Source organism: Thunnus thynnus, chromosome 12, assembly GCF_963924715.1.
Source record: "Thunnus thynnus chromosome 12, fThuThy2.1, whole genome shotgun sequence".
Taxonomy (NCBI): Eukaryota; Metazoa; Chordata; class Actinopteri; order Scombriformes; family Scombridae; genus Thunnus; species Thunnus thynnus.
In genome coordinates, this window is record NC_089528.1 from 10,164,681 (window position 1) to 10,408,473 (window position 243,793).

General features: G+C 38.7%; 16 protein-coding genes, 4 long non-coding RNA genes and 1 pseudogene across 30 annotated transcripts; 14 read left to right on the forward strand and 7 right to left on the reverse strand.

The window, feature by feature from the left end:
- Nucleotides 1-12: 12 nt before the first annotated feature.
- Nucleotides 13-20,728, reverse strand: LOC137193869 (BMP/retinoic acid-inducible neural-specific protein 3-like). The gene is made up of 8 exons (XM_067605290.1): nt 17,613-20,728; nt 17,166-17,436; nt 12,867-13,063; nt 9,756-9,973; nt 5,904-6,009; nt 4,910-5,146; nt 3,197-3,419; nt 13-1,287 (listed from the first exon to the last, which is right to left on the reverse strand). Exons 2-8 carry the CDS (start codon nt 17,402-17,404, stop codon nt 159-161), a joined length of 2,349 nt encoding a protein of 782 aa, XP_067461391.1. The 5' UTR covers nt 17,405-17,436; nt 17,613-20,728; the 3' UTR covers nt 13-158.
- A 31,573-nt stretch (nt 20,729-52,301) lies between these two features.
- LOC137193398 (uncharacterized) lies at nt 52,302-53,550 on the reverse strand. The gene is made up of 3 exons (XR_010930809.1): nt 53,294-53,550; nt 52,505-52,624; nt 52,302-52,425 (listed from the first exon to the last, which is right to left on the reverse strand). It is a non-coding gene; the product is annotated as an uncharacterized lncRNA (long non-coding RNA).
- A 5,580-nt stretch (nt 53,551-59,130) lies between these two features.
- Nucleotides 59,131-65,841, forward strand: LOC137193399 (uncharacterized). Its single transcript, XR_010930810.1, has 3 exons — nt 59,131-59,204; nt 62,373-65,529; nt 65,702-65,841. It is a non-coding gene; the product is annotated as an uncharacterized lncRNA (long non-coding RNA).
- Nucleotides 65,842-86,152: 20,311 nt separating this feature from the next.
- On the forward strand, nt 86,153-91,298 carry rgs18 (regulator of G protein signaling 18). The gene is made up of 5 exons (XM_067605292.1): nt 86,153-86,447; nt 86,974-87,078; nt 87,280-87,341; nt 87,912-88,078; nt 89,576-91,298. The coding sequence occupies exons 1-5, from the start codon at nt 86,326-86,328 to the stop codon at nt 89,828-89,830; spliced, it is 711 nt and encodes a 236-aa protein (XP_067461393.1). The 5' UTR covers nt 86,153-86,325; the 3' UTR covers nt 89,831-91,298.
- A 3,892-nt stretch (nt 91,299-95,190) lies between these two features.
- On the forward strand, nt 95,191-96,843 carry LOC137193871 (regulator of G-protein signaling 21-like). The gene is made up of 3 exons (XM_067605293.1): nt 95,191-95,700; nt 95,820-95,986; nt 96,252-96,843. Exons 1-3 carry the CDS (start codon nt 95,517-95,519, stop codon nt 96,426-96,428), a joined length of 528 nt encoding a protein of 175 aa, XP_067461394.1. The 5' UTR covers nt 95,191-95,516; the 3' UTR covers nt 96,429-96,843.
- Nucleotides 96,844-100,915: 4,072 nt separating this feature from the next.
- Nucleotides 100,916-102,774, forward strand: LOC137193873 (regulator of G-protein signaling 13-like). The gene is made up of 5 exons (XM_067605295.1): nt 100,916-101,113; nt 101,240-101,299; nt 101,408-101,469; nt 101,572-101,738; nt 101,851-102,774. The coding sequence occupies exons 1-5, from the start codon at nt 101,034-101,036 to the stop codon at nt 102,034-102,036; spliced, it is 555 nt and encodes a 184-aa protein (XP_067461396.1). The 5' UTR covers nt 100,916-101,033; the 3' UTR covers nt 102,037-102,774.
- Nucleotides 102,775-108,001: 5,227 nt separating this feature from the next.
- On the forward strand, nt 108,002-110,882 carry LOC137193872 (regulator of G-protein signaling 21-like). The gene is made up of 5 exons (XM_067605294.1): nt 108,002-108,274; nt 108,389-108,457; nt 108,568-108,629; nt 108,722-108,888; nt 109,273-110,882. Exons 1-5 carry the CDS (start codon nt 108,222-108,224, stop codon nt 109,561-109,563), a joined length of 642 nt encoding a protein of 213 aa, XP_067461395.1. The 5' UTR covers nt 108,002-108,221; the 3' UTR covers nt 109,564-110,882.
- A 700-nt stretch (nt 110,883-111,582) lies between these two features.
- Nucleotides 111,583-118,410, forward strand: ro60 (Ro60, Y RNA binding protein). The gene is made up of 9 exons (XM_067605298.1): nt 111,583-111,694; nt 112,637-113,237; nt 114,058-114,278; nt 114,490-114,636; nt 114,738-114,875; nt 114,986-115,102; nt 115,501-115,617; nt 115,824-115,970; nt 116,494-118,410. Exons 2-9 carry the CDS (start codon nt 112,655-112,657, stop codon nt 116,644-116,646), a joined length of 1,623 nt encoding a protein of 540 aa, XP_067461399.1. The 5' UTR covers nt 111,583-111,694; nt 112,637-112,654; the 3' UTR covers nt 116,647-118,410.
- A 328-nt stretch (nt 118,411-118,738) lies between these two features.
- On the forward strand, nt 118,739-149,913 carry cdc73 (cell division cycle 73, Paf1/RNA polymerase II complex component, homolog (S. cerevisiae)). Its single transcript, XM_067605296.1, has 17 exons — nt 118,739-118,911; nt 119,618-119,723; nt 119,894-119,963; nt 120,170-120,232; nt 120,463-120,515; nt 120,824-120,912; nt 121,139-121,352; nt 124,966-125,064; nt 125,499-125,577; nt 130,012-130,076; nt 142,538-142,595; nt 144,079-144,114; nt 144,257-144,344; nt 146,818-146,979; nt 147,683-147,783; nt 148,892-149,033; nt 149,162-149,913. Exons 1-17 carry the CDS (start codon nt 118,781-118,783, stop codon nt 149,196-149,198), a joined length of 1,593 nt encoding a protein of 530 aa, XP_067461397.1. The 5' UTR covers nt 118,739-118,780; the 3' UTR covers nt 149,199-149,913.
- LOC137193875 (beta-1,3-galactosyltransferase 2) lies at nt 131,659-141,356 on the reverse strand. Its single transcript, XM_067605297.1, has 2 exons — nt 138,932-141,356; nt 131,659-136,314 (listed from the first exon to the last, which is right to left on the reverse strand). The coding sequence occupies exon 2, from the start codon at nt 136,148-136,150 to the stop codon at nt 134,876-134,878; it is 1,275 nt and encodes a 424-aa protein (XP_067461398.1). The 5' UTR covers nt 136,151-136,314; nt 138,932-141,356; the 3' UTR covers nt 131,659-134,875.
- A 6,595-nt stretch (nt 149,914-156,508) lies between the features above and the next one.
- On the forward strand, nt 156,509-205,933 carry LOC137193877 (uncharacterized). Of its 8 annotated transcripts, none has more exons than XM_067605300.1 (19): nt 156,509-156,644; nt 156,737-156,922; nt 158,237-158,401; nt 158,528-158,719; nt 159,368-159,451; nt 160,379-160,462; nt 161,390-161,473; nt 162,401-162,484; nt 189,696-189,752; nt 200,706-200,762; nt 201,219-201,275; nt 201,753-201,809; nt 202,301-202,357; nt 202,804-202,860; nt 203,084-203,140; nt 203,413-203,574; nt 203,657-203,827; nt 205,432-205,457; nt 205,643-205,933. In XM_067605300.1, the coding sequence occupies exons 1-19, from the start codon at nt 156,590-156,592 to the stop codon at nt 205,649-205,651; spliced, it is 1,701 nt and encodes a 566-aa protein (XP_067461401.1). In that variant the 5' UTR covers nt 156,509-156,589; the 3' UTR covers nt 205,652-205,933. The 8 variants fall into 8 exon arrangements, with proteins under 8 accessions (XP_067461401.1, XP_067461402.1, XP_067461403.1 ...); XM_067605301.1 differs by having other exon boundaries at nt 162,407-162,484; XM_067605302.1 differs by having other exon boundaries at nt 160,379-160,456.
- LOC137193478 (complement factor H-related protein 1-like) lies at nt 168,587-172,235 on the forward strand. The gene is made up of 5 exons (XM_067604697.1): nt 168,587-168,806; nt 168,898-169,089; nt 170,779-170,958; nt 171,108-171,299; nt 172,213-172,235. Exons 1-5 carry the CDS (start codon nt 168,749-168,751, stop codon nt 172,233-172,235), a joined length of 645 nt encoding a protein of 214 aa, XP_067460798.1. The 5' UTR covers nt 168,587-168,748.
- LOC137193878 (uncharacterized) lies at nt 172,947-175,704 on the forward strand. Its single transcript, XR_010930896.1, has 4 exons — nt 172,947-173,055; nt 173,156-173,314; nt 175,244-175,269; nt 175,437-175,704. It is a non-coding gene; the product is annotated as an uncharacterized lncRNA (long non-coding RNA).
- LOC137193479 (complement factor H-related protein 1-like) lies at nt 176,453-184,887 on the forward strand (annotated as a pseudogene).
- Nucleotides 192,957-195,209, reverse strand: LOC137193879 (uncharacterized). The gene is made up of 3 exons (XR_010930897.1): nt 194,545-195,209; nt 193,905-193,961; nt 192,957-193,028 (listed from the first exon to the last, which is right to left on the reverse strand). It is a non-coding gene; the product is annotated as an uncharacterized lncRNA (long non-coding RNA).
- LOC137193480 (complement factor H-related protein 2-like) lies at nt 198,163-200,036 on the forward strand. The gene is made up of 5 exons (XM_067604698.1): nt 198,163-198,273; nt 198,365-198,547; nt 199,398-199,577; nt 199,727-199,918; nt 200,020-200,036. Exons 1-5 carry the CDS (start codon nt 198,216-198,218, stop codon nt 200,034-200,036), a joined length of 630 nt encoding a protein of 209 aa, XP_067460799.1. The 5' UTR covers nt 198,163-198,215.
- A 149-nt stretch (nt 205,934-206,082) lies between the features above and the next one.
- Nucleotides 206,083-214,136, reverse strand: zbtb41 (zinc finger and BTB domain containing 41). The gene is made up of 11 exons (XM_067605309.1): nt 213,759-214,136; nt 211,985-213,265; nt 210,902-211,109; nt 210,440-210,509; nt 210,143-210,290; nt 209,769-209,898; nt 209,492-209,587; nt 209,268-209,374; nt 208,720-208,825; nt 208,485-208,573; nt 206,083-208,320 (listed from the first exon to the last, which is right to left on the reverse strand). The coding sequence occupies exons 2-11, from the start codon at nt 213,231-213,233 to the stop codon at nt 207,686-207,688; spliced, it is 2,838 nt and encodes a 945-aa protein (XP_067461410.1). The 5' UTR covers nt 213,234-213,265; nt 213,759-214,136; the 3' UTR covers nt 206,083-207,685.
- Nucleotides 214,137-217,405: 3,269 nt separating this feature from the next.
- On the forward strand, nt 217,406-225,320 carry LOC137193881 (protein crumbs homolog 1-like). The gene is made up of 7 exons (XM_067605310.1): nt 217,406-218,456; nt 219,435-219,985; nt 220,135-220,300; nt 221,987-222,884; nt 222,993-223,034; nt 223,154-223,273; nt 224,142-225,320. Exons 1-7 carry the CDS (start codon nt 217,412-217,414, stop codon nt 224,392-224,394), a joined length of 3,075 nt encoding a protein of 1,024 aa, XP_067461411.1. The 5' UTR covers nt 217,406-217,411; the 3' UTR covers nt 224,395-225,320.
- On the reverse strand, nt 225,304-231,688 carry LOC137193882 (sentrin-specific protease 5-like). Of its 2 annotated transcripts, none has more exons than XM_067605312.1 (10): nt 231,505-231,688; nt 228,706-229,876; nt 228,475-228,580; nt 227,858-228,005; nt 227,682-227,729; nt 226,927-227,004; nt 226,614-226,751; nt 226,391-226,474; nt 226,165-226,215; nt 225,304-226,050 (listed from the first exon to the last, which is right to left on the reverse strand). In XM_067605312.1, the coding sequence occupies exons 2-10, from the start codon at nt 229,523-229,525 to the stop codon at nt 225,934-225,936; spliced, it is 1,590 nt and encodes a 529-aa protein (XP_067461413.1). In that variant the 5' UTR covers nt 229,526-229,876; nt 231,505-231,688; the 3' UTR covers nt 225,304-225,933. The 2 variants fall into 2 exon arrangements, with proteins under 2 accessions (XP_067461413.1, XP_067461412.1); XM_067605311.1 differs by having other exon boundaries at nt 228,706-229,879.
- A 1,433-nt stretch (nt 231,689-233,121) lies between these two features.
- ahsg2 (alpha-2-HS-glycoprotein 2) lies at nt 233,122-236,345 on the forward strand. Of its 2 annotated transcripts, XM_067605314.1 has the most exons (8): nt 233,122-233,329; nt 233,734-233,933; nt 234,380-234,490; nt 234,652-234,733; nt 234,860-235,014; nt 235,119-235,214; nt 235,443-235,514; nt 235,627-236,345. In XM_067605314.1, the coding sequence occupies exons 2-8, from the start codon at nt 233,736-233,738 to the stop codon at nt 236,077-236,079; spliced, it is 1,167 nt and encodes a 388-aa protein (XP_067461415.1). In that variant the 5' UTR covers nt 233,122-233,329; nt 233,734-233,735; the 3' UTR covers nt 236,080-236,345. The 2 variants fall into 2 exon arrangements, with proteins under 2 accessions (XP_067461415.1, XP_067461414.1); XM_067605313.1 differs by lacking the exon at nt 233,122-233,329 and having other exon boundaries at nt 233,644-233,933.
- An 896-nt stretch (nt 236,346-237,241) lies between these two features.
- Nucleotides 237,242-243,472, reverse strand: LOC137193884 (nascent polypeptide-associated complex subunit alpha, muscle-specific form-like). Of its 2 annotated transcripts, none has more exons than XM_067605315.1 (7): nt 243,092-243,472; nt 242,736-242,912; nt 242,473-242,594; nt 242,230-242,395; nt 241,363-241,478; nt 237,420-241,284; nt 237,242-237,329 (listed from the first exon to the last, which is right to left on the reverse strand). In XM_067605315.1, exons 1-7 carry the CDS (start codon nt 243,357-243,359, stop codon nt 237,280-237,282), a joined length of 4,764 nt encoding a protein of 1,587 aa, XP_067461416.1. In that variant the 5' UTR covers nt 243,360-243,472; the 3' UTR covers nt 237,242-237,279. The 2 variants fall into 2 exon arrangements, with proteins under 2 accessions (XP_067461416.1, XP_067461417.1); XM_067605316.1 differs by having other exon boundaries at nt 237,427-241,284; nt 243,092-243,471.
- Between the last annotated feature and the right edge of the window lie 321 nt (nt 243,473-243,793).

Here is a 243,793-nt window from a genome sequence, read left to right on the forward strand (position 1 = left end):
ACTACACTGAAATTATAGAAACATCAAATTTAATTGCACATAGTGTATGTACAACAAAGCCTTGAACAATATACCACTCACTTGACACAAATGGATCCAGCTGACAAGGATACAGACCTGTCTGTGGCAAGGAAATACAAAACATCAAATGGGAGCCTTTAACTACATAGTTTATTTGCCTCGTACTCCACGTAGTTTGGTTGTCTGGCACTGAAAGCTTGAAGGGCAGTGAGTATCCTGGTCACGTCTGCACTGGACAGTTTGAGTCTGTGGCGGAGAAGACAGGCGAACAGATCCACGTGTGGGGCCCCTGGAGGCGAGAGGCGGTTCACCCTGTAGCGCAGCTCCACCAGCTGCAGCAGGGCCGAGTCCTGTGATCCCTGAGTGTACGGGTAGTCTATCTGCAGAATCAGGTCTTGGATTGCCTCAGGGTCAAAGTGCACGCTGTATCCGAACAGCTGTATGCTGTTCACTTTCATGTAGCCGATGTTGTTGGACGGCTCTGTCGCCTCTAAAGGCTCATAGTACAATGTAGAGTTCTTGTTTCCTCCTGTCACTCCCTCCCTGATACGGCTCCTCAGGTAGAAATGAACTGTCTCAAAAAAGCTCTTCCATCTGTTTCCTAGAGACAACGTCCAGTTATAGCAGTCCAAAGGGATATCCAGCTTGGTCCGCTCCCAGTCCGGGTATCCATGCTGACCTATAGGCATGGTCCAGCTCTCTGAATGGCTGCCCCCAAAGGGATTGACAAATACAGACAATGCCGGCTCCAGAGTGCTGTTCCTGGTGAGGCAAAACTGTAGGGCAAGTCCAAGGAGCATATGAACACGGTTGGACTTCACCCGGTTGCTCTTGAGGGTAAGCAGCATTCGTTTCCTCCAGGACGGGTCGAACCAAGTGTTCACTCGCACGTCATTGCTCACAAACACAGCATGCAGAGCGATGCGCGAGTCGCGCCGCTGAAGCAGGTAGCGCAGCTCCAGGTCCTGCAGGTCTCGGTCACTCTCCAAGCCCAGATAGGGGTCTGTGGGGTCTGGCACAGCAGGTCGGCAGGCTCCCTGGGTCAGAGTGAAGCTGGGGTTGCAGCTGGAGCATCGTGTGCGGTTCTCTGAGGAACAAGACGCACAGCGGGGACCTTCGCCCACGGAGCAGGGAACGAGGCCCTGGCAAGGCGGATGGCTGTAAGGGCAGGAGCAGCTGTGGCTCTCGTCATTGTAAACACCAACATGGTTGTTCTCGCTGCAGTACAAAATGGAGAGGGCGTAGCTCAGCCAGAAGTGCAGAGGCCTGAGAGAGAGACAACAGTTGTGTTAAGACACCTCAGGTTTGGAGATACTACTGTTCACTGCTGTATTGGCTATTACAGGATATCTCTTTTATATTTGTCATTTGTAATCTTTTGCATGATTTGTGATTAGGCAATGAAGGAAAGGATTTGCCAAGGAGATTCATCCTGCCTTTCACAAAAATATATGTGTTGTTTTGATGTGCAGCAAAAACCAAAACTGAGACTTAGCTGGTCTTACACAAGAAAAAAACAGATCAAAATGAATATTTTTATCAACTGAATTTCCCTTCGGAGGTGTAGATGGGTGGTGATTTCACACACAAAAATGCACAACCCCATACATACTCTTAATGTCTCATAGCTCTATCTTTCAAGTGTATACTCCATTATAGATACTTACATTTTGAATAAGAAAATAAATAAGAAAGTGAATAAAAAACAAATGTTTTGTTTCTCAGGGATGTGAAAAATAAAAAGCTGACTTACCAAGTAACCCTAAACCATATTGAATTTATTTTTTACAAGAAGAATGGGTGCGATAAAGGAGTATAATTGGATTGTAAAGACGGGTGACAAATTAAAGGAAAGCATAACAGCATAACAGAGCCACCGGATCCCCTCACTAGAGGGGTTAAGCATTTGGGCCTGTACTGTTCTCTTGGTGCACAACATACATGTACTCGCCCACTTGTCGAGTATATGGTGAAGGATGACTCATCTGACCATATCACTTTTTTCCACATCTCTGTAGACCAGTGTCTATGGTTTATGCACCACTGAACTCTCAAATGTGCATTCATCTTTGTAATGAGAGGTTTATGCACTGGAACCCTACTATAACATCCCTCTCTATGTAACTGTTGACAGACTGTTCTTGCTGACAGTCTCATCACGTCCTGCGTTGACATTCTCAGTCACCTGAGGAAGAGTTGCTCTTCTGTTTTTCCTTACATGTTGCACTAATGCACAAGCATCAAGGTAATCAACTGTATGCTGTCGACCACAATTTCTGACCCTATTTACTGATGTCCTTCCCATAGATCTAAATGCAGATGTCACTTCAGTCACTGTTCCTATTGAAACACCAGCCAGCTGAGCAGTCTTTGTGACTGAAGCTCCTGCCATCTGTGCACCAAAAATGAACCCTCTTTCAAAGTCACTTCTATCTTTTCCTCTTGCTGTCTTGATACAAAATCAGAATCAAGCAGGCCTGCTCAGCATTTTTATATATGCCACAGAGCATGATTGGATCTTCATTGCTTAATTGTACCATGCAGTGCACCTGTGTGGAAGCATCTGCATTTGTTATGTTTCCCCACTCATTTATTCAGGTTTTTCCTTTAATTTGTCACCCCTCTAGATTGAGGAGGCAGTGCCTGCATTTGACTAGTAAGCTGATGGATTGTGTCATGTAGTTAATTTCCCTGCCAGAAATAGCTATCAAGAGTGTTCATGAGAGAGACATAAATCTGACTCACGTTATGACCACAGTGGTCTCTGATAGGCTGCTAGATAGTGCGTCCAGGTGGGAGTGCTGCTGAAACAGCAGCTAAAATTCCTGGACGTGGTTAAAATACACGGATTATTATATGAGCAATTTCTAAACGCAGGATTGATTGCAATGCAGTTTTGGCGCGACAGTGAAACGTGTCTGTTTGGCCAAACATGATCCTGTTCGTCTTTTCCCCGCTGGGACAGAGAAGCAGCTCTGCTCCTGTCAGCACTTTTCACCTCACTCCAAAACTACTTTTCCTCAAGTGTGTTCTAATAAGTACCGTCTCGCTCCGCTGCTTTCTCCCAGCGCCTGGTGCATAAATCATTTTCATAATTATACGTTTTGGGGAGCACCTTGGATTAACAGGCTGTAGTATAAATATTCCTCCCTCTTATTCTGGTCTTGCTTCTTACCTCGGCCTTTGCAGGACTATTTTGGGCTGTTTTCGGCACCTTTTGCTCAGGTTGAAGAGCTTGTTAGCAGTGCGGCGAGCTTTGGTGAAAAGCTGGTTGCTGCTGGTCTCCAGCTGCCTGTAGCGCTGGAGCAGGCTGGCATCCGTCCTCCACAAATGCTCCACGACAGATGTGTTTACAGCGTAATGGGTTGGCAGTTTCCCAACAAAGCTTTGGAACTCCTCTGGTAGGAAGAAGAACATGAATAAGTAAACTCAGCCGGTGGCTATGAGCCGCTGGGTAACAATATTCAAAAAATTGTCTACTCTTCATTGTTTGTCCCAGAAAAGCAAACAGCTCAAGAGAAGAAATAACAGCTACAACAAGCCAGGAAACTATGTTTTGTTATTTAGATTTCTTTGGATGGGGGATTGCTGATCTCATCAGCATGGCAGAGAACAAACCCCTTTCATATTTTGTGCCTGTGCAAAAATATATGTTAATTACCACCTGTTGTCAGCATGCAGCACTGTACACCTTCAAAGCAACTGGTCTCTAATTAGACATGACTGACAATGAAAGCAAAATTGCTGTTTGTGAGGCGGGCTGCCATAGTAAGAGTAATGACTTGTGTCAAACATGACAAAAAAGTGACGTGTTTCTGAAAAGTTTCTTGACACTTTTCGGTGCCGGTGGAAACTTTTTTCAGCTGTGATGTATCTGCATTTCACCTCTCCGTACAAATTATTTGAATACAGGTGCACACATCACAGCAGTGCAATCTTTGTCACTTTCTCTATATGTTCTTTTCAATTCAGAAACACGCTTAATGTAAAATCCAAAAACAGACACATACCAGAGCCCACACAGTATCAAAAAAAAAGTGCTCTACTTTGTGTTGCTTTTATAAAACAGATCAATGCATCTTACCATGATACTATAATGATAAAGTTGTATAACCTCGGCTTTATTTCTTCCAACAGCAGGTTGCTGCAAATATCCATTTAAAATGCTGTTTAAATGCCAGTTGAGGCTAATAATCTCCTCAGCAATAGTATGGTGTGTTTATGGTAATTATAGCACTGTCTCAAAATTAATATAATAAATCATTATTAGGTGCTTGGACTCAGGCCACGCTTTGTGTGATTGCTGGTTCATTCATTTGTGTAGCGGACTATCTGCAGTGCGTAGAGCTGGTGGAAATGACTGTAGAAGCCCTGAATGAAGAAAACACAATGTGCTCTTATACACCAGACCTTTGGGTCGATGTCACCCAATCAATAAAAGAACTCTACAGTGGTGCACGGTTACATTAACCAACCTGGATGATGAGCTTAGTGATGTTCTAACTGTAATGGTGAGGTCATGACATTAATTCATCTTTTTCTTTAGTGAGTCTCAGCTGCACTTTGGCAAGAACAGATGGACTTTTTTAAAAGTCTGTGTGTATTTTCACACACTGCAGCCATGAGCATCTGGAGAGCAACAGAACCATCATTTGATCTGACACTTTGACTGACAGGTTTCTTGATTCAGTGCCTGGCAGTGTTTGACAGCCCAGCATGAATTTAGAACAGAAACAATGTTGTCAGTGTTAGTTCTTAAATCTTAGTTCAAGTTTAGTCTTTTATAGTGAAAAATACCCTGTATCCTGAAGTCCAGAATTTGGAGACCAGCTTCAAAAGCTGAAGTTTCACCTGTCTGGTTTTTTATTTCTAAAAATTCCTGACTCACCAGATTCCTCAAACTCCTGGTGGGTCTGCCTCCAGGCATCTCTGATGCGCAGCAGGTTGTTTTCCAGAGTGTCCAGGTCTGTGTGAGGACAGTTGCACTGAGGGAAGTCCACGCTACACTCACACCAGCAGTCATTGTTTTGGCACACAAACTGACCCTCAGATTTACAGCCAATGTAGTTAAGAGCAGCCTGAATGAACCGGTTCTGCAAGTAGCCTGGGAGGATGACCTGCAGCCCTGTGGAGCGTGACAGACAGGATGTAGATGGGCTGGTTTCAAGTGAAAAATTGTTAAAAATACATTTTAAAAGAGGAAAATTATTATACTAGTCTTACAAACATCACAGATGATATTCTCAACAAATCCCATGTAAAGACCCAAACCAACAATGAACTGATCCTACTAACAAGTACCGTCAGTGTAGACCACGCCTAATATGGCCTACTCCTCTGTGCCATAGAGCTCCAAAAACTATTTAAACACATCAGTGAGCCACACTGTTGCATTGGGTGACATGTTCCTTCATTAGGATTAACATGGGCACTATAGTTTATTTTGAGTCGATTCCACATACACCATCCTGCTGCCAGAAATACTCACTATAATGCAACAAATGTGTCTGAAAATAGTCCCCAACAAATGCACTATTTCCTCCTGTTTGAGTAACATTTGCTGAAACCTACAGCTGTTTTAGGAAACAACTTAGATTTTAAAAGAATGAAACCATATAAGAATTATTTTAATAGTGAACAAATGACTTGAGGCTGAGTATGTACGTTGGATAGAATTGAGAGAAAAACTCACACATTTCTGTGATTAGATTAGTTTCAGATGTATATCTTAAAGACCAACCAAAATAAAAAAACAAAACGAAAAAAAACAACAAATTTTCTATAAATCTTTGTCAATCTCAACAGCCTGTTATGAGAAGTACAGAGATTGGACACCACAAAAACACAGCGATCTACTTATGAGTTCGGGAGCATCATGTTACCTTGTAGTTGAACCTTGTTCTCTGGACTGTGAACCAGTACAGAGCTGACTGTGTCCAGATTGTCATAGTTGCTGCATCCGAGAGGCCCAGTTCTGGTTTCAGTCACCTGCAAAAATATAGAGAAAACATGAATCTTCTGTGTTGTGATTGTGTCTTTTTTTGTCCTTCTATTATGTAGGTTTAGTGGTAGTTGTCAGAAAGTTGAGTTGGCTGTGTCTTCTCTTGAGTTTTGATGTTTTTCCCTGACATTAAATACAGAGAACAGACAGTGGATAATCTTAGTGTAGTCACATCACTTTGACATGTCCTGCATATATTGACACATTCTGTTTGTATGTTTTTTTTTTTAAAGAAGGTCAAAAGAACATAAAAAGCCTCTTCAAAGGCCCTCCATGCCTCAAATGAATTTTGAATGCAATGAGTCACTGTGAAGTAATACTGAAAAGGTCTTCAATTAGAAAGCTTTCTGTCCTCAGACAGAATAATTTGTTCTGATCTGAGAGAAGAAATCAACTTCCCTCTGACTGAAAACTGATTCACTTCTCTGCTTACATAATTTCCAACAGTAATTCATCTTGATGTTAAAAGTTAGAAATTCCAAAGGGCTGAAACACAAAAACACATAACTTACAGCGTATTACCATAAATTTATGCTCAAAATCCATCCTAACATTTCTCACTGGATCCCCAATACCATATGTGATTTTAATTAATGGCCATGTAGTGCAGGTGCTGCTTTACATGCCCCATAAAATGTAGTATCCATCTCCCTCTCCCTCTCTTCCTCTGATCTTCAATCTACCAGAACTCCACACGCTGCAAAGTGGCAAATGAATGGAAGTCAGCCTGGCTGGAAATGAATGGAATGATATCTCTAATCCATCAAGCTGATGCATAACCATAAGAACACATTCTCAGTTCGGGAGGGCACTTGTCTTCATCAGTGGCTACTCACTTTAGCATCTACGTTTGCCCCTCAGGCTGATTAATGTGTACACTCTAATAGCCACTTCAGATGATAAAATGGATGATTGGTGTTTTATAGTTCAGGACGCACAACTGCTGCTCTGTTCTGCTTCCTCACTCTCCTGTTTAAAGCTTCCCACTGGGGAGTCGATGTTGGGGAGCAGATATAAACCTTGTATCTTGCAGTATTGTTCTCTACTGCTTGAAAACAGTCAGTCCATTTGTCTATAATGAATTTGACCGTCACACTGTAAAAGTTATAAGACTAAACATCAAATGAAAAGCTTGTTCCCAATTCCCTTTGCACACATGTGTTTTCTGTGATAATAAACTACATGCTGAAGAGAGATAAAACAAAAAGGAGAGACAGATTTGACAGTCTTGCAGAACCCCTGCAGTCACAATAGGTAAATTCCTCTTGTCAGGCCAACTCTGTAAATAAGCATTTGTACTTAATCCTACCTGATTAAATATGTTATGGAAATAAATACCCTGAGCTGGCATTAAGGGATTTGCAAGTGCTTGTTATCTGCAGGTTGAGCTACATAAGTGTCATGAATTAAAACTTTGCTCTATACATGCATGTCAGTGGTGGAAAGTAACAGTAAGTAAAGTACTAGAGGTATTTCCATTTGACTTTTCTCTGTTACATTTATTTAAAAGCTCACAAAATATAGTGGATTGTTATAAAACCCACTGTGTGTTACCTGCCCGGTGTGTCGGTTTAAGTGGTGGTTGAATTAACTGGTGATGGAGGCAGATGTTTTGCAAGTGTGGCTTTTGAGGACCCCATGTTGACTGAAACCAGGAAATAAACATTCCGATTACTTTGCTTCTCTATCACATTAATTTGTAGGTGTCTTTTGAGACATTAATTTTGGTGTTGACAGAAGTACATGAAAATATTAGACCTCTTCACTACAAATTTTTTTTCATTTTTATTTGCTGTCTGGTCACATAAAACAACCCATGCTGGAGTTGAACTGCTGATCGCTACAACTATAAGGTTTCTGCTGATGCCTTCCCAACTAACACTATGCCACAGAGACATTGAGGAAAGAGAGGAGACAGTCACATAAACACTTCACAATTATAAAACCTGAATGCACCTAAATGTGATTGAATTGTGTAACTATTTATTGAAGCCATACAATATCAAGCGTTACTATATTTTCTAAAAATACTGGCTGCATTTTCTACCTTGTGTCATTTAGACCACAACAAAATCAAATCCTTAACACAGGCAACATGCCAGCTGTGGTGTAGAAAAACATTAATGGTGGTCCAACTGGAGTTTGAATTAACTTATAATATTCCCTTGCGTGATGTGCTGAATAGTGTAAGCATTGTGATGAGAGAGATAAATGTCTGTAGCCTTTAATATAAAACATGATCGATGGTACATCTAGGCGTAATGCTATCACAACTTGCCACAGCTAAAACAGCTAGCAGCAAACTCCACACACGCATTCAAGCTTAACAGCTCAGACTGTATGTTTCACTTATATGCTGTATGAAAGTATAAACAGTTATCAAGTCGACTTGACATCAGATTAATGATGAAATATATGACTGGCGACAGGAACACTTTGAAAACGACTTAACGTTGCTGATGTTTGCAGTGTTTTGAACAGGCATTGACACAGTCACCTACCACAGCCTGATGCAGGGGAATATCACCAGTTAATTCAACAACCAGTTAAACCGACACACTGGCACCAAACGATGGGCATAGAAAGTTAGTGATAATAGTGGAGCATTTAGCAGGCGGATATTTCCATCCGGGATTGGTGGAAACCAAAACAGAGCTAGACTGAATATTGGACTTATATTCATCAAGTGGAGACAAATTAAACTCTAAAATAAACGCTAATGTTGCTCTGTGTGTACTGGATGTATAAATAAGCAGTTGTTTGCCTTCACCTTTATATCACCTTTATCAGTTGATGATAATGTCAGCTTGTTGTGCTGCTCCCAAGTGGCCACAAAAATCAATTAATGCAGGTGTAATTACATTTTGTTGCTAATACTTCTGTAATTTTACTAAAAGGAATAGTTTGGCATTATGGAAAATACGCTTATTCTATTTCTGGCATAGTTAGTTATAGTTAGTTAGCTGAACAATTACAAAATCCGTCTATCAGTGCCTCTAAAGCTCACTAATTAACATGTTATATCTCATTTGTTCAATCCTAACAAAAACTGACATGTAAAAAAAGATTAACTGTCTTACAGGGGGTTTATGTGCTGAACCATTTCTTGGCTCTGAGCAGCTGCCAGGCAAACAGTGAATTGTCATTTTTAATTTTCAGTTTTTATACGGACTGAACAAATGAATTTACTGGTTTATTAGCAAGCTTTAGAAGTGTCGTTACCTCTAAAGCTGAATATGCTTACAGTATCTTCATATTTAGTGTACAGACATGAGAGTAATATAAATCTTCCCATTTAACTCTCCACCAGAACACAAATAAACATATTTCCCAAAATATAACATTTCGAATGCAAGACTTTTACTTGTAATGGAGTATTGTTTGTATGTGGTAGTGCTACTTTTATCTAGGTAAATGATCTGAGTACTCCTTCCACCACTGATCTCAGTCAGTAAAAACAATAAATACAGAAATATACATGCATGTATGTATCTATTTACTGATCAAGACTGAAATGATTTTTGTCACCTGAAGACTGAACAAGTCACTCATACATGTTCAGTAACTTCAGCTGAACCAAAAGCCAGTCCAACTAAATGCACAATCTGCAACAATCTGGAGGCTAACAAACCACAAGCCAGATGGACAACACAGCTGTCTTTAGGTGGTGAGTATGTGGTTCATCTTCCAACAGACTGCTGGTGTATTTGCAGTTTTCTAGACTTCCACGTACCCGTATGGCAGTGGATGCGATCTGGAGGTGGTGCAGCCTGCGCAGGGTGCTTTCTCTGTCGGTGAAGTAGGAAGCTGCCAGCTGGTGGAGGGCCTCCAGGGTCACTGGCCCGGTAGTACTGGAGTTCCTGTTGCTGCTACGGCTGCCCTCCGCCCCCGAGGGCGAAGACTCCTGGCTGAGCTTCCTCTTGTCCACAAATATAGTCAAAGACTCCTCCCCTGGTGGCAGTCAGGCAGAGCGAGCAAGAGCTTCATTAGCTCTGACAGAGCAGCACTAATCACCTTTCATTAGTATCTTTTCAGATCAGATAGAAAAGTGCAGTAGTGATTAAGTGCTGTGGGGGAACTGATGGTTTGGATGATTGGGGGAAAAGGCACAGACAAGGTCTCTGCATCTATTAAACTCCTCAGGAACAGAGAGCTAATTCAAGATCATTGATCAAGTTCCCTTAATTATTTTAATTATCTTAATTATACTGGACAAAAATTACGTGAAAAACAAAACAGATCTTAGCACTCCTTTTCTAGGAGACGTAATTTCTACATGCAGAATCATTTCTAACAATTACAATTATTACATGACTAATATAAAAAGCAGCATGGCAAAGAGTTGCAAAACCATCAAAGCAGCAGAGACGACTGTTCGAGACCACTGCTCGCTTCCCGTTTCAACTGACGTCGGGACATTTGCAGTCGTTTTTCTGGCAACAAAACCCATTATTTTAACCCAAACCATGATCTTTCCGTAACCCTAACCAAGTGGTTTTTGTGCCTAAACCTAACCAGACCTTAACCACAGCGTTGTCACAACATAAAACATAATTATTCAACTAATAATGGGCGCTTTTAATGCGATTTTAAATGACATGCAAAAAGCAATTGAAAAATAGAGTTTCAACATATCTGTGGTTTGCAGAAACGTACAATGCCAATGTTTTATTTTGGTGACTGGGTTGGTTTGATCTGTTAAATCTTACCCTTGAAAACTCTTGAATATACTCCAAGAGTGTTTTTGTATGAAGAAATGTGTGATTTACTTTTATTTCAGCTTGCCTCATCGACTTCTATTGTAATAGTTGGTGTTTCACATTTCTCAAAATCCCTTTCAGCACGTCCAAGAGAACAAGTGTAAATTCGTTCAGCTCAGTTATTATATTTGCAGGTGTAAAAAGCAAAAGCAACAACATAGTGTCCAACCTGTGACTAACAGATCATGATGAATCCATTTATTTCTCAAAAGGCTAAACTTCTAGGAAAATACAGCCAGTGTGTGTGAGATTTCAGTCAAAAGACAAACATTTTTGAATTTTGAGAGGAGGATGTAATCTGAAGTACAGAGCATGTTGACAGTAGATATTCCTTCATGAAAAAAATTCATATTTAAACAACCTGTCACAGCCATTTTCTATACACGTCTGTGGACATGTCTCAGAGGCCCTCTGCTCCCACTGACACTTCACTATGGAGCGTCGCTCTGTGCTTGCAGCTGCAATTGTACAAATATAGGGATAAACAATATGTCCAGACAAATACCTGAAATATTTTGTAGAAATAAGACATCAGTCATGCAGGGAATCAAATTTCCGCTCTTCCTCCTTTCATTCCACATATAATTTGGTTTCAACAACAAAACTCCTGCTAAAGAAATGTTAAGTTCATTCTACCAATCCAAAGCTACCGAGTTTGAACACCAGAATAAATATCGAAGAAAGGACATCTGAAGAGTGGCTGCAACTCGAGCCTGAAGCCAATGCAGAAGTACCTGAAAGTACAATGCCACTGGGTGACATCACACCTTGCTCCATCCATCTTTATACACATTCTATGCTGCAACCGTTGCTGAAGCCAATTGTGTGTCATTTTATTTTTGCTTGTGGCTAATTTAATTTTTGTCAGCTAGCCAGACAGCTGTGTTATGATGGTGTTCCATTACGAAAGGCACAAGTCCTCTACGCTAAACGATAGAATCCTTCATTTGTCACCACCTTCCAAAACAATACATATGTTTTCTGATCTGATGCCTTTATCGGCGTTCAAAAAACCTTTACATATGAAGGTACCAAAACCTGGAAATGAACAGCAGTCTCTTGTGTCCTTGCCACACTCTTTGTGGACTCATCCAATAACCCTGATCTTCTTTCTACAGTTTTGCAGCTTGTCACTCTACTCCCGTTTTTGTCCCTGACAAACAGGAGTCATCACTCAAATAGCTACTAGAGGTAATTTGCCAATCAAGCATAAACATTTCCTGTTCAAGACTTCTGGCTGTAACAGACATCTTCTTCCGTCTGTGTCACCTCTATCACCTACAAGATCAGCTACAGTCATTCAAGGTCATAAAAAATTATTCCATGTGATTGCTTATTCCATGTGTACTCAAAATGTCTGCATTACACTGTGGTCCACTGAGTCCACTCTCAGAGGGGACAATTGTATATTTGTCTTTTCTATGATGGATTATTGCCTGAGAGATTTTTAAACATTGGTATGAAATGGTGAGACAATAAAGAACTGCTTTGTCTTCAGTTTTGAGATACTGACAGCCAAACCGTATGTTTGCTGTTGATTTTTGGCCAGTTACTGTATTTGTAAGGATAAGATAAAAGCAAACCAAACATCAGAATAATCCTGGATTGCTAGGTACATCGCCAATGTTTCAACAAAATTTGCATTTGGATAATTCCTTCATATCTGTGTTATTTACTTACAGCAGACAGTTTTCAAACCCGCACTTTCACTTATTCTAATAAAGTATGCTTTATGATAATGATTTTTTAAAGAAAAAGAAGATAAGCCAATCATATATACAGTAAATGACAGGTTTGTACAGCAGTGATGATGCTCCGTTTGGGGAACCATACTGTTTTGATGGACAAACAAAAATATCAAATCTTTCTTTCACTTCCCTCTCCAATTTATTTTTGTACACTAAACCAGAACGATTTGATGTTTTTTTCTGAGCCAAAAACACTGATCCAGAAAAATTATTATATGCTTTGTTGTTTAGAAAGCAACAGACGGTAAAATTGGTGCCCCATATGCTGAAAAATAAAATCACATTAGAGCCTTTGTGAATGAAGCTCGCTTTGAAGCTCTGCATTCTCGACTGTACCTCCCAGAGCGGCGGAGAGGAGGAGGTGGGTGCCATATTTCTTGATTAGACTCTCTGTAATCATCTGGAGGGTTGGCCGCCTCCCCAGCTGGCGGATGGTGTGCATGAAGTCGGGGTCGAGGGGCAGAGCCAGGCCGCCGCTGCCACCGTCTCGTTTCTCCACCGCCAGGCTGTTGACCTTCCATCGACCAAACTCCCTGGAAACACAATAACACACACATACACACACACAGACATTTGCTCACTTGGCCGTGCCCTTTAGTGGTGCATACAGTGAGGCCCCAGGCTGCGGTTTAACAAGCAAAGCATTAGGTTTGATTACATTCATTGTGGCACTTTTAGATTTTCACTTACACTTTTTCTCTGGGAATTACCTTAAGTGTATTTTATAGGTCAGTAGTAACGCCAACTACCATGGTTTGAGGCTGAGGCCAATGCGGAAGTACCTTAAAGTGCAATGCCACTGACAGTCCCTAGATGCTGGCCCCAAAAAATCCCTGGCTCCAATGGACTCCCATTCAAAAAACATCAATTTCTCTCTAGAAATACTAAGTCAGTCATTATTTTCAATAAGTGATTATGGTCTCATACGCTAAATTCAGGCCCTCTAATAAGTGTGCTGGTGGTCATTTTGGAAATTATTGCTTCATTAATAAGATTTGAAGACTTATAGTAGCTTTGATGTCTGCTGTGTGGGTGTTGATTCACAGCTGTGACAGTTTGCTCACCCGCTGCTCGCCCCAGCTCTGGTTCTTGTACTGAGTCGGACTATTGTTGCAATGTTTCAGTAAATTTAATGTAACTCGATTGCAATACTTGCCTTGTTAGCACAATTTAGCTGTAGCTAAAGCCCAAGTGCGCACTTCAAACTGGCTCCAATGCATACCAATGGATGACATCACACCTCGCTACGTCCATCTTTATATACAGACTATGGTTGTTATCATCCTTTTTTGTCTACCAAATCCCCACAGCTTTTTCAGATGAGCTCAAGTACACCATCATGACATATTCAAAATGTGTTCATTTTAAATTAATTTGGAACTTTCGTGTTTTGGTTATTTAACACAAAAGTGGACACTTACTATAATTCTGTTATTCAAGACATAGTTGTGCTGTGTGGAATTGTCGCTGGTTTGATCTCATTTTCTTCTATCAGTGGGTTCAGTGAAGTTTGCATTTGTACTACTACAGTATCACTTTGGATTTGTGGAAACTGAACATTTCAACCATTTAACCTTTCCATTTCGACATCTCCCCTTGCTTGCTAACTGGTTTACATGCACTATCAATCACAGCTAAAGACTCATAGCTACCATTGAGGACACTGAGGTCACATCTTCTGTAATTTTTCTGAGAATGTGAAGGTTTATGGAAATCAAAGAGGAGTTTACATTCTACAGTTAAAAACATACACATTTCTTTGGACTGATTCAAGAACTTTTCCACTAAATATTTTATTCCTGGCATCGTAGAGAGGGCTTTCAAACAGCATGTCCATGTAGGAAAATAAAATGTATTGTTTTAATAGGTCTGCAATTTCCTGGTGATTTTCACTGGATGTTTCCTGGAGAGAAAATAGGGGAAATACAAAGTTCTGAGACAGTAATTTTAGTTTTTTGGGACATACATGGGTATGCTTATTTCCTTTTTTAACAAAAGCTATATGAGAAGACCTTTATGTCTGTACCGTAAGCATGATGATAAAGGCAGCAACCACTTAGCAAAAAGACTGGATATGTGTGGGATTAGACAACCTATGACCTCAGAATTTCTAAAATATTGACCATGGCTTTGATATCATCACAGCACCTCTTCAAATGTGTGGTTGGTTGGAAAGATAACTGTGCAGTCGTAGCTGTCATAGCTGGAGGGTTATTGGTAAATGTGACGGTAAATATACTAATGGTCCGCATCACACCAATTTTTAATCATATTTGGGTGTTTATTTTCCTCCTCAACACAAATATGTGGATATTTAAATATATATACTCCACAATCTTTCCACACATCCTCTGGAAACTGCAGAGGTATCCCCTGGGATACAAGTATCCCAGGTTGGGAATAGCTGTTACACTGTAGGGCCTACTGTTGTCTGCACAAGCTTGTCACAGCTTTAAATAACTCCTGCATGTGTAAAACACAACTTACTCTGATGTAAAGCTGCAACTCAAACAGCAACAGAACAACACAACACTAAAATAATGTCTGACATCATCAGCTGCCATCATTTATTACCTCGTGCCCTTTGAACAAACATCTTGGTGAACTTAGTTATTCACAAACCGACTGGGACATACCGCCACTGTCCCTCTGTTTCTCCCTCTGTTCATAGCATCAGCTAATGTCTACCTCTTCCACAGTGCTGCCTACTGCTCTGTGTACCTCCCTCTCCTTCTGGGAGGCAATCAAATCACTGCCATGAGAAAAATAATCGGCAGAGAAATAATTGGGGAACCGGGACACTGTGGAGTGTGTCATTACAGCCAATCATAATAACTAGGGGACAGGCTGAGTGTCTGTCCCTGGTGGACAGATGGGCGTTGTAGATCCAGCCCGGGGTTTAGCCTACAGCTATTCCATCAGCATGCACATTATGGCTAACAGAGGGCAGTTTGCTGTAAGAATGTAATCAGATATCTAAACATGAAGGATTACTGTATGTACTGTAACAATCAATAGTGATGAAAACCACTCCTTGCAGGGGAAATGACTGTAAAAGGAGCAGACTTGGAGAGCGAATGGACAGCTTAATCGCATGTTGCTGTATGACTGACAACATGAGATGATAGTGGTGTTTCTGCCATTACAGAGGTCACAAGGGTAGAACAGTAGTTTAGACCCCCATGCTTGACACATAGAAAAATATGGAACATCTGCAACTCTGTGGGGACTTTGTGTAAAATATATTTGTGAAATATTTCGAAGAATAAATGCCTCCAGTGTTTGCACATCTTTTTTTCCCCTTATATTATCTCTACAAGACATTAAATACAAATGAAGAACAGGAACTGACGACTGGTTCAAGTATACTCTCCTGTCAGTTATCATCTTAATACAGCAGGTATCTTTTTAACCTTGGTTGGGCCTTATTTTGGACTTATCCTTAAAATCCTTAATCCCTAATCCTTAAAACAGCCTCCAGGTTAGAAATGTGAGCAGGCAGTTTATAGGTCGCAGGATCGACTGCTTCAGGCTGAAAGACCTTTCAGTTACCTTTGAGATGTCAGCCAGCCAATACAGATGGTGGCCACCCTCGACAGTCCAAGCTGTCCGCCTCTTTGTCACTTTCAATGATTTTCATTATTTAAGGCACAGGTTTGGAAAAGAAAAGGGCTCAAGTCAGGGGACTGGGATATTTATGCAGTATTTCTATTGAAAAAAATGCAAGTGTCTCTGAGAGATAAACACCATAGCCTAAAAGATTCCTGAGAAGAGATAATGGATCACTTGATTTATACACTAGATGCACACCATAAAGTATTTTTCACTTTAGTAAAGCCTTTGAAATATCCAGCACAGAAAGGAATCATAGTGGGCCTGAAGCATCGACAACCATACCACAGAGACTGCAGGTACAGTGACAAAATATAAACAGACAATGACTAGTAAACATAATTGCCAATATGTCTAATTTGTCATATTGTATTGGCATAACTTCAAACACTGAAAGATGTAGTGATTGAATGTATCAATCGATATACTACCAGATGCAACATAGCAACAAACAGGAATTTATTGCAAGCCGTTAGACTACTTGTGAGGAAGGTTTAGACAAAAATGCAGCTCAGGGACCACATGGTGTCATGAGATTCAGGAACTCTTGCTGCAGAGGTCATTTTGAAACAAGACAAGAGACTGAAATAAAAAAAAAGTATGATACACACCTAGACGCAATTATTCAGATGACTGATCAGTTTTCAGTCAGAATACTAACGACAGGAGCAAAGGGCGAATTTTGTATCGCTACAGTAGTTCTTCAGATTTGCTCATCAGCAGTTGCATCTAATTCAGTGCAGGTGTGATAGCCTGTGAGGGCAATCCTGAGAGTGCGCAGTTTTTCATACCAAACACTACAGCAGCTGCTGTCACTGATTAGTTCCTCTCTGGCTCAAAGTGCTCATCAGAGAAATTATCCAGTGGCATGTTGGGTGAAATGAGAACCTGCAAACACTCACAGCCCACATCCCTGAAAAATATACAATAAATACCGTGCGGTATCATGCATAAAAACTTCACATACAATACATAGAGTAGAATACACACACACACATGTAAAGAGTTCCTTATCTGTCTCACCTGTAGATCTTGTATCTGGTGCTGAAGCCCTGCTGGTGCCTCTCCGCAGCCTCTGTGAACTCCAGGGACTGGTGGAAGGGCCCTTTATCCGACAGCAGCCAGTCCAGGGAGCCGGAGGCGCCGTCGCCTTGTCCGGCGGCGGCTGCGGCCCTGGAGGTCCAGCAGCAGAGCCAGAGGCTGATAGCTGCCCCCTCCCATAGTAGAGACAGCCGCTTATGACTGATTCTCTGACAGCTCATGCTTCACCCAGCGACACCTCATTCTCTCTGGACTGGTAGGAGGACAGAGCAGTGAGACACTTTTACAGTTTCGCACATTTTTGGATGAAAGAGTCATGCGTCGCGCTAATTTGGAGGGTGAAAATGTACCTTTTTTTGTTTTGCACTCCAGAGTTAAATAGACTAAACGCACATTAAAATGTTATATTAGATTGAAAAAGACACTTACCTGATTTTGCAACTGGGACCAAACGATGCGCTTTCAAGATTACGTGAACTCTTCCGATATTGTGAGACTTGCGATTAAAACCTTTCCTGTCCAGTGATCCGACAAAATCCATTAATTCGTGACGAGTCTTTTCTTTCTACTCCACTCCAACTTGATTTTGCGCTCTCGCACAACTTTATCTCAACACACAATCCTCCAGCATCCCTGCATCCATCCGCTCCTCGGTGAGAAGTTGCAGCAGTGGAGGCACGAGCACAGAGGAGTTCATTCTCAGGTTGTCCGCGCGGTCTCAAATATTTCCAGAGGTTGAATGCAAAATATAGATTTCTCCATCCTCAGTGAAGCCCTTCTGATGCACTGTATGCTCCTTAAAGTTGCTGTGTTTTTCCCCTGCTCTAAATTCTTGATAAAATGTTGCGTGTATGCTGCTGCTGCAGCTGTTGTTCCCCCCCTCTACCGTGTGCGCTGGTGAATGAATGAGCCGCTGCTTCAACACAGAGAGCTTTTCTTCCCCCCCCCCCCCTTTTTTTTCCAAGTGAGATAGCAAGAGGGCGACCAAGTGCATCGTGATGAAGGTAATATATACAGTCTGAGTGTTCTCAAGTTTTGAGGACAGCAGGGTGATGAGGATGGTGATGATGGCGCACCAGGGCTGCTTCCATCATTCACCATTAGCCTACCTTCACATAATTCCTCCTCATTATTCGCCATGGCAGCGTGTTCCTCTCTCTGTGACATTAAAAGTGTTCAAAGGGGCTTGGTAATAGGCTAATTTCAGTGTTTTTTCCCCTTTTATTGTCCTGTGCCACGGTTTCAGAGCTTGGAGCTTGCATGACTAAACGGCCCACACTGACCTTTCTTATGATGAAATGCACATTGCTGGATTTACCAGTGAGAGTAATTGCAGGCCATTATTAGAAAAACAGGTTTCTTGGGCGATGTGATTCAAGCACATGAGTGCGCTCAGTTTGCCACCTTCAAGCACAATAATTTGCACAAAAATATGCTTCCCCGTCTTAAAAGGATGCCAAAAGTCACAATTATGCAAAAGAAGTGTTTGACCTGGGTGAGTAGTGTTAAAATGGGACACGTTCTGAAAAATTGCATCCTGGAACAATTAACTGAATCATCCCAGTGTCTTAGCTCCCAACTCTATACAATGCTATAAATATTAACCCCCTTACGACAATATACAGAAGAAAAAATAAAGAATAATTGTACACAGAATCGATTACTCCTTTTACAGGTGCTACTGGCAAAATGGGAGTGGATAAGTAATTTCAGCATTTTAATGTCTTCAAATAACCATATAATGAAAATACAACCACACAATTGGGATACTTATGTGAAACAATTAAAAAAAAATAAAAATAAAAATAAAAATATTTGTAAATTTAATATTGATTTATAATAAAAATACATACATGTTAGGAGAGGAAGTAAAATAGGTAGGTATAGCTAGCTAGCACTTTTATTGGTGTGGCAATATTTTCTAAGTAGGCTAGCTAAAACACAGCTATGCTAGCTTTTCTTAGCTTAGGTTGAGCAAGCTAGCTGATAACATGTTTAAGATAAATTATATTTTATCCAGTTTAGAAAATTGATTTCTTTCAAGACAGCATGTATTTTGTGATCCTCAAAAACATTTTTTCCTATCAAAATGACTTAGAACAGTGTCTCATTTTGACAGTAACAGGTTGTCCCATTTAGGCATTTGGCAAAATGGGACATTATCAAAATTTACATTTTTCAAAAGGGTGAAAGGAGTATAGAATTGATTCATAGTAATTTTGATACACAATTACATCCCATTACAAAATATATTGAAATGAAACAGAATATTTGTTTTTAGATTTTATTTCACTTACCGTTGTGATTCTGGAATCAAGTGTCACTGCACGTGATTTCACGCCCACTTATATGACGTCATATCCATGGGACCTTCCTTATCCTTTTCAGCAATGCATTGGTTTTAGGTTACTTTGTGTATTCATTGAAAAGATTAACTGTCCCAATTTGCTAGGTGTTCCAATTTAACAATACTCACCCAAATAAACTGTGAGTGCTCCAAACATTTTTAGTGTGAATTCTCTTTACTATAGTGGCGTTTTTTTAAGGCAGTGATGTGTGAGACAGATGTAGGAATAGTTGCTGATTTGGATTCAACCCCCCCGGCCCCCCGCCTTCCTTGCAGCAAAATCACAGCTACCCTACTTGACACACAGTTGACGAATCTTCAGACATGTGAAAGCTGAAAGAGGAAAGTTAGCTGCCACAAGCCTTCAAATTAAGAAGGAGGAGATAGCTGGGACGTAGTTCTGTGTGTGTGTCTTTGTGTGGCGGGATGGGGGTCGACAGGTATAGCAGATGAATCTCTAATTAGACTCTTGTGTCTGGTCTTCAGAGACTACAACAATGAAAAAAGCTAAATTCCCGAGCAGAAGTTGTTTGATGTTGACTCCATTATACTTTATGTTTGCCAGGAGAGCGCTTTGTTACGCTCTTTCAAGTCATCTTGTCACTATGCTCGTCATTCACACTGAAAACCTGATTGACAAAGGCCTCCCTGTGTTAAATGGGCTGTGAGGAGAGTGTCTGTTATCCATGATTGGTTGAATCAATAGTCTGCCTCCATCGATTGCTTTTTTGCTTTAATGTTATTTGGCAAGCACCTCTAAGGATGCCAGGGAACGTTTTTCTTTTTTTTTTTCTTTTTCAAGCTCAAATTAAGGCAGTCAATTCAATAATGAGGGTCACGTCTTCAAAACCTTAATAGCTGTAGTCACTGTCATTGCTGCTGACAGATGTCTGGACCATCTCTATCAGCTGAAACAACTCACTTTGAAATGTAATGCAGGAATTTAATGCAGGAAGCAGTTTTTCTTGTAATCTTCCAACAAGAGGATTTGCATCCCCAGGTAGCTGATCTTGGCATTTGGGACATCTGTAATGATAGGAAAGCCTGCGTTTGCGTGTGCAACAAAAGGAACGCATTAAATATTCCAACTTGTAATTTGTGTGGAGAAAGGAAAGACGAAATGAAGGAGGCTAAATGAGCTTTTCCCTCTGGGCTGCAGACTGTTATAGTCTCTTGAAATCTGGGTCTTTGTTGTCTGTGTGTGCTGTAATTGAAAAGTTCCACCCCCACCTCCCCTCCTCCCCACCCTGTTTCGTTCTTCCTTTGCTTTCCTCACACTCGCTCTATCCTTGCAGTTTCCTCATCTGACATCCCTAAATTCCCTTCCACCACCCTAACCAAGCAGCCTCTCTTCTCTCTCCTCCACACCCCACTCTTTCAGCGTCTTTGCCTCTTCTCTCTATTTGAATTCTCTGTCATCTCTCATTTGACTCATTCTCTTCCCCTCCCTCACGCTCTCCCTCTTCTCTCCTCAGCTGCCTGCTGAGCTTTAGGACGAATGTGGCTGATTTTGATCATTTGCGCCCCAACCATCTGCTGAATCAACCTTTGCCAAAAGGGTGACGAAAGGGTGGAGAAACTCAGAATTGTCCAGGAAAGATGATGTGAAAGGGCTTGACATGGCAGTGGTGTTAATGTGCCTGAACACAAATGCCTCTGGCCCGGTAACATGCAATGTGCCAATGTAATCACAAGTCAGGAATGACATTGTGATTTCCTCCTGCATTAGGAAGTAAGGGTTGCTGGGAAAGAGGTTCAACCGCACTTTACGTGACATGAAGGCTTTGGCACAAGGCAGGACCGTGTGTCTGTGACTTTGTGCATGTGGTGCTTGGCATCATCTCTGTTGAAATGACAAAAATGACTAATTTTGCTCAAGAGCTCTGGCATCTCCCAAAGAGTTGCGCACAATTCTTTCTGTTCCGACTGATAACATGCTGTAGCTTCCCCCTGACTACAAATGTCTTTTACTGAGTAATTACTTCTTCTGCACCTTTTATTGTGAGAGAATGAAATGTAGTTGATGAGCACGGTGTAAAACAGATCATGGCCACACTTATGCTGTGTGCCTATTGTTCTCTGAAAGTCTCTCCAAAATGGAATGGCGATGTAACTTGGCAGGTGGTGAATGTGAAAGTACGAACAAAATGGAATAGATGATGATGAGGTCTCGGCTTCGCTAATTCCATTTAACCCTGGAGTGAAGACAGCAATTGGACCAAAACCTCTCCAGTGTGAGTAATTGGACAGGCATTGCAGAAAAGATGTTTGGAAACGAAACAGCAAATGCCCCCACGCTTTCATGTGAGTGTGAGGGGGCCGAGGCACATTAGCAATCGTTTCAGCACATTAAACATGGTCTCAACACTTAGATGTATTGAAATAAATGAATTCAGTTTTGATTAGTTTTCCAGTTAGCTGTATAACTGTACTGCCGTTTGTTTTTTAATAAATCAGTGATTGAGCAAAATATTGTGTCAGCTTCTCAGTTGTGGAATAAGAAAAACAACAAATAAAAGTGCAGATGGATGAGAAAGAAAAACAGCGCTATTCTCCAACATGTCTAGGGTCCACCTGGTCGAGTGCTCCGGGGCTCTCTTGGTTATTCAGGTCAGGGAACACACATGTCCGAGGCTTTGTCAAAGCTTTGGCGTCTGTGGCCCAGCTGCTATTTTTGCTTCTTCCCTGTACATGCCCTTTCATTCTTGAGTCATACTGAAGCATTGGAGGGCTGACCTGGAATACTGAAAGCCTGTCACACAACAGGACATAAACATCTGTGCAGAGAAAAGGTAACTAAACAGTAACAAAACTCAGGAAATGAAACAACTTTCCAGTCCATTAAATAGCCTCATGATAGCAGTGCTAATGAATGCACTTAAAGATGATTGGTGCATTTCAGTGACATTACACATATATGCAAATATGCACTTCACGGCCTCGCTTGGTTAGTAAGTGCTAGCGTTCAATCTATTGCTTATAAGGACACTCGTAAAGAGGTGGCACTATTCATAAACCTGTAATATTATTTTTAAGTATGTGCTGCTAAACCAAACAAACCCAGGATGGATAAATCAGCTTCCTACAGAGGCAACATGTTTATTTACATATTACACTGAATTCCTGTTAGTGTTGAATAAATTATGATTTAATATGCTTATTTTTTTCCCTGTATTATTTTTTTTATTTTATTTCATATGTTTGGTTTTTGTTTGGATAAATACGATTAATTATACAGAGGTAACCTTTTCTATTGTGAGAGCTTTAAACAAGTGACATTAGATCAAAGTAACTGTTTGACATTTTGGGAAATACTCACATTTGCTTTCTTGCCAAGAATTAGATGAAAGAACAATACTACTCTTATGTCTGTCAGTTAAATCTTAAAAGAATTGCTACTGCCAGCAGTGGATTAGCTTAGCTTAGCATAAAGACTGGAAACAGGGGGAAACAGCTAGCCTTGCTCTGTCCAAAGGTAACAAAATATGCCTATTTCTAAAGCTCACTAATTAACATCTCATCTTAACTAAATATGTCATTTGTTTAATCACTATAAAAACTGTAAGTGTAATAACGTCAATTTGTGGTTTTCTGTGGGGTTATATTCGAACTCCTGGAAGTTATGCTGCACATGGCCAAGGAGTAGTTCACACATAACCTCTGATAAAAACGCAACGTGCTGTTTTTTTACTATTTGTTTTTTGTGTGCATTAAATGAATAAAATATAATGTGTTAATTAGTGAATGTTGGCAGATTTTTTAACCACTGGATAGAGCAAGGCTTGGTGTTTCCATCTGCTGCCAGTCTTTGTGCTAAGTTAAGCTAACCAGCTGCTGGCTGTAGCTTCATATTCATCAAACAGATATGAGACATGGTATCAATTTTCTTATCTAAATCTCTACAAGAAAACAAACGGTGAAATATCTATTGGCAGAAATATTGGCAGAAATTAAATATAATATTCATAAGTATGTTTTAATTAGTGTATAATCACCTGAAAATAAGAATAGTTGTATTTTCATTACCTTAGAATGAGCCCTTTATATCTACATAGGAAGCGGGTCCTCTTCCACAGAGCCCGCCATGTTGCTAGTAGCCCAAAACAGGCAAACTAAACATTGGCTCTAGAGAGGGCCTTTCCTGTTTTTTGCAAGTTTTGTGGCCACCGTAGATTCTCCTACATGCCTGGAAGGGGAGGGGAAGGGGAGGGGTCTTCAGTTGATTGCAATCTGCAACCTCACCACTAGATGTCACTAAATCCTACACACTGATCCTTTAAGTTCAAATTCACTTTCTTCAGCTTACAGCTTGAGTCACTGTGCAGTGAAAGAAACTATTTAATGTGGTGGAAGGGTGGAGAGGTTTGGAAAGAAAATGGATGAAATGAAAGAAAAAAGAAACAGAACATCTTACATTCACATTATGTAAATTAAAGATCTTTTTCTGGGACATCCATGCAGCCACCAGAGTTCAAGAGAGGACATTGCTGAAACTTCACTTTTCTGTTCACAGGAGTTTTTTTTTCTGTTCCTTCTACCTCTTTCAATGTAATCATTATTGGGAAGCTGGTTGGTAATTTAACTGCATTTAAAGAGTAATGAGAAGTTCTTAAAAAGGCATTTAATTCTTCCTTTCTTTCATTATATAACTGAAGTTTACTTTGGACAGAATGAATGTAAAGTAATTTGCAAGTGAGCTAAGTTTTCCACAAAAGAAATCTGCATGTTGTCTTGCACAGGTTAGTAAGAGCATATTTTGTGGTGAGAGTTTTTAAAATATCAGGGGGCACACAAGGAACACACAAAATAGCCAGATCCTTGAGAACCACCTATTGGCATATTCCTAATGCTTTGAAATGGCACCAGATTGAAGGACTAAATTAAAACTCTTTTCTTATTAGAGGGCTAGCAATAACCATGAACTTAGACTCACATTAAGATTGTTTGATTCATTGTTTCCTTTATAAAAATGCTGGTTTTAATCTCGAGTGACAAAGCAAAAACATAACCATTCATATATTTCTCTTTATACAGAGATCATCACTTTCTGACACCAGGGCACATGAAGGGAATCAGCAATTGATGATGTTAATCAGTTAGCACAAATTCTGCTCTTTTCACTCTCTGTTTCCTAGCTCAGTCAAGATAAAAATAGTGGGAAAATAGTGCATAATAATAATTGTGCATTAAAAGCCTTTGTTCACTCTTTTGGTGGCATCAGTACAATCCGGTACAGGTCTGTCCTTCGCCATGGCACATCTCACTGCAACAACACTTGCCTGAAAGGACCATTTTTGCATTTCTGCAAATATTTCACAGTTGACTGTTTTTCAAGTTTTTTAGACCTTTGAATCTTCTAGTCAGCCACTTGTTTGCATTTATTTCCATACAGCATGAATTTTCATATTGGGTAATTGTAGACTGAAAGAGAATATATCTACTTAAACTTGCAATAACAGATTTTCTTGGGGGCAGTGGAAACAAGCTGTGAACACAACATTAATATATCATTACTGTTTAAGTTGTTATGGCTAACTTGTTAGCAAACTGTCGCCTATTTAAATAACCAGCAGAAGCAAAGCATTAGCATTCATTTCCAGTTGTGTTTCTGTCCACCTGATGAACCATTGTTCAATATTCACTCTCCTTTTAGCTCTGTTTTAGTCTCTACCAAGTCCTGAGGGAAATATCTGGCTCTTTAGCTGCTAAATGCTCCACTATGTTCACCAACTAGTCGCTAACTTTGTCTGTCTACCATTAAGTGCTGGGCAGATAGTGTACAGTGGGTTAATCAGAGCTTGTCGATTAAAGTAGCTGCCTGTTGCTGCTGAAAATGACGCCAATGACAGTGATGAGGCTGACCAAAACCAGTGAAGCTGCAGACTGGAAAACCAAAACAATGAGCTGAAAGACACTAAAATCGCACAGTCTGGGTGTAGTTCTCTATGTGTTTGTCACTACGAATGACACCTTTTACATGCAAGTAGTCATGTGATCCATTTTTATTATAAAAACATTGATTATAGCAACTTACATTTCTTTAAGGTTAATGTTTAGCTCTTCATTTTTTCAAATTCATGCCACAATATGCCATGTTTTTTTGTAATTGTGTGGCCTTTTCTGCATATACAACTTTTAGAAATGCAATAATTTTACCTTAGAACATTTTGTATGTATGTTGTTGCAACATGGAATGATTGAAGAACGGGGCTCATAATAGTAAATGCTTTGTGTGAGCAGTTTTTATTCAGAGGATTACTAGATGATTCCATTCATCTCGTTGGCCCATTGTATTCTTTTTGGTGATAATGCAGTTGTAAGTGCTGCTGGATTTAAGAAAAAGTCTGCACAGCATTACAACCCAGGACTGCCTTCACCTTGACAAAAACAAAAGCACATAATGTATGATGTTCACTGTGATGGATTATTGATCTCAAGCAAGTAACAAGTCTCTGCAATTTGATTTTTATAACAAAGTGAAGAGAATGGAATCAAGTGGCTGTCTGGAAGGAGAAAAAAACACAATTACAATATCTAAAACTTGAGAAATGTGCTTTGGGAAATTGTAACCAAATATAAATGATTTGTAAATGAGCAAAAACCTGCAAAAAAAGAGACTGGCATAGTCCTTCAACATGTTTACTGAAACATGTTACGTAACATATGTACCTGTCAATAAAACCGTGGTGATTTTTATACTTTGATTTTTCTTCAAATCATTACTATTCTCAGCTGCAACTATGAAACACTATAATGAACTTGCACTTCCCATGCTGGGCCGCTCTATTGATCGACACAATTGGCCTCAGAATCAGGGCTGAGCTCACCGGGTGTTTCAGTCAGACAGCCAGCTGCTCAGAGACACAAAGAGAGCCACAGAGGATTATTTGATGAACTATTCAAGTCACCTTGGTCATATGGAAGAACAAAGTCATCATTTGATTATTATATAAGATGAATGTAGCAAGTACTCCATCTGACAGCCTCATGATGCTCCTCATGCATCATAATTGCTCATAATGTATTTTTGTGGGCATTTGCACAGACGTCACTTTGCAGAGCTTAGTGAATATGTAATGATTACTCGGTCAGTGGCGCATTAACACGTGAAAAGAAAACATCATGAGCATTTTGCCAGGGTGGTGCCATTTGAATACATCACATCACGTCTAATTCAAACAATTGCTAATATATCCATCCTCACTGTTGGCAAAGCTGTGTACACATTCAGAAACCTGTTGCACACTTTCCAAATAAACCAGTTTGCTGAGCACATCCAAACTTTTACAGACTGTACAGGTGGCAGTTTTCTGAAACACAGTGTGACCTTCAGCTCTCATTAGATAAGGTTGTGTTACTAATTTGCTTGAATTGGGAAATTCAGTTGCCAAAAAATTCTTTGCCGGTGACACAGGCTAATTACACCAAAAGAATATATAATTATGTATTCTAGCTGCAAGGTCAGACTTACCTTATCATGTATCTTCTGGCCAGGAGGGGCAACCCCCCCTCCCCTTTATGATTTCATAATGTCCTCTTAGTGTGATTCTAAAATTGTTACAATGCCTTGTTGGTATTGTTACTGTGTGTTGAGACAGAACGTGAAACAAATTTTATAGGTGGCGCAATTGGTATATAAAGTCAATGGAAAGACAAAAATTCTGCTTCATAAATGTACATAGATGAGAGGAAAAAGGAGAGACTGGAGTCTCTGGTGAGTTCTGAGTTCAGTTATTTAGAAGCTGAACTAAACATAAACACACAGGCACCCTTATGATGACATATCTCTGCTAAAATACGCTAGTGCAAATAAGATCCAGATGTAGATGTAGAGGAGTCACATGCGCAACTCATACAGCTGTGCATGCATATTTTTGCCAGCACTTTTCACAGCACTCGCATGCAGAATATCTCTGCTCACAGAAGCAGTATTGTAGCTTGCAAAGAGAAAATCATGCTTTGAGTGCTTGCAGAATCCGAAGGAGAGCACAGCTACTATCAATTCTCTCCTGCTTGCAAAACTTTCACCTACTCGCTTGCAAATGTTTTTTTTCTTTTTGCCAGTAAGTGAGTGGACTCAGTCACCATTGTGTCCATAAATATAATTGACTGAGCGGGTCCGCCATCTTGGACTGCTGGGTATGGCAACATCACTTGGACAAACCGCATAGACGAGTTCTATTTGAAAAGCGCCCTGAGATAACTTCTGGTGTGATTTGGTACTATATAAATGAAATTTACTTGATGTGACTTGAATGTTTGCAAAATCTTACACAGAGAAATGCACTTGAATGTGTTTGTCTGAGCTCTGTCTTTTGTTTCTTCCATTGTTGACATTAATTTCATAAAACACTTGTAAGTTGTTTTTTTTTACTTAGATCCTGTAGTTATTTTAATATTGCTCATTTTGATAAAATGTCAGTGTAGGCTGAGATATTGAACACATTGAGGTAAAACCGTAATATTATTTCAACAAGCACAGGATTATCTCATGGAAACTTTTCATCTGTTTTCAATATTCTAATTATATTGTATGACATTTTCAAGGATATGAGTTATTACAAAAAATGTTTGGTTCGTGTTCAAATGATACTGACTGCCTTTATACCTGTTGTAATGGCCTTTGCTCAACCATTGTGTCATTTCTCTCCCTGTGTGTGGCTTATGAACCTATTGAGAGGGGCAAGTTCATGTATGTGTGTGTACTCTGTCACACACATAGGGTACGTGTGAGGGTGTCTATCTTTGTGAGGACCAATTAGAGTTTTAGATCTCTCTCTGTCTCTCTCTCTCTCTGTGTTTGACAGAGTACACGCATACATAAACTCAATAGCTTAATAAGCCACACACAGGGGGAGATATAACACAATGGTTGAGCAAAGGTCATTACAGCAGGTATAAAGGCATTGTCAGTATCATTTGTAACACCACTACAAAATGACACAACTACAAAGAGCTAGGAAAATGAGGTTATTGGCTAATCTGTATAGTTGTGGTAATGTAGGCAATAGCTTATATTTTTTTCAGAATGAATGCTCAGACAGATACTGAAAGTTAGTATGCTTTTTTTTTTAACACAAATTTTATAACTTTCAGGTCCAAAGAATTACATCTTAAACCAAACAGCTTCACCAAAATAAACAATGTAAAACAAATACAGGATCTTAGTAAAAAGAAAAAAACTCCCAGTGTTTTATGAAATTAATGTCAAAGATGAAATAAACAAAATACAGAGCTCAGACAAACAAATTCAAGTACATTGCTCTGTGTAAGATTTTGCACACATTCAATTTAATTTATATAGTGCCAAATCACAACAGATGTGGTTTGCCCAGGTGCTGTACCTAGCTGTCCAAGATGGCAGACCCTCTCAACCAATTATATATATTTTCTCAAGACATATCAGTCATAAAGTGACATAATACTTTAATACATTCCATAATTGCATGATAGTCCACAGCTGTGTTGGGGGTGTGTCCATAATCACACACAACAGGTCACTCATTCAAGATTCTCTCAACAGTCAAACACATAGAATATCTATAATCTTACGCATTCAGAATCCTTTTGATATTACTAACTAGCAAAACATTTTTTTCAGGTTAGTGGTATTGTACAAGACATAGCCCAAATCTAAACTTCTGATTAATCCATGTACAAATATACTATGAAATATTATATATATATATATATATATATATATATATATATATATATATATATATATATATATATATACAAAATACATTTTCAGGAGGAGCAAGGGAAGAAGCCAGCCATGATCCAACAGCTGCAGGGGGGCACTTGTCAGCTACTGACTGTCACTCCATTGGAATAAATGACTTCTGGACACCATTAAGTTAACTTAATTGTACTTCATTCCAATAAAGCACCTGTTTTGCCTCTACAATGTAGAGTCCTCGTCTCGGAACAAAAAGTAGGACACATTTTCACTGGGATGTCATGTAATATTTTATACTTGGCAGTGAGTTACGCCACAGTGAAGCGTGTTATTGATGTGAGGAATTGTTAGGTTTGGTGCTCACAGTCAGACATGACATTCGCTCTGACCCTCTTGCTGTCAGGATAATCTGCCCTGTCAGCTTCCATAAAGAACCAAAGGACACTAAAACGAGTCTTTTGACTAAAACTAAGCCTCTTACTTGAATTTTAAGTCGTTGCTCTTTTCATGTGCTCTTCTTCTCCTGTTTTCTGTCTCTGTTTATATCTGTCTGTCTACTTATCTGTTAATCTGTGCTGTAGCCTCTCTCTCTCTCTCTCTCTCTCAAATCTGTCTGAAACTTGTTTGAGGAGGAAGCAAATTTGTTGTAAACTCTACTGTTTTGCTTTCCAGAGGTTAGTTAAAAATCTGTAAGCATCTGTGCATAGATGCAATGTTTTACTTTCACTCAGTGCTCCTCTTGTCTGCAGCAAACCACTCATTATATGGAAATCACTCCCTCTCTGACTTCAGTACCTGTGGTCCTCATTAACCTCTTCTGCTGTGGTTGTATGTTTGTCATGACAACTCCAGCACCACACATAGCAAACATGCCATCCATTCTTTCATGTGATAAATTCTAAGTGTGTTGGAGACAGTGAGTGTGAGATTATGCTGTCCAGTGGATGAAGTGTGTCCAATCCCCTGCCTGGAAAAGAGATAAAGAAAGAGAGAATGTGTATGTATGTGCGTTTCTGGTTAGTGGACTTGTTTTGTTTTGCTTGTGAGTGTCATTTTGAGCTTTGGACTTTTTTGGGAAGTAAGGTCATTTTGGCCCAGTCCTTGCTTCACTCGGTTGAGTTGGCATTTGAGGATTAGGATTTTGGATTAGGGATTAATTTTAAATTTGGTTTTGCTCAGGGCAAGAGTTCAAGGCAAGAATAAACCCTAAGAGGCTTCCGGTCTGATGAGGCAGTGAGCTGATGTGCAAGTGGGGGACTCCGGTTAAACTTGTCATATACCTTCCAAATCTAACAAACTATCAGCACTTTTTCCACCGATTTACATGAGTGCTGCGGCGTAATGAGCAACGCAAAGCAGAAACAGCCAACAACAATAACTCGAGCTTCAAGCATCTCGGTTAAGCTAACCACCATGGCCACCGCTGCCTCGGCTGGCAAAGGACTGACCCATCAACAGTGGGAGCAACACTGACCCAGTCATCAAGAACATCCTTGAGGCTCCACTCAGTAAACAATGTGATAGCTTCAAAGCTGACATGGCTGTCCTGATACAACAATCAACAGAATCCCTGAAGCTGGCAGTTGACTCACTGGGACAACAAGTGACACCATTTAACAACCGTCTCACTAAAACAGAAGTTTTGGTGGGTGGAAACTTTGAAAAGCTCACTGAGATGGAAACCGTTGTTAAGTCTCTACAGTCTCAAACCATGGCACTCCTGCAACAGATGGATGACCTTGAAAACAGGTCCAGGCATTCTTATTTGAGGATCATTAACATACCCAGAGGAAATGAGGAGGATCAGGATCCGACAAAGTTTGTGTCTGATTTGCTAATGGCGGTGATGGATCCTGGCATTTTCAACAACCCTCCGAAGATAGAGCTAGCCCACCACTCCCTCTGTCCTTGGTCGGTCTAGACTTGGTTGTCATAGGCTAATTCTTTTGTAATCCAGGTGTTGCTGTGGGTGAGCTGATGTCCTCTGCTAATTCCCTTTATTAAATATTTGCAGACATGGGAGCCCTGTCTGCTCAGGAACGTTGGAAAGGTTACAGGTTTGTGCTGTACAGAAGTGACATGGTGTATGGGGCCCTGCTCCTAGTTCTGGTTCTTAGACCAGGAATGTTTAGGTGTGTTTATTCGTTCTCTGTTCTAAGAGTTTTCTTTTTGGGGGAATTTGGTTGTTTGATCCTACAGGTTTGTTTTTGTCTCTGTTATTCTTGTTTTTTTCCCTCTCCTTCCTTCAATAAGGCAGTATGTAAATTTTATTATGGCTAATGTAACAAAAAATGGAGGAGCATGTCTGAGATTTGTCTCCTGGAATGTTAAAGTTCAATGGACCAGTCAAGAGAGGTAGAATATTAACACTTAAAACATCTTAAAACCAAAATTGTCTTCTTACAAGAGACTCATTTAACCACCAAGGATCATCACAGGTTAAAGGCATCATGGGTTAGCCAAACCCATGACACCTATGTGGATGATTTTTTATTGTTTATTTCTGATCCAATATCTATTGTCCCCCAGATAATCGCACTGTTAAACAGATTTGGAACTCTTTTAGGTTATAAATTTTTCAAAGGGTGAATGCTTTCCTGTAAACAATCTAGCCCTTCAGAACCCTGATAAACACTTCCTCTTTAAGATGTCTAGAAGCAGTTTCAAGCATTTAAGTGTGAATATCTGTCGACAATTATCAAGTGTTTACAAAAACAATTTCCCACCCATAACTGACAAGCTTAATTGGACCTGAAAAGGTGGAATAGTTTGCATATAGCCATTTCTGGGACGGTAAGTTGCATTAAAATTAATGTGTTTCCACACTTTTTGTATTTTTTCCAATGTCCGCCAGTCTTTTTTCCCAAATCCTTTTTTCGTACAATGAACAAACTTATTTCCTCTTTTCTATGGAAAGTCAGGACCCCCAGACCAAACAAGATGGTGGGTGTTATGAGCCTGTCACTGGCAGATGCCAAAAGTAGAGAGAAAAGACAGGAGGAGGAAGACAGTTGGCCTGCAACTCCTTTTGTTGAGACAGTGACAGACCACGGATAATAAGCCTCATCAAGTATTTTGATTAGTTTCAGACAAGAGGCAAACTAACATAATCCAGGCAGCAGTTATGTTTACTCTAAAAAGTATTTGGCAAAGATAATTAGGAGAGATCAATTGGAAATATATAACTATATGAATTGAAGTTAGCAACAAAGAGAAATTTTGTTGATTAGACTGCATCAATGTTAAGCATCTTCATTAAGGCCGATATGAAAATAAGAGGTAGGACATAAAGTCAGCAGGTGGTTTATGGAAACTTTCAGTTGAGTCTCCCTGGACATCCTGAAGGTTATGATAAGTACGTAAGTAAAGTTTATTTAATATAGAACCTTTCCTAGAGCAAGGTCACACAAATGTACTTCACAAGAGTAAAATGGCATTGATGTTGAAAAGGTGGGTTGCACAATAGTTGGTCTGAAAGACAGGATGGCAGGAATCAACTGATGTTTAAAGGGGACATGTGCACATTTCCAGGTCTATATTTTTATTCTGGGGCTTTACGGTTAAATTTATCTTATACTGGCTCTTTATGCAGCCCCTCAGTTCAGCCTCTGTCTGAAACAGGCCATTTTAGCTCCTGTCTGTTTAAGGCCCCCCTTCTAATGAGCCCACTCTGTTCTGATTGGTTAGCTTCTGTAAGTTGTTCCTCAGCGGACTTACGCCAGCACTAGAGGCTACATAAACAGTAGTAGTAGGATTTCACTTCTTCGCGATTTTTACTCAAAATATCCGAAATATGGGAGGGGACGATGCGTACAACCCATGGAACAACCTTAGCAACAAAGGCTACAGAATGGATGGCCGTTTGTGGGTATGTGGGACGAGCTGACGTCAGTTCAGTGGTGAAGTAGAGGTAACTTTTATATTTACCTCATGTTTTGGAGCATGTTTAACATAGACATCTGACATCATGACAGTATAAAAATAACAGAAAATCACAAAAACCATAATATGTCTCCTTTAAAGAACAGCATCCGGGAACAGATTGGCTCAAGGAATGCGGGCAGAAAGCTCATTGGTCAGGTTTGGTGATGTCAGAATTGTGAATGATGGGATTTTGACAGTGTGGGAAAGAGGATGTAACAGAGAAAAATGGAATAGGAGGAAATGGCAACATTAAACCATAGAAGAATGAAGACAACACGCGAGGAAAAAGATCTGCCTTATTGAGCATTCACCAAGGCTTCATTAGGCAAGGCAAGTTAATTTATACAGCACATTTCAACAAAAAGGCAACTCAAAGTGCTTTACATAAAATATTAAAAGCATTAAGATTAAATAAAATACAATTAAAATAGTTATTAAAGAGAAATCAAAAACAGAATAAGATAAAATACGAGAATAAAAAAAGTTACAGTGCAGTGTAAGAAATGAATCAAAAGCCTCAAATTTGATTTAATCGAAGGCAGCGGCAAACAGAAAAGTCTTCAGTCTTGATTTAAAAGAACAGAGTTGCAGCAGACCTGCAGTTTTCTGGAAGTTTGTTCCAGATATGTGGAGCATAAAAACAGAGCGCTGCTTCTCCATGTTTGGTTTTGACTTCAGGGACAGAAAGCAGACCAGTCTCAGATGATCTGAGAGGTCTGGATGGTTCATATTGTAGCAGAAGAGCAGAAATTTATTTTGGCCCTAAACCATTCAGTGCTTTATAAACCAACAGTAATTTTTATTCAATTCTTTGACAGACAGGAAGCCAAATGTGAAGATCTGAGAACTGGAGTGATATGATCCACTGTCTTGGTCTTAGTAAGGACTGCAGCTGTCTGATTGATTTTTTTGGGAGACCTGTAAAGACACCATTACAGTAGTTGAGACTACTGAAGATAAACACATGGACAAGTTTTTCTAAATCCTGTTGAGACATAAATCCTTTAATCCTTGATATATTCTTAAAGTGATAATAGGCTGACTTTGTAATTGTCTTAATGTGGCTGTTGAGATTCAGATCTGAGTCCATGACTACAGGTACACTCAGATTTCTGGCTTGGTTTGTGGTTTTTAACATTACCGATTGAAGCAGAGTGCTGACTTTTAATCGTTCCTCCTTGGGTCCAAAAACAATTACTTCAGTTTTGTCTTTGTTTAATTGGAGAAAATTCTGGCACATCCAGTCGTTGATTTGTTATGCCGGGATCAGACTACACAATATTTTTGTCTTTCACGATGGTCACCATGTCAGATTAGGTAATCATAGTGCCATAAATCCTTGCCATGCCTTGGTGTCTTAGACTGACAACACTATCTCACAGGTTGTCAGGGAGGAGGGTCAAGAAATTGTCATTCATGGCTACAGAAGTGCTATGTGTGATGCTGGTGGTCAAGTGTTCTAAAAGAACAAAGAAAAAACGATTGTGGACCTGTTCCTGGGTGTCAGGAAGATCCTTTACCCTTCAAAGAGAACTTGAGATAACGAATGTGTCAATATGTCAAGAACATTACATAAAGCTATCAGGTTCACTGTATGTAAACAGAAGGTCTTGTGGAGGGAAAAAATGATTGGGTTTTGGAAATTGTATACTCTGGTAAATGAAGATACAAAGATATGTTTTAATTTTAGGTGTTTTCATGATCACTATAACTGAAGTGGCCTCTGGCGTACATATGTAAACACCAACACAGAAAGTCAAAGCTGTCCAGCAGCTGTCCAGCCGACCTGAGCTGCATTTAGTATCTCAGACAGCGGGGAGAGCAGCGGCTCATTTTCACCTCCTCCATAGACTGATTCAGGCAGGAACACCTGCTGTCAGTCATCAGTCACCGTTAACTGAAATCAAGAAAACATGTGCCAGAGAGCACTCTGTCATCCTATTGGTCAACATCAAGGAACATGTCGTAGGATTTGTAAAACTAGGCAGGAAAACATAACAAATTCTGACATGCTAGACTTTTCATCAGGGTGTCGTGTGGCATCTGGGACGCCCCACGACTGTTCTTAGATTATGTCACACTACATGTCCGTTTGTCATTTCTGATGTTCATAACACTGGACATTTGTTGGGGATGACAAAATCATGTCAAAATCGAGCTGAATTTGTGTAGTCTGATCCCAGCATTAAATGCACTTACTTGCTTGTATTGGACCATAGTCCCATGGTGATATGGTTATGTAAATTTGTGTGTCGTCTGCGTGATTATGGTAACATATTTTATTGTTTTCCATAACCTGAGCTAGTGGGAGCGTGTGGATGATGACTAGAAGAGGCCCCAGAATGGAGCCTTCGGGAACTCCACATATCATTTTTGTCCGCCCACATGTGTAATTACCTATAGACACAAAGTAGTAGTCATTAGGATATAAACGCATTTTGTAGGAGACGGAATTTTGTATTAGACAACTATCTGTACCTCAGGCGTCTGATCTGCACTCTCTGTTTGGGTTAATGAATCATGAGTGCGAGGAGCAGAGTCGGGATCTACGGTACATCAGCTGGGCTGATGACTGTAGCCTCTGAATTTTAATAGACTGTTGGAAAGCATTTGACGTACTTCAGCACACAAATACAAATTCTGAAGAGACGTGAGAGTCTACATACCTGTCTGCATTCTGTTTCACTTGGATGAGTGTGTTTGAAGCAGCTGGTGACACATCAGCATTAAGTGATGTTGAATTTGAAGTTCAGGTTTTATCAAGAAAAGAGTTTAACATCTTCTTTTCCATCTGTTTGGTTACCAATTGACCTCAGATTACTGATTTTCTCAAGGTCATACACTAACATTCATATATTTACTTCTAAAAGAGTGTAGCCACACAGTATTTTGATTTACTTATGCTTTGAAATGAAAGCTTACAGGGTTAATGTCAGCCTAAACTAAGGTCTCTTTGACTATTTGTCAGTTATTACTGCTGATGTTTATTCACTGTAACAGTGACCAGCATACAGATCAGTCATTGTCTGGGGAGGCAATGATGCTGCAGGTGTGAGACTGTCGATGTGGCACTTGTGGAAATGAAATGAGAAGCCATCATCACCTATCATCAGGGATTAAGAGTCTCATTTGAAAACATAGAATGACACATTAGTGGTATTTCTCCTCTTGAGCCTAATATTGCAATCTCAATTGAATTGGTAGTAAGCGCTTGCTGTTTTTGAGAGATTAAATGCAAAATTTCACATGGAGGCAGACTTTTTACTTATTTTTATTTAGTACAATAGTGTGATGGCTGTGATGATGTTAACGGTAACTCTGATCAAAAGGATTCTAATTTAATTCAATTTAAAGCTTTAATCATGAAGATGAACAAACTTAATATTCAAATGCAGAATTTAAGTGAGCATATAAATAGGAAATCCTTTTTTTCTCTTTTTGGTTCTTTGTTTTGAAGTGAGGTGCTTTCATGAGCCCTGTGGGATTTTAATATCACCTGCACAAGTTTCATTATATTTTCCCTCCATGTGTGTTTTTTTGGCACTGTTTAATTGTTTTTCTTGTAACTTTGTTCCTGTGCAATAAATAAAAATCACTTTGACAGAGTTCTTTTCAGCAGCACTGATGTGACACTGAACATCCCACACATTTGAAACCTGGTAAAGAGCAGCAGCACTTTAAGGTAAATCTCCACCTTTTTTTCAATCTTTTGCTTAAGATGGCACTCTTGTAAATGTAAGTACGTTTCAAGGACCTTTCGTGGCATGGAGTGCATAAATCCGCAGGCATTTATCAGAGCGAGTGTCTCATTTCATGGCGTTTTTTGCCCCTTGGCTGTTGGAGGCTGGAGGAGAGGTGGCAAAAACTCGGAGCGCAGGTCAGGAGGTGCAGATACTATCATCGATCCCTCTCAACTGGATCCCCGGGAGCTCTGGAGTGGGGACATCTGAGAGGAGCGTGCACATGTGTGAGATTGTGTTCACCTACGATATGCGTGTGTGTGTGTGTGTGTGTGTGTGTGTGTGTGTGTGTATCATGGGGAGTAGGTGGGTGCAGCTTCATTCGCAGTGCCTCAAAATAGAGTGAAATTCCTGCTGGGCTGTTAGAACAAATATTAGTTCAGAGGGATGTGACACTCAGAAGCTCAGCACTGATTTTTATGTGTAACTACTTATCCGTGAAGCAGCAGTTTAGAGCAACACTGCCTTGAAGGAAATCTAAACATGGGTCCACTTATCACAGGAGTTATCACACCTAATGACAAGATTTATATCTGCATATCTAAAGTGGGAAATCTCCAGTCCAAGCTCATTAAGGTTATCCTGCTGGTCTTTGTAAACATATTTCTGTGTGTTGCCTTTAAGCTCTGTATCTGTTATAATAGAAAGCCATTAACTGATACCTCATTAGGACAAAGCCAAACAGCTAGTGCTAAAATACCAGCAGAGAAGCTCATCTGCATTCCAAATGTGCAATACAAATGGGAGTATGAAATGAACACCGATGCAAGGCGTGAGTCCCCATGCTTCACTAAGCTAAATTAAAGAAATGTTTTGTGTGTACACAGACAAATGCTCCACGCACACAATTACAACCCCCTAAATACACACATACACATGCAGATGCGCACAGGCTCACACTTGCATTTTGTCTGCAGATTACAAAGAAAACCATCAAAATATTTCTTATAGCCGCGGAATACTCGCAATCAATGTCAAAAGTGGTGGAGCGTAAAACTGTGAGAAAATAAAGAAGAATGTATGTCAGAGGAGGAATGTTTTGGTTTTTTTTGTCTCCCGCTCTATTGATGGCATCAGCTTTGTTGTGTCAGAAATCTGCGTCTCATATCGCAGTATTGATCATAGCTGTAATCATTAGGGCTTCATATCTTGCAAGATCTCACCTTGTTGATTATTTAATCCACTGGCCAAAAGATACCTGGAAGCAACAGATTTGAGAGCAGCCACTGACTCGGAGGTAATGGTTCACATTACAATGGTGTCTCTTTAATATTCCTGTGAATGAATTCTGGTGAATGAATGTGACCTTGGTCTTTAATTTCCCTGATTGGGTCCTTTTGTCTTTTGAGTCATGTTTGTATCAGTTTGATAAACACTTAAGGTTTGACAGTTACATACAACTGCATCACAAGTTCATGGTGGGTGGCAAACAAATCCTTTCACCAGTCGTCACTTCAAGCAAGGCTGTTGCACTCAGGTCTGATACTTTACATTTTGTGACCGTGGGTGCCTGCAGCAGGCAGTTATCAGAACACAAACAAAGAGTTGTTTCAGATAATCTTGTCTCTCTGTCCCTGTTGATTCCACTAGGTTCAGATTTGTCTGCTTTCTTGCATACAAACGATCCTGCTTACAGTAATTTTGATTTACAAAACAAACCTTATGGTTCATGATTCTGAAAAATAGTTTTTCAAAAATGGAAACCTCTTTGCCCCTTTAAAAGAAATATATTTTATCCTCCATTGGCATGTCAACTAATTAAACAGCAACAAATGTCAAATATACATTAATTACGTGTTTCCAATGCTTAGTACAATGGCATACTTGATGAGATGAATACTCATTGTAAAATGGTTACAGCTTGGTTGCCTGAAGGCCGAAAAGCTCTTTTCAAAAATCTTGTCTTTTTTGTGTCTTTTATGAATGTTTATTTGCTGAGCAAACAGACACCTAGACTGTCCTTTGCAATTCATTATGAAACAATAGCCTGCAGGGATAAGAAATAAATAGCTGCAAATAATTCATTTAAACTAAAAGAAAATCCCCATCTCTGTTCTGGCTCACTGCTAGCAACAAAGGCAGAGATAACAACCCGATGGCAGTGATTATAAACCATGTGTAGCAAAAGAGGAGACAAAGGATCTCAGCTATAACAAAGACCAAGAAAATAATGCAGAATCCTCTCCTCAGATCAATGTCAAACAATTTTTTGTGTCATTTTTACAAATTAAACTGACTTGGCTTATTACAACCCTTCATGTACTGTAATTCACCACATTTTTTTTTCATAATGCACTTTATAGTCTCATCGAGTGTGGGGGGTTACAAAGTGCATTTTGCCCAGAAGTGACTATTACAATAAAGAATGCCAAAGCATACAATTATGTTTGAGTCTTGCAATTTGCATTTGTTATGCGTAAACAGATCATAAATGCAGCTACCGTACAATTATAATGACTGCAGAAGTCAGCCTTTTATGTGACTTGTGTTCTGTGGGAAGGGAAAAGCACACTTTTAATGTGATTGATGTCAAAGTTTCATCATTAATTAATGTATTGTGATTTTATAGCCTCAGTGGCTTGGCAACACTATAGTTCATAGCACCATATGTTCAGTACTGAGATCTCATGATGACTTTATAGCTCTGAGTGTGCAATAACCTGGAATGATTATTATGCAGTAAATGGTTGAAGTGCTTTGGAAATGTAAAGTACCTCTGTGTCACTGGTTTGGTCAGTGGCTTTGAGTTTGTCAGAAGGTATTTTTCTTATCTGACAGACAGAATGAGCTAGAAAGCTCTGAGTGATTTCTTAGAGGTCACAAAGTCATTGACACTAAAATTGAAAAGTTTGAATCAACAACTGTTTCAAAGCTTTTGAGATGCAGGGTCACTGTTAGCTTTAGTGCAGCCTTAAAATACACTGCTGCTGCGCTGCTAAAGCAATGAGTCAACATACAGTATTGAATTGTGTATGTGCACTTCATGTGGATACCTGATGTGTCTGGTGTTGCTTTGAGTATCTTGGATGTAATGCCAGCTCTCACTTGAAAGCTCCTATTGAATCTAAATGTTGCATGTTGCTGGTAGCTGCTGCACATATCAGACTGATATAGCAGACTAACATTCACATATTTGTCATCAGTGTTGGCCAGTAATGCATAGTATAGTGTTACAGTAATGTGATTACCTTTTATAGTAACTGTAAGTATAAGTGATCACAATTTGAAATTCATTCAAATTCATTCAATTGGATTAATGTCCAGCTCTCTCTGGACAGTTTGGGAATTGTTTGCTTACTTACCAGGAGTTTGATGGATGATTGATATCACTTTGGTCTCTGCTTTCAATAAAGACACTGGTCATTATGTGTTAATGCTGGGGCTGACTGTGTGGGGAGGCGGTAAATGACAAGAAATGTGCCTCCCAACAACTCTTAAGTTTTCTTATTTACATTTTGTCTTCCTAGCTGTCTTGCTAATGGTTTTGTTAAGCGTTGGAGGGTGTGTGAACCCTCAATTTTCACTGCAAGGAGTGCTCAGTCACCAGGGCATAGCTAACATTAGCTGTTGATGGTCAGTAAATATCTCTCAACTGCTGTAGGCAGGCTGCTTGTTCCTCCGTATTCTACAAATGTTAAAGATCCTCCCTTCAGACATGTTTCAAGATATACAGTATAAAAACTATATTTATTAAATGCTGGACAGTGAAGTCTCCTCCTTCACTGTTAATCCATTCTCAGTGTATGTGCACTGGAGGCTTTAACTTTACATATCACATTTGTAAGTTGCATGTTGAACCATGATTGGCTTCCAGACTACTTGTGATGTCACAAAATCCTGCTCATACATTTATGTGTTAAACTCAGATTTAAGGTGATCTCAAAGAAACTTTACCCCTTCAGCAGATTCATTTGAAAACAGCCTTCTAGTGTCAGATTCTGCACAGTTACTGTAAGTTGCTGAATGAAGTAACAATAAGCAAACACATTTCTGATTGGAAGGAGACTTCGAATACAGAATATTTGACATGAGGGTGTGGAGGTTTTGGAGTTTTAAGTCATCTTTGGTGGAGCTGTACTGAGCAACAAGTATTTTTTAAAAGATGGTCAAACGCCTGTCTCAGTAAAGAACAAATGCATGTGGCAGCTGATATTCTTTTCTGAGATTATTACCTGGTTGTAAGTTTGACTTCCCACTGTGTCTGTCATTGACAAGGCAGAACATCATGTGTGAGAATGCTTGACACTAACTGAAAGGCAACCTTCAGGCCAAATTAAAGGATAAGGCTGGTGATTTTCTATATTTTTCTTACTATCAACAAATCTCATGTGCAGAGCCAAACTAACAATGAACTGATACTTATTGTGTATATCCAGATCTGATTAATTGTATTCCTCTGTGCTGTAGACCTCCATTGTTGTCCAAAAACTATTAGATTTCTATTGTTTAGAAATGGCTCCAAAGAGTAAAAACAGCAAACACGTTTTCAGTCTCTCGTAGAGGTCTTCATGGGTCCAAAATGTTGGACCCAACCTGAAATGGACACTTGGAAAACCTACCTGCACCCAACATGCATGGATTTTCAAAAAAGAGAAACCCAATCGAAGGGGGACCTGAACACAGCCAAACCTGTCCTGAATAGACCCGAACATAACAGATGTATCCAAAATGTGCAGAGAGAGAACACAAACAATGGCAGCAGCCTGATGCATTATCAATTTGAACTATTAACAAGCAGCTACAGCGATAAAGAGCAGCAATATTCTAATAATAATGCCCTCAGAATGAATGTAAAGTCATAAAAACAAAAATAATTTGTTTATATGCTTCAAACACAGATCTCTAACATATAATATAATAATTAAAAATCCTATTCCACCTTCTGTACCAACAATAAAACCTTCTGTAGCCAACTGGGTGATAGACAGACAAAAGACAATGTTCTAACCTATTTACTCTTTATTTTATCTAATATAAATGAATAATAAATCTGTGAATCAAATTCCAGAATTCATTTAACAGCATAAATCTTGTGGATGACTGATGACTGATGACTGTCCTAAAATAAGTTCGGCTTCAGTTCCCTTGTCAGAACCTTTTTCTCATCTTTGTCGACTATTTGCATAAAACAGGAGCAAACAGTTCCAGTTGGTTTTACCTCCTTGTTCTCCTTTTCCTTTTCCTTGTTCCTTGATTCTCTTCTCTTCTCTTCACAGTTCACATCCCCCTCTCACCTCAAAACACACCATTTTTTCCCTGTACAACATGATCAGAGTTGATACTGTGCACACTCGGGTCCATTTGGGTCCATTTGGGTATTGGACATCTTGACATACAGACCCAAGACCCACAGCAGTAAAAGGAGACTCAATCCGACCCGATTAGACTGAATAGAATGAACTGCTCACACAGATCTACTCTTCATAGACTGAAAACTTCATTGCTGCTAGTCTTTGGAGCCATTTCTAAACAAACTACTGTGATCAAACTCTTCATGGTGAAGGAACATGTCACCCAGTGCAATGGTGTGACTCACTGATGTGTTTTTAATAGCTTTTGGACAACAAAACAGGTATATAGCACAGAGGAATGAAATATATCAAGCTCTGGATACACACACAATACTTCTAAGTAGGATCAGTTCATTGTTGGTTTGGCTCTGCACATGAAATTTGTTGACAATAAGAAAAATATAGAAAATTTCCAACCACACAATGAAAACATAACTCGGATAAAAATAGCTGCATGTAAATTGAGAAAAACATAGTTACAAATTGTAATTGGAAAATGGTTAGCAGTGATGTAACAGTGTGAGACATGATTTATAGCAAATAGGCTAAAACATGTAAAAACACTGGTTTGGTCCTTTAAATTTTCAATTCAACACCGGCATCCCAAGTTTAAGTCTTGTCTTAGGCAAGACACATTTCATACACAAAGGCAATGCATAGTGCTTTACATAAAACTAAACTGAACCAATTTTAAAGCATATTAAAAATATATAGACTGAGATTGAAAAAAATAGAGGGGATGTAAGTATAAAATGGATGAGTACCTATAACTCAGTCAAGTCACTCTGGAAGTTTATTCCAGCATTGTGGAGCATTGTGACTAAGTGCTGCTTCTCCATTTATTATTTGAACAATGGGAGCAGTAGCAGAATATTATTAGAGAAGGTTCATATGGTAGGAGACAGATGTGTTTGGTCCTATAAACATTAAGTGATTTATAGAAAAGTAGTCATATTTTAAAATCTATTTGCTGACACACTCAAAGCAGTGCAGAGATCAGAAAATTGGTGTGATGTGCTCAATTGTCTTCAGTTTGTGGACCATGGCTGCAGCTTCCTGAGCTGAAGTTGACTGAAAAAACACTGCTACAATTGTCCAACCAGCTGGAAATTGATTTTTTTTCCGAGTCAGGGCAGGATGTGTATCCTCAGATTTCTGCTATTTTTTTTCAGATAATACTAAGCAGACTTTGTTATTGATTTGATGGAGTTATTAAAAATTGAATCCACGATAACAGCAAGAGTCCTGACTTGAATCTTGGTTTTCCAAGATGGGCAGTCGAGATACATGCTGAGTCTTTGCATCAAAAACTATTTGAGTTTTTTCTGTATTTATCTGAAAGAAGTTTAGGCACATCCAGTCATTAAATAGTTCACTGCACTGGGACTAGAATGTATTTTGATAATACAAAATAGTTGCATATAAACACAGTTCATAGGATATACATACTCTACTCAAGCAGTGAACAGACTTGACATATTTCTGCATCTTAAACACTTGTGCTTTTTCCATACAAGACTGTCCTTCAGATTAAAGGAGCCCAGTGTTGGATGTCAACCCGACTATAGCAATGTGTTCCCACTTATTACTTTTTGTGTGTGTGTGTTGAAAAGCATGTAGACACCCAAAGAACTCATCAGCAAGGATGAGGTCTTTCCCTTGAACCAGCTTAAGAACCACATTTTTGTATGCAGTGTTTTGTTGGACAAAGCACCAAATACATCATACTTATAGTCCTTATTACAAAAACAAGAAAAGAAAAACAAGCAAAACTGAGGACAGTCTTAAGTGTACAGTATTCATGATGAATTACTTTCATTATGATCTGTTGCTGTTACCTTTGCTGAAAAGACTGAGAGTGCATGAAAATACATGCATACATGGTTGAAATAGATAGAAGCAATGAATAAACAGTTAAATAGTTAGCTAAAAGTAATGGATAAATGGTTGAAATGTCCAGCATCTGTTGCTATAACTGGCAGTAGGGCACATACAAACTTCACCAAACACAAATTTTTATAGAATTTCCAGATAATTTTCAAAATGCAAATGAATGTGTGTTTCTATGTCCTACTGCTACAGTATTTGGATATTAGGAGCTGGGATCATCAAGACAAACATTTGGTAGCACTTATTCTCCAGTCTGGTGCCATTAAACCATTGGAGAAGAAGAAGACAGTCAAGAGTTCCAGACAAACCTCAACAATTGAAAACTGTGTGGAAAACAAGATGGAAGTATGGCATATATGTTTGTTATATATATTTATGTACTAATTTGAGGAACCTTACAGTCTCCTCATCAGTCCACACAGATCTGGTGTTTTCTGCTGGCATTTCTCTTCAGTGTAATAGAAGCTTGTGTGACATGTAAGTCACATGCTTCATACATGTCATGATTTAATAGCAGGGTGTGTTCCCATTGCACATTTTCATTTTTTGCTTCAGTACACCAATTTTCATTTGTGTAAAAGCTTTTTTCAATATTTTGACTTTTTTCCACTCACGTTTCCCACTCCAATTTTTTTAATATGTAAATTGAAAATGTATATAAAACAGGTGGATTTAAATGCACTTACAGAAGAAATACTTCATGAGAGTTCATCTGACCGGGCCAAGAAACAAAACGATGTGAACCACTGCCTCAAACCATGACAAATCTGTGATCTGTGCAGAGAAATGTGGACTCACTCACACTTTATTTTATGTCTTTCTTATCCTCCAAGTTGCTAGCTCAGGCCAAATTGCCCAAACCAAAGTCTGCTTCAATCCGGCCCAAGAGAAGTTTAAACTGACCCGATAAATTCAATTATTCATTTGGAGACGTTTGCAGTACCAGACTGTCATTTCAAAAGATTTATTCTATTCTACTATGATTGTGAGCGCACACGCGCGTGTGTGCATACACACACGCTACACTGTGTGCTACAATTGTACATTCACAGTATTTTTAGAGGCTTTCTTGCCTCACTTTAGGGCCATTTCCATCCACTCTTTTCCTTTCCCGTTTTCCCCACAAAGTTATTATACTTCTAAATACAACCGAATAGAGAAATATTTCTGAATAAAGAACTAACTGAATAAAGAAATCTCTCTCTCCACATTTCTTTTCTGCTCCTTACTTTTTGTGTGGCTTTCTTTTTTAACTGCTTTATGTCCTCTGTCCTCTTCTTATTTCTTTTTCTGGAACTTTTGACACTAACTAACTTTGAAAGTTGCCTACTTTCAGCGACACGGACATCAAGGCAGACCTTGAGGCTGCACAGTGGTCATGACATTCTTTCTGTCTGGAGTTTGCATGATCCAAGAGACATCCATGTTTAAAGGGGCAGGTATACTCCTTCAGACATGCCTGTTGGATTGTCAAATAGCTTCCCCTCACACCCCCTCCCCAAACACCTTTCTGACGGTGTATTGGGGGAGGGTGGTGGAGGGGCTGTGTAGGGCCGTTTCTGTAAATTTCCGACACTGACAAGCCGACATTCACTCCCACTTAACCCCGTTATTGACCAGCTGTGTGTAGGTGAGAAAGGTGTCAGGGTTTGAACTTCTCTCGCTAGCTCTCCTCTTTCTTTCATGACACAGCTACTGTCAGCCATGTGCAGTTTAGATTTAGAGGTATGCTGATTATTGTCAGTTTTTTGCGGTAGTCTGATTACTTATAAAAGAAACCAGATAGGTAATTCTAAATTAATATTTTTATACATTTTGGGAAATACGCTTATTTACTTTCTACCTGAGAATTAGATGAGAAGATCAATACCTCTCTCATGTTTGTACAGTAAATATGAAACTACAGCCAGCAGCTGGTTAGCTTAGCTTGAAGATTGGAAACAGGTGAAAACAGCTAGCATGGCTCTGTCCAAAGGGGAAAAACACCACACATGCTGCTTTTACACTTTGATTTTATACACATTAGAAAAATGAGATGAGCTATAACGTGTTAATTAGTGAGCTTCAGAAGTGCTGGTAGTCTGATATGAATAAGTGTAAAATGTTGAACTATTCCTTTAAAATTACTCATCTGGTTTCTTTTCCATCAAGGTACTAAGACTTAGACTTCCAACAGAGAAAATAATGCTTTGACAGCCGTGCAGAGGGATGAAAAAAAAAAAATCATTGTGGATTCAAAATGATTACATCTAAAGTCTTAGTTTAATTAAAACTGTAAGTGAAACTGAAATAAACAAGACTAAGTTCCCACAATTGAACAGCTGTAAAATTTGAGCACATTTCCAAAGGAAAAAAAAGTGTGTATGCTCTCAGTACAGAGACTTTCCTCCCACTACGCTGTCAGTCCAAATGCTCTGACCAAAAATTTTCAGGCTATCTATCTATCTATCTATCTATCTATCTATCTATCTATCTATCTATCTATCTATCTATATATTTCCCTAATTCACTAAAAAATATGCCATTCTTGGTTCTAAAATGTGGTACTGTGTCAGGAAGTTTTATGGTAAACAGGTTATTGCAGTGCATATAAATGCATTTTCTGATTTTTTGCCTTAACCTGATTTCTCCCAGTAACATGGTTTATTGTGTGCACGTAAATGTAGTCATTAGCTCCAGAGTTAGTTTGCATACCTTAGATGTTTGTATTATATTTTGGTACTTCAACCAACGGTGGTATAATTTAAAATTGGCCACAAAAAGTTCATGAAATATAAAACCATTTTTCAGGTTATTACTATATTTTTAAAGAAAATAGTGGTAACTAGACAAGACTCATCCTCATAACAAAGTTGTATTTTCTCACACATGCATGGACACACACACACAAACACACACAAACACACACACACACAAACACACCAATATACAGAACATTAACATGTAGGCGTGTGAATTTTATTACCATCTGCTACACCATTTCATGGGGATATAAAAAGTGGCAGCAACCCTCATACATATAAACATATCCTCATCAAGTATTCCTGCAATGCAGGATTATGTGTTAACTTTCTGGACCCTGAGGTAAATTCTACCTTTGCCGTCTCTGCTCGTGGGTTCGCCCATATAATGTTAATTTAGTTACTGTGCTGACTTTACCGTGAACATTAACTCCAGTGCTGCTGTGATTTGTCACAGGGAGGAGAGCCAAAACTAAACTTCAAATGCTCTGATACAACCCTCCCATATGTCAAATGGGTCCAGTGCCACTCACCAACTTCTCCTTCTTTTGACCCACTTTCCCCAATAGTTACTTGATGTCTTTTGAATAATGACACTGAAGTGATGGATGCAGCTATCAGTCACAAACTAACGTTCAAGTAGGCCACTGCCCACATAAGCCTTTCTTTCATCAATTGCCTCATGTTGCCATTTTATGCCAAACACAGATTGGAAACTGGAATCCAACTGACATGAAAACATGTGAAAAGTGATGGGAAGTGTGTGTTAGGATCTTCATTTTCACAATTTATCACTTGACGGCGGTCACGGTCAAGTGAGGTGAAGGTCAGTTGCTTTCTGCAAGCCACAAGGAGTCTTTGTAGGAGGTACAGAACCGATGCTGAAGGAGGTGTGATGGATGGACATGGACAAAAAAACCCCCAAAAAACAAAAACAAGGTCTCATGTCATGCATTCTCAATGACACTCCACAGCGTTACAGCATGCAGTCGTGTTGACATGGTGGCAGGTAAAGCCACTCGTAAATGACAAATGATACTGGGAAGTTGAAGGGCAAAACTGTCATTACTCATTGTGTTAATTTAACAGTTTGACACTGATATCCATCAGCTGCTCATGCAGTGAAATCTGTTACATGGAATATGATGTTACATTTTAATTAGTTTCAGTTAGTAAAACAAGGTTAAGCGAGGCAAATGTAAGTGTGTCAGGATTAGTAAAATATACAGTAGCTCACCCTGTTCGCACATTTAAATAGAAAGCTCCGTGAGGTCAACTGCTGTGATTAAAACTAATTATTATGTAATAATGTCAAGTCAAGTCAATTTAATTTATATAGTGCCAAATCACACTTATCTCACTTATCTCAGGACACTTTTCACAAAGAGCAAGTCTAGACCGTACTCTTTATTTTACAGAGAACTGATATTCCCCCATGAGTAAGCAGTTGGTTACAGCGGCGAGGAAAAACTCCCCTTTAATGGGAAGAAACCTCGAGCAGAACCAGGCTCTAGGTGGGCGGCCATCTGCCTTGATGGGTTGGGTAGAGAGAGAAAGAAGGAGAGGGAGAGGGGAGAGAGAGACACACAGAGAAACACAACAATAATAACAATAGTAATAATAATAATAATAGAAATGTGACTAATAATAATTGCAGGCATGGGCATCAAGCAGGACCATGGCAGCAAGGGGTCCGCAGCCACGGTCCATGGAAGCCCACAATCCATAACCAGGCGGTCCTCGACCATGATCCATAGAAACCTGCGAGACGAGAAAGCACAAAAACTCTGGGGAAGAAGCAAAGTTGTAAAACTTACCACAGTTTCTTTACAATCTCAGTTGCACGGGTTGAGATCACACAAATGACACATGGAAAAGAATTAAAAGAGTTTTAACATCCCCACTGGTCCACTCACAGCAGTTTTACAAAGCCATTTTTATCTAGGATATTAAACTTGCAGCATCTTTTGTGTGTTGGACAGATGGGCAAAATGAGCAAAGACCCTCCAGTGGGTCACCTTCTGTGACTGCAGAATTCACAAGCAAAGGTGATTTAAACCTGCTGAACTGGCATGCAAGTAATTATACAAGCATTATATGATGGATTGCAGCAGTAACATTCTCTCTGTCGGAGTCATCTTTGTTACATAGACTGTAAACATTGACTGTAAAATATAATAGACGTAGCCACCATGACTCATTGGTTTGTGGGCTCCCGTTTTGAAGCCTCGAGTTTGCCTTTTGACCGTCGCCATCTTGGATATTTGGACAAGAGGGTGGAGCTGGCTCTAATGTTAGCTGCTAGCTTGGTTAGCATGTTGTATTTACAGTCTATGGTTAACTATGATAATGCTGATGCTAATTTTTGCTAGCAAAAACAGACGTTAAAACCATTAAAAAAAAATGTACTTACTGGAAAAAACTGAACATCTGACTCCTTAGAGGGTCTTTTAGTACAACCAAATGCTGAACAAGACTTTTAAACGACCAAAATATTACACACTGAAATAGCGATGCCTACGCCTATACTCTGTGAATCTGGGGTTACGCCATGGTTACGTTACCTAAGCAATGTTGTCGCCGTGGTAGCGACTTCCCTCTGATGCCACACCCTAAATTATGCAAAACTTTAAGCCTTAATAAGATTTAAACTGGTGAGTAATATAAAAATGTACTCCCCATACAGTTGTCATGAACGGGGAAATTAACTATAGAGACCAAAACTGCTTTTTGCACCAGGCTGTAAACATGTTTATTTCTGCTGTAAAGTTGGACATTTTAACATGGGGGTCTATGGGGATTGACTCGCTTTTGGAGCCAGCCTCAAATGACTATATGAGGAACTACAGTTTTTGGCACTTTGGTGTTGGCTTTATATTTCAGCCGCGGATGTTGCCGCTTGCATAAAACAGTTATGTCACAGCCACAATGAACTGTTTTGATTTATGATTTATACAGTTGTTCTGCCTGCACCAGCGCAGGCGAGTTATGGGCCTATTAAAAGTGTCGTCTGTCAAAAGCAAGGATGAAGGCTAAACCTCAGCACCTTTGCATGATGAATCAGTCTGGATGTCTGGCTCCCTGCTGCACACAGACCCTGTTCACACTTGGCACCAAAGTGATCTGATCTGATCAAAAGAATACTGCTCCAGACAGTCAGGGAGTTGTAGTGTTAATGCAAATGCATGAGTTAATGCAAGTCAACTTTATTTCTGTAATTGTTTATAAAATGCTTTAAGGTCTGCTATGTTCACATGATTGATTTTTATTTTCCGTCCTCTGAAATCTACTTTGTGCACCTTGCCTGCCAAAATTATTATTGTGTCTTGGTGCCAAAAGCTCTTATTTACCAAATATAATCAAATCATGCAACAACTGTACAGCGGTCTCTAATCTGGACATTGGATGGGCCTGATTATGCTACAGTAACTTAAAAAATAAAAAAATGTATTATCTGATTATTAAGTAATTACCTAAATACTAAGCATATTCGAATTATTACACATTCCAAATCTCAAACAACCTCTATTTTTGATGTTTTTGATTCAATGGACTCAATAATTATAACTGAATTATTTAGACTATTTAAAAACTAATCCAACTTTTCTCACACGTTGTATGTATTTATAAATTAGCTGCGTTTCCTCTAGACAGAACTCTCGCTTGCTGCTCTTTTGACAGAAGTTTAATGTCTCATGTCTTAAGCTTCCATTCATCACTTTGAAAGTATGGGGGTGATTATGATTGAGAAACATGTTGCAGCTTAAATTTGTCCTTTTGGCTGAATAAAGAGGCTGATTTTAAAATTTAGGAAATCTGATTTTTTTTTCTTGTATTCTGGTACATAATTTGAGAATATTTTACTTGATATCTGCAATACTGCTATAACAAGAGAAAACAACTGAATGACACAGATTTTTTTACCCCCAGATTTGCAGGACAGCTGATATGGTCACAGTTGGTTACAGACAGAACGGTTTCATCCAGGCAAACATTTTTAATGAGACAAACCAAGACGTGGTTGAGAAGTGACTGAATACAGCCTGTCTGTCGATGTGTAGCATATACTATAGGCTCTTGTAACATCTGTGTACATCTGTGCGTGCATGTGCATGTGTGTAAATTATGTGTGTCTGTGTGGTGCAGGGTTGAAGTCTTATTTTACAAGAAAAACTGCAGAGGAGATTCCAATTTTATGTTGTTTTTTTTCCCTGCAGTTGACCAAAAAAATCACCCAAAAATAAAATAAAATAAATATCAGCGGGTTACTTTGTAATTTGCATCTGCTGTTTTTTTTCTGTTCCAGGGAAAATGAGGCATCCACGGGAGACACAGTTGCTGACGATTTGACAAGTGTGACATTTACAAATAAATCTCTGGGGGCTGTGAGAAAGCACAGACACATTTTCTCTTCTGACAAACTCTGATGAAAGCCAAGGAGACACAATTGATCTTCTCCCGCTGCGTGTCTTGGCGTGTGTCGGCATCTGTTTTCTGTGTCAGCTTCCGTCTTGTCACTTCATGTCTTGTGTAATGCTCACCTTCAGGCTGGTGGACTGATCAGCGTCCATGTAAACTCTCGAAGTCTGGTCTGCCAAAGCAGCTGAGAACAAGGTCTTGATTGCTTGTGCGCTTTCCAGACCATGTTTCACCAGATGGCTCCCTCTCCATTATAACAGAGGCTCTCTTATCACTGTTCCAGAGCCTTTTCTGTCTATTATAATCACATGGATTAGATGCAGTAGAGTTTTCTATAAGCTTTTATGTTTTTTTTACATGCTCCACCTTTCAGATATAGTCAAAATCATACCTTTTTTTAACATTTTAGTGTGCTATTACTACTCAGAGCAGTTATTTCCAATCAAAAGAAACTCATGGTTTTTTTGCAAAGTGAATGCAAAACAAATAAAAAAAACTTTGTGAAAAAAAGAGAAACAATTTCAATGCCAAAGGAGCACTGAAGCCCTCAAGGACTTGTTTCCTGAATGTATAGAGACTGTCCTTTAAAACAGACACTTGCTTGGCTGAGTGGTTGCTGTGCCTTCAAGCACACTTTTTACCCTGTAATTTCTTCAAAAAGCTTTTCTTTTCAGATGTGGAGTTGCGTGGCTCCCTGGCTGAGTTCACTGTAATAATGACAGCGGTGGGGAAAGTCTTAAAACAACTGGGGAATGATCACCAATGCATCAAATTCATCAATTCATAAAGTGAAAAAAAATTGGAATTATATATCAGGAGATGCAATTTCATCTCAGGCCTCCTGAAAGCATCATTTACACAGAGAAGGATGCATCCTTGAGGTGCATTGATTTTGTACCATATATGAAGTAAATGTCCCTCAAGCATCTGCGCTCTTTCTGACCTGCAGCTGCATATTCACATTCACTGCAGTGATCAGAAAACTTATAACATTTCATTTTACATGTAAGAACAGAAGCACAACATTCTCCGCATCCCAAACACAAGATAGGGTTCATTACAGATATTTGTACTTTATTTAGACAGGCTTCTTCTCCAGCAATCTGTCACGGCAGACAGCAACCGTACTGCCATCTCCCTCGCAGCGGGGACTACAGAGAAAGATGCGGTCATGGCCGTGTCCCCTTGTCTGCTGCCATCTGGAGACACTGTCAAATAGAGACTGACGTCAGTGATGAGAGTTAAATCTGTGGCCAAACAGCCATATTTAATTTTTTTTTATTGTACCGTGTGGGTTGGCCATGATGTCCGCCCGGATGTTCAGAGTTCATGTAGAGGAGCAACCTTAACCCAATCTGTCAGTTGCACAGTCTCCATGAGCTCAATGCTTTCACCTTTCCTGCCATGCTGTCAGTGCAGGGTACAAAATATGGCAGAACAAGCTCAGAGTACATGAAACATGCAGGTGGCCTTCTGTTTGTTGAATTTTCTTGTTTTTGTAGGTGTTAGTGTTACACACAGTGTGCAAAACTGACTCATGAGGTGACATATTCTAGAAATTATTCATTCTGAAAGAATAAATGGAAAACACAATAGTGAGCCAGCTGGTCCTCAGTGGCTTTACTGGTTCAGGTGTTAACTGCCAAGTGAACTTAGTTGAACAATACAAATTGACAATGTAAAACAATAACAACATAATATCGAAATCACAGTATTATATCAAAATCTCAATATTTCAAAATACAGTAATAGCCATTCATTCACTAGGTATTTCCATTTAAAACCTATGGGCCAACAGAATCACAATAAACTTAAAATAGGCTGTTATATAAAAGTAGGCAATTAAAAATGATGAATTGTATATAAGGGTATAGAAAGTGCTCATTCTATATCATTCTATTATCTACAATTCTTATCATTATCCCCTACATTAATGATATAATCGCTAACATTTATCATCTTTGGTTACACATGACTTATTACAACCTGTGAGCTGCCTGGTGGCCTTGGCACCTGTCAGGAGAAAGTGAATAAAAACAAAGAAAATACGAGCACTGCAAGTGGGCCAGTACTCACCAGTATGCAGTATACACTTCTAAGTTTTACTCTTTGGTGTACTGTGACTTTTTCTTGCGCACTGGCACTGGTAGCTGCTGGTAATCTTTTCTGCCCTCTCCATATCAGGTTCACTGGGTGATTCATAATGGCCCTAAATAAACTGCATAACCCAGGGGTCAGTATGTGACGCTCACCTTTTCTCTTTTGGCTGGTAACATTACATTAACCTTACAATAATGTTGTCCTGGCTTCAAAAGGGGAACAAAGAGAACACGACCAGAGTCAGACGAAGATACAACAGAGCTTCGAAAGTCAAGTCCTATCTAACCAGTACTAAATGCAGGCCGGGAGCATCAAGCTAACGTTAGTGCCACACACTGGCTCTATAAAGCCTTTCGCATTTTTTATGTTTTTCACCTTTTTCACATTTTTCGCAAATTTCGCAGCCACCGTAGGGGGTACTCAGTTAGTTGCAATCTGCAACCTCACCGCTAGATAAATCTTACACACTGGTCCTTTAAGTAGGCTAACATCTTATTTCGCATGGGTATCATCACTACTGTCTTATAATATTTATTGTATGCAGAATCATCTTTTTCAGAGTAAGAATTAATATTGCTGTTTTGGCTAATGTTTTTGTTTACCTCTTATGTCTTTGGCAACTTGTCAACTTTGCTGATGTGTTTCATTATTCCAATAGGTGACAAGTGATACTGAATTAATTTACCATTTAATGTGATATCCTCAATGAATTCATCACCACATAGTTAACTCATTTTGTACCGCTGTCTCTTTCAGCCGCTGCCTGGCAAAGGCGAGGACAGATGCTGATGAAACAGCAATCAAAGAACCTGACAATTCAGTTTAAGTCCAGAACATACTGGTGCCATTTCTGTAAGTATGTGAATTATTTATTAATATTATTAATATTATTTATTATTTATTTATTATGAATAACAGTGTTGTTTGTCCTCCCAAAAATGTCAAATATTCAATCAGATAATACAACCTAATTGTCTACTGTTTCTTTAGAATAGCCAATTACATTAATCTAACACAACAGTATATCTCTTGAAATTCATTGCCAGCTGCATGGCCAACTACTCTCTAATTCTCTTTCTGTCTAACTCCTTCTATCTGGGTCTGTCTCTGTTGTGTGTGTCCACAGGGAACACGCAGTACCAGCTTGATAGTAAGAGACTACCACATGCTTCCTCTGATAGATGTGGAGTCACCTTGTTTTCATCGCCCCCCAGCGGAGTTCTCCATTGCAGGCCTGATGACTTCATTGCACCACACACCAAAGCTAGTGTAGATAGCCTGAGGGACAACTGGACGCAGAGCTTGGTGATGCAGAGGTGTTTCGTTTGTGTGACACACTAAAAGTAAGGAGAAACGAAAGTATCCAGGGATTTTGTCGGGAATACAAAGAACTAAGGGCATCCCAGCCTGATGACCTCATTGCACCACACACTAAAGCTAGGGTAAATAGTTATTTTTTACTCTAATAATTGAAATGGTTGTCCCCTTGATTAAATAATTTTATGTTGTGAACATCAGCAATATCTCCTTGTATCTTTTATTCACTGTAGAAATTCATAATGTAATTGGATGATTTGATGATACTGACCGATACACACGCCAACATGTGAATAAGGGGAGTAGTGCCACTACTTTTTTTCAACTTCAAGCACTGGAAAAATATAAACTGTAAAACACTCTAACATTAAATCCTACATATACATATGTATGAGTGGAGTCAGTTCAACATGTTCTGATAGGTGTAATTTGACAACAACCTCTCATTGTAAATGGCAAGCTAGTACCAACTCCCAGTAGGATACCAAGCGAGTGCAAATACCGCCAACAAGCTACATAAACTACAATGCATAGTAGAAAGCCTGCATTACTGACAAACTGTATGAATGCTTATGTAACATTTACCCACCTGAAAGAATAAATGGAAAACACAATAGTGAGTCGGCTGGTCCTCAGTGGCTTTACTGGGTCAGGTGTTAACTGCCAACTGAAGAATGCAGCGCAAGCTCACAGCTTATATACCTGCAGGTGATTTCGTGCATTTTATACTCAAAATAGAGATGCTTGAAATTGAATGGGGGTTGTCTGCAAACATGCAAGATAAAGTGCATACACATAAAATAACACATTTAAGTAAGTGGACAATTACGTATAAATATCCTATGTGCCACATTAGCTTTTTAACTTTAATGTCAAAGCGTGCTGACATGAGGCACAACTAATCATTGCTTAGAAGTCACCAGAGAGTGGTGTAATTATGAAATGTGAAAGAAAAACACAAACCAGGCACAGAGGAAAGTAAATGCACTTTTTGCGTTAATGGAAAGTGCAGCAGCAGGAGGCAGAGATTGGATAGATATGTTGGGGAATGCTTTATTTTACAGCATGGCTCCTGCATACATCAGACCTATAAGATATAATAAACATTTTCAGTGCTTCGTCCTGATATATATGTATAAACTACTGTTACTAAAAAGTATCAGGCATTATCTCAGCTGGAATTACTCATGCATGTGTAAAAAATTAACACTTAATGACATGGCAAAAAACAATTATATATAATTTGTTGAATTTATATAATAGCTCTCTACACTTTTCTTAACAATATATGCTGTACACAAAACCTCAATGAAGATTGTTTGTGAGTGAGAGTAAATATGTTGCGCTTCTTAATTATTATGATTTGATGACATAACAGGATATAAAAGCTGTTGGATCCCAAAACTACATTAAACATACATCATTTTATAGATTCATTTATTAAGCAAAAAAAGTGTATTTATGTTACTCAATATATTATATAAATAATGTTACATATTATTTATGATAATTCATATTTATTAAAGCTAGACATTTTACTAAAGCTATTGTAAGCACCTAAATTAACTTATTACTTTACACATACTATTTGCATTACTGTATACATTGTTAACAGTGACAATTAGACCTGTATGTAGACATTGTATGTATGTTGTTGTCCATTGTTGTTTGTGCATATATTGTACTGTATGCATATTTTTTATTTTATCTATTTTATATCTATATATATTTATTTGTTTTTCCTTTTTCCACATACTTGCCTGAACATACTAGCTATATGTTTATGTCTGCTTATCTCTGTTAGCCTGCTGTTCTTGCTGTATGTCTCCTGTATGTGTATCTTTTGGTACATTGTATGTGAGTACACTGAGAGCCACCGGATTAATTGATTCTGATCAAGGTACAACCTTCCACCCAGCATCAGCTGGGTGGAAGGTTGTAATAAAACATACTCTATATTTAGAGCATATATATGTATATTTATACAAATTTAAAAAGGGTTAACAATGTAATTTCCAAAGAAAATATTTTTTAAAATGTTTTCTGCATTTTTCTGTCTTGTTACAATATAACTGTACCCTGTAATTATTAAAGAGGCACCCATAATTTAAAAAATACTTGTATTTCTATGTCCCTCTTAAAAGTTGTTTCTTACTTATCACCTAACATCTTGTCTTCTTCCTTTGTACTTATTTGTCTCTGTATGGGTATTTAGTATAGGTATAAGTATTTTATAGACATCCTATATGTACCGGATAATTATGTAAATTGATTTTTGCACGTTACCAGAAAGTTTGTGTGTTATTGCCTTTATCTTTCATTTTAGACTGTTTGATCATATATGAAAAAATAATCGCACCGCACATAATGATCTTTGTTATATAGTATCCTGGTGCGGCTCTGATGTTGTGTAATATATTCAACATGTGGTGTGCCAGCAGTTTGACTAACCAGCTACAGTAGTGAAAGAAGAGAAATGGATGTTTTCAGTCCCACTGATTTGATACAGAAAGACACAAATAAAGTCTAAAGCAGTTTGTCGGCATCATATCATTCCAGCTGTGTTAGCATCATTTAAAATCAGCATGCCGCTGAAGAAAACATGATCAACCTATAATGGAGACCAGCTCCAGCGTGCAGGTGTTAACAAGGATAAGAATTACAGCTCAGGTGTTCTGCCTATGAGAGCCGGTTGGCAATAATGAGGATGTTTTATATAGAGGGAGTGTGGATAACAGAGCAGAAACTAACAAAGTATCATTAGTCCCACCAGGGATATGAAAACTTACAATACGAAGTAGTGAGTGGCATCTACTCATCTGTGCCTCTGAGAATTATTGACTGAACAAAGGTCTGTAAATAGAGACAGGTTAAGGTTCAGGTGCACTCAGCTCAGTCTCTCTCTCTCTCTCTCAGCGCCTTCAGACCTGCATTCAGCTCAGAGGCTCAGATGTTTGAGTCTGAATCTGGGCAAATTATGATAAGCCCGGGGCTAATTTTGTACATGCAGATTTTCCTGTTTCATTGTGGCTTTATACTGTGATTTTTATAGAATGGGAGAAATTGTGTGCTGAAGATAGAGGGATTTGAATTCCTCTCAATAGTTGTTCATTTTTATTATCAGGCGGGACTTAATTTTAGGTGGCCATCTGCACGGAGATAATTAGTCTTTTCATTTTGTCTTGTTGAAGGAAGACACCAATTGAGTCATTTTGGGTCAAAATTATCTTTTTTTTAAATGCATTTTTATGCTTGTGAATACATCGTTTAGATCCTTCGAGTATAAACACCAGAAAGTTGTTTACCCTGCAGAGGACATTTGTAAGAACGTCTATCAGCAGAAAAGCCTTCTGTACGTGATTTCCCAAGGCATGATTTCCCTGTCACCATGCCATTTGATTATAGCTTATCTATCCCGCACAACATAGAGAAAATCAAATTGGATTGGGTTGGGTTTTATTGTTTGCACACAGTCCACCTGCTACACAAACAAACTACAGCATGATTTGGCACAGACATATGATCCCTTTCCCAGTTGATTGAGGGAACATCTGAGCCCTTATATTTGAGCACCTCCAACTGTAGGAAACTTTTGACATGATAATCCTTAGTGCTCTGTGAAGCACAACATAATATCTGATCGAAAGCCTTTTCCCTTTAAAGTAGAAAAAATAGAAAAAATGTTGAGCTTATATTATGTTACAGTATGTCTGTGTCAGGTTTCATGTTAAGATGTACTTGCTACAGCATCGTAAACAAAGTCTGAGAGAGTTCAGCACACTGCAACATAGCACTCTATTGCACTTTGCAATAGACAAAAACCAAGCAAATGAAGACATTTTCAACACTTTGACAACACATGCATTGATTTTGTAAAAAAGCTGCAAATAAATAAAACACAGACATATTCAAAATCACATTTACCAATTTGGCAAAGAAAAAAACTGCAATACAAAAAAGATGCAAAGATGTAACAAAACAGAAAAAATATAGCATGAAAGTTCATTCTGAAAGTTCATAGCTTGACAAAATGGTCCCAAATCAAAGTCCACTAACCAGCTTTTTTGGAGCTTTCAACCATATCAGATTGTTTTCGTCAGCAGGTGGTTTTTGCTCAGTTGTTATGGTGATAGATCTGTTGACTTACAAACTCACTAGTTGATATGATACGCAAAACACTTTCAATATTTCTCATCTATGTTGGCTCATAAGTTCAGAAATATAGTTTGTTCTTGACCTTGACCTTGAAATATTCTGATTCGTAACAAATACTGAGCTCACCTGTCAACTGATCCATATCCATGACAACTGAGCTCCATCCACTGATGACCATGTGATATGGTTGAAAGCTCTAGAAAAAACTAAAAGCGAATCTTAAATTGGGATTGCTTTGTTAAAACAAAAGAAAAATTTTCAGGGGAAAAGGAAAAGTTTGACATTTTGGGAAGTACACTCATTTGTTTTCTTGCACAGTTAGATGAGAAAGATTCACACACTAAATATGAAGCTACAACCAGCAGTTGGTTAGTTTAGCTTAGCAGTGAAACAGCTAGTCTGACTCTGCCCAAAGGTAACAAAATTTGCCTGCCAGCACCTCTAAAGCTGACCAATTACCATATTATATCTAATTGTTTTAAAACAAAATGTTGACTCCAAGAGGCCACTGCTCCTGGACAAGAAATAGATAACAAAAACGTCTTGTTTTTACAAAAGCTCTTTCCAGTCTTTGTGCTAAGCTAAGCTAACTAGATACAGCTTCATATTTATCCTACAGATATGAGAGTCGTATCAATCTCCCCTTCAAGAAAGCTGAATATAAGCGTGATTCTCAAAATGTCAAACAATTCTTTTAATTACATTTGAAAATTAGTGAATGATATTTGCAATACAACTAGCACTAGTCTTCTGCTAATTACTAGTGCATGTCAGTTGTTTAGTAGCCTTAATCTGTTCTGTTTTTTTAAATGTGAAATATGTGATGTGAAAGTGGTGAGGATGTTTTTTGATCATTTGCTTGTGTTTTGTCTACTTGTTTGTGTTTTCTCAAGTTGCTGTGAGATGAGAGCTTTTGGCCTTTGTACACCATATTTTTGAGCTGATGAATAAATATATTAATTAATATCCTGCCCACTATCATTGCACTGTCAGCCTGCACATGCAACATTACCCCCAGAGACCCCTCACCGCTCACCATGCATTATTTGTTCACCAACCAGCCCCCTTAAACAGATGAGATGTATGTTCCTGTGAACCCGCCAGGAGCCGCCACCGCTCACTGCTGCAGTGAGGAGGGAAAATAATGACATGTCATCTGATAATGGGTGCATTGCTGACGAACTAGCCCTTTTAATGGATTTATAATTAATGCTTGTGTGTTGGCCGATGCCACTGATGGCTGCAGAGAGGCTGGATAATGTTCTGGAACTACAAAGTCATTTTAGATCAGTGTGGATCAAGCCGAGGCCACAGAATCAGAGATAAGAGGTGCATTTTTATTCCATGAGAGGTGCTGGGCTGGCAGCTGCAGCCCAAAGAGCTTTCTCTCTCTCCTCTTCCCCCACTCAGTCAGGGCATTAGAGTCCAATGACTCTTCAGGCTACTCAATACTTATCACTTTAAGGACTGAGGGGCATTATTGTTCAGGTTTTTGAGGTCAGTGATTCATATCTGGACAACACAGTCATATAATTAGTCTGTCCAGCAAGGTGAAATTTTTCATTCACTAAACTTCTTAATCCAAATTTGTTGCAAGCAGAGTCAGATAAAGGGAGTTTGTATATTGAGGAATGAGGCTGTGTTCTGGGCTTTCCCCCTTAAAGGTCCAGTGTGTAAGATTTAGTGGCATCTACTGGAGTGGACTTGGCAGAAAAGGAATGTAATATTCATAAGTATGTTTTAATTAGTGTATAATCCCATGAAAATAAGAATCATTGTGTTTTCATTACCTTAGAATGAGCCCTTTATATCTACATAGGGAATGGGTCCTCAACCACCATATTTCTACAGTAGCCCAGAGCAGACAAACCAAACACTGGCTCTTTCACGTTTTTTGCAAGAATGAATGAAGGGGTATTCAGCTGGTTATGATCTGCAACCTCACTGCTAGATGCCACGAATAAGAATATTTTTTATTGAGTGGAGATGAAAGGCACAGGCAATGAAAGAGAAGCTTTTTGTGGCCATCTGGTGACTATTGATTGATTAAGTGACAATAACGCTGGTTTGTTTGATCTTAACACCTTATTTCATGTTCTTCTAAATATGTTATGTATTTAATGTGGTAAAGACCAGATGAAATTTGTTGGAGTGGTGAAAAAAAAATGCTGAAGAGCTAAATAGAATGGCGGAAGATTTGTGTAGGTGGTTATGGATTGACATGCGTTTGACCCAGAAATCCTACTTCTTCATCTCACAGTTCAGGGGTTGTGAGTGAAAAAAAAAGTGATTTATCACATTGCGGCACTATGTCCACCAAGAAATAACCTGCATTTCCTTGGCCCGAGTGTCTGTTCAGACCAGAAAGTGGCACAGCAATATTTATCCATGCGGCTTCACGAAACAGCTTGAACACTTTCAGTTAATAAATTATGTCAAGTCAATTTATTTATAAAGCACAGTTAAAAACAACAAATGTTGACCAAAGCACTTGACAGAGACATTTGAGCACAATTAAAAATTTAAAATGAAAATAAATAGTTAATAAGTATGACAGACATGTCAAGTTAAGACAGTTATTTCAAGGAAACATACAGCATTTGTACAGTATCATCCCCTCCAGTCTGATAACTGACTACAAACTATGCTGCATTTCTTTTGTGGAGCAGGTTATACTCTGGACTGGGCTGCGTTTCTGTACCTTCATGCGTTAGTAGTCAATGGCACAAATTTGCATGTCAGAGTTCCCAAAAGCTCCATTCAGATTTACGAACACTCTGCAAACACACTGACTGCAACAATTCCACTTAAATTCATTAATTTCCATCCAAAATGTCAATGTAATTAATGCTGGTATGACTGGAGCCCTACATTTCCCTACCAACTCCATGGAAATCTGTTATGTAGGTTTTTAGATTTCTTGCTAACTTACAGACAAGTAGGCGCTCCATGGTGGGTGTAATAATTAACTTGAATGAAATTAGTAATTAGGGGGGGAAACATGTTTTTCATACATCATTGAAATCAACCACTTGACACAGAATTTCCCATCAAAGGCCTAACAGATGATTTTAGGAAAAATCTGGGACTTGAATGGCCGTCATGGGGAGATCAGGTTTGAACAGGCACACCCCCTTACTAATGGAAAGCAAATGATAAGCTGATATGATTATTTTTGATTAAATTCCTAGCTTTGTGGTTTGATAATTTAATTTTCACGTTTACTTGATCAGTGAGGCTGAAGGCATTAACAACCGCAGATGTGGTATATTAATGTTTGTTATAACTTCTTGCTATTTTTTAACATTGTATTGATTTATTTACCTGCAGTTTGAAAGGGAGTTTGATCAAAACTCCTCCAAATGTCAAACGTTAAAACATGCTATGTGCTGACACACACCGAGGTATGTTGTTGCATGTGTCATGTGCTATATCATACAAATTTGTATGTGCATGTGCGTTATTTCTGTCACTTTTAGACTTCTTCCAGTCACATGCACACACTTTTTGTCTTGCACACAGGCCCTATCTGTGCCCCTGAATCTCAAACATCTCCCGCTTTTTCACATAAACTTATTTTCAGAGCTTTCGGATGCTGTGCCCGCCTTTGATGCACAACAGCAAGTTCACCCTCTTTATGACTGAAAGAGCGACAGATGTGCAAATGTTTCCCTCTCTCATCCGTCTACAGCACATCAGACTGGAATGAGGAGTGCCAGTGTAGATGCCGGTCAGTGAAACTCAGTAAGACACATTCACAGCCTTTTATCCTGTGTTGTTGAAACAATAATATCAGTAGAGACCATCAACCCCCCCTTGCCTGAACATCTGAGAGAATATGTGTACTTCATCTACATGACTTGCCACATTTCAGCATATGAGATAGAAGGTTGCATCACTTAGCTTCTTCAAAACAGCTCAAAGGCTTCTTCATCACTTGACTGGCAAGAAGACGGTGCCACGGAGTACAGCAGTGACACAAGGCTGGAATATGGGATTTTTTAGAAGTGATGGAATGTGTTCTTGATGATCAATGCTACGGGTGGAGGGAGGAGAGAGCCTAAATCTATCATTTACCATGCCCACATTTTCCCATCCAGTTGGAGGGTTTGAAGAGGCAACCTTTAGTCTCAGTACAGCCTCTTTCACCTTTAGGCAGCCGTCAGTCATCTACAGCATGTTTTCTATTCATGGTATCGCAATCCAACATGATACATTCAAGATGCTCCCAATGGAGATCCTTTCTAGGATGCACACTCCTTCCTAGATCAAAAAGACTACAGCAACCATTTGGCCCTACAGCGAGCACAGAAAAACACTTTTATTTCAACTTCTCCCTCATGATGAACAAAGGACAAAAAACAATCGGGGCATAATTCCAAATCCAAAAATGTTTTCACAGAGCAATTATGCTTTTTATATCTGTAATTTTTATATTAATTATTTGAACTTCTATTTGAACAGTCCACAATTTTCTGTGCACTTTTATTCTTTTTAGAATCATAATAAATAATGTGTCTCTAACCTTCAAATGAAGGATGACAACACTTCTGACTAAACACTGGATGTTTTTTGCTTTATTCCTTAAAAAACCTTTCATACCAGTGTATTCTGATTCACAGGAGACTAAATGGGGCAGAAGGGTTGACAGAATATAGACTGCTACTTTTTAATTACTGACTCTTCAGTTCCCGACAGCTCTACAGAGCGTTTTGGTGTCTTTCAGGTCATTATTTTGGTTTTTATGGCCCCCAACTTTACTGTTTTGGTTCACTCTCATCACTCACATTGGTGTTACCTTAAGGCAGCTGTTTTCAGCAAAAAGGCTCTGATAAACTACCTTCCCAGCACCAAATGGTAGACAGACATAGTTAACGACTAGCTGCTGACCATAGTGAAGCATTTAGCAGCTAAAGAGTTTGCCTGATGGACACAAATGTTACTCTAAATGAATGCTCATATTGGTCTGTAGCTGTTGGATTAGTAAGTAGGAAACTCTGTCTTATATGTTCATTACATCAACTTTGTAAGATGACAATATGTCAATGTTGTATTTAAAGTGGCCAAAACTCAATTAATACAGATTAATAGGTCTTTTTCACAGCAGACATTTTGATTACATTACTAATAACAATAACAATGGTCCTGCTCTATTCAGGTGTCCCAGTAAGTCATCACAGTGTGACAGTGAATCAGCATGCACAATAACACGACCCTGAAACCGAAGCAACTAAATGGAAATCAGCCACCATTAATTTTATCATTTACATCTGTGCTTTTCCTACTGTGACATATCAAAATGTTTTCTGTGAAATTCAATTCAATTCATTTAAAATGTTTTTTGTCAGTTCGTGTTGGAGGGTTGTAAAGTTCTTACAGAAAAATTCCACCTTGGCCCCTGATGCAATTTAAACTTTGAGGAGGTTGTCTTTGATAAAAAAAAAAAAAAAGTGTTTTTAGAGACTTCAGAAATCATTGAAATTCGAAATACTGTTTTGTCTGTTTTGTGGCAACTCCGATTATATGCAGTATAATAGCGCCATACTGTAATTCCTTCAACTAATTTCAGCCACTGTATAACACATCTTAAATTCCCCCTGGCATATAATAATAGGTCTTGTATCATAAAAACTCAATTAATCATTTTCTGATTGATGGAAAATATCTTCAGTCTAATAAATCTCTGCGTAAACAAAGCTGCAGCTACACATATGACCTTTAAGGAACTCAAAAACCCAAAACAGAAAAAATATGTTCTTATTGTTTAAGGATATGAATGAACTTGGTCAAATCCTGATTGACCACAGCAGGAAGAAAGACAATAATCCCACATTTATCTATTTTATAGAACAAGGTCATTGTACTTAGTACTAATTATTTTTAAGCATTTACTATCTTACACATACTGTATATCTACAGCACCCTCACATTGTTTCTACCTTCCTCTACTGTATATTACAACCCTTTTATAATGTCTTTCTAATGAAACATCATACCTCAGTAAGACCTACTTTAAAGGTGCTCAAAGCATAAACCTACTGTACCTACTGCTGATTCTAAATTAGTTTATTTATGATCAGTCTCTCCTTGTTATCTACCCACACTAGTAGAATCTTAAACAGGCATGTTTGATAAAAGATGTGAAACTCTGGAAAACTACGTAGCCGCATAGATTTATTCATCCTGTCTTCAAAAGAAAACTGAAAATTCAGCTGGCAAAAACGACCTATAGCTACGTTTGAGTGATGGATGCCATCTAGTGGCCGTAGTAATTATGACCTGGAGAAGTGACGCAGTTCAGATGACGTCAATGTAAGATGACAAATTTACATAATCAGAGGTGACGGGTTGGATGGATGGCTAGATAGATAGATGCACGACTTAGCTTCAGGAGACCACTGTTCACTTCCCGTCTCCAACCACGAGTCTGGACAATCAATTATGATTGTCATAGTGTTTACTGTTGCCATGGTGATGAAGGTTGCCTAACTTTAAGGATGTAGTAACTTTAACCCACACTACATTTCAAGTGATTGTTTTTAAACCAAACCATGATCTTGCCTCTAGTGTTCTCCCTTGTGTTTTCCATGTTTCCCCTTTTTCTTGTGTTGTCCCCTGTTTGTCTCCCCGTGTGAGTGTGTGTGTGAGTGGCAGGCATGGCTCCTCCTTCCTCTGGCTTATCCCTGATGTGCAGCATCTGCTCTAATCAGCACACCTGCCATCCATCATCTCATCAGCCAGTCAGTATATCTTCCCCGGATCACCAGCCACTCTTCGCCACATCCTTCAGTCAGCTACAGCAGTAGTCACACGCTCTTGGCTGCTCAGTCTTTGTGCAATGCTGAGTTATTTCCTCATGTTCAATACTTTGTGTACTAACGTAAATTCTCCTCTGCTCTCATCACCACCTAGTTACCTCTGCCTGTCCGCCGATCAGCCTGCTGCCCACACCACTCGCCACGCTAACTCCCTCTGACTGAACTCAGTATACTCCTGTTGGACCGACGCCATTCCCCTACCTGCTCACCTGCCTCATCCCCTGTATTACAATAAATCCCTTTCTACATATACTATTGAACTGTCTCCTGGTTTGCATTTGGGTCAGCTCACACAACAGATCACAACAGATCTTCCCCTTACCCCAAGTGGTTTTTGTGCCTAAAACTAACGAGACCTTAACCACAGTGTCGTCACAACATAAAACATAATCATTTTTTGACAGTGATTTGTAATGGTTTTGGAAAGCACTGATACAGGCAGCATATAGGTATATGGTTGTTTAATAATGAGTATGTGTTGGATTTATCACAGTGTTGTTGAAAGCTTAAGTAGATCTCTCGATTGCTTTACTTTGTGTAAGAGTGTGGTCAAAAGCTGACACGCTTTTAGTATAGCCTTCAGTCTGGGGTGAAAAGTTAATTGTTAAATCAGTCTGATTGAGTCAAACAGCCCTGCAAACGTTATTGACTGCATGCAAAACGTGTCTTGTTTATCAGTTGTCAGAAAGTCCAACCTGAAAAAAAGACATTGCATTCTGATTCAGGTTCAAAGTGGATCTATCGATTGCACTCCCTTCTTCTGTCGGTGAGTGATATAGCTGCATTTTGAAGATCTCTGCAATTGATCTATTCCTCCTTTAGATAGCAAACATCTGAATTACTTATTCATTACTCAAGTACTTGACTGACACACACACAGTTTGAAATACTGACTAATTCACTTTGCCAAAAAAAATCTATTGGGCACAAACCAACATTTTCAGGATGAGTGGTCTCTGCAAGTCTTTTGAATTGAATAGAATGAATATTTGAGGGTGAATGAAAAAATTGTGTTTTTCCTGCCTGTTAATTAGTTCTTATAACATGAATGTGGGAAAGGAAGTGTGTCCTCTATCAAACCCAAAGTTAATCCCCTTGAATATTAGGAGGGAGGTACCTCAACAGGCCCCTCATGGGCTCGCATGAATACCAAATATGGACTTTTCTGAAGTGGAGAAGAATGCTTCACCTATCTAATTTCCTGTTTTTTTGCGATAGCAGTTCTCTCCATTGAAAGTAAATCACGTCACATGGTGAGCCCCCCCCCCCCTCCCTTCTCTCCACTCACACAGACAAAGAAACAAAAAGAAAAGAAAGAAACTGGCTGGTGATGCACAAGTCATCAATTCATAAGTCAGCTCTGACGTGCATCTGTCCTGTATTGGCTCAGTTGGCCCAGACTTGCACACAGACTCTGAGTTACAATTGCTAAACCACCCAGTGAGTTGTTCTTTTACCCTTGACTTAAAACAGAGAAGATTGTGTCCTGAAGACAAATGAGGCTGACTGCTGGCACAGAATGAAAGGTATCGTTTAATCTTGGAATCGGATACAATCTAAGTGGGTTAATTAGGGTACACCACCACTCCTTCCACCACAGGGAAGATGTTGTGTTGATACATCTCAACAAGGGCACGATCTGCGATGCATGGTTATGAGCATGATTTACATAGATCCTTTTCAAGTTCGAAATATGATCTGAAAAATAGGAGTGGAGGAATCAACAGCAATTTAGTGGCCCGAGATTTTAAATGCCATTCACTTGCGAACATCTCACACAGTCAGGAACAACTTGTCAGAATGTGCTTTGATGGAAGCTGTAATATAAATAATGAAAGACTAAAGACTTGGATGCAGAATCCAACTCAACATAACTGCTTCAGCTGCCTGGACAGACAGTGGAACGTTTACAATGTTTTATATGTAGTTTATCTCACTATTTCACTCTATGTATTTTGGTAATTTATTATACCCCTATTGGGCTATACATGTATTTTGCTATTGAACTGGTACATGAGTACTTCCCATTAAACACACAGTGGCTGCAAAATGCTTTGAGCTAAATAAACACTAAGCTAAACGATAAGCTCACAATGACAATGATAATGTGATGTTTAGAAGATAATGTTTTCCATATTCCGTAACTTAGTTTAGCATGTTAGTATGCTAACATTTGCTAATCAGCACTAAACACAAAGTACAACCGGGGCTGATGGGAATGTCATTAGTTTTGCAGATATTTGGTCCAAAGCAATGTCTGCACCAAATTTAATGGCGATCCATCCAATAATTGTCAAGACATTTTGTCAAAACTACAATGCCATCCTCTTGGTGGCACCAAAGTCATTAGAATTCATACTGTGGGCACCATGAATGTGTATACAGAATTTCATGACCATCCATCTAATAGTATATTAGTATAGTGATATTTCAATCTGGATCAAAGTGGTGGACTGGCTGACCAACATACCGGCCAACAGACTGACTTTGCCATCCTCAAAGCCATCCAGATAGCAGGGTTAAAAACTGGACACATTGATATCACATGTTAAAGTATTGTATGGATCAGGAAGAGAAATATCCTGTTCAAGTACTTTTTCATCTCTGAATTTTGCATTTATTTTCTTTAGCCACTTATTCTTGCAGTATATAGTGCATTTCTTTACTTGCATTACTTATGTAGGAGAAAATTTAAGCTCCTAGAGTAAAGGTCATGTACTATCTTTGTGGGCAATTCGATTAAATTTGGCTATCAGAAATAATTAATAATTATATTAAGTAATAGGATTTAATTTACACTAACCCCCCCACCCCCCCCCCCCCCCCCCCCACCCCCCCCCCAAAAAAAACAACAAAAAAACTAAATACCCAAAATTACCATATATCAATAGCTAGTAAAGGTTGAAGGATTTTGGAGTTCTTTGCAGAGAGAGGTTGGCAGTATTTACTTTTGTACAACATGAAATAGACAGTATGTATATTCAAAAGCATTTATTTAAAATGATAACAAAGGTAAAACACACAATATGTAATCTAACCAACTGTATCTATATATACAAGTGTGTGTGTGTGTGTGTGTGTGTGTGTATCTGTGTAGGAACACAGGCAAAACTAAATGGTTGACTTTGATTCAAAATGGCGGCTAGGACCACATGGCGTTAACTACAAAGCAATATGGCTGTCAAAGGAATAACTACAATGATGGCAGGATCAAAGATGGTTGCCAGAACTGCATAGTATGTGTGTGAGAGAGAGACGCAAAAGACCTCAGAACTCAGACCATGTGCTGACTGAGATCACATGTGCATGTATGTTTAAGGCCAATTAGTGTAGGGTACAGTACCAGGTTAGAACACAGGGGGGAGTCCGGGAGAAAACGAGTAGTTACTGTTGCCCCTGCAGCACCAGTGAGGAGTAAGAGGAAGAAACAAAGGCACTTTTATTGACCTGGTGATGTCATGGAGGGTCATAGGTCACACTGACCAATGGTGATTGGAGGAGGGTCCATAAGCATCAGGTTCCAGTTACAGGATGTGACTGGATGAGAGGTGTAACTTTTAAAGTTCAGTTTTTCTCGCAATGAACATATTCATCTGTGGAGCCCTAGATTCCCCCCTTTGGTCTCAGGATTTCACTTGATGTGTGATCCTGAGAGCAGTCATCGTCTGATCTGTCTATTGTCTGGTCACACTTCTAGGCCAGAATTTATGCATATGGCCTTCTACTGAATGCCTATCTTGATGCAGTAGGTGGACATGGCAGTTATGCTCAGTGTCCCCATGCAGCCTTTTGCCACTGCCCTTTGGGCGGTTGTGAGGGTGATCTTTTGAAGCAGTAGACCTGTGTGACAGTTCAGTGTCTGAACTGGCAGGCTCAGTTGTTTTTCCTTTTACTTTGGAAGTGACAACAGTTTCCCAAGCCACCTGTTTCATCTTCCTTATGTTGTGCATTGAGAGGTTATGATGTGTCATAAGTACAACATGAGTGCGAATGCACATGAAGGTTCTGCAAGAACAAGGACTTGAAGGTGGAACTTTCTTCTAAGCCTGGTGCATTCTGCCCTGGAAGTATGCATGCCTCAAACATTGGTAATAATCTCTGGGATGCTCATGATGGAAATGTTTAATTTGGAGGACTGCAACCATTGATGTGGTTTCATCAGCAGTAGAAGAGAATTATTCTATTAGTGTTTGACAGAGCTCTTTGTAGTCATTTCTTACACCAGGAGATTGGGCTGTATAAACTTATGGACAGCTTTAGAGCTGGTTTTCCACACAAGTTTAACTTTCTCCCTTTGGATTGCTCGGGGCAAGTCAATTAAATTGTCGTCTATTTCCCCAAAGTAATCAATGTCAATGTTGTGATCACAGTTGTCTGGATTAAAATGTTCAATGTCCGTAGCTATAAGCTCAAACACTTCAAGGTGGGGGCACTGTGAGGTCCTTTCCAGTGAAGGCAAAATTAAGCTAGCATTACTATGGACATTTTGCATCACATGTTACAGCTCTTTCTGGTTGAGAGGCACGGGCTGAACAACTGTCATCACTCTTGTGGTAGTGCAGAGAGGAGGCTGAGCAGTCCTGGAATGTTTTAGTCCCCCTTTTGGAAGGATGAGCACTGATGAATGTGTCATGCATCAGTGGCTGAGAAGACCATGGGGCAGAATATCTTCCAGAGGATAAACTACATATCTGCTCAATGTCTGTTTCAGAGAGATCGGTCGTCAGGTAGCTGTTAGCTCTGTCTTTCAGTGGAGGTTGAGGAGCTGACTTCATTCCCAAGAACTTAGGGTCGGTTGGGAATTGTTCCCATCTTCTGAATGGAGAGAGAGTTAACCTTTCATTAAGGGAGGGAGTGAATTGGAGTAACTGGAATCACATGATGAATGGCTGAACGACTGTGTGGGGACAAAATGTTCTGATCTGAGCCTTAATAATTCGTCCTTTTGTAAGATCTAGCTCTGCTGAGTGCAGGTCTTCTAAGTAGTGCATGGCTTTCTTATTAGCCGTCTAAATTCTTGGAGGAGGCAAGCATTTTGCACTCAAGGGGATTCTACCTCCTTTTCTAGGGCTGCTTTGCTCTTGAAGGCAAGGCTGACTATAATTTTCTTTCTTTAAGGGTGATGCTTCAAGGTGGATTTAGTGTAAATGAAACCCTATTAATTAATATAATTTTATTTCTGATAGCCAAATTTAATCTAAATGTCCAAAACAAACCCACATGAACACAGGAGGAGCATGAATTTATTAAAGTGTGTGTGTTGTGTATTCATGTCAAATTGACCTTTCATTGTGGACACAGCGCATACACACATACTGTACATTATCACATACATTACATTATCATACTGTTCCTCATCTTCTCATGTGTATAGCTGTGAATCTCCATCTACAGTATATTGTTGTTTCTCAGCTGCAAAGCACAATACAGTGACATTTATAGTGATACATTATAAAAGAAATCATTACACAATGTGTTTGATTAAACCAGTAATAACTGTTTTTTTTTGGCCACTCATGGGCAGCAGAATCAATGAACACAACATTGACATATTATTACCTTTTAAGCTAATAAGTTGTACTTGTTAGTTACCAGTTGCATATTTACACATCCAGCAGTTAAGGAGCAATGTTATCATTCATTTGGAGAATGTAAATCCAATATTCTCTTTTTTTCAATATACTTTCTTTAAGATCTGTTGTGATCTTTACCAACTCCTGATTTTGCTCTTTAGCTGATAGATGCTCCACTATGTTCATCAGCTAGTACTCTGGTACCACAGGTACCACAGGCTATCACAGGCATGTCTATGGACTGTGGGAGGACACACCTGTGAAACCTGTGAAACAGGCACAAGGAGAACATGTAAACATGTAAAGACAAGCTCCAGCATGCAGATGGATTCAAACCCTTTTCAGCCTTTTTACTGTGAGATGACAGTGTGAACCATTGAGCCAACATGGGAATTGATAGCCAAGTGAAATTATTTTATTTAATAATCATTCAGTGAAGTGCAGCTAATTCACATATATATTTTGTCTTTTTATGTGTATGCTTATGTTTTGTATCTCAGGCTTTCAGGCTGTCTCTGAATGTGTCCAATATATGAACAATTGTGAGGTCTCCTACTGAAGGCCGATAACCACACTGCTAAGGCAGCTGGAGGTGAAGTGTCTCGCTTAAGGGCACTTTACTTTCAACACAAGTTGAGAAGTCTTATTCATTCACTTTCCATACTCATGTTTTCAGCCAATATTGATATTCAAATAATCACACTCCCATACATAAGCCTCAGCCTCATTCTCTAACCTTAAGGCTACTGCAGCTGTGAATAGTCCCTTACAATCTTTAAAAAGAACTTATTTCTACTTAGCTCTGCTGCAGCAATGAAAACATTAGTAGTTTTTTAAAAGTATCAAATGTGCAGTATCACACCCAGTTCATATACATAGGTAAAAACTGTGAATAGTGCAGGTGGTGGATATTACACATATAGAAAGCTGCTTTCTTTTCTTTCCACAGGCCCTGAAAACTGCCGTCATCAAGCCACTCTTAAAAAAGAACAACTAGACATGTCACTAATGAACAGTTACAGGCCCATATCAAATCTCCTGTTTTTCAGTAAAATCATTTAAAAAGTTGTTTTTCAACAGCTGAACAACTTCTTGGCACTAAACAACTGTTTTGATGCCTTCCAGTGAGGATTTTGAACAAACCACAGCACTGAGACTGCTCTTGTTAAGGTCTTCAGTGACATCCACTTAAACACAGACAGTGGCAGAATTTCAGTCTTAGTATTACTGGATCTCAGTGCTGCATTCAACATGGCCAACCACAACATATTACTAAACCGACTGCAAAACTGGGTGGGACTTTCTGGCACAGTGCTAAATTGGTTTGAATCCTACTTAAAGGACAGGGACTACTTTGTGTCTATAAGTAATTACACATCTGGGGCCTCTTCTGCTCAACATTTACATGCTCCCACTGCCTCAGATTATGGAAAACAACAAAATATGTTACCATTATTATGCAGACAACACAAATTTACATAACCATATCACCAGGGGACTATGGTCCAATACAAGCACTGAGTAAGTGCATTGAACAAATCAGCGATTGGGTGTGTCAGAATTTTCTTAAATTAAACAAAGATAAAACTGAAGTAATTGTTTTTGGAGCCAAAGAAGAACAATTAAAAGTCACTCAGCTTCAATCAGTAATGTTAAAAACCACAAACTAAGTCAGAAATCTTGGTGTAGTCATGGACTCAGACCTGAATTTCAACAGCCACATTAAAACAATTATAAAGTCCGTCTACTATCACCTTAAGAATTAAAGAACTTATGTGTCAGACAACCTCAGCTGATTCAGAACGCTGCTGCTCAAGTCCTCACTAAGACCAAAAAAGTGGATCACATCACTCCAGTTCTGAGGTCTTTACACTGGCTTCCTGTCTGTCAAATAACTGATTTTAAAATACTGCTGTTGGTTTATAAAGCACTGAATGGTTTAGGGCCAAAATACATTTCTGATCTTCTGCTACATTATGAACCATACAGACCTCTCAGATCATCTGGAACTGGTCTGCGTTCTGTCCTCAAAGTCAAAGCTAAACATGGAGAAGCAGTGTTCAGTTTTTATGCTCCACATATCTGGAACAAACTCCCAGAAAACTGCAGGTCTGCTGCAACTCTCAGTTCTTTTAAATCAAGGCTGAAGACTTTTCTGTTTGCCGCTGCCTTTTATTAAATCAAATGATGATTCATTTCTTACCCTGCATTGCAACTTTTATTCTTGTATTTTATCTGTTTTGTTTTCTATTCTCTTAGCTCTTTAATGACTGTTTTTAATTGTATTTAAATGTCCCTTTATGGTGTGTTTCTTTTGCACTTTATCTCGATGCTTTTAATGTTTTATGTAAAGCAGTTTGAATTGCCTTCTTGCTGAAATGTGCTATATAAATAAACTTGCCTTGCCTTGCTTTTCATGTCATGGGACAAATATACTCACATCATTATCTGGTGAACTGTGTTAACCTTTCTTTCGTTTGGCTGTCAACACTTACATTAATAGATTTTCAGATTGTTTTCAGACTGCAAGAACACGTCATTTGCATAGCTACCAAAACAAAACTGCATAGATATTTTCTATATATACAATGGCGTCCTTGACAGTGTTGCATATTCTGTGTCTTGTCATATTTCTGAAAATTGCTATTTGAATAGATATAATTATAACAAACTGTATTAGTGTCAGGTCAGTGACCATTTAATTCCCATACTGCAAACGGGGTATATAATATATTAATATTTCACAAGGCTGCTGACACATACACACAGTAGCCATGGCAATTTACCAGTTATTGTATTGAGATATCACAAGTCATAAAGAGTAATTAGACTTTGCTACACACACACATGCACACACACATACACATACACACACACACACACACACACACACACACACACACACACGCAGGCATGCTGCTTGTTTCCATTGCTTGAGAGGACATTACATCGACTTACATTCATCTTCTGGAAACTTACCCCAACTCTAACACTGACCCTAAACTTAAACCATGTCTTCACCCTAAACTTTAACGATTTACTGTATTTGGTCTTGCTTTTTGTCTCTAAAACACAAGAGTGTTTAAACAGATGTATGTCCTCATATTTCAACACGAATAATATCCTACACACACACACACACACATTAGAAGGGGTCATCAGTATGATATGAAGAGGGCTTGAAACTATAAACGTGGATCCATCTCCACATTCTCCTTCTTTTACTTTACATTATTTGATTACAGTTAAGGGAATAACACACTGTGTGTACTGTAGGTATGTACTTCATGTGGGATATAATTACAATAAGAAGCACCCTGTAAACAAGCCACATTTAGTTTGATGTTTATTAGGTTTTCAAAACTGCTTTGTCCACATTCATGGTAATCAGCCAAGATCAGCCTACACTTTGATGGCTGGTTATCCTAATGATGTTCAAAACCATCACAGGTCACCTCTGGAGCACATTAAGTTGCTGCTTTATTCATTAAAAACACTTTAATGAGACTCCAATGAATTGTGTTAACTAGAGCACAAGCTATTTAGAATAACTCATAAGATTTAGTACTGTATAGTGGGCTGACAATGCTGAAAACTGCCTTATAAACATTATGATGCATTTTATAACTGAATGAGGTACAGTAAGCTGTTATTAGCTGCTGTAAGAGAATAGAGGTTCCTGGTACCATCTAAGGTCTCTCCATAGTCTACGACCTCAAAGAGCTCTAGTGTTCACATCTATTTAATCCACTTCAAAGGGAAAGTCCACCCCAAAATAGAAGTTGCATATGTTGTTTCTACTATATTTTATAGTTCAGTTTTGATTTGTAAATGTGAAAACCAGTCTCTGCCTAATCAGAGCAGGAAAGATGAACATTTAAATACGCACTTAATGTTTATTGTTAGGTTGAGTAATAGGGTCATATCATTAGGTTTACATTATCAATTATCAATTACATTTTCAAGCAAGGAGACTGCTATATTGTCCAAACATAACTCTGCTTGGCTGCTTCACTTATACATGTTAGTATTTTCGGTGTGTTTCGCTGAAAGCTAATGTGTTTGCCAATGTGTTTGGCTAATGCTAAAGTTAGCTGGAGTAGCTGGAGTGTAAACTTCGGCTTATTAAAAAAAGAAAAGAAAACAGAGCTGCTAACGTTACCCTAAACTCTGATAGGACTTTTTTTCATGTAACTTGTACCAAAAAACTAATGTAGTAAGTTAGCCAGACATGCTAACTATTGCAGCTTACATTAGGACAGATAAACACACCATTTGAACCATTCCTTAAACTTTTGCTCTTGTGATTTTGGTTTGATATTGATGAAAATGTGGGTTTACCAAACAGTCAGTTGAACAACTCCTGGGACAGATCCCATGTTGATTTTACTGGGATATTGGGACATTTTCTGTTTCACGGTCAGTCACTATTATCAGTGGACCAACCTGGAGAACTCACCAATCCAAGTCTGTGTAATTACAATGTAACACCTATTTTAGGGAATGTCAGTAGGCTATTGGCAGTGAAATGCTATTTTCAGTGAACATGTTGGCTGCTGAGTCACTCAGCCTGTTTTCATCCTTCAGTGAATGACAGATTATTAATGCAGTTGTCGGTTAATTTCTGTCAAAACAGATGTTCACCATTACTAAAACAAATGATACTGAATCAATGATACTTTAAAAAGACTATATCTGACACAATCTTTGGCTAAAAATTAACTCTGCTCTCTACAGTTTAGAGCTTCTGTATGAATTGTTTAGTCCTCAAAACTTTATTATGTCCATGTGTGTAAGTAAACAGTAGGTAGAAGAATTTGTGATTTAAGGAATTTCTTTCATTCTTAGTTTTTTTTACATGATTTGTTGTGTTGATTTTAAAGAGTCCTGAGAATAATGTCAAGTACATGTGTTAAACAAGGGGAGTGTGTGCTTCTCCTCCATCTGAGACATTTCCTCATGTTGGGACAAAACACCCCATCAAAAAGAAAAAGCACAGACCACAGTTGTCCCCCTGTTGGAGTCTACAGTTTGACCGATGGATAGTTTTATCTGTGACCTGGTTTCTTTGCATATTAATCACGCTTCCATCCTTGTATGCTCCCAGGCAGAGGGATTTCACAGATAACAGTCTGTTTATAGTACACTGATAATTGGCGCAACGTGTTTCACAGACCATCAGCCAAATAATTCACTCTAATTAGACGTGCTTCATACAAACGGTGAGCAGGAGAACTGAACTTTGAGAGATTGTAAGCTATTGAAGAGGGAATGGGAGACAGAGAGGAAAGGGGAAGTAGGGAAGGATGGAAACCTCAATGATGACTCTCCCAATAATTTAGAGAGAGAGTGAGGCAGAGGGGAAAGAGAGAAAGCAGGTGGCACTATGGCAGCATTTCATGATTTACCTTAAATACCAGTGGTCTAAATTAAAATATGAGGATGTACACTGTAATTAGAGATAAGATAGCATGCAGTTGGATGGACGTGACTCACTTTCTTCTACATAGTGAAAGAGAGATCAGGAGTCACAGGAGAGCTTTTTGTGCAGCAATATTGTTCAATTAGGACATGTATTGATTTACAACGGACACAATACTGCTTTGGGAATGTGCAGAACATAATCTTTTTATTTGGTATAGATTACTACACAGACACTTCACATCCAGTAGAGCTACCACCATCTACTACAAGTCTGCAATTCTTTTCTCTATATTAAAATAACAATAATGAATGCAAAATGTTGCTTGGATTTTTAATTAATTGCTGTATTTTTAGTAAAAATGTTCCAGAGGTGACCTTTGGGCAGCAGGGTGGCGTAGCGAGTAGGGTTACTGACCTCAATAACAGAGGACTTGGCAAGAAACCTTCTTACCGAAACATCCTTGAGCTTGACACTGATTCCCTACCAGCTCCAGGACTACTGGCCTATAACTGACTCTGACCTCTGACCTCCCTGCAGAGTGGAGTTAAATGAATCAAAAAATCTCTGTGCTTTCAGGCATGATACACTATCTACTTTTTCCCCCTGGCTGCTTGGGTGAGATAGCAGCACCGGTCAAACAGATTCAGTGAGAAGCAGGAGCACTCAATCATAATTATGCAAGAGTATGTGAGAGATTAGTATTTATTTAAACATGGCTAAGATTTTCTATTCAGGCAAAACTGACACACATTAGTATTCATACCGTAAATAATAATGATGGGAAAATACAGAAAAATAATCATGAAGTCCATTTCAGGCTATAATCTGTTCACCTTAGTGTTAAAATTATTATTCTGGGAAGAGAGGACTGAGGATGAATATGTAAATTTAACTTAAAAAAAACAAGTATCACACTGATATGAAATAGGACAGCAGAGGATGGCACAAAATGCTGGTCCAGTAGAGAGGCTCTTCACATTGGAACTCCAATCTGTGTCACAGCTTGAGTCTGTTCTCTCATAGTCCAGCATTCAAACGTGTATTACATTTCTTGCTATGGAGCCGGACTGAGGTCGAATGTGAAATATCAACAGTCTGTCTGCGAAGTTTCAGCAGTCCAACAGGCATTCGTGCTCCAACATCTGTCACAGAGAAAATAGGGCGGCTTCCTCATCCAACCTGAGGAGCAAAGCCATTTGTTGCTTCCCTCTCTGGCTTAATCAGAGACGCAAATGCTTTCAGCTAATTGATTAAAATGATCTCTGTATTTTACAGCAATGTCATTAGCATCCCTATGATTCTGGCAGCTGCAGAGGCTGTGCGCCTACCTGCATTTGCTTGGTGTTTGATTGTATTATGACTATTCCTAAAAGGTTTTTGACTAAAATTAAAAATGAGACTTGTTGATAGTAGAGTTTCAATTATGTGCATTGACAGAAAACACATGACAAAAGCCAGCTTACTGAGCAGTCATCTTATTTATGCATTTTCTCATATATCAACAGAAAAGTTTGATCTGATTACAAAGACAGGCTTGCAGATGCAGTCTCTCCTCAGGAGTAAATGTTTATTGATCAAGAAAGACTTGGGCATGTAAATTCTAATTTGTATGTGTGTGTTGTCTGGTGCAGGGTGGCTGCAGAGTAGAATCCATCACTATTGGCATGTGGACCTGATTACTGAAGAGACTCTGAAAGTCTCATAGACCTATGATAAAGAACTCTGTCCAGGCCTCTTTACAACCACATCACTCAGGGTGTCTGCACAAAGGAACAGTGCATTGCAAAAAAAAAAAAAAAAAAAAAACTCACGTTGCAGCCCTCCTCTTTGCACAATCGCCTTAACCAGGCTGTATCCCAGTAGAGACACAGGAAGACATTTAAACTCTCCAGAAAATAAGGCTACAGGTTATTTTAAGAAAGTAAAAATAACCCTAAATTTAAAGAAAAGAAAGAACCTAAATTTAAATCACATTAAAACATAAATCTCTCCGTGAGTGTGAAACTGTGGAAACAGTGTAAGCGAAAACAGATGTAATATTCATGTGGAGGCTGAGTGGTGGAATCTGACTTGCATTTGATTCTCACTTGAAATTAGATTCAGCAGCAGAGCCAATTTGTTCACGAGAGTAGGTGGGGTGGTCCATTTTGATTTTGAAACGCCATACTGGCAAAAGACAAAAATAAAATGTGAAAAACGATCTTTGCAGCAGCGCGTATGGTAATCAGAAAACAGTTAGCATTTTGCAACTGCAGGCAGAAAAGCCCGGTCTGACTAAGCTCCTGGCTTACACAGCGAGTATAGACAGTGCATCTTGTATGTGCCTTATTATACGTAACTGTTAGCAGACAAAGAAATGAATCATCCTGTTTATAGTCTTTTCTTCCAACTAAGGAAAACATCTCCCATGTCTCAAAGTAGCTTTTCCTACTCATAAGAACATCCAACTTGGTTTCCTATGTGTCCTGAATATGTTTAACTTTTGGTTGTGTTATGATTCCTCAACATGACATTGGGTGGCAGCATTGAGTCTGTTTTGCCTGTCAAAGCATCTTAAGCAGGGTTCATATGTAAACAAAGTAGCCTGATCAGCATTGTCTATGAGAACTAGATTGCTGCTCATGGATTACAGATACCCATATACTATACAGTGTAATTTAAAGTATGTGACTAGCTTATCTGACACTGTCCTTAAATTACTGGAAGTTGTAAGGCTTTACAACTTCCAGTAATTTAAGAGCGTCAACCAATGCTAAAGACTATTTAAAATAATATTTGATAGAAATGCTTTGCTGTAAGTTCCCCAATCTGATGTTGTTGGTTCAGTTCAAGAGTGTCAACAAATTCTGAATAAGTGTTGATGAGTCATTTCCCGTACCACGGGCATTTCACATTAAACCAGAGCAAACATTTTTTGCCTTCCTGTACATTCCCCATTCACACCACAGTGCTCACTTACTGCTGTGACCTGTAGACTAAATTATTTGCACTGAACTGAAGCACGCCTTTCATCTGTGGAGGGAGCACCTGTGTGACTCACTCTAAGGGAAATGATGTACCCAGTTTGCAGCCATGTTGCTGTGTGTACAGTGTCTGTCTGCTTCTCAGACACATCAGCTAAAAGTGAAGCTCATTTCCTGGAAGCGCTCAACCTTCTTGTAAAGTATAATGAGGGAGATCCCACGCCTGATGGCAAAGCTGTGAACCAGCAAAACCTGTGAAAAGCATTTCAAACGTGTTTTTGAAGTGATTTCATCCTTAAAACCAGCATACTGGTTGTTTATAGTACATTGAACAGATAAGAGACGTGCTAACACTATCACATAATGTGAGCACAAATTAGATTTTTATTTCCACATCTTACTAATTTCCTCTTTTTTAGGTCTTATTTTTCAGACCTACCTCTGTGAAAATAAAAGCTTTCATGAGTTTGGGGACAGATCCACACACATACAAGATTCTGGACAGACTATAGAAAAACACCATTATGCAAAATAATATTTAGTTTAAGTTAAATAACATGTTATTTTAATGTGGACCATTGTTGTTCATGTATCTTCTGCTTTCTCTCTGGATGTGCTCTGCTCTGCGTCGCACTCCTTCACAGTACTTTTTGTCTCCCACATAGAAATATGACCAGCAGGAAAAAAATGACTAAAATTTATCATATTTACAGTACCAGTTCATGGGAAAGTAAACTATACTGTCATGACCCTTACATAAGTGACTATTGTCTGACTCTAATTATGATGTAATTCATGTTACAATACGAAGCCAACATGTCCATGTCTATGTTCCATTTGTCCAATAATGCAGTAGCTCCATGATGGTCTACATATGTGGTTTGCTAATGGAGCCAGGAGGAGCTTCAAGTGGGGCCCATGTGAATAAACCAAAGGCATCACATGGACTGCTTTTGTGTCCATTTAATTGGGCTCATGTTTCAACCAAGATGGGCCCAGTTTTGCCCATCAGGTTATCTACAGCATACAGCTTTCCTTTTGTTTTGCAGTCACTACACAGACCCCCGAACCACCCAGTAGGAGTCATTAGTGCAATGACGCCATCTGCACAACTGTAAGCCTCGAAGCTGAAAAGCACTTCAACTGGGTATTGAACCTGGTTTGCTGCAGTGGTGGCACTGTTGTTCTTCTAGTACCACACAAACTTCAATTCACCAACTAATGAATGTAAGCTGAGAGGTTTACTTGTGCAGGCAGTTAATATTAAAAGTTGTCTTGCATGGGAGAGGTAGAGATTTGCAAATGAAGGTTGATTTAAGATTTAGATTTCCTCTCTTTGGACACTATCCCTCCTCGGTAACCAAGAGAAATCTCACTTTGGGTTCACTATTGGCATAAGGATCCCACTTGCCTCATTAGTGACCCACATGGGCAGGAACGCATTGGAACATATACAGAGTCAATATACAGATACTGTCTGACAAGACATACTGTAAATGTCATTCTGGATCTCATCACTGTTCAGTCAGCCAAGTCATGTGGAATTGATTTTTCTGTGAATGTAGATGTTCAGGGTTGATGTTTGGCATCCAGGGTCTGACCTTGTCAATTCCTACAAGGATACACCGAGCTCAGCACATCAGGGAGTGGGGGGTGACAATAATGTAGACTCAGGTCCTACAGATGGATGCTGGGGTGGACGTGGGGATTTTGAAATGCTATATGAATAGCAGCAGTATAGCTTTCAGGTAAGCAAAAGCATTGATATTGGATGATCCTGCAAAACCGTTATTCAATGCCAATGTTTTAAAAAGCTTGCTTTCTAAAATATATGGAAATGTCAATGACAGTATAGTTTATGTTAGGGAAAGATTGTGGTTATGGCAAAGAAATTGTAGTATGGTTAGGGTTGGGTAACTAAAACGCATGGTTGTTAATTGTTATTAACGGTTAATAAAAAGCAGACATTAATTACAGGTCTGTGATGCAAACCCCAGTCTCCTGCATGAAAGTCAGACATGCACCATCCAAAATAAAAGGTACAGTATTTTCTACATAGGCACTGACTGCTGGCACTCAATGTGAATCTTGAGCTGCATTTCTAGGATACTGAGTAGTAATCCCTCTCAGCAAACCTATACCTTGACCATCTTTACCCTTATACCATCCTGTTTGGTCCTATCACTGCACTTCACCACTGCAATTGTGTAGGAATCCAAAACTGGTGAATTTTGATTTCCAAACTGACATATGGTACATTTTGTCAGATAAAACTTTTTTCTTTCTTTAAAACAAACATTTAATGAAGGAATGAGTGCATATAACAATTCTGATATAAAAAAAGTGAGACAGAAATAAAATAATAATTACATGCTGATGTCAGTAAATAGAATGTCTAATATGGCACATGATGAAAAGAAATAGTTCTTCAGTCGTCTGTCCTGGTTCGAAATACTGTAATCTCTCGGGGAAGATCAAGGCCTTATCGATGCCCAGCCTCTCCACTGAACACCCAAATGTCTTCCTCTTCATCATACTTGCAGTGTCCCATTTTTAGATGAAAGCAATCCCAGCATGGCATATTGTTCATTTGGCATTTGACTGCAGGAACACAAAGGGAATATTCAAATTATGTACACTTTCAAGAAATTTCAAACCTTTTCTGTATTTGCTGTAGGTTTATTTGTGTTTTTCTGTGGTAATGTGTGTGGTATCTTGCTAGTTCCATGGAGTCTATAGACTCAGATATGTTTTCTTTTTTTTCTCGCTCGACTTCATGGTGTTTTCACACCCAATGACGCAATGTGCAGACAAACAGTACGACTTGGCTCAAGTGAACAGATGTTTTCATACAGGAAGTAACACAACCCCTCCTTCCCCTTCACCCACTTCTGTTATGGTGGAGTGCAGGCAGGTGGACCCAAGTGTTAGAGACGGCAGGCTGACAGAATCTAACAGCTATTTATTGTAACTAACAAAAACTGTAGCTCAGGAACAGGCAAAATGAACAGACGATTTGACAAAGACTTAACTGAAAACTGGACTTAAATACAGACAGAACTAACAAGGGAATAGGGAACAGGTGACCAGGCAGGAGGACAGGCAGGGAGCCGATTGGCTGGGAGAACAAATTGGACAGGGCAGGGTTGACGAGGCTGATGCAGGGCAGGTATGGAGGGAAAAACAGGCTGGAGAGGAGTACAGGAACACAGGAGGGACTTACAGAGCAAACAGATAACCAAAACCTCGAAAACACAATGAGACCAGACAGGACCTGTGACAGGAACATGACAGTGTCAGCACTTTGCAGTTTCAATTCCATCACTTCCCTTTTCACCAAGCAACATCCAAATCACCCTCATATCTACATGTTATCACTTGCCACAGATGTGCAGTATTGTTTACTGATGCCGTTATACAGCAGTTATATAAATGAGGAAACTCATGCAATTAACAAATTCCCATCAATCATGTGATTTCAGTGTAACTGCTGTGTGCTGACAATAATTATTTCTTTCCTCACTGACACTTCAGAGAAACTGCTTGTATCTGAGCTAAATTGCTTTTAGGCAAACCTCTCTTTTACAGCAGCAATAGATGCATGAGCACAGTCTTGCCTCTGTTTTTGTTCTAACAATTTATAATCTCATTGCATGAAGAACTAACCACAAGATCTGGCGCTGGTGAAATAGTTACATGATTAAAACTGTAAATGAGAATATTATTTCAAAATGAACAAATAAAACTATCCTAATCTTTTGTGCCCAGCTGGCAGGAGCACTTTCTTGGCTCTGTGGGTGTATTGATTTTGTTGGTTCTCTCATCTGGTATGTTGACAAGAGGCAAATACATACAGCGAAGCTAAATGACTGCTATTTAATTTGGTTTCAGTGATTCAGCAGTCCGCTGTTTACCTGAAGGCAAAGGATACTGCAGCTTCAGTTTATTGGACCACTGGGCTGGAGCTGCATACATTAGCAGCACAGAATTAGTCTCTTGTAATCAATGTGTGTTGTTTTTAATGTGAGTTTGATAAACGCTTTGATTTAGCCTGAAGTTACTTGGGTGTTTAACATGTAAAGAGAATTTTGACATTGCAGTTTTTTTGTGAATATGACTGCTGGACTGTTTGTGTTTTCTTCAAAACAGCCTATTGCATGAATGTATAACAGACGTTAAGGTGGCACCATACTCCGTCAGCTCCACACCTCTACAATGATGGAATTGGGAGGGAAATGTGACATTTACACCTACTTCATGCAACCATTGGCCAGGTGTATAGAGGTGAAAAAGTAAGCAGGGCTTGAAGCTCCTCTCTCAAGCTCTCTGTTTTCATTGTGTAGACAACTATTTCTGTCACTTTTCACGTGAACAACCAAGTGAAACACTATGAATGCCTTCAAGGACAGAAATCGTGTGCAATTATTTCCATACTTCAACAAATTTAATGTCGTAGATTCTCTTTGACTGTAGGCTTTTCACCCCTCCTTCGAGATCGGTCATTCAGAACAGCTATAAACACATAGTCAGATAACGTGTTGTACTAACTTGTTCTTTTCTAGTATAACTCGGCTCTTACGGTTGCTATGTACCAATCATGTGTACACATGTATGCCTTTGCTGTGTTAATGCAAGATTTTCAGTTCTTGTGGACATGTCTCCACCTCCATTCCCACCACCAACAAATACACACCACCTCTGCTGTGCATATTTAGCAAGACTGTCTGTGATATGGGGAAGGTCAAGAGTTATATAAAAGGTGAGAGCTTCTTTTGATGTCTCTCTTTCTCTCTTCTGCTGCCAATGCTAACATAAGCAAACTTGCTAAACTTATTGGTTCTTTATGTGTTCAGTGTTTAGGTGTTAGGTGTAAGTAACTTGTATTAAAAGAGCTGTTATTACTCTTCTTTGTGACAATTTGGCAGAGCAGAGCTTGAAGTCCTTTTTTTGCTTTGATCATTATCATTAATCTTAAAATGACACCAAACCGCTAACTGTCTCCTTCTCTGCCTTCCTGCTCAACTAACGTGAGCCTAGTGTAACGTTGCAATAAAGTAGTATGGGGTGCGTATGTGTCAGAGCAGTTTTATGATTATGAGCACAACCCACCAAGCATCCGACATCTACAAATGTTGTTTTTTGGGCCGTAATTTGCTAGTTCCGCTATGTCTAGTCCATCTGATATGGTCTTTACTAGCTCAGTCCACATTTAGCCCAAATATAGCTTTAATATATTAATTACACTGAATCATAAAATGATGATTTATCTTGATGAAAACTGGTGCTGGGTGTAGATCTGCCCAAACTACATAGTCAACCTTGATACTGCATATTGTATGTGAGGCTGCCTGATGCTGGTATTGGTATTGAGGCCCTGAACTTGCCTTGCATCACACCACATTAAATGGGTTTCCACTTTTAAGAAGTTAGATACTGTATGCTCTTTATCTCTTTGCTATTGCTGCTGTAACATTGTTGCTAAGTTCAATAATTCAGTTTTAAATGCTGGACACAAGATGTCTCCTACTTTACCAAGTCCATCCATTATCAGTATGTCCACTGGAGGCTTCAAGTTTCCACATCACACTTAAGCTGCATACTTGACCACTGTAGGCTTCCCAATCAGTAGTGATGTCACTCATGATCGTGTGTACACATCTTAAACTGAAATTTCATCTGAACACAGAGAAACTTCCCCCCCTCAGCAGATGAATGTGAAAGCAGCCTTCCAGTGTCAAACTCTGCACATACATCATTCTGCACAGTAAGCATCCAAGTGAAGCAACAATGAACAAAATACATTTTAGAGTGAAGGGGACTTTAAGGAACATATCATCGTTAAATTGAGTTAAACTACCATATGACTACTTCATTTTGGTAGACCAGCTGCTTTTTCTTCCAGTGCTTTATTAATTTGTTCATTTGTTGTTGTCAAAACTAGAGGAACATTGTCTCCTACTTGATATCTTTAAAGGCAGTCGCGCTCACTCTAACAGAGACATCACATTTGTCTCCATCTGCCCTAGAATGCACCTATTCCCTGTTGTTTTCCACCGTGTCACAGTGAGTTTGTCTTTCTCCATTAAGGCTCTGATGTTCTGGAAAGAGCTAAGCCCAGACTCTGCGCAGACACATTTTATTATTCATTACATTTTATTCTTTCCATCTCTGCACTGTCTGGTCTTGCTGGTGGTGCAAGTGGAATTGCAGAACAGACCTGACCTCTTGTATAACACCCAGGATCTCACAACATTTATTAACAAGCTTGATGTTATTAATACAATATCAACTATATAACTGCATTGTATCAATGAGTGTATAAATACCATGGTCCTTCAATCCCTACAGGATCTATGAAAACTCGGAAAACACCAGTTCTTTATGTTATCTGGCTTATTTGGTAATATGCTTGAACATGATAAAATGTATCAGATTATCAAGACAACATATTACCTCAAGCAAAAAAAAAAAAACAAATCAAAAAACCTAACCTATGAATGAGTGTATGCAGCTGTCTTTTTAAAAAAAAAAGTAAACTGTTGACAGGATGTTGAATCCAGGGGGGTTTCTGTATCAGTGATAGAGCTGTTAGCAGTAAGTGCTTACACCATTACAGGAAGTAAAGCAAAAGGTATGGGAAATGAAATGCAAGCAGGGTTTATAAATGACGGGGTGGTTCATCGCCTGATGGGTTAAACATTTTTCAGAGAGCTATTTGTGGCCTGCAGCTTCACACGCCAGATACAGACAGAACAGCATGGAAACGCTTCTTTTTCTATTTCCTCAATTCAACTACATGGCCCCAAAGGAGGAAGCATATTTCAAAATGCTTGGTCCAGAAGACTTGCAGGCACCAAAGATGAAGGACGATAATAGCAGGTTGGTGTGTGAACCTCAGTTGTTTTTGAATGTTTACTTGATTTGGAAATGGGTAATTTAACTGTTTGGTTTAAATAAACGCACGTTGAAGCTCACGTCAATAATCTGAGTGGTGCAACTTTTATCACGAAAAATCAGGTTAGGCAATAGTTTTTTTCCGTATAGAGAAGTCTTACTTTTCTAAAGTGTAGCATAACACCATCGTAAAAGATATGTGATGTTTCTTTATAGTACCTTGTGTGAGTGTGACTGAAAGCTACTCGCGCTACGTAAAGTTGACTTTTAAAAGCCGTTGTCCTCCATGATGAGTCTTTGCTTCCTTTTTGTAACGTGCATATGTGACTTGTCTTGTGATTTGTATTATACCACAAAAACATTTTGTAATGTATAGCATGCCATGTAAACCACATTGAAAATGTGTCTGGAGGAGTAATTCTTTGATAAAACTGCTGATTTGGTGAATAGTACCGCAGTTTAACGTGGAGACAGTTTGTGGAACTTGATGTATTTTCTCCTTTGTTTGCAGACAGAAAGACAAGGAGAGGAAGAGCCGACTAAGCCTTTTTCTCACCAAGTCTGGTTCTCATGAAAACGTCAGTCCCCATAAAAAGACAAATACAACACCCAGCAAGTGAGGCAAAATCCATTATTTTCATATACAGGCAATGTTGTTTTGACAAGTATTATTCATTTTGAACCTAAGTTTCAAGTATTCTCCGTGACTACTGCACACTTACAGAAACATGGCACCTAGGTGTCTAATGAGACGAGAATCCATAACATTTGTGCTGCATCATTAGGTAAGAGCTGACCACATCTCTGATTTTTTCAGCATCTCACCAGAGGCAGCTTTGCAGTGGAGCGACTCCTTTGAAGAACTGCTAAAGCACTCAGGTCAGATTAATGCCTGAAATTTCTCAAAAAACTTGTGTTGAAAAGCTGTCCAAAACGGTTTCTTCTGCTGTCAAACAATATGCTCCATTTGAGTAGTAAACTGTTTTGGAGTGCTAGAGGCAATAAATAGTTAATGAAGAGAGCAGTGAGAGTTTCACTACATCTTTTAATGTGTGTTAACACAGATGGTAATACAGAAACTGTGCAACTTCCTCATCACAAAAGTTTAAAAACAATGAAACACTTTAAACCCCTGTATGTGCTTATTTGGGGATAGTTAATATAGTGAATGCTACATAATGAAGATAACATTAATATTAGGTACACTGAAGCTATACAATATTTCTAGATAATTGAATTGTTTATACACTAAGCACATTTTAGTGGCTTTTGGATGAGGAAGTTATGGAAAGTCTATTCCCCATTTGTGCATGCTTTTATAATCAAACGTGAGCCTATTATCCACCATGCACAGAAAAATGAAAAGATTTTGTTTTTAACAGCTATCTAGTTTCTTTTACTGTCACTTTAGTATCTAAATGTGTGTCTGTCTCTGTGTCTCTACATCAGATGGTGTGGAAACCTTCTCTCAGTTCCTCAAGACAGAGTTCAGTGAGGAAAACATCGAGTTCTGGTTGGCCTGTGAAGAATACAAGGCCATTGATTCTGAGACGAAGCTGCTGTCCAAAGCCAAATATATTTATACAGTTTTTATTGAATCGGATGCCCCTAAAGAGGTACGGCACGGCGTGTTTATTTATCATAAAATGCAATGGAGCTGAAAAGGCTCAAACAGCCCCTGCAGTTCTGCATTTTCTTTGACTTATTTGTCACTGAGGGCTGTTGGTGGTCTGAAATATTTATGTCACTGTAATAAAAATAACAGTGGGTGAATTCTGAAGCACTGTGTAGTCAGCCTGCAGCAGGTTGACCTTTGAGAACAGTTGTTAGGAGCAGCAGCTTTTTGAGGTCATGCATCTAGTGCATGCAAGACTGCAAAGCAGGTCGGGTTATTTCTGTAAGAGACAGTTGCGGCCTCAAAGGTTTCCATTCCCTTTGCAAGGATGATACGACCACCATCCGATAAGCTTTCAGGGCCTGCAGCAGATCTGACCGTTGAGAGCTGCCGTCTGGTTTGAGGTTGTGACATTCCTCTGCAGAACCGGAGAGAGCATCACCCACACACTTTCAGTCTAAATGAATGTATAAATATCACAGATAGTTGTTTGAAGCATGCTGCAGCAACATTCAAGCATACACCAACTCGAGTGATTTGCAGGGTGATCCAAATGTAAATGAACGTGACCTTCACTACCGATGGTGGAAGATAATGTGATTTCATAGACATGAATATACTGAGAGCTATGTTACTAGTGATTGTTTTTGTTGCTGCGTACAAGAAGCTGTAAATCTCTCAAAGGAATACTCTTTAAAGACAATTCACAGTCTATAATTCCCATAATTATGATGGTCTTAATGAGTATTTTTAAACAAACAACTAATTCACAAAACTAGGAACCAGGAAATGAACATCCTTATCTATCATGATAACCATAATATGTTTTCGAATCTAATGTGCGTCAGTGATTGTTTAGTTTAGCTTTAAACTCAAATTAGCTTGAGGTCATGTGATGGCAACAAAAACAAAGAATTGCTCCTTAGTACTCTGACAATGTCCACAAAGTCACATTCTTATTCATTACAAAAAGAGCTGTATCTGAAAAGAGCATAAATCAAATCCAAAGAATGCCAAGTTGATGCTTGTGCCCCTAAATAAAAGCATCCGTCTAAGGGGAGAGCCCAGAAATTGACATGTTTGATGTAATGCATGTTGTCTTTTTTAAAACTTAAAGATGTTGATTTTCTCTGCTGTTTTAAAAGGCTCTACCTCACACTGTTGTCAGTGTGGATCTTGGGGTTTCCCCTTTCTTCTTGTCACCATCTGAGAAATTCTCAGTTGGCAACAAATCTTCTAGGATGTTTATCTGTCTCATTTTCTGACAGATAGTGTCCATTATTAATTCTAAAAGGAAATTGCAGAACAAGGTCTGTTATTGAGTTGTTTTGAGCCTTATCCAAATCCACCATGGAGGACACAAAATCCCTAACTGACGCGTTCAAATCCAGATATAAGTGTGCGTGACCATGTCATGGTGTGAATTTAATGTATTTAACGGATCTGCCCTTTTCATCATTGTCCTAATTTCCTTCTCATCCGCTTACCTCTCACTCAGGTCAACATCGACTACAACACCAAGATGGCCATCCAGAAGAACATAGCCCAGCCCACAAAGAGCTGTTTTGAAGCCGCCCAGATGAAAGTCTACAGCCTGATGAAAAAGGACTCCTACCCCAGGTTCCTGCACTCTGACATTTATCTGCGTCTCTCCAGGAGGAAAGGCCCGGGAGCCACCATGTTTCGCAGAAGGTCACGCTCCTGTGTATTCAACGAGAGAGGCGAGGCCACAACTGAATCCCCGGCCTGGTAGTTATATGCCGCAGTATCATTTCAGACATATTAGCTCAGTCATTATGTAGAATGACAGGATTATTATGAAGAAGATAATCCATGATGAGAAGCACAATTGTTAAAAAGTAATGTGTGGTGCAGAGGCTAATTATCCACAGGTCTGCAGAATTAGTTATTTTTTATAACCACAGGGTTCAAAGTGGATTATCCCACTTACATTGTACCACGGCAACATGCCACAGATTAAAATTGAAAAGGCTATTTTTTTTTTTTTTTTAATTTTTTTAAATTTTGAGATTTCTTGCCAAGAGTTAGAGGAAAAGATTGATACCATTCTCATTTCTGTGCACTAAATATGAAGCAACAGGCAGCATCCAGTTAACTTAGCTTAGCATAAAGACTGGACACAGGGGGAAACAGCTAGTGTGGCTCAGAAATGTTGCCAAGAAATAGTCCAGCACATAACCCCTCATAAAATCACAACTTGCTGCTTTTACACTTCCGTTTTTTGCACAGATTAAACAAACCAGATATAACATGTTAACATGTCCCAGTCTTTACGCTAAGCTAAGCTAATTGGCTGCTGGTAGAAGCTTTATATTTACTGTTCAAATATTGATCTCATCATCTAACTCTTAGCAAGAAACCAAAGAAGAGAAAACGTCAAACATTTCCTTTAAATACTATACTACAGAGCTGGATAAATGCTGAAACTATTAGCCTTTCAGATACAAGTATAAATTTACAAAGGTTATTAGGTCACCACATCAGAGCCATGTGGTTATCTGAAAATAATGGTAACCCTGCAGCCAATCAGAACTGGGTACTCTCTGTGGTCATTAAACCAGACTATTCTGCTGCAGTTGGAACAATATCTGTCCTCTTTCTCTGAGCTTGTGGATTCACCTTTCATTGATGTTTTTATTTTTTTCTTAAATTTTCAAAACTTGAATGATAAAGGGATGGTTGGAGACAGTATCTCAGCTGAAGTGCCTACTGACAGTATCCAGCCAGCTGTACAACCAACCACTCTGAAGTGACTTCAGACATGTTACATTTCCGTTGCTTTGTCTTCCAATTTAGCAATAGCACCTTATACAACATTAATACCGTTGATACGGCTTACAAGCTAATTTGACCATATCTCATTAAAATGGAGTCATGATTGTATCCCTCACACTGTCCAATCCCCTCCAGACTAACTTGCAGTGAAAGCCTGCAGCCATGGTGACTGCAAAGCACTGAAACTTTTTAATGAGGGATACAGATCCCTCATTTTTGTTATCAATTAAAATATATCACATTTTCAGACACAGAAAATGCATATATCTTCTTTGAATACTAATATTACATTTCATTAATTATGATTGCTGTTTCAGTTTGCTACCATCTAATTTATGTATTACTATAATCATATGTTTTGCCTTGCTGTTGTAAAATGTACATATTTTACTATGTGGAATAATTCAAATAAACACTTTCTTATAAACGCAGTTTTAATGAGGCTTTTTAGTGTTATTAATTAGTTTGAATGACCACATCTAAATGAGACAAATGGAGTCATAATGTGTGCATATTACACTAGTGGGGAAAATTGTGTGGCTCCCTATTCCAAATCACTGAAAAATTAATAGACCTTATCAACTCCCACCACTCTAGCACAGAATTATTCATGTTACTGTATGAATGCACAAGCTATACTTCTTACAGAGACAAATACGTATTAATTCAGAACTGTCAGTGATCCCACTGAGTTCACCCCCAAATTCTTGAATATGTATGCATGGGACAGATATATACAACATACATGTGCACACACATACAGCTGTAGATACACACAGAGCTGGTTTAGCTCATTAACACGGATGTCAGCGTTTCTAGTAGCCTTCAGAGGGATGAGGTCCATCTCAACTCAAGTTACTGTCATTTTACAAAAACCTACGTGGAATACCTCACAGTTTACATTAATTATGCATAAATCTAGACGGCACAAACATGCGTACACTGCAGTTCCTGCTGTCTTCTTACTCGAATAGTCAGAGAACGGGGGAAAATGTAATGATGTGTTAACAAAGCTAAAGGAGCTCAGCTGGCCTGCCAAATTCATCACAGCTTAAGATTAGTTGCCCGCTAAGAATTTGCTGGCAGATTTCTTGTTTCTTTCCATTGGTATTTAAATTTGTGACTCAGTCTGCACTAAAAGCTTCTGAAATCGTCCCCAAGTTAAAGATGTAACAGAACAGTAAGAAAGCAATTTGCCTGAAGATATGAAGCTTGTAATATGAGATGAATACTCGTCTATGAGGAGTTTAAAACAAAAGAATTGATTGTAAGGTGTTTAGTAGTGGAGTTTTACACAGATTCTCAAACAAACTGATTTCTTTTAAAAGATTCATCAATCTTAGACAAAGTCTGTCAGTAGTTTTGCACTCTTGAACTCCAGTTTCCAAACTTTTATGTCACAAGTTCCCCTTTTCAGAGCCAGTTTGTTCCAGGGTTCTCCACCCAGTAAACTCTTTTATCTGGCTCTATGTGAGCCAAATTTAGTAAAGGATTTGATGACTCTGAGGCTTAGATATTCAGTTGTGAAATTTCCCCCTTACAAATCTATTTGCACTTGATGCTGCTGCCGGCCTGCAACAATATTGACAGACCTAAATAAATAGAAGGCTGAGTTCAGTTTGAAACTCCCAAGGCGAGAGTTTATACGTTCCATCCTAAACATTGTACTTCCATTGACGTATTCAGATTATATTTATGTGAAGCAGTTGATATAACTGAGTGGGTCCTGCTTGACAAACAACTTCCCTCCACTCTGAAAGTGGCCACAGCTCAAGGATTAAGCAGTGGTCATCAATGAATAGATGCAGGCAGTAAATAACTCTAAAAACGATCTTTGCAGACTGAGGGCTAAATATAATTGAAACCAATTGTGTGAGGAAGGCTCTATGTCAGACATCAAACCTGCTTGCTTACTTAAATACTTTCAGGGGTTAGAAATTTAATTCAAACAGCTTTTTTGGTAACATCCTCATCCTACACCAATCCTACAATATAGCCCCAGTAGAAAGGTCAAAATCCCTTTCATGTTCACATGAATAAAGCAAACGGGACCAACAGTGAAAAGAAAGATACAAATTTAAAGCTGTCATCAATTACAGAGAAAAGGTGGACACATGAGGGAATTGTAAAATAAAGAGAGGGGGCCTGGAGAGGACTAGAGTGCCACCCTGTGTATGGCAAAAATATTGCCATACACAGCATCGCTGTATCACTTGCCATACGCAGTATGTTTCACTGTAGATGTGGGTATGAAAAGAAGTCAAAGCTCTTAGACAAAATGAACCATTTCATGGTTGTATGGAGCCTCTTTGTCCTTGGATGCTATTAACACTGACCATGCAGGTGTGCATGAATAACTTTTGATGTGCATGAAGGCTAAATCACATCGGGAGAAAACTGCTTGGATGTTCTGCATGTAAACAACACTCCTCAGTATAGTCATCATATCTTTGCTGGCAGTGCCTTTTTTGAAAAACAAATTCCTCAACCTGGTCAGTCTACACACATGCAAATATGGGCAGCCTGAGTGTTTTTCATCACCTGTCGTGATTTACATTCTTGGTTTGTTTGGACCATCACATCTTCACCAGTGGTTAGGAAGGTCAGGACAGGTTAAAGTGCTCATACTAATATACATACATACTAATGGTGATATACATTATGTATTATGGTTTACTGATAACCTGTATACAACCATCAGGCCCAAAGGAGTGGAGGACTGTCCTCCACATATAGCTCATACAGTATGTGGATGTTCTAATGAACGTTAGGTAAAATGCACTGTGGAAAAGTAAAGGGTGCTACACATTCTACTTTAAACGGTGTCTACTGTAAGTAAATGCTAAATTCTCTAATTCAAACAAGTACACATACACTTAAACTTAATTTGAATACTGCTTCTGACTCAGCTTCCCACTACTGTGTCAGGTGAAAGATTCACTTAATTCTTAATGTTATTACTGTTTTTAGTCATTCTGGCAGTGTGGCACTATGATTGACAATTCCTGGCTTGTCGGTCCAGACTGTAATATTTTTACAGCTATTGCATTGATGGCCACAAGATTTTGTGCAGACATTTACAGCCGTCAGAGGATAAATCCTGCTGACGTTGGTGATCCGCTGACATTTCTCTATGCGTGAGCAGGTTATCATTTTGTTTTTTAGTGACATCTTTGCAATTTTTTAATGGATTGCCATGAAATTTTGTTCAGACATCCATAGTACCCAGAGGATGAGTCTCTCTGACTTTGGTGATCCCCTGACTTTTCATCGAGTGCAGTTTAAATTTTTCACTTATCCTGTGAAATATCAACCATCAGCTTTTACAGACATTTGTGGATCCTTGATGAAGTAGCCTAATGCCTTTAGTGATTCCCCTGGCTTTTCATTGAACGCCACCATGATCTCGATGTTTATGGTCCTGAGAGAAATGTCTCAACAACTCTTAGATGGATGGCTGAACTCTAATAACTCTGGTAATCCCAAAAATAAAATTTGCTTAATACTTTGTTTTATGACTCCTTGCAGGACTAATGACATTCTCATCAGCCTCACCTGTACTTTGTGTTTAGTGTTAATGTCTTGTTGCCATGCTAGTGTTAGCATTTAACTCAAACTACCACTGTGCCTAAGTACGGCCTCACAGAGCCAGTAGCATTTTGGTCAAAATCACAACCTTTAAATTTCAGGAGTCAGTGATCACCTGCATCAGTTGAAGGTGTCATATGAGGCTTATTAATAAATCAGTGTTTGTTTATGCTTTTGTCGCCTTGACGAACACTGCAGATATGCAAATGTCAGGATGACAAACCTTTTCCTTAATAGTGTATTTGTTTATGGTTATTTGTTTATGGTCAGGATCTTTCCCGGAGCTTCCTGACCATTGTTCATTGCTTTAGTTAAATCTTATTCTAAATTTGCCACATAGTACTCTGCCACAGCAAGCCATTTTGTTACTGTATTCCTAATTAAACTCATAAAAACCTGGATTATAGTTCATATTAAGTGAAGTGTTTGATCATTAGAAATTCAATAGTTTGAATCTTCATGTTTAAATTCCCTTTATGTGCTCTGACACAAACTACCTGCCAGTCTTTTACTGTCAAATCCAAATTGATGGACTTCACACTGTTTTGGACAAGAGGTGAGGTCAGTTTAAATCACAGCCAAGCTCTCTCATATTGAGATGCGACAGACATGGAAGGATGCCCTGTCTCTCCCAACAACAACACTTTGCATACAGATTTCCATATATTCCATTCATGTTGGAGCGGAGGAGGGAAGGGGGGGGGGGCTCATTTTGATTTGTTCAGTCACTTGACTCCCTCATTTCCAAACAATCACAACCCCATCTTCTGTCTGGCAGGATCTTATCTCTGTCTCCCTTCGTAGAGGACGAGGAGATGGCGATAAAGTGAGTTACTGCATATTTGATTTTTGGGCCTTTACCATTTTCAGCAGGCAACAGGTTACAGCAGCCATGTGGAAAATACCAAGGAGGTTTTCACTCACTGTAAGTCTCACTTTGCACCGTGCCTTTATTTCTGCAAGCTTGTAGTGATGAGAGGTTGCTCTCAGGTGCTGAATGTATTAAATCAAACGTTTACAGGTCATCCTAAAGCATATCACCTTGAATACTGTAAATGATTAATGATCCGGCCTGGCAGTGTGTTTTCAGAGGGTATGAGATGTGGAGTTCACAGATAACTGGGCTAGTGATAGATCTTGATGCTCTTTTCAAGGGTAGATTGTGTTGCTTTCCCAAGGATCCACTGGAGGATGTTGAGACTTGGAGTGAGTCTGTGGACAAAGTCCTCGGTTGCAAAGGTGAGAGCCTCTTTTGATTCCAACGAGTCAGGGTAACAGTTGGTATTTCATTCAACTGCTGCCTCTTTCTTTCAGGTTGTATATACACTCACTGCTTGCTTACTCTCTGGGATTTCCAGGCGGACAGATAGCTTTCCGGGAGTTCCTGAAGTCTGAGTACAGTGAAGAGAACATACTGTTTTGGCTCGCCTGTGAGGAGTACAAAAAAATCAAGACGGTCCCAGAGATGATCTCCTCTGCCAACAGGATCTACTCAGAGTTTGTCCAAACTGAAGCACCTAGACAGGTAACTGTGAGCTGTAAAAAAAGTTTTTTTAGGAATTCAAGTTCCAACATTTGCAAATATGCACCAAGACACGTATTCAAGAGTGTCACTGATTATAATCTCATTTTGTAGTAATATAGTTGCTGCTAAAAACTGTGTATTTGTGTCTTTTATGGTAGTAAAACTATAGAATTTAACTTTAGTGCACTTTAGTGCCAGAACTTTATAGTGAAAGATGATGAAAAGTTGCTGTAAGACGCCCCTGGGTGATATCATTTGATTTCAGATCAACATAGATTGCGGTACCAGAGAAAACATAACAAAGAACATCTCCCAGCCGACCCTGACTTCGTTTGATACAGCACAGAAGCTCATCTACAGTCTGATGGCCAGGGATTGCTACCCGCGGTTCCTAAAATCTGACATCTATCAGGGACTCCTGAGGAGAACTGATTCAAGGTGACTGTTTTCAAACTGACAGCCTCCCAGACAGGCTTGCAAAGTCTTCTCTCCGACTCTGATCTGCTGTAGCACTCTTTGATTTCAGTGTGGATAACGGGTTTATGCCATACAATCCTGGCCCTAATTGTAGCAGAAATAGCTCAACCTGTGTGATTCAGTAGACAGTTGCAGTTCAAGAGAGTTTGCAGCTTGTATTATACTTCATCTCTTTAATTATGTTAAGGTTAAAAAAAATCTTTTAAGAGGTTGTGCACATGCTTCTTCTATGATTAACTATTTTCTCTGCCCCACTTCATGAAATTAATAATAAAAAGAGTTCCTCATTGTAAAGTATTATCAACACTTTATCTAATGGATTATGCAAATATAAATACTACTATGCTCTGACAAATTCAACTTTCAAACGGCAATAAATATGTGAGTGTATTGTTGAACTTCTTTCTCTTTTTGTGTTCTGTGAAATGTTAAAGTTTGGTTTTCTTGGTTTTAAGTATCTTCAAAACAGAAACTTAATATATTCACTTGAATGACATTTGGGTGTGGCCTTTTTGAATATCATTCAAATCCCCTCTGTCATAGCTGGATAACACTCGTCTGTAAATACAGTCATTGGTCAAACAAACACCAGATGGCAACAGAGTCCTCCAAGCAACATCACTCTGCAAACAAGGAGACACAAATAACCAAGAAGAAAAAGGAGAAATGGCCACACTCTGCAGTCACTCCTGAGGCAACTTCCTATAGCTTTGTGTAGTGTATTTCTGCAACATCTCAGCTGCAGATTGAGGAGATTTGCTGTACATGTAGCGTAAGGTGAATAGGAGCCTTATGAATCAATACTGTCCGAAGTTAACCTTGCTTGAAATTCCAGACACAGACGGGGGAGGGAGGAGTCGGGGTGCACTTTCAGTAGTTCAGTTGGTTTCATTTTGTTAGGTGAGTTCATTCATCATGAAAAAGTGTCTGAGAGGATTCAAATCACAACTTGGAATCTGTTGTGATGGAAAAATCATAAACAAGCTCATCGTCCTTTATGTAAATTCCCCCGTCCAAGGAAAGTTAATGTGGGTTGTGTGGTGCAGGGTTTAAGTTGGTGATTTTCAAAACTTAAATAATCATAGATGAAAAAGCATGCAAGTTCAAAAGAGCACGATAAAACTGGGTTCCCAAACTACTGACTTTTAGACATAATGTTCAAATCCACAGTCCACAGTGTAAACTCCCAGGGAAAATATTGCTATTTTCAGGACATAAGGACATAAAGTATAAATTACAACATTGACATTGTTCTCTTTGCAGTATGATTGTTCTGTGTTTGATGTGTTTTTTGTGTTTGGAAAGTGGAAGTAGGCACAGCGTGGTTTCTCCATGTGACTGCTCAGTGTCAGACAAACATTTTGTTCTGTTTGTGTTGGTGGCATTGAATGTACAGGGGATTTATTTTAAGAGGTGCTTGGCAGAAACTGTTCTGTGTTTTGCAGACAGCTCACCACAACTTCCTCTAGTTTAGACAACCCTAGCTGCATTCATCTCTTTGAAGGAGAAGGGTTAAGTTCATTGGGTACAGTAAAAAAAAAAAAAAAATTCTGTGTGAAAAACTCACAGAAGAGAGCACAGAAACGTGTTGCCCAGTAAAACTAACAGGATATTGCTTGCAGGAAGTGAAGAAGACGCGAAAATGACAGCAAGTGAGCAAAGCTATGGTTTTCAGAGTGACAACAGTTGACGGAGGAAACTCACAGATGGGTGTTGCAACCGATAAAGAAAATGTCTGAGATAACGGTTTATGTCACCGCAGCAAACTACAGCTGCGCTCTAACACAAAACATTTCCTGTCTAGCATACAAACACAAACAGAGTGTGACAACAGCACTCACCTCAAGTCTAAGAGCAGGCCTTACACTTTCCTTGATTATGTTTTGAGGTTATGATTGTTTTATGTTCAGACTTTGCACATTTTATTAGTCACTGCATTTATCAAGCTTGCAGCTATTAACCAAGCAAGCCATAGAATGCTTTCCTAAAGGGTCATTGCAGTTTTTCTTTACATGTTTCAGCAAATGCATTTACTCTAAATCACATGTTCTTTCCATTTTTTTTTTGCAATTTAGTTTTGAAATGTACATATTTTTCTGCCATTGGTTTTCAATTATTTCACAATAGTATGATAAACAGATTTCAGAGGCTTGCATCTTCATCATCACTGTGAACATTTTGTATTAATGCAGTTGTAAGTGCAGATAGACTGAGAAATATTGCACTGAAGTAGATTGAGGGTCAAAAGCAGTATGACAAGCAGAAACCTGACTGACTGTTCAAACATAAAGTTATCAATTTATATATATATACATATATATGCAACAATTTCCTCCTAAAAAACTTGGAAAGTACTGATTGATGGGTTTGAAATAGTGAATAAAATAAACTACACCTCAAACAACAAACAATAAAGGCCTAATCATGTTCCTCTGGACTTTTAAGAGGAATTTCCAGAAAGCCAGTGAAAGCTTTTGTTTTGTTCAAAGTTTCTGTCCACAATGGAGCAGAAAGTGGATACAAGTCTGAAACTGCATTACCTCACTGAGGGGAAATATTTACTGCAGGACCAGGGCAGAATCAATGACACAGCTCATCACATTGAAGGAGAATTGACGGTGTTTTAAGACCTCTGCAGTAAAAAGATTTTAGGTAAAAAGATTTCCTTGCATTAAGCCATCCAGACATTTAAGCTGTACACAACAAATATGTTGTATTATTTTACCTTTATGATATTGAGATTGCTTTCTACATTATATGCTTCAATTGTGTCTAAGATGGAAACAGTGGGGCGGCTTAGTGGTCCAAGACACATACACTTAACCACAGTGTTCCTGGTTTGGTTCTGGTGGGCAACCTTTGTGAGATGTCACCACCCTGTCTGTTTCCCCACATATTTCCTGTCTGTCTTCACCATCAAATATCAAGCAATGGCAAGAAGCTGTAAAATGGAAACAAAGACATGACTAAAGAAATATAACAGTTCAATTGGCAGACAATGAAGTTCAAATTAACCCAGAACTTTGCTGTAGAGTGATGTTAATTGGTTGGGGCTTTGTTTCAAGCTTCCAATCATTGCACATTAGTTGTCTACATATGACAACAACAAGTCAGGAGAGTGTCCCATAGTGAGAGCACAGATGAAGTTTAAAGAATCAGTTAAGTTTAGAAACTATGTTGCTAAACTGTTGTTGGAGCAACAAACAGAGACTGAAAACACTTTGTCATTTCTAGACAAAATCAGTGACGGCAGCTTTGACATTTATGAGACCATCATATAATTTTAAAAGTGAGATTATGTAAGTCTTGCTCAACAGCTGCCACTGTGGCCACAAGTGACAATGACTAGATCATGGTCAATGCTAGACCAGTGTAACAGCAGAAAAAGTTATAAAGTCAGAGTCATAAAGTCAATGAACTGGCTCAGTAGCGTCAGTTATAGAGCAATATCCAGCTAAAGTTAAACAAGTTAATTAATTAACAGAATAGTTTGACATTTTGAGAAATACATTGTTTTCACTGTCTTGTCAAGATTTAGCTAATTGGCTTAGCATAAAGACTGGAAACAGGGGAAATAGCTTGCCTCTGTCCAGATGTAACAAAATCCACCTATACACCTCAAGCTAAGCTAACTTACTGCTGCCTGTAGCTTCATTTGCATTTGTTTAGCATATGAAACTAAAGGTGGCATCAATCTTATCATGTGACTGCGTGTAAAAGCAAATAAGTGTTTTTCCCAGACTGCAATCTATTGCTGTAAGTTAAATAACTAGCTAACAATAGCTAACATTTAGTAACCAAAAGCTATTGACCAAGTAAGCCTGTAGCAGTAAAACCCCTGAATATATTGAATTGAGCAAGGGTGTGTTTTATTGCTTATGAATTCAACTTTTAATTTGTTAAAAGAAGAAGGTGTTGTACAGTATTTTGACTCTAAAGATGTAATGATGACATGAGAGAAATATCTGCTCTTGTGAAGCTGCTTCTGCATGCAAATGTGCGATCATTCATTTGTACTTTGGGTTGTTTGACCCATGACAGTCATATGATCATGTTTTAACTGTGTAATAAGCTGTGTCTACAGCTTGAGAGGATATTTTTAAAAATCTGTTTTAGTTCAATTTGACTGTGTGAGTGTTTACATAGCCTCAGTATCTAGTTCACAAAATGTTTCCAAAAACTGAAACAAGGGCATTGGTTCTCGTAGCAATATAGGACAGAGACTAAAGCTCAACATTTGCCTATCTGCTCCTGAATTTTCCACTGCCCCATTTGCATCCTCAGACCAAACAAGTAATCATGCAAGTCAGAGTACAGTACAGACAGGCAACTGTAGCTGTAGTCAGCGCAAGTTTGCGTCATCCCCAACTTCCTCTTTTTCTGTGGTTAGTTCAGCATGATGCTGTGACGCTATACACCAATTTCATGTGAGACTTTTACTGCATATAAGACGGGGAGGCGGGACTCATCAAACAGAAACAGTAGCAGCCGAAGATATCACAACTCTCTAAGAGCAGCCCAACATACAGTCATACATGTACATACAAACCCATAGTTCTGCATCACTGCCATGCCAATTCTAGCCACATCACCAAGGGAGCTGCAGCACCTCAACATGGACGCTGACAAAAAGAAAAGGGGAAAAGACAGGTAAATATTTCATTTTAACCGATGCGTAGTGCCTACAATTTTCTGCCATTTGTGATCGACTTTTTAGTATAAGAAAACATGTCATTGAAGTAATGCTTGTTGGTTTGTGTGTGTTTGGTTAACCAGGGGAGGAAACCTGAAGTCTCGGCTGCAGTGTCGATCGTCTCAAGCCACTAATAATGAGGGGTAAGTGCAGAAAACATCTCTGTTGTTTGGCAATGTTTCATGGAAACAAAACATCCAAACTATTGACATACTTTATGCATTAGTGACATTGGACCTCTTTTTTAACAGGCTTTGTTTCGAGGAGATGTCCCAGTGGTCACAGTCACTCGAGAGACTTTTAGCATCGAAATGTAAGTTGATCACTTTCTAAGTCCCGATGTGAAGCCTCATCAATAGTTGATAACTCTTTCTCAGCACTGGCTAACTGTTGCTCTTTTTATCTACCTGTTTAGATGGAACGAAGATATTCCAGGCCTTCTTGAAGTCAGAGTTCAGTGATGAAAACATTGAGTTTTGGCTGGTATGTGAGGACTATAAGAAGATCAAGTCTTCCTTCAGGATGACCTCCAGGGCCAAAAAGATCTTCAAACGTTACATTCAAGCTGAGGCTCCGAGAGAGGTATGCACAGATCATGACAGATTTACAGTGAACTGTTGAAAAGGTTGGAAATACATATCACTGGTACTTTTTAAGTATTTATTGACTCACATTATGTTTCCTCTGCTTCCAGATCAACATTGATCACAAGACCAGGGACCTGATCAGGCGGAACATTAAGGCGCCCAGCACAGTTTGCTTCGACGATGCCCAGAGGATTGTCTACGGACTAATGGAGAGGGACTCCTACCCCCGTTTCCTCAGGTCTGACATCTACAGGACTTTAATGGACTCTATATCAGAATCAGTAAAGATGTAAAGAAAGCAGATAGCAGCGACATCGTGTTTATAGAGACTGAACTATGAAGCTGAGCCTAATGCTGCGCTACCTGAGAGAAGCTGGGTGTGTTTGCTTGTACTGGGACCATTGATGTTGATTCTTTAACACCAAAAGCGTCCAAAACCTGTTATCTTCAACACATTCATGCCGTCCTTCCGTTGGAGAAGTCATGCCTCATAAGACTGTATTAAAGAAGAAGTAGTCGGCTCTGTAGAGAAGCCGTTGAAGAGAGTTTATTCAGAACCGGGTGTGGTGAAAAACGGCTACAGTTGTACATTAATCAAAAGCAGCTGCTGTGAACGTACTTGTAAAGCAAAAAAACTTCCCAGCGATGCCACAATAATGTAGTGAGAATGCTGGGGACTTTCTGTTAGAGACGCCAGGAAGTGTATGTGGTGCAAACAACACTCTCCACCCAAGATGCAAGTGCATGAGCTGGTATCTGCCTTTGCACATCATTTTAGTTTATTTTTATCTTACTAAAGCAATAGATGCAATCTAGGTGTGATTTTCTTATGTACAGCCTTATGCATTTAATTTTTTTTTGCATTCTGACATCAGCGCTGTAACACTGAAATAACGATATGTTACAACTGTAATAATCTTTTATAAGCTAAATGTTAAAAATGTATTCCACAAGTTGTGAAAACATTGTACATGTGAATATTAAGATGGATTCATACATATTAAATAAAGAATATTGAATTTGCTTTGAAAGTCTGTATGAACCTTGGAATGATGACTAAAATCTGTTCTTGTCAGTCAGACAAGCACATAAGAGTTAGACATAATGTTCCTGTGAATGTTTAGATACACGTCAACTTAAGAATACACAGGAAGTGACTAAGACACAAATCCATTCATTCATTCATTTTTTGGTTCATTCAGATACTTACTCACAGTTATACTCAGAGTATTTACCGCATAGTGGCTTTGGTGAGTGTAGAAACGTCTACAGCAGCATGGTGTACCAGGATCATTCACTCTGCAATATATGTACGAAACTATGTGTCCACGTTACGTTTGTAGATCCAAAACATTGGATTTTTGGTGATTTGTGTGTATTCTACAGAAACTCTTTTTAATAGTTGAGAATGGACTACATGAATAAGACAGGATGCTCCTACCTACGCGGTGTCTGGTCTTACATCAGTCTTGCATGAGTCATTGGCCTTTCATGCTTTCGATTGTGTTTCAACCTTTCTCAGATTCATTCAGCCTTTTCTTTACCATTCAGTCTTTCGTTTATCACTGTAGAAATCCAACAAGCCCCTCATAAATTGTTGTTAATGGAGAAGCAAGGTTTACAACTGAAACTGCATTTGTAATATATCACAATATGGCGCCAAAAAGGAAGTCTCCCTGCGGGAATTCAACAGGTATCGCTCTGGTAAAGGTTACAGACATTAGGAGGAAGTGTTAAGACCCAACTGCTCCACCACATCCTCTTTTAATCTCACTTGTACATCACGTCTGCGTGAGGACACTCACACAGAGGGTAGTGGACAGCAAACTCTCAGCATAAAGGCACCAGGGTATTAAGCCAAAAGAGTTTTCAGCAGGATGAGAACATATATTTTTCACATGGGGTGTTAAATGTTTTTTCTTTGTTTTTACAGAGTTGCAACGGAGGGTTAAACTATTTGCACTGTTCTGTTTATTAGTAATTAGTGTTGTGACCAAGAGAAGCTATAAAAAAAATGAGATCACATCTTAGAGACAGGATGTTCAAGTTGTCCTGCAATGCATCATTGATGTAAAACTTTGGGGATATCCACTATCTATTATATAGACTACTCAGCCATACAGGGTAAAATGCTGTTTTTAAACCCATAGGTTTGGTTGCCACATGTGTCATGAGACTGAAATCATCCTTTTGGAACCACATGAGCTGCATACAGGTCACTGGACTGCTGTATGATGTTGCTCAACCAGTTCGACAAAGGACGCTTTGTTTCAGGTCTATTTCAGAGGCAGGTGAGAAATGTTCCATGGTGGAAATTTTCCACCAGATAAAAATCTTTTTCAGTCAAACATGAGGTTAAAAAAATGTATATCTGCGGCATGGCTAATTAGATCAAATAAAATCTGTCAGAATAATCTCTTGTCTTTGAGGACATCAAATGCTTTATGACAAAATTTATCTTGGTTTGTTTTTTTTTACAGAAGCAAGGACAGGAAGGACAAGTGGGTTCACACAGTAGCACATACAGAGAAAAAAACAGAAATGCATTTTTTATTTTCATTTTCTCTTTAGAGTCAAAGCAGGACAGACTACATGAGGCATGAGACAGAGGTCAAGCTTATTAGAATAATGACATTTAACATCACACATGGTTTCACATAGCATTTAATATATCAGATATAAACACCAGTGCGGGCTAAAAACATGTCAATAATAACCACAGAATCAGGGTCATAATTAGGTCTCTAATGTAACAAATATATCCCAGCATGCATCATTTGTAACTCAAAAAGTCTCTGCTCCACCTGACATGTAGTTCTTTGGACTGTGAGCAGAATCTACAGCACATAAGAAAAAACAACTTGAATATGTTTGTAAAGAATGCTAACACATTAAACCCATTGAGACATCCACGTGTTAACCACCACAATGTGAGCTGCAGAGGAAAAGTTGTAAAACTTTTCTCACTCTTGGTTTTGGCTGTGAGAGTTGTATTATGTAAAACCAATGTGTGATTAAAGGTATGAACCAATAACCACAAAGTTCAAGGGCTATCATGCAAATCTAGGCTCTAAATTTATATCTACAGTATATTTAGGGGTTATATAATTTCTTATATTAGAATAATATTTTATTTGTTATACAACTTTACTGAGGTCATTTACGTCCATGTCATGCAATACAAAAGCTTACAATGATGATGGTGATAAACCAAAATGATGCTGTCCAACTTTACTGTTATGCGTCAGTCAGTAGCAGTCTGCTGGTATATCCTGATTACAAGTGACCTAAATATATGTGATTACGCTGCTTTTACGTAGGTAATGGTGTAACAAGTGAAAGGAGATCTAGATTTTGTGTTTTGCGTCCCTGGTCGGCCCATGTTTCCACCACTTCCTCAGCAATGACCTTAATAACAAACCGAGTGCGAACAAATAAAGTCCATATTCAGTCATGTGGTCCCACATGACCTAATAGTTTTCGTGTGAACAAGTTCTGCTTTTTTTTAATAAAAAGTTTTATAAATAGTAGGTGGGATCATTTGACAAGCTTCCAACGCAGTTTCACTTTTCTCAGGTGATGTATGGAAACAAAAGCTTACAGCCTTTAGATCGGTGGATATCAGGTGAAACTATGATATCATTTTCAGTTATTTTCAAAAAATATATTTTTATATTCAAATTAAGATGTATACTTTTATTGATGTAACAGAGGCATCTGTAATCATGATGCATATTTTGCCTCAATCTGTTGTGGTTTTTTAAAAGGCAACATTTCACACACACCTTATATACTTTACATACTCATATTTCAACATAGGCCTAACCACTAAAGTTAGTATTTAAATAACTCTTTGTTAATCTACTGTCTGTGCATGATTACTGTATTAATAATGTTGAAGAGGGTATAGTGCTTAAGGCCAAAGTACCCCACGTGTGCTCAAAGTTCAGGTTATGACAACATGACAGTGCACTTTTGGATGCCTGTGAAGCTGCATGTTTACCCTGTCAAATACTTCCTGTTAAACACTGCCCAGCCTGGTCCTGCCAACCACATTCTAATTCACTCGCATCATCACGTCCTTATTTCATTGTCAGGTTTGATCTTATCAATACTGGTTTTTGTTTGTTTTGTATGGAGTTTGTAGTATCGCATTTACAATGACGTCTTATCCAATAGCTCATGTTCACATTCCATTTGCTTCAAAGCACACATTCATTCAATTGTGTTTTATTTCTGATTGTGAGAGTCTATTAATAGAACATTCCTTAAACGAGAACATTCGTCTCACGCTACTGAATGGTTAAACATGTCATAACAAAGTGACAGGCGAGCTTGCATATCTTTTTGATAAAGGGCCAGAAAATTAGAAGAAGTCATTGTCTCTCTCTTACACAGAGCTGTAACTATCATTACCTACAAGTTACAACAAGATGGATATATTCATTTATAATTGGATTTAGCAGTTTCCTAGTTTTCTGTGACCAAAATGATTTTAGCCAAGCTAGCGGCATGACTCTAGGGATGGCGATGTCTGGTTTGGTCAATTCATGTTCATGTTCCCCAGAGGATGAATCCTAATAACTTTGGTAATCTTCTGGCTTTTCCTCTAGCTCCATCGTCAGGTCAAAAATTGTACAATATTTAAGTCGATGACCAAATACCTGCAAAACTACTGACATTCCTATCAGCCTCAATAGTACTTTGTGTTTAGCACTAATTACCATTGTCATTCAAGTCAATTTTTATGTATGTAGCCCAATATCACAAATCACAATTTTGACTAAAGGGCCTTTAGAGTCTGCACAGCACAAAGGGGCAAAACTTACATCACATCATTCACACACACAGAAGGAGGGGAGAAAAAGAAGCCATACACATAACGGAAGAAAGAGACATGAGGTCAGGCCGGATCTCCTGGAGGATGAAGATCATAATTTTTCAATGATGACAAATCATCACTGTGAGCATGTTAGCATGCTGACGTTAGCATTTAACTCAAAGCATCTCTGTGACTAATAAGTACAGCCTCACACAGCCACTGGCATAGCTTGTTATAGCTGCTCTTAAATTTCAGCCAATTTTTGGTTATCTGCCTAAGAGCTGCTGCTCTAACTCGAAAAGAGATACTTCAGATTGGTGAGAGAGTAACTGGAGTGTTTTACCCAGGAGTACTTGGTCTGGCCCCCAAGAGAGTCGGCCTTGAAATATAATATCCATAATTGTGCCTATGTCAGTCTAATACTGTTGTGAAATGGATTTATGGATGATGATGTAAATTTCTGCCACATATGCTGTTTTTCTTTTCTTTTCAACTTTTCATGTTTAAGGTACAATCTGTGAACATAATGGTTGCCCACTACGAAATTCAAAACACAGCTTAAAACCTGCTATGACTCAAAGTTATTAATGTTCTTGATGCTGCAAGAACTTCACTCCACTAACTGAACTGTAATGCTTGTAAACCTGTTATTACAGGATATAATTACAATTACACAAAAATTTCAAACATTTTAATTCCAATTATACATGTAAACTTACTGTACCTATTATTTACATGATTTAATAAATAACAGTTGGGGCCTTTAAACCCATAACTGTGACAAATAATGTGAATTCACCCAATGTTTACTGCTGATACTGAATAGTTCCAGAAAACTTTATAAGAAAACAGCTTTTACTATATCTCAACTTCTGACGTACCGCATGCAGTAATTTCACTTCTCTCTGCCAGGGAATTGACACAAACACACTTCTTCCAATGATCCAAGCAAATTAATATTGATTGTATACAGAAGCTAATGAAGAATTCGAGGAAAGTGTATAAAATGCTGTTAATTTAATGAAGCTATATGAAGTGATTCTTCCAAAATAAATAAAAAGCCAAAACATTAAAGTAGGTTATTCAGAATCTGTGAAAGTCACATAGAGGAAACGGCAAAGAAGAAGAAAAACTTCTAAAAGAAACTTGTGACTACCTGACCTGTGGCTAAGAATGGCACAGACTTGAATAGCAAGCTAAATGACGTAGGGACTGGATGACTTTCAGCAGGCCTTGTAATGCATTTAACTGTGAAGAATGTGATAGGGATTGAGATACACAGTAAAGTTTTGTTCTGTAATTGAAGAAGAGGAAGAGCACAAGGTTTGACGTACTTAGTATTCGTGCGGCTCCTTCTAATTATGTAACAATCATTTAACAGAGGTTAAAAATAGCAAGACACAGGGGGAAAAAAAGTGCAGAGACCTGCGGCACAGGCAGAAGCGTGGTGTTTTGACATCACAGTCGGATTCCACGCATGACTTTGACCCTCAGTGGTGAGAAGAGTCAGTCAGGATCCAGTAGTGAAACTATGAGGTTTGAAATTTAAGGGAAATTTTTAAAAGGATTCTTCTGAAGTCTTAGCAGCAGCATGTATACTGGCAAATATCGACAAATTATAAATCACAGAAGAGGTAATGTTATTCAAATTCAACAATGAATGGATTTTGTAAAACAACTCCCCTGGACTTTCAAGACACAAACAGAATGTAAGTACAGTATCAGTTGTAACGTAGTGAGGCTTATTTTTGACATCTTTATGTTTTATGCATCTGGGAAAGTTACACTTGTTTTAATATTCCTGTTGTTGTCCTCTCTTGTAGACATAATGCATGGAAATCCAGAATGCATAACTTAATCCAGAGTCCATTGTCATGGCGGAAACTCAACAAGTGTGTGTGTTTTTTGTTTTTTTGTAAATCATGCTGTATATTAATGTTGTGTTATTTCTTCTTTCAAATTTGAACACAACCAAATATCCTCCTTTGTTTTCTCTTTGCAGACAGGCAACAAATGAAACAAGCCTACTTGAAGAATCTCTTGAGATACTCCTTTCCCAGAAACGTAATTATCATTTGCTTTAAGGCAACACAAATCTAATATTGTGGTTCTTGACTGTTTTCTTTATAATAAAGTTATATTCTCCTGTGTAAAAGGTGGACAATTAGCATTTCGGGACTTTCTAAAGTCAGAGTTCTGTGAGGAGAACCTGGACTTTTGGCTCACCTGTCAAGAGTTCAAAACCCTTGACAGTCCCCAGGAGCTGACACGGAGAGCAGCATGCATTTATGAAGAGTTCATCAGGCCAGAGTCTCCTACGCCGGTAAAAACAAACTCTTTAAGATGACTGAATCATAAGGGGAGAACTTTTATGCAGCAAAATATGCTAAAACCCAAACATACATATTATTAAAAACAACATAATTTAGTTTGCACATAAACTTCCGGTGTGTTTATTGCAAGAGTGAGAAAAAGAGCAATACTCCAGAAAAATGCTCAAGTAGCCTAGTTTAAGACTAAAAACATACAAACCTGTATCATTTACTGTACATTAACCACAGCAACCAGAGTTCTGAATAGTTATTTTCCATCTGTGGTAATGGTGCAGGTGCACATACTGTACAGTGTGTGCTGCACATTAAATGTGTGAATTGAAAATACCATGTTCAGTTAATTTAGCTGTGCATTGCTTTCCATATCTTTGCAGGTAAACTTAGATTTCCACACGAGAGATATCATCCGCCAGAATCTCCAAAACCCAAGTCCATCGTGTTTTGTTGTGGCACAGAAAAAAATCTACAGCCTAATGGAGAATGGCTCATTCTCACGCTTCATTCAGTCTGAGCAATACAAAGTCCTATTTGATGCAGCTCCTAAGCAGAGGGGCCTTGGGAAGCATCGAAAGGCCTTGAGGATAAGGAACAATGGAGATCTAATACAGCATGATTCTAAAGCAATCAGCCTGCAGAGCGATTTGTATCTCTTGCACAAGGACTGACACCGTGCATGGTGATAGTGGAAAGTGTTGCCAAAGGCTCAGGAGCTGCTGTTGACAGACACTGTGCAGGCACTTTCCCTTACCTCAAAATGTCACCTCAACCACATGGTGTTTAAAGACGTGCCAGTGCAATGGACATAACATACTGTAGGCGGTGCCATCTGGTGCACGGTGAACACTGGACATCGACTAAAGTAAAACTGTGTTGCTGCTGGCTGAGACAGCCAAAGTCTTGAATGTAAACTTTAATATTTATGATTCCACACAAGTGAAATGCGTATGACTGCAGGACTGTGATGTATTTTGTGAGTTTGCACTTTTAGTGGTCTTGTCATGTATGTATGCCTCATGAAGACTTGCTATACTGTGGCACTTATTTTGTGTTAAATTCTAACTGTTCAATTGTTGCAAAAACTGAACAAAGTCTGCCTACATGGGTGTCATGAAAATGAATCCTGTGTTCCTACAGTTTATGTTCTACTGCCACCCGGTGGTGGCTGGGAAATCTTGCAACCAAAATTCAATTTTGATTTATTGGCAGAGAGGTTTACAGGTGCAGCATTGAGAAAAATATTTTGTGATAATGATATTTATTATTACCTGTATTGCTTTATCTGTGTGGATTAGGTGATTATTGATGAGCTCCGTAACTGTTCTTCACTTGTTGTGTGACACTGACACTCATCAGAAAAACACTAGGTTTTGTCTCAACTGTAACATGTTGTACATCATAAATCCTCACCAAATCATTCAAATTCAGTCCAATTCAAATCACATGGCTTAAAAAAAATAAGCTCAGCTGCATAATCTGTTCCTTTTTTGTCAGATTCTGAAGTAAAACGAATTTCAGTTTTCTAAATGCTTCAATCTTCAATTAAAAAGCAATGTCTTGTGGTAAAGAGGATATGAAAACAATCAAATTAGTGTCTTTGTTTGCTTTTCTTTTGTAATTTATTTTATTTTAAATTAAACTGATTATTCTTTGGCTCAGTTGTGTGCAGTACAGTAACTCATTTGTAAAAATCCAAAATAACAAAAGTAGTTTTGACAATTTATCATTTCAGGCCATGAGAAACATTCATTTTACTCTCATATGCCTTTTTTACAGCAGACATTTTGACCTGTCTATTAAAATCACAGGTGTTACTAATAATGCTCTAGTGTGTGTGCCAGTAAGTCATGACAGTGTGACAGGTCATACACATTATTGATTTTTATTATTAACACATGTGCATTTTCTACCGTGACATGTCAAATTGTATTCTGCCAAAAAGGTCTACTGTTGGAAACAACCAGGCTTAATAAAAACTACAATTACACTTAAAAATGGGCATTTCATTTACAGGAGGGCTACCTAAGTGGGCCATATCAGAAACCAAACAGTCTTCAGACTTTAACAGCACTGAGTCAGTACCATAGATTTATAAAAAAAAAAGACCTCAACATCACCATTATCATCATCTTCCTCTTCTTCCTCTTCTTGCTGGCCTGTTTCTACTTTGATTATGGAAATAGTGGATTAAAAAAAACTGACTGCATTAAAAGGAAAGATGGGATTAGATAAAAATGTAGGAGGGCATGGAGGGGGAAACACACCGTGGGTACAGTAGTGGGATGTAGCAGAGGAGAGGGGATATATCTGGGCCAGAAATATACCAAATGTATAACCCTTACTGCCTGTGACCACCAGATAATTTGGGTGTCAAGAAGAGTAATTGACTCTTTGATCTCAAATAGCCTACACATACTATGAATATTTCACTTGGAAACTCTATCAAGAAAAATGAAAGTGAAATCTTGCTGGGTGAATATACTGCGCACCTACTACTACCATAACCGGTAATTCAAGTGGTAAAAAGCTATACCGATGTTTTACTGGCCTGTTGTGGGCAAAATTAAAGAGAAATGAAATTAAAGAGAAACCAAAATACCTTAGTCTGTGTGTGTGTGTGTGTGTGTGTGTGTGTGTGTGTGTGTGTGTGTGTGTGTGTGTGTGTGAAAGAGAGATGGTACTCTTTATCCCAGCATCCATCGCTGCCCCGCCCCGGTTACGTCACTGACGGTCAGAGGGGAGGCCTTTTTGCCGTCTGGCTACATCAAAAACTTGAGTCCCGTGCACACACATACTGTGGTAAGTTTGTGTATATATACATGTATATATCATGTACTTGTTGAGTGAAATGTTTTCATCAGCATACATCACACATCCATACGTGTTTCTAGCAAAGCTAACACAATGAAGTTAGAGTTGGCGTAGCTACGTAGCCAGCTGCCCAACCCAGGCGAGCTCCATTAAGCCGCCTAGCTTAGCTGTCCGGTGTCCGGCTGGAAAAACCTCGGATGTGAGGCTGTAGTTTGTGGTCATTGGAGATCCGTTGACTAACGTTACCATTTAGCTGGACTTGACAACTGTTAGAAGTGGATTTAATTATAATGATGTTTGCTAAATAACTAGCTAGATACATATTTAACATGAATTTAACAATGTTGACAAGGCCAGTTGGCTAAGTTAACGTTAACTAACTTGGCGTTGCCCAGACTGCCTCCCTTTGCTAACAACCGGTAACGTTCGCAATTAACGATAACGTTATGTTTGCTAAAGTTTTCTACCACTTTCTATTAACAGCTCGATGTGGCTTGTATCTTTCTTGTGTGTATCATCATGTCCTTTAATCGGCTTTAAGCTATTTCTGTCAGCGCACTGAGGCAATGAGTATGTAATATTGCCAGCGAAGTCAGCCTTATCTTGTGTTCATTGAGGCTTTCTGGTTGGCCATGGATATCTGCAGCAGTTTCCTGGGGCTCAATCTGTTCATTGCGTTTTGGTAACGTTAGGGCTTTGCAAAGTTGCATGGTCTGCAGTTTCAGTGTTGCTTCAACCAATCCCACACCCACACCAGGAATGCGAAATTAACTCTGACATTATTCTATTAATGCTGAGACTTGTACATTAAACTAGTCCACTGCTAACTGTGATCAGTGCCAGTTTGATCTCGTAGGTTACAAAAAGTGTTCATTATTTGAGCATCTTTTAGACACTGAGTGATTTTTAAAAAGCCATTTACTGTTTCAGGCCTTCTCCAGTGTGACAATGGAGCCATCAGGAAGTACCACAACATCTTCAAGCAACCACACTCTGAACTCAACAGGTGTCGGTTGTCCATGGGAGATCAGCGACAAGGCCAGACTGTGCCGCTTCCTCTGCTATGGCTTGGAGGGAGACTTGTACACTGCCAGAGAGGAGGGTCGTGTCAGCATAGAGAACGCTGAAACCCTGTTTTCCCTTCTTCAGGATGGCCACGGTGGCGAGGTGGTGGAAGAGATAAAAAGGTTCGCTAAAGATGAGCGAGCTGTCAGACTCGGCCCCTCCTTTTTTGCACTGGCTTTGTGCTCCCAGCACTCTGAGCTGAAGACCAGGCAGGCGGCATTCAAAGCCCTGAAGGAAGTTTGTCGAGATCCTGCCCATCTGTTTTCTTTCATCCAGTACAAAAAGGAGTTGAAAGAGGGCATGAAGTGTGGGATTTGGGGACGTGCCCTGAGAAGAGCAGTGTCTGACTGGTACAATGAGCAAGATGCCATGAGTCTGGCTGCGGCTGTGACCAAATGTAAACAGAGAGAGGGGTGGTCACACCAAGATCTACTCAGGCTCTCTCACACCAAACCAGCTCATGAAGGTTAGTTTACACAGACCCATTTTATACACATCTGTTTACAGGGGAGGGCAAAATATCATCCACCTCACATTACAATATCCCTGGATTGCAGTAAGCAACGTGTGAAGGCAATAACAGCTTTTTCATTTTTATTTTCAGTTTAAGTTTGGAAAGCCATAGTTATTATTTCAACACAGTGTTTTCTCAGGTCATTGCATGTAGAGTTTGTAATTTCTGCTGTTAAGTGTCTTCAACCACTGGTGGAGATGGATTACTAATGGCTACTTTATGACTTCTTATTTGTCATCATATTTTTAGAGGCCTTTTTCCTTGCCACCTTACATAATTGTGCAGTATTTGTTACTACTGCATCAACAACACAGGAACTAACTGTAAATTAGAATTAAGCAATGAAGCTGAATACCAATTGGCAGCATTTGTCAGCTTTGATAGAGGTTTGCCACTCAGCATTTCCATAAGTGTTGCAAATACGATATTATGTATGTAACGTGAGAAGGGAAAATGCATCAAATGTCATGACGATAAACAGAAAAACTCTGCAGGAGACAATTGTAAACACTGACAACAGAACAGCAACACTACAAGCCACAACCTCCGAAACGGTCATAGAGTTGGATTAACTTGATTGCCACTGGGTTTAAAGGTGTATCTGAGTCTGACCTTGTGCACTTGTAAACAACCTTTCCTGAAATATAATCTGTACCATGCCAATTTGAACACTCTCTAATCATGATTTGGTTATTTTGTTTCACTTTTTTTTGGGAGGCTGAAAAAAGACAAATTAGATAAGACAATGATGGCCCTTTCTTTTTGTTTTCAGCTATTGCCTTGATCAGCAAATATGTAACAAAAGGATGGAAAGAGGTCCAGGTTGCTTACGCAGATAAAGAGAACTCAGAGGAGGTCGCCAAAGTGCTTTCATACCTTGAAGTGGTGGAGAAGGTCAAGCACAGTTGTGATGAAACGGAGGTCATCAATTTAATAGAGGAACACAAATTGGAGAGGGAACAGCTACTGACAGACCACCTGAAGTCCAAACTGGTGAGTGTTTGTGTGTTTTTAAATGATCATTCAGTGTTGGGATTTCATGCATTCTACCTACAAACAGTTATTGGAGAATTGTTTTGAGAGAAATACCTTTTGTTATCATCAATCTGACATTAAGTTAATCATAAAATGACATTGGATCATATGTAATCACATGTCCAGCCTTCCATAAGTCTGATGAGGGGATATGTGTTTATGTTTTGAGGTATGGAGAGCGTTGTTGAAGGAAATGCCTCTCCAGTCTGTGCTAAGGATCTTAGGTAAGATGACGGCAAACAAAGTTCTTGAACCAGGGACTTCAGAAACACAAACTGTGTGTGACAGAATCCAGAGTGAGACGGCATTAAAGAAGGTATGACTTATAGTTCTTCCTAATTAATGTACAGTTATGTGTTTGTTTTCTTAGCCAGTAGTCATTATTCAAGCATTACATGTGTGTCTATAAATCACCAGGCAAAGCTCCACCCTTTCAACATACTCTTGGCTTCTGAAAACTACAAAAGAGGCCAAGGCTATCAGGGTAAAACAAAATGGGAACCAGACAGCAGCATCCTGAAAGCAATGGACTCTGCTTTTTACAAGAGTTTTATGGTAAGTTCCGTTTATCTTCATGACTTCTGATAGACCATCAAAGAAGACAGCAGCTAACAGCATCAGCTAACACAAATAAACTCTTGTTCTGTTGCTGTTTTGTCCCCCAGAATGTGGATCCTGTTGGTAAACGCTTTGTGGTGGCAGTGGATGTGAGCACATCGCTGAGCAGCATTGTCCCAGGGACGTCGATCAGCACTGCCGTCGCTGCCGCAGCAATTACCATGGTAAGACAATACTAGAGCTAGCCAACTACCCAGAGTGTGGTTAATTGTTGTTTCAGTTGGAACAGCTGCGTATGTAAGCAGGGCTCAGGCCGCCCCATCTTTGGAGGAAGCTTGGGTCAAGGAATTGGTCTGTTGACACATACTGGATTCCTGCAAAAATTCCTTCCGCAGTGCGATATTCGTAGTCCACAGGCCCTTCAGCAGTGATCAGCTGAGACATGTGCTATCACAGTGACGATTCTCTCCTTTCTTAAAAGAACTGCAATGAGGTAGAACATTTGAATGGTATCTATTTTTCCTGCAACACGCACGTGTGTGTGTGTGTGTGTGTGTGTGTATGAGAGATATTTTTTCTGTGTGATGTCATGCTTTCCTTTTGACCTTTGTGCCTGCTACAGATTTTTGCAAGGACAGAGGCAGACACACATGTGCTAGCCTACTCTGAAGGATTTGTGGTTCCATGCACGGTTTCTGCTGACATGAGTCTCGCACAAGCAACAGTCGAACTGGTTAAGGTAAGGCGTGTAACAGCGTCAGAGAATAAGAAATTAATTACAGTTACTGATCAGTCTACATTACGAATAAGGACATTTTATAATCGTTTAAAACTACATTAGTCCAGTCCAGTAGAAGATTAATTGCCTTAATTAACCATTAACCATTGACACTGAACATGTCTTGCTCTTGAACGCTTACCTTTCCACCATACTGTATGCTCCAGATCCCGAGTGGGAGCACAGACTGCACTCTTCCCATCACATGGGCCACAGAGAACGGGAAAGCTGTAGATGTGTTCATCATTCTAACCAACAACCCTCTGTGGACGTTTACTGCCAGCCCGGTGGAGTCTCTAAAGAAGCACAGACAAGTATATTCATTTATTCATTAATGCCTGCTCAGGGAGGGGATTTAATTGAATAATGTCCTTTCAGATAACGATTGTTTTTAAAAACAGGATTAAGCAGACCTCAGGTAAAATTAATTTGCAATTTGATGGACTTAATCAGACAAATGGGATGAGGTTCCTTTTCAGACTTACATTAAAGCTGATATCTGGACTCTCAATTTCCAGAATGACCACTGTTCATGTTATATATTACTATGTGTATCATGAGACACAATTAATGTCCTGTAATAACATGACAGTGGCTGAACCCTCTCACTGGGATTTCTATCACCTGAAAAACTTCAAACATTGTCATCAGCTCTGTTTAAAAAATCTTTTTTATGATATTAAGGAACTACAAAATGTTCATTCCTAATTAGTTTTTTTTGTCAGGTACAGTTCTGAGGAACATCTCTGTATCTGACAAAGGGCCAATTTTCAAGCATGCTTTTTGCAAAAAAAACAATTAAAAATAAAATGTTTTTTATGTGCATATTCTCAACAGATATCAGGAACCAATTCTAAATTGGTGATGTGTGGGCTGACATCCATTGGACAGGCCATCGCAGACACAGAAGACAGAGGTGTACTGAGCATCTGTGGCTTCGACCTTGGAGCTTTGAGTGTCATTCGTAACCTAGCCCAGGATCTGATCTGATAAAGTATTTGGGACCGTCTCTGAATCATGTCATTAGAGTCCAACAAGAAGGCACAAAGTGGACCAACATGGCTCACTTAGCATGTAGAGTGCCCTAAAACAGCACTAATCCAAAAGATATTGACATTTACAATTCCAATTTCTCTTTTTGTATTATGTCGCTTACAAATTGACAAAGTGTCCAGCGGGCTGGACAACACTCTGGAAATGTGTGCATATATTTTTTTCTGAAATTTAAAAAGGAAGTGATAACACATGATATGTCATTGCATATCATGCTGTTGGAGTTTTAGTGCAAACAGCACTCTGTTGTTAAGTGCTTTGATGGTTTTTGGTGAGACATGAACCCTTTGAAGAAATTCCACATTTATAGCGAGATGTTGCAGATTAAATAAGAGGAACAGGTTAAGAGACAGAATGTTGGAGACTTAGTGCAACTGTAGGTTTATTAGAAGGGGATTTACTGTTTCTAGTATGTATCTATGGTATGATTTAGCAAGTTTGATGTGATGGTAGAGGCATTTTTAAATTTGAAAGCCTGTCCCTCTGTTTTATGTAGCATTATTATAAATTATTAACTGATATACTGTAAGATAGGAAAAACACCAAAAGTGAACAGAATACATTGCATTTTGTTTTCTGACTATTCTTCTATTCTTTGATTTATTTGGTCAGAAAAGGTTTTTTTTATAGTAATGTTAATGTCTAGAATTCCATTTACATAACACTGCCTATAGCTTAGCTACAATTTTAGTTCTATTAACATTTGTTTTCCCCTGAGCCAATTTTATTTTAAAACTGAGTTGTCTTTTCTGCTCTTGTCAAATGTATTCTATAAAAAAAAATACCCTTGGTGCTCTTAAATGTGATGCAACATTATTGGGGGATTATTTGGGTTTTGGTTTATTTGGGATTTTCCTTCGTATAACAATAATGCCAATGTAAGTCGGTTTGCTGTAGGTTGGAGAAATTGACTTGTTCTCATATTTTAGTCTGAATTCTATGCATCACATTTGGGATTTTACTGTATTATTATGTCCAGGAAGGACAGACCATAGTTATTTAACAACTGTTTACCTAGACTGAATCTGCTAGCACAGTAATGTTTCAGTATATTTGATGTAAGAATGTCCGTTATGCAAAAACTAACAGATAATTGCTACATTAGCGGAATAAAAGGAGTTGAATGTACCGGTACTTTTGTAAAACATGACACAGAAGAGATTTAAAGTACAGTGCTTTATATTTCTTCAAAGAGAATAAACACATATGTTTTAGTGTTAGGGGCCACTTCATTTTTGGGAAATGGAAGCAATCGACCACAGTGGTGCTTCTTGTTTTATTGAACACTAATTGCTGTAATTACAGACAGAATTAACATTCAACGTGTCACTTATTCTCCATTCTAGTGTAATTCATTATGAAGAAAAATAAACTGACCATGTTACTGTGAAGGATTTTTCTCCACACATGCTGATACTGTCATTTTCAATGTTAAGACAATGTCCGCTGTATTTTTGACCAAAGGTCAAAACGCTATGAAGCTAAAATATATGTACAATATGATTGTTGATACAGCGTTTGTAGTTGAAAGTTTGACACAAGAGATAGTTATTATTATGAGGTATGGTAATTCACAAGTGTTTCACCACCATGGTTAACTCTCTCCTATTATGTTTGTTGTATCCATTTTGCTTAACATCTAAGTACTTGACTGTAGTGGCAATGTAGACCCTTAATAAACACTTTGCTGCTCTTCAAATATTGCCGTGTTTTTGCCTTTATATTTTACAAATAACCATCTTGACTCAATAAATGAACATTACTTTCTTGTGTACATCACTGATTGATGGAAGTGTCCTTGAGCAAGTCATTTGGACTGAGCCAGGACTTCTCTAAATTAATAATTACGTTCATCAATGTCGGAATATACCTGATAATTCTGGGTTTTTTATAAAAAGCGACTACAGCCCGTTCCGACACTCCTGTGAGCAAGGTGGAGTTGGTCCAAAAAACAAACAAACAACAACAACAAAAAAAAAACAGTTTCACTCAGATCAGGCATCCTGCGAGGCCACATGATGTTGATAACTGGGGGCCTCGCAAACACACTTCTACACCAAGACAAGTGAAGATGGCGGATGTGTTGAGTGTTCTTCGTCAGTATAACATCCAGAAAAAAGAAATCGTCGCAAAAGGAGACGAAGTTATATTTGGAGAGTTCTCCTGGCCGAAAAATGTCAAGACCAACTACATAATCTGGGGGTATGTCAGCGCCAAACATATCTATAAATCTCGTTTGTAGGCCCGCAGTCGAAGCTAATCTGTACCTTGTGCTGCTAACGGCGGAAAGCTCGCTAGCAACGAGATGCTAAGATGCTAACCTAACTCCTTTCCTCGATGTTGTACTTCATTATCTTAACACACTTTGGTCACTTTGGCATTATACTTCAGCGTTTTGCTGTAGACCACTGGACTTTTGTGCCACCATTTATACGTGTCAATATATCCCTTTATTTAAAAAAAAGTTGCAACGTATTTAGGAGAGCTGTACAGCTAAACTTGCAGTAGAGATGTGATGCTAACTTATTAGCGACGTAACGTTAAGCCCAGCGCTGAGTTGTGTTCCCATAGGAGTCAGTGGATCACAGTCATGACTATTAAAAGCTTTGTTTATGGTACGAAAAAGCAAACTTTGCTGATGATATGCAGAAAATGACGTTGCACAAGCATTAGTAGATTAGCTAGCCGGATAACTGTTGATAGTTCCGTGTTTATGTGACATCAGAACCAGGGCTTTGTAACTTTGATTAGGTAACCAACTATATTTACTTCAGACTTATTCTATTTAGATCTTAAATGTGCAACCTGCAGCCGTCTGTTTACATGTTAATCGTATGCTAAGCTGGTGTAATATATTTCAAAGTTTAGTGATATTTATGGTATTCTTTGCTTGTGTTTCTACCTTCAGAACTGGTAAAGAGGGCCAGCCCAAAGAGTACTATACTTTGGACTCTATCTTGTTTTTGCTCAACAATGTGCATCTCCCACATCCGTCCTATGTGCGAAGAGCTGCAGTAAGTGTTGTGGAATAACTATCAATATGCCATATTATGTCAGCGTCAGTATATTCCAAAGTGTGATGTGTTATTTCAGCCTTTTAAGATATTTGTGTATAACATCTTTTACATTTCTTCACAACTGCCCTGGAGGTATTTTGGATGACACGATTGTGTGTTGTTTATAGACAGAGAACATCCCTGTTGTCAGACGACCTGATCGAAAGGGCTTGCTGTCGTATCTCAATGGCGAGAGTTGTAAGTAGTGCTTGGTAGATCTATTGTGATTGTACATTGTATTACTATCATATGTAGGCAGTTGTGTGCACAGTCTCATATATTTAAACTGATGTCTTGATTTCTTTTGAAATTTAGATTTTCTAAAACATAATAATCATCACATTCATTACTAAAGCCCTATGAGTAGGAATGTTCATGAAGTTTCTAATTTTGTCTGTTCACAGCTACATCGACCAGTATTGACAGAAGTGCGCCTATAGAAATAGGTTTGCAAAGGCCAACGCAAGGTGAATACACCCCATATTTATTACATGGGCTTTGTAGAGCTGCTGTTTTTGAAAACTGAGATTACAACAAAATACTTAAACTGTGTCTTTTGTTACAGGCCTCTCTATGATTGTATCATATTTTCACAGATTTTTTTCTATTAAATGAGAAGCATTTCAGTCAAGAAAGTTTATAAATGACACAAATGAGCTTTGTACACTGTGATAATAGCATTGTTTTGTTGTTATAGTCAAAAGAGCAGCTGATGAGGTATCTTCGGAAGCCAAAAAACCAAGAATTGAGGTAAACTGACATGAAATACCCTCTGCTAAAAGTTGCTTAGTTAAAAACACCTTATATCACCTACATGCAAGGCAAAAGGAACAGTGGTTAAATGGATAACCATGAGGTTTTATGTAGTGGACAGTGTAAATCATAGTGTAGAAGTAACCAACCCAAAAAACAAAATTGTGCTAATTGCACCACAGGAAAACGAACCAATCTTACAGTATCGCTTCATATTCTAAATAATTTACAATAACTAAGTGACAAACACTTGCATTTTTTATTTTGTAGTTTGTTAATGGTGTGTACTCTGCTTTCATTCTAAGGATGAGGAACGAGTGCGTCTTGACAAGGAGCGTCTGGCTGCCCGTCTGGAGGGCCACAAAGAGGGCATTGTGCAGACTGACCAGATCAGGTATGATTTCATTTATTTATAATATGCTTTCTGTGTGGAGTAATAACCTCTTCAGAGTAAATTATTTTGCCACAGAGTTGAGTTTTAATTTTTATTCAACATACAGTAGCACAAGTATGGATTGATCAATATTTATGCAATTTCAATGTCATCTTTTTACTGCACAATAACACCCGCGGTTCCTCAAGCTATTGAAATAATAAGAACCTTTTTCCTCCTCCTCCAGATCCCTGTCTGAGGCCATGTCAGTGGAGAAAATTGCAGCCATCAAAGCCAAGATTATGGCCAAGAAACGTTCCACCATCAAAACAGATCTGGATGATGACATTACCCTGAAGCAGAGAAGCTTTGTGGACGCTGAGGTGGATGTCACCAGAGACATTGTCAGCAGAGAGAGAGTCTGGAGGACCAGGACAACCATTCTCCAGAGCACCGGAAAGGTCAGAGTCCACTTTAAGCTAATGATATCCAATCACAGTGATCTTTCTGTGTTTTCTCTCTGGATGACAAAATTCCCAAAATGTTGCACTGTTCCTCCAAATACACCTGTGTCAAATGCATTTTAAAGTCTCTAGAGTTAGTGTTAATGTTACCATAAGCAAATTGATGGTGCTTGCTTGTTTGGTGACAATGACCTGAATACTGTTTAACCTGCTTCCTTTAACAAAGTCGCGATTAGCTTTTAGCTGTCCAAGGCTATGTTTGGGTGGGTGAACCCTGCAAACTTTACAGAAGAGGAAAGTCATCTTATTCGCCTCTTCAACACCAAGCCAGTCTATTTTCCATTTTTCAATTGTAGAACCAGCAACTTTCTTTGCCATCTTAATTGCTGGGGGTGGTGTTGGTGACTGGCCTTTGGTTGCTGTCTTTGGTAACAGTTGGAGCTTTTTTTAATGAGCTACCGGTCCATCACAGCAGCCAAATTCACTGCAGGTGCAGGATTACATGGCCTCTGCCAGGTATCGTAACAGCAGCTTAGTGTGAACAACAGAGCTGTTTGTGTCAGTGTGTGTTAGAGACGGAAATATAAATTAAAGCTGCAAGCAGCGTTGAACGGGCCTTCGCACCCTTGTGCACGTCGGGGTGCGGTGCCATCCAAGGGCTTCTGTCACGGGCATGTAGATGTCTCCAGACCTGGGCTGACAGGTCTGACTTTACAAACATGTGAAGTTTGGTGCAGACTGGAGCATGTACAATAAAGTTATAGCAACTTCCTCTGTCATGGCGAAGCATCAAATCTCAATGGTGCAAGGATGAGAATTTTCTGCAGGGTGAGACATGTCTGTCTTGCTCACACCTGTGGCATCAAAATTATGCAAGTTTTGGGCCCATTCACTTGAATTTCAATTAGTAAACAAAACTCGTGATGAGTTTGTGTGTAAAACATCAAGACTATTTTTAGAAAAGGAAAGACTTTTAATCCACATGACCTGGTCAGAGGTTGATTGAACCTCTTTGGTTGAAATGCGTACTGTCAGGTGTGTAGAGACAATAAGTAACTGCAGCTGGACACAGAAAAATACTCATATATTTGAATGGAGAGTGTGAGCTAACCGCTCAGTGCTTGGGCCCTAATAAAGGAAAAACAGCAGTACAGAGCTACAAATTATAATTTTGATTTTATTTTTCTGCAGCACTTTATCACTAAACTGTCACTCTTACTCCATTTTTTCCCTTCCCCTCATAGTTCATCCCCACTACTGATTATACATATAAGACCTATAACTATTGTAAAATAAATGATAATAGCCCCAAACTTCATACAAAGTTTGTATATAATGTACTGTATGTATATAGACCTTTCTGCTGTATCCTTCAAAAATGAGCTCCATTTAACTGCCAATTTTTGCCCCTCGATCACGGTTTTTAGGGGCATTCTGAGATTTTTTGAGGCATTTTTGTCCTTGCTCCCCCTTTTATTTCCAACACTGGCTTCAAACAAGGCAGATCTGGCATTGAGGAAATTGATTCATACTAATGCAGACTTTCACCAAATATACATTTTGTGGTGTAAACATTGGTGAACTCATTGTTGTGATTAATCCTATCAAAGTGTGACTTTCAGGCCTAAACTGATACTGTAATCATAGTCTATGTGATGGCTTTACATTACTAGTGAACAAATCCAAACATAAACAAATCCTTCTTGCCTTCTTGAGCTGCACCCAAGACCACTCTTCTGAGTTGCACTTAAGTTCCACACCAACTTTTACATTTTACTAAACATAAACTTTCAGGTTGTGGGGAAAACTAAGGGTGAAAATGCCCCCTATGTGTTGCAAGGTGAACATTTTAACCATTAGATGGCAGCAAAAACACAATGTTCAGCCTGTGTGTACTTATTCTTGGATCAACCAGTGGCATCTGTTTGTTTTGCTGTGCTACTGGAGGACTTTGGTATGTTCGTCTACATAGTGTCTTTATATGTACTCAGAGAGATTATTTTGTCAGGATATAAATTGTTCAATCCCAGTCAATCAATACCAGCTTGACTAAATCTGAAACTGTATATTTTCCTCTGTGTTTTGGCCTTTCATTCCTTTCAGCTTGTCATTTCTTACATGCAAACTATGCTTTTTCAAACTTTCTTCACAGAGTTTAAATCTTAAGGTTCAAGGTTCTGTTGTCATGTGAACAGGGAAAACAAGTCTTAAATATAATGATGCCATGTGCGTTTACCAACATGACGAGGTGCTGGTATGAAGCCAACTCTCTGTTAGCTCAATCTTTCTCTCATTTTGATGCCATTATACTGATCTTGCAAGTTGTGGGGACGCCAGTGCAGGTGTTATCACTGACCTGTATTCATGATAATGTTACCAGATTATTAACCTAACATAATTTTTTTTTTTTTTTTTTAATTTTGAGTTGTGGTTGACTTTCTGCTCTTTTGCCTTTATGTAGACAGACACTCATGACTGTTAGACATAGGTGTGTCTAGTTAAGGTGATGTGAGGTTTAGGTATAAATAAAGTAACATAAATTATCTTCTAAATAATCTAAGACATTAAATTAAGATGCACTGTAACACTGCAGAGGACAACTCAGCTTTGTACTTTTATGTCACACTTTTTCTCTATAGGGTATATGTGATGTTGTCATGACACAACATTAAGTGACACTAAACACACTTGCTTCATAAATACATGCGCAAAGTTGAATGCTGTTAAAAACAGCCCTGCATTAAAACAGTACTAGGGGCTGTGGTGGTGTTGTTTGACGTACAGGTGAGACAGTGAAATACAATCAAGGAAGTCAAGACAGGATTTTATAAATCTGGAAAGTTATCACTGCGGCAACTGTTCGTAGCGACAATCTGAGGTTAACAGTCGAACACGGGGTTCATGTAACAAAGTAATCCACTGTGTATGTGTGCTTGCAAGTATGTGATTGGCCAATGCAGCACCTTGCCGGATGATGTAGGGTTGCATTGCAGCAAAGTTTGAGTCTGGTTCAAGTTTTTGCCGGAGGACTGCTGCGTTTTTTTTTTGTTTTGTTTTGTTTTGGGTTTTTTTTGCTGAATCCTCTGCAGTGACACCCCTGCCGCATAAACACGCTGCCCCCATTCAAATCAATGGGGCTGGGTTTTTCCACACAGATGCTGATGTCGGTCTGAACTTCCCCTTAAGGTTGAAGGAGTTTTTGGGAGAAGCTGTGGTTACATACAGTTCCCATATGATGAAGACTGACATGTGTTTTACTCTACTGCACATGCCTTTGGTAAAGAATAGCATGAGACAAAGCAGCTTGCTTCATAACATGATGCTAAAGCTCTGATGTGCCTGTAGATGTCTGTACTCACAGTATTTTTATATATAATATTGAATGGCTAACTTGAGAGCACACATTAATATCATCCAGGACATCTTTTCAAAATTGTTCAGAATGAACAGCTCCTGTGAATCAGTTTTGTATGATTTGTCTTTTTACATCAAAGCCTTTGGTTAGGTTCCCTGAAACACCGATACTGTTTTTGTAGTTGACCGAATGATGAGAAAGTTAATGCTTTTTTGTGCAGCTAATCAAATCTGTATCTGTATTGCTTCTCCGCAGAACTTCTCCAAGAACATCTTTGCCATTCTCCAGTCAGTGAAAGCCAGAGAAGAAGGGCGAGCACCAGAGCAAAGACCAGCACAGAACACTACTCAAGTGGTAAGAATGTCATTCTCTGTCTACATTATATACACACTATACCTCAGTTTCTTCATATTTTCAAGGTTGTTTAATGTGCACTGGGCATCAGTCAAAATGAATGGCTTATGGATTGTTTATACTAACAATCTCTCCAGAACTCATTAGTTCATTTGTTTGTTTATGTATGTTTAAATTATACCCTACTATTTAATTTACTAAATTGAATTGCTGCCGATTTAAGAACATGACTTGGACAAAACAGTGAAATGCTACTTCTCCTTACACATTCATTTTGTCAAAAAAAAAAAAAGCCTGAAATGAATTTGAGGGTTGTGTAGAAAAGGCCGGTAGCTATTCAATTCCTGAAAGCAGAGGCAGGTTTATAAATGGCTACTAAGAATGCATTGACAGATATGTAATTAGTAGTTTGTATTATTTCATATCATCTCCAGGACCCGTCCCTAAGGAACAAGCAGCCTGTCCCTGCTGCCTACAACAGATACGATCAGGAGCGATTCAAAGGAAAAGAGGGTGAGTTTTCTTTGTGCTAATTTTAGTCTTGAATGGTGATGATGGAGATTGCATGCAACTGTAAAGGAATGTACCAAGATTACTCTGCTGGTCGTTGCTCTTTGTAATGTTTTACTAGCAACTAGTAATGTCTTCTAATCAGCAAATACCTAAAGAGACAAGAGTCGTTTCTCATGTGGAAGTAAAATGTCAGTGACCTACAGCTGAAATAACTGGATTTATTTTTGGAACAATTGAAGGCAAGCACCCAATAGTTGCTCTTTATGGTAACCATCACCAGACACGTACCAAATTTAGACCTGTATTAACATGTGATATGGAAGATCAAGTAGAAGGTAGAGAGAGGGACATCACAAAACTTGAAAAAATCACAATTTAACTGTTGGGGACACAATTCTGAAAAAAATCACTCATCAACCTGCTTTTTTTTTCAGTTGTATTGTCAAATATTTTGGTGAAATTTGTTAAAAAATTGGATGAAATGGAAAATGTTACAGAACAAACAAATTACAGTAAGACACTTAATACCACTGCGGACTCACAGTTTGACAATCTGAACACAATTTGAAACATGTGATATGTAGGATCCAAAGAATTTCCAAAAGAATTTTGGTAGCAATTGAATGAAGACTTGTGGAGATATAGATGTTAATTGACTTTGCATATTTTGAAAAATATATAGACAGACTTCTGAATTGACCATAGTTTGCAGTGAGGCAAACTTTTGTCACAATTCAGTGGATGTGCTGAAGAGATTTCAGCTCTGTAGGACATAAGGGTGATTTATTTTGATTTTTTTGAAGTTTGGAATCTGAAATTTAGATTTGTTGTAATAAGCCATGCGGACTTTAATCAGTCACTACCAAATTTTATGCATCGACTGAATCATCACCCTAGATTGTGTGAAACACATTGGTGCAGCCAATTATGAAATATAAACTTTTTTGCAGTTAGTAGCCGAATATCACAGGACTGTGTAGCAATGCTTCGACCTGGCATTCAAACACATGCACCAAGTTTGGTTACAATAACTTAAGCCAATTTTGATTTATGAGCATTTATATAAAGTTGAACTGAAAGACACAGGTTTAGAAATGAGTAATTTCAAAATGGATTGACATATTGAAGTTTCCTTAACAACTTAAAATCAGTGAAGTCCGCAGATGATCCTGACAAAGTTTTGGGATGATTGGCCCAGTGGTTTCTCAGGAGATTGAGAAAATTGCTAACCAAGCTAGCAGCTAGCGCTAGGGTCATCTCCACCCTCTCGTCCAAATATGGTCACTTCTAGCTCCAAAAATCCAAGATGGCTATAGTCAAAATGCAAACTTAAGGCTTTAAAACAGGAGTCCACAAACAAGTGGGTGACATCACGGTGGCTACGTCCATTATTTTTTACAGTCTATGGTGAAAATTCAAGGTAGGACTGTTTATCCTCCTTCCCACCATTCCTAAACTGCTGGCGATAAGCTTCGGGAACCATCTCATACCCCTTAAGAACAGCGGCTTTCACTAATGCATAACTCAAGCTGTCTGTCACAGACAAAACTGCATACGCCTCCTGCACCTTCCCTGTTAGTACAAACTGCAACATGATTGTGCAATTGGCATCAGGCCTGCCCCTAGCGTCCACCGCTCTTTCACACAGAGGAAAAAAATGTTTCAGGGTCCCTCTCATTGAACCTTGGAACAAGCCGCAAATTACCCACCAGATCAAAATTCGGAGAAGAGTGGTTACCTGAAGAAAAACTATCTCCACTTAGCCCTTGACCAGCTTCCAGGCTCAACCTACCTTCTCTGATCAAACTTAATTTTTCATGCAAAGTGATCCTAGCCTGCTCTGTGTTGCACTGTCACACACATTTTTTCCAAAGCCAACTCGTTATCAACTCCACACTTTTCTTTTCTCATTTTCTCAACTTCAACCCAATATTTTAACTTTTCATGTTCCATTTGCAACAGCAATAACTCCCTCTGCTGTTCAAAGGACAAACCCTTAGCATCCTCAATAATACCTCCTGCTGCACCTGGCAACACATTCATCTTGTACAAGTTAGCCATTAAAATTAAGTGTGTCCTTGCGCCTTTGTCACTGATTTCAATCTTAAAGTGCTCTACAATGTAAAATAACTGCTCATTTTGTGCAACCATCCAAAACCACTTCCTTAGGCGCCTCAAAAAAAGGAAGCTGTAATTACATATTGCAGATAAGACAATAATGTGTTAACCACCGGACATGCACTTGAGACACAAGTTTACCCTCACAGAGAATTTCCTCCTAACTGCCTAACCAAAACTTGCTAAAAACTCACCCCTTGTCTTCATGGTTTTCATACACTGAAAACCAGCTCAACAACTCACTCACTCCCCCCTCCCCTCCCCCTCTATCTCTCGACTGAACACTCGCTATGCAATGAGCTATTGCCAAGTAGCCTAGCTGTTTTAAGGAGCTACGATACTTGTACACACAGTTAAGTTTAAAAAAACATCTTCAAAAGACCCCGATGCTTAGGGCTGCTGGGCTTGCACTACACTGCTTGGTTTTGATTCTGGGAACACTTGAGTAAACCTGTCCCAGATGACCTGAGGGGTCTGGATGCTTTGTAATTTACAAGTAAATCAGAGATGTATTTAGGCCCAAGACCATTTAGTACTTTATAGACAAGTAATAAGATTTTAAAATCTATCCTTTGACACACGGGAAACCAGTGCAGTGATTTAAGGACCAATGTAGTGTACTCCACGTTCATGGTGTTAGTGAGGACTCTGGCTGCAGCACTCTGGGTGAGCTGCAGCAGACCAAGTCAAGATAAAGAGAACACTGAGATTAATATCAGGTGTTAATACAAAGGCCTGTGATCAGATGTAAATACCAGATGTAAGTGGGTCAGAGACATTGTTAAAAGACAGGAAGTGAAGGGACAATTGATTGAAAATAGCTCTCCACTTAACAGTATCCTTAATTCTTTTGGCTTACCGTTGGATATCATTGTAGAGATGAGTTATCATTACAGCTTTAAGCATTACTCCACTATTTTTTACTTTACTTTGTTGTGTTTGTCACAGATACACATGCCTCCATATGGACCATCTTACTTTAACTCTTTGTAACTCTTTAAAGGCAGGTTGTATGTTGAACCCCAAATCCTACCACTGATGATTCAAGAACTGGCGAGGAAGTAGCAAAAACTTTACAATTTTCATAGTGTAACCAGACCTGCCAACCTGTAGGTATTTTGCGTAGCAGGTACGCATTTTGACATCAAAGTACGCTGGTACGATTTGTCACTCTAAACTACGCAAAAAGCTGGTGACACCTGTGAGTTCAATTCATACATCCATGGTTCAATTGTGCACGTGCAGTACTCAAGTCTAACAGCAAGAGGCAGCAGCATGTAGCCTGCTGAAAAGCAATAGAAAAAGAAGAGTTCAACCAATCATAGCACCAGATTAATTCCTCCAGCCTTCACCCAAATACATGCCCAAATATCAAGCGGGGATGGTCATGGTCATGATTGACAAATGCGTGATGTCATTTCAGGAGACTGCAAATCAACGGCAACATACTTTTAACTTGTTTGAAAATGTGAACAGACTGGGGTGGATGTGGAAAGTTGTGAATTGTGTTAAGTTAACGCAGACCTACCAACTTTGGGAAAATATTTAACGTTAATGACGTTAGCCTAACATTACATAATTTACAAGCTAGCTTGCTTGCTCACCAGGCATATACGATGGCAAAGTAACGTTAGGATATATTGTCTGTGTGTCACAGATTGTAAAACGTGACTTTTCATAGCATGTATTCATAATTATTGTTGCAGCCAAACCTGTAACCATAATGAGAGGAACGGATCATAGCACGATGAAAAATGTATGTATAAAGATCCTTGTTGGAAAGTATAATTAGTACTTTAGTAGTATTATTTGGCTGAAAAATACTCATAGTTGAGTGTTGTTTCAGTGACATAAGTCTGTAAATATTTTCATATGTCACTATTCTACTGGTATAATGTCACTTCAAAACATTTTGACACTGTGTTCCAGTGCAGCAACATAGCTGCGCTGCTTTCAATCAAGGATTCAGATTCAAGTTCCTTGAATTATCATTTCCGCTCCAATTAAAAGGCGAGACTGTGTGGTCCAATCTGTGTTTTGAATTAGCGGGGCTACACTTGCATTTACATTTGTAACACAGATTCACATCACTTTCAGCAACTACTGTACATACAGTAGGGATGACATACTTTGGAAATTTCAACCATATCTCTACTGTTTCATCAAAGTTTTTATTAAGTGGGGAAACTGAGTGTAAGAATTGGAAGGTGCAAACTTGTTAAACAATATTTGGGAATCAAATGTTATTACGCTTACTTTTGAAAAGAACCCATTTTGTTCTGCTGTTAATCTACAACTCACTGTGTGTTTTCTTAGAAACGGAGGGTTTCAAGATTGATACCATGGGAACCTACCACGGCATGACTCTGAAGTCAGTGACGGTAAGAACAGATTTTACTGTTTTGCTCAGGCTAACTCCAGAGCACACAACACACATCTGGAAAGACCCATTTATAATTGTTGTAAGATATTATGCCTGTGATTATGGCCATGTGACTCATACATAATGACTTGCAGCATCAGTGACTACTGCATCAGTAAAATCACATTTTTCATTTTTAGTATTTGAGTAATATCTGGCAAATGTGACAATCTATGAAAAACTAACTCGCTGGTATTGCTAATTCTATTTTACCATCTCAAGTAGAGGTGCTGCCATATTGATTTTTGGCTGCACTTACTCACGGACCAGCCCTATAACCGCAGTTGTCCGTGAGTGAGTGATGAAGTTACACCATTGATCAGCCAGCCAAGTGTTAGAGTTTCCTCATTGGCTGTTGCTCTTTCAAAATGAGTCGGCTCGAGATGATGGAAGCGGAGGACAACAGCATGACGCAGAGCAACTGTGTTTTCTGCTATACTACTATAGTGTTAAATGCAGCAAAGTTGACTAAACTCCTGTTTAAACAGATGTGTACCAGTATCTCTACCGTCTCCTTTCTACTGTCCAGTGTTATCGACTCTCCGGCTGACAGTACTGTCAGCAGCCGACAGAGGAGACGCATGCGTTTGGATTTTATAACTGAACTAATACCAGGATGCAAGCTTTTTATTAGGGCCTGAGCCCCAAAGGGGCAGTCTATGGGACGAACCATCCAACTGTGTTGGAACCTTTGTCACTTTGACACTCAACTGCTCGGAAGTCCCATATCCTACAGACGCCATTCAGACTTTAAAATGTTCACAAAACTTTGAACTTTCAAAGTTATCAGATTGTTTAGTGATATCTTTTGTAGTTTTTCAGCAATTTAAGCCCAAAGTCAGGGGTTTTGCACACTTTGCCAGGTCTCACCATTGTGTCATGTGATCAGACACAGTGGAGAGCACAGATAATTTTAGACCAGAAAAAAAATTCAAGACCTACAAATCATACACTGACACCCCTGACCGAAATCCAACAGGAAGTCCGCAATATGCCCATCAAAGTATGACTTTGTGCCAATTTTGGACCCCCAAGAAACGCTATCTCCTCCTAGGGTGTTAATGGTATCCGCTTCAAATTTGAATACATGACTGATCACACTGTGCTGAACAAAAGTTGTTAAAAACTTTGTAATAACTCGAACGATTTAGATATTGTAAGCCCTGAAAGTTGTAGTGCAACATCACACCTTACAATGTAAACTAATGGGGAAGCAATCTCTAGGCATGGACTTTGTGTCAAACAAATGGTTCTGATGTCTAAACTATAAGTCTGACCACTTTGAAACCTGTATCAATGGATTCGCGATGAAATTTCCTACAAAAAAATGTGATATTTTAATGTAGGATTTGGCCAAAGTCATGGGATTTATGAGGATATTTCACAAGAAGAGTGACATTCTCCTCTCCAACTGAGAGGGGGAGAGAGAGAGAGAATAGGAGGGGGGGGGGGGGGGGGGGGGGGGGGGTGTGGGGGTTGAATGGAGCTCATTGAGTAAGAGTGACAGTTTAGTGATAAAGTGCTGCAGAAAAATAAAATCAAAACTACAATTTATAGCTCTGTACTGCAGTTTTTCCTTTATTAGGGCCCAAGCACCTAGCGGTTCACTCACACTCTCCATTCAAATATATGAGTATTTTTCTGTGTCCAGCTGCAGTTACTTATTGTCTCTACACACCTGACAGTACACATTTCAATCAACCTCTGACCAGGTCATGTGGGTTAAAAGTCTTTCCTTTTCTAAAAATAAACTTGATGTTTTACACACAAACTCATCAAGAGTTTTGTTTACTAATTGAAATTCAAGTGAATGGGCCCAAAACTTGCATAATTTTGATGCCACAGGGGTGAGCAAGACAGACATGTCTCACCCTGCAGAAAATTCTCATCCTCGCACCATTGAGATTTGATGCTTCGCCATGACAGAGGAAGTTGCTATAACTTTTACTGTACATGCTCCAGTCTGCACCAAACTTTACATGTTTGATAAGAGTCCCGGCCTGAACACATGTACATGACAATATTCAGTCAGTGATGCAAACTGGCTGAATAGCGCCCCCTACAAAATTGCAGCAAAGCAGCCCCAGCAGCGGGCAAAATAGTGGACAAAGGAAGTGATGTTTATCTCCGTCTTGCACTGTCTGAAAACAGCCCGGGTCTGAAGACATCTACATGCCCGTGACAGAAGCCCTTCGACTGCGCCACGGTCCGATGTGCACAAAGGCGCGAGCGTCCGTTCAACGCTGCTCGCAGTTTTAATTTCTCTGATGTTTTCACATCACAAACAATGAACAACAGCATCAAAACACGAGTTTTGCAGGTAAAACATGACACTCATGCAGGGCAGGAATTACACCACGGCCAAACGGTCAGTGCTGAGGATGCCCCCGAGTGTGGCCATAATGCCCCTTCTAAAATTAACTACCCACACGGACAGTTTGGCAGTCACAGCTGTTACATGACTCGCAGCTATCATCCTAGTCTATCCTTGGGAAGTATCTCATCAGTGTGTTTAATGTTTAATGTGTAAAAAAGTGTTTTAAGTCATTTTTGTGACTGCTCCTATGATCTCAGACTCCAATGCTAATAGTTGCATGGGTGTTGAAACTTGTTCAGATTAATATTGATCACCCATAGCCTATTTATAGACTTTTATAATGATTAAAATATAACAATTAATATAATGAATTGTTCACATTTTTAAAAATCAATCTGACAGCATTTTGTGGAAAAGCAGACTCTAGCTCCAAATGACATCACACAAGCAAGATGGCGATATTTTGGCTTCACTTTTCTATAGCAGCAGGAAATGGAGACAAGTCGTCAGTATTTATATACAATCAGTGTCTGTGACAGTGGTATTTGGCAGCTTGATATATTCCATTTCCGCAGTAGAGATGTCGGAAGACGCTATGGACTCGTTTTCACTCGTCGCAAATTTATTTCCTCCCAGAAAAACACGTTAAACGAGCCTTCAGAAACTCCTGCAGGTTAAACTGTTTCTGTGCTGACCAACTCTAACACACTCACTATAAACAGACTTTAAGACAGTAGCCTAGCAACATTAAGGCTACAAACAACCCATAATGCAACATTCCGTGTAGGAGTCGGTTTTACACCACTGATGTTGTGAACACGTAATTGTCTAGACTCCAAATATAAGACGAGCCCACTTTTTCAGACGTATTTCCATCAAAAACAAAACAACTGATAAGCTTGACTCAGGGGCGTAACATGAATGTGTTACCAAGGTAAACGCGGCAGCTCCAATCTCAAGAGTTTTAAGATCACATTTAGAGGCATGAAAACACTCATCTTCTCAAAATGTTCTGTGACATCACGTTACTGATATGCTTACTACTTGCTTAATGGCTAACCGCTGGCGCTGCAAGTAGGGGGGCCAAGGGGGCCACTTTACCCTCCTCCCATATTCTTTTTAAGTCGTGAATCACTGTGTCCCCTCAAATGCCCCTATATTGCAACACTTATGGTAAAAAAGTGCGCATTTCGTTTGTGAACACAACAGCTGTGAGCGCAGTGCCAAAGCTTTGGGTCCAGGGCCGCCACTGCTTCAGCTCCAGATAGTTTGAGCCGAGCTCCGCATATTTCTGCTCCTCAAAACTGGTATTTTAATGTGACAGAGTGACGTGGCACAGCAGCGGAAACTTCATTAAAAGGATCAGTCAGGATCTGACGATAATTAATGTTCTGTGTTCTGCTACTACTCTACACCATTGACTTTATATAAAGAGGTCGGCTGTTACACACAGATTCCAGGTTTATACGGTGGAACTGTTTGTAATAAAGAAGCCCTTATGGTGAAAAAGCAGTCCTGTGTAAAACAATAAGGGGCTGCGTTGGTGTGGGCGTGTTGTTTAAAGTGTCGGTGAGACAGTGAAATGTGATCCAGCAGTCCGGTTGGAGTAACAGATTATCTCGTTTAAAGGCTGATCAGAAAAACACTGCACAGCCGTAATATTCACAACTCTGGAAAGTTATCACGCTGCAACCATGTTTAGTAGTGCACACATGTGGAATGTGTCTGTGTCCACAAAACACACACAAACAGGAACTTTTTGGCCCCTGCACTTCTGAAATGCATCCGGTGCCCCTGTGATCACAACCGATCACCATGGTGTGAAAATCATATGAGTCACACATCCCTTTTATAGGCAGTCTCTTTGCATCTCCATCTGTACATGTGCACTGGAGTTATGATGATACAATAGAGACATTTTGTTCTATATAAAATCCTCAAATGTGAGATAACTTTACTTTTTAAAATGTAATTTCCTAAAAAATATATATATATATTGTTTCATAGTTGGACCAGTTATATTACAAAGAAAAACTTAGCTAGTCCCTCGTTCTGCAACCATCCCTAGTAGCTGACATCACGTTGAAATCCTTTGAATTGACTTCATTAACAATTTGATACACATGTGGAAATGTTTATTGGCACTGTACCCTGTCCCCTCTAGTTTGACCCTGTGTCTGTATATATAAAAGACATACAGTAGATATTACACTATTACAAAAAAGTAACTGTTGCAGCATAGTGAAACACTCATGAGCCTTTTCTTTTGTAAAATAGAACTGTGTACAGAAACTCTATTCTAGTTTCTATAGCACTTCATCAGTTTATGCAGAATTCACATTTCTATACAGATAAAATGTGGCACTCCCTTGATATAAAGTTAAGAAGCATGTGCAGAAATGAATCATCTGTAGTTTTTTTGCAACTGAAAACTTTTTCAGTTACTGAGCTACTTTCTCTCCATTCATTCGGTTGCTGTGTGTCCTTCCCACTCTCTCCTTTAATGTGTTGATGCAGGCATCGCGTTTGTTGCTTTGCAGGTGATGCCAGTATTTAAGTAGTTCATTGGGATGAAACCCGTGTGATGTTATGAGATGGCTGTACTTGCAGCTGGAGTAAGACACCCGCCAGTGGTTGAATAGGAACTCATTCGGTGGTGGCGTGGGCTCAATCTGGAGCTTGGCCAGGCATATTCCCACATACACATCTTCCAGATGCAGATGTCGGATACTCAGAGATGCTTTGTAAATTTTTCTCGCCAAGTCTCCCGAGAAAACGTAACCAGTCCCGGAGCAGAAGGTGGGATACTTGTCACTCGGGTACAGCTCAGGGGGCATGTACCACTTGCTGTTTTTATTTCGGTTGGGAGCAAATCCTCTCATGTTGTTGCCCGTGAAGTAGTTCTTCTTGGGCTTCAGTTCTGGCCTGAGCAGCTTGTGGATGAGGTACTCTGTGTTGACAAACATGTCGCTGTCTGTCTTCATGACATAGCTGGCTTGCGGGCAGTGCACTGCCACCCAGTTCATTCCCATCAATGTCTTTATGGTCAGGTTTTTGTAGGAATCCAGAAAGTCCTGCTGAATGATATCATGATGCCTCCGTCTTTCTGCTTCTAGCATCCTTTGCTGTAAAAGCCCCAGCTCCCCCTCATTTTTCCCTAGCAGAAACAGGCGGATGAATCCCAGAGCTGGAGCCACACTCTCATTCCCCCACGTCTGCCGTATGGCATTCCTCGCTTCCACCTGCCGAGCCTCAGTGGCTATCAGCAACACCAGAAATGGCGCAGGTCTGCTCTCTGCACATTTATCTGGCTCGTTGATGATATAAGGGAAAGGCCCATGGGTTATTGTGCTACTAAGGTCTCCCTCTTCACTTTGGCTAGTGTTGGCTGCCAGAGAGTTCTCAAAACTTGGGTCTCCCTGAGGAGGGGAGACAGCTTCCTTCTCATGGGAGCTGATGTTAGTGTCAGCCTTGAGAGTCGGTTGAGGAACAATCACAAACCTCCACATTGAATGTTGGGAGCTCATGTTCCATCTGGCTTTGATGGTCTGAAGTCCACCACCTCCGTACACCACAGGATGGCCTCTCCACCATGGCATACCATTGAGCCTAGGCAGCCACACCTGATGAACCAGAAAGATCAGCACACCCAGCAGTGAGAGGAGATAGAGAAGTTTAGCTGTATGTGCACAGCAGTGGCGTCGTCTCCACTGCATGGTTCTGGCAGCACTAAGTCACTCTGACGGTTGTCAGATTGGCCAATCGTCAGCAGCTCCTGACCAGGTTTTGATCCCTGGAGACACAGTTACGTGTATGTGGTTGGTCGACTAAGGGGCTGTAAGGTACGAGTCTGCTCTAGTGTTGCACATCCAGTGATTGCCTAGGAGATGGAAGAGAGGAGGACATATTTAAGCAATAAGATAGACACAGGATGTCATAGGTACATTAAGGTCCAGATTACCAATGTTATGATCTTTTTCTTAATGCTTAATGTTTAAATGACACTCTCCTAAACAGAATATATTATATTAAAATAAGAATAATTTCATAAAGTATATGTAATATTTTTCTATAAATGCAAAATCAAACATAGTAAATTAAGATTGAATATTGACAGGAAAAAGTACACTGGTACGATTTATCACTCCAAACTACACAAAAAGCTGGTGACGCCTGTGAGTTCAGTTGTGCACTTGCAGTGTTCAAGTCTAACAGCAAGAGGCATCAGACTGAGGTTGATGTGGAAAGTTGAAATTGTGAATTCTATTGGTGCATATAGTTTCTTGTTGTAAAGCACTTTGAGCTGCTTTTCTTGTATGAAAGGTGCTATACAAATAAAGTTATTATTATTTTGTTATTATTAATTGAGTTAACTTAAGTTAACACAGATGTGCCAACCTTGGGAAAATATTTAACGTTAATAATGTTAGCCTAACGTTACACAACTTGCAAGCTAGCTTGCTTGTTCAACAGACATAACAGTTGTCAAAGTAATATTAAGTTATATTGCCTTTTTGTCGATTGTTAAACATGACTTTTCATAATGTGTATTCATAATTATTATTGCAGCCAAACCATAATGAGAGGAGCAGGTCATAGCACGATGGGAAAAAAGCGAGTGCATGTGCTACAGAAAATTACATTGCCTAGAAAGTTACCAGGAAGTGTGTGGTGTGTGTGTGTGAGATATTTATTTCATCATAGCCACAAAATAGTCTGAGGCTGGTTTGGGTTTTACAGTTATATTGTCATCATCTTTTCAAAGTATCTGAAAATCATATTTTCAAAAGTCGAATTGGTTTATTTGGATTTTGATTATTTTGGAGGTGTAAACAATAGAAACTATAGAAATGAAGCAGTGTCGGTAGATTAGTGTGTAGCCTAAGTAAAACTGTGTTCCTTGATAAGTTATGTGAAAGACAAATGAACAAACAGGCATAAATGGCCAACTAACAGTATTGGCATCTGCATATGTTTTTGTAAACAACCCATTTTTGTATCAAGACTTTTCTTGTCCGTGCCTCCCTCACTTTTATGTCTGTTTGACTGCTGCATGTATGCAAATGATATACTGTAAAAGTAATGAAATGCAAAGGACAGTCTTATTTTAATATATAAAGGTTAAGTGAGATCATCACATTTTCTTTGTGACTCTCTGTGTATGCCTTTGGACAGACATATTCTTTCGTTATTGCTGAGAGGCCCACTGGCCTTCTCCATCCTGTTTCATGCCCAAGAAGGTAATACTCTGGGTCTTGGTAGTAGCAGAATACATCGAGGTCAAGAGCCACTTCTGGTTTTGGGGTCTCTGGGTTCCTATGTCTTAAAAATGTACAACTCCATATATGTGACATGCATGAGGTGAATGTGTGACCATGTGTGATCATCTCATGCCCTTATGCCAATTGCTTGAAAGTGTTTAAGATAATATATATTGACCCATCACAGATCATTTCTTTGTTCCTTCTCCAACTATAATAGAGTAGGGTTTGCTTTTTGCTTGCTGACATGAACTGATGCAAATATTTGTGTGTTCTGTCTCCTTATTGTACAATATTAATTTTTAATCTTCAACCCAGCAGTGTTTTGTGTATTATTTTATATGTGTGTTTAGTGTTTTCAGACAATTTCTACGACAGTACTGTTTTGCATCAGATGCATCTAGGTTGCCGAAGTGGTAATCAAAACATTGGCAGGTCTGAAAATGCATTTTCCTTCCAGCTGCAGCTCATCCGTGGACCACTCTCTGGTGGCTCTACAGAAGACTTAATATCATCATGCTAAAATACCAGCTGCAACAAATCATAAGAAGTCATTACTTTTTTTAATGTCAGTGGCTTTGGCACCTTGCAGAAAAACTCATGAAGTTTGCATGTTAGCACATGTATTTTTAGCACTCAGTGGTGGTTTGTGTGCACAGCAGGCTGATGGAGGAAGATTTAAACAAACGAAACTCTGTATTCTTTTCAAAACTCAAGTTGCTCTCTTACTGTTACCTGTCTTAATGATAACATGATTTAGGTCACATAATTTTCATTTATTTGGTTAAAGGGATATCTTATGTTGCCTACAGAACAAGAAAGAATGTAGAATATGTTCTTCTTTCTCAACTCCACCTTCTTTTTTTTTTTAACTGGCTCCAGATGAAGACTGGTTCTAAAAAGAACAGCTTATGTTTGTGTGCCTCTAGCACCCTGAAGTGGAGTGTGGTCTCAGTTTTTTACTGAACTACACACTACCCCCTTAAAGCACCCCAACAAGACAAAGAGCTGTTCGTGAGTGCTCAAAGAAGCACTTGAACTTCTGTTAGCAGTCTTGCATGAATCAACATAAACAGAGAGGAATGTTTCCTTTTTGAAAAAGCACACTTGTCACATCCTGTACAATACATAATAACTGATTGCGTTTTATTACAAGCATTGCATAGCATGGATTTTATTTTTTCTTGATTGTACGGTTGTGTTGTTGTGCGTTCGCATTCCATAACATAAGCTCACCTGTTTTTAATGTAAGAACTCTTCTCTTTCTGGCGTCCATTGTTCCTGGATGTGGTGCTCATCCATTCACTCTAAAACGGTTGACATATCATGCTCTTCTTTCAATCCAACCGACACATGGAAATGTAATTGTCTTCAGGCACAAGTGGTTATCTACCACCTGCATGGAAAGTGAGTGTGTGTTCGTGTGCTTGCATGGGCAGAACATGTCAGAGCTCCAGTGTTGCAGTCTCCATCTGCCTTGGCGCATTGTCCCCAGAGGCTTTGATGCTAACGGTGCTGCGCTGCTGCTGCTGCTGCTGCTGCTGCTGCCTCTGGTTGACAGTTGACAATTAGCTGCAGCTGTGGGTCCATTCAGCGTCCTCGCTCGTCGTTTTGTGTATATCAAAGCAGCAGTAGATAGACGGATGATGCCTTCCGTTTCCCGGGTAGTTCAGCTTTTCTTATTTCCGTGCAGATCCTTGTTTCCTCTTCTTCAATTCACACGCTCTCGTGTTAACTTCCCTTCTCTCCATGTGCTTCTCTATCCTTTTTTTGTTTCCATTTTCCTCTTCTCGCCCTCCTCACTCAGCAGCCCCTCACGCTCTACTCTGTGCTGTTGTTATGTTGCCTGTGTGAAGGCTAGAGGGGCGAAAACTGCGGGGGAGGAGGAGGATGAACAGGAGGTAGCGCTGTGAGTTGTGTGCTCGTTCTAAAAGGCAGCTCCAGGCTTGGTGGCGGTACATTCTCCCACCACGTCACGCTGTCTCTGCTGCTGTTGCTGCCTGCTCTGTTAAAGGGGAGGGGGTTGGGTTCCTGACCTATTTGTATTCACGCCCACTCTCCAGAAAGAGGAATAAAGCATTATCTCAATTTGGCGTGCTGTGAATCAAGAGGAGAAGGGAAGAAGCCTTCATGTCGATGCTTCTTCAACAAATTCTTAAGGGTTGTTAATTGCCTAATCTGATCTTACTTGTGCATTAATGGACTGCACAGCTCATGTAGTGGCAGTCTTAAATGTGCCAATCTCTTGTGCTTATGATGATTAGAGCACACATAATTAAAACAATTCTACTATGCTCATTCAACCGTGGTGGTCTACAAGGCCATGAATTTTCATATTCAGGCATTGTAATTTGATTCTACCACAGCAGGACTGGGAGGAGGGTAGGAGAAGAGGGGTACTTTTGTTTTTCTGAATTTGTGCCCATGGGAATAATTAAATACCGACAGTCTTAGTGTGTATGCTAAAGTATACAAGTGTCTCCATAGTCGAACAGGTTAGACTAACGAAAAAGATGCATTTTTGTCTTCCAATAAAAGAACATTTTAAAAGTAGCTGTTTGAGCAGGCTCACTGGTATCCACAAACTATATATAAATGGATACAGTATGAGATCCATTGCAAACTGACAGTAGTTTGTGTTGCATTCCATTGATCTCACTGGTCAGGCTGTTTGGCCGATCTTTACACATATCAGCAGTCTAAAACCGCATCAGGAATTGAGCGTGACACAAGTTTTAGTCAAGTCAGATGTGTTCAGTTCATTTACCCTGTTGTTCTCTTCGTTCTTTTTTATTATTATTATTATTATTATCATTATTATTATTATCATCATTATTACGACTTCCACATACTTTACATACTAAACACAAACACACAGTTTTATTAGTTGATTGCACTCCAGCACCATGCAATTCCTTAAATACTGTATTGTAAATGTGGAGCCAAGCATCTCTTGGTGCAAAAGCATAATATCACTGAAGAGGATGCACAAGTGCCTGGGCTGCTGCTGAGCTGCAGATAAGCAGTTTTTCTGTAATTGACAGTGATCCTGCTGTGCTGCTGATAGACTCTGCCCCGCAGCTAGTAGGATGGGGGGGGGGGTTGAAAATGAATTTGGTGCCCATCAAGAGAGCTTGGGGCCCACTAATACTTAAGGTTCGGTTGTTTATAATCAGTTAATAATCTTGTAAAAGTGCTGACAATGTGTTGATGTTGTTCTCTCAACCTCAGCTCAGAGCTTTTGTTTTGAAAGCGCTCAGAGTTGCTTGCATGGGCAGGGTTGAACTGTCTTGACATCAGTGGACAGCATGGGGACAACGACGCCTTCTGGCTCCTTCAGAAGAATTTTTTTTATTGTTGATGCTGGAGGACAGTGTAAATGAATCTTATGAAATATTCACACACTGTTCATTATTTTTACTAAGGAAACGTGGCTTGAATCATTTATTTTAGGGGGCCTCTTAAGCATGATAAGGAAAGCTACACACACACTCCGACATGTGTAACAGTCTCAAATATTTGTTTACACTTTTAACACTTAAGGACAGCTTGAAAAATGTTTTTGAACGTATTTTTGTTGCATTTCTTTCATCATATGAAAGATAAATGTTATCTTCACCATATCCCTATAAAATAGTTAAACATGAACATAATCTTCCCAGCTCGCATTCCAAAAAAAAAAAAAAAAAAAAGGCAATCAATAAATTAAATAATGTGACAATAATCCACCAGCTCTGTCAGTCCTGTAAGGAAAAAATACACCCAAAATTGTGTCAATGTGTCTATTACATAACTACATACTACATAAAAATGCAAAAGGTGAACACTAGCAATTTGAAGACTTCACATAGCTCTGGGAAATTTTGATGGGCAGTTTTCACAATCTCTTGACATTTCATAGATTAAACAAAAAATCAGTGAGTCGAAAAATAAATGTTACAGTCCTAAAATCTGCACATCTGGATGAAGCATGAACAAGGTGGAAACTATCATAGATGTATAAATGTTGGTTCACTTTAGCAATGAAGAACTGTGAATGAGCCAAATTTAAGATGCAAGAGAGATGGTGGCTTATGTTTAATGTCCAGCGTTTCTTAGAGGGATTATTCTTTCCCACACTGTGCAGCAGCTCTGATTTATGTGCTTGGATCCATGTAGAGACTGCTAGATTGTTTACTATGTAGTTGGCATCGAAAGTGTATTATGTACACATTTCTGTTCAACTATTATTCATTTATGACATGACTATGTAGAGTGTTGTTGTTGCTGTTTCTGATTTCTGGAATAACTACGGGCCATCAAACACAACACCCTTGACAATATTGGCACTTAACAAGACTCATCCTCAGCACACAGGCCAGCCAGCTCTGCATGTTTCTGTAGCTCCTCTGTCAGTGTGAGTTCCAGCCTGTGGGAATGTCACAGGATGATTCACTGGACTATTGCTAGACTGGGACCTTTGCTGTGACCTTTTACAGCCCCCTCCTCCTTTTTCACCACAAACACACTCACAAACACATTTACTTCTCCACAAGAAATCAATAGTGACTGTGAGGAGGGGGGTTGGGGGGGGGAGTTGAGGATGAGCAGCTTTCAGCAAAGAACCATGTTTTCCGAGGAGAATTCTATTAACGTGGAAAAAGGGTCACATCCTTTAAATGGAACTTTTCACATTTTCCCGTAACTCAACTTCTTTTTTTAATCCTTATTTTCCTCACATCTCAAAAAAAATATTACCATTCATTGGGTTGAGCTTTTGGATTCACATGCACACCGACACAAATGGCAGAAATAACTTTGTTAAACTGTGTTTTTGAATATGACCTTTGGTGTGTTTTTCAGGAAGGGGCATCTGCTCGGAAGGCCCAGACCCCAGCACTGCAGCCTGTCCCACGTCCAGGTTAGTGTTAAATTCAAAATGTTCACACACATTCATGCATAATGTCTGCTCTGTGTTTCTGTAAGAGTTGCATATTGCAGTTGCAGGCTGCTGCAGTGGTTTAATAACTCTCTGTTTTGTAGTTCACGAGTATTCTGTAGGAGGAGGAAGTGAGAAGAACTATACTACAATCATTTGACATGAAACAGCTAGGGCTATACGCAGGAAAAAATTACCTGGATTTTTTTTCTCCAGAAATGTACCTTTTTAACTGGATTAGTCTTACAGTTTTGTGTTTAAACAGACCTGAAATCAGATTACTGAACTGCTGGAAACAAATAGAGTAACTGACATTAACGATATAATATTATCTCATTCTTGCATCACCTTTCTTACCTCTCTGCCTCCACCCTGTTTTTATTTCCTTTCTCAAGGGTCAAAATGTCAAATATCTCTTCTCAAAACCTTATGTTCATGTTATTAACTGTAAGTTGTTTAGGAGACTAGAAAAAGTCAACTACTTTCTATCATTACCTCTGTAACATTTACCTGACTGATATGGGGCTGCTTGAGTCCTGTCTGTTCTGCCTGTGAGAGGTTTCCCTCCCAACGCTGCATGTCACCCACAGCTTTTAGAGAGAGACTGAGAGGAAAAAACATCACATGATTCAGAGTTTTTATAACTCCAAGGGATTTCCTCTTTTCACAATATTAGCTGTCATCTGTAAAATGTAGAATCACACAAGGTGGGATGGTGCTTTTAAGGTACGCAACCTAGAGAAAAAAAAATACATTTTGGCTGTGACCAGGTTTAATGCCCTCATGTTTTTGGGCCTTGAACTAGCAATAATACTGCTTTTGCTCACCCAAAGAGGAAAAATCACCAGGAATTTCACCCAGTTTTAAGCAGAAAACTGCTTAAACTGTCACCGTTTCCGGAATATCGACTCTTGCCACATGTGACACATTAACACATGACTAACGCCGAAAATATGCACATGATTTCTGGATCAAACTGCCTCTGTGAAAGGGACTTTTGTTTGGAGAGAAGAATCCCATGTCTGTTTGAGTCCTCAGCAAAGACTGAATCAAGATGATTTCCTGTTTTTTAAGAACACAAGAGCACAACAAAGCAGCATCAGTCTGTGTGTCGAAACTGATAACCACATAACCTAACCCTCACACATTTGCACTGCAGCAGCGGTTTAGATCAATAGAGAACTTGACAAAGAAGATGGTCAGAAGAGAGGAATGCAGGAATGCACTCCTTGCATATTAAACAAAATACTTGCTGCCTTAAAAACAAAATGTCTGAGGCTTTCAGTTTCTTCACAGTACTGTTTCACATGGGAGTAATATTTGTTTATTTTAGCTTTTCAAATGAGCCCTCTGCATTAAATATAAATAACAGCAAATAAGTGTTGCTCTGTGGGAGCTGTGGATGATATCTACATACTGTTTGTATTTATTCATACATGCAGTTTTCTTTTTTCTTTCCCTCTAGTTTCACAAGCCAGACCTCCACCAAATCAGAAGAAAGGTACATCACTTTCATTCAGTTAGATACTATGTTTTTGGGATTGATTTTAAAAAAGGAGAAAAAAACAGTATACTCTACAATACATGTTAAGTAATATAAACCAACTTGCTTTTAAGACTTTTTATTTTGAATCTCTGAACAGGGTCCCGGACACCCATCGTCATCATCCCAGCAGCCACCACCTCGCTCATCACAATGCTCAATGCGAAGGATCTTCTGCAGGATCTAAAGTAAGTATATATTCCTATTGAACTTTTAAAGTTGTCACTGTTTTCCTTTAAACTACTTGTTTTCACAATGAAACAACATTTTGATAACATCTTTCTCTTTAGTATGTCACATAAAAACCATTAATACTGAGGCAGGAATTTAAACATTTTGAAAATGTCATATTCATTACATGAGACTCGTGCAATCACAACTTTTGTTTGACATTGTTCAAAGTTTTTTCTTTTTTTAAACATAATCATAAAATCACAGTGGCGGTTATCCCAGTATGCAAACATAAGCCAGTTGTTTTCCTTCACAATTATTAAATTGAATTAAATGATGAACGCTGCAGCACATCATGTACTCAATGCACACTATGCTTTAATACACCCAGTAGCACAATATCCCTTTTCTCTATCTCTATCTGATTGGCAGTAAAACACATTATCTGTGCTTGGAACGAACTGTAACCCATAACTATAGCAGGTATGATGAGGCTCAAGAAATATTCCCTAATAATTTTGGCTTGGGTGTCCAATAATGAGTTATGTTTGAAAAACCTGTTGTGGTGGTTAAACACATTTTGGGGGATCGGGTGATAACACATAAAATCAGCTTAAGGCTAACAAGGAAACTCCTGTTAGACTGACAAGAGAACAATGGACACAAATACATGTTTTATTTACGCTTACGGTGCTCCGTTGTTCTGTGAAGCACCATGTAACTATTGTTTTGAAAAATACTGTACAAATATAGTTTTATTATTATTATATTTGCATATTATACAATTGTATGTTTCGCATATAACTCGTCATATAACTCATACATCGTAACTCATATGCTGTGAAAATGTCATAATATTTCTCTTTTATCTCAGTGTATTCAATATGTTTGCCTACACTGACAGTTCACCAAAAATAAACAATGTCAAAATAACTACAGGATCTAAGTTAAAAAACAAATTATGAGTGTTTTATCACATTAATGTTAATGATGGAAGAAACAAAAGACAGAGCTCAGACAAACACACTCAAGTACATTGTTCTGTGTAAGATTTTGCAAACATTCAGTTTTATTTATATAGCGCCAAATCACAACAGAAGTTATCTCAGGGCTCTTTTCATATAGAACTGATCTATGTGGTTTGTCCAAGTGGTGCTGCCTTTCTAAAATCCACGGAAATTAGAAAGCTAACATTAGCAAACGGGTCCATGCGAGGGTTGTTCTCTTTCTTGTCTACTTTGATAGCTATGTTTAACTCTAAACAAGTTATCTACCACCTTTCTTTCTCTGAAATTGTTGTAATCTGCTTGCAATAAACAAAATGTCAGAAAGCCGCAGCAGAAACGGAAATTGTATACCATTTTTTCTTTGCTAGTTTTCTATGACTGGCTTGCTGTCTGTCCTCTCGCATGCCCAGAACAATTACCCGTGTTGCCATTTTAATATGGGCGAGGTATTTGCAGAACCAAGCTGAAACCCGGTGTGGACACATGTTGTTTTTGCATGAAAACAGTGTTTTAGAATGTTGACGTCGTCTTAGACGAAACGGTCGGCCAGTTTCTTCCTTCCTTCTAACTGAATGCGAGATACTGAAGCCCGCAGCATTAAATTACACAAACCAAGCTCTTAAAGCCTTGGTTTCAAACCTTTAAATTAAAGTTCAGAAAAAACATCCCAGTGTCCCAGTTTAACACTCAAAAACATGACCTCACCATCAAACCAGTGAGAAGATCAAAGACCAAACGGTAGTTTTTATGTTCAAGTTGGACCACTATCGCTCATAATAAGGAGCTGACTGAGAAAATAGGTTTCCAGGGCCTTTAAAACAAGTGCATCTAGTTCCTATAAAATATTTCTTCTCTACAGTGCTGGATAATGCATCCCATAATTTACGGTTCTTTAAAAATGATGAGTAATTCTGTATTTGCTTTGCACACTTGCCATATTATAAAATGTATCTCCGCACTTTAATGAAAGTGTCATTACCTGACATTGGGTTGGTTTAGAAGAGGTTTTAATATTATGCACCTGGAACTGGAACACAATGCTCATTAATCAATGGGAAAAAAGGAAACTGTAAAAACAAGAACAAAAAAAAAAAGTTCTTCCCATTCAGAACAGCATTAGGAAATAATTTAGTAAGTCAGGCTACAATTGGAATGTTTGGACACACGGTTTCATCCATTCCTCACACTTTTTCTCATGGGGTTTTTTTTAAAGGCGATTTTAACAAGATACAACCTTCTAAACTCTTCAGATGCTTAGTATCAATCTAACTATGGTCCCACACACATCTCTTCAACATGTGGAGATATCCAAAGCTTGACAGGCCCGCTGCACCCAGTTACATTTGCTAAACTATTATCATAATCCTCGCTGTTGAGCTGATGACTCCCCAATCAATTGAATGTAATATGAAAACTTCAGGGAAAACGTGAAACATCGGGGAAAAATGAATTGAGATAAAGTAGAAACTTTGTTCCGCACCAGGTTTGTCACATCAGAAGAGAAGAAGAAGCAGGGCATCCAGCGCGACAATGAGGTTCTGCTTCAGAGGCGCAAAGACCAGATCCAGCCTGGTGGCACAACACTCACTGTCACCGTGCCATACCGTATCATTGATCAGCCGCTCAAACTGGCTCCACAGGACTGGTAAGCATTTATTCAATGTTTGTGTTTTCCGCTACATATTAAGTAAAGAGAACCAGCCGGGAATATCTAGCTCACTAACTCCTTTTACTTATGGCCAGTATGATAAATGATCTGCTCAGTTTTTGTATAATAAAATCACATCTTTCCTGTGGGCATGTGAACATTTTTTTAAGGTAGAAAAAAATGTGAACCACTCCCTTAAACTGAACCTGTGTTCACCATAGTAATAGCACGAAACAAGCATTTACCAAACGGTTCCTCAGATGGCACAGCTCATCTGAGAAGTGGCTCTCAGAAGGAGTCAGTCATGTTTGACTAATATGTCTACATACAGTCATTATAGGAAAGGTTGTGGCTTTGGTTTCTTTTCCATTTGATTTTCTCACAACCTCATTTTTTTATGTTCACACCGTTATTACACACTGTATGTGTAACATCCTGTCTGGTGTGTGTCGTACCAGGTTTTTCAGTGCCTCATTCTTGCCTCATGATATTAGAATAGATTCATTTTTATTTACATGTCACTCCTCAGTAAATAAACCTTACAATATATTACATCTAAAAGCTAACAACAACACAATTCAGAGACACCACGGCAACCATGAAACCATGGCATGATATCAAGTGGCATCACAGCACCGTTTGTCTTCACTGGCAGCTTCATCGGTCTGTCTTCACGACAACCTGTGGATGTTTCTTGCAGGGATCGGGTGGTGGCTGTGTTCGTGCAGGGTCCCGCCTGGCAGTTCAAGGGCTGGCCATGGCTGCTGCCCGATGGATCTCCTGTCGACATTTTCGCCAAAAGTGAGTCATACAGACTGCATGTAACCAGTCACAAGCTTGTGGCTGCAATATGTTAATTATTTATAATTTGACTGATAATTGGTTCAGTGTAATTACACCTAGAGCTGAAACAATTAGTTAATTGTTTAGTTAATCTGCAAGAATTTTGTTATCGATTATTATCGCAAGTCATTTTTCATAAAATGCCAAACATTTCCCGTTTCCAGCACCTAAATTGTTATGATTTTTTCTTTTGGCTTATGTAATAGTGTGTTGAATATTTTTGAGTGGTGGACTGCTTGTGAAAGAGAAAAAAGACACTGGAGACATCACTCTTGGTTTAAGGACATTGTAATGGTCACTTTTCATTTTATTATTTTTTTTTAACTATTTACTTAACTATTTATCGAGAAATAGTTGCAGTCCTCATCAAAAGTAAAGAATGGCTGTCACATGGTACAATTTTTTGTTTTGTTTTTTTTTCTTTTTTACACACACACACACACACACATATATATATATATATATATATATATATATATATATATATATATATATATATATAACAAGGGCTTTTCCCTACCAATCTTTGATTCATTAAGAGTGGGAGAAAGAAGTTGAACAGGTTAACATACTCAGTCTTTGATCACGCCAGTCTGTGCCACTTTTCAATGCTGATCACATACAAGTCATAGAAACATAGAAGCATTGCATCAGAAAGAGTCAAAAACAGAAACAGTCAAAGCAGAACATGATGTTGCAAGGTGTTGAACAAAACTTTTGGTCTACTTTCGAAGACATGTCTAAAATCTTTTCAACCTCTTCTATCTTACAAAAAGTTATTTCCTCTGAAGGGCTGGAAACGATCCAGTAGATGTGTCTCTATTCCTGAACTCAACTGGTGTTGTAAATCTTTTCTGATTTCTTTTAACACAGTAAGTTTTAATAAAACAAGCCCCCATGTTTCATAGTTCTACTTTAAGTTTTATTTGATGACAGGCAGGTTGAACTATCTAGCTGAACTGCAAAGGATTTGTCGTTGTTTTTGGGTTTTTTTTTAGTGCAACAAGCCGCACATCATTATAGACTGTATATGAATATGTTTTACGTGTGTGTTCCCTCCATTCAGTTCGAGCCTTTCATTTGAAGTATGATGAGGCAAAGACAGACCCCAATGTGCAGAAGTGGGATGTGACCGTCCTGGAGCTGAGCCGCCACAGGCGTCATCTGGACCGGCCTGTCTTCCTGCGCTTTTGGGAAACCCTCGACAGGTATGTAGTCTTTTGCATTAACCCGTCTATTAGTTTGAATTTGTTTTTTCATAATGATGTAATTCCTGAGGACATACTGGCACAAACTCATCTCTCTTCCTTTTTTTTTTTTCTGTCTTGTTCATCAGATACATGGTGAAACACAAATCTCACCTCAGGTTTTAAGCCCAGATCACAGCGTCCACCTCGGAAAATCCCACAGATTTAATCCTTCGACCTTCCATCTCTCCTCGGTCAACCTCTCGCGGAGGTAACCCCTTGTCATCCAAGCTGCCATCCCATCTTCCACCACGATCCCCATGTTAACAGGTGAAGAAGAAGGACGGAGTATCCAGTGGACTCCTCCCTCCAACACTTCTTCGAGGACTCCTAATGCAATACGCTGGATATGTTCCTCTGGACACTGGAGAGGAGATTTAGGGGAATTTTGTGTTTTTGTTATTGTTTTCTAATGTTTTCATGTAGTCAAACAAAAATACCAAAATATGTTTTATATTAAAAAAAAAAAAGGCAACATACTGTGGAAACAATTTAAATAAGATATTAAGCAACGCGATGGGGTCAGAGGGAGAAGAGGTTTGCATTATTGTCCCTTGTAAAGAGGAATATTGTGAATTCAGCTCGAACTGTTAAGATTGAGAGAAATATGAAATTAACTCTCGGTACAAACAAAATGGCCACTGAGTTTGAGGGAAGAGACATTCTCATCACTTATCTTTTTTATTTTTTATTTTGGGTGTTTGTGGTCTTAATGTACATACATGATAAAAACCTGTCAGAGCCACAGCTCTTTGAGCAGAGAGGAGGACACAGGTAAGTGATTTGTTAATACTTTAGAAAAAACGACTCTGCTCTGGCTCAATAAAGTGCTCTCAGTCAAGCAGTCAGTTCCTAGTTCAGTTTTTGACACATCAGCACATCTCTTGGTCATGCAATGACCTTGTTTTCTTCTTTGTTGGTGTTGTGATAGAGGAGAGAAATGACAAACTATTGCTTTAAGTCATCACATGAAAATAGACAATAAAGCCTCAGAAAAAAAAATATCTGTGTGCTGCCTATTGTAGATGGCTAGTGTTTCACTTTATTCATATTTTTTTCTCAGTTTCATTGTTTTATTACATGTTGACAACGGCAGGAGGAGCGGATTTAAAGAACTGCACAGTAATAAAAAGAAATGGGCTCAAACAAACACAACAGCAGTAATAATCTGTACTGTGAGGTGAACATGAGGTTTGATACAGATGGGTGACAAATTAAAGGGAAAAACCTAAATAAAGGATATAAATATATAAAATCACCCTAAAAATGGACGTCAGCCCTGTGCAGTGCATCCTCACAGATGTGTTCACCAGCGCAATAAGAGGATTGTACCTGCTGTACAAATGTCTATACATGCTGTACATGGTTTTTTTTTTTCTACTGTTAAGCATTAGAGAAAGCAGTGATCTCACCTAATGGTATTTTTGGAAGGGAGCAGGTGGCAGGAAGCGGGTATTAATGTGTGCAGCACAGTTCAAGTGGTTCTTGAAACAGAGGCAGTATCTGGATGCACTAGCTTCAGTCTCAGTGTTTTGTAAACCTCAGTTTCCCTTGTGAAACTCAAAGCAGCAAACATAATTCCAGAAATAAAATACACAGGCTGTAAACAAGCAGCAGACTGTTGTAACTCCAGCCAACCTTCGCTCTATGTTGTCAGTTTACATTCTCAGTCAATATATTTGCTTTTGGTCTTGGTTTGGTCTTTTTTTTTTTTTTTTTTTTTTTTTTTTAACACCATATGAACAGCTGTTATTGTTCAAGTGTAAGATAGAAGATGTGCTTTGTTCCACATGCCAAATGTTCACAGAAAATGGACATTTTAACATACAGGAAAAATTGTACATTTTACACATAGACTGTACCTCACTTCAGCATGTGCATTTAGTAGTCATAATCACTCATTACTTTGCAGATGAATGTTTTACATGCAAAACACATGAGTAAGGTTCATAAAATATATGATTTTCATATTTCAACAGCTGGCCTATAACTTGTCTATGATAACAATGGGATTTTTGACCATGTTGTTTCCAGGCAGTAAATAAACTCTCTGGTGGCTGAATGTGCCCAAAACACACACACATCAGTTCTTTTTCAGATTTAGAGGTGTGTATCTCTCCACTGATATACCCTGGATGCTCATAGCACTCAGATTAATTGGTAAAATTGACAACAAGTACAGAAATGTGAAAAATGTTATAGAATAATACTTGATTTTTTTTCTGCCTCCTTTATTGAACAACTTAAGTCTACATCTGTGGAAAGTCACACATCGGTTTCACAGAATGGTCCATCAGTGTTTGTGCATACAGGCAGCTGTGAAAGCCGGTGGTCTCTGCTCTTATTAGAACAGTCATGTCACATGACCAGAGACGTCTCAATGAGTGGCTCCTTACATCCGTTTGCCTGTGTGTGTGTGTGTGTGTGTGTGTGTGTGTGTGTGTGTGTTATGAAAGTGAGAAGGGAATAAGAATAAATATTCCTCTCATGAAACTCACATCTCGGGGGTGGGGGGGCAGAGCTCACAGATTCTCCCATTCTGCTGATCAGAGATTAGTGGAGAAAATAGGGGAGAAAAAATAGCCTTAAAAAAAATCCTGAACTTCTCAACTTTTGCTGAGAGCTTTCTGCTGTGAGGTCAGGGTGAACTTCTGCTGCAATGGAAAAAAAAGCTCAATTTCGTGTTTTCCTTTCATAGACTTTGACAACTGCAAATGTAGGCTGACTGCAAGAGCTCAAAGGGAATCCTGGCAATAGTCTTTGTGTTGAAACCACAGTTATTCGCAGCTGTATCTGCAGATGAAATCTGTAGGGGATGTTTGCTAAATGAAAAGTAATGAGCACTTCCACCACTCAGTCTACACAGTGGGTGATTAAGTAGCTACTTCCAAGGCTCCTGGCTGAATTTAGAAAAAGCAGAAAGATCAAATGTGAGGAATCTAGAGGGGATTTGCACAAATTAAAAGCAACAATCAAAATGAAATGAAAGAAGTATTCCAAGAAGAGAATATTCTGGAATGTTTTCTGTAGCTGGACCGGACAAATGAATTTCATTATGTCAGCAAGGACGGTCTTTGTTCCCCACACTGGCACAACACAGGGTCTCATTTTCAGTTCACCGACTGGGAATGGATGGATAATATAAGGTGTGAGAGGAAAATCCAGGACAAAGGAAGATGTAATTTGACAAGAAAGAAGATAAATGAGAAAAAAACCCAGGAGGAAATTGGCAATTGAACTCCCTCATCAATCAGAGAGGGCAGGATGAGATTGGTAAAGCAGATGGTGGAAAGAGAAATCAATACAGACCTTTGGAGGGTTTGGCATAGAGAGGAGGACAGTTTGCATCCTGACCTCCTTCTTTTACAGCATCAAGCCTTCCACCCTGCAACACTTTCTACAGTCACCCTTGGCAGCGATACAGACCTTGATGTGGGTCAGTAAGACACATGTTCTGTAATTCTGGCAGAGCTAAATGAAATGTCAGATCTCAGGATTAAATAAGTGAATGCACAATAACAAGAACAACACAGTAAAAGAAGATGCAAATGCAGGCTGCTGGTGCGGGTATCAGTACTATGTCCTAGGGGAAATTACAGTGGCCCTGGGGTGCAAAACACAAAAACATTGAAATAAACACACTAAACTGAAAACACAAAATCAAAACTAAAAAACAATTTTGTTTTCTGAAATGTTGTTGTGTTGTGTTTTCTGATTTGGTTATGCTTTTTGTGTTTGTTCGTTGTTGTTTTTTTTTTATGTTATTATGGTTTCTGTTTTGGTCATTAGTTTTCTCCACTTTTTTTGTTCTGTTTTGTTAATATGTTTTCTAAAATGTTATTGTGTTTTCATTAATGTTCTGTTTTGTGAGCAGGTGTTGTGTATTTTCCATTTTGTTCCATCATGGAAAATTTCAGTTTTGCATTTTTAGATTCAAAAGTCATAGAAACACAGCTTGGCTTCAGCTAGTACGGTACAGTGGTGGAAGAAGTACTCAGACCCTTTAGTAAAAGTAACAATACTACTATGTAAAAATACTCAATTACAAGTAAAATTCCTGCATTTGAAATCCTTCTGATATGTACAGAAGTATTTTTAGCTAAATTTACTGAAAGTATTAAACATTAAAGTACTCTTTTGCAGAAAATCGACTGTAACAGATATATTAAATACGTTTAACTCATGCATCATTGCATAAGCAGCATTTCGTTGTTGTCGCTGGTGGGGGTGGAGCTAATTTTAACAGCTTTATAGGGGCATTCTTTTGTTCTCTCAAATCTTTGCATCATTAGTTTCATGTGTTTGAGAATCAAACAGTTACCGATATTTATTTGAAACCATGTGAGAAGTTAAGAGGGGAGAAGTCTGTTTGGTGGAACATCTAAAACATGACAAGGAGCCCTAACTACACACTGTAAGAGGTCACAAGCCAAAAAGGTTTGGAACAAGTGGTTTAATCTAAGATCTTAAGATTGCAGTAGAGTGTGATTAATTTGATCATCATTATGTTATTTCATATACAATTTTTATCTGAAAAGAAAAAGCTTGTCAAATAAATGAAAAAAAGTAATAGAAAGTAAAGAGTACAATATTTCCCTCTGAATTGTGATGGAGTAGAATTATCAAGTATTATCATATGGTGTATCAAGTATCAAGATTAAGGCTTGTTCCAGTAATATACGTCAAGTCACTTTCAATGGGGTGACAAATGAAAATGTGTCAAAAAGAAGCAGATCAGAGTGTACAAACATGGTGTGCTTTCATTTCCTCCTGGTTTGAAAGCCTGCAGAGTAGTTTGCACTTTGGAACACTGAAATCAGCACAGATGCCTACGTGGAGGGGAACAACAAGAAAAAAAAGTGCATTTCTCTGCATGAGATAAACTTTGCCGGAAGTTATAAAAAGGAAGAAGAAAAAAGGAACATTTTAAATTTGGGTGCATGTATGTGTACTGTATGTATTCTGGTGTGTGTTTGTGAATGTGAAGTGTTCTGTGTTAATGTGTGAACTTTCCTCTTAAAAGGAGTTTTTAGTGCAAACACTTTTAAACAACCAGTTACATAAGATTAGAAAAGTTCTGTCTTGTTCTTGTGAGACTGCAACATTTCTCAGTAGTACAAAATAAATCTATAGCAATTTACCAAATAACATTTAGTCATGGTTCCTTTTTAAAAAGCCCTTCTTAAGTAATTTATATGTATTTTTCAGGGAACAGGTTGAGTATGCGGTAGGGATGTGCAGAGGTCTTGGTATTTGTATTTGTATCCGTATCTTATTTGTTGAGGCAGCAAAATTATTTGTATCTGTATTTGTATTTGAATAAAAGTGGAAATAAGCTTACTTTTTTTATTACACCTTTAATTTTAGAGAAAATTAAAGTGTTACAATAAGTGTTCATGAATAAACTATCTTATAAAGGAGGTCCCCACACCAGGTCTTGAACTGGAGTCTCCCAGATCATAGACAACTGCGCTGACTACTGAGCTAAAAGTTTACTCATCACCTCCTTGCAGACAGACCTCTACCTATTTATACACCCATAGCACAGAGACAGCACACTGTGTAATACGTAGGGAGGAACTTCAAAGGCAATTATTGCTTTGCACTTTTCAGTAATTGCCTATTTTTTACAACCTCATTGAAAGGAGAAGTGGAACAACAGGTTATGGAGAGTCCCTTGGAAGCACTTTGTATGTGTCAGTAGCTCAGCTTTATCTCTGGGGAACACCCCCAACAAATATTTTTAAAAATATTTGTATGTAACAAATATTCGTATGAAACTCACTATTTGTGCTTTGCCGAAAAATGTATTTGTATTCGGTCACACCCGTAGTACACAGAAAATGAAACAAACTATATACTAAATACTACGGACTCAATCTTTTGCTCACTTGAACTACCTGAGAGAAGAAGCGTTCTGAAACCATCTGGAGGAGTCTGTGGTTGTCTTGATGCATTCAGGCTCTTGGCTTCTTTAAAAAGTATATACTAAATATGCATGCTAAATACTAAATACTCATAATAAAATGTATGTACTGTATAGCTCTATAAATATATACATTTTTCTTCTTTTATGTGAATCACTTTTACATTCTCTGCTTTTGAAAGTTATTTCAAAAGTGCTTAGGTGTAAGAAACTATGTAAGTTTCAATAATTCATATATTGCTGCAGATATTTTAGCAACAAAATATTTTTAGTATTTTAGTTGATATTTTGTGAAAATGTTCTTTAATACAGTGTCAATCATTTTAAACAAGCTATGTATTTTTGGATTTCTATTTCTATTATATATTTCTATTTTTGCAAGGCAAAAAAACCCTTCAAATATCGCACCGAAAATATCTCATGGAAGTACTTAGAGGCACACTAATTTTTGTAATTGTACAAGAAGTGTTATCATGCCACCTACTGAACGATAAGGAAGAGAGCAGCAGCAATACATCTAAAGCAGGAGGCTTTTGTAACCAAACAACAGTGCTGTGAAAATCACAGGAAAGATCTTCAGTGAACATCCAAGTCTCCATCTGACGTACTGATGATAGACAGGAGTGAGAGTTGTGATATATGCTGCTCTGAAATAGCACATAAAGATACAACAGACAACAATCAAAGACTGACAAGGAGTTCAACTATAAGACCTCTCTGTCTCTACAGTCTGACCTTTGTCCTGGCCTTGTTTGGTATTTCAAAACGCTGACCTCTGATCACAGCAGTCCGGGAAATCATTTTGAAATCTAAACAAATAAGTTAGTGTTGTGGGTTTAACAAAACATAGTAAACATGCCAAAGTTTGCTAGAACTGTATTCACATTCAAAGTTTACGTTTCAGTGTCTCACTATGTGGGCAAACGGCATTAAAACATACAAAACCCGAGCTCAGTCTAAAACCTTAAGGCACCAAATGTACATATCATCTTTGGTCAGGAAAGCAACAGCAGCTGTCACAATGCTGACTTGTAATCTGAAGAAGGTGTTTAAGTGTGCTTACTAACCTGGTTTATATGATTTGTTCAGTAAGATAACATCACAATATGGAGATCATATAATTTTGAAACACTGAATCATCATTACTACTTTTATTAGTACTTTCCCATAATTACTGTTAGAGGAATTCATAATTATCAGGTACTATCTTGTGAATATCATTTAGTATGTCATAATTCATAGTTACTATTTCATAAATCTGAGAAAATATATTGTGATTTTGATAAAAGTCATATCATGAAACATTGAAGTGTTCTTCCATACTGTTTATCTCATGTAATACAAAGATCAATATGCATAAAAAATAGTAAAGAATCTTGTGAAAATTGTTTTGTAATGTGCTTTATATACTTGCATACTGCATTTTATCTCTATATTGGCTTCTGGCCCATGATGTCAAAATTACATTTGTGGGGTGTGTTTATTCATTGCTTCACTTTTCGTGGAAAGGCCCACAACAATTATTAACTGGTGGCGATCTGAACGAGGTGCTTCACTCTCCTTTGTAGTGAACATTTGAATTTCTGGCAAAATGTGCATCAGATATCTTGGATATCTTCTTCTGATTTGGTTTCCTGGATTACATGGTAAGAACATTCAGTTCTATCAACTAGACATTATCATTTATTGTTTTAAAAAGCATTTCAGTGTAGTGCTCTCTTACTTATCACTGTTTCAGCACAAACAACATCTTGTCCTGCTCCTGAACTGGAAGATGGTTATTTTCTCCCTGAACGAAAGAATTATTTTGACAAAGACCAGGTCACTTATGCCTGCAATAAAGGAAGTAAGCCAGAAGTGGAAGGTTGGTGGGCAACAAGCACATGTCAAGAGGGCAAATGGCATCCTGAACCAAAATGTATAGGTAAGTGTTCCATAAATATCTCCACTATTTGCTGTGAGTTGAAAAACTGATAGCCTGCAGCATGTTTTTCAAGGTAATGTCACCTTTCATGTTGTTGTTTTTTATATATATTCTGTGGAAACCTTGCAGTTTTATTCAATGTAGTCATCTATGCTGCAAATAGATGATTTTGTCCATCTGTCTCTGTGTGACTCTGTAGAGTAATAAAATACATTTAAATGTTATTATATTTCTGAATGATACTGTTCAATTATGAGCCCGTTGCTGCGCTGCCGGTGTAGCCTACTGTGTTGTGGCAAAGACTTTAAAAACAAAGTCTAAAGCAACAGTTCACCAGTGTGGAAAATGCACTTGTTTGCTTTCTTTCCAAGAGTTAGATGAGGAGATCAATAACATCTCATTTCTGTTTAGGCTACTCTGAAGCTGGAGTTAGGAGGTGATTAGCCTTGGTTAGCATAAAGACTGGAAATAGAGGGAAACACATATTATATCTAAGAAAATCACAGGAAAATCCAGAATCCAAATTGTGGGCAATGGCCACAGGGCTGATGCAGGGATGGTGGTGTGGTCCTGTGGGTGTCCTGCCTTAACACCTTCTCCAGCTATTATTGCCATTATTATTACTAGTCATATCTCTATTATTATTATCTTTGTTATTATTATTGTTGTTGTTGTTATGCTTCTCTGTGTCTCTCTCCCCCCTCTCCCCCACCCACCTTCTTTCTCTCTCAATCCAACCCCCACCCACGTAGAGCCCGGTTCTGCTTGAGGTTCTTTCCCGTTAAAGGGAAGTTTTTCCTTGCTGCTGTCGCCAAGTGCTTGCTCATGGGGGAAATGTTGGTTCTCTCTAAGTTAAAGAGTACCATCTGGACCTGCTCTGTGTGAAAAGTGCCCTGAGATAACTTTTGTTATGATTTAGAGCTATATAAATAAAATTGAATTGAACCACCAACAAGAGGACAAAGACGTGAAATGTGAATTAAATTGCATTGAATTTACATACGTTACCTTTGCTTAACATACTTTACAAAAGACAGTCAAGACATCATGTTTAAATAATCACTCCAACCCTAACCCCATTTTTTTCTGGCAGTATTGAGTGTGCTACAATTAGTGTAATCCTATAAGCACAATCAAGGTACAATTAACAGCAAGTCTTTTAAGATATTTGTAATTATAGTCTATCCTTGTAGATAATACCATGAAAATATTGGCATTAAGGAAAAAAATAAATGCCAAAAGAGGATAAAGACAGTCACAATGGTAAAAATGTTGTCACACTGTGTTTTTGTTTCTTTCTTTTCTTTTCCTCAGGCAAAGATGCCTGCACTTTACCAAATATACCCAATGCAAAATGCAAGCATGACAATGAATTAACGATAAGGGTAACATGTGACAAAGGATATATTATAAACGACAGCAGGAAAGCAACATCTACATGTGAAAATGGAACATGGTCCTCTCTGCCGGTCTGTGAGGGTAAGTCCAAATAAAATCAGTGTCTAAACTTTAATTCTTAGGTTTGAAAAACTCACTCTAACCACGTACCCACTAATTGGAGCACCTGTACCTATTCTTATTCATGTTTTATTGGTTTATTTACAGAAAGTCCTGAGGCATGCGGTGCGCCTCCTAAAATCCCCAACGCAGTAATCATTAATCAGGAATACCAGGATGTGTTTGCTGCAGATTCAGAAGTACAGTATGAATGTAAAGATGGATTTACTGTAGAAGGAGCAGACACCAAAAAAACCATCACTTGTGTCTCTAGAGAGTGGTCTACAGGCCCACCGTGCAGTAAGTGAACAATGTTGTGTGATATGCAGTGATGAAAATACTTTATACCCTGCCCCTGAGCAGAGATTGTCCAATCATAGCTAGAAACCATTGTCATGACTAGAGTGATACTCGGTATCTGAAGAGTTTGGAGGGTGTCTTTTTCAAAACCAAATACGCCATAGCACTGCTGTAACATAAACTGCAATCGTGAGCATCCCCAGCTTAATATCAGGCTATTGCTTTGGGAAAGTTCACATTTCAGCAACTACAAATTAGTGTTGGCCAAATCCTCCAGTTGTTCCTCATCCTTAAATGTTTTTCTCTTGTAAAAGTGAAATGTGCTGTATGAAAATACAAATATTGAAGCGTAAATCTAGCCACTGTGTCACTACTTACATAGTTAGCTTTCAGACCATCTGGGGCTCCTTTTCAAAGGAAGAATTGATTCTTTAAGAGCCTCCTTAGTTAAGTTAGGCCAGTCCAATTTCCTTGCACATATGTTGCTATCCACAGACAATAGAATAGGTAAATTGCCTAAAAGGGTTTATGGTCAGATCCTAATTAATCTTCATGGAATCTAAAGAGGAATTGTATCAGTTGTGCATATGCATTGATCAAACCATGAGGTGTACTATATATCTAATGCCTTTTCTTTTTTCCAACCAGGCGGAGGAAGTGGATCTGCAGTGGGAGGAACAGGTGGCGGACACACTACATCTGCTGGCAGTGGGACACAACCTACAGGAGGAGGTGGTTTATTCATCTGTATTAAATACAATTTAGGATATCAGTTTAGCTAATATCTGCATAGAATATTTCTATACTGTAATTAATAACTACTATTTTAACTAATTAAATTCAAACTTTGTTAAGGACACAGCTCACGGGGGTCCATAGAACAATAAAATACAATAAGACATAAAATAAATATATTTTAATATAGATGTCATGATCAATGGTAGTAGGTTGATTTTAACTTGCAATTTACAGTGGTCCATGTTACTCAGTAAAACACTGGAAAATGTATAATTAAGATTTTGGAATTGTTTGAAATGTTGTATCTATGGCCTATTGGGCAGAAAAATAAATATAACAAAGACAGTAAGAAAATCTGAGTATTTATGTCTATTCGTGCCTTGGATTGCCTAAAGGATCTAAGCGCTAGACTCAACTTGTATCTGATTGGTCGGCGGGCCTGCTCTAACATAAACTGCAATCGTGAGCATCCCCAGCTTAATATCAGGCTATTGCTTTGGGAAAGTTCACATTTCAGCAACTACAAATTAGTGTTGGCCAAATCCTCCAGTTGTTCCTCATCCTTAAATGTTTTTCTCTTGTAAAAGTGAAATGTGCTGTATGAAAATACAAATATTGAAGCGTAAATCTAGCCACTGTGTCACTACTTACATAGTTAGCTTTCAGACCATCTGGGGCTCCTTTTCAAAGGAAGAATTGATTCTTTAAGAGCCTCCTTAGTTAAGTTAGGCCAGTCCAATTTCCTTGCACATATGTTGCTATCCACAGACAATAGAATAGGTAAATTGCCTAAAAGGGTTTATGGTCAGATCCTAATTAATCTTCATGGAATCTAAAGAGGAATTGTATCAGTTGTGCATATGCATTGATCAAACCATGAGGTGTACTATATATCTAATGCCTTTTCTTTTTTCCAACCAGGCGGAGGAAGTGGATCTGCAGTGGGGGGAACAGGTGGCGGACACACTACATCTGCTGGCAGTGGGACACAACCTACAGGTGGAGGTGGTTTATTCATCTGTATTAAATACAATTTAGGATATCAGATTAGCTAATATCTGCATAGAATATTTCTATACTGTAATTAATAACTACTATTTTAACTAATTAAATTCAAACTTTGTTAAGGACACAGCTCACGGGGGTCCATGGAACAATAATATACAATAAGACATAAAATAAATATATTTTAATATAGATGTCATGATCAATGGTAGTAGGTTGATTTTAACTTGCAATTTACAGTGGTCCATGTTACTCAGTAAAACACTTGAAAATGTATAATTAAGATTTTGGAATTGTTTGAAATGTTGTATCTATGGCCTATTGGGCAGAAAAATAAATATAACAAAGACGGTTAGAAAATCTGAGTATTTATGTCTATTCGTGCCTTGGATTGCCTAAAGGATCTAAGCGCTAGACTCAACTTGTATCTGATTGGTCGGCGGGCCTGCTCTAACATAAACTGCAATCGTGAGCATCCCCAGCTTAATATCAGGCTATTGCTTTGGGAAAGTTCACATTTCAGCAACTACAAATTAGTGTTGGCCAAATCCTCCAGTTGTTCCTCATCCTTAAATGTTTTTCTCTTGTAAAAGTGAAATGTGCTGTATGAAAATACAAATATTGAAGCGTAAATTTAGCCACTGTGTCACTACTTACATAGTTAGCTTTCAGACCATCTGGGGCTCCTTTTCAAAGGAAGAATTGATTCTTTAAGAGCCTCCTTAGTTAAGTTAGACCAGTCCAATTTCCTTGCACATATGTTGCTATCCACAGACAATAGAATGGGTAAATTGCCTAAAAGGGTTTATGGTCAGATCCTTATTAATCTCCATGGAATCTAAAGAGGAATTGTATCAGTTGTGCATATGCATTGATCAAACCATGAGGTGTACTATATATCTAATGCCTTTTCTTTTTTCCAACCAGGCAGAGGAAGTGGATCTGCAGTGGGGGGAACAGGTGGCGGACACACTACATCTGCTGGCAGTGGGACACAACCTACAGGAGGAGGTGGTTTATTCATCTGTATTAAATACAATTTAGGATATCAGTTTAGCTAATCTCTGCATAGAATATTTCTATACTGTAATTAATAACTACTATTTTAACTAATTAAATTCAAACTTTGTTAAGGACACAGCTCACGGGGGTCCATAGAACAATAATATACAATAAGACATAAAATAAATGTATTTTAATATAGATGTCATGATCAATGGTTGTAGGTTGATTTTAACTTGCAATTTACAGTGGTCCATGTTACTCAGTAAAACACTGGAAAATGTATAATTAAGATTTTGGAATTGTTTGAAATGTTGTATCTATGGCCTATTGGGCAGAAAAATAAATATAACAAAGACGGTTAGAAAATCTGAGTATTTATGTCTATTTCTGCCTTGGATTGCCTAAAGGATCTAAGCGCCAGACTCAACTTGTATCTGATTGGTCGGCGGGCCTGCTCTAACATAAACTGCAATCGTGAGCATCCCCAGCTTAATATCAGGCTATTGCTTTGGGAAAGTTCACATTTCAGCAACTACAAATTAGTGTTGGCCAAATCCTCCAGTTGTTCCTCATCCTTAAATGTTTTTCTCTTGTAAAAGTGAAATGTACTGTATGAAAATACAAATATTGAAGCGTAAATTTAGCCACTGTGTCACTACTTACATAGTTAGCTTTCAGACCATCTGGGGCTCCTTTTCAAAGGAAGAATTGATTCTTTAAGAGCCTCCTTAGTTAAGTTAGGCCAGTCCAATTTCCTTGCACATATGTTGCTATCCACAGACAATAGAATAGGTAAATTGCCTAAAAGGGTTTATGGTCAGATCCTAATTAATCTCCATGGAATCTAAAGAGGAATTGTATCAGCTGTGCATATGCATTGATCAAACCATGAGGTGTACTATATATCTAATGCCTTTTCTTTTTTCCAACCAGGCGGAGGAAGTGGATCTGCAGTGGGGGGAACAGGTGGCGGACACACTACATCTGCTGGCAGTAGGACACAACCTACAGGAGGAGGTGGTTTATTCATCTGTATTAAATACAATTTAGGATATCAGTTTAGCTAATCTCTGCATAGAATATTTCTATACTGTAATTAATAACTACTATTTTAACTAATTAAATTCAAACTTTGTTAAGGACACAGCTCACGGGGGTCCATAGAACAATAAAATACAATAAGACATAAAATAAATATATTTTAATATAGATGTCATGGTCAATGGTAGTAGGTTGATTTTAACTTGCAATTTACAGTGGTCCATGTTACTCAGTAAAACACTGGAAAATGTATAATTAAGATTTTGGAATTGTTTGAAATGTTCTATCTATGGCCTATTGGGCAGAAAAATAAATATAACAAAGACGGTTAGAAAATCTGAGTATTTATGTGTATTCGTGCCTTGGATTGCCTAAAGGATCTAAGCGCCAGACTCAACTTGTATCTGATTGGTCGGCGGGCCTGCTCTCACCCATCATCACAACTGCTTTCATTGATCTGATGAAAAAAGAATACAATTTTAGAAAATTTAATTTAATTTTCCGATTATGTATTATTGTTTTTTGTGTGAAAAAATTAACTGTGAAACATTATATGGACCTATTTTAACGATCTAAAGCTCACGGTCTGAAGCACACGGCGCAGGTAGATTTAGGGTGTGTCCAAATCCTCATGCTCAGTCATGGAGTAACAGGTAAAATCAGCTTGGTTTTAATTGCTGAAAGTATGGAAACCTGATCACTGTACTCTCAAAAATGTTAAAGAATATTTGTTAAATATTGTTCAAAAAACAAATAATTAATTTGAATCATGTAAAGAATCATTAACACAGTTCTCAGGACTAGATCAGCTCTCCAAGGTGCTGATCCTGCTGCTGGCAGCAGCTAGAAGCTGTCCAGAGTTCTTTCCTCCTTTCGTTTAATCATCGTTTTCATCTCATGTGTTCCTCATGTCATCAGGTATTGATGCAGCAGGAAAGTAGATCTGTGTCTGATCCTTTGTTGTCCGTCTGTTTAATACATACGTGTATTGCCACGATTTGGTCAAATAATTAGACAATTTTATCCGTCATTACTAACCATTATGACATGTATTTTTTAAAATATGTTGACATACACAATAATAATCTTTCATGTTGTAAATCTTTTATTTGTAATCTTTTGAATGTATGTGCGCTGCTGCGTGTCTGTGTGTGTGTAACAAGCAGAGCGTTTGTTGACAGACATCACTCTGGATCAGATAGAAATGGATGCCAAATAACATCCCAAAGTCAGACTAACTGGTGTGTCTTCTGTATAAGTATATATGCTCTGTTTCTTTCAGGATCTTCTACCACTTCTGACAGAGACAGTAGACCTCTAATCATAACAAGTAAATCATTCACATTCATTGCTCCTTTTACATCACTTGTATCAGACTTGTTTGGTTTTTGTTTGTATTGCTTGGTGTAACTATTCAAATATATTTTCACTTGCTGACCAGTTACTGGAATGAAAAAGCTGAATTTATGGATATGAATATGAATTTATTCAAAAGAGACCTGTAACAAAACAATGCTTGAGTTCATTTTTTTAAATCTCTGACCCCTCAGCAACACACAACATACTGACAATCTTAAATAACTTGTTTTTTATTTCAGTCGACAATTGTGGAGACCACCCAAGTGTTCCACATGGTGATGTTGTGGTAACGGAACGAATGTATTTGAAATACCAGTGTCAGAAGTATTACAAATACGAGGGACCAGAGACAGTGGTGTGTCACAACGATGGTACTTGGTCAAATCTACCCGTCTGCAAAGGTATGAACAAGTCAATACGACAACTCTTCATTTCAAAAAGTCTATCAGAGATGTTACCTGAACAATTATACATGAGTTATTTTCTGTTAACTCTGTGCAGAGTCATTCTGTCTCATCGATCCTGCTCAATTGGTTGGGAGAGGTTTTAAACTTTCTGGAGTTCAATACATGACGGAAGGAGAGGAGACGTACATTTCTTGTGGTTGGAATCGTTACAGGTTGTTTCGATGCACTAATAGACAGATTAGTGTTACTGAGTGTAAGTATATAAATTAGCACTTTTTATTTTAATTTACATTAATGCTTTTAGTTTCAGCCTATTTATTGTCAGCTATCATGTATATTAACTTTCCAGCATCTGATTCACTAAAAGTATGATAGATGATGAAAAAATGTCAAAGAATACACTATAAGGGAACTTTAACTTGAGTATTTAAAGGAGAAGCTGAGCATTATTCTATATTTTTCTAATTGTTAAGAAATCCCATGAAAAGAAAAGAACCAAAACCAACAAGTAATTGATCTTTCTTATATGTATTTGCCTGTGCTGCTGAAACTTGATATATCTTATTGCTCTATGCCACACAGCTCCATTGTTGTTCAAAAACTATTACAAACACATAATTGAGCCACAACAATGCACCTGGTGACATGTTCCTTTATTATGATGAACCTGTTCACAGTAGTTTATTTCATGTCAGTCACACATACGATGTCCTGATGCTCAATATTGCACCTAATGAAGTTATTATAACTGAGGTTCACCAACAAAGAACCTCTCACTCAATACAATTTCCTGTGCCACCTATAGGTGTGTCTATCCCCTTTCTCTCCTGTTGGTCTGTTTGTTTCAAGTTTGTTTTTATGCACTCAGACAGACTGATCTTCATAACATCACATTGTAGTTATTTTCTGTATCTGACCATCACGGTTATGAGTTGGTCCTCAATCCATCAGACAGCGACATGTTTGATGATCGATCCATCGTTTTGGAGTCTGCTCAATCAATAGCTGTCTCTCGACCCATTCAAAGGTCCATGTACTTCAGTGAGATATTGTCCTTTACTCCCCCATCCAGCATCAATGAAATCTCACCTTAATCCATGATCCCAGATAGAGACTAAACTGTCCATGGAAGTCCACCACTCTGTCAGACATCACACATCCAGTCAGCCTAGCTCGCCACAACTCCACTCCACCTCACATGCCAAACATGTCCGCCTGGACAGTTGTTCTCTTGCAGCATGCTGTCAGGGATATGAGATTTGTTTTCAATGTAACAACAAGGCCAAACGAATCCAACTTTATAAAGACTCCATGTCCACCTCTCAAATCCTCCCCTGCTTCCAGGTTCATTACTCCACTTCCACGCAGAACATAGAGGAGCTGCTCCAAACCTCTTCAGCCTTCACTCGTATCTTCTCCCTTTGTGTCTAATCTGTCTCATCTCTCTTCTTCTTTCTTTCATTCCAGCATCTTTTCCTCTTTCCTTACTTCAGCCACTACTAATATTGCCCTCTTGGCTCTTTCAGCCTCCTCTCACTCCATCCATTTTCTAGTGATTTATCCTTCACACACCCCCTCCCCAATCTACACCCTCTCCTCCCCCCAAACTCCAGGACATTTTCCTTCCCTGCCACGCCTCCCAGAACTGGCCAACCTGCGTTTCTTATTGTAAAACCTATGACCAACAGCTTTTTACCTTTAGCCTCCGTCATGCCCCCCGTTCGCCCCGTTTCTCACCATTCTGAACCATACTGCTGTTGTTTGGCTTGCAGCCTACATGGCTCCTCCGCCTACAGTTCAATTCTCCAGAGCAGCAACCAGAGAGGTGAAGACCCATCGTTTGCCAGGACAGCAGCATAGTTTGTAGTAATTGCAATGATTCTGAAGTTTTTTCCACACTTGTTCCTCGTGTCACAGTCCCCACGTTTGCCCCCATAACCTCACCAAGCATCATTTATGACTCTAAATACCTCAAAAAATCTTTTCATGGAATTTGTTGACACTAAGGACAAATATAGATTAACACCAGTCTTGTCCTTAAAGAACAGAACTGATTTTCCTTTGTAGGTGCAGTCATGCAGAAAATTAGTGAATCAGACTTTAAAAAACAAAAGTTTGTGTGAATTAACCTGCCTACTAAAATATTAACTGATTAACTGCTGTTATTGGGTTATTTTTAGGTTGTAATGGTTATGATTACCAACAAGTAAGTGTTATTCTTCACTCTACTTTTCAAAGAAATAGATTATTATTATCATTAATTAATTGTTTTGTATATTCAGTATTGGATAACACTTAATTTTAACATTATTTTATCCAGCAGTTTGACAAAATTCAACAGTTAACATTTTTTATTGTCTGTGTTGTAACCAGGGACTGTGCTTGACACGATGGCCACTTTTTGGATAATTCATCACCAACTGACATCAAAAATCAAGTTGGAAACTTTTGAAATATTTCCACCAGAAAACAACTGCACCCAAAAAAAATTGTATTAGATTTTTTTCAAACACGTTATTGATGTTTTTTCATTTTGAATTAAAATATATAAACACAGTGTTAAAGCAGATTGTTCTGAGACTATCAGCTGTAACGTATGACTGGAGCTCTAACACACTAATAACATGATCAATACTTTAAATACATAAATAAAATGTTTATGACCTACAATAGTCTGAATAAAATTCTCCATAGAAATTTAAACGCAGACTTTTGTATTATTTTGTCTACAAACTGTGTACAACAGTCATGCCAGTAAATATGGATATATCAGTAAGTATTGTTCTTCTTATATTTATATATGTGAGGCAGCATCACTGCAGAGTATGCAGACACTTGGACAGACAGACTCACAAAGTTGTTCAAAGTAGTTTAAAACAGAAAGCACAGCTGTCCAAAAACAATTTACAGTCTGTCTGGTTTTCCATATAAAACCATGTGTGACGTTGTGAACGGAGAATGTGGTGACCGCTGGACCTCAAAAATGTCAATTCAACTTAAATGAGACACAATCTCTCCTTGATGACATATTTGTATTTGATTACTTAAAGATCTTCCCCCAAACATGTTTTAAGACAAATAAAAATACTCTGCTCTTAATAATTGTGTCTGATATGATTTTTCCACAAACATCTAAGTAACTAAAGTTCTTAAAGTTACATCTCCTCCTTCATCCTTTATTACAAAAATCCACAATTTATGAAAATTATTCAAGCACATTCCTCCATGAAGTTGCAGCTATTCTCCTAAAATGAGGACTAATAATTGGAATGATGTGATAAAATGATCTCATTATCTCAAAAAAAATATTTGTTTAGTCAGTCTTTTGATCCAGAAGAGTGCAACTTGTCATTGAATCACATAGTTCAGTCTCATAAACTCGGACCAGATGGAGGTAACTCACTCATGCTGTATGTGAGATGATGAATGTGAATATTTGAAGGTTTAGTCTACATAAAATTCCATAAACCTTTCATTACTTCACTCAAGCAAAGTATTTGCTCTAGTTGAGTCTCATTCTCACATACAGTAACTGTAGAATATCCATGGGGATCTGAGCATCCATCTCCTCAGATGGGTGTTGAATGTGTGTGAAGTTCTCAGAAGCAACTGATGGCAAAAATGTGTTTTTAGATATTCTGTTAATCCAGGAAATGGTGAGGATCAGCTTGATAAATAGTTTGATCAGGGCAGGCACAAGACTGACCTCTGATCACACCAATCCAGTAAATCCTTTTGAAATTTGGACTTTAAATAATCAAATTGATTTTTGTTCAGAGCTCTCTAGCAGGTGATCTGTGTGGTAGTGTGGTTGCTTCACTCTAGTGACAAATGAATCATTGTCACAGGCCTTTCTGAGACAGATTAACAAATGTGGAATTAATACAATAAATACAAAAAGTGTGCTGCTCTTTGAAGTAAATAATATGACATTAAATGAATAGATTTACTGAACTCTATCATCTGAAGTCAGGAATCATTACTGATCACAAAACTGTTCTGTGATGTAAAACAAAATCATGTTTGTTAGGAAGCTCATGTAAACAAGATACTCTTGTAAAAGTCACTGATCTGAATCTACAGTGTTTCAAACATTGTCTTTCTCATAACAACAATCATTTGAATTTCTTAAGTAATTTTAACAAAAGTGCTGATGTAAAGCCAAGACTTTCTGTATGCTTCAGAAGAAGAAAGATTCAACTAAGTGTGTATAATGATACTGATTTAATAAACCTATAATGTATAAAATGTAACTTGGTGTATATGTGTGTTTTTTCTCCTTTTCTGTATGTGGAGGTTTGTCCAAGTAGCCTATTTTCCCAACTTTGTTTACGATCCAGCGTAACAGCATGATGTCTGACTGTTTACTCCACAAACATTTTGGGGGGAAAGTCCTAAACAATAATTAACTGATTTGGATCTGAACTAGACTCTTAGCTCCAATTTTTCATGGGATGATTTCACTCCTGACAAAATGCGCATCAGTTATCTTGGATTTGTTCTTCTGATCTGGTTTCCTGGAGCGCTACATGGTAAGAACATTGAATACTGTCACATACAACCATTTACATTTGTTAAAAACAAACTTTCTGTAGAATAATTGTGCTTTCTATTTTATTTTAGGACAAAGCGCACCACAGTCCTGCAGTGCTCCCAGCCTGGATGGTGGTTTCTTCGCCCCAAAGCAAGAGACTTATCCTCATGGAGCACAGCTGGCCTATACCTGTGGTACTGGACGTAAAGCAACAGTGAAGGGATTGTGGGCAACAAGCACATGTCAAAATGGCAAATGGTCTCATGAACCACAATGTATAGGTAGGTGTTTCCTAAATATCTCTACTGTTGTGTGGCTCTATGGCAATGTCAGTCTGTCATTGGGTCCACTACTTCGGTCCAGACTCAGAAATCTCAGCAACTTTAGATGCGTTACAATGAAATTCTGTACTGTTCATGGTTCCCAGAGGATGAATCCTTCATGACTCTGATTCCCTGAGTTCTCCCTCCAGTGCCACCATGAGGCCCACATTTGTGTGCTTGAGTGAAATGTCTCAACACTTTCTTGGATGCATTGTCATGACATTTTGTGTACACATTCATATCTCATAAAAAGTAAAAAGTATCTAGAAAAAGTTTCCTGATGACATCAGCACGTTCAGTGTTCTTCTTGGTAAAATTGAGAGTGAGCTTCAACTGTATCAAAAGCTCTAAAACTTAAACATTTCAATCTTTCACAGTATTTCAAGTATAAAATGTCTTTCATGAGAAATAATCAGACGACTTTATCAACCTCTTATAAAAAAGACATGAAACAAAACATATAAAAATATTGAATAATGTTTACTGACACTGGTTGTTTAGAAAATAAAAGAGCAAGTCATTTAAATTTATAATATGTAAATATTCTGCATGAAAATGTCAAAAACAACTAGATCTATGTTATATATATGTTATATTTGTTGAGTTGTGTACTTACATTTTCCCAAATGTTTCCAACAATTTTCAAATCCAGAGAAATCTGTCATTTTAATCAAGGTAACGGTCCGCTTCATTTGGTCGCCTGTCAATGACATCACACCCCCTCTACCAAAGAGTTGTGCGTGTATACTCTTGACGCGTTGTGGTTGTTCGACAAAAACTGTTATAAATGGACTTTTATTCAGTTTTAAGCCACATTATCATGATAAACTTTTAAGATCTTGGTCGTTTTTAACTATATCATTTATCATCAGACGTCTCGATCTCAAGGTATCAGAGAAACAAGCTGAGCAAATGTTAATAGCATCTCAGCTAACAGCCCCTTCCAGACATCCGGTGCCAGCCAAACAGCATCAGAGCAACATTGATTTTTATCATGAAACTGCTTTATTCACTGTCTTTACCTTTTTAATCACTTTTTAATCATTTCATCTTGGAGAGGAGGAGACCTCTGCAGATAATTCAGCGTCTAGTAAAAACATCCTGATCGATGAACACTGAAGGAATCCTAACCTGAAGAATCTGGTTGTTTAAAAATGAAGACAACAACTTCCATGATCCCACGATACTGCACACCTTCATCACACTCCATCTTTCTTATTGTTTTGACTGAGAGACCCCTAGCGACTGAAATTACATATTGTGCGTTTAATGCAATAAACCTCTATAATGACATTTATTGGTACTATGCTAGTTTCAAAATGGGGTTCCAAACATGGGGTTTGGGACACCCGCAAGAGTCATGAGATGAATCTAAGCAGTCGCCAGTAGAGAATAAAAAAAAAAATTGTTTTATTTTTCAGACTTTTGACTGTAATGTTTGCGTCTATATCATGAAAATCTGTATAGTTTAACATCTTTAGGCCTCTGAAACAGATAAGGGAACATCACTCTTAAATTGACTGTTCTCAACTTGTGATGAGGGGTTGCAAGTAGATATCACTTCACATTTAGAAAGTATCTATATTATACATTTATAAAAATGGTTCTGTAAAAATGTTGACTATAGTTTTGTTCTTTTTTCATCAGATGAAAAAGCCTGCATTCCACCAACTATCCCTCATGCAAAATACACTGAAAACTCAAATGGTTGGTATGAAAATGGACACATAATAAGAATAACATGTGACAAAGGATATCATGATAAAAACCAGGATGCCACTGCTGAATGTATAAATGGAACATGGTCCTCTGTGCCGGTCTGTGAGAGTAAGTCTGTGAGATGTGTTACTCAAGTTAGTTGTGAAAACATAATTACAGTAACCACAATAATATCTGTGTCTAAATCTGAAACCTATCTCATACATCTGGACAACTTTTCCTCTTCTAAGTTATGATATATTTGTTTATTTTTACAGAAAGTCTCCAAGCATGCGGTGCGCCTCCTAAAATCCCCCACACAGTAATCATTAATCAGGAATACCAGGATGTGTTTGCTGCAGATTCAGAAGTCAAGTATGAATGTGAAGATGGATATACTGTAGAAGGAGCAGACACCACAAAAACCATCATTTGTATCGCTGGAAACTGGACTACAGGCCCATCATGCAGTAAGTGGACAATATTGAGATATGCAGTAATGGAGATACGTTGTATTGTTGTAATAACTACTATTTTAACTAATTAAATTCAAACTTTGTTAAGGACACAGCTCACGGGGGTCCATAGAACAATAAAATACAATAAGACATAAAATAAATATATTTTAATATAGATGTCATGATCAATGGTTGTAGGTTGATTTTAACTTGCAATTTACAGTGGTCCATGTTACTCGGTAAAACACTGGAAAATGTATAATTAAGATTTTGGAATTGTTTGAAATGTTGTATCTATGGCCTATTGGGCAGAAAAATAAATATAACAAAGACGGTTAGAAAATCTGAGTATTTATGTCTATTCTTGCCTTTTATTGCCTAAAGGATCTAAGCGCCAGACTCAACTTGTATCTGATTGGTCGGCGGGCCTGCTCTCACCCATCATCACATCTGCTTTCATTGATCTGATGAAAAAAGAATACAATTTTAGAAAATTTAATTTAATTTTCCGATAATGTATTATTGTTTTTTGTGTGAAAAAATTAACTGTGAAACATTATATGGACCTATTTTAACGATCTAAAGCTCACGGTCTGAAGCACACGGCGCAGGTAGATTTAGGGTGTGTCCAAATCCTCATGCTCAGTCATGGAGTAACAGGTAAAATCAGCTTGGTTTTAATTGCTGAAAGTATGGAAACCTGATCACTGTACTCTCAAAAATGTTAAAGAATATTTGTTAAATATTGTTCAAAAAACAAATAATTAATTTGAATCATGTAAAGAATCATTAACACAGTTCTCAGGACTAGATCAGCTCTCCAAGGTGCTGATCCTGCTGCTGGCAGCAGCTAGAAGCTGTCCAGAGTTCTTTCCTCCTTTCGTTTAATCATCGTTTTCATCTCATGTGTTCCTCATGTCATCAGGTATTGATGCAGCAGGAAAGTAGATCTGTGTCTGATCCTTTGTTGTCCGTCTGTTTAATACGTGCGTGTATTGCCACGATTTGGTCAAATAATTAGACAATTTTATCCGTCATTACTAACCATTATGACATGTATTTTTTAAAATATGTTGACATACACAATAATAATCTTTCATGTTGTAAATCTTTTATTTGTAATCTTTTGAATGTATGTGCGCTGCTGCGTGTCCGTGTGTGTGTAACAAGCAGAGCGTTTGTTGACAGACATCACTCTGGATCAGATAGAAATGGATGCCAAATAACATCCCAAAGTCAGACTAACTGGTGTGTCTTCTGTATAAGTATATATGCTCTGTTTCTTTCAGGATCTTCTACCACTTCTGACAGAGACAGTAGACCTCTATTCACAACAAGTAAATCATTCACATTCATTGCTCCTTTTACATCACTTGTATCAGACTTGTTTGGTTTTTGTTTGTATTGCTTGGTGTAACTATTCAAATATATTTTCACTTGCTGACCAGTTACTGGAATGAAAAAGCTGAATTTATGGATATGAATATGAATTTATTCAAAAGAGACCTGTAACAAAACAAGGATTGAGTTCATTTTTTTTAAATCTCTGACCCCTCAGCAACACACAACATACTGACAATCTTAAATAACTTGTTTTTTATTTCAGTCGACAATTGTGGAGACCACCCAAGTGTTCCACATGGTGAAGTTGAGGTAAAGGAACGAATGTATTTGAAATACCAGTGTCAGAAGTATTACAAATACGAGGGACCAGAGACAGTGGTGTGTCACAACGATGGTACTTGGTCAAAACTGCCCGTCTGCAAAGGTATGAACAAGTCAATACGACAACTCTTCATTTCAAAAAGTCTATCAGAGATGTTACCTGAACAATTATCCATGAGTTATTTTCTGTTAACTCTGTGCAGAGTCATTCTGTCTCATCGATCCTGCTCAATTGGTTGGGAGAGGTTTTGAACTTTCTGGAGTTCAATACATGACGGAAGGAGAGGAGACGTACATTTCTTGTGGTTGGAATCGTTACAGGTTGTTTCGATGCACTAATAGACAGATTAGTGTTACTGAGTGTAAGTATATAAATTAGCACTTTTTATTTTAATTTACATTAATGCTTTTAGTTTCAGCCTATTTATTGTCAGCTATCATGTATATTAACTTTCCACCATCTGATTCACTAAAAGTATGATAGATGATGAAAAAATGTCAAAGAATACACTATAAGGGAACTTTAACTTGAGTATTTAAAGGAGAAGCTGAGCATTATTCTATATTTTTCTAATTGTTAAGAAATCCCATGAAATGAAAAGAACCAAAACCAACAAGTAATTGATCTTTCTTATATGTATTTGCCTGTGCTGCTGAAACCTGATATATCTTATTGCTCTGTGCCACACAGCTCCATTGTTGTTCAAAAACTATTACAAACACATAATTGAGCCACAACAATGCACCTGGTGACATGTTCCTTTATTATGATGAACCTGTTCACAGTAGTTTATTTCATGTCAGTCACACATACGATGTCCTGATGCTCAATATTGCACCTAATGAAGTTATTATAACTGAGGTTCACCAACAAAGAACCTCTCACTCGATACAATTTCCTGTGCCACCTATAGGTGTGTCTATCCCCTTTCTCTCCTGTTGGTCTGTTTGTTTCAAGTTTGTTTTTATGCACTCAGACAGACTGATCTTCATAACATCACATTGTAGTTATTTTCTGTATCTGACCATCACGGTTATGAGTTGGTCCTCAATCCATCAGACAGCGACATGTTTGATGATCGATCCATCGTTTTGGAGTCTGCTCAATCAATAGCTGTCTCTCGACCCATTCAAAGGTCCATGTACTTCAGTGAGATATTGTCCTTTACTCCCCCATCCAGCATCAATGAAATCTCACCTTAATCCATGATCCCAGATAGAGACTAAACTGTCCATGGAAGTCCACCACTCTGTCAGACATCACACATCCAGTCAGCCTAGCTCGCCACAACTCCACTCCACCTCACATGCCAAACATGTCCGCCTGGACAGTTGTTCTCTTGCAGCATGCTGTCAGGGATATGAGATTTGTTTTCAATGTAACAACAAGGCCAAACGAATCCAACTTTATAAAGACTCCATGTCCACCTCTCAAATCCTCCCCTGCTTCCAGGTTCATTACTCCACTTCCACGCAGAACATAGAGGAGCTGCTCCAAACCTCTTCAGCCTTCACTCGTATCTTCTCCCTTTGTGTCTAATCTGTCTCATCTCTCTTCTTCTTTCTTTCATTCCAGCATCTTTTCCTCTTTCCTTACTTCAGCCACTACTAATATTGCCCTCTTGGCTCTTTCAGCCTCCTCTCACTCCATCCATTTTCTAGTGATTTATCCTTCACACACCCCCCCTCCCCAATCTACACCCTCTCCTCCCCCCAAGCTCCAGGACATTTTCCTTCCCTGCCACGCCTCCCAGAACTGGCCATCCTGCGTTTCTTATTATAAAACCTATGACCAACAGCTTTTTACCTTTAGCCTCCTTCATGCCCCCCGTTCGCCCCGTTTCTCACCATTCTGAACCATACTGCTGTTGTTTGGCTTGCAGCCTACATGGCTCCTCCGCCTACATATCAATTTTCCAGAGCAGCAACCAGAGAGGTGAAGACCCATCGTTTGCCAGGACAGCAGCATAGTTTGTAGTAATTGCAATGATTCTGAAGTTTTTTCCACACTTGTTCCTCGTGTCACAGTCCCCACGTTTGCCCCCATAACCTCACCAAGCATCATTTATGACTCTAAATACCTCAAAAAATCTTTTCATGGAATTTGTTGACACTAAGGACAAATATAGATTAACACCAGTCTTGTCCTTAAAGAACAGAACTGATTTTCCTCTGTAGGTGCAGTCATGCAGAAAATTAGTGAATCAGACTTTAAAAAACAAAAGTTTGTGTGAATTAACCTGCCTACTAAAATATTAACTGATTAACTGCTGTTATTGGGTTATTTTTAGGTTGTACCGGTTATGATTACCAACATGTAAGTGTTATTCTTCTCTCTACTTTTCAAAGAAATAGATTATTATTATCATTAATTAATTGTTTTGTATATTCAGTATTGGATAACACTTAATTTTAACATTATTTTATCCAGCAGTTTGACAAAATTCAACAGTTAACATTTTTTATTGTCTGTGTTGTAACCAGGGACGGTGCTCGACACGACAGCCACTTTTTGGATAATTCATCACCAACTGACATCAAAAATCAAGTTGGAAACTTTTGAAATATTTCCACCAGAAAACAACTGCACCCAAAAAAAATTGTATTAGATTTTTTTCAAACACGTTATTGATGTTTTTTCATTTTGAATTAAAATATATAAACACAGTGTTAAAGCAGATTGTTCTGAGACTATCAGCTGTAACGTATGACTGGAGCTCTAATACACTAATAACATGATCAATACTTTAAATACATAAATAAAATGTTTATGACCTACAATAGTCTGAATAAAATTCTCCAAAGAAATTTAAACGCAGACTTTTGTGTTATTTTTGTTTACAAACTGTGTACAACAGTCATGCCAGTAAATATGGATATATCAGTAAGTATTGTTCTTCTTATATTTATATATGTGAGGCAGCATCACTGCAGAGTATGCAGACACTTGGACAGACAGACTCACAAAGTTGTTCAAAGTAGTTTAAAACAGAAAGCACAGCTGTCCAAAAACAATTTACAGTCTGTCTGGTTTTCCATATAAAACCATGTGTGACGTTGTGAACGGAGAATGTGGTGACCGCTGGACCTCAAAAATGTCAATTCAACTTAAATGAGACACAATCTCTCCTTGATGACATATTTGTATTTGATTACTTAAAGATCTTCCCCCAAACATGTTTTAAGACAAATAAAAATACTCTGCTCTTAATAATTGTGTCTGATATGATTTTTCCACAAACATCCAAGTAACTAAAGTTCTTAAAGTTACATCTCCTCCTTCATCCTTTATTACAAAAATCCACAATTTATGAAAATTATTCAAGCACATTCCTCCATGAAGTTGCAGCTATTCTCCTAAAATGAGGACTAATAATTGGAATGATGTGATAAAATGATCTCATTATCTCAAAAAAAATATTTGTTTAGTCAGTCTTTTGATCCAGAAGAGTGCAACTTGTCATTGAATCACATAGTTCAGTCTCATAAACTCGGACCAGATGGAGGTAACTCACTCATGCTGTATGTGAGATGATGAATGTGAATATTTGAAGGTTTAGTCTACATAAAATTCCATAAACCTTTCATTACTTCACTCAAGCAAAGTATTTGCTCTAGTTGAGTCTCATTCTCACATACAGTAACTGTAGAATATCCATGGGGATCTGAGCATCCATCTCCTCAGATGGGTGTTGAATGTGTGTGAAGTTCTCAGAAGCAACTGATGGCAAAAATGTGTTTTTAGATATTCTGTTAATCCAGGAAATGGTGAGGATCAGCTTGATAAATAGTTTGATCAGGGCAGGCACAAGACTGACCTCTGATCACACCAATCCAGTAAATCCTTTTGAAATTTGGACTTTAAATAATCAAATTGATTTTTGTTCAGAGCTCTCTAGCAGGTGATCTGTGTGGTAGTGTGGTTGCTTCACTCTAGTGACAAATGAATCATTGTCACAGGCCTTTCTGAGACAGATTAACAAATGTGGAATTAATACAATAAATACAAAAACTGTGCTGCTCTTTGAAGTAAATAATATGACATTAAATGAATAGATTTACTGAACTCTATCATCTGAAGTCAGGAATCATTACTGATCACAAAACTGTTCTGTGATGTAAAACAAAATCATGTTTGTTAGGAAGCTCATGTAAACAAGATACTCTTGTAAAAGTGACTGATCTGAATCTACAGTGTTTCAAACATTGTCTTTCTCATAACAACAATCATTTGAATTTCTTAAGTAATTTTAACAAAAGTGCTGATGTAAAGCCAAGACTTTCTGTATGCTTCAGAAGAAGAAAGATTCAACTAAGTGTGTATAACGATACTGATTTAATAAACCTATAATGTATAAAATGTAACTTAGTGTATATGTGTGTTTTTTCTCCTTTTCTGTATGTGGAGGTTTGTCCAAGTAGCCTATTTTCCCAACTTTGTTTACGATCCAGCGTAACAGCATGATGTCTGAGTGTTTACTCCACAAACATTTTGGGGGGAAAGTCCTAAACAATAATTAACTGATTTGGATCTGAACTAGACTCTTAGCTCCAATTTTTCATGGGATGATTTCACTCCTGACAAAATACGCATCAGTTATCTTGGATTTGTTCTTCTGATCTGGTTTCCTGGAGCGCTACATGGTAAGAACATTGAATACTGTCACATACAACCATTTACATTTGTTAAAAACAAACTTTCTGTAGAATAATTGTGCTTTCTATTTCATTTTAGGACAAAGCGCACCACAGTCCTGCAGTGCTCCAACCCTGGATGGTGGTTTCTTCGCCCCAAAGCAAGAGACTTATCCTCATGGAGCACAGCTGGCCTATACCTGTGGTACTGGACGTAAAGCAACAGTGAAGGGATGGTGGGCAACAAGCACATGTCAAAATGGCAAATGGTCTCATGAACTACAATGTATAGGTAGGTGTTTCCTAAATATCTCTACTGTTGTGCGGCTCTATGGCAATGTCAGTCTGTCATTGGGTCCACTATTTCGGTCCAGACTGAGAAATCTCAGCAACTTTAGATGCGTTACAATGAAATTCTGTACTGTTCATGGTTCCCAGAGGATGAATCCTTAATGACTCTGATTCCCTGAGTTTTCCCTCCAGTGTCACCATGAGGTCCACATTTGTGTGCTTGAGTGAAATGTCTCAACACTTTCTTGGATGCATTGTCATGACATTTTCTGCACACATTCATATCTCATAAAAAGTAAAAAGTATCTAGAAAAAGTTTCCTGATGACATCAGCACGTTCAGTGTTCTTCTTGGTAAAATTGAGAGTGAGCTTCAACTGTATCAAAAGCTCTAAAACTTAAACATTTCAATCTTTCACAGTTTTTCAAGTATAAAATGTCTTTCATGAGCAATAGTCAGACGACTTTATCAACCTCTTATAAAAAAGACATGAAACAAAACATATAAAAATGTTGAATAATGTTTACTGACACTGGTTGTTTAGAAAATAAAAGAGCAAGTCATTTAAATTTATAATATGTAAATATTCTGCATGAAAATATCAAAAACAACTAGATCTATGTTATATATGTGTTATATTTGTTGAGTTGTGTACTTACATTTTCCCAAATGTTTCCAACAATTTTCAAGAGAGAAATCTGTCATTTTAATCAAGGTAACGGTCCGCTTCATTTGGTCGCCTGTCAATGACATCATACCCCCTCTACCAAAGAGTTGTGCGCGTATACTCTTGACGCGTTGTGGTTGTTCGACAAAAACTGTTATAAATGGACTTTTATTCAGTTTTAAGCCACATTATCATGATAAACTTTTAAGATCTTGGTCGTTTTAACTATATCATTTATCATCAGACGTCTCGATCTCAAGGTATCAGAGAAACAAGCTGAGCAAATGTTAATAGCATCTCAGCTAACAGCCCCTTCCAGACATCCGGTGCCAGCCAAACAGCGTCAGAGCAACATTGATTTTTATCATGAAACTGCTTTATTCACTGTCTTTACCTTTTTAATCACCGGGTCCATTTCATCTCGGAGAGGAGGAGACCTCTGCAGATAATTCAGCGTCTAGTAAAAACATCCTGATCGATGAACACTGAAGGAATCATAACCTGAAGAATCTGGTTGTTTAAAAATGAAGACAACAACTTCCATGATCCCACGATACTGCACACCTTCATCACACTCCATCTTTGTTATTGTTTTGACTGAGAGACCCCTAGCGACTGAAATTACATATTGTGCGTTTAATGCAATAAACCTCTATAATGACATTTATTGGTACTATGCTAGTTTCAAAATGGGGTTCCAAACATGGGGTTTGGGACACCCGCAAGAGTCATGAGATGAATCTAAGCAGTCGCCAGTAGAGAATAAAAAAAAAATTGTTTTATTTTTCAGACTTTTGACTGTAATGTTTGCTTCTATATCATGAAAATCTGTATAGTTTAACATCTTTAGGCCTCTGAAACAGATAAGGGAACATCACTCTTAAATTGACTGTTCTCAACTTGTGATGAGGGGTTGCAAGTAGATATCACTTCACATTTAGAAAGTATCTATATTATACATTTATAAAAATGGTTCTGTAAAAATGTTGACTATAGTTTTGTTCTTTTTTTCATCAGATGAAAAAGCCTGCATTCCACCAACTATCCCTCATGCAAAATACACTGAAAACTCAAATGGTTGGTATGAAGAAGGACACATAATAAGAATAACATGTGACAAAGGATATCAAGATAAAAACCAGGATGCCACTGCTGAATGTATAAATGGAACATGGTCTTCTGTGCCGGTCTGTGAGAGTAAGTCTGTGAGATGTGTTACTCAAGTTAGTTGTGAAAACATAATTACAGTAACCACAATAATATCTGTGTCTAAATCTGAAACCTATCTCATACATCTGGACAACTTTTCCTCTTCTAAGTTATGATATATTTGTTTATTTTTACAGAAAGTCTCCAAGCATGCGGTGCGCCTCCTAAAATCCCCCACGCAGTAATCATTAATCAGGAATACCAGGATGTGTTTGCTGCAGATTAAGAAGTCAAGTATGAATGTGAAAATGGATATACTGTAGAAGGAGCAGACACCAAAAAAACCATCATTTGTATCGCTGGAAGCTGGACTACAGGCCCATCATGCAGTAAGTGGACAATATTGAGATATGCAGTAATGGAGATACGTTGTATTGTTGTAATAACTACTACTTTAACTAATTAAATTCAAACTTTGTTAAGGACACAGCTCACGGGGGTCCATAGAACAATAAAATACAATAAGACATAAAATAAATATATTTTAATATAGATGTCATGATCAATGGTAGTAGGTTGATTTTAACTTGCAATTTACAGTGGTCCATGTTACTCAGTAAAACACTGGAAAATGTATAATTAAGATTTTGGAATTGTTTGAAATGTTGTATCTATGGCCTATTGGGCAGAAAAATAAATATAACAAAGACGGTTAGAAAATCTGAGTATTTATGTCTATTCGTGCCTTGGATTGCCTAAAGGATCTAAGCGCCAGACTCAACTTGTATCTGATTGGTCGGCGGGCCTGCTCTCACCCATCATCACATCTGCTTTCATTGATCTGATGAAAAAAGAATACAATTTTAGAAAATTTAATTTAATTTTCCGATAATCTATTATTGTTTTTTGTGTGAAAAAATTAACTGTGAAACATTATATGGACCTATTTTAACGATCTAAAGCTCACGGTCTGAAGCACACGGCGCAGGTAGATTTAGGGTGTGTCCAAATCCTCATGCTCAGTCATGGAGTAACAGGTAAAATCAGCTTGGTTTTAATTGCTGAAAGTATGGAAACCTGATCACTGTACTCTCAAAAATGTTAAAGAATATTTGTTAAATATTGTTCAAAAAACAAATAATTAATTTGAATCATGTAAAGAATCATTAACACAGTTCTCAGGACTAGATCAGCTCTCCAAGGTGCTGATCCTGCTGCTGGCAGCAGCTAGAAGCTGTCCAGAGTTCTTTCCTCCTTTCGTTTAATCATCGTTTTCATCTCATGTGTTCCTCATGTCATCAGGTATTGATGCAGCAGGAAAGTAGATCTGTGTCTGATCCTTTGTTGTCCGTCTGTTTAATACATACGTGTATTGCCACGATTTGGTCAAATAATTAGACAATTTTATCCGTCATTACTAACCATTATGACATGTATTTTTTAAAATATGTTGACATACACAATAATAATCTTTCATGTTGTAAATCTTTTATTTGTAATCTTTTGAATGTATGTGCGCTGCTGCGTGTCTGTGTGTGTGTAACAAGCAGAGCGTTTGTTGACAGACATCACTCTGGATCAGATAGAAATGGATGCCAAATAACATCCCAAAGTCAGACTAACTGGTGTGTCTTCTGTATAAGTATATATGCTCTGTTTCTTTCAGGATCTTCTACCACTTCTGACAGAGACAGTAGACCTCTATTCACAACAAGTAAATCATTCACATTCATTGCTCCTTTTACATCACTTGTATCAGACTTGTTTGGTTTTTGTTTGTATTGCTTGGTGTAACTATTCAAATATATTTTCACTTGCTGACCAGTTACTGGAATGAAAAAGCTGAATTTATGGATATGAATATGAATTTATTCAAAAGAGACCTGTAACAAAACAAGGATTGAGTTCATTTTTTTAAATCTCTGACCCCTCAGCAACACACAACATACTGACAATCTTAAATAACTTGTTTTTTATTTCAGTCGACAATTGTGGAGACCACCCAAGTGTTCCACATGGTGATGTTGTGGTAACGGAACGAATGTATTTGAAATACCAGTGTCAGAAGTATTACAAATACGAGGGACCAGAGACAGTGGTGTGTCACAACGATGGTACTTGGTCAAATCTACCCGTCTGCAAAGGTATGAACAAGTCAATACGACAACTCTTCATTTCAAAAAGTCTATCAGAGATGTTACCTGAACAATTATCCATGAGTTATTTTCTGTTAACTCTGTGCAGAGTCATTCTGTGTCATCGATCCTGCTCAATTGGTTGGGAGAGGTTTTAAACTTTCTGGAGTTCAATACATGACGGAAGGAGAGGAGACGTACATTTATTGTGGTCGGGATCGTTACAGGTTGTTTCGATGCACTAATAGACAGATTAGTGTTACTGCGTGTAAGTATATAAATTAGCACTTAATATTTTAATTTACATTAATGCTTTTAGTTTCAGCCTATTTATTGTCAGCTATCATGTATATTAACTTTCCACCATCTGATTCACTAAAAGTATGATAGATGATGAAAAAATGTCAAAGAATACACTATAAGGGAACTTTAACTTGAGTATTTAAAGGAGAAGCTGAGCATTATTCTATATTTTTCTAATTGTTAAGAAATCCCATGAAAAGAAAAGAACCAAAACCAACAAGTAATTGATCTTTCTTATATGTATTTGCCTGTGCTGCTGAAACTTGATATATCTTATTGTTCTATGCCACACAGCTCCATTGTTGTTCAAAAACTATTACAAACACATAATTGAGCCACAACAATGCACCTGGTGACATGTTCCTTTATTATGATGAACCTGTTCACAGTAGTTTATTTCATGTCAGTCACACATACGATGTCCTGATGCTCAATATTGCACCTAATGAAGTTATTATAACTGAGGTTCACCAACAAAGAACCTCTCACTCGATACAATTTCCTGTGCCACCTATAGGTGTGTCTATCCCCTTTCTCTCCTGTTGGTCTGTTTGTTTCAAGTTTGTTTTTATGCACTCAGACAGACTGATCTTCATAACATCACATTGTAGTTATTTTCTGTATCTGACCATCACGGTTATGAGTTGGTCCTCAATCCATCAGACAGCGACATGTTTGATGATCGATCCATCGTTTTGGAGTCTGCTCAATCAATAGCTGTCTCTCGACCCATTCAAAGGTCCAATGAAATCTCACCTTAATCCATGATCCCAGATAGAGACTAAACTGTCCATGGAAGTCCACCACTCTGTCAGACATCACACATCCAGTCAGCCTAGCTCGCCACAACTCCACTCCACCTCGCATGCCAAAGATGTCCGACTGGACAGTTGTTCGCTTGCAGCGTGCTGTCAGGGATATGAGATTTGTTTTTAATGTAACAACAAGGCCAAACGAATCCAACTTTATAAAGACTCCATGTCCACCTCTCAAATCCTCCCCTGCTTCCAGGTTCATTACTCCACTTCCACGCAGAACATAGAGGAGCTGCTCCAAACCTCTTCAGCCTTCACTCGTATCTTCTCCCTTTGTGTCTAATCTGTCTCATCTCTCTTCTTCTTTCTTTCATTCCAGCATCTTTTCCTCTTTCCTTACTTCAGCCACTACTAATATTGCCCTCTTGGCTCTTTCAGCCTCCTCTCACTCCATCCATTTTCTAGTGATTTATCCTTCACACACCCCCTCCCCAATCTACACCCTCTCCTCCCCCCAAACTCCAGGACATTTTCCTTCCCTGCCACGCCTCCCAGAACTGGCCAACCTGCGTTTCTTATTGTAAAACCTATGACCAACAGCTTTTTACCTTTAGCCTCCGTCATGCCCCCCGTTCGCCCCGTTTCTCACCATTCTGAACCATACTGCTGTTGTTTGGCTTGCAGCCTACATGGCTCCTCCGCCTACAGTTCAATTCTCCAGAGCAGCAACCAGAGAGGTGAAGACCCATCGTTTGCCAGGACAGCAGCATAGTTTGTAGTAATTGCAATGATTCTGAAGTTTTTTCCACACTTGTTCCTCGTGTCACAGTCCCCACGTTTGCCCCCATAACCTCACCAAGCATCATTTATGACTCTAAATACCTCAAAAAATCTTTTCATGGAATTTGTTGACACTAAGGACAAATAAAGATTAACACCAGTCTTGTCCTTAAAGAACAGAACTGATTTTCCTTTGTAGGTGCAGTCATGCAGAAAATTAGTCAATCAGACTTTAAAAAACAAAAGTTTGTGTGAATTAACCTGCCTACTAAAATATTAACTGATTAACTGCTGTTATTGGGTTATTTTTAGGTTGTAATGGTTATGATTACCAACAAGTAAGTGTTATTCTTCACTCTACTTTTCAAAGAAATAGATTATTATTATCATTAATTAATTGTTTTGTATATTCAGTATTGGATAACACTTAATTTTAACATTATTTTATCCAGCAGTTTGACAAAATTCAACAGTTAACATTTTTTATTGTCTGTGTTGTAACCAGGGACGGTGCTCGACACTATGGCCACTTTTTGGATAATTCATCACCAACTGACATCAAAAATCAAGTTGGAAACTTTTGAAATATTTCCACCAGAAAACAACTGCACCCAAAAAAAATTGTATTTGAATTTTTTCAAACACGTTATTGATGTTTTTTCATTTTGAATTAAAATATATAAACACAGTGTTAAAGCAGATTGTTCTGAGACTATCAGCTGTAACGTATGACTGGAGCTCTAATACACTAATAACATGATCAATACTTAAATACATAAATAAAATGTTTATGACCTACAATAGTCTGAATAAAATTCTCCATAGAAATTTAAACACAGACTTTTGTATTATTTTGTCTACAAACTGTGTACAACAGTCATGCCAGTAAATATGGATATATCAGTAAGTATTGTTCTTCTTATATTTATATATGTGAGGCAGCATCACTGCAGAGTATGCAGACACTTGGACAGACAGACTCACAAAGTTGTTCAAAGTAGTTTAAAACAGAAAGCACAGCTGTCCAAAAACAATTTACAGTCTGTCTGGTTTTCCATATAAAACCATGTGTGACGTTGTGAACGGAGAATGTGGTGACCGCTGGACCTCAAAAATGTCAATTCGACTTAAATGAGACACAATCTCTCCTTGATGACATATTTGTATTTGATTACTTAAAGATCTTCCCCCAAACATGTTTTAAGACAAATAAAAATACTCTGCTCTTAATAATTGTGTTTGATATGATTTTTCCACAAACATCTAAGTAACTAAAGTTCTTAAACTTACATCTCCTCCTTCATCCTTTATTACAAAAATCCACAATTTATGAAAATTATTCAAGCACATTCCTCCATGAAGTTGCAGCTATTCTCCTAAAATGAGGACTAATAATTGGAATGATGTGATAAAATTATCTCATTATCTCAAAAAAAATATTTGTTTAGTCAGTCTTTTGATCCAGAAGAGTGCAACTTGTCATTGAATCACATAGTTCAGTCTCATAAACTCGGACCAGATGGAGGTAACTCACTCATGCTGTACATGAGATGATGAATGTGAATATTTGAAGGTTTAGTCTACATAAAATTCCATAAACCTTTCATTACTTCACTCAAGCAAAGTATTTGCTCTAGTTGAGTCTCATTCTCACATACAGTAACTGTAGAATATCCATGGGGATCTGAGCATCCATCTCCTCAGATGGGTATTGAATGTGTGTGAAGTTCTCAGAAGCAACTGATGGCAAAAATGTGTTTTTAGATATTCTGTTAATCCAGGAAATGGTGAGGATCAGCTTGATAGTAGTTTGATCAGGGCAGGCACAAGACTGACCTCTGATCACACCAATCCAGTAAATCCTTTTGAAATTTGGACTTTAAATAATCAAATTGATTTTTGTTCAGAGCTCTCTAGCAGGTGATCTGTGTGGTAGTGTGGTTGCTTCACTCTAGTGACAAATGAATCATTGTCACAGGCCTTTCTGAGACAGATTAACAAATGTGGAATTAATACAATAAATACAAAAAGTGTGCTGCTCTTTGAAGTAAATAATATGACATTAAATGAATAGATTTACTGAACTCTATCATCTGAAGTCAGGAATCATTACTGATCACAAAACTGTTCTGTGATGTAAAACAAAATCATGTTTGTTAGGAAGCTCATGTAAACAAGATACTCTTGTAAAAGTGACTGATCTGAATCTACAGTGTTTCAAACATTGTCTTTCTCATAACAACAATCATTTGAATTTCTTAAGTAATTTTAACAAAAGTGCTGATGTAAAGCCAAGACTTTCTGTATGCTTCAGAAGAAGAAAGATTCAACTAAGTGTGTATAATGATACTGATTTAATAAACCTATAATGTATAAAATGTAACTTGGTGTATATGTGTGTTTTTTCTCCTTTTCTGTATGTGGAGGTTTTTCCAAGTAGCCTATTTTCCCAACTTTGTTTACGATCCAGCGTAACAGCATGATGTCTGAGTGTTTACTCCACAAACATTTTGGGGGGAAAGTCCTAAACAATAATTAACTGATTTGGATCTGAACTAGACTCTTAGCTCCAATTTTTCATGGGATGATTTCACTCCTGACAAAATGCGCATCAGTTATCTTGGATTTGTTCTTCTGATCTGGTTTCCTGGAGCGCTACATGGTAAGAATATTGAATACTGTCACAAACAACCATTTACATTTGTTTAAAACAAACTTTCTGTAGAATAATTGTGCTTTCTATTTCATTTTAGGACAAAGCGCACCACAGTCCTGCAGTGCTCCAACCCTGGATGGTGGTTTCTTCGCCCCAAAGCAAGAGACTTATCCTCATGGAGCACAGCTGGCCTATACCTGTGGTACTGGACGTAAAGCAACAGTGAAGGGATGGTGGGCAACAAGCACATGTCAAAATGGCAAATGGTCTCATGAACTACAATGTATAGGTAGGTGTTTCCTAAATATCTCTACTGTTGTGCGGCTCTATGGCAATGTCAGTCTGTCATTGGGTCCACTATTTCGGTCCAGACTCAGAAATCTCAGCAACTTTAGATGCGTTACAATGAAATTCTGTACTGTTCATGGTTCCCAGAGGATGAATCCTTAATGACTCTAATTCCCTGAGTTTTCCCTCCAGTGCCAACATGAGGCCCACATTTGTGTGCTTGAGTGAAATGTCTCAACACTTTCTTGGATGCATTGTCATGACATTTTGTGCACACATTCATATCTCATAAAAAGTAAAAAGTATCTAGAAAAAGTTTCCTGATGACATCAGCACGTTCAGTGTTCTTCTTGGTAAAATTGAGAGTGAGCTTCAACTGTATCAAAAGCTCTAAAACTTAAACATTTCAATCTTTCACAGTTTTTCAAGTATAAAATGTCTTTCATGAGCAATAGTCAGACGACTTTATCAACCTCTTATAAAAAAGACATGAAACAAAACATATAAAAATATTGAATAATGTTTACTGACACTGGTTGTTTAGAAAATAAAAGAGCAAGTCATTTAAATTTATAATATGTAAATATTCTGCATGAAAATATCAAAAACAACTAGATCTATGTTATATATATGTTATATTTGTTGAGTTGTGTACTTACATTTTCCCAAATGTTTCCAACAATTTTCAAGAGAGAAATCTGTCATTTTAATCAAGGTAACGGTCCGCTTCATTTGGTCACCTGTCAATGACATCACACCCCCTCTACCAAAGAGTTGTGCGCGTATACTCTTGACGCGTTGTGGTTGTTCGACAAAAACTGTTATAAATGGACTTTTATTCAGTTTTAAGCCACATTATCATGATAAACTTTTAAGATCTTGGTTGTTTTAACTATATCATTTATCATCAGACGTCTCGATCTCAAGGTATCAGAGAAACAAGCTGAGCAAATGTTAATAGCATCTCAGCTAACAGCCCCTTCCGGACATCCGATCTCAAGGTATCAGAGAAACAAGCTGAGCAAATGTTAATAGCATCTCAGCTAACAGCCCCTTCCGGACATCCGGTGCCAGCCAAACAGCGTCAGAGCAACATTGATTTTTATCATGAAACTGCTTTATTCACTGTCTTTACCTTTTTAATCACCGGGTCCATTTCGTCTTGGAGAGGAGGAGACCTCTGCAGATAATTCAGCGTCTAGTAAAAACATCCTGATCGATGAACACTGAAGGAATCATAACCTGAAGAATCTGGTTGTTTAAAAATGAAGACAACAACTTCCATGATCCCACGATACTGCACACCTTCATCACATTCCATCTTTGTTATTGTTTTGACTGAGAGACCCCTAGCGACTGAAATTACATATTGTGCGTTTAATGCAATAAACCTCTATAATGACATTTATTGGTACTATGCTAGTTTCAAAATGGGGTTCCAAACATGGGGTTTGGGACACCTGCAAGAGTCATGAGATGAATCTAAGCAGTCGCCAGTAGAGAATAAAAAAAAAAATTGTTTTATTTTTCAGACTTTTGACTGTAATGTTTGCTTCTATATCATGAAAATCGGTATAGTTTAACATCTTTAGGCCTCTGAAACAGATAAGGGAACATCATTCTTAAATTGACTGTTCTCAACTTGTGATGAGGGGTTGCAAGTAGAAAGTCACATTTAGAAAGTATCTATATTATACATTTATAAAAATGGTTCTGTAAAAATGTTGACTATAGTTTTGTTCTTTTTTCATCAGATGAAAAAACCTGCATTCCACCAACTATCCCTCATGCAAAATACACTGAAAACTCAAATGGTTGGTATGAAGAAGGACACATAATAAGAATAACATGTGACAAAGGATATCAAGATAAAAACCAGGATGCCACTGCTGAATGTATAAATGGAACATGGTCCTCTGTGCCGGTCTGTGAGAGTAAGTCTGTGAGATGTGTTACTCAAGTTAGTTGTGAAAACATAATTACAGTAACCACAATAATATCTGTGTCTAAATCTGAAACCCATCTCATACATCTGGACAACTTTTCCTCTTCTAAGTTATGATATATTTGTTTATTTTTACAGAAAGTCTCCAAGCATGCGGTGCGCCTCCTAAAATCCCCCACGCAGTAATCATTAATCAGGAATACCAGGATGTGTTTGCTGCAGATTCAGAAGTCAAGTATGAATGTGAAGATGGATTTACTGTAGAAGGAGCAGACACCACAAAAACCATCATTTGTATCGCTGGAAGCTGGACTACAGGCCCACCGTGCAGTAAGTGGACAATATTGAGATATGCAGTAATGGAGATACGTTGTATTGTTGTAATAACTACTATTTTAACTAATTAAATTCAAACTTTGTTAAGGACACAGCTCACGGGGGTCCATAGAACAATAAAATACAATAAGACATAAAATAAATATACAACAAAACCATCATTTATAGGGCTGGAAAATGGACAAAAGGCCAATGCAGTAAGTGGACAATGTTGTGAGATATATATATATATATATATATATATATATATACGGTGATGAAAATACTTTATTTTAAATTAGTGGCTGTAGGGGGGAACAGGTGACTACATCACCTGGCTGTGGGTTTGCAGGTGGAGGTAGGTTATTGATCTATATCAAATATGAATGAAGAACATAATATTTTTAATCTCCATGTCACTGATTGAGGCTAATATTTCATCTAGCCAGAAAAACATTAGTATCTTCAAATAAATAAATAAAATGAATAATAAATATATATATATATATATATATATATATATATATTTAAAAGTAATATATCTAAAAAAGAACAAGTACACAAAAAAAGGATTCAACAATGATCAGACACTTGCATACAAGCTGGAACGTCAATGGACCCACATTCTAGACAAGAATCTGATGGAGCTCAGTTCGGGGTTGGTTAAGTCTAAAATAATACCGTCTGCAGATTCAGATGACCTACACATACTGTACAATGTATTAAATACAGTATGAATGAATGTCCATTTATCTCTCCAGTCCAGTTTCTCTCTAGAATATGTGCTGTATGTACACCTAATGAGTTTTCTGTTTTCCTGTCAGGCAGTGGAACCAGACCAGGTACTGGGCATGGTGACAGGACACAACCTACAGGTGGAGGTAGGTTATTGATCTATATCAAATATGAATGTAGAACATAATATTTTTAATCTCCATGTCACTGATTGAGGCTAATATTTCCTCTAGCCAGAAAAATGTTACTATCTTCAAATTTTTGAAAACATGATGGTAAAATGTTTAGACATTACTCTGATTCTGGAAGAATAAGATGAAAACAGCATCTCAGTGTGATACTAACTGGTGCATCTAATGTATCTTACAGGATCATCTGTCAGCTCCGGATCGAATGGGAGAGAGGGAGGAACTCAATTCACAACAAGTAAATCAGTACATTCATTTCTACTTTTTCATCACGTAATGTTCTAATTGATCAGGATTTCTAAACAGATTAGTTGTCTTTTTAATCAATAAACTAAACCTTATATCAGTAGCTCTTATCAGCAGCCTTACTGAGTTATTTAGGGATAGATTGGGTCCATCAGTGAGGCTGGCAGTAAAAGGCTGAGAAAATCAAAAACATTTTAAGTAGATTAAATACTTTGGCAGCATGAAATATTTGTTTTCAGAAACCTTTTTATTTTTCCATTTTAGTTGACCAATGTGGAAGATTCCCCCAAATTTCTGATGGAGATGTTGTGGAAAAACATGAAATGTTTTTGAGATACCGATGCAGTTCTTTTCACAAACTCGTGGGTCTAGAGACAGTGAGATGCTACAGCAGTGGCACGTGGTCAGAAGTACCCACCTGCAAAGGTATGAACAAGTCAACTGTTAAGCTCAAAGAAGTTGACTGGGGAATAAAGTTGCTAAATTTGTTGTTGTTTCTTTTGTGCAGCCGCCTACTGTTCTGTGGACACTGCTGAAAAAGATGGCTTTCAATCTGTTGGAGTTGTATTTTTAGAATATGGTGAGAGAAAGAGATTTGAATGTGAGAAACCGCACAGGTGGTCGCTTCCACATTATTCCTTCGGCCGGTGCACTAATGGAAGAATGAGCTTTACTAACTGTAAGTATCACTTTAAGCTCTTTACATTTTAATATATTAATATTCTATAAACAGAAATACAGATATTTATATTATTATATATTATTATATTATAATATATTAATATTCCATTCATATTCCAATCATTCTGATTGGTTAGGATCCAGAAGCTTTGTTAACAAACTATGAAACAAACTGTAATAGTAGGATTTCATTACTTTTTCTTGTTCTTTACTCGAAATGTCAACTTCTCAAATACAGTGGAAACCGCTTATAGTGATCATGGTTACAGTGATCAATCAGTTATATGGATCAAAAAGCTCAGGACAGAATCATTCCTATACAAATGCTGTTTAAATAATTTGCTTATAGTAATCAAGTAGTCCACTTACAGTGTTCATTTTGGGTCTTGTCCAGCAGTCTCCAGCTAGAGGCGGAAGTGACGTTTAGTTTGCCGGTTAAGTAGTTTGCTGATCAGGCTCTAAATGGTTAGGTGCTCTACCTTGAGCCCGGACAGCTCAGGATCCGTCACCATATTGTGACAATAACACAAATGTTATTGGACCAAATGGATCAAATTCTGATGATAAAACAAGTCGTTTCCTGGGGGTTATGAGGCTCAAAAAATTGTATTCACTGTTTTACAGCTGCTCCATTTTCAATGATTGTGTGTGGGAAAATGCTTTTTGGGCCAGTGTGCATCACAGGACTGACTCAGAAGTTGTAATTATACAGTTTGGCCACTATGTCAAATTTGCTTCACACGAGTCCCCAGGAACAGCGCCGGGCTTTGAAGCCAATTTGACACGGTGGCCAAACTGTGGAATTACAACTTCTGGGTCCAACAGGAGCACAAAAAACATTTTTCCCGCACACAATCATGGGAAAAGGAGCAGCTGTAAAACGGTGGATACATTTTTTTTCGCATCACAACCCCCACGAAATGATTTGTTTCACTATCAGAATTTGATCCAGCTGAAGTCTCTAGTGAGCATGCTCTCATAGGGCCCATAGAGCCTGCACAGTATGTTTTCATCCAGCTAATTTCTTTATAGCGGGAAATGGCTTTTTTGGCTTCATGCGCCACTGAGCAACTTTTATAGGAATGAACAGGGCCCCGCCTCTGACGCTATATCCAGTTTTCTTTATACATCCATGGCTTCACAGCCCAGTGCAGTTCCTGGGGACTTGGTTGAAGCCTGGGCTTTTGACTTGCAGGGAGCATTTCTACATACCTTTTGGAATTTTAACCATGTTTAGCACAGATATCATAACAGTATATAAATAACAGAAAATCACAAAAAGCATTATATGGCCCCTTTAAAGGAAGTTTGACATTTTAGGAAGTATTATTATTCACTTTCTTGCTGAGAGACAGGTATTGATCTTCTCATCTAACACTCTTCAAGAAAACGAATAAGTGCATTTCCCAAAATGTTGGACTATTCTTTTATTCCACTGATTTAGCATTGCACTCCTATAACACTGTCTGACTTGAAATGGACTTCTTAAAAAATCAGAAAATCTGAATCGATGCAGCGGAACCAGAGATACAGTTCTTCTACAATTAAAGTAAATAAGCTGTTCCACAAATTCACTGCTGTGCTTCTATATGATTGTTTCCAGGTTGTACCGGGTTTGAACATGCTATAGTGAGTATTACTCCTGAGTCTACTTTGAAACACGCTGTACTTACACTAATGTTGTCTTCCATTTGAAGCACCACTACTTTTTCTTGAACTTTTATTTACATTTATGATTATGTATTTATATATTACTTTTTTATTATCTTTTATTGGAGTTGTTAATGTTTGTAAATCCTCTATTTTGTAAACAGGGTTGCTAAGGCTGTATCACAAAGGGGAAGACAATGCTGCCTTTGGATTTATGCACAACCAACTGAAAACCAGCCTGGAAACATTAAGTTATGATCATGCTGTCACACACTGTGCTGGGCTTCTCAAGAAACATTTCTGGCTTTTCATTTTAATTGATGAATGCCTACATAATTTAGGAGCATATGGTCTGTCTGTATGCTCAAAGCTGTGAAAATAACTTGACAGATAAATATGGTGCATATTTGATGGACTGGCCTGAATAAAATCTTTGACTGGAATGTCAAAACTAATGTTTCTACAACTGTGTCTGCAGAGTTTTTGTATCTAAATCATAGACTGTGTGTAAAGATGAACGTAGCGAGGTGTGACATCACCCATTGGTTTGCACTGGAGCCGGTTTAAAGCCCAGAGTTGCTACTTACGGTCAGCGCCATCTTTTCCATTTGGAGCCAGGACCGTCCACTAAGGAGTGCAGGTTGTTGCCTTTTCACGCTGTGGAAATACATATGGAACTCTAGCTTACTGGGAACACCATGCTGTGCACACTTGGGTTTCTTTAGTTCAATTGTGCTAATAGGGCTGGTATTGTAATCAAGTAGCATTAAATTTACCAAAATATTGCAACAATAGTTTAATTCTTTTCTTTTCTGTTCTTGTACCAATATGAAAACAAATAACATCTGACAACAGAGCACAGGACAACAGAGAAAACTAGACTCGAAGAAACCAAAACAAAAAAGAAAAAAGGCAAAACAGAAGCAACAAGAACAGCATAAGAGCAAACAAACAAACAAAGGTTAATATTTGGCTTAGATCTTCTTATTGCAGCATGCATGTGTTTAGGTAGGTGTGTGTGTGTGTGTTTGTGAGGGTGGGAGCTGGGGAGAGCAGCAGGTGAGCGAACTGTCAATCAACACCCACACGGCAGACATCAGAGCTTCTAATCTCAATTCAAATCTTATTAATGGAGCAATAATTTCCAAAATGACCACCAGCACACCTATTAGATGGTGGAAATTTAGTGATTGAGTCCATAATGTCTTGTTGAAAAACACTTTTAACTTAATATTTCTAGTGAGAAGTTGACTCTTTTTGATTGGGAGTCAGTTGGAGCTGGGGATTTTTTGGAGCTGTCAGTGGTATTACTTTAAGGTATTTCCACATTGGTTTCACCCTCAAGCTGTTGTAGTTGTAAAAAAGTAAAAGTGACAAACAACATGACAGGTGGAAATAGCCGCCAGATAAACCTTTATGGTAGAAAATGCCATCCCTTTGTTCAGCAGATCCTGCAGAAATGACGGGGCAGCTGCCAAAGGGCAACTGAATTATATGGTCTGGCATCCAAAGCACCATTCCACAAATACTCACCATTTGCAGTTGTAAAGTGACCTTGCGCTGGTCTCATTTAAGGCGGTTTAGTGCCACCTTGTGGACATATATGGGAAAAAAAACATTTGTTTTAGTTGAACAAGCATGCAGTTCATCGCTTTCCTTTCCTTGGTGGAATATGGATTACATATGCCTTTAAGTGCTGCTTAACAGTTATATTATTAGTAATATTACATAGTATTGTGTTTGTAACACAAGTGTTGAGTTGTCAGCACTGACTTTATTCTGTTGTTATGGGAATTGTTGGATGCTTCAGTTGAGCTAATTAAGAGCTAACAGGCTAAATCAGGCTAAATGACTAGCATCACATGTAGGCTACAATGTTTTACATATTTGCTTTGGTCTATTTTGGTTTATTTGAAATATTGTATAGAGTACTCTACAGATGGCAATATTTAATGTGTTTATGTAATACTAGTGCAGTGCCCGTTCAAAACATGCTTGTTCAGAACAGGCCAATTTCTCAGTACCTAAAGAGAACAGTGCCTGTCCCCGGTCCCCAAAACGCCTCAAAGCATGGCTATCAGTAGACGCTACAACTTATCGATGTTCCCTAAATGTCTCACAAACAGCCTATCGGTACACACTGGAATCCGAGTCCAAGTCAAGTCCCCATTACCTGAGTCCGAGTCCGAGTTGAGTTTCCAGATGGGCTCCAGTGCTCCACTCTGGCACAAAGAGCTGCCATACAATAAAAAAGGTCTACAGTAAACAAAAATGGCACAGCTGTGATTTCATATTAATATTAATGATGCACCGATTGCAATTTTCTTGGATTTTTGGCGATTCTGATTTTCTTTATAAGAATTAAAGAAGAATTTTTTTGTTTTGTTTTTTGGACTTAAAGGTATTACAAATTGCGAGCTTTGTGTCTTCTTCACTCACGCTAAAGAAATTCCATACAAACGACGATGTGTATTTGTGGCTGTGATGTCTTTACGATGTGTTCGCGTCTGCATGTGTGTGTGTCTGTGTGTGTGTGTGTGTGTGTGTGTGTGTGTCTATAATGTCTGTGCCGCAGCTGCTGCTGTGTGCATGACGTGAACCATAGTGTGGCTATGTGAAAATTTGACGGCAAAACATCCGATATATATTATTTCTTTATCAATTAACAAGTTCGAGTCCTCGTCTTCAACTTCCCGAGTCCGAATGCAGTCAATGCTCGAGTCCAAGTCCGAGTCCGAGTCACAAGTCCTGAAAATCAGGACTCGAGTACTAATAGTGTTCCTTCTCTGAACACCAGCATCACAGCTGCCAGCGAGTTGTGGCTGCGCAGGGAGGCGTATCCCAGAGTAAGATACAGACCGGGTACTTGAAAGTGAACCACTGACTTCTTTGTTTCCTTACCTGAGTGGGTCCTGAAGTGCATTTCTAGACTTTCCTTTAAATTCTTTCTTGCAAACCTCACACTGATGCACAGCAGTTTTCAATCAAGTCAAGTCAATTTTATTTATAGCCCAATATCACAAATCACAAATTTGCCTCAGAAGGCTTTTACAGTCTGTACAACAATACAACATCCTCTGTCCTTAGACCCTCGATTTGAATGAGGAAGAACTCCCTCAAAAAGCTCTTTAACAGGGGAAAAAAATGGAAGAACCGAGGAGGGATCACTCTCCCAGGACGGACAGATGTGCAGATGTGTGTACAGAATAGAACAAAAAAGAAACATTTTCATAACAAAATGCTACCAATTTCAAATGTATAGATAGCATGATGAAGCTTAATTTCTCTCGAATAACAACAGTTTTGGGTCAGTGAATCCAGAGAGATCTTTATGGAATTGGCTGGTATTTAGGGAATTTGTCTTGCATTGTGATTTTGTTATTTCAGAACTGCCTCTTTTTATTTTCGCAACAGGTAATTGTGTTATTTCATCAGCAGGTCAACTGGTATTAGGAAAGACTTTATTTACTTTATTCCACATATGGGAGCTGTTTGGAACAGCAGACGTATTGTTCACAGACTCAAATCCTTGTATTATAAAAGATAGATGGGGAAGAATATCTGGTCTGTTATGCACCATTTGAATGCCATTGATAATGTTCTCTTTTTTGACTTCTACAGTGCTACTGTGTGAAATATAATTTTAGCTGTGATTTAAAAAATAATTTCACACTGTAATTAAAGCAATACACAGTGTATTTTCCGTATGGTGGGTTTACAGGCACATCCACTATCTACTAACCAACAGTCTTTGCTTCAATGAAAGTAGAAGTATTAACATGCAATGAATTTCATTATATTCAGTTTTATTTTGATAATGATGCACATACTTGTTTTTGCAATTATACAAAAACAGCCATTATACAACCTTTGCATGCTAACATTGTTCTTCATCTGTTCATATACCAAAGAGAAACTAAAATTGTTGAGTGAGCTTCCTTTACATGTGGTGATATTATTTTGTTCCACAGTACTTTTGAATTGTATTTATTGGGACAATGTACAGTTTTAAACAAATGTTAACAATTTATTTACTGTACCAGAGTTAGCTTTAAAGCTCATTTTCATCTGCACTCCCTTACAAATAAAACATATAACAGCACAATAACAAACAGTACAAAGCAAAAAACACACAGGACACATTATACAAAATACAAAGCTACACACAATAGCACATCACATACACCCACAACTAGAAATTAATAATGTAAACTTGTCAAATTAAAAGCAAGATTATTAGAGATTATATGAGAAGACCATCAGATGAAATTTAGATTCAGTGGTTACAGAGCTGAGTAGTTTTTAGCAGATTTTTAAATTTGGTTTTGAATGTACTGACAGATTTTAACTAACTAACTAACTATTAACTAAGGAACTGGAAAATGTTTGACCTGACAATGACACTAGGTGAAAAGTTAAGGGATCACCAAAGTTATTAAAATTCACACTGAGGGGGACAATAATGTGTGTACTAAATTTCATAGCAATCAATTCAATACTTGTAGAAACATTCCTCTTAAAACCACAGTGGCTTCTTTGCTGCTAAATTTATTTCAGCCTTTATTCATTTTGTTTACTCCTGTGATTTTCCTACTGTGACATGTCAAAATGTCCTCCTAACCTTCTAGGCCTATCAACCACTTTAAAGGTTTCCATATTGTGCCATCATATTTTGGAATAAACTTTTTGCCGCCATCAAGGAATCAGGCTCTGTTGTGATCTTTAAATCTTAATTTAAAATTTAATTAAATTTTAATCCTTTTGTACTATTAGTGCCCATATAGCCCTCTACATTTAGTAGGATTCAGTGCCAGCCTCAGTTGTGCAATGGAAGTGTTAGTGCAACTCCGGCTTAGCTAAGGCCTAACTAGGTTTATTTCTGTTTTACCAAGTTGTGAGATCAACAATGACTTTTGCGTTTGATGCATGCATGCTGCTCTGCTCTCCTTCAAAGTGTTGGATCACCTTCATCCTCCACTCTTCAATTCTCACCTAACTGGGCCCTCATGGAGCTGAACCAGCAATTACAACTGATTCAGGCTCCAGGAATTTGTATTGTATGACTAAATGACACAATGCAGGGCATGTGAGGATCCAGCAGATGGCAGTCAGAGTCTAAAATGGAAGTCACTGTATGACTAACCATATGACCACAAGGTAAATATCCCATGACTAAGAGCTAATATGGAACATCATTTCCTCTCTACTTTTGTTTTATAAGTAAATGTATCTTTGCAGAATTTCACCTCTGTTTCTAAAGTCTTCTAATGTGACTGTGTTTTAGTGTTTCATAATGCTGACCTCTGATCACAGCACTCCGGAAAGTCATTACGAAATCTGGACTCTAAACGATCTCATAGATTTTTGTAGAAAACATTGTTTGCAAAATCTAGAGACAAATGAATCACCATGGGCATTTCTCAAACAAATTAAATGTGCAATAATAAGAGCAGTGTTTTCTAGAATATTATTAATCTGCCTCTTAGATATTTTTATGGTGATTTTGATAAAAAAAAAAAAAAAAAAAAACTGAAATTCAACAGCATCAGAAGCATCAACTCTACAGAACATTGATCTGTGTGCTTTAAGAACATGTTAGCATTTGTAAGGAAGCTCAAATGATCAAGACACTGATCTGACCAGTGTACATGTAGCCTATTTGTACATTTGTTTGTTGACTTCCGAGCAACAGTTTGTTGACAGTTACTCAGCGTACTGTTTACTATTTCTTAATTTCGTAACTCATTGGGGAAATGCCACCAGCAATTATTAACTGGCCCTGATCTCAGCTAGTCTCTCACTGTGGTCCATCTGCTTTGTCGTGACGGTTTAGTACTTGACAAAATGTGTGTGAGGTATCTTGGATTTCTTCTTCTGATTTGGTTTCCTGGAGCGCTGCATGGTGAGAACATTAAATTCTGTCAATTAGAAACATTTTTATTTATAAATATATATGTATCTAGTATGTACGCTTGTTTATCATTGTATTTCAGCACAAAGAGGACAACAAGGTTGTCTTGCTCCCAAACTGGATAATGGTTATTTTGTCCTTGAAGAAGGGACTCCTCATGAGCTCATTTATGCCTGTGATAAGGGGCATAAGCCAGTAATGGAGGGTTGGTGGGCAACAAGTATATGTCAAGATGGGAAATGGTCTCATGAACCACAATGTATAGGTAAGTGTTTAATATACAGTATATGTCTATTGGGTCGCTTGAAGGAGCTGAAAGGTTTCCTTTAGGTCATTTAAATTGAAGGTGCTTGTGGAATTTTGTGTAGGCTGCAAAGTTATAATATCATTAATTATCTAAATACACAAGATGAACTGAAAATAGGTCAACAGATTCAAGGAAAATATTTCAGATCATTTCAGAAATTAAATAAACATGCACAATAAAAATGGCATTTCTGGATGACAGGGCATCTTGTTTTGGATGCAACTTTTTCAAAGAGGTCAGCGTCTAAATGTAAAAAAAAAAAAAAGATGTCGACACATCTTATTTCTGTTGTACTGTGTGTATTGTCTATAAACGCTGGTAAAAATGCAAATTAACCACAGTAATAAATGTTCTAAAACGCAAATATAAAATATCTTCCAGGAGCAACCACATGCTTCATAACCTTTAAAAAGCAAGTAATTTATGGCTACATGCCTATTGACATTTATTGATATTATGCTAGTTTCGAACTGGGGTTCCAAACCCCACAAGGAGTCACAAGATGAATCTAAGGTGTCACTAGTAGGAAATAAGAAAAAAAAAAAGAATTCTGTTACACAAAGTTATTTTTATTTTTCTCTGTTTACCTCTTTGTTGTCAAACTATGTAGTTTAATATCTTAACACCAATGAAACTAATAAGGAAACATCACTCTTAAATTGAACTATTCTCAACTTGCTTCCTGTTATGAGGCGTCACAAGTAGATATTATTTTGTATTTAGAAAGTATCAGTACTACACATTCATAAAAGTCGTTTTGTAAAAAAGTCTGAAAATGTTGACTGTAGTTTTGTTCTTTTTTCATCAGATGAAAAAACCTGCATTCCACCAACTATCCCTCATGCAAAATACACTGAAAACTCAAATGGTTGGTATGAAGAAGGACACATAATAAGAATAACATGTGACAAAGGATATCAAGATAAAAACCAGGATGCCACTGCTGAATGTATAAATGGAACATGGTCCTCTGTGCCGGTCTGTGAGAGTAAGTCTGTGAGATGTGTTACTCAAGTTAGTTGTGAAAACATAATTACAGTAACCACAATAATATCTGTGTCTAAATCTGAAACCCATCTCATACATCTGGACAACTTTTCCTCTTCTAAGTTATGATATATTTGTTTATTTTTACAGAAAGTCTCCAAGCATGCGGTGCGCCTCCTAAAATCCCCCACACAGTAATCATTAATCAGGAATACCAGGATGTGTTTGCTGCAGATTCAGAAGTCAAGTATGAATGTGAAAATGGATATACTGTAGAAGGAGCAGACACCAAAAAAGAAATCATTTGTATCGCTGGAAACTGGACTACAGGCCCATCATGCAGTAAGTGGACAATATTGAGATATGCAGTAATGGAGATACGTTGTATTGTTGTAATAACTACTATTTTAACTAATTAAATTCAAACTTTGTTAAGGACACAGCTCACGGGGGTCCATAGAACAATAAAATACAATAAGACATAAAATAAATATACAACAAAACCATCATTTATAGGGCTGGAAAATGGACAAAAGGCCAATGCAGTAAGTGGACAATGTTGTGAGATATATATATATATATATATATATACGGTGATGAAAATACTTTATTTTAAATTAGTGGCTGTAGGGGGGAACAGGTGACTACATCACCTGGCTGTGGGTTTGCAGGTGGAGGTAGGTTATTGATCTATATCAAATATGAATGAAGAACATAATATTTTTAATCTCCATGTCACTGATTGAGGCTAATATTTTATCTAGCCAGAAAAACATTAGTATCTTCAAATAAATAAATAAATAAATAAAATGAATAATAAATATATGTATATTTAAAAGTAATATATCTAAAAAAGATCAAGTACACAAAAAAAGGATTCAACAATGATCAGACACTTGCATACAAGCTGGAACGTCAATGGACCCACATTCTAGACAAGAATCTGATGGAGCTCAGTTCGGCGTTGGTTAAGTCTAAAATAATACCGTCTGCAGATTCAGATGACCTACACATACTGTACAATATATTAAATACAGTATGAATGAATGTCCATTTATCTCTCCAGTCCAGTTTCTCTCTAGAATATGTGCTGTATGTACACCTAATGAGTTTTCTCTTTTCCTGTCAGGCAGTGGAACCAGACCAGGTACTGGGCATGGTGACAGGACACAACCTACAGGTGGAGGTAGGTTATTGATCTATATCAAATATGAATGTAGAGCATAATATTTTTAATCTCCATGTCACTGATTGAGGCTAATATTTCCTCTAGCCAGAAAAATGTTACTATCTTCAAATAAATAAATAAATAATAAATAGATAAATAAAATGAATAATATATATATATATATTAAAATAATATATCTAAAAAAGAACAAGTACACAAAAAAAAGGATTCAACAATGAATTTGCATACAAGCTGGAACGTCAATGGACCCACATTCTAGACAAGAATCTGATGGAGCTCAGTTCGGGGTTGGTTAAGTCTAAAATAATACCGTCTGCAGATTCAGATGACCTACACATACTGTACAATGTATTAAATACAGTATGAATGAATGTCCATTTATCTCTCCAGTCCAGTTTCTCTCTAGAATATGTGCTGTATGTACACCTAATGAGTTTTCTGTTTTTCTGTCAGGCAGTGGAACCAGACCAGGTACTGGGCATGGTGACAGGACACAACCTACAGGTGGAGGTAGGTTATTGATCTATATCAAATATGAATGAAGAACAAAATATTTTTAATCTCCATGTCACTGATTGAGGCTAATATTTCCCCTGGCCAGAAAAACATTAGTATCTTCAAATAAATAAATAAAATGAATAATAAATATATATATATATATATATATATATATATATATATATATATATATATATTTAAAAGTAATATATCTAAAAAAGAACAAGTACACAAAAAAAAGGATTCAACAATGAATTTGCATACAAGCTGGAACGTCAATGGACCCACATTCTAGACAAGAATCTGATGGAGCTCAGTTCGGGGTTGGTTAAGTCTAAAATAATACCGTCTGCAGATTCAGATGACCTACACATACTGTACAATGTATTAAATACAGTATGAATGAATGTCCATTTATCTCTCCAGTCCAGTTTCTCTCTAGAATATGTGCTGTATGTACACCTAATGAGTTTTCTGTTTTCCTGTCAGGCAGTGGAACCAGACCAGGTACTGGGCATGGTGGCAGGACACAACCTACAGGTGGAGGTAGGTTATTGATCTATATCAAATATGAATGAAGAACATAATATTTTTAATCTCCATGTCACTGATTGAGGCTAATATTTCCCCTGGCCAGAAAAACATTAGTATCTTCAAATAAATAAATAAAATGAATAATAAATATATATATATATATATATATATATATATATATATATATATATATATATATATATATATATATTTAAAAGTAATATATCTAAAAAAGAACAAGTACACAAAAAAAAGGATTCAACAATGAATTTGCATACAAGCTGGAACGTCAATGGACCCACATTCTAGACAAGAATCTGATGGAGCTCAGTTCGGGGTTGGTTAAGTCTAAAATAATACCGTCTGCAGATTCAGATGACCTACACATACTGTACAATGTATTAAATACAGTATGAATGAATGTCCATTTATCTCTCCAGTCCAGTTTCTCTCTAGAATATGTGCTGTATGTACACCTAATGAGTTTTCTGTTTTTCTGTCAGGCAGTGGAACCAGACCAGGTACTGGGCATGGTGACAGGACACAACCTACAGGTGGAGGTAGGTTATTGATCTATATCAAATATGAATGAAGAACAAAATATTTTTAATCTCCATGTCACTGATTGAGGCTAATATTTCCCCTGGCCAGAAAAACATTAGTATCTTCAAATAAATAAATAAAATGAATAATAAATATATATATATATTTTAAAGTAATATATCTAAAAAAGAACAAGTACACAAAAAAAGGATTCAACAATGATCAGACACTTGCATACAAGCTGGAACGTCAATGGACCCACATTCTAGACAAGAATCTGATGGAGCTCAGTTCGGGGTTGGTTAAGTCTAAAATAATACCGTCTGCAGATTCAGATGACCTACACATACTGTACAATGTATTAAATACAGTATGAATGAATGTCCATTTATCTCTCCAGTCCAGTTTCTCTCTAGAATATGTGCTGTATGTACACCTAATGAGTTTTCTGTTTTCCTGTCAGGCAGTGGAACCAGACCAGGTACTGGGCATGGTGACAGGACACAACCTACAGGTGGAGGTAGGTTATTGATCTATATCAAATATGAATGTAGAACATAATATTTTTAATCTCCATGTCACTGATTGAGGCTAATATTTCCTCTAGCCAGAAAAACATTAGTATCTTCAAATTTTTGAAAACATGATGGTAAAATGTTTAGACATTACTCTGATTCTGGAAGAATAAGATGAAAACAGCATCTCAGTGTGATACTAACTGGTGCATCTAATGTATCTTACAGGATCATCTGTCAGCTCCGGATCGAATGGGAGAGAGGGAGGGACTCAATTCACAACAAGTAAATCAGTACATTCATTTCTACTTTTTCATCACGTAATGTTCTAATTGATCAGGATTTCTAAACAGGTTAGTTGTCTTTTTAATCAATAAACTAAACCTTATATCAGTAGCTCTTATCAGCAGCCTTACTGAGTTATTTAGGGATAGATTGGGTCCATCAGTGAGGCTGGCAGGAAAAGGCTGAGAAAATCAAAAACATTTTAAATAGATTAAATACTTTGGCAGCATGAATATTTGTTTTCAGAAACCTTTTTATTTTTTCCATTTTAGTTGACAAATGTGGAAGATTCCCCCAAATTTCTGATGGAGATGTTGTGGAAAAACGTGAAATGTCTTTGAGATACCGATGCAGTTCTTTTCACAAACTCGTGGGTCTAGAGACAGTGAGATGCTACAGCAGTGGCACGTGGTCAGAAGTACCCACCTGCAAAGGTATGAACAAGTCAACTGTTAAGCTCAAAGAAGTTGACTGGGGAATAAAGTTGCTAAATTTGTTGTTGTTTCTTTTGTGCAGCCTCCTACTGTTCTGTGGACACTGCTGAATATTATCTACTTCAATCTGTTGGAGTTATATTTTTAGAATATGGTGAGAGAAAGAGATTTGAATGTGTGAAACCGTCCAGGTGGTCGTTTGCACATTATTCTTTCGGCCGGTGCAATAATGGAAGAATGAGCTTTACTAAATGTAAGTATCACTTTAAGCTCTTTACATTTTAATATATTAATATTCTATAAACAGAAATACAGATATTTATATTATTATATATTATTATATTATAATATATTAATATTCCATTCATATTCCAATCATTCTGATTGGTTAGGATCCAGAAGCTTTGTCAACAAACTATGAAACAAACTGTAATAGTAGGATTTCACTGCTTTTTCTTGTTCTTTACTCGAAATGTCAACTTCTCAAATACAGTGGAAACCGCTTATAGTGATCATGGTTACAGTGATCAACTACTTATATGGATCAAAAAGCTCAGGACAGAATCATTCCTATACAAATGCTGTTTAAATAATTTGCTTATAGTAATCAAGTAGTCCGCTTACAGTGTTCATTTTGGGTCTTGTCCAGCAGTCTCCAGCTAGAGGCGGAAGTGTCGTTTAGTTTGCCGGTTAAGTAGTTTGCTGATCAGGCTCTAAATGGTTAGGTGCTCTGCCTTGAGCCCGGACAGCTCAGGATCCGTCACCATATTGTGACAATAACACAAATGTTATTGGACCAAATGGATCAAATTCTGATAATAAAACAAGTCGTTTCCTGGGGGTTATGAGGCTCAAAAAATTGTATTCACTGTTTTACAGCTGCTCCATTTTCAATGATTGTGTGTGGGAAAATGCTTTTTGGGCCAGTGAGCATCACATGACTGACTCAGAAGTTGTAATTATACAGTTTGGCCACTATGTCAAATTTGCTTCTCACGAGTCCCCAGGAACAGCGCCGGGCTTTGAAGCCAATTTGACATGGTGGCCAAACTGTGGAATTACAACTTTTGGGTCCAACAGGAGCACAAAAAGCATTTTTCCCGCACACAATCATGGGAAAAGGAGCGGCTGTAAAACGGTGGATACATTTTTTTCGCATCACAACCCCCACGAAATGATTTGTTTCACTATCAGAATTTGATCCAGCTGAAGTCTCTAGTGAGCATGCTCTCATAGGGCCCATAGAGCCTGCACAGTATGTTTTCATCCAGCTAATTTCTTTATAGCGGGAAATGGCTTTTTTGGCTTCATGCGCCACTGAGCAACTTTTATAGGAATGAACAGGGCCCCGCCTCTGACGCTATATCCAGTTTTCTTTTTACATCCATGGCTTCACAGCCCAGTGCAGTTCCTGGGGACTTGGTTGAAGCCTGGGCTTTTGACTTGCAGGGAGCATTTCTACATACCTTTTGGAATTTTAACCATGTTTAGCACAGATATCATAACAGTATATAAATAACAGAAAATCACAAAAAGCATAATATGGCCCCTTTAAAGGAAGTTTGACATTTTAGGAAGTATTATTGTTCACTTTCTTGCTGAGAGACAGGTATTGATCTTCTCATCTAACATTCTTCAAGAAAACGAATAAGTGCATTTCCCAAAATGTTGGACTATTCTTTTATTCCACTGATTTAGCATTGCACTCCTATAACACTGTCTGACTTGAAATGGACTTCTTAAAAAATCAGAAAATCTGAATCGATGCAGCGGAACCAGAGATACAGTTCTTCTACAATTAAAGTAAATAAGCTGTTCCACAAATTCACTGCTGTGCTTCTATATGATTGTTTCCAGGTTGTATGTGGGCTGAACATGCTGTGGTGAGTATTACTCCTGAGTCTACTTTGAAACACGCTGTACTTACACTAATGTTGTCTTCCATTTGAAGCACCACTACAATTTCTTGAACTTTTATTTACATTTATGATTATGTATTTATATATTACTTTTTTATTACCTTTTATTGGAGTTGTTAATGTTTGTAAATCCTCTATTTTGTAAACAGGGTTGCTAAGGCTGTATCACAAAGGGGAAGACAATGCTGCCTTTGGATTTATGCACAACCAACTGAAAACCAGCCTGGAAACATTAAGTTATGATCATGCTGTCACACACTGTGCTGGGCTTCTCAAGAAACATTTCTGGCTTTTCATTTTAATTGATGAATGCCTACATAATTTAGGAGCATATGGTCTGTCTGTATGCTCAAAGCTGTGAAAATAACTTGACAGATAAATATGGTGCATATTTGATGGACTGGCCTGAATAAAATCTTCGACTGGAATGTCAAAACTAATGTTTCTACAACTGTGTCTGCGGAGTTTTTGTGCCCAAATCGCCCCCAGTAGCAACCCATCCATCCATCTATCATCCACACCCACTTATCCTGTTCAGGGTTGTCAGTGGCTAGAGGTTCTCAGGTCTAAGGGCTAACACACACAATCATCTGTTTTCATTTCTGATTTTATTGATCATGACACAAAGTTTGAAAAGACCACTATTTCAGATTGTGAAGGTGAACTGTTTCAACTCTACTGTAACTCTCCGACAATGAATTCTGAAGAAATGCTTGTAACTGCCACAAAATTAAGACCCACCAGCAAAACCACCCTCAGATGCAACAAATATTTTACCACATTGTGTGGTAGTGATTCCACTTTACTGTTTTTGTTGATTCTTCCACTCCTTAAAGCTTTTTAGTGAGTTTCCACTCATTGTTAAGCTTTCCAATCCACAGCTTTACTCTTTAGATTCACTCTCACTGCTCCGATAGCAACATTTTTGGCTGCAGTAGGCAGCTGAATTAGCAAAAAAGCTCTTAAAACCCACTGTACACTACCTGTTCAGCACCAAAAAGGCAAACAGACAGTTAGGGACTAGCTGTGAACATAGTGGAGCATTTGGCAGCTAAAAAGTAAGATATTTCCCTCAGGAGTTGATAGAGACCAAAAACAGAGCTGAGTGAATGCAGTACATTCACCAGGTAGACGGAAACAGGACTCCAAATGAATGCTAACTTGGCTTCGTAACTGCTGGATGTGAAAATAAGCACATTTGCTGAGAAGTTCGCTGTATCAATGTAAAAGGTGAAAATATGAGTTTTGCAATCACAACTTCTTTCCGCTGCCCCTCAGAGGCCAAAAAATCACTTAATGCAGGTTTAAATACTAAAAACGTTAACAAAATGTGATTCCATTTCTTCGATCACATTTTACATGATTTTACAACTGAGAGACAGGTTGTACAGGCAGTACAAAACTTACACAATTTAAGTCTCCTCAGTAACAGACTGCCACTAGTGATATTTTTAAATCTTAACTATGGATATTTATCTATTTGGCAATTCAATTAAATGTTCAGTCCAAAAAAATGTTAAAACAGTAATTGTTCATCATAAGTCATTAAAACCTAGATTGATAAACTAGAACCAACAAATGATTTTTTACAGATAAATGACTTCAATTTATCAAAATTCAAATTTTCTGTCAATCAATGAATCCATTAAAAAGCTAATTGTTCCAGCTCAAATAGAAATAACAAAAAAAAAAACAGCAAACACTTACAAACAAGTTATTCTGTGGCAACAAAGCCCCAAACATCAGTGAGAACGAGAAGAAAATGTGAAGAGGATTTTAAAAAAGTGAATACTCCAAGCAACAACATAAAGAAGACGGTGTAATGCATACTGTATGAAAGGATGATGACGTTGAAAAGCAATGTTTTTGCTTTAGCTAAACTGAAAACAGCCCTGTCTGAATCCTGCTTTCAAACATGTCACACAAATATGTTTATTTTTTCAACAATAAGGTGTGAGTTTTCTGTGAGATCAGGCTGAGCACAATGCAAGTTATCTCTCTATGTCACAGCAGAACCAAAATAAATCAAGTGCAGTAGTTTAGTTTTAATTTAATCATTTTACATGGAGGTCAATAATTGGCTATTCTTGAAATGTAGATATTTATCAGTGGTTCTATAACGTAGCTTCTGTTCCTCTGACCAAATAATTGTTTGAGTTGGTTGGACTGGTCCAGTTTTTGGTTGTAGAACATCAGTTGGTGTGATCAGAGTTGGAGATGTTCTGCACAGAGGAAGCTGAATCCAGTCCCAGCAGCGTGCCCAGGTAAGACTGCTCTCGGGGGTCCAGCATCTGATCCGGCCTCACAGGGTGGACAATGTTGGTGGGCTGGGGGGTGAGGGTGTACTTTTCTAAGAAGGCCAGGTCTGTAGCGGCCTGGTAACCAGAGTTCTGCTGCTGTCCTTGTGCCTGTATGCCCACAACACTGTGAGTTTGGGAGGAGAGAGACGTGGCCCCGTGAGTGTTCAAGTTGCCCTGCGCTCCTCCTGCCATCTGGACAGGAACTAAAGTGACAGGCACGCAGACATTCGTAGGAGGGGGGCTGCTCTGGAGGGTTGACTTAGGTTCAGCACGATATACCTTTGAGGTTTCCTCAAAAGGAATAGACACTATTTTGTCCTCGCTGAGCGTCGTGAGGGGCTGCTCAGTAAAGCGGGTGCTGTGCACGTGGTCCACATGGTACTTGAGCTTGTCTTTTCTTTTAAAGGTGGCACTGCAGTGGGGGCAGTTAAAAGGACGAGCGTCTGAGTGAATCACCATGTGCTTTGTCAAGGTCTTCTTGATCCGAAATGTCTGGTCGCACTCAGGACATCTGTGGGGTTTCTCACCTTTACATGAACACAAGAGAATATCAGTGTGAAAATATTAAAAAAGTATAATTTAGATTGCCTCTCCTATTGAAAAGCCAATTTTTAAAGACTAATAAGAAAAAAAAACTATGGCTTGCCTCGTGAATCATCTAACTGTCAATTTTTGTTCTTTGTTTCCTTACCTGAGTGGGTCCTGAAGTGCATTTCTAGACTGGACTTTCCTTTAAATTCTTTCTTGCAGACCTCACACTGATGCACAGCAGTTTTATACCTTAAAAAAAGGGAAAAAAATTAATTAACATGGACTTTAACAGGAATTTTGATAAACTTCCAGGTTAATCTTTGAGGTAGCAGCCAGAGGAAAAATTACAGCTATTACAACATGACCAAAACTAAGTGATTTGTATGATAACATACTTCTGCCAAACTTTCTCTCCCAAATGAACACTTTTGTAATGGACCGTCAGATGATCATGGCGCCTGAAGCACTTCCCACATTCTTCACATTGATGTGCTTTCTCACCTGGAATAAACATGGTCTACGTTAAAAAAATACAGACTAGATGCAGTAAAAGGATTATTCAACTGAGTGAATATAATATCAACAGTATACATTTAATTACTCTAGTTTTCAAGGCATTCTCTCTTTTATTACGCGTGCAACTGAAATGCACAACTGCAACAGAATAGACTGCAGTACTATTGTCACAACAGAAACACACTGATACAGGTATACCATGTCATTTATTTCACTCTATCAAAGAGGGTGTACAGATTTAAATGTTATCTCAAAATAGCCTGGCATACTGTAGCCTTTTAACTATTAAGATACAAGATAAATATATATCTTATAAATAATAGGATTGACTATTAATGATATCTCTCCTGAAACTTCCCAGTGTGTTGTATTGTAACAAGAAACAAGATTAAACTTGAATCCCACTGCTGTATGTCTTATACTGTACCGGAGTGTATTTTCTGATGTTTGGTCAGGTGATCATGGCGTATGAAGGTTTTCCCGCATTCGTCACACTCATAGCGCTTGTCATCATGATGCACTCTCAGGTGGAGCCTGTCCACGAAACAGATTGCTGATTTTAGGGGATTCTAATAATGACACAGCCAATAAAACATGACATGGCTGCAAACACAAACATCAAACACATTGTTCAAACTTCCCTGGACCCACCTATAGGAGCTGCCATGACGGAAACTCTGCCCACAGATACTACACAGGTGAGGCTTCTCCCCACTGTGGATCCGCAAGTGCTCCCTCAAAGTTGTCCTACGAGGAGAAAAACACATCTGCTTTTTAATGTGTGCATTTGCTTTGAGAATTTGCCAATAGAGCAGCAGAAAATTCAACATTTTTACAACTAGGCATGTCAAAATATGTGTTTTAAACCCTTAGACAACATGATGCTCTTGTAGGAAGATGTGAGGAAAGTATCAGGACAGAGACTCACCTTTCCCTTACTGATTTCCCACAAACATAGCAGGTCCACTTTCTTTTGCCTCCATGTGTACATTCGATGTGCCTCTTTCTGTTGCCTGTGTCATTAAACTGTCGGCCACAGATCTCGCAGGGAAAAGGGCCTGAAAATGAGACATTATACAAACTTCTTATGCATAGTTTGCTACAGCAACATGGACGCCTGCTACTGTAATCAATGACAGCTTCAGAAAGATAGAAAGGAACGATTCAAAAATGCCACATGTTTTATCTCCTGATTTTTCTGTTTCATTATTTAATTGTTAAAAAGCTTTTCCATTAGAAAGAGTAAAGACAATTGTTTTATTCCTAGGAGCTTAAGAATTCATTTCTCTCTCTATTGCTCACCTAAATGGTACTTTTCCTGGTGCTTCAGCCGGGCAAACCTGGACTTGAAGTGTTCGTCACAGAAGGAGCATTTGAAGGGCCGGTCTTGGGTGTGCAGGATCATGTGCTCCTGCAGATGAGGCCTGCGGGTGAAGCTCTTCAGACAAATCTGGATTGGAAATAGGAATGGGAGCAGGAGGAGGGAGTGAGGTTATGAACTGTTAAAATCAGAACAAACACTGGATAGTTATTAATTCATCATACCTATTCATGAACACATATTCCAAGTATATTCAAGTGATCAAACATTGGTCTTACAGCACATTTCCAGCCTTCACTCTTCCTCTTTCTCTTGGTGAGAAACTCTTGGATGTGGTCTGGATGAAATCTGGCAGGACAGTGAAGACACATGATCATGTAACAACATGTATTAGCTTTGCACTAAAACGTGGAAACCACAATATAGAAAATATGTACAGTACCCAAGTCTTTTTCAAAATTTCAGGACTACAAATCTCTTATTTCAATACTTTTCCTAATTATACACCTGTGTTAAGGTGTAAAACGGTGTATTTTTACACATGACTATGATTGGATTATGATTACAGGTACACGACAAAACATCAAGATAAAAATGGGGAAAAAATGACTTTCTCTAAATTGGTCTAAACTGCTGCACCGGATTTAAGTGTAAAATAGCTCCTGTTGCTTATGAGGATCAGTATGACTGCCTGGTGTAATGTCACCATACTGTCTGGAATGATCTGGCCATGTCCTCACCTCCTAACATGCTTAGCCAGAGTTTTCTTGCTAGCATGCAGTTTGTTACAGAAGGGGCACTTGTGCTCTTTCTTCTGGAAGGGAGCGTCGCTGGCATGCTTCTTCTTGTGTACGGTCAGGTTGGACTTGGTGGAGTAGCGCTGAAGACAGATGTCACACTGGAAGGGTTTCTCCCCTGTGTGCACTCGGGTGTGACTCTCATACTTCCCTAAAAAAATGCAGGAAGGACTCATTTACAATGAAAAATAATTAGTCACAACAGGTGGAGAGACTCTCTTACTCTTTTAACAGGGGGAAAAGGAAACTGTAGCAACATCATATTTCAGACAGGAAGCACTTTACACTGACAATACCATGTGAGATAAAGTGTAACAAACTAGGGCTGAAACTAATGATAACTTTCATTATCGATTAATCTGTCTTCTTTAGTCCACTCAACAGTCCAAAATCCAAAGATATTCAGTTTACTACCATGTATGACACAAAAAAGCTTAAAATTCTCACATTTGAGAGGCTGCAACCAGCAAATTCTTGGTATTCTTTTTTGAAAAATGACTGAAACGATAATATGTAGATAGTTGCCAATTAATCGACTAATTGTTGCAGCTCTACAACATACTGCCTTTACTGTGATCTAATTTGCTTGTTTAAAGCATATCAACAATAGACTTAGTTGACAACATAGTAGAGACGCTACACATGAACATTTAATGAACTAGTGGACTGGTGGACTACAATCAACATGATTAGTCGATTAGCAAAGTGAATATAATTCAACAGTTTATTGTCTTTTATCAAGTAAAAAAGTCAAACATTTGCTAGAATTTACTGTTTTTTTTTCTTCTTCACATCATCGTAAATTGAATAACTTTGCATTGTGGATTCTCTGTGGTGTTATCTTGGGCTGTTGTTAAGCGTGATGGGCATTTTTCATTATTTTTTTCACATCAACACATTAATTAATAAAGAAAATAGTAATTAGTTGCAGCTCTAGCCCCAACCATGTAAGAGAGAATATCCTTTTAGGTCATACTAGTGGTACAAAAACTACTATTAATCTGTGCTCCACCCCATCGTACTCACCTGCACGGTCAAAGGTCTTGTCACATTTGGGGCACTTGAGAGTCTTCTTGCTGGAGGTTTGGATGATGACTGGAGCCAGACCTTCAGGGTACACTGGACTCTGGTTTGAGCTTCCTGCTGCTGGCGCTGGCACTTCCACCTCTGGAACAGCCTGCTGCTCTGTCCTTTCCACATCTGAACCCTGCTGATCTGCACTCCTGTCTGCTGCACAAACCTCAGCAACTTTCTTCTGGGCAGCCAAGTCCTCATTCATGTCCCCCTCCTCTTCATCTTCCTCCTCCACTACATCTTCCACCAGAGTTGGTTTAAATGTCTCTTTCACATCCAAACGTTTGGACGTTTGGTTTTTCATGACCACCTCTCCTGCTTCTTCCTCTCTTTCTTCACCCTGCTCTCTTGGTGATACAGTCCTTTGTTTTTCCTCAGGAGTGTTGATAGTGTGCTCCGCATCGTCTTTCTTATACTTAGTGGGTGTTCTCCTCCTGCGAGCTGACCTCCGCATCGTAGCAGCCCTCTGACCTGACGTCTTCTCTGTCTCAGTTGGGGTTCGCTGCTGTTCATCAGTGTGACTCTCAGCCAAGTGGTTCTGCAGGGAGTTTTCAGTGCTAAACTGGCGACTGCACAGGGAGCACCGAACATCAGGCGGGCTTTGGCTGTCCATGTCACCTGCTGGCGAGTCACTGGACGTCATCTCCACCTCAGGAGACCCTCCGGACTCAGCCTGGACTTGGATCACACTTACTGGGTTGTTGTCCCCTTCTTCACACAGCAGCTTTAGTATATCCATCATGTCCAGGAATCGGGCCGCTTCAGTCAGAGCCGGGAGCTCCATCTCTGTGACGACACACTCAGAGGTGTACAAAAAGCCAAGCAGGTGCTGGAACACAGAGTCCTCCACATGGTCCAGAGTCACATGTGCTGTGGCTGGGTTCTTGGACAGCTCAGCGTGGAAGTAGCTGCTCCCATGGGCCAACACCACCTTGTGGGCACTGTAGAGCTTCCCACCCACCGACACAAACACATCGCAGAACCTCTGGCGTGTCCGGTCCTCATTCAAGAACTTAAGGAGGTTGTGACTGTGCTGTGACATCCTCAGGTGCCTGTTTTGTGAAGCTGATTCTGGGACAGTTTCAGAGTTTGGTGGGAAGTTGGAGCCCGGCACAGTGCCCGTCTCTGTCATCCGTTCATTGCTGGCACTGCCCTGTCTGCTGCGTTTGGGACGCAGAGGATTACAAGGTTTTTTCTTCATTGGTGTGTCTGACAGGCTACCATGAATCACTCCTGAAAACAAGAGGAAGAGAAACCGTGCTGAAATTGAACATGCTAACCTCCCACGTATTGGGCTTTGATTCAGTTCTGATAGGACAAAATGGCCAACATGTAACTAAATGGATACAACAATTGTATTAACAGCATGAAGCTGACATGAAGAGGCCACTGTGGTGGAAAGTTCATAGCTGTGCACGAAAAAATGCACAATAACGATACATTGCTAACATTTGAGGGATATTTCTTCCAATTATTATTCAAATGCTACACTCGTCAGGCAACAGAGGCGTACGTTGAATGTGAAAATTAAGATTGTAACCATGTTGCTGTCCTGAATTATTAAGCAAGTCGGTTGCATTTGCACCTTCGCTCCCCACCTCAAGGACCCCTAACATATGTTATCAGCCTGACGGCGGGCCCCCTCCGAGGAGAGTGTCGACAAACGACCCTCACTGCTACCTTGGAAATTAACGTCTATGTTGGGGTGTTTTAAACAAAATCTTACCTTAGAGATGCGAGCCGTGTTTATAAAGCACTGCACACCCCGGCTGGCATTAGTCATGTGGACAATAAACGGATGAATAATAATTTCCTGAACAACTGTAACGCCACACCTCCCCATCCCACCAGAAATGTCGAACATCGTAACAAACAACTCGCCCATTGGCTGTTTCAGCTTTTGTCCTCGAAAGCTCTTATTTGGAGGCGTAAACACACGTAAAAAATGTAACAGACAGCGAGAGAAGTACAAGCACTGATACCACTTTAACTACTTCATTTCCTATGAAACGCATAAAAAGTAAAACAAGAATTAAAACTAAACAAAGAGGAAGACGTTTTTCTTTTTTTCGCTTTATTGCACGAAGAGGAGAACGTGTTGCCGTCGAGTAGAGCGTTCATGACAGCAGGGTATCTTGGGTAATGTAGTCTAGATGCTGATAGCCTACCTCCATTACCTGCTCTACAGCAGTGTGATACATCAGTCATTGACTCTGTTTTTATTGTATAACATCTGTCTATCTATCTATCTATCTGTGCATACCTTACATATTTCCTAAATTAATATATCCTCTGGTATAATAATACTTGCACTTTATTTAATAGTTGTTTTTTCCCACATATTTGATCATAGTAGAGCCCGACCAATATATCAGTCAGCCGATATTACTGACCAATATTGGGCTATCACAGATGTATTGGTATCAGCGTATATGTTGTCCGATATGCGCCGATATATATATGTATTTTTTTTAAGTTATTTAGGCAGCATTTTATGTATATTGGATCCTTTTTCTTTCTTCAAGTTTAATATGTACATACATAAGGTTTTTTTGTTCTATGTTTTTTTATTTATAGTTATTTATCGTTATTAAATTCCCAGTGAAGTTTACTGTATCAGTGCACCAATGTCATTTTATACAATAAAGTTTATTGTTAAACTGTAAAATATCATGCTTCCATTACATATCTTTGTCACAAGTGTTTGATAACCACATTTCAGCGATCATTGCAAAAAATGTGTGTTTATGTATATATTCTGTGTATATATAAGATTATTGGCCGATATATCAATATCAGAATTTTTTAACTCCCTAATTTTGGTATCAGCCCCAAAAATCCAGCATCAGTCAGGCCCTGGATCATAACCCTTAGTTCTGGTCTATAGCATACCGTGAGTGCCACTGTAAATCCTGTCCCAGGGCAATTGTAAATTAAGTAACAACAAAAACAGCAGTAAGGCCATTAGTATCATTAATGCACAAATTGAATGTTCTCAGAGCTCTTCAGAGAAATTACACGAGATGACGTCAGTGACGTTTTAATGACAGAGATACTTCCCAGATTAGAACTACTGGCTTCAGTTGATTTCTTTCAGAGACTGGGCCTCGGTCCAGCCAACTGCTGTGGCCAAATAGTAATTAACTGAGGACACACTCATGTATGTGGGCATGTATGCATTCATGTGCACACGTGAAACTGTACTTATGTCTATGTTCCATGTATGTGGAGTTAGGATGTGGGAATATTTCTCTCTAGAGATAGAGTAATTTATTTGCTAAAAAAAATACTTTATTTGCTAAAGAGTCTCAGTAAGACTGAGAATATTTCTCTCTACAGAAGACTGAAGTTATAAAGAGAAACTGAGTGTTAAGATTCATCATCTGTACCAAAATACTTGCCCCAATTAATTCTATGGTTCAACCATTCAATTTTACTCCTCTTGATGTGATAGAGGTCCATAGAGCCTTAAAGCAACTGGATCCTAACAAATGACAAGCTTGATCCTTACTTTTTTATAGCAGACTTTATAGCAGAACATCTGATTCATATTTTTAATCTTACCCTTTCCAACAATAAGACTCCTAACATATGGAAATTTGCCTATGTTCTCCCTTTGCTGAAAGGAAGGGATATCTCAGTTAATAACTACAGGCCGATCTCTCAATTATGTGTTTTAGCTGAAGTCCTTGAAGAGCTTGTTAGTGAACAACTCAAAGAATTTTTAGACACAAATCATATTCTTCATCACAGCATCAGTCAGGCTTTGGAAAACAACACGGCACAATAGCCGCTTCTGTTAAAGTGGTGAATGACATTATTGAGGCACTGAACTGCAAAACAAGACTGTCCAAGGCTTTGGACACAGTTTACCATGTCACCTTGGTGGATAGACTCTACAATATTGGCTTATCTGGTTATGCTATAAGCTGGTTTTCAAATTAGCTGGGTCTTCCTCTTCCTTCCTCCCTGTATCAAAGGATGTGCCCCAGGGTTCCATACTAGGACCACTGCTGTTCTCCATATATGTAAATAATCCTTGTGATAACTTAGCAAATGCTGCGTTCCATTTTTATGCACGATACATTATCTATTGCTCATCCCCTTCAGTAGTACAAACCCTTGATTTTCTGCAGTCTGCCTTTGATGTTGTTCAGTCTCATTTAACTCAAATTAAGTTGGTGTTAAATGCAGACAAATCCAAATTCATGCTATTTTCAAAAGCCAAAGAGTTACCATCTAACTTCCCTAAGATCTCAACTGCTCAAGGGGTTGAAATTGAAATGGTCACAACATATAAGTATTTAGGTATTATTATTGATCAGAACTTGTCATTCAAATCACACACTGAAAAGCTTGTTTCCAAGCTGAAATTTAAATTCAGTTTCTTTTTTAGGAACAAATCCTGTTTGTGACAGGTGTATTTGTCTGTTTGTATTGTTTGTGTTTATTGTTGTAACTATGTTTATGCTCCTCTCTTGGCCAGGTCTCTCTCTCTCTCTCTCTCTGTGTGTCTCTCTCTCTCTTACTATATATATATATATATATATATATATATATATATATATATATATATATATATATATATATATATATATATATATATATATACATATACATATATGTATATACACACATGCCATTGTTTTCTTCAAATGTGCCTTGGCTGTCACTTATATAAGTGTAGATCAGAGTTCTATCTAGGAAAGATGTCTGGAGTTTCTCAAATTAGCCTCCGGGCTGAACCCCTCCCTTTGCCAACTCATTTAATGTGTAAGACATTGTAAGTGCATTAGCTTAATCCATCCTATCTGGCGGTGAACACACACAGGCATGGAGGAGCTGAAGATGGAGCTGCACACATGAGCATTCTCCACCTGTCTTTGACCTAAAATGAAGATATTACTAAACATCTTTTAAGTTGGAGGATTTGTTGAGGACAATGTTGAGATTCAGCGTACATGTTTGGATGTTATGGTTTCTTTGTGCAGGTAATCTACAGAATGTATGTGGTAATAATTGTTGAATATTATTTGCAAATGTTCATCATGTCCTTCATCAATGTAGCTGTTAAATGTGTTGTATCAGTAGGGTAATAATTAGTGTATATGCAGAACAATAATTAGTATATTTTTCTTTTATTGTCATTCTGTTTGGCTGAGGTGCTCAATTAGTGTATGTTATAATGCACAACAGAAATTTGTATAGCTGGTTTCAATTCTAGATTTATTTTGTATGTCTAAACTAAATTACATTTTTTTAGATTTCTAAAATTTAAAGTTAGAGTTTCTTTCTCTTTTAATTTCTCATCTTAATTCTGTAGATTTATATCTACTGCTCCACACATGTTTGTAACTGTGTGCTGACCCTTACTGACACATGGGTTTCAAATCTGAATGCAGTTTAATTTTTCATTGTTTTAAATCATGTACTGTAATTGTCTCTCCAGGCACTTTCTCTGATGAGGACATCAATGGATGTGAACAGCAGCCATGCCAAAATGGTGGCGTATGTGAGAGTCACAATGGAGGTTTCAGATGCCTTTGCTCCCAGCAGAGCCAAAGTGGGCGCCTATATGGGGGGGAGACCTGCACAATTGCACTTTCAGGCTGTGATGACAACCAATGCGAGAATGGAGGAATATGCTCCCCCTTATTTGTAAATGATGAGCACACTTATACATGCATCTGCCTTGCTGGCTTTACAGGCCCTAAATGCGAGACCACCACCGTCTTTTCATTTGAGTCTAGAGGCTACATGTACATAGAGACTCAGCTCTTAGACCCAGAGGCCCCTCTTAATGTGACATTCAGCTTCAGGACAGAAAGACCTGTCGGCACCCTCCTGCAGCGTAGAGTGGATGACCTGCTTCTCAGCATTGAGCTGATGGATGGAAAACTTTGCCTCCGCAGTCTGAGAGGCCAAGGGTCCAGCACACTGGTTCAGGAGCTCCCAGAGTACATGTCCAACAACAAGTGGCACACGGTGGAGGCATCACTGGGCGGCGTGGTCAGCCTCATCAGGCTGCTCTGTACTGAAGGAAGCTGCACCATGGACACCAGCGCTGAAGTCCAGCTGTTTGAGCAAACCTCTGCTGCTCTCCCCCAGCCAGGAACAGTTCATCAAAGTCTCTTCATAGGAGCAGTTGGGGTTAACTGGGGCCTTGGCAGAGCAGTGGATGAAGCAGACTACCTGCCTGCTTTTGTGGGCTGCTTCAGAGATGTGTTTGTGGACTCACGTCTGGTGGTGCCTGTTATAGAGGCGGAAGATTCAGATGTCCAGGCAAACATCACTGTGGGATGCAGCGACAAAGACAAGTGCGATGACAGCCCATGTCAGAACCGAGGGCGCTGTGTGAGCCAGGGCTGGAGGAGCTACATGTGTGAGTGTCTCAGACCGTATGAGGGCACCAACTGTGCAGAGGGTAGGTCGTGCACACACACACACATACTAACAACACTGCATGCCATTTCGATGTCTCAAAATCAATCCAACCAGTTCAGCCATTAAGTTCCCAGCACCATTTCTTCTATTTTGCTTCATTTCCTCAAAGAAAACCTGATTGCCAACCACCTACTGTACACAATGTATTGTAAGTGCAAATTGTTAGCTATCTTGCCACAAATGACACAAACAATGTAACACAAAAGGAACCTTTAGGTATCTCTCAAAATAACCTGTTATAGATATTGTTATTTCACTCATAGTTTCCTGTCCCCAGATAATCATGAAACTGATCTATGATGTTTTTGACTGGCATATCACTTTAAGAGTGAAGGTTTCAGTGGTGTAATATCGGTATATATTATCTTGAGAAGGAACATTTCTATAGGCAGAACTACTGGAAGACCTATGCTGTAAAAACAGGTATAGGTTGAGTCAAGTTCAACCTCAGTCACATCACTGCAGAAGTCTCAATGGGTAGCTATGAGGAGATCCACCCTACAGGATGATAAATTTAGTCAGTAGACTTTAAAGGAGCTTACAGCCAGTAGAAATAGCACAGAGTTCAGCCATAGAGTCATGCAATTAGGAGGCATTCAGTAACACCTGAGCCAAGGATTAAAAAAACGTGGGTTTCAGTAGCTGACCTGGAACACCTTTACTTTGGCAAATCAGGGAGTCTTACTGTCTCACACCATGCAGGGACATTATGGTTGGTTGGCATCTAGAGCAGCTCTGACTGTACTTTTCAATGAACAGAATTAGCAGAGAACACTTGTCTCTGTCAAAACAATGCTGGAAATAGTCCTTAACATCACCTGTCTTTCAATACAAGCTTTTGGCTGGTTGTAGTCTATCCATTCAGTTAATAACTGCACAAAAACTTAATGTTTTAGTATTAAATTGCTGATGTACTAATCAGGAAGAATTTTTTTCTCTCTTCCCTGCGCCCACATAGAGTATATCACTGCAAGGTTTGGAAGCAAAGACTTGGAGAGTTATGCTGTCTTCTCATTAGACGATGACCCGGATGATACTGTGACCATATCCATGTTCATTCGCACCAGACAGTCCAGCAGCCTCCTCCTCATCCTGGCCAACAGCACCAGCCAGTACCTCCGCCTCTGGCTTGAGAAGGGCAGGGTCAAAGTTCAGGTGAACAACTTTGAGACCCTGGTTGGCCATGGTGTGGTCACTGACGGCCATTTCCACCTGGTGACTGTGAAGCTGGAGGGAATGGCAGCTATTTTGCTCCAGTCAGCCCAGAGCCAGGGCTCTATGCCCATTAGGCAGGTCCAAGCCCATTCTGGTGATCTGGTCTTTGTTGGGGGGCTACCAGACCCAAGGGCCTCTGCTTCATTTGGTGGCTACTTTAAGGGATGCATCCAGGATCTGAGGATTAACAGCAAACGACTGCAGTTTTATCCCATGAAAACTTCAGTGGAATCTTACAACCTGGAGAAACTCATCAACATCGAACAAGGATGCAGCAGTGACAATGCCTGTGCTGTGAGTAGCTGACAGAGCATTCATATAGCAATCTAGTCATGTTTATTGTGTTGTCTTTTCATTTCTAATCTGCACCAATAATGGTAGAGAACACTGTAGAACTGACAGAGGCATGTCTTGATTGATTTGGGCTCTTTTCACTTCATTAGGTTAACCCCTGTCTCAATGCTGGAGTGTGTTACTCCATGTGGGACGACTTCATCTGTAACTGCCCCCCCAACACTGCAGGCCAGCGCTGTGAGGAGGTGAAATGGTGTGAGCTGTCTCCCTGCCCTGCCACTGCTGTGTGCCAGCCCCGCCCACAGGGCTTTGAATGTGAGTGTCCTGAGATAAGTGTTGTTGTGCACTATTCCTGTCTCAGAAAGACCACGGTCTTAAAAATACATAACCATGGGATAAAAAAAGTCTAGAGACTCTCTAAGAATGGCCGAGAAATAGGATCTATGCTATAAATACTATATTGTGTGCAGGTACCGTCACTATTCCTATATATGACTTGTAAAAACATCACTCAGGAATAGGATCCATAATAAATGTGTAAGCCTATTATTATACCAGCCCATATCTGATCTTGGTTTGTATCCACTGAAGGGACTGCCTGCAGTGTGCAGTCCCTTCAGGCCGCTCACTGGTGCAGGCACTGATTAATTACAGTGTGGCTGATTACAGTAGGGAACAGAGGTGAGGCAGGGATCCTACATAGGATTCCTCTAAGACGTGGTAATCCCTTGTCAGATTAAGTCTGCTGCCACATGCCCGTGGAAGTTTGTGATGACAGCTCTTCCTGGAAATGTCACATGTTCACCAAGAGAAAAATAGGGGAGCTGTTGATCCGGAGAAGCTGCCAATCTAAGCCTTTTTTTCTATGTTCTTCATACCATTACGTGCCTGCATTTGTGCACGTTAAGTATATTTTCACACTTTTCTGCATTTATCTGCTCCCCTCTTTTTTTTTTTTGGAATTACTGACCTGGTCTGGGAAGCTTTTTTTCCACAGTTGGTTGTGGATTCCTGCATGTCACATGTTCGCAACCAAGGACCCAGCAAATCACATTGTACGCAGGTGCCTAAAGTCTGTTTTGACTATTGCGCAATTTACCCGACAAAACAAACTGTAACTAACTGTTTTCTTATTTAGCTTTGTATTATGAGCAATCCTGTCCTACATGAACACACAACTTTTGCCAAAGTTACAACAGTTTTTTTCAGTTTTTCACGTGACAGATTTCTGTATTTGTGCTTTTTTCACTGGTTTGAAGTGGGCAGTGCTCGGCTAGAGAAAGGTGACGTACTTCCATGCGCAATGAGGATTGAGCAATGTTTGAATCAAATTGTGAGGACAGTTGTTGGGTTGTTGGTTAATGTTGCCAGCAGTCAATTAGGGCTGCAACTAACGATTATTTTCATTATCGATTAATTGATTAGTTGGTGCTCCATAAAATGTCACAAAATGGTGAAAAATGACGATCATCATTTCCCAAAGCCCAAATTGATGTCCTCAAATATCTTCTTTTATCCTGAACAACAGTCCACAGACCAAAGATATTCAGTTTACTGTTATAGAGAAATATTCCCATTTGAGAAGCTTGAAACAGAGAATTTGGGACTCAAAACAATGAATCAGTGATCAAAATAGTTGGTAATTAATTTAATAGTTGGCAACCAATCAATTAGTTGACTAATCATGCAGCTCTACTGTCAATCAATTCTGATCAAACCACACCCGCATACTCCTGGTGGAACAGATTGGTCTAAGTAATCTTAAATAATACCTCTTTTTTTTTTTTTGTAAGAGTAATGTAACACCTCCTGTAAATCTTGCCTTTGCTGATATCCAGTGGTTTACATTTTCACCATCCTGCAGTGATGCACAGGTGTACTCCAGGACACCATGACATCATTCTTGGGTGTGGTTACAGGTGCAACAAAGCACACAGGAAAACAATAAATCGTAACATGTAATTTCAGTTCTATTAAGTCTCTTCTCTTTCTCTCCTACAGGTTTATCTAATGTGACATTTCGGGCTGAGAGTGAAGTTTTGCTCTATCGGAGCAATGGGAAGATTAAGCGCAGCCTCACCAGTGTCTCCCTCAGCTTCCGCACAAGACAGTTTGCTGCCACCATACTGCATGCACAAAAGGGCTCAGCCTACCTCACCATCTCCCTCCAGGACTCTCATGTGGTCATGGAGCACCAGGCTAGTGTTGACAAGGATTCCCTCAAGATGACTGTACAGAGCCAGGGTTCAGTCAGTGATGGAGAGTGGCACATTGTGGAGCTCAGTATGGACAACCAGACCTCCCGGTGGATCATGGCTGTGGATAGAGGTAAAGAGGAGGTGTCCAAGATAACTGCTGGGAACCTGGATTTTCTTAGGGATGGAGTAGACATCTTCCTCGGGGGCCTGGATGCTACAGTGAGCTTGTCTGGGTGTCTGGGCCCTGTGGAGGTTGGAGGCCTTCTTCTTCCTTTCCACTTGGACACAGAGCTGAACCTCCCCAGACCTCAGGAGGAGCAGTTTGCGAGGATAAACATCAACGCTGCCCCGCGATACGGCTGCTGGGGAGCCAATGTGTGTGCGGCCAACCCCTGTCAGAACGAGGGTGCATGTGAGGACCTGTTCGACCTGCCTCACTGCATGTGTCCCTCCGAGTGGACAGGGCCGCTATGCCAAGACCCGACAGACAAGTGCGCCTCCAGCCCCTGCATCTACGGTGACTGCACCAACCTATCTGACGGATACAAATGTGTGTGTGAGCAGGGGTACACTGGTGAACAGTGTGAGACAGAAGTTGATTTGTGTGAAAATAGCAATTGCAGCAGTGGTGCCACGTGCCTCAAAGGTTTCCAAAGCTACACATGCCTCTGCCCCCAGAATCTGACAGGCCAATACTGCGAGTGAGTTCTTCCACTTTGTTAATAACAACAAAGTTACAGTAGCACAACCTAAAACCAGAATTTTACTAACCAGAATTGTACTATATGGCACTAACTTGTCTCTAACAGTGAGAAGATTCCTGAGATCCCATGGTACATTGAGACAAACCCGTAAGTGTTTTTACATTAAATACCAAAAATAAACACATTTCCTTTGTTTCGCTATACTAATATACTACTAAATAATTGATGATGGCATTGACATTGTTTTTATTCGTCGATCTATCAAGACTTCCTCGGTTGCCTGTATCTACGTGCATGGGAACAAGATGGAACTACAGCTGCTTTAATGGAGGGAACTGTTCTGAAGCAGACGCCTGCTACTGCCTGCCTGGTTTCACAGGACAGTGGTAGGTCATGCATCATGATTCTTAATCCTCTTTGCCGTCCGAAGGTCCTGACCCCGAGGTTCCTCACACTCCACGTTAGGACCAAATGGTACCACATGAGGTTGCTAGACATGCAAACAGGGATGCTCATATTAGATTTAAGACTGGTATATTGACGTCTGTGTATTCTTTAAATTAAATGTAAAAAAAATCTAGGTTACCTCGACACAAGGGACTTTTGAGACCTGAAACCAGTGTCATGAGCCAGAAAAGGTTGATAAAACCCTGCACTAAAGCCTGCGTTTAAATCTGCTGTAATCAATATGTCTATATTAACAATGGCTCTAATGACTAGGTGTTATGTTAAAGGTGTTGCTTGAAGTGACGAACCCACAGAAAATTATCACCAAACCAAACCAAATTATTTTTTATTATATTATTTGTTTTGGTTTTCTGACCAGCAACTTTACTGTTGTGGTTCATTCTCACTGCTCTCATCTGTGTCGCTTTTAGATGCAGCTGCTCAGCGAAAAAACTCAAAAATCCATTTTTTAAAAACAAAGACTTACATTCATCAGGTGGCCAAAAGAATAACTACAAATAAACGCTACTGTTGCTTCATATCTGCTGGATGTGTAAAAATGCCACCATATTGTAATAAGTTTGCCATGTATCTACTGGTCAATGTTGTGTTGGGATCAGCTTGTTTCCGCTGCTCCCAAGTGGCCAAAAAATTAATTACTGCATGTTTAAATTTCCGATTTGGATTTTGTGTAAAATTTCAACACTTTCTTAGACATGTGCAGCACATGAATGTATCATAAGAACTATTAAGTTACACGTTGTTTCATGTTCTTAATTCTTCTCTCATTCTTTCTCCTCCTTCTAGGTGTGAGAAGGATGTGGATGAATGTGCCTCGGAGCCGTGTCTGAACGGAGGCTTCTGTATCAATTACGTGAACAGTTTTGAGTGTGTGTGTGATATGAATTACTCAGGGATACACTGCCAAATGGATGTCAGTGACTTCTACTTGTACATCTTCTTGGGCCTGTGGCAGAACCTGTTCCAGCTGATGTCCTACCTTATCATACGCCTCGATGATGAGCCAGAAATTGAGTGGGGATTCCACGTCAATGATTAGGACTCCTGCTGGGATAGTGTGATCAAACTGGACTATAAATCTGGATAAGGTGTTACACTGAATTACATTTTTAAAAATGTCAATACACAGAAATGATTTGTTGTAAACTGCACATGGTACATCAATAGGCCCATTACACCAAAAAATACCAAAAGGACAAAAGAACTAAAACAACTGCTGGTGAATCCAGATTTTTGGGGACAGACCACTTGTTTACTGCTGCATAGGTTATCATTAATCCTCTTTGACAGTAAACCAAGAGGCTATGTATTGGTTCTAAAAACTGGTGTAAAACTAGTTCCCTATGTGCACACATCCAGTGCCACTCCATTATATGAGTCAGATTGTTCTGACCAGTTTTCTTGATAGTCTTACACCAAGGACAGTTGTTGTGCTCTCAGCTCTATAAAGAACCATTAACACAAGAACTAAAATTGTTTAATAATTTTCTTTTGGATTATTAAAAAAACAAGAGAGACAGGAAAAAGTTGCATTTTGTGCAATAAATATATATTATCTGTGAAACTGTAACTCATAATAACTAGTGTACTGACAAGGTCAGTAGAAATGTGTCTGTTGTGAACAGATTTATGCAATTGAATGTTACATATTGCACCATATTTCACTCAGTATAATAATGCATTTTATCTGGTTCTCATACTGAAAACCACACGTTAGAGAGAGTTCCTCTTGTGCCTTAAATCTCCTTTTATCCTGAGCACTGCTTTCTAATCAGTGCATGTCTTATAACTGTTCAGGGACACATTCACATACAGTTATAATCCACTGGAGATTAATAAAATATCTGTCTATAGCTAGAAAGTCATTTATGTACTCTATGATAAATTGATGAAGGCAATTCTGGATGCAGTGCATACAGTACCTGACATGTAAGATGAAAACATAAAATAAACTTTGTTGCAAACTGTCTGCTTTTATTTAAACCTTTTTGTACATATTTCTATTAAGCAACAAATAAAAACAATAGTTTGGACAACTTAATTTTCTTCACAAACAAAATACACACAGCTTCTATTCCATCATCTGGTGCTAACAGAACGCAAAAACATCCCAAACCACAAGGGGATAATGCAATTAGACTTAAAAAATGTGCAAATAAGGTGTATAAATATCTCTACAAAAAATAAGTTACACCTAACCACAGAAACAAATGATGAAAGATTAGATCCATTTCAACAGACAGTTCTTTAGAGAGTTATAATCTATAAGATCAGTCCATTTAATTAGGCTCTGTCGTTGCACTGTTTCCTTCAGTAGATGTTTGAACTGTTACATGAACAATACAATTTTTCTCTTAAATAACATGCCTGATTAAATACAGATAATATAAATACAGTGATCGTATAAAGATTAGGATTTAGCATGAACAGTGCATCTGCTACAAGACTGACTGGGATCATCCATATGCACTCACAGTGCTACAGAACAGCAAAGTGTTGAATGATGATTTCATACCCTAATGGGAAGCAGCACATATTATCAGCAATACATATTGTACATGTAACTGCAAGATACTCCTCAGCCCTGTTCATGGAGTTTACAATCACAGAGCTCCTTGTAGATCCTCTTACGTATCTTTGGTATGTCTTTCTGTGAAAACTGGAGTGGTTGTGCCAGGGCAAGGCATCTGGAATACTGAGAGAGAGGGCAGAAGGGAGTGATGATGTAATATATGAATGGATGAAAACAAATCAGACACAATTACGATTGGAGTCGGGCATACTAAGATGGAAAAAAGAATTCTGGTACCTCCAAGACAAAAACTCCACAGTCATTTTCATTGGTCTGTTGTGGGATTTTCTGTGAAGAACAGCAGGGGGAGACAAGACATCATGTCAGTGAGTGTGTCAGCTGAAAGTGAGCAGCAGGTGACGTTTTTATCCCTGATATGGCCTCTGGCACATACATTTTGTTCCTTTTGTGCCACAAGCTTTTGTAGTCTGTTATTATGGGATATCACATCAATGAAACATACCTCATCGAACGACACTGTCCAACCATTTTCAAATGCTGTTTGCTGCTTCTCTTTTGCTTCTGTCATCAAGTATTTCAAGATGTTCTATTGAAACAAAAACATAAAGTAAACAGTTTTACAATGTCTTACATACATTGACTTATAACCACTCCAGGGGAAGCTAATTAAATATTTATTATGGATACTGGTGGAGTGACTGAAAATATAAAGAATATGTTATTACCCTTGCAACCTTCTGGAGCGCATTCCCTTGAGAGTCGTAAAGGCAGATCTTCTTTTTGACAATGTCAGCAGTCACCAGACACCAGTGAACCTCCAGGTGGATGGGCACCAAAAGCAGGCTCTTTGAAAACAAATCAACCTGCCCAAGAAGAGACCCAGGGTCGGGTTAAATCCACTCACAGCATTCTCTCTCAATTTCTAAAGTCACTCTCACCTTTTAAAAACTGATCATGTTAAAGTTATTTATTCTCTGTTTTTTTTTCCAAATCTACATGACAACAGCAATCTATATTGCAAACCATCTTAGACCTAACCTGCTTTGTCCATCTCTTAACGCCATCATATCCTTTGGTCATGAGCTGCCGGTGGAAGAAGCTGTTGAGAAAATGGACCTGGGAGTGATAAAAACAGGGATAAAAATCAAACTACAATTATGAGACAACAGGTCTATGTGTGTCTTACATGTGTGCTTATTTGTTTAAAACCTATTCTAGTCAGATTATGAAAGTCAAACACATTGGGTCAGCTTTAAAACAAATAGACCTGGGCCAGCACTTGCAAAATTGTTATTGTCTTAAGGTTCTTCAAATACTCAAAAGATAGGACAATTCTCTGACTGTGACACAATCAATATCACAGACAAGGAAGACAAGGAATAGTTCAACATTTTTGGGAAACATGTTTGTCATGTGGGTGATGACAAGTCTTCTGGAGATCCCTGCACCTGACAGTGAAATAGTCTCACACATAAGCCTCCATAAAACCACACATTGCCATTTTTACACTTCAGTTTTTGCATGGATTAAACAAACAATACAGGTGGTAGTAGCCGTCTCCCTGTTTCCAGTCTTAATGCTAAGCTAAGCATCAACTGCTGGTAGCTTCATATTTACCATGTAGGCATGAGAGTGATATCAATCTTCCCAAATTTTCCCAAAATGTCAAACTTTGCCTTCAATCAGTGACAATATTTGAAAAAGCCTGGCAATACGAACTTGACCCATCTGGAGGTTCAGGTATAATTAGAAAAGAAAAAACAGTTTGTCATCGACATAGCATTTAAGATTACCTTATGATGGGCAGATTCCATAATCAATTCGCCATACATGTTCATGACCTTCAGCAGAAACAAGAAATACATACCAGTTACATTCAGCATAAACATGCAGGGTTTTGTTCACCACATAAATCTTTCCAGTCAAAAATCTGCATGACAAACTGAAATGCTCTGTGTTAGATGGTAACCTGGTCGTTGAGCCAGTTCTGATCCGCCAGTGTCAACAAATCATCCAGTGTCAGAGTGTGTTTCTTGTAGACCACTTGGAAGGAGGGAATAGGTTTCTGAACCATGGCAGTTCGGTATTTGTTAACCTCTGATAGGGCGAGATTTTTCCTGCACGAGTAGAGAAATTTCAAATGACTGGTCTGGGAATAAAATCATTACAGACAACTCTGAATGTTCCAACCATAAACACAAAAGGAAAAGTTCTATCACACAATTAGAGATTCAAGAAAGAGGGATTAAAAAAGATTTTTTACCTTTGGATATTTAATCTGAATGAAAAAGTAAGCTCGACAGAGTGTTCATGAGACCCCTCCCTCCCCCAAATTCTGACATTGGAAAGGCTTCAGATGTTAGAAAATCTGACATGCGGGGCGCTCTGGTGGCCTAATGGTTTAGGCACAAAACATATAACTGTAACGTTCATGGTTTGATTCCCAGCCGGGGGACCCTTGTTGACTACATTGACTCTCAAATAAAGGCAAAATGCCAAAAAAAATTCTTAAAAAAAGAAATCTGACACGTACTTCGTCTGAAGCATACTGATGCCTTAACTTAGACATGAGGGCCAAACATTTACCTGTCATTGAAATCAGTGTTAAACTTCCTCTTCAGGTGTCTGAACACGTCACTCTTCTGTAGAGGGATGAAACTTCCGTATATTCTGTAGAAGTCATCGAGAAATTCTAGAGAGATTGAAAACATTGTGATTTGAAATAGCTGCAAAAAACCAGAAATGTAAACCAAAAGACAAGGAGAAAAGAGTATATATGTTTAAAAAAAAAAAAAAAAAAAAAAAAAAGATATATACCATGGATGTCTTTTGTCAGTGCTTTAAGGCCAGCATCAGTCTGAGGGGACACTGTCTTTTTGCTGGTGATTTTCTTATCAGGATCCCTGTTTGTAGCCTGGTCCTGAGAGATGGTAGTGTGTTGTCCTGCTGGGCCATTAATCTCAAGCATTTCAGCTGGTATCACTGTCCTTGGTTTCTTAAAATGAGTAATTACCCCACATGCATCACTGTCTGTGCTCCGCAGGGGTTTGACAGTGTAAGAAAGTTCTGACAGGTCGCCTATTTTACCAAACTGTACACAGATTTCTGTTCTTTGAGACAGCACCATTGCTGTTGGCGTGGTTTGACTGATGGCATCTGCAGCAACATCTGTGTCCGTAACCGGGTTCGGCAGCAGGTTTGAGGCGATGCATGTTTCTGACAGACTGACAGATTCACATGGTTTCACAAGGCAATTCTGTCTTCTAAGTACTGAATCTTCAGTATCACATCCCAGAGGTGATACAAGAACAGATGTTCTGACTTGTGAATGTTCTAGGTTTGGTGTACCGTAGGTTGGAAGTTTCCTTTTATTTTTCCGCGATTCTGTCTTTAAATTGAGGCAGGACCTGGAGCTGATGCCACTTGCTAGTTTCTTGCCTCTTACTATCCCAAAACGGCATTTCTCTCTCCACTTCCTCCACATCCAAAGCTGCAATTTACAATACAAGCGTCTCTTGGCTCGCCTAGAGAGATGAGAAACTCCCTTGACTGAAGACATGAATGCCTTCCTTCTCTTTAGGTATTTTGCTTTACTCCGGTAGCTCTGTGTTCGGTGCATTTGGGAGAAATTGACCATTGATTTGAGTAAACAATGGAGGGTCACATGAGAACATGGAGTTATGAGTATCCTTTCCGCTGCTGGATCAGCAGGTCTGAGTCAGACAGCTCGCATACAACAGTGCTGAATCTGGATTTGTTTGTGTCTTCTTTGTAACAGAGGGACTCTCAATTTCAAAGCCATGGTCCACTGTCTCTGTCTCCGGTTTAACTTTCTGTTGATGGGTCCGCTGCTACACACTGCTTCAGAGTAGACCTTGAGTGAAAAAGGTGAATACTAGTGTTGGATTTTCATACCCCACCTAGCTGTCCTTGTATTTGTTTCTGCTTCTGATGGCTTTCCCAGTAGAGTCATGCACAGTGTGAACATCTGCTGCAAAGCAGAACAAATGCGTCATTACACACAGGGCTGAGGGAGAGTAATTATACACACATCACGTAGGTGCGAGGCTATTAGAAAGCAGTGTCGATGAACAAAGTAACGCTTACACACTTACTCCAAGCCACAAAATTTAATCAGGGCAACTTTCAATCATGCTGGGATCTTCCTTTGTGAAAATGGAAAAACACACCTATATTTATACATCCATTCATACCAATAGGCTGACAAGCTCTATGATGACAAGTGTGGTCAATCATTCAACCCGCCCACGGTGATAAACACCTCAAAGCAATTAACAATTCCATAGAGTACATCAAAAAAGAGCAGGAATAGCAATGCCATACCTCAAAAAACAATTCTATGAAAAATATAAAAAAATCAAAGACATCAGATTCATCATCACATGTATTAAAATCAACATCACATATGTTCAAAAATATACCACAATAAGCTAGAGGGAAGGGAATTTTTTGTGCAAGAAAACACCTCCTTTCTATAAAATATTAACTACATCATGTAACATCAAGAAAATTGACACTAACTCTCTCTTTGGAGCAGGAGGGTATTCACATCGCCTCTTCTTCTCAGATTAAACACACAGCTCCAACACATATTCATCTGACTTAAATTATAACTTTCACACGCTTTGACCAATAAAGATGTTTTTCCCCCCCTGATTCATAAGATTTTGATCAGCTTTCAATGTTATGCATGAACGTGACGGCTAAAGCCCAATTTTGAGATACTTGAGTGTTGCTTTATTTCCATTTTCCGCTGTTTCATACTTGTACTGTGACATTTCAGAGGAAAATATTGCACCTTTTACTCCACCATCTACAAATTGTTTGACAGCTGTAGATATTGGTTACTTTACAGATTTGACATATAAAACCTATGGTCAGTGTGTAACATTTAAACATGGTTACAAATTAAACTACCAAACACATATATTATGCAATTAAAATCTCAGATCTCAGTTGATCAGCAGCAACATGGAAAAGATGCAAACATGTTAACACATCAGGAATTATGATGATATAATATAATATACAATAACATAACATTGACAGGGGGAATCCTGCTGCATAGTACACACTTTTGATGCTTTAAGCACATTTTGTTGAGTACTTTTACTTCAGGAAGGATTTGACTGTTGGACTTTTGCTACTTTTACTTAAATGATCTGAATACTTCTTCCACTGCTGCCACTGAGTTGGATCACTGCAACTTGGGAGTGCATTTGCAGCTGCACAAAACATCTGTGATACAGATGTATTAGCAACAAGTATTTTCACAAAGAAATGCTTTAGTAAAATTCAACAGCTATAAGACCTAGTGTGTGTGTGTGTGCGTGTGTGTGTGAGAGAGAGAGAGAGTCTGGGCTTCCACACATGTCACAGTAAGGTAAGTTAACAAGCTGCTTGGCTACAATAAAGTTATTTGATTCTCTCCAGGCTGTTAGACTAGACATGGCTCATGGTTTTGTTCAGTTTTTTTTCTTCTCGACACGTGTTTCCAAGCAAAGAGCCTTGCTACATCAGTTAACATAGCTGCTACAACAACTGTGTGTAACAAATGGTGAGCTGCTAGCCATGACGTTAACCACTCTGCCTTACCGTTAGTCTCGCCTGGCTCACTGAAACCTCGGCACGGGGTGAACTCTTGTTTGATAATGCTCAGAAAATTAACTACTAAACAATTCATTTCACGGCGTGTTTAGCTGTTTGACCCCTCAACCTGCACCGCGTTTGGTGTCATGAATACAAGTCGTTGCACGTTGGTAGTCGCGTGTGGATTGCGTCACTCGCGCACCGACCAATTAGAGTTTACTCAAATAAAATGGACAAAAAGAAGAATAAAAAACAAACCAAACGGTCATGCTTTATGGTAGTGATATCTTAATTCATTTTGAAAATAATCCAAGGACAACAATGTTAGCGTTTTAATCCAACTATTTATAATTTTTGGTAAATGTAATCTATAGAAAATTAAATGGACCAATAGAAAACCAAACGTTACCTTATTTCTAATTGATATTAACCTCTATTACAATTCTGTGGTCAAGCTGAAAAATAGAAAAGCGACAAAGACCCAAACAACATTTGAAACACATAAAATTATCAACTAATGTTAGTTACTTAATTATCGATCTGTGCCCCTTTATGTATTTATTTATTTATCCTCCTATTGTTTTGCTTTTATTGAATGTAAAGCTTCTTGCACAGTCCCTTTATCGAATGTTTTTTTATTTTATTTTTTATGTCATAACTGATTTCCCTGGCACTTTGTTTCCTCTTTTCATTCTTAAAACTTGTTTATATGTTACTGTTGTTTGAGTTTGAATGTTGTCAATACATTTGAGAAATAAATAAATAAATAAATAAAATGGACAACATGAATGTTTTTTCTGCTGGAATAATAATTTACACTTTTTACAGAGGGAAACTAAAGATAACAACTAATAAAACAAGACATTAAAAGATGTTGACGTTTATTAAAAGTCTATACTGTGTTGAAATGTTCAATTACAATATCATATATCACAATACAATTGAAAACGAAAAATACACCCCATTGCTGAGAATTAAGCAATAACATTTATTTTTGTTCTCTCTCAAAAATCATTTTCACTGCCATTATAGACAGCAGCTACATGCATTCAATCCACACAAACATAAACACAAACATAACTGACTTAACTATATAGATAATTCAATTATATTTGTTACCTTCTGATGTAACATACATGTATTCTTTTACATATTCCTATTTTAAATGTTCACTTTACTTGGTAATTTTTAATAATATTGTCTCATATGGTCTCATTCTAGTTGACAAATCTTACATTATTTTGAAATCTTAGCACTCCACTACTGATGCATTACCAAACCACACAACACTACACCAGTACATGTGGCCTAAAATCTACCTGTCATTAAAATCAGTGTTAAACCACCACTTAAGGTGTCTCAATAGGTCACTCAAAGTATTCTATATGCGCTTTAAATGCAGATGAAACAGCTATATATTCTGTAGAAGTCATAAAGGAATTCTAGTGAGATTGGCAACACTGTGATCTCAAATAGCTGTGGAAATAAATAAAATATAGATGTCTTTTGTCTGTGGTTTATGGCTGAAATCAGGATGGTGCTGAATTTGAGACGACACTGCCCTTTTTACTCATCATTCTTTCATCACTATCTCTGTTTGTAGCTTGGTCCTGACCTGGACTGACACCAGTGTATTTTGCAGATCCGCGGCAGAGCAAATATGTGGGCACCATCAATGAGTGTCCCTGTCCCTAACTACGCTCCCCAGTTGGCAAACATCCTTTTTGCTGAAGTGTCATTGAGCAAATCTCTGAATTCCTGCTGACGGTGGTGCCCTGCTCTATGCTGACCTATCCTCTGACCTCTGTGGAGAGACAGCTGGTTACCCAGTGTGGGTATATGAACATGGAACCCTTCACACATTTTGTATGATATTTAAATGCTAGAAACATTCATGCCAGATATGGTCATAGCTATCAAATGCAAATCACACATAGTAGAGATGTTTCTAGCTTCATTGATCTTGCCATATCTCACAGTGAATGTTTTAAACTGGAGTCCATTCATCCCACGCCAGACTTTGTCAGCTTACATTTGTTTTGGCAGAAATCCTAAAACAGTGTACAACCCACATGTGACGCAGGAGTCACAAGGGATGACCACAGTGTTTAACTTGGCTGTTTTCCTGTTTAAAGTACAAGATATATACACCACAGGCTGCATGTGCTCTTCCTGTCCTTCATTGTCATATCTGCTCAACTACTCTGATTCCTCTTACGCGTTTATCTCTCACAGAAATGAATCCCCTGGGCATCACTGTGGTTCTGGGACTACTGGTGGGGGCATGGGCTCAGGTTGTTACGCTACGGCCTCAGTGCGACTCCCTTGAGGCAGAGGAGGCTGCTCTGGTGGCTCAGGATTACCTCAATGCCCAGCACACTCATGGCTACAAGTATGCACTGAACAGGATCGAGGACATCAAGATCCACCCTGGGGTGAGTCAGCGAGTGTAGAGGTTGTGTAGTGAGAAACATGGCAAACACATTTATACAGATTATTACTGTTTTTCAACTTTGAACATAAAATGCAGAATATAGCAAAATACGGTAGTGTATTACATGTATTTCCTCTTGACCACTGGATAAAAGGGTCACACAATTTGGCAGAAGAACTATGATATGAATGTGTGACTTTGTATTGAGATGATGTAGACACATTGTGTTACTTGTCAGCACCCCAATTAAGACATAATACATCTAACATTTGAACTACACTCTATTTCCCAGTGTTATTAGACACTAGGTATGCATCTTCATTCAGGCAAATATGACACCATTGACATGATATATGTATATACAAGGTACAGCAGATTTCTGTCAAATATGTGTCTGATACAGTAGATTTAAAAAAAATAAAAGCAATGTTTTGTCTCACCCCTTAGCCTGTTGGAGATGACATATATGTCATGGAAATCAACCTGCTGGAGACAGACTGTCACGTGTTGGACCCTACACCTGTTGCCAACTGCACAGTCAGGTCCAAATTTTTGACGGTGAGACTGCATGCTTCGTACACAGAAGCTCTCATACTTGAGCTGCAGGAATTCAACCAAATGTAAAGATAATGACAAGTTTAGGATATGAAATAATAATACTGAAAAATATCATCAAATACTTTTTGTGCTATTTGTATTGATTCCTTGTCTCAAATCAGGCTGTAGAAGGAGACTGTGATGTGGTGCTGAAGAGGGTTGGAGGAGCTCTGACTGTCACAGCATTCAAGTGCAAAACAGAGGGTAAAACTTAAAGATCATACTCTTAACTATATGAACACAGACATACCCACATACTTACACAATACGCCCCACATGTGTAACCCTCCAGACAAAAACCTACACTTTCTTCTCTTTGATGACATATAGAATCAACAGAGGACATTTGTCCAGGCTGTTCATTCCTCCTTCCCCTGAATGACACCCTTGCGCTGGACTTTGTCCATGTTTCTCTGGCAACCTTCAACAACATTACAGACAATGTAACATACACTGTTCTTGAGGTTGGAAGGATGTCATCACGGGTGGGCTCAAGCATAAATTTTCAAAATTTCTTACAATTTTAATGCACCTTCACGTTTTTCTTTGTGCCTGTCAACACATCATTGTTCTCAATAACTTGTTTCAGTTTGCGGTTGGTGGACCAGTCTATTCAGTAGAATATGTTGTCGTTGAGGCTAATTGCACCAATGATGCCTGTGTGCCCCTGAATGATACCATGGCTGTAAGTAAACAAAGCACTGGTTTAGTTTTCCACAAGAAAAACAACATTTTAAAACAAAGTTTTTGAAGGAGTAGTTCTTTGAATAATTGATTATGTACATTTTAACCCTGCTCACAAGCTTATCCAAGAGGATAGGGAAATAATAAATCTGGTCACCAAATGCCCCTTACAACAGTTAAAATATGACAAAACTTTGGAAAAAAATCATGTCTTTGTTTTCTCTATCAGGAACATGGTATTTGTACTGCTACAGGCCAGAGCACTGCTCCTCAAGTCGACTGCAAGATGTTTCCCACTCTGGTAAAACATATTCACTTGTCCAAATATGACCAACAATGAGTATTTACTTTACCATACTACATTTATATAGATGTTTTTTTCTAAGCCTCTGTTGATGCATTCATCTTTTCAGATACCTGTTGTAGATGCCAACAGTACTGCAGCTCCTGCCTTGCCACCAACAGTCCACATACATGCTGGCAGCCTGTCACGCAAGCACGGTCTGAGACACCACCAACTCACTACTCTCCATGACCCTCTGCTAAGCGGATTTTTGTCTGCGGAGTCAGCAGAGTCAGCTGAAGTGGTTCCTGTGGTCCCTGCAGTTGTTGATGCCGCTGCAGCTGCTCCACCAGCTGCTGATCCAGCTGCACCTGCTGCTGATCCTGCACCAGCTGCAGACCCTGCTCCAGGTGCTGACAGTGGATCTAAGTCTGAGAATAGTAAAGAGTTCCCTTGGCATTTTAATCTTAAGAAGAGAGATGTACCTGCCTCACCCGCCTCTGTGATTTTTGGTGCCCCTGTGGTTCAAACAGACCCCATTGTTCTTGTGCCAACTTGCCCAGGAAGGATCAGATTCTTCTAAGATTTCAGATCCCTTCCATGGCACACAGACTCTCTATCCTGGCCTCTTTCAGAAACACTGGCACTAGTGTAACTAGTAACTGTCATTCATAAAAGAATATGTCTTGTGGTAGGTGGATGTAACACCAATACAGCTGGCCTGCTATGAAGGAATAGTCTGTTAACTGAAATCAAATCACCAAATCACACGAGCATTATGTATTGCATAACTGTTGAAACCTCTGTAAAATGAATAAAGATTTGCATTTAATGCTACTTAATATTTCATCTCAATCTCTCATCTCTTTTGTTTAGTATCACACATTATGCATTTTAAAAAAATGCATGATACTAATACTCTATATGGAAAACTGAATGAAAACACTGGTACCAAAATGCATCTCCAAGGGTGATTGCAAAACAGAGCTGTTTGCTGATTGTGTTGACTCATGCCAATGACACTCCTATGAACCCATTGGCATTTCCAATAACAGCAAAAAAAATAAAACAATCCATAACCTAAATCAAACCTGTATGACTCCATGTGTAAGACTGTTCAATATTTTAAACATTTTAAATGTGTGTTTACACAGATTCTTTAACAGCCAAAGTTCAAGTCTTTTGAAGGGCAGTTCAGTTATATGAATTAAGTCATTAAAAATTTCCATTTTATGATCAAAATGTTAAAATGAGGAAAAAGCCTTTACCTTACAACATCTCTTAACAGTTAACCTGTAACAACACAGCTAAGAATAAGGAAAAAGTAAGAAGTGACTGTACTAACACTGTGTGTTATTGAAACGTCAAGAAAAGCTTTATAAACAAGATTTTAGGGTTGCACTTTCTGAGGCCACAGTTGATAAAAGGTTAAATTCTAGTAAGTGTATTTACATGAATGGGTCAATGTTCAGGGAGCACCAGTTCATGGTGAGGCGAAATAAACCGGACAAATAAGTACAAGGGCAATGCACTTTTTTTCCCTCCTCTTTTAAATCAAAAGTATATAATGCTAAAAAGGTACAGAGTAAACTTATACTTTGAAACTAGTCAAAGAAAGAAAAAATGAAGTCCTTGACTGCCCATGCCAAAAGACATAACTTCTGTAACATTCTGCTCTTACACTCCCACACTCTGAAACACCAACTCCTATGGTCATTTAAAATAAAACCACACACAGCACAAGCTCAGGTAGTCTAAACTGTTTATTCATATTGAAGGCAACTCATTTCTGCTTCTGATTTCCACCTTCTCTCTGGATGGGTTGGTTCAGCCCTGCAAGAAACAAGTATATTAGTATGAATGATTAGGTTTATACAGAAAAAAAACAAGCAAACAAAAACAAAACAAAAAACATTAACATACCATTTACCTGGTGGTCAGCTGCAGAGCTCCATTGTTGAAATGCCTTTCTAGGAACATGTGGTGGAGTCCTGCGGCTGGAGCCTAGGGGTGCAATGGGCTTCCAGGAGTCTTTGAAAGAGTCTAGGAATTTAGGTTTTTTTTGTGTTGCACTGAAAGAGAGGTCCTGAGGCAAAGGCACTGAATGAACTCCATCCAAAGCTGTGAAAAATGGCAAACCTGATCTATCACCAGGCCTTGGCATGTAGTTGACATTACCAGGTAAGGGATTAGTCATTCCTTTGTCCAACCATTTAAGGTTTTGGGGTTTCCCTTGTTGTAGGCTTAAACCCTGAGGATGTTGGGCTTCACTATTGTGATGCGTTGCAAAGTTTTGTGCTAGGACATTTGTGTCACGAACCAGATCCCTAAAAGGCTGCGGAGATTTAGCAAAACCATTAGGCTCTCTACCTGGTGGACCATGCTGTAGGAGAACATAACTCTTTGGCTCAGAATAGGAGTGCACAGTCTGTTCATGTTTAGAGGAATTCTTTGAGCCACTCACTGATGGCGGTGGTTGTAAAGAGTTGTTAGGGAACAATGACTTGTTATGAGTAGGTGCTTGAGCATCTTGAAGCATGTAGTAAGGGAACAAACGAGGATCAAGTTCACTTTGAGCCTTATGATGTGCTGGTGATTTAGATTCACTGGGTTTTTTGTTAGATGGCTGCACTTCCTTGACTGTAGGTTTATTTTGATTCTTTGTATATTGCCGTTGTAGATATTGGGCAACATAAGATGACAGTTGGCCATTTTGCTGCTTTGGAGGCTGTACATTATATAATTCATATTGCACCACTGGATTTACCGGGTCATTAACTGAAGTCTGAGGTGTAGAGGGCACATTAAAGCGAGTTTGTGATTGGCTTTGTGGTAAATTTTGCCAGTCACCATTTTGTGGTAGATATCGCCAATCAGAATTGGGTACAAAATAAGGGTAAATTGGTAGTGCAGGGTGTGTTGGCTTGGTTGGATTACTCCCAGGTAGTGCAGCAGGGTTGCCATCTGGTGGCTGGAGATGGGGCTGCTTTCTATTTTCAGATGGAAAGGACTGAGGTGAAATAGGTGCAGAGGTGATCCCAGCTTCAATTTTTGTTTCTCCATTTGGTTTTTGAGGAAGAGGAGCAGAACTTAAGCCATTGCCAAATACATAATATGACATTGGAGAAAGGAATGGAAGTCCTGTATATATTGGAGGTGTATCTTTACTGCCAAGTCCAGCAGGGACAATATGATGGAGATGTTGATGAAAAGCAATTTGTGGACAACAATTAGAAAATCCAGATGGGCAAACCTGGGGGCAATAAACCGGTGGCATATTTGGAGTGCCCGGTTGAGGACCTTGTGGGACTATAACATTACTAGGTTGTTGAATGGTGGACCCCGGGGTTTTTTGATCACTGGCTGGAGTGATCCATTGTGGTTGCTGGGCAGAGGAAGTTGGGGGTAATGTTACAGGCTGTCCCTTAGGAGTTTCAGTTGCTGGGGACTCTGTAAAAGAGGTGGGCTTTGTAGCTGGTTGATTTTCAGGCACTGGCACAGGGTAGAAGGGATAGGGGTACAATGGCTGGTGCACTTGACCCTGAGGGGCTTCAGGCTGTGGTGGTTTTGGAGGCTCTGGAGCAGCAGTGGGCTTTGTAGCTGGTTGATTTTCAGGCACTGGCACAGGGTAGAAGGGATAGGGGTACGATGGCTGCTGCACTTGACCCTGAGGGGCTTCAGGCTGTGGTGGTTTTCGAGGCTCTGGAGCAGCAGTGGGCTTTGTAGCTGGTTGATTTTCAGGCACTGGCACAGGGTAGAAGGGATAGGGGTACAATGGCTGGTGCACTTGACCCTGAGGGGCTTCAGGCTGTGGTGGTTTTGGAGGCTCTGGAGCAGCAGTGGGCTTTGAAGCTGGTTGATTTTCAGGCACTGGCACAGGGTAGAAGGGATAGGGGTACGATGGCTGGTGCACTTGACCCTGAGGGGCTTCAGGCTGTGGTGGTTTTGGAGGCTCTGGAGCAGCAGTGGGCTTTGTAGCAGGTTGATTTTCAGGCACTGGCACAGGGTAGAAGGGATAGGGGTACGATGGCTGCTGCACTTGACCCTGAGGGTCTTCAGGCTGTGGTGGTTTTGGAGGCTCTGGAGCAGCGGTGGGCTTTGTAGCTGGTTGATTTTCAGGCACTGGCACAGGGTAGAAGGGATAGGGGTACAATGGCTGCTGCACTTGACCCTGAGGGGCTTCAGGCTGTGGTGGTTTTGGAGGCTCTGGAGCAGCAGTGGGCTTTGTAGCTGGTTGATTTTCAGGCACTGGCACAGGGTAGAAGGGATAGGGGTACAACGGCTGGTGCACTTGACCCTGAGGGTCTTCAGGCTGTGGTGGTTTTGGAGGCTCTGGAGCAGCAGTGGGCTTTGAAGCTGGTTGATTTTCAGGCACTGGCACAGGGTAGAAGGGATAGGGGTACGATGTCTGGTGCACTTGACCCTGAGGGGCTTCAGGCTGTGGTGGTTTTAGAGGCTCTGGAGCAGCAGTGGGCTTTGTAGCTGGTTGATTTTCAGGCACTGGCACAGGGTAGAAGGGATAGGGGTACAATGGCTGGTGCACTTGACCCTGAGGGGCTTCAGGCTGTGGTGGTTTTGGAGGCTCTGGAGCAGCAGTGGGCTTTGTAGCAGGTTGATTTTCAGGCACTGGCACAGGGTAGAAGGGATGGGGGTAAAATGGCTGCTGCACTTGACCCTGAGGGTCTTCAGGCTGTGGTGGTTTTGGAGGCTCTGGAACAGCAGTGGGCTTTGTAGCTGGTTGATTTTCAGGCACTGGCACAGGGTAGAAGGGATAGGGGTAAAATGTCTGGTGCACTTGACCCTGAGGGTCTTCAGGCTGTGGTGGTTTTGGAGGCTCTGGAGCAGCAGTGGGCTTTGTAGCAGGTTGATTTTCAGGCACTGGCACAGGGTAGAAGGGATAGGGGTAAAATGTCTGGTGCACTTGACCCTGAGGGGCTTCAGACTGGCTTGCAGGTGGTTCTACAGGTTTCTGGGTAGGCCCAGATGGGGGGTTAGACGGATATGGGAGGAAATGCTTAGTTACTGGTGGCTGTGTTGGGGGATTGTCAGGCTTAGCAGGTTGAGGATAAAATGGTAAAGGGTAGAAAGGTTGCTTTCTTTGGCCTTGAGTAGTTTGGGTAACTGGAGGAGATGTAGGTGTAGGTTTCAGTTCAGTCCTGTGTGCAGGAGCAACATCAGGGTTTGGCATAACGTAGAATGGATAAGGGTAAAAAGGTTGTTCCACTTGGCTATTAGGTGGTTGGGTGGCTCGAGGCAGCACGGGAGTTTCTTTAACAGGCACCTCAGGCTTGGCTGGCCAGGGGTAAAACGGTAAAGAAATTAATTGGGGCACTTGTCCCTCAGGAGTCACCGGCAGCTTTGCAGGGATTGTTTGTTGTGACTCCTTTTTCTTTGTTACAGGAGTGGGGTTTGGCTGTACAGTGGGTCTATTTTCTGGATTTGCAGGCTGGGGGTAAAAGAAATTGGGGTAAAAGTAAGGTAACTGAGGCTGAACAACATCTTTTGGCCCCTGATTTTGTTTCTGGTTAGGAACCTCTGGATTCTGAGGAATGCCTGGGACCTGGGGAACTACAGTTTGCACCGGATTTTTCAGGGTTTGATCAGGAGCACGAGTTGAAGGCAAGTTATGTGATTGGTTAGAGGGATACACCCCTTTGCCTGGTATTTCAGTTTGCTGTTGTGGGCCCTTTATTGGGCTTTTTGTGGGTCCAGGTTGAGCTGGTGACAATGCTGGGCAGGAAATCTTGGTTTCTCCATCTCCAGCCAGTTCAATGGTGTACATTCCATCCTGGGACACAAAATGTCAATGTTTAACTAAACATTTAAAAAGGGGATATCATAATTATGAAGAAATGTGTGCCTTTACCTTTTTCTCCACACAGGGTGCATAGCGAACCGAGATGACCACACCTTCAGGATGGACAACTAAACTGAAGCCACATCTGGGCGATTCCCTCATCAGTGGCTCCCAGCTGCCATACACTACACAGTAATACATTACTGTCAAGCACACTTTCAAAAGTAGTGATCAAATCTTCCTGTCTCAAAATGAATTAGATGCCAAAAAGTAAGCCACTGAAGGGGGCTTACTTATTTAAATTGTATAATTTAAATAGGCCTCATTTGACATATCTTGTAATAAATTGCACAAATGAATATCCATCCTCCTAAGCATTTCCCATTAATGTGTAATTTCAGTGCTACTGTTAAAACACACAATAGAGGGTTATCAGACCGTTTTTATATGAAAGCAGCTTACCAGTAGGTAAAAGCATCTACAAATTCAAGTTTAGTCACACCACTTATGGCTAAGAAAATGATTAAATTTAAATTGAAAAATCATGGCCCGTTCTTATGATTCAGAAATAAAAGTTTAACAAAAAAGACTGAAAAATAGAATATGCTCAAATACAGCTTTCATTGCCTTGTGTTAGAGTTGTGACAGCTATGATATTTCATAAAGCAACCCAATAGTGTCACAGTTTCAAACAGTCCTTTCTCATTGCAGACATAGCAAGATAAGCACAGGTGTCACTAATGATGGCTCTGTTTCATTTTGGTGTGCCAGTAAGCCAGCATAGACAATACAAGGGTCCCAACACCTCAATGGATGCAGCCATTATTTGTGATTAGCTACACCAGCGTTTGACAGTCAAAATGTGAGCATCATCTAAAGCTTTTATTAAGTGTTGGTTTATTTTAATAGAATACTGGAATATTGAGAAAAACTTACATTTTACTTTAATCTTATCTACAGATGTGGCCCATTCCATTTTCACAACCATGCCTTCTGCATGGCAGGTAACCATTGGAGGGTTAGGCGAAGACTGTCTCATCAAAGGGCATGACATCCTCACTGGTAATCCGCACCAACGCAATGGGAGTACATAACTGTCTTCCTGAAACCAGCAAGAATTTTGAACACAGTCAACATTACAATACATGTGTGCATCACTTTCAGACCAGAGAATCATACCTCAAGTGTGACAAAGCAACCATCATAAGGTGCAACTAAGACCATATCTCTCCGTGTTGATCCGATGGTGTAACCACAGCTTGATGGCAACTTGGACAGAGGCAAGGGAGACAGGTGACTTCCTGAGAGATTAAAATTCAACATATATAGTTGAGACATAGTTGAGAATTCACATTAAAACTAATCTGCCAATACTTCAAGTACTGTTCATAGTAGAAAAGTTGTGAGGGTTGAGTCCATATAAAAAATTTAAAAAAACTCACCCCTGTCTACAAGAAACAGAGATCCAGAAGTGGAAGCAGCATCTTGGACTTTAAGTTTCATGGAGTCTCCTGTACATTCAACCTTTGGTTCCATTTTCAGCAGCCGTTCCACTGCAGAGTTATCAGCCTTTGAAGAGCCATCACCCTGTCCTTTAGGTTGCCTGGACATCTCCCAGCCTTCAATAATAAGACTGTATTATTATATAAATTCAGAGAACACCATTTTAACATTGATGCACACAGATCAATACAGTGCATGCATGGGACTAAATGTGTCATCAGCACTGTGGTAGAAATGATTAATAACTTCAGTGTATTTTGTATCAAATTATAATCAGCACTTAAATTTTACATACCCATGTCTGCTTGGTAACCTGAATTTACATCCATGTAGTTCTTTGTGGCTTTGGTTCCTTTGAGTTTAGCATGTCGCAGAGGATCTTGCCCAATTAAGAGTCTTCCATGGTGTAGATCAATGTCTTGACTTTGACTAAGTGTCGAGTTTTCTCTCCATTTAACTGTCTTAAGCCTTGTCAATTTTGTGCAACAGCAAAACGAACTAGCGACCACAAAAAGTCCTAAACATAGTAAAATCTTGGAACCCCCGCTCTCTCTACACGCCATTAGAACAAAGAAACACTGCACACGGGAAGATTTCCTCAGCAGTGTGCCGAAAACGCCGAAATCTCCTCTCCTCCGCAGATAGTTCCTATTGGCAGCACGCGGGTCCTAATTAGCCACAAATTAAAAATCCTGACCACAACAGGTGCTGCCTATAGCGCAATTAAGGGCGGGGCAGAATTGTCAAATAGAACACTCAACTCCTGTTTGATAGTCTTGTCCATTTCCATGCCTTGAGTAATGATATTTGATTTTGCTTAGGCCTGAATACCTGATCTGTCCGGGTTTTCCTGAGCCTGTGATAACTTGATGATAACTTGATAACTTCAAAAATAAAATCCCTGGCAATTACTTGACATATGAAAAAATTTAGACACTTACGATGTTGATGGTGTCTATTGCTGCCTTTTTCAGGCCTACCTACCTGCTTGTACACC

What these genes read in the sequence shown, in the direction of transcription:
- LOC137193869 (XM_067605290.1), bottom strand. Translation starts at nt 17,404, where the DNA reads ATGAGCTGTCAGAGAATCAGTCATAAGCGGCTGTCTCTACTATGGGAG. An exon ending in ACCAGATACAAGATCTACAG is followed by an intron (nt 13,064 to 17,165) that starts GTGAGACAGATA and finishes TTGTGTTTCCAG; the next exon opens with GGAGTTTGGTCGATGGAAGG. An exon ending in CCTCTCCGCCGCTCTGGGAG is followed by an intron (nt 9,974 to 12,866) that starts GTACAGTCGAGA and finishes GACTGCCACCAG; the next exon opens with GGGAGGAGTCTTTGACTATA.
- rgs18 (XM_067605292.1), top strand. Translation starts at nt 86,326, where the DNA reads ATGGAAACGCTTCTTTTTCTATTTCCTCAATTCAACTACATGGCCCCA. An exon ending in ACAAATACAACACCCAGCAA is followed by an intron (nt 87,079 to 87,279) that starts GTGAGGCAAAAT and finishes TGATTTTTTCAG; the next exon opens with CATCTCACCAGAGGCAGCTT. An exon ending in AATCGGATGCCCCTAAAGAG is followed by an intron (nt 88,079 to 89,575) that starts GTACGGCACGGC and finishes CCTCTCACTCAG; the next exon opens with GTCAACATCGACTACAACAC.
- LOC137193871 (XM_067605293.1), top strand. Translation starts at nt 95,517, where the DNA reads ATGATTAATGATCCGGCCTGGCAGTGTGTTTTCAGAGGGTATGAGATG. An exon ending in CAAAGTCCTCGGTTGCAAAG is followed by an intron (nt 95,701 to 95,819) that starts GTGAGAGCCTCT and finishes TGGGATTTCCAG; the next exon opens with GCGGACAGATAGCTTTCCGG. An exon ending in AAACTGAAGCACCTAGACAG is followed by an intron (nt 95,987 to 96,251) that starts GTAACTGTGAGC and finishes ATTTGATTTCAG; the next exon opens with ATCAACATAGATTGCGGTAC.
- LOC137193873 (XM_067605295.1), top strand. Translation starts at nt 101,034, where the DNA reads ATGCCAATTCTAGCCACATCACCAAGGGAGCTGCAGCACCTCAACATG. An exon ending in AAGAAAAGGGGAAAAGACAG is followed by an intron (nt 101,114 to 101,239) that starts GTAAATATTTCA and finishes TTGGTTAACCAG; the next exon opens with GGGAGGAAACCTGAAGTCTC. An exon ending in CAAGCCACTAATAATGAGGG is followed by an intron (nt 101,300 to 101,407) that starts GTAAGTGCAGAA and finishes CTTTTTTAACAG; the next exon opens with GCTTTGTTTCGAGGAGATGT.
- LOC137193872 (XM_067605294.1), top strand. Translation starts at nt 108,222, where the DNA reads ATGAATGGATTTTGTAAAACAACTCCCCTGGACTTTCAAGACACAAAC. An exon ending in TTTCAAGACACAAACAGAAT is followed by an intron (nt 108,275 to 108,388) that starts GTAAGTACAGTA and finishes CCTCTCTTGTAG; the next exon opens with ACATAATGCATGGAAATCCA. An exon ending in GATACTCCTTTCCCAGAAAC is followed by an intron (nt 108,630 to 108,721) that starts GTAATTATCATT and finishes CCTGTGTAAAAG; the next exon opens with GTGGACAATTAGCATTTCGG.
- ro60 (XM_067605298.1), top strand. Translation starts at nt 112,655, where the DNA reads ATGGAGCCATCAGGAAGTACCACAACATCTTCAAGCAACCACACTCTG. An exon ending in ACCACCTGAAGTCCAAACTG is followed by an intron (nt 114,279 to 114,489) that starts GTGAGTGTTTGT and finishes TTATGTTTTGAG; the next exon opens with GTATGGAGAGCGTTGTTGAA. An exon ending in CTGCCGCAGCAATTACCATG is followed by an intron (nt 115,103 to 115,500) that starts GTAAGACAATAC and finishes TGCCTGCTACAG; the next exon opens with ATTTTTGCAAGGACAGAGGC.
- cdc73 (XM_067605296.1), top strand. Translation starts at nt 118,781, where the DNA reads ATGGCGGATGTGTTGAGTGTTCTTCGTCAGTATAACATCCAGAAAAAA. An exon ending in CCTATGTGCGAAGAGCTGCA is followed by an intron (nt 119,724 to 119,893) that starts GTAAGTGTTGTG and finishes TGTTGTTTATAG; the next exon opens with ACAGAGAACATCCCTGTTGT. An exon ending in GCAGCCTGTCCCACGTCCAG is followed by an intron (nt 142,596 to 144,078) that starts GTTAGTGTTAAA and finishes CTTTCCCTCTAG; the next exon opens with TTTCACAAGCCAGACCTCCA.
- LOC137193875 (XM_067605297.1), bottom strand. Translation starts at nt 136,150, where the DNA reads ATGCAGTGGAGACGACGCCACTGCTGTGCACATACAGCTAAACTTCTC.
- LOC137193877 (XM_067605300.1), top strand. Translation starts at nt 156,590, where the DNA reads ATGTGCATCAGATATCTTGGATATCTTCTTCTGATTTGGTTTCCTGGA. An exon ending in GACACAACCTACAGGAGGAG is followed by an intron (nt 159,452 to 160,378) that starts GTGGTTTATTCA and finishes TTTTCCAACCAG; the next exon opens with GCGGAGGAAGTGGATCTGCA. An exon ending in GACACAACCTACAGGTGGAG is followed by an intron (nt 200,763 to 201,218) that starts GTAGGTTATTGA and finishes TTTTTCTGTCAG; the next exon opens with GCAGTGGAACCAGACCAGGT.
- LOC137193478 (XM_067604697.1), top strand. Translation starts at nt 168,749, where the DNA reads ATGCGCATCAGTTATCTTGGATTTGTTCTTCTGATCTGGTTTCCTGGA. An exon ending in TCATGAACCACAATGTATAG is followed by an intron (nt 169,090 to 170,778) that starts GTAGGTGTTTCC and finishes TTTTTTCATCAG; the next exon opens with ATGAAAAAGCCTGCATTCCA. An exon ending in CTCTGTGCCGGTCTGTGAGA is followed by an intron (nt 170,959 to 171,107) that starts GTAAGTCTGTGA and finishes TTATTTTTACAG; the next exon opens with AAAGTCTCCAAGCATGCGGT.
- LOC137193480 (XM_067604698.1), top strand. Translation starts at nt 198,216, where the DNA reads ATGTGTGTGAGGTATCTTGGATTTCTTCTTCTGATTTGGTTTCCTGGA. An exon ending in GTTTCCTGGAGCGCTGCATG is followed by an intron (nt 198,274 to 198,364) that starts GTGAGAACATTA and finishes ATTGTATTTCAG; the next exon opens with CACAAAGAGGACAACAAGGT. An exon ending in TCATGAACCACAATGTATAG is followed by an intron (nt 198,548 to 199,397) that starts GTAAGTGTTTAA and finishes TTTTTTCATCAG; the next exon opens with ATGAAAAAACCTGCATTCCA.
- zbtb41 (XM_067605309.1), bottom strand. Translation starts at nt 213,233, where the DNA reads ATGAAGAAAAAACCTTGTAATCCTCTGCGTCCCAAACGCAGCAGACAG. An exon ending in CAAGACCTTTGACCGTGCAG is followed by an intron (nt 211,110 to 211,984) that starts GTGAGTACGATG and finishes GCATTTTTTTAG; the next exon opens with GGAAGTATGAGAGTCACACC. An exon ending in CGTCATGGCAGCTCCTATAG is followed by an intron (nt 209,375 to 209,491) that starts GTGGGTCCAGGG and finishes TTTCGTGGACAG; the next exon opens with GCTCCACCTGAGAGTGCATC.
- LOC137193881 (XM_067605310.1), top strand. Translation starts at nt 217,412, where the DNA reads ATGGGTTTCAAATCTGAATGCAGTTTAATTTTTCATTGTTTTAAATCA. An exon ending in GCAGTGACAATGCCTGTGCT is followed by an intron (nt 219,986 to 220,134) that starts GTGAGTAGCTGA and finishes TCACTTCATTAG; the next exon opens with GTTAACCCCTGTCTCAATGC. An exon ending in CCGCCCACAGGGCTTTGAAT is followed by an intron (nt 220,301 to 221,986) that starts GTGAGTGTCCTG and finishes TCTCTCCTACAG; the next exon opens with GTTTATCTAATGTGACATTT.
- LOC137193882 (XM_067605312.1), bottom strand. Translation starts at nt 229,525, where the DNA reads ATGGTCAATTTCTCCCAAATGCACCGAACACAGAGCTACCGGAGTAAA. An exon ending in AACACTGATTTCAATGACAG is followed by an intron (nt 228,006 to 228,474) that starts GTAAATGTTTGG and finishes CTACTCGTGCAG; the next exon opens with GAAAAATCTCGCCCTATCAG. An exon ending in GTGGAGTTTTTGTCTTGGAG is followed by an intron (nt 226,051 to 226,164) that starts GTACCAGAATTC and finishes CCTCTCTCTCAG; the next exon opens with TATTCCAGATGCCTTGCCCT.
- ahsg2 (XM_067605314.1), top strand. Translation starts at nt 233,736, where the DNA reads ATGAATCCCCTGGGCATCACTGTGGTTCTGGGACTACTGGTGGGGGCA. An exon ending in TCAGGTCCAAATTTTTGACG is followed by an intron (nt 234,491 to 234,651) that starts GTGAGACTGCAT and finishes GTCTCAAATCAG; the next exon opens with GCTGTAGAAGGAGACTGTGA. An exon ending in ATTCAAGTGCAAAACAGAGG is followed by an intron (nt 234,734 to 234,859) that starts GTAAAACTTAAA and finishes GATGACATATAG; the next exon opens with AATCAACAGAGGACATTTGT.
- LOC137193884 (XM_067605315.1), bottom strand. Translation starts at nt 243,359, where the DNA reads ATGGCGTGTAGAGAGAGCGGGGGTTCCAAGATTTTACTATGTTTAGGA. An exon ending in AGGTTACCAAGCAGACATGG is followed by an intron (nt 242,913 to 243,091) that starts GTATGTAAAATT and finishes TTATTATTGAAG; the next exon opens with GCTGGGAGATGTCCAGGCAA. An exon ending in GTTGCTTTGTCACACTTGAG is followed by an intron (nt 242,396 to 242,472) that starts GTATGATTCTCT and finishes TGCTGGTTTCAG; the next exon opens with GAAGACAGTTATGTACTCCC.